Consider the following 247472-nt stretch of genomic DNA (forward strand, 5'->3'; position numbering starts at 1 on the left):
GAGATTTTGCAACTCAGTGAACCCCATTGCAAATCAAGAGTGCCAGTCCCTCCCATCAGTTTTACTGTACTATGCCCGATTCAATTCACCACTGTGTGTGTGGGCATATATATATATATATATATATATATATATATATATATATATATATATATATATATATATATATATATATATATCGGAAACGCTCACCTGCGAACCAGTTCGTACGTGCTATATACGAACTTTTTTGAGAACCTATCATACGTGATGTGGATCCAAAATTTGAACCGTTCATGTGAAGCAGCACCTCCTGAAACCCCCCAGGACCAAGTTTTACTTTGATCTAAAACTTTGATGGGCCATGAAAAATGAAAATAGTTTCCTCCCTTGATTTGCATTTCTCTTTGCTATGGCCCACAAGAATTTTAGATCAGCGTGAAAATTTGTTACAGGGGGTTTCATGGGATTCCGCATCACATGGACCGTTCAGATTAGACACACATGACACGTGTGCAAAGGTGCGCAGGAGAGCATCTCTCTCTCTCTCTCTCTCTCTCTCTCTCTCTCTCTATATATATACCCATGAGTTCCAACTGTGTGGGCCCCACTATGATATGTGTCGAACATCCATCCCATCACCCAGATGAACCATTCCATGGTGGACTGCAGGCTAAAAAATCAAGTCAATCCATGACTTGGGTGGGCCACACCACATACAACAGTTGAGAGAGGTTACCCTCCCATTAAAACATTCATAATCATTTATTGAGCCCACTGAGATATGGTTCACAAATCCAGCCCATCCATTGTGTGTGTCCCACTTGAATGAGGGGTCACACCAAGTTTCAGCCGCATACAAAACTCAGCTGGACCTGCAAAGTGATTTTATATGTTTTAGTCATATCTTCAAATGGTTTTAGATTGTATGGTCCACCTGAACTCTGTATACAGCTTATTTTTGGGATATCCAATGGGACCCATCAAATGTACGGTGTTGATGTTCGACACACATCACGGTGGGGCCCACACAGCTCGACCTCATGGAAAGTTCCCATGAAGTCGACCTTATGGTACCATTTCCCATACATACATACATACATACATACATACATACTTATATGGGAAAGGGTTCTATGCGGTCGGGCTCATGGGAACTTCCAATGAGGTCGATCTATGTAGGACCCACCATGATGTATCTCAAGCATCAACACCGTGCATTTGATGGATCCCCTTTAAATTATGGGATATGCCAAAAATCAGCCATGTACGGAACTTAGGTGGGCAATACCATCTAAAATCATGTAAAGACATGCCTAAAACATATAAAAGCACTTGGTGGGGCCCACATGAAATTTGGTCTGACCCCTCATCCAAGTGAGATACACATAATGGATGGGCTGGATTTATGAACCACATCTCGGTGGGCCTAACAAATGATTATGAATGTTTTAATGGAGGATAACCCCTCTCAACTTTTATATGTGGGGTAGCCCACAAGACATGGATTGAATTGATTTTTAACCCCTTGGCCCACCAGGGAATGGTGCATCTGACTGATGGGGTAGATGTTCGACACGCATCATGGTGGGGCCAAACAATGCCTTCATCATCCCTTAATAGAATTGAGTGGAAATTAAAAAAATAAAAAAATAAAAAATTCTACCAAGAGGAACGAATTTATGCAGGAATTACTTGAAAACAAAGGATTTCAAAGAGACGATTATATAGAATACTTATATATTATTACCCACATACTTAATACATACCTAATTATTTATACACTTCGAAATCTAACATTTGGTTGTACCTAATTTCATGATATCTAATAAAATTTTACTTTAATAATTTTTTTCTTTTTGCATTTTGTCAGTACCTTTTTTAGTGGCCAAAATTAATTTGTTTTTCTTTCTAAGATAGATTAATTTTGTAAACATTTAAATCCCAATCAGTTTCTAGAAATGTTGTGGAAAAATTCATTAGAAATTCAAATTTATCAAATAATGCATTTATGGCAGATAAGGTGCAACCCAGCCCCTCCCAAGATGGTGCGACCCTTACCATGGGGCCCACCTTGATGTATGTATTCTATATCCATGCTGTTCATTTATTTTGGCAGATCATTTTAGGGCATAAGGTCCAAAAATGAAGCAAATCCAAATCTCATGTGGATCATATCATTGTAAACAGTGGTGATTGACCATTTAAAACTATTTGTGGACCAAAAGAGTTTTGGATCAAGCTGAAATTTATTTATTTTTATTTTTTCCTTTATCTTAATCCAAGTTTGTGTGACCTTATCAACAGGTTGGATGAAAAAAAAAAAACATTACAGAAGCATTACAACGGTCCCTAGTAAGTTTTTAATGGTGGGAAGTTCAATCTCCACTATTTCCTATAGTATGGTCCACTTAAGATTTGGATCTGCTCAATTTTTGGACTGGTGCCTTAAAATGATCTTTCAAAAACGGATGGATGGCATGGATATAGAATACATACATCAAGGTGAGCCACATGGTAAGGGCCACAACATCTTTGGTGCGGCCCAATCCCGCCTAACGTGCCACGGTCCCTTATGTCGTTGTAAATGTGGACCATCCATTTTATTGACCACTAACTCATTCATAATGTTCTTTGATAAATGTGAATCCTTGAACTTGGAATGCACATATTCTAAGGTGGGACCCAAATGATAAATTTTCTAAAAGATAGATTATCATTAATTTCCCTTTTCCTAGAATCGTTCCTGGCTGTCCGCTTTCATGGCCATTGATCAAATGGTTTTGATGATCAGAAGAAAGTGTTATTCAAAGGCACATGTAATCAGACGTGTGGCTGACATGATATATGGCCTAAATCAATGATTGACAGAATTTTCCATTGCCAATCTTGACCATTCATTTTTCTGGCCATTGATCAAAAGTTAGGATGATCCAATCAAAATGATTCTTACCAGGCACAGAAAATTAAAAGTCTGCCCACTTGATGGATGGTGTAATTCAATGATCAGACCCTATTTTTTTCTCAAAATAATTCTGTTTAGTCCACTTAATCGGAATTCAATTGGACGATTAGATAACCTAGTCAAAGCATTTATTGAGAAACACATTTAATCAAAAGTGGGACCCACATGAAAGATAGCCAAGTTTCATTATTAGACCTACTTTTATACCATCATCTTGATCGCCATCAGTTGGACCGTTATCTCAAATGGCACATGCAAGATCAACCAACTAATTCCTGGTTAGACCCTTTTCCTACAATAGGTACGGCCCATCCGTTTCCTTGGCCTTTAATCGATGGTTAGGATGACACAATAAAAGTGTCTCATGAGAAGCATGAGCAATCAAAAGTGGGACCCACATCATAGATGGTCCAGACAGATGTTTACACCCACTTTCATACAATTGATCTAATGCAAACGTTTTCACAATAATTATAGTGTAAATGAGTTTTGTGGGTCCCACTATGATGTGTTTATAACATTAGTCTTACCATCATGTATGTGATCCCTCATTAAGCCATTGGCCCAAATATCAGGCCAATCCCTACTAAGTGTTCCCTATCTGTGTACCACCTAAGTCATGTAATAACATGATTTTTAGGGTTATGGTAAAACCTGAGAGGGTGTGCATGATGGTAAAAGTAGATGTCATCAACACATCATGGTAGGGCCCACAAAGGTCTTTTGAACCAAAATTATATTGAAAGTGTTTGTACTTGATCACTTACCCTGAAGACAAATCCACTTTTCTAAGCTTATCATACCATCCATTGAATTTTTTAAAACGCTTGTGAAATTTTATAAAACTTAAAAACAACAAAGTAAAGTATGGGACCTACATTGAGTGGTGTATAACACAATACCAATGTCAGTATTACGTTGACATGGGAAAACTTTGTGGACCACACCATGATGTATGTATTATATCTACACGGTCCATCCATTTTGGTAGATCATTTTAAAACATGAGCCCAAAAATGATCTATATCCAAAGCTCAAGTGAACTGCACCACATAAAATAGTGGGCATTGTTTTATGAAGCTATATTTTATTAATAAAATTTCAATCCAATACACAAGAGTGGATTAGGTGTTAGGCCGGTAACACTTTAATGGGTGTTACCCTTACCATAGGGCCCATCTTGATGATGTGTTGTATATCCACATTCTCCATCCGTTTTCCAAGTCATTTTAAGATGTGGTCCAAAAAATTAAGTAGATCTAAATCTCAAGAGGACCACATCATAGGAAATATTGGTAATTGAACTTCCACCATTAAAAACTTCCCAAGGCCCACCATAAGAAAATTCATAATGTTTATTTTCCATCCTAACTCATCGATCAAGTTAATCATACCTAGATGAAAGGGAAAATACATAGATCAACTTGATCCAAAACTTATGGCCTATAAAAAGTTTTTGCTAGTCCTTCACCACTTTTTCCAGTGGTATGGTATGCCGAAGATTTAGATCTACTTAGGTTTTAAGATAACATCTTAAAAGGAGATGAAAATTAAAAAAAAAAAAAAATAGATGGGCAGCATGGATATACAACACATTCATCAAGTTAGGACCCATAGAGTAAAGGTAACACGTAGTACCTAATCTGCTCCCCTGACATATAAGCCTTCACTATTAATTGTTGATGAAATCAATGAAGATTTGTTGCAAATGCGTGTTATCACAATGGACTACTATCATGTTAAACTTAAAGATGAGTTTAATATTTTAAATGGAGGGTCTAATGTAAGACAAACTCAATGATAAATTTATTGACAGCTAGGATCCAAAGAAATTGAGCTAGAAAGTTTAAACTAGAGTTTAACTTGCATTATAATTTTTGATGACCATAATTTTGTGATTGGTTATATATTTCGCTCATATAATACATCATTAGAAAGTTTTTGGTGATGTCAATGTCATTACCAATGCCAAAGGTAATTAACACTATTAACATTTTTTTTCAAAATAAGATCGTTATAGGAGTTAAAATAAGTTTAAAATATACATTTATTATTTCTGTTAATTTATATTTTTTTTTACTATTTTGAGAGTATTTTAGTGATATGAAGAAGTCCATTTTCATTAATTTAAGCTATGCGTAATGTCACGCCTCAAAATCGGAAACCGGGCTCATAAAATTTCCGATCGTCGAATCCGGTGCCGACAGTATCCGTAGTACCCCATTCTCGGCTTCCAACGTCCATACGCTAGATTCCGATCCCCGGATCCTACAAGGAGGATTTTTAATGTACATTTGTTTCATGGCAAGCATAACCACAAGTTTACCCAAATCACAAAGACAATATCACCATCATATTCACTAATATAAACATTTGAATACAATACTGAAGGGAAATACATATGTCGAAAATCAAAGCTTCAGAAGACTGCTAAAGCTCCAAGCTCAATGCTGTTGTAATCTAAAGTCACCTGCACACATCTATCATGCATAAACTTATAAAAAGCTTAGAAGGCGGTGAAAGTGTGTGCACAAGGTAAGTGTTAAGTATGCAATACAAGGCCATAAATCATATGATATCAGGGTAAGTGGAAATACTGGCAATCCATAAATTGTACAATAACAGAGTAATGCGAAAACATACTGGTAAGTCCATAAATATTATCAGCTATATTAAGGATATGCGATGCAAAAACAGAATAAGCCAATATTATATACTGAGGAAGCAATGTAGATCAGCTATGCAAATGAGGAGTTATAAAGAGTAATATATCAGATGCCAAGGATTCAATGCAATATACAATTCCTGATGAGTTCACGAATATCGTCAGCCGTATTTATGCCATACAGAAACATAGTAACCCAAAATGTCATATGCCACGAATATAATACAATATGCGGTGTGAATAAAATGACTAAGCTGGAGTGTGAAGTCGAGATGATAGTGCGTAGTATCGCAGGCTACGGGATCTACCACAAGGGGCTTCTATCCAAACCAGTCTCATATCTAAATTTGGATAGTCAGACTTAATATGATAAACTCCTGATCTCAGGTTAGTCGCATGCCCCAACCGAAATCCTGACTCTTGCGAATATACACATAACAAATAGTTGTGCACCACCAACCTAAGTGGATAGTGAATGGATGAATGAATGAGTGTGTAACTCCTGCTCAATGAGTCCATGTATCAGTACTGTACATCTCTGGGATCATCACCGAGGTTTAAAACACTCTACGCCAGCTTGTCGCCCCATCAAGCGCACAATACAACTAGGTAAGTGGAAGAGACCTCACTACCCGCTTACCAATATCGGTTCGGTTCGTCGATAGCGGACCCATTTAGGAGCTGGTCAGACTCAGCCTAGCTATGCCTACTCCCTCGAGTGGATAAGGCCACACCCCCTCCCAACCGACTACGACACAGTGGGAGACAAGGCCTACTGCTATACGGCCCTCATGCGCTCATATATATCCACTTGATCTCAACGTTGGGGCGTTCTCTGGTACCAAGAGGGTTTAAAAATTTTCACCCAGGGTCATCTATGACAGCCCGATGTTAGTAACAGATTTTCGGTGTCCCATCTATCCATCCATGATATGCCTGTGGAAGCTACGACCCTGATGTCGCTAGGGCGTATAGTAATCATAACACACAATATAAGATGCATGAGTTATACAATCCAATCATGCGTCAATCCTGCGCATTCTGTGCGCTCATGTGAGACAATCTCTGCCTATCAGGGAGTCTCATAACAACAGGCACTATGGCATATGCAATGGTCAATCATATCTCATAACAAACATGCAGATGATGCATATGAGCATGTATCATGATGCTATACTGTCACATACTTATAATCGGTATTAATAACCGGCATCGATAATCGACCTTGATAATGTGGATATTTAACCAATATTGCCCCCAAGGAATGACCCACCTAGAGTCTAACATGTAGTGGACCCATGGCCTCACACAAGGGCCAAATATACAACACCATGGGCCTCACTTAAGAGCTTAATACACATCACAATGGGCCTTTCACATGAGCCTAACATACATCATAATGGGCTCCATCGCCCTGGCCCTCAAATGCATCACAATGGGCCTCATCACATGGGCCTCATCACATGGGCCTCATATATATCACATTGGCCTTAAACACGGGATGAATACACATCACAATAGGCCTCAAATACGGGCCACATATACATACATTGGGCCTCAAACACAGGTCGAATGCACATCACAATGGGCCTCAAATACGGGCCGCATGCACATCACAATGGGCCTCAAATACGGGTCGCATATGCATCACATTGGGCCTCGACAATCGTCCTCGATATCCGGCCTCGACAATCGGCATCTACAATCGGAATCAGCCTCGATAATTGACCTCCACAATCAGTCTATACAATCAACCTCGACAATCAGTCTATACAATCGACCTCAACAATTGGAATCGGCCTCCACAATCGGAATCAAAATCGGCCTTGATAATCGGAATCGGAATCGACCTCAACAATCGGCCTCGACAATTGGAATCAGAATCGGCCTCAACAATCAGCTTCGATAATCGGCGTCGGCCTCGACAATCGGAATCGGTCTCAACAATCAGCCTCGACAATCGGAGTCGGAATCGGCCTCGATAATCGGAATCAGAATCGGCCTCAACAATCGGCCTAAGCAATCGGAATCGGCCTCAACAATCAGCCTCGACAATCAGAATCGGCCTCGACAATAGGAATAAGAATCGGCCTTGACAATCGAAATTGGTAATCAATCTCGACACAAGGTGGGGTCCATAGATAGACAGCCGATGATGGAACAAGCAATATCAATGGGGCCCAATAATTTGGGTTAACCCACTAGAGAATGACGAAAATAAACCTAAACAGGCCTAAGAGAAGGTCACAATGTGAACGTTTAACCATCATTACCCATCAATGTGGACCTTTAACCAACATTGCTCCCAAGGAATGACCCACATAAGGCTGAACATATAGTGGGCCCATAGCCTCATACAATGGCCTAACACACATCGCGATGGGTCACATCCATGGGCCTCTCATACATCAGGTGGGTTGCATCATATGGGCCTTATATACATCACAATGGGCCTCTAGCACAGGCCTAATATTCATCACAAAGAGCCACATCCCATGAGTGTCAGGCCTCTACCCATGGGCTCCAAATACATCGTAATGGGCCTTAACCCATGAGCCCCAAATACATCACAATGGGCCTCAACAGGGGTCTCATATATCACATCGGGCCTTATTAAATGGGCCCCAAGTACATCACATCGGGTCTCACCAAATGGGCCCCAAATACCTCACACCGGGCCTCACCAAATGGGCCCCAAATACATCAAATAGGCCATATCAAATGGGCTACTCTAGCTACACCATTCATCTATCTATAGAGATCATTTTAGAGCATTATCCAGACAAATAAATCATATCAAAAGATCATATGGACCATACCACGAATAACGGTGGAGACAATGATTTTTTTTTCTACTGTTAAAACCTCAATGGGCCCACCATAGCGTTTATTTTTCATCCAGTCTGTTTATAAGGTTACAAGGACCTGGATTTAGAGGAAAAACAAATATCATATTGGTCCAAACTCTATAACCTAAGGGTTTTAATGGTGGACATTCAAACCCACTGTTTTCTGTAATGTGGTCCACCTAATAACTGGATCTGTCTTATTTTTATCTCAAGCTTTAAGATGAACTCACGGGATGGATGGATGGTTTGGATGTGTCACATACATTAAGGGAGGCTTGGCGGGTGGGTGGTGTGGATGAAATACATACATCAACGGTGTGTACCACCATCCAGCTGTTGGACGGTGGATACAACACGTACATTAGGTGGCGTGCATGGCCGAACGGCCTGGATGACTAGATACTTCACGGTGGAGACCCACCGTCCCTACCATGGACGGTGTGGATAAAAACATATAAAGCAAGGTGGGTCCCACCCCACACGTGTCACACATGTGGGTGGCCCCCATGTCCCAAATGTATGGACGGAATGCATAAAACACATACATCACTGTAGGGTCCACTGTTTTCAAATGGATGGATGCCTAGGATGTAAGGCACGTACATCAAAGTGGGTCCCATCCCACACATGCCACACATGTGGGATGGCCCATATGATAAAAGGAGGTGGACGGTGCTGGAGTCTCATGTCCTTAAACGGACGGACGGTCTCGATCATCAGGCCCCAGCTACTAAGTCAGCAGGTGGGTCCCACATGGGCCCACCAAATATATGTCTCTGTATATATATTCAATATATATATATATAATATATTATTATTATTATCATTATATATATATATTGCAGGTCAACAGCATCCAATGTCCTGTGATGGACAGTTGGATAAAATACATACATATAGGGGGCCCACCGTCACACGAGCCACACGTGTGAGGTGGCCCCACGTCCAAGAAAATGGACGGAAAGTGTGGATATACACATACATCATAGTGGAGGGCCACAGCCCCGTCCAGAATGGTGTCCAACATCGTCCAAATCTGTGGACAGTGTGGATGGAAGGTATACATCATGGTGGTGTCCACCGTCCCAGATGGACGGTTGGATGAACACTTGGGTCAGCTTGGACGGTGTGGATTTCTCACGTACACCAAGGTGAGCTCCACCATGATGGATGCCCCACATCTCCACCACACGTCAGGTGGGCCATCAAACAACCAAAGAGAGAGAGAGAGAGAGAGAGAGAGAGAGCGGTGATGATAGGAGGAGCTCCGTCACTATGAGCTCTTCTATGATACAATGCATACATTAAGATGGGTCCCACCATATGCGACCCCTCAAATTATCAAAAACAACAAATAAAATCACCTATGTTTGGCCTCCTTCTTTAGCTCCTTGGACTCCTATGCTCATTGCCTTCAATTTTGATGGAGGTTGATGGAGATTGGAAGATTGAGATGGGAGATGAGAGAGTGGAAAAGTGGGCCACACTTGGCTTTAGGAGAGCTTGGAGAGCTTGGATGTTTTTGCTCTCATGAGTTGCTTGAGAATTTGTTTGAAGAGAGAGAGAGAGAGAGAGAGAGAGAGAGAGAGAGAGAGAGAAGTGATGTGGTAAATGGAGGGTATGGTGCTTGTTGACTTGTTGGTAAGAAAGGAATGAGATGAGTATAGGTGCTGTTGGCTTTAGATGAGAGAGGGATGGGTAGGGTATGGGTTGTACTTGACTTGATTGATTGATGTGACGGATCGTACAGATTCTCTCAGAATTTGCAATGCGGGTGTTTCTTCAGAATGAACGCGGGCCCACATCTCCTAACCTGGATATCGCATTGGCGCGCGCGGCGATGATGCGCGAGATGCGGCGTTGGAACCGCGGCGACGACGCGGTCACTAGGGTACAAGTTTCAGGTCGAGTCGACTCCAGTTTGCAAGACCAAGTTTAGGATCGCGCGTAAATGTCGGATATAGGTCGAGGGTTGTCGAAATTTGACCGGGAGGACCGCAGAAGCCTAAGGAATGATACAGTCTAAGATACGGGCCTTACATGTAAAAGTTTGAATCATTTACTATTTTAGTTGATTTGAAAAGTTTACTATTTCAATAAAGGCATATAAAAGTTATAATAATTCATTTGTAATGAGAATTGTATTTATTATTATTAATATTATTTTCTCTTTCAAAGTTTATTTACCTTATGAATTTAAGACTCCTCTTTAATTTGAGGCTTGTCATCGAATAAGAACACAATGATCACTTTCTCATCCTCTTATTCGTCCCGTCACACACTCATCATATATATATATATATATATATATATATATATATATATAGCCGAATGCTTGCATCAGTTCGCACGGAATGCAAACTTTTTTTAAAACTCATCATATGTGATGTGACTCCAAAATTTGAATGATCCACGTGAAGCAGCACCTCATGAAACCCCTCAGGCCCAATATTTACTTCGATCCAAAACTTTGGTGGGCCATGAAAATTGAAAATAGTTTCCTCACTTGATTTGCATTTCTCTTTGCTATGGCCTACCATAATTTTAAATCATGGTGAAAATTTGTCCCTTGGAGTTTCATGGGATTCTGCATCACATGGACCATTCAGATTAGACGCCCATGACACGTGTGCAAAGGTGCATGCATGTGTGTATATTACAGCATGACAAGTTTTAATAGAACATACAAACATAGGTGACGTGAGCTTTTATATTTCTGTCTTTTTGTTAGGCTTTCCCTGCACGCATGACATGAGGTAAGGATGGGGTGCAGATTGGTTACTGAAAGGCCAGTAGCCAAATCTGTACTAAAGTGATGTCACCAAGCCATGTGGATCCACAATGATGCATGTGTTGTATCCATACTGTGGAACCATTTCTAGAGATCGTTTTATGGCATTACAAAGAGAATAAAATAGATCTAAATTTCAAGTGGACCTCAACATAGAAATTAGTGGGGACAGTGACATCCACCATTCAAAACTTCTGAGCGGCCACAGTAGTTTCCGATGAAGCTGATATTTTTGTTTTCACTTCATCTATCTCTATGTTAACTTATGAATACGATTGATCTCAAAATTACAACACTGTAGGCCCTATAAATGTTTCAACAGTGGGTGTGACGGCTCCCACGGTTTTTCTGTGGTGGGTCCACTTGAAATTTAGATCTAGCTATCTCATTCTCTTTGTAATGTCATAAAATGATCTCTACAAATGGTTGGACAGGATACAACACACGCATCATGGTGGGGTCCACAGAACTTGGTGATGTCACTTCAGTAGCGATTTGGCTACTGACCTTATCAGTATCCAATCCGCCTGGTAAGGATGGCCTTAAAATGCTGAATAGATGGGGCGTTCTTACACACAGCTGATCAGCTAACCCGGCATCAGATTAACTTTTAGGCCCACTTCCAGACCTAAGACTTGTATGTATTCCAGCCCAACCCAGCCCAAAGCGGGGTAGGCCTAAAAGCCGTGGGCCAGCCACAGAATTGACAGGCCCGTAAGCATTGTAATTCAATTATATATATAAAAAAAGAATATTTCACATCATTGACATCATTTCAGTACAAAATTCATCTTGATGCATCAAACAAGCCAACATATAATCAATGTAATTTCTTAGCCTGTGACCCACCTAACACGTCCCACAAAATGTATAGTTGATTTTGAGATACATTATTTGGACGGTCAGATATGAATCTACATTCAAGCCATATAAACATGTGTGCATGCACATCCATATATTTCTCTGTTTTTTTTAAGACATGGGAGCCACTCGTTTACAGAAGCATATGAAAAGACAGATGCGCCACAAACATTTCAACAGGGACGGCCATGTTTGAAGGGGTGGGTGCAATGAACTTGACCTGTTAAGGGCAAAACAGTCATTATCCCACTACCCAAGTTCAGCCTCTAAATGTTGACTTAAACCACCCTAGACCTTTTTTCACTGACCAAATACACCCCTTAAATTTTGACAAAAAGACCCCTCTCCATTGACCATACAAATGGATGAGCGGTCCACATTTCTAATTTCATTATCAAGGAGATTTTAGTCAATTCCAAAAAAAAATTCAAAAGGTTGTTGGGTGGTTAAATGAAGACAAGGAAAAATCTGATTCCTTGGGCTGACTATGGTGTGTGTGTTGCCACTATTTATTACGCCATGCATACGTGTAAGTCAATCGACACCGTCCAACTCACTGGACCTCATTTGAACGTACAGCTCCAAAACTATTTTCATGGAAGAAGATCCTAGCCATCCTTTTTACAGATATCTACATTTAATGGGAAAATAATATGACTACGACTGTCCACTTACAATTTATTAGTGATGTACTCTATTTTCAACTGGGCCCGTGGTTTTCACGGTTTGGATTTCTATACAACTATGCCACGTATACAGTTGAAGGGTTGCCACTTTCCAGTAAACGCTGACAAACTCACACTTGAGTATTTGTCAGAATCTTGCTCGCGAGTTTTGCTAAGTACGGACGCGTGTACAAGTCATCTAATGCACACGCCAACACATATGCCATCTTGAAAAACGGATGAAAAATCCAATCCGTCCATCAGAAAGGATACCAAAATATACATTGCTTGACCAATAATCATATCCATCTACTTGTCAAGTGGTCCACAGATAACTGAACAAAAATACGGTTAGAAAAAAAATCAACGGAGCTTTTCTAACAAGTTAATTAATTTCTGGTATTATGGCACACCTTTACAGTGAGGTCCACCTGATATATCGCTTGGATATTGTACCTGTATGCCAAGCTGGCAAATGTGGTGGCGAGTACCATACCCGAATCCCGACTTGTACACGCAAAGCTCCTTATGTTTGTTTGAGTGAAAAAAAGAGAGGAGAGAGACGGGCGAAAACCAAAATGAAAAGGAAAAATCCAAATTGCATTTAAGATTTGCTTTATTTGCATTCAAACGCTCCTTGTTTCCACATTTACAATCTGCAAACTGCAGCTATAATAATTTATAGAAATTTCAAATTCTCATACCTCTCTCTCTCTCTCTCTTACTTTCAAAGAGAAAGATATTACAGAAAATGACCCATAAAACTCCACTCTACAGAGAAAAAATGGCAAAAATCATGATGGGATTTCTCAATTGCCGGATTATTCTCTGAATTTTCCAATTCCAAACAGACCCAAATGAGAAATTCAATCACATCAGCTCCAATTTCCACGAATCATACTGATTGAAAGGATCAACCGCTAGTTTCCTGTCACCATCATCAGAAATCAAATCCCATCCGTTGAAATCATCCATCCCCCATAAGTACATAGGGTCTGCCCAATCCAAACTAGAGAAGTCAAGTTCTCCAGGCAAGGTGGAAGAGCTTGAATCACAACAAGATGAAGAAGAGGCAGATGAGACTAGGATTTCATTGGGTTGAATCAAAGGGACCTCATCAGTACAAAAGACAGGGGAATTGCTGAGGAAAGCATCAGCTTCTATAGAATTCAATGCACTTGTAATGCCTTTTTCTTCTTTTGAAAGTAGAGTATTGTATTGCTCTTGTTGTGGTTGTTGATGTGGCTGTTGTTTTTGTGATGGTTGTTGTTGTGGTTCTTCAATTGAAGGAGAGAATGGTTTATGTGTAATGGGGTCAATGCCCATCTTCTTTAACTTCTTTTTAATGTGGGTGTTCCAATGGTTCTTTATTTCATTGTCAGTTCTGCCAGGCAAATGCGCAGCTATTTTAGACCACCTGCAAGAAAAAAACAAATACAGGAGATGAGACCTCACAATGAATATAGGTAGAATATTTATATACTAATGTGCTAAAAAAATGTGGTACAATTTGAAAAAGAAAAAAAAAAAAGGGAATCTAAGATGGGGCCCAAATGTGTTGAAAAAAAGACAAAAAAAAGAAAAAGAAAAAGGGTTGAGATGATGGGAAGAGTACCTATTGCCAAGACTGGCATGGAGATCAATGACCATCTTCTCTTCAGATTCTGATAAGAGGCCTCTCTTCAAATCAGGCCTGAGGTAGTTGGTCCACCTTAATCTGCAGCTTTTCCCACACCTCAGCAATCCTGGAACAACACCCACAAGCCAAAATTCAAAAACTAGTAAATAAATAAGTAAAATAAAATAAAAGGAATGAAAAAAAATAAAAATAATAAAAATGCAAAACTACCCAAGCTAGCTAATATTCTTCTTACACCCAAAGATTGCTAGAAACACCCCACTTTCTTTACTTTTGAGAACAAGCTCATATCATTATCTTATATTTATATAAGAAAAGCTCATGCCTTTTTTTCTTTTCCTCCTACCAAAAGAACTACTCTACAGTAAAACAAATGAAACCTCTCTCTCTCTCTCTGTTTTTTTTTTTTTTTTGCAAAATCCATTGAGCAAACTACAACAAAACTCCCCAAAAACAAAAACAGAAAAACAATCAACACCCATTTAATAATCTTCTCAAATTTCCACAAAAACAGCTCATTTTTATGTAAGAAATAAAATAAAAAAAGGAAAAAAGAAGACCTGCAAGCTTAGGAACAGCTCTCCAGCAGCATTGGCCATTGGTGAGGATGAAGTTAATGAGTTTCTTGTCTTCCTCAGCTGTCCATGGTCCCTTCTTCAAGCCCACTTTATCACAGCAAGGCTGTCTTCCCATTCTCTCAGAATCAAAACTCTTAGGAGAGAGAGAGAGATGCTGAGGTCTAACAAAAAAACATCACCACCTTCCTTTATAAACCATCAAACGGGCCTTGCTTTCTAATCCAAGTCACCATGCACACGTGTCGGATAGGACACGTTGCGTAGCCGCACGTGCCACATACGTTTCCTGAAAAGGCCACCTCATCTAACTGCCTTTTGCTTGCTTTGGAAGCGTGAGAAAATCCACCAGGTGGGGGCTGCCCGTAGAAACTAGAAACCCATGAAGATAGAGAATTTTTATTGAGGAGCATTTCCGAACTCTGCGGGAGCACTGAATTTCGTAGCCCGCTGGACCCACTCCGTACGTGGGCCCATCCTAAGTGAACAGAACAGCCGTCTAGCTCGAGCCTAAGTTACCTACGGTGGAAAATGCTGCATTGACATAAATCCTAACCGTCCAATTATTTGACTTCTCTGCTTCGAAAGTAAACGGTCGACCGCCCAAGCTGTTTGGGTGTTTCCTTGAGCGTGGGGCCCACCCTGATGTATATTTTGTATATCCACGCCGTCCATCAGTTTTTCCAGATCATTTTAAGGCATTATAATAAAAATGAGAAGATGCAAATCTCAAGTGGCCACACCACATGAAATAGTGGTCATTGAATTCCCACCGTTAAAAACTTCCTAGGGCCCACCTAAATGTTTATTTGCCATCCAATTGATAAGGTCACACAGACCTGGATGAAGTGAAAACGAAAATATCGCCGTATTTTAAAATCGGGGCATTTTTAAATTTTTCACGATTTCATAGTGAAATTATCGAGATTTTAACTAAAATAAATAATTAAAAGTTTATATTAATTTTTTTCACCTATATTTTAAAATTTTGAACTGATTTATTAATTTAATATTTTATTTTTCAGTGAGATTTTCGGGCCAATATCGGGAAGGACCTCAAAATCTGAAAATCTCCCGAGAAATTGGCGTGCCGAGAAATTTCCGAGAACGAGATTTGTCAGTATGGGCAGGAGGCACCGGTTCATTTGAATGCAATTAGATCCGATCCATTCATCAGAGAAATACCACTATTTAGATTCTTCTTCCCAAGAATTACGATGGTCCACTGGTTAGATGGGCCGAAATTTACGAAAAATGTACAGCTGTATAAACTTGGGCAAAGATTTCTCGTTCTTGGATTTTAGACCACTGAATATTGCTGAAAAATTGGACAGTTTAGATCATCCGATCAGTGTGAAATTCATATATATGGTCCATCCATAGATGGGAATAAATTTGGACGGTCGGGATTATCTTCAATGTATGTCATGTGTAGAGTAGAACGTTTACGTTTTCACAGCCTTTTCCACCAGTTTCCATGGGTTTCACACTTCCGCGGAGTAATCAAGACCGTTGAGCGTTATTTTTGCGCCCTTAGATTTCTCCATATATTAAAACAAGACATGCGTGTGGACCGTGTCCATCAGATTGGTCTAATTTTCAGGGCCGCTCATATCTGCTGATCGGACGGTCTCTATCCATCATCATTGCACCGGAAATGATATGGTAGATAGTGTTGAACCAGAACATGGTAGATACATGTGGCAAGGGATGTATTAATCGGGACCATCCACCAAGTGGGTCACACTATATTATGGATAGCCAATGAGTCGGATATCATTAGGAACGGATGATCCTGTCTATTACTCAACTATTAGACTTATTATTATTATTATTCATAGGTTTGAAGGGCACTGATGAGAGGCACTAGTGCAAGTGATCAGGACCGTTGATTTTGTAGCACCCCATAGGTTTTAGCCTACAGCCAATCCACATCATGACCTACTACTTGAACAGTCGAGATCACCGTAAATGTTTTAAATGCGTACGGTTAGTATCATTGCTCTTGAAAAGGCTTGCCAGCCGGACATTTAACAGAGGATAACGAACCTCCCACACTCATTCTCCGCCGTCCATTTTCATCTTGAGTGATAAGACCGTCGTTGCTTTCAACGGTCGATCTCATTATCAGCTAAACTCGTGTGCCCCACTCGTGGAAAGTGTTCCAGACTAGAAAAAATTCAGGCCGTTCACCTGATCATGGGAGCTGGACATGTACGATGGACAGTTGGTAATACTTTCATAGCCTTCCATCCGGAATTTTTGTGTTGAGTAACATCCACTACATGTCCTCGTACAATGAACGTCCAGGATCTTTCACACGTGTGAACATAACTTATCGTGAGAAAATGAGGAAAGCTTCAAATATCGACCGCGTTTCCCTCAGGTGTTTGAGTCGGCGTGTCCTTTGCGATGGACTGTCAACCTCAGCGTTCTTTTCTGTGTGTCGATGTATCCGAGTTGCCAACATCCGTCGCCCCATTGGACCCACATTCAAAGTTGATCCCACGACTATAACCGTCCATATTTATGGGTCTATCATAAGATGACCAAGATTCAATAATCAAGCTTTAAAAATGATCGTATGATTTTCTTATAAGAGTTCAATTTAAGCCACTGAAAATGATATTTCCAATTTTCTATATTCATCTAACTTTAGTGATGATCGTATTCACTTATTTAATGTATTTTCTTACAATTACCAGTAATGATACGATTAAATACAATATTTCATAGTATAAACGGTTCCGATCTTACAACCTCTTCGCACGTGGACCCAGTAAGGCGGCACATTTTCTTAATTCTCAGTCGTGACATTGTTTACACGTAATCGTCAACCTTGACTTAATCGGCCACACGACCGGTTTTATGGAGCGCGTCAAACTCTCAAGCACCGTGAGGTAAACCATGTTCTATATATATATAAATCTACTCCGTCCATCAGGTAATAACCATTATTTGGACCGTTAATACAGAATATAATCAAATAATGGGAATATCAACCGAATAGATATAAAGTTTCTCATAAAATCGATAAATTCACAAAGTTTGGCTCGAATAAGTTTTCTATCAGTCTCATTTCTATATATTCTCTTCATCCTAATGGTTTACACATGATCAACGGTTTTGATGAAAGCTACATAACATGGTGGCCTCACACAAAGACCTATGGTTGCCATTCCATCCCAATTGTTCTGTGTTGTGTGGTCTATCATCTACAGTATATATAAATAAATTTTGTCCCACATACTTAATAATGAGTAGAAAACATGATAGACAGAGTGGATTTTACATTTATAACATGGTGGGCCCCACGGACATGGGTGTTTTAGGCACTGCATAAAACGTGCTAGAGAGATTCCAGTTCGTCAACCGAGGCGATCTCCTCACGTAATCTATTTTTTACATTTTTTCTGATAAAATGCTATTTAAGCCCATATTTTTAATTTAAGCACCCTTTTCTATACTTTAAAACTGGCAGTACTACATTTTCTATTACCAAAACCAGAACGAAAGGGGTGTGTCTATCATATAGGGTGGGAGTAAGTATCAGACCCTTTTCTCTCGGATTTTCAATCGTGGACTCAGTTCATACTCTGGCTGCGTAGGACGCTTCATACGCATGCACTTAGAAATTGTACATGTGGCATATATGAGCTCAAATTAAACCGACTAAACCGTGGAACCCAATCTTGCTAAGTCACTATTTCAAGAATCATATAGGTTCAACAATCCTAGCTCCGGATTCGTGGGCATATTTTTCAACCGTCCAATAAATATATGTATACAAATCTGATGTCCGTTTACGAAATAAGCTTATTTTTTTGGTTCACGATGCATCATAACCTAGACCATAAAGTGGACCGCTTTATTTGGATTAGATATCTACCACATGAATTTTTTAAGTACTTGTGTATCATTCATCACACACTGCCAGAGTATCAAATCTTTTTTCTATTTTCAATATGGTGGCTTGACTCTATGTTTGGCGGATGCAGAAATTACATCCCGGATTTTAAAGCCCACAGCTTGTCGAAATTGGACAAAAAATCTCAACAGTTCATCTGGTGGTCCCTATTATACGTATCCGAAGTACGATCCTAACCGTTAGTTGACTTTTGATCGTTAAATGTTGACCTTCGTTTATCTTTTAGTGTCCAATAAGTTCAGAGGAAGGGCACACCATCTGGAAAGCCCCAAGTAAATGATCTGGATAAGGCTACAATTCTCAACGTACATACACGTTGCACATGCATCTATGGTACTTATCCAGATCATCCAAACGGTGGGGCCCATTACGGATTATGGATCATCCATCCAATCGAAACGTATCAAATAGGAACTAAAACGAAGGGTTGGTAATCCAACTTTGATGAGGAAAAAACAGGTTGTGATCATCTGATCAGAGAGATTATGAGTCTACGGTCCATCACGGGATATAATTTGGATGGTGAGGATTGATGCACATGCATGCGAAGTAAAATGGTGGGGGTGATGGGAGGCACATCTAATGGACGGGTCGATGGGCCCCACGCAAGTGCCCTACGTGCCGACGTTTGTGATCATTCTCCGTCCTGGCAATTCATTTCTTTTCTCCACGTGCGTTGCACGCGCCAGATTTAATTGTAATGATAATCTTCACATCCGAGGGTGGTTAGGGTGTACATGGTTCGGTTCAGTCCTGTTTTGGGTTGAAACCGGAACCTCCCTCGGACCGTTCCGAACGGTTCCAAGTAAATTAGAATCGAAACCGGATCGTTTGCACCCTAGGTTTAAATTGAAGGTGGGCTGTAAAAATCCGTTCGGTTCGATTCAGTTCTACTAATCTGGGCTTTTTATAATCCAGATCAAAAGAGAACACCAGGATAGAATTTTTTTTTTTTTTTTTTTTATTATTTTTTTTCTAATCAGCTCAAATTTCTCTTCTCAAAAATTTACTCAGAGAATAATCTTGTCATAGTTTGTTTTCATGACTCCTTTGGTGTTCTCAAATTAAATGATTTTGCTGGCAATGTCTATTTGTGTTGTGATCTATTTGATGAATGGTATAATTTTTTATGTTTTATATATATATATATATATCGACCAAGTGGTCCAGTTCTAGGGTTCAGTTCTATGGCCTGGTTCACGGTCCGGCTCGGCTACATAACTCTAAACCAAGAACTAAATTGGTCTAACAGAATTTATTATTATTTTTTATTTTTAAAAAAAAAAAAACAACAGAAACTAGTGCACTTCAGAACCTGACCAAACTATGCATCCGTTTACCGATTCCACTGGTTTTGTGTGCAACCCCAAGGGTGACCCAATAATTTATCATTGGGCTCAGTTTGTTGTGCGCCCACATCTTGAACAGGTCGATAAACCCTCTTGTGCTGGCCCTGATTAACTTGTAGATTCGGGTACTTCACTTTTCTCCCCAATGCACTCAGTGATGACAAGTGGGGTCCATGGACACAAAATCCTGACCGTTGGTCGATAGTGTCCCCTGATGGATGGACTATCTCTAAAAGAAATTCCGGTGGTAGGAGAAATTAATGCAACAATAGTCCACTAGACTGAAAAGTACCTAACATGGGTGGATGGGATATTTTCAATATATGAGACTTTTTTCATATATGTTCCATCGATATGGTGGGACTTAAGAGGCTAATATTACCAAACCATGGCCACACTGCCCAGAGTTAATTGTAAAGATGTGGACCACATATCGTAGAAGTCCTCGTTGGAGCTGTTGTGGCCCACACATGATGTATACATGGAATCCAAACCATGAATATGGTACAAATTCTTAGGTTCACCATAGATCCTGAAAATCATCATGACCCAAAGATATAGTGGGCCACACCACAAGGAGCAACGTACAATCACACCTAAAACATTTATTCACTTAGTCTTACCTACTTATGTTTTGGAATGGCCTGAGAATTTTCTTTGCGTCCCGTCATCCCAGTGGGGCACACATAATTACTGGGTTGGATGGCATATAAATAACATGGTGGACACTAAATTCCATTTGTAAGTTTTTATAGTGTAGGTCCCTGTCCTCCTTGTCCTCCATTTTTTCCTTTGTGTGGCCCACCTAAGCTACGGATCAGGCTAATCTTTTCCTTTGATGCCTAACATGGTGAGATGCATCTAACAGACGGGTCAGATAGCACTCATCCATGACAGTCGGCCCCGCATTACTCGAACGTACGGCGATCACCATACATTCAAGCCTATATGATCATCCCCCCATGATAGAAGCTTATAGAGCATGCCAGAGAGGAGAGAGTCTCAATCCATCAAGTGTCCATTGACAAGGAACAAACGTATTTTTTGAAATAAGAGTCTTTGTTGCTGTTGTTGCTTTGTCTATCGACAAAAAAATGGACGTCTGAAAGAAACCCACATGGGCCCCACAAAATAGACATCCTTGAGTAGTCTCTCCTCTACTCTACTCAAACCAGAAATCTCCTCCTCTCTACGTATACAAATACGGGAATTCATCATAACATGGCAGTTTCGGTTATTTTATCATAAGAGTTAGTTGATACTCTGGTGGTGTATGACACTTCATATGCAGGCACATAAAAATGGTACATGTAGCATATGTAAAGTCAAATTAAGTCGACTACATTGTGGAAACCAATGTCTATAAGTTAAGAGTGCCATATTCAGACTGATCTAACGATAATAATCTCTGATTCAAGGACCCAGTTTCCTTGAAATAAGGCCATTAGACTTTTCATTTTTGACCGTCCAATACATATCCAATAATCTGATGGTATAATCGTCGAACATGCATACATTTTGATTATTTATACATCTAAACTGGTACTCTTAACTTGAACGGTTCAGATTGAATTAATTGTGGACCATGTATACAAATTTAAGTAATTTTTAAGTGCCTGCGTGTCATCCATCACACTGATAGCGTATCAAAGTTTTTCTCTAATCATAGTCATCCTCATCATTATGGTTTTAATCGGGTCCAAGATCCAAATTATCCAGACCCGATTTTAGGGGCCGCACTAAATAGATATTATCAGGGTTGTCAAATGCTCGAGTTCGGGTTCTGTCCCGGGGTACCCATATCAAAGGCAACTAAGAAGTTGGGTTCGGGTTTTAAGTACTACATTGGAGGTATTGGATCCGAATCCGATTGGCTACTGATAGGGTTGTAGGATCCTTGGTTTGGGTTTCCCTTTAAACATTAATTTCCAATCTGAATCCAGAAATAATGGCGGCGGAGGATTTGATTGGATGATTGGCCTGTTAAATGCAAAGCGCGTTTGAAAGCTATTTTGATTGAGACCCATCTCTAATAACAGTTTGTCGGCAATCAAATTCCGCCATATGACCACCCATCCTTACTTGGTATGAACAAGGGCAGTACCCAATCGGCCACCTACTAGGCAACATCAGCTATGCATCTAATCCAACCCATTTATCATCTTCTCCTCTGTGTTCATGTGATAAACTAAAAATTAGGATAATCCAAAACTTAGGTGGACCACAATGCAGATATGAGTAAGATTGTCCTTGGACCTTTAAATTCACATGGTGTAGCCCACCTGAGTTTTAAAAAGGCATGATTTTTTGGGTCCTTCATCTTAGTAAGTTCATTAATTGACATGATGGCCCCACAAATAGTTGGAAATGTTTTATTGGTTAAGCATCCCCTCCCAACTATTCCTCATGGTATGGCCCACCTGATTTTCTCCACATGGCCTAACATGTAACGGACAGGGTGGATCTGATGCACAGCTGACGTGGCACCATAACGGCCAGTGCCACCACAAGCCGTGGTGGTGCCCCATACCTCACAAGGGCACCTTTAAAACCAACTAAGTCAATCAATTTCTGGCCAAAACCTAAATCATCAAAACTTGAAGTAGATATTTCTCGTAATCAAAGCTTATTTTGAAGAGCGGGTCTGGTTGTACCAAATATCATGAAATTTCATTATCAAACAGTATACTTTGGTAGAAAATTCCACCATATTTTATGAAATTTGGTGCAATCAAACTAACCTTACAAGGAATTCCAATTGGCCCCTTAAATGGCTAATAAATGCATATATGTGCCGGTCAAGGAAGGGAAAATGAGATTATTGGACCTAGTCCATGACCCAACACTCAAATAGATTGGTTGTATTTCTCGTAATGCAAGGCTAGTTCGGGTTTATCCGTAACCATGTTAATTTTCAAGTGTTCTACTGAGCACGCAATTAGGTCTCTTACCTAATTTGATTTTTAAAAGGGTCTATGGGTGTGAAGTGGTAGACTTGAACCTAACCCTAGTTTAGATGGTCCACCGATTTAGGTGGTACATCGAGTACTCATAATTGGCCAACCTAAGCTTTGAGGCGAATAAGAAATTCCCAACCACACCTTATAACTTGACAATTTGCCTCAGCATCATCGTCATCATCGTCATCATCAACATCATCATCGTAACATCATTAATAACATTTTATATATTGATAGCTATTAATTGGATGGTTAGGATTGCTTAATTAGCAAGATACTCTATATATGCTCCTCTACAATGGGACCCACAACTCCAATGATTTAGATGGTTATACAACAGTGCCACACATCATGAGGAGGAGACAACCATTTTTTAAAATGTGCAAAACTAACATTAGAGGAGAAATTGCATACTTAGCATGTGATTAATTCAAAATAAACCGTCCAAATTATGGATAAAAGTTTAGATGTATCATGAACCAAAAATTACTCTTATTTAGTTATTTAACTATTAGATTGCTAGATATTTAATTAATGGTTTTAAAAAAAAAATCGAATGGCCTTGTTTTTTAAGAAAAAGTTTCCACAAATCAAAGGTTATGATTGCTCAATCTGATTTTTATGCTGTATCTTAGTGACAATGGGTACCACAATTTAGTTAATTTAATTTGAGTTAATATTTGCCATGTGTAATTTTTTTTAAGTGGTTGTGTATCAAACATCTTATGTAACCAGAGTATCAAATAACTCCTTGAAAAGGTTTGAAAATGTTTCACTGCATGGTTTGCCAACCAAGTCACGGTAGGTCACCGGTATTGGGTTGACCATGGGACGTGGTAGGCTAACCAAGTGGGTAAAAAAATAAAAATAATTATTTATTAATTAATATAGTATAAATTAAATGATCTTTGTCAAAAACGACAGTCGTCCCTAAAGACTAGCCTAACCTAATTTGCCTAAGCCAGGTCAACCAAAGTCACACTGTTTAACTCGGCAATCAGACCCAAGTCCCATGCAGTCCTGGTTCTCTTGACTCAGTGATTAGGTCAGTGACGGGACTGATTTGACTCAACCGAGTCTTGGGTACTCAACCCATTAGGAAATTGCAAATGTTGAAGCGAAGACTGGTTATGATTGTTTCTTGGATTCCAACCTTTTCTTATTTTTATTTTTAGGACAATGGATACACTCTTAAGTATAATAATAATAACAATAATAATTCTAACACAATCTGACACACTACCTAAGTCCAAAGATAAATTCAACAGTCTATAACTGCTTAAAGCTAATCTGATCATGACAGATAGTTACCCACACAACAGATCCAGGCCATTCATCTGGTGAGTCCTACGGCTCTGCACTAAAATTCAGACAATTGTATTCATTAGGTGGGCCATGCTTGTTCTTAAAAGAATGGATACTATATAAAAGGATGACCAACCGTCTATTGTGGGCCCCACGTACCGAATGATGGGAATTTCTTATTTCTCCGTGGTTTTTACAATAATTCCCACCTGATGTTCGGCCAGGATCATACACATCTGTGCCACGTGGGGAAAGTATTCCTGACGCGAACTGCCTTTACCTAGGCCCCAAGTTCCTATGGTCGGAAGCTACGTGGGGGTCTCAAAGATTTCTGTGCCAAATCCACTCCGTCTATCAGTTTCTAAAGGCCACCAAAGGATACTAATCCAAAAATCAGAAATATTAAAAATTCAGGTGGGCCACACCACATGATACAGAAAGAACTGAAACGTCCGCCATTGAAACCTTCCTAGAGCCAACCTTGATGTTTATATGCCATCCTAACCGTTCATAGGGTTTCTACCTCTCAGATAAACTGTAGGTAGAAATATTATTCTATTACGAAACTTCTGTGGCCCCCACAAAATTTTCAATGGTGAGCATTCAATCTCCACTGTTTCTTGTAGTGCGGCCTACCTGAGTTGTTAATATGAAAGTTTTTTTTTTTTTGGATTTGTGTTCTTTTGTGGTCTTTAGAAACTGATGAACGGGTGGATTTATAACGGCAATCTCTGTGGGGCCCACAGGAACTTCCTGTAGCCGGGTCACAGGCAATTCTCGTACAGGTATCTCAGGTATCAACTTTTCTCTCTCCGGATGCCAACTCAGTATTTCCCAAGGAACAAAGGAGGGTGACTCATCATAGCCAGAGATGGCCCATGCCACGTGGATACCACACTAGGAAAGGTGATATAAGCATGACTCATTCATCATGTCATCCACATTAGGGGTCCACCTAGTGCAAGACAAGCCCATTTTCCAGATAATGACTAAAGGAGTTTGAAAATAAGCCACGTGTGTGGCATTTCCATGCCTTAGGGTGGCCCACAAAGTAGTAGCTGAAATTTATTTGCTCGTCTCAGTCAGTTTGATACTCAGGCCTCGATATTTCGAAAAAGAATCTTAGCCTGATCAATTTGGTACACCCACCTCTCCACAGTACATGTGAAACATCGATGTATCTATCCTGGCTGTCCCTCTAGTGGGCTCTAACATGGATTGATCATATATCCAAAGTGACATCCATTAGAAGATCCTGCCCATCATTTTTCTTCATGTGACCATCTTTTTAAATGCCACTCATGAGGTGGCCAGACTCATCTGATCTATGTGTATTTTGAAACATTGTCCATCTACGGTAGGGGAAACTAGATGGACGGACCTGATCGATGCATCATCATGCTGCCACCTGTTTGATTGAGAGATGGACCTGTCATGTCTCACATCCATCGGCTCTAGAGTATCATCTCCACATCCCAATCAACCTTCTTTTGAAGACTTTTTACAAGTCCTCCTTTCACATTCATTTGGATTTATGAAGTATGCCAAACGTGGGGTAGTCAAAAGGAGATGTATTCTTGTTGTGTTTTTTCTCTTTCATTGGATACTCGGCAAATTGTGAGGGATGATACACAGGCACTTAGAAATTACTTAAAAGTTGAACTTAGCAGATAAGTAATTCAAATTAAACTGTCCAAATATTGGGTCTCAGTCATTAACCAAAAAATTAATATTATTTGATAATCTTAATATCAGGATGATCAAATGGTTATTAACAAACAAGTATCCATCACTCAAAGGTTAATCTTGTTTACCCAATCTAATTTTGGAACAGTGACTTAGGTGGATCCCATAATTTAGTCAGTTTAATTTGATTTGATGCATGAAATGTTTAAAAATTCTGGGTGCCTGAGTATCAAGCACTATACACGGCCGGAGCGTCAAATAGCTCCCATACGCACAATATTACTCCTTTTTCTCCCATAAGTCCACTCCCAGACCCGTTCTCAAAGGGTAGTTAATTGATATATACTCTGGCAGAATGTGATAGTTGATAGTCAGGCACTGGGAAATTTTATACATGGCATGCATTAACTCAAATTAGACCGACCAAATTACAGGACCTAGTATGGATAGGTCATCAGCCCAAAAACAGATTGGCCAAATAATCGTAAGCATTGATTTATCGATGCTTGTTCTTGGCTATTTTTCATCTCAGCCGTTCATGGAAAGCCCACCGATTGACTACTTATGTGATCAAATTAGTGCAAGTATCTGTTTATGACCCATCTAAAGTTCGCCACCACTTGTGGTTTAACTTGAGTAATTTTCTTGCCACATGTATAAAATTCTTTTAGTGCCTGTGTATATATCAACCATCAAATTCCATCAGAGTATCAAAGATTTTTTTATTTTTATTTAATTTCACAAGAAATCTAGAAATAACCATGCAAGATCTAGAGCTTTGTGGGGCCCCATTTTGTTTGTTTACCAAAGGAATGAAAAACAAGCCACCCATAGTGTCATTTAATAATAATAATAATAACTTTGAATGGATAAGGTTAAGGTGATAGTTTGCCACCATCTTTCGCTTGCCTCATCCATAGTATGGACGACATGTGTGCAATTCGATCAAGACGGCCCAATTGAGGGGCCAATGTGGTAGTGAATATCTTAAACACTATCACAGTCATCCGATGGATATAAAATCAACGGTTACAAATACATGGATCATCAATATTGTCATCTAAGCATTGTCCCGACTACTTAGGGCCGGCTACACTAGCTAGCACTATAATTTTCAGCCAAGGACCATATCCACAAAATGTCAGATAAAGTTAGGCAATCCAAGGTTGTTACACAACAAGGCCAGTGATTGAGTTATCAATATTCCCATGCTCATACGCAACATACATGGTTGGTGAAATGTTATTTAAAAATAATATAGCAAATACGAATGGAAAAGAAGAGATCAGGATCTTTTTCTCATAAAATAGGTTAAATAGAGATAAATTTTTAAAAAATGAGAAACAAAATTGATATTTATCAAAAGAAAGTTTAAATAAAGTTTATTGATAACACTTCTTAGAATGGCTTATATAACCCTTAAAATCTAAGTCGTTTCAACTTTTTTTTAATGGTAGACATTTCTAGAATAGCAAATTTACTAAAACGGGTAAAAGACTACTAAATTAACTCATTAAAAAGAGAGAGAGAGAGAGAGAGAGAGAGAGAGAGATAAATTTCCCGCGCAAGGACTTTAAGATATTCCAAAACTCTTGGAGCCTTAAAGTACTTTAAAAAATAACAAAAACCCGTGGCTTACAGAAAATAATAAACTTTAACTTAAAATCTTAAATTAATCCTTAAAACATTAAACTCTTTGAAAATTATTTGGGAACTAAAGTCTTTAACATTCGTTAACATTTGGAGCTCCTTGATGGATTTTCAACCATATATTATATTATATGTACGAAATGGATAACCAATCACAAAGCTATGGCTATAATATATATGCACTAGACCTTTAGATCAAACCGTCTAACCTTTTTCTTTTTTCAATCCTAGCCGTCCATGAAAGTTTTCCTGCTACATCAAAAGTTGCCTGAAAGTGGGCCACACTAGATCACTGGCTATTAGAACTGGCGTTGGAAGTAAGTTATGTGCATGTGGGGTCCACTTCTAGAGGGATCGTAAGCATGACATTGGGCCTAGCTGTATCTTACAAAACGTGTAGTGTTGTGTATCCAAGTGTGTGAATTTCTAATTATGTGGGAACTTCAGGTGCAATTTGTCAATGATTAGGACTCTTGATTAATCTCCACAAAAGATTCTTTGGTGGGAAATGATTTAGTACTGACAGCTGAACCTCAATGTGGAAGAGCACCAATCACAGGGGAGCAGTTGGCATCTTAAGCAGCTTTCAAAAATATATATTTTTTCTAAATCTTTTCTTGAAAATAATTTTCGATTTCATACACTGATTGGTGCTTAGCTTATTATGATTAAAATGGCTCTACCAAATCATTTGCCATCTTTGATTTCTCTCTCTTCACTTGTTTTGCTAACTTAGCCATCTGTGGTTGCATTTAAATCCCAATGGAAGGTACGTACACCATTCAAACATCATGATTTCATGCATGATATTCTCTGAATTATCAAAATCTAATTTAATTTACACGTGATTTCGAGCATCGATACATTCAATCAAGAGTTTTTTTATGGTTAGAAATAGCCATCCAAGGATAAGAAGACAGCATAGTTCTAAAATTCTATGACTTGAATTAAAACTCAGCTGAGTCGACTCGACTCAGTGCAAAGTCCAGACCAGTAGCTGTTAAACTCATTGACGAGATCAATTTGGCTCAGACATGCATCAGTTTCTTATTTTTATATTGGTATTGTTCTAACTCATTTAATTAAATACGAGTCGAGTTGGATTAAGTCTTTGAGTTGACCTGACCGGGTCGAGTTTTTGATTTTTAAACTATGAAAAATAGATTGGACAAAGGCTAATCAAAATAGATCACTTTATGTGATTGTGTACAAGTCAATGTGTGATTAATCTAAGGGAGAATTCACTGGACCCCACATAAATGCCATGAGCCATTGATCATATAAGAACCAACGGTGATTGATTGCTGTAGGGGCTGCTCAAATCAATAATATAAAGTCTGTCAGGTAGGTAGTTGTATGTTTAAGAATTACAATGGAAACAACTGCATATACAGTTGCAATGAGATTGTATACATGCTATATGTGAGACAGTAGTTGTTCAGTTTTCATCAGTTAGTGTGAATTAAAAGGGAGCAGATGCAGACTTTGAAGTTTTAATCATGGGTTTAGCATAATTGAGGTAAGATTTGGGCTAATTACAAGCGACTTGTGGACCCCTTCTAATCTCTTGTGTGGTGTGGGACCATGTTGAGATACACACTAGTTGTCCATTGGTTGTAGGGTAGTTTGTGTGGGCCCCAATTTAGTCCACCGGTATGATGGTCCTATTTCGAGCGAATTCAGACAAGTAGTAATTCACTAGGTCTAGACTCATAAAGTTTAATATACTTTAAAAGATTGAAATAAAATTCAAATTTCAGCTCACCATCTTATTTTCATTTATAAATTCTAGTGCTAGTCACTTCCATTAAATTAAAAATTTTGTATTTTATAAATAAAACATAATTTTATAGACACGCATGCGCGCACACATACATACGTAGAGGTCGAGCACCATCTTCCTTAGATGGATAACTGTTTTGAATCTACGGAACTTCTTTGGACTCCGCATAGAGATACCTCGAATCTACGAGGAGAGAGAAAATAGAAAACAATTCTAATAAAATTTGTAATAATTTGATTGATGATGAAAAACGAGCTTACAATCTCTTGAATAATAACATAAACCTTAAGAAGAAGTTTTGGAATCATACTAAAACTCCTAGAAATTAGGACTTACTATAAATAGTAAACTTATAATTTATAGATGTTCATGATTTCTACTGGACCTCATGGTTTTCGGCCAAAAATAGTAAGTGTCATATTTGGCACAACCAAGATATTCTCCTAGTTATTCTAAGCACTTTTCATATTTGAAGCATCTCCTAAATCCCAACGGATGAAAAGTTATAATCAAACTAAACTTACTATCAATAGTAAAAACGAAAATAAACAAGGATTTCGAGCATCAATCTGATGGAATATTGCAAATTTGGCGAGGGCAACCCAGCGTAGCGGGTTTGGAAGCTAAAGTGGCTTGTCCTACCACAAAATCATATATAATACTTTCGATAGCTCATTCTAGTTTGCGAGATATGTCCATTTTAAGTTTTGACAGTCTAGATCATCTCTGTCTTCGATTGGGCCTTTTTTGGTCCATCTTGGCCATGAAATTATTCGTGACCCGCTCTTCATCACCATGCTAAATTATTTCTTATTATTATTATTTCTTTTTTTATTTTTTACTTTTGTTGCTTTAAATGAGTTATTAATTACATTTTGGCTCAAATTACATTAGCTACCTTATAATTTTATAATTATAGGAGTTTCACATTCGCACTTTTTCCACCAAATACTTATATTTTTTAAATAAAAAATAAATTAGTTTTCAATATTAATAGAAATTCGAAAATAAAATGAAAAACTTAAACTATATTTGGTTAAAATACAAGGATGAGCATTTGCCATTATTAATAGTGCAATATCATTGAATATTTTTTAATCTCCATCACTTTAATCAATAACTTAAAACTAAATCGGTTCTTTGTAATAACTTGATAGAAGCATTTCTTAACTTCAAGATTTTCAAATTTTACCTGATTAACTGTTAAAAACTTATTATGAGCCACAATTATATATATATATATAAATATATATATATATATATATATATATATATATATATATATATATATATATATATATATATATGCAATTATATTTATTTGTCATATTGACTTAAATAATTCAAATATTTTTAAATACTTAAATTGATTGGGGTTGTTGTATATTCCATTTTTTTCACCAATAGTCAATGGGTGGGCTCTAATAAGAGGTTTCGGAATAGTAATAACATCCATCCCTCTTGACTCTTAAATATTTTATCTTAAATGATTTCAATAATTTCTTACTCTCATTTGATGCTTATTGTGTAATTCATGCTTATATAATCACTTTATGTCATCATTAAGGTAAACCATATTTTATGCTTATCATTGGCTAAAACATAAAAAAGCTTGTCCACTATACTGTATATTAGTTGCATTCAACAATGAGTGAGAAATAGAGGCTAAATTTGTAGCCATTTTCACACCTTATCCCAACTCTCTAATGAAGAGAGATAAAGTTAGAGAGAGAAAGATACCTTATTGAGGAGGTGCTTGAAAGTGAAGATTGGAAGAGTGACGTAGGACGAGTAAAGGACAACTCACTCGAGGACTAAAAAGTGAAGATTAGAAGAGTGATGTAGGAGAGGTAAATGACGACTCACTCCAGGGCCAGTTATCCATTTTACATTCATGAGACGTTGTTGGAAAGTTACAATGAACTCTACGTCTAAATCACATATCATTAACTCTAAAGCCGACACACAAAATTCATTTGTTTTAATGGTCAAATTAGGGTCTTAAATTAAACTTTGCTCATTCTAGAAAGCTTTATTTAGTCTACTTTTAGGGTTATAGGAGTTTAGTTTTGGCTTCCTATTTCGATTGAGATTGAGAGTTTATGGCTTCTTTTGCTCATATAAGGCCATCCAATAAGAATAAAACAACACTTCATTCAATGGGTCATAATTATTTGCTCTTGTAATTTGGTTGTCATATCACATGTATTTGATTGGAACAATGATTTTATTTTATTATTTCTTCCACTTTGAAATTACCCTAAAATTGGTGGTTTTGTAAATATAATGATTACGTTTTACTTTACCTCCTCATTTCATAAGTATATTTGACTATTGATGTATGAGCCATAGTTTCTTATTAAACTAACACCTACAAATGATAATAATGGGTCATTTACCTTGCATTGAAAACTCAAATTGTATTGTGTTTTATTTGATTTGAAAATGGAAAATAGTGGATTATAGTAATTTTAGATTGTATAAAATGTGTTTATCAAGTATATAGTAATTTTAGATAATATAAAATATGTTTTAAAAGTATATGGTAGATTATAGTGATTTTAGATAAAATAAAATGTATTTATTAGGTGTATGGGTATAGCTATAACCTAAAGGCTCCAAATTTCAAATGTTTTTTTTTTTTTTTTTTCAAATTGAAATCAAATTCGACGACATTTGCTATTGAATGTGTAAAAATTTAGCTCATAACGACAGTATCAAGCCGTCAAATAATTTCCTAAAACGACGGCTTAAAACTGCAAAATATTTCTCCTGTTGACGAACTCATTTAATGGTGCTCATGACGCGACAAAAAATAATCGACAGGTTGGTCGACGATTTATATGTGCTGAATTTATTCTTCATCGAAACCCATATTTAACTGCTCTACTAAACCAATGAAAACTATAAGGCAGTTTAAAACTATCGAACTTTCTTTTTGACATTGAAATTTTCGATGGTCTTTCTCAAATCCAATGTCCGTCGATTTTTCTAAAAATCACCGATTTTGTACTGTCGAATTTAGCCCCTTTTCAGATAGTGATCGACGTAGTAGGTCGTAACTTTGGCATTACTTAGCCCTCGCTCATCAGTGTGCTACTCCACAAAGCACCTCATTGCTCTCAGTCAAGTTGGTGATCCCATTTTATTGGTAAGTCTCTCCTTTCCACATCCATCTTTGGACTTATTTCTGCTTAGTCCTACAATTGTTGCACCTTTGAAAGTCTTTGATTTTCGAGGCAAAAAAAAAAAAAAAATTCATTGGAGGAATATCTAAAACCTCCGCAAATCAGCTGATATCACACTCAACGGTTGGCTGAATAGATGGTTGGTTGCATTTCCAACCAAGCACCACTCTATCTCGATGCCAGGGGTCAGTGGTTTAAATTTGATTTAGATTGAATCAATTTTAGCATGACTATATTAGATTTATAATAGTGTGTATTATCTTATTTTAATATAAAATCTGAGATTTTATTTCTCGTACAATTGTACCTATCTCCTTAATATTGATTGTAATTGACTATATAAGAGGATGTTCCTCTTCTCAATGAATATACAAAAGTTTTGCACAACTTGTCATGGTATCAAAGCCAATCCATCTAGGCCATTGATCATTGACCCCATTTCTGTGCTAGGCCATTCATCACGACTAGTCTTTGGATCATATAAGAACCAACGGTGATTGATTGCTGTAGGGGCTGCTCAAATCAATAATATAAAGTCTGTCAGGTTGGTAGTTGTATGTTTAAGAATTACAATGGAAACAACTGCATATACAGTTGCAATGAGATTGTATACATGCTATATGTGAGACAGTAGTTGTTCAGTTTTCATCAGTTAGTGTGAATTAAAAGGGAGCAGATGCAGACTTTGAAGTTTTAATCATGGGTTTAGCATAATTGAGGTAAGATTTGGGCTAATGACAAGAGACTTGTGGACCCCTTCGAATCTCTTGTGTGGTGTGGGACCATGTTGAGATACACACTAGTTGTCCATTGGTTGTAGGGTAGCTTGTGTGGGCCCCAATTTAGTCCACCGGTATGATGGCCCGATTTCTAGCGAATTCAGACAAGCAGTAATTCACTAGGTCTAGACTCACAAAGTTTAATATACTTTAAAAGATTGAAATAAAATTCAAATTTCAGCTCACCATTTTATTTTCATTTATAAATATTTCTAGTGCTAGTCACTTCCATTAAATTAAAAATTTTGTATTCTATCAATAGAACATAATTTTATAGACGCGCACACATACATACGTAGAGGTCGAGCACTATCTTCCTCAGAGGGATAATTGTTTTGAATCTACGAAACTTCTTTGGACTCCGCATAGTGATACCTCGAATCTACGAGGAGAGAGAAAATAGAAAACAATTCTAATAAAATTTGTAATAATTTGATTGATGATGAGAAACGAGTTTACATTCTCTTAAATAATAACATAAACCTTAGGAAAAAGTCTTGGAATCATACTAAAACTCCTAGAAATTAGGACTTATTATAAATAGTAAACTTACTATTTATAGACGTTCGTGATTTCTACTAGACCTCATGGTTTTCGGCCAAAAATAGTAAGTGTCATATTTGACTCAACCACGATATTCTCCTAGTTATTCTAAGCACTTTTCATATTGGAAGCAACTCCTAAATCCCAACGGATGAAAAGTTATAATCAAACTAAACTTACTATCAATAGTAAAAACAAAAATAAACAAGGATTTCGAGCATTAATTTGATGGAATATTGTAAATTTGGCATGGGCAACCCAGCGTAGCAGGTTAGGAAGCTAAAGTAGCTTGTCTTACCACAAAATCATATATAATACATTTGATAGCTCATTCTAGTTTGCGAGATATGTCCATCTTAAGTTTTGATAGTCTAGATCATCTTTGTCTTCGATTGGGCCTTTTCTGGTCCATCTTGGCCATGAAATTATTCGTGACCTGCTCTTCATTATCATGCTAAATTATTTCTTATTATTATTATTTCTTTTTTTCTTTTTTTCTTTTGTTGCTTTAAAGGCATTCTAATTCTTTTTACCAGTTATTAATTACATTTTGGCTCAAATTACATTGGCTACTTTATAATTTTAAAATTATGGGAGTTTCACATTCGCACTTTTTCCACCAAATACTTATATTTTTTAAATAAAAAATAAATTAGTTTTTAATATTAATAGAAATTCGAAAATAAAATGAAAAACTTAAACTATATTTGATTAAAATACAAGGATGGGCATTTGCCATTATTAATAATGCAATATCATTGAATATTTTTTAATTTCCATCACTTTAATCAATAACTTAAAACTAAATCGGTTCTTTGTAATAACTTGATAGAAGCATTTCTTAACTTCAAAATTTTGAAATTTTACCTCACCAAAATTTATTGTAAAAAGGGTTTTGAAAAGCCACAATTATATATATATATATATATATATATATATATATATATATATATATATATATATATATATATATATATATATATATATGCAAGTATATTTATTTGTCATATTGACTTAAATAATTCAAATATTTTTAAATACTTAAATTGATTGGGGTTGTTGTATATTCCATTTTTTTCACCAATAGTCAATGGGTGGGCTCTAATAAGAGGTTTCGGAATAGTAATAACATCCATCCCTCTTGACTCTTAAATATTTTATCTTAAATGATTTCAATAATTTCTTACTCTCATTTGATGCTTATTGTGTAATTCATGCTTATATAATCACTTTATGTCATCATTAAGGTAAACCATATTTTATGCTTATCATTGGCTAAAGCATAAAAAAGCTTGTCCACTATACTATATACTAGTTGCATTCAACAATGAGTGAGAAATAGAGGCTAAATTTGTAGCCATTTTCACACCTTATCCCAACTCTCTAATGAAAAGAGATAAAGTTAGAGAGAGAGAAGATAGCTTATTAAGGAGGTGCTTGAAAGCGAAGATTGGAAGTGACGTAGGACGGGTAAAGGACAACTCACTCGAGGACCAAAAAGTGAAGATTAGAAGAGTGATGTAGGAGAGGCAAATGACGACTCACTCCAGGGCCAGTTATCCATTTTACATTCATGAAATGTTGTTGGAAAATTACAATGAGCTCTACGTCTAAATCACATATTATTAACTCTAAAGCCGTCACACAAAATTCATTTGTTTTAAGGGTTAAATTAGGGTCTTAAATTAAACTTTGCTCATTCTAGAAAGCTTTATTTAGTCTACTTATAGGATTGTAGGAGTTTAATTTTGGCTTCCTATTTTGATTGAGATTGAGAGTTTATGGCTTCTTTTGCTCATATAAGGCCATCCAATAAGAATAAAACAACACTTCATTCAATGGGTCATAATTATTTGCTTTTGTGATTTGGTTGTCATATCACATGTATTTGATTGTAACAATGATTTTGTTATATTGTTTCTTCCACTTTGAAATTACCCTAAAATTGGTGGTTTTGTAAATATAATGATTATGTTTTACTTCACCTCCTCATTTCATAAGTATATTTGACTATTGATGTATGAGCCATAGTTTCTTATTAAATTAACACCTACAAATGATAATAATAGGTCATTTTCCTTGCATTGAAAACTCAGATTGTATTGTGTTTTATTTGATTTGAAAATGAAAAATAGTGGATTATAGTAATTTTAGATTGTATAAAATGTGTTTATCAAGTATATTGTAATTTTAGATAATATAAAATATGTTTTAAAAGTTTATGGTAGATTATAGTGATTTTAGATAAAATAAAATGTATTTATCAGGTGTATGGGTATAGCTATAACCCAAAGGCTCCAAATTTCAAATGTTTTTTTTTTTTTTCAAATTGAAATCAAATTCGACGACATTTGCTATTGAATGTGTAAAAATTTAGCTTATAACAACGGTATCAAGCCATCAAATAATTTCCTAAAACGACGGCTTAGAACCACAAAATATTTCTCCCGTTGACAAACTCATTTAATGGTGCTCATGACGCGACAAAAAATAATCGATGGGTTAGTCGATGATTTATATGCACTAAATTTATTCTTCATCAAAATCCATATTTGACTACTCTACTAAACCAATGAAAACTATAAGGCAGTTTAAAACTATCGAACTTTGTTTTTGACATTGAAATTTTCGATGGTCTTTCTCAAATCCAATGTCCATCGATTTTCCTAAAAATCTCCGATTTTGTACTATCGAATTTAACCCTTTTTCAGATAGTGGTCGACATAGTAGGTTGTAACTCTAGCATTACTCAACCCTCGCTCATCAGCATGCTACTCCATGAAGCACCTCATTGCTTTCAGTCAAGTTGGTGATCCCATTTTATTGGTAAGTCTCGCCTTTCCACATCCATCTTTGGATTTATTTCTACTTAGTCTTACAATTGTTGTACCTTTGAAAGTCCCTAATTTTCGAGGCAAAAAAGAACTCATTGGAGGAATATCTCAAACCTCCACAAATCAGCTGATATCACACTCAGCGGTTGGTTGAACAGATGGTTAGTTGCATTTCTAACCAAGCACCACTCCATCTCGATGCCAGGGGTCAGTAGTTTTAGTTTGAATTAGATTGAATCAATTGTAGCATGACTGTATTAGATTTGTAACAGTGTGTATTAACTTATTTTAATATAGAATTCAAGATTTTATTTCTTGTACAGTTGTACCAATTTCCTTAATATTGATTGTAATTGACTATATAAGAGGACGTTCCTCTTCTTAATGAATATACAAAAGTTTTGTACAACTTGTCATGGTATCAAAGCTAATCCATCTGGGCCATTGATCATTGACCCCATCTCTGTGCTGGGCCATTCATCACGACTAGTCTCTAAATCAATCACGGTACTAGTCAACCACAACAACTCAGATCTAGTGGTCCTCTACCGACTCACCCAATCTGTTACCATCATCTCAGTAGCATCTCCAATCCTGCCATCGTGACAGTCCCCTGAAAAATCTGTTCCCCAACACTGTTGCCCTCTTCAGTAGATCTTCCGGCCATGCCCCCAATTGTTGTGCCTCCATCCATCGCTGCCCCTGTGCTCGTATTTGCCCGTTGTTGTGTCCCCTTCACGGATACCCTCATTTCAAAGGGGCACTGAGATTTTGGTGCACTGCACATACACCACAACCGACTTTCCATTCACAATCTCGATGTACATGGCTACTTCTTCAGATAGTACTATGTCTACTTCAACCAATGTATTTACTTCAACTAATATTCTGGCAACTCTAGACTCCTCAAATCCACTCTATCTTCATCATTCTGATCAGCCAGGTATTACACTTGTTTCTCAACCTCTCATCGATGATAACTATGCCACTTGGAATCGCGCCATGATCGTTGCTCTTAGTGCCAAGAATAAACTATGCTTTGTTAATGGCTCCTACTTACAGCCCTCCACTACTGCTCCTGATTTTGCCTCATGGACTCGATGCAATCATATGGTTCTATCTTAGATCCTCAATGCTCTCACTAAAGAGTTATCAAACAGTGTCGTTTACACTGACAGTGCTTATGCTGTTTGGATAGATCTCGATGACTATTTTTCTCAAAGCAATGGTCTGCGCATATTTCAACTCCAGTGCTCCATTTGCTCTCACACACAAGCTCAGTCTACCAATGCTACATACTTCTCATAGTTGAAATCATATTGGGATGAACTATCCTCCTACTCTGCTCTCCGTGTATGTACTTATGGAGCAGCAAAGGATTTCACTTCCTTTCAACAGCAGAAACGCCTCATGCAATTTCTTATGGGGCTTAATGAAAGTTACTCTGCCATCCGAGGATAACTTCTCATGAATCCTCTTCCTTCAATTAACAAACCATACTCCTTGTTACTGTAAGAAGAAAAACAACGAGAGGTCTCTACTCCTCACAAACCTTCCGATGATAATATCGCCTTGGTCACTACAAACTATCCTTCTCATCCAGGCTCCTTTCGCAATTTGGGATGTAATCTTTCCAAGGACAACCGTGACAAACGTCTCATTCGGCTCACTTGTGATTATTGTGGTTGGACAGGTCACATAAAGGACAAATGTCATGCACTACATGGATATCCACCCAGCCATCGCCTCCATGGTACTGCTCCATCCAAACCTCGTAGAATGCCATCACATGACAATATGGGTCCTACCAATTCTACCACGTCCACTTCAAACTTCACTCCAAATCAGTATCATCAAATTCTTTCACTGCTCAATAAAGGTACTACACAGCCTGAGGCAAATCTTGTAGGTAATTTCTCTTGTTTTTTTGTTTCTTCCTCTCCTTCCACATGGATTATCGACGCTGGTGCCACTACCCATATGACCCATTATTTATCTTCACTTCAATCTTCCTCACATTCTAATACAGTTTCTTCCGTCACATTACCAAATGGTCATTTTACCAATGTCACCCATGTAGACTATTTCCTTTAATAATGTTTTGTGTGTTCCATCTTTTCAATTTAATCTTCTCTCCATCAGTCAATTAACTCATTCATTAAAATGTTCAGTCACATTTTTTCATAATTTCTGTCTATTTCAAGACCTTGCCATGAAGAGGACGATTAGATTGGGTAAGGAGCAAGATGGCCTTTATCACTTCGTTCCACACGTTCCTCCAGCCGTTTTATCTACTAACCACCCTTCTTCCTCTACATTATGGCATCGACGACTTGGTCATCCTTCCCAGGCTCGCCTTTAGCATCTGTCTAGTGTTTTACATTCTTTTATATTTTCTAATAAATTTCATTGTGATGTTTGCCCTTTAGCCGAACAATCTAGATCACCTCTTCCATCTAGTTTTATTTCCACTATTGATATTTTTTACTTAATTCATTATGATATTTAGGGACCATACTCAGTTCCATCTCATTCTGGTACTCTTTATTTTTTAACTATTGTTAATGACTTTTCAAGTGCTACTTGGACATATCTGTTGCATTGTAAATCAGATACTTAGTTTTTTCTCAAATCTTTCTTTGCCATGGCAAAAACTCAATTTGAAAAACAAGTCAAGCAGATTCACACTGATAATGGACTGGAATTTTTCTCTACTAATCTCAACTCTTTTTTTTTTTTTTTTTTAAAGCTGGCATCATCCATTAACATTCTTGTGTGGCTACTCCGCAACAAAATGGTGTCGTTGAAAGAAAGCATAGGCACATTCTTGAGGTTGCCCATGCGCTTCGCTTTCACGCCCACCTCCCACTTGAATTATAGGACGAATGTATTCTCACTGCTACATATCTTATTAACCGCATTCCCACTGCTCTTCTTTCTGGTGCCACTCCTTTTCAGACACTCACCCAAAAACCACCCATATGCACAAAAAAGTTTTAGTGTGAGTTGCTCCTCCAAGCAATCAGAGGAGGATATTTCGGGTGTCCATTCCTCGATCATAGGGTCAACCATCCATTTTTAGTTAAATTAGCCAAAATGTTAGTGACTGCTGTGATGTAAGAATAGCCAAATATGGACCATAGATGCTGTTATATACTGTCAAAAATCGTGTAAAGAAATATATCAATATACGAATATTTTCTACAAACTATCATGGTATCAAAGCTGGTTATTCCCTGTCATCTACTATTCTTGATTTTCTGACCGTCACCTACCTCATTTTCACCTCCCTCCCTCCATGGTTGACACTAATTCCCATTTTGGAGAGTCACCATCTTCCTCCATTTTATCTGAATTAACCACAAAAATGACTGAAGTCTTGACCAAAGCTTCAGCCCCGACCTCCACAACCGACTCTGCAGCTGCACTAATTGACATCAAGTTGGATGGCACTAACTATGCACTTTGATCCCAAGTTGTTGAGATGTATATATCAAGCAAGGACAAGCTAGGCTACATTAATGGAGACCTCCCACAGCCTTCACAGACGAATTCCACCTTCCGACAATGGTGCATTGACAATGTTATCCTCAAAGGACGACTGATCAACTCCATGTATGCTTCTTTCATTGGAAATTTCATTCGGTTTCCTACAGCTAAGGCAGTTTGGGATGCAATAGCCACAGCATATTTTGATAGCAGCGACACTTCACAAGTATATGACCTTAGACGGCGTGTAACTCAGCTCAAACAGGCAGGTGGATCCCTTGAAAAATACTACAATGACTTCTGTTGAGGGTTAAATATTGCATATCAGACCCTGTTATTACTTGGATTTTCAAACATGATACTGTTTAAAAAGCCCGATTTAAATCGTGTTTGTGTTGCAGGGCGTATTTACGAGCCTGGACTGGGAAAAGGTACTAAAAGCATGGATTTAATGGTCTGAAGTCACCAAGGCAAGCGATGGACTCCAGGAGACCAAGAGCGATGGATGTGCACGCCAGGGATGCAAAAAATTCGAGAAACTAAAGCTCAAGTGGCCCGAAAGACAACCAGAATGCAAGATCACAAGGTTTCCACCATCCGTTCGGCTCAAAAATTCATACATGGACTGAGGACCATAAATTAACCGTACACATCAAAATTCAGCCATTGGATCCTTGTGGAAACGTCCCAACGATCAAATCAGCCCACAAAACATCGATCTGGGACCCACCTGATATCTGGACATGCTTCAATTCTGGTCTCAACCGTTTAAATTAGATGGCATAACAGATGGTCGGAGCGGATATTTCATATACCTCAAGGTGGGACCCACCTTAAGTGGTGTGTGTGCACAGCATACGTGCGCCCGCTGTGCACTGGACCAGGGTCTCCCGGTCAACAAAGGAGACCCGTCTCCTTCTCCTTCTCGAGCACGAACAACCAGCGAACGCACCAGCGCCCACTGATCTCACGTAGTGGGGTCCACCTTTCATCCAGATCATCCATCTGAACCGACCATTGAGTCCAGAGGGAGGGCGTGACCCTCACTTAGGTGGAGTTTTTCCTGAAAAAAATGTGGATCGGATTTTAACAGTCCAAACGTAGGACGGATGGTAGGGAGAAAATTCTGTGGGCCACACCGAAATCAGTCCAAAACTGACCATTCCCAGCTGGTTTTTCGAGGGGAAATCAATGGACAGTGTAGATTTCGTTGTAAAATCTGATAATGACCTCCACCGATCTTCGCAGAGGCCTCTGTTTTCGCAGGCTTGCGTCCGAGAAAATCGGCCGCTGTGGGCCGTTGTGCGATCTTGCTCATGGTCGGATCTTCGATCCAAACCGTCCAGACGTTGGAGAAGGGGACCACAACGCTTCCTATGGAGACAGAATGAATGAAGCTGGACGGCGAGCCTCCCAAACTGAGGCCAAACGCAAGTCCTTTTGCATATCTTTTGCTGCGTAGGCTGCTGCACCGCCCGTCCGTGTAAGAAGCTTTTCTAAGAGCTTTTTGCACAGACGCCAAGGGCCACAGCATGCGCCTAATGCTTCTACAAAGAGAGGAGAGGTCGTGGGAGAAAGCGGATGCTCATTTTTGGTACGACGAGAAGGAAGCTGGACGTGGAGTTGGACAGGCAATCGTGGGAGCTGGGAGCTTGGACGATTGCAAAGGAAAGAGAGAGAGAGAGAGAAGATACAGAGTTTGGTTTGTTCTTGAAGGTCTAATTCTTTTATTTATTTTTGAGAGATCAAGCCCAATCATGTTAGGCTAAACCTCTTAGCTAGGGCTAAGAGGTGAAGCCTGTAGCGAGATGGGAGATTCTATTTTGTACTTTAAATTTAAATGCATGAACTGAATTTGTTTTTCTTTTGTTATGAAAGGAATGTTTTTAGTCTTTAATGGTCTGTTGTGACTGAAATTACAATAGGGTCTGCAATGGCTTTGAATATTTCCTTTTTTCCTTTTGATGTTATGACGTCAGGAAGCCCTGTTGTTCACCATCGTCTCCTGGGCATGGTAGGATGATGGTACTCTTCCTGACATTCATACATCACTCAGATTGGTTGTGGATTGGTTTGATTTTGTTGTTTGCTTTGTCTCATGGGCATGGTTTTGTGATGGAATCCACTCTAATTTACACCCGTCTGATCTCATGAAAACTAGATCAAGTAAGTTCAGTTTAATTTCCATAATTCTTGATGCAGGCATAAGATCTCCCTGATCTCCACAAGTGGATCCTCTGATTCCCTAGTTTCCCTCCTCTGAATTCCTTAAGTTTTAGATAATTATTCTACAATTATTCCTTAAATTTTATTTAGTTTAGATCACATCCTAGTTTAGTTCTAGTTCTACTTGGTTTCAGATAACGTACAGGTATCAGTCCCTTGGGATTCGACCTCGGTCTTACCGAGTTTATTACTACATCACAACCCTATACTTGGGGAGTGAACAACTTCCAAGGATTGTGGCGTGAAATTGACTTCTGCCGCCCAAATCCAATGGAGTGTGCTGCTGACATTCAACGCTACAATAATATTCTTCAAGCGGATTGGGTCTATGTGTTTTGGACGGACTGGACGATCGGCTAGACAATATCTAAAGCGACGTTCTGCAGATATAGCCTTTCGCCACAGTGTAGCAAGCCTTTGCTCATGTCCGCAGAGAGGCGACACGTCAAGCTGGCTGCAGATAACAACTTGGATACTCTACCAGGGGCTGTCTTGGCATCTAAAAGCTTTAAGCATGGCCCACCCACATCCTCGAGTCCAGGAGGACTCTCTTTAAATGGTGAAAAATCAGGTTCAAACATTAAAACCTGACCTGCAACAGATAGTGGAAAATGCACTCATTGTGGCAGTGCAAAGCATACCCATGAGACCTATTTTAAGCTTCATGGGTATCCTGAGTGGTGGCACAAACTTGAGGCTAAGAAACGGCATGATGTAGAGGGTAAGGCTGCAGTGGCATGAGTAGAAATTGCGGGGACTGCAAGAGAAGGCATAGCTACAGTGATGATAGCAAAACCGCAGCACTTGTCCCTTGTTCCAACCGAGTGTTCCATCTCTAATCAAGGTACTGCATCACTCGGGTCTCATAGAGAGACTGATTACAGCTTGTGGATACTTGATTTTTGAGCCACTGATCACATGACGTTTGATGCAAATGATTTTTCTAAATATCCGTCTCCTCGGTGGAAAAGCATTGCTAATGCTAATGGAATTGTTTCGTCGGTACGTAACAAGGGCTGGAACTGTGATTCTTTCACCAGCCTTATCTCTATCTAATACCTTGCTTGTGCCATCTCTCTCTCACAAACTTTTATCAGTAAGTCAAATTACATAAGAGCTGAATTGTTTTGTGCTCATTTACCCTATGTTTTGTATTATTCAGGATATTCTCATGAAGGAGATCATTGGGTGTGATACTAAGGGGGGGAGCTCTATTACATGGAAGATTTTAGTGTGGGCCAAGCACATCATATGCACCATCCGAGCGATCTTAAAGTGGAGCAGATTTGACTTTGGCACCGTCGGTTGGGTCATCCTTCGTTTGGGTATTTGAAGCATTTGTTTCCCGCTTTATATGTGGATTTATCGGTTTTAGACTTTAAATGTAAAACTTGCATTTTAGCTAAAAGTTATCAAGTGAGTTACCCTTTAAGCATGAATAAGAGTGACATTCCTTTTGCTTTGATTCATTCTGATTTGTGGGGTCCGTCTCCAAAGTCTACGTTCTCTGGTTTCCACTGGTTTGTGATATTTGTTGATGATTATACCCGGATGACTTGGCTTTACCTTTTGAAACACAAGGATGAGGTCTTCACTGTGTTTAAATCCTTTCACAAAATGGTTCAAACTCAGTTCTTTGTTAAAGTTTGGATGTAAGCTACCTTTCAGGCAAAATTGTGGCAAACCCCCGAACCGATACTCTCCTGATGTAGAAGAGCAGAGATTTAAATATCCCATTGCTAATTATGTGTCCTCAAAGAGGCTTTTCAAACCTCTCAAGCACTTCGTGAATGAACTCTCCACGTGTCATATTCCAACAAGTGTTGATGAGGCATTAAAAGATCTAAGGCAGATTCAACCTATGAGGGAAGAGATGGAGGCACTATTGAAGAATGGGACATGGACTCTTGTTCCACTGTCCAAAGGTCAAAGAACAATGGGGTGTAAATGGGTGTTCTCCATCAAGTATAAAGCCGATGGATCCGTTGAACAATACAAAGCAAGGCTAGTAGCAAAGGGCTATACGCAAACATACGATGTAGATTACCAAGAAACTTTCTCTCCCGTGGCCAAGTTTAATACGGTGAGGGTTTTGCTTGTTGCGCAGCACGCCAACAATGCAGTGAACCGAGATCCAATCTCCGGTCTCACCCACAAACGATAAATAAGAAGAAATATAAACTAAAAATAGAATCAAAGTATTCCAAACAAACCACAAGATAAGATATACGTGGAAAAACTCCAAACAAGGGTAAAAAACTATGAATGCAAACTTCCACTATGAAGAAAAACGAAGATTATAAGGCAATATACTAACCTCTCCCTTGGAAGTATAGAAAAAACCCTTTACCCACACCTTAGAATTATTTTCCATACCCTAGAAAAGCCCTAGGGACACCTATTTATAGTTTAGGGAACTTTCCTTTCGCACCTCTACGAAAACCAACTTAAAAATCCACAGTCCGCATTAAATTCGGAAATTAATCTGCGTAACCTCGACTGGTTGAGCATGAGCCATGACTAGTCAAGCACTTTGGAACTAAAAAACTAATGCTCGTTAGACTTTGAGTCCAGCCAGTCCATGACTGGTCGAGTGGGACACTCGACCAGTCGAGTAGCCCCCAGATGTGGCTCCACATCTCAACAATCTCCCACTTGGAGACACATCGCCATAAACCTTCGTCTTTTACATCTGGAGTACACCACCTTCCCATCTTTAAGCCTGAAGATGAATCAAAGCTGAACAGAGCTTCAGCTTCTCCCGTGTGACTGCCTTGGTCAATATATCCACAAGATTCTCACTTGTATGAATCTTCTCCAGAGCAATTGATCCATCTTTGAGTAACGAACGTATGAAGTGATATCTGATGGTAATATGCTTGGTCCTTGAATGAAAGACTGAATTCTTAGCTAGGTGTATTGCACTCTGACTGTTACTATATAGCTTACAATCTATTTACTTCTTACCTAATTCTTCCATGAAACCTTGCATCCATACCATTTCTTTACACGCTTCTGTAGCCGTAACATATTTTACTTCCGTTGTATTGATAGATACTATCTTCTTTAACTAAGAGACCTAATTGACTGTAGCACTACTCAAAGTAAAGATATAACCTGTAGTGCTTCTTCTGCTGTCGATATCTCCTACCAAATTTGAATCTATGTAGCCTTGTAGTTTGATTTCTGATCCACCATAGCATAGCCCTATATCCACAGTACCTACCAGGTATCTGAGGATCCACTTCACAGCTTCCCAATGTTTCTTCCTGGGGTTATTCATGAACCTGCTAACAACTCCCACTGCTTGAGCAATATCTGGCCTCGTGCTCACCATAGCATACATGAGACTCCCAATAGCTGACGCGTATGGGACTTTAGCCATGTACTCCCATTCCTTCTGCATCTTTGTACCTTACTCCTTAGATAACTTGAAGTGGTTGGCTAATGGAGTGCTAACCAGCTTAGCACCTTCCATATTGAATCGATCAAGTACCTTGACTATGTACTCTGCCTGTGATAAAACCAGTTTCTTATTTTTCCTATCACGCTTTATCCTCATGCCTAGGATTTGTTTTGCAACTCCTAAATCCTTCATGGCAAATTCTCTAGACAGTTGTCTTTTGAGATATGAGATGTCCTTCATGCTTGAACCGACCACAAGCATATCATCAATGTATAGAAGAAGAATAATATACGATGTATCAAACTTCTTCAAATAACAACAATAGTCTGTGTGACATCTCCTGTAATCGTTTCTCGATATGAAACTGTCGAACTTCTTGTACCACTGCCTTGGGTCCTGCTTTAGGCCATATAAACTCTTCTTCAGTCTACACACCTTGTTCTCATTTCCTGGTGTCACGTATCCTGTCGGCTAATATATATATATATATATATATATATATATATATATATATATATATATATATATATATATATATATATATTCTTCAAGGTCTCCATGAAGAAAGGCTGTCTTAACATCTAGTTGCTCTAGATGTAAGTCCTCTGTAGCCATTATACTCAAGACCATGTGAATCGTAAACATTTTCACCACAGATGAAAATATTTCAGTGAAATTGATACCTGCCTTTTGTTGGAATCCTTTCACAACCAGTCTAACCTTATACCGTTTCGAACCATCATGCTGCTCCTTCAGTCTGTAAACCCACTTGTTATGAAGAGCTTTCTTACCCTTGGATAGAGTGACTAGCTCCCATGTACGATTAGACTCAAGAGAGTCCATCTCATCATCCATGGCCTGTTCCCACTTAACCCGTGTATCCGACTGTAATGCCTCTTCAAAACACTCTGATTCACTATTATCTGTTAGTAGTAGATAATGTAAGGAGGGTGAGTATCAAACCGTGGGTCTCCTCTCCCGAGTAAACCTCCTCACAACCGGTGTCCGTGACTCTGCCTTATAATGCTTCTGTGCATGATCATCCTGTGGCACTGTAACACCCGTGTCCAGTAACTCTTCCAACTCTATGAATTCCTTTTCCTCGACCTTATTTTCCTTCACACTATCCTTATGCATCACGTTTTTATTGAAGACTACATCCTTACTTCTGATAATTTTCCTATTTTCTGTATCCCAAAATTATGCTGCCCGTAGCCTATAAATGTGCATCTCTTGGACTTTGCATCCAACTTGTTTCTGTACTCTGCATCCATGTGAACATATGAAGTGCAACCGAATACTCTGAAATGTGAAAGGTTCACTTCTTTCCCAGTCCATATTTCTTCTGGTAGCCCACCATCTAATAGTGTTGAAGGACTTCTATTGATGAGATATGCGGCAGTATTCATAGCATCTGTCCAAAAAGTCTTGGGCAACCTTGCATGTAACATCATGCTTTTAGCGCCCTCAAGAATGGTCCTGTTAATGCGATCAGCCATACCATTCCGCTGCGGTGTCCCTGGAATCATTTTCTGATGTTTGATTCCATTTGCTACATAATACTCCTCAAATCTCTTATCACAGTATTCTCCCCCATTATCAGATCTGAGATATTGTACTATTTTACCTGTCTCATTTTCTACCATTATTTTTCACTTCTTAAATACATCAAACACATCAAATTTGTGCTTTAAGAAATAAATCCACAACTTTCTACTAGTATTATCAATAAAGGAAACAAAATAACGTGAACCACGAAGAGATGATACATGTGCCAGTCTCCACACATCAGTGTGTACGAGCTCCATCAATTGTGTCTTTAGAGCGCGTCCTGTCTTCTTGAAACTTACCCTCTTCTGGTTACCAAACACGCAGTCCTCACAAAATTCCAAGTCAATAGACTTCAGCCCTAGTAGCTTCTCTTTTGACAATAGCACTTGCATCCCCTTCTCACTCATATGTCCCAACCTCTGATGCCATAACTGCCCATTCACACTAGTTGATGCGACTGTGAGTGAACTATACGATCCTGAAGTCACATACAAAGCACCTTCCTTCTTACCTCGAGATATCACCAAGGCACCTTTTGTGATTTTTTAGGAATCACTTGTGAATGTCATCACATAACCGGTATCGGCCAACTGCCCCACTGAGATCAAGTTCCGTTTCAAACTTAGTACATGTTTGACATCCTTCAATTTCAAAGTCGTTCCGTCTTTTTTATTTATATGAACGTCTCCCTTTCCAACGATACTGCATGGCTCATCATCACCCAGGTAGACTCTCCCAAAGTCACCAAATAAATAATTACGCAGAACTTCTTTACACGAAGTGGCATGAAACGAAGCACCCAAGTCTATAACCCAAGACTCATTCCTCGCATCAAGAGACAAGATCAACGCCTCTGTGTCACTCTCCTTAGATAGATTCATTGAATCCTTCCTACCTTGTGAGCTTCATTCTTGTTTATTGAGCACCCTGCAATCACATTTCATGTGCCCCTTCTTACCACAATGTCAACACCCGTGTTTGTCTTTCAGTCCCTTGGACTTCTTCCTCAACTTAGAACGCCCGTGTTTATTGCCTCCTTTGTTCAGCGATATTCCTCTTCCTTCAACGTTTAGAGCATTCCCTGAATCCCCTGAAACTCCTGATGTTTTTCTTCAAGATTCTTCGTTGAGAATTAGACCGGCCATATCATCAAATTTCAGCTTTGTTGACCCTGAAGAATTGCTCACAGTAATCACCAAACCATCCCAACTATCTGGCAAACTGGACGAGATCAATAACGCCCTGACTCGTCCTTAAAAACAATGTCAACGGATTTCAACTGACTCGTTACTGTATTGAACTCGTTTAGATGTTCAGCCACGCTCCCACTATCTGACATCTTCATATTGAATAGCTATTTCATAAGATGAACCTTGTTGGACACTGAGGGTTTTTCATACATGGTAGCTAGGGCTTTTATTAATTCTTTTATAGTTTTCATCTTGGATATATTGAAGGCAACGCTCTTAGACAAAAAGAGTCGGACGTTCCTAAAGCCTTCCGATCCAATAAAAACCATTCATCATCTGTCATCCTTTCTGGTTTCTTCTTTTTTCCTCCTAAAGGAATATAGAGGTCCTTCTGATACAGATAATCGTCCACCTGCATCTTCTAGAAGGAAAAGTTTGAACCATTAAACTCCTTAATTCTAGTCTTCCCTTCTTCTGTCATCGCTCCCAATAGAACTAAACCAATAGCTCTGATACCAGTTGTTATGCAGCACGCCAACAATGCAGTGAACTGAGATCCAATCTCCGGTCTCACCCACAAACGATAAACAAGAATAAATATAGACTAGAAATAGAATCAATGCATTCCAAATAAACCACAAGACAAGATATATATGAAAAAACCCCAAACAAGGGTAAAAAACCACAGATGCAATGAAGAAAAATGAAGATTACAAGGCAATATACTAACCTCTCCCTTGGAAGTATAGAGAAAACCCTTTGCCCACACCTTAGAATTATTTTTCATACCCTAGAAAAGTACTATAGACACCTATTTATAGTTTAGGCAACTTTCCTTTCGCACCTCTGCAAAAACTGACTCAAAAATCCGCAGTCCACATCAAATCCGAAAATGAATCTGCATAACCTCGACTGGTCGAGCGGATCCCTCAACCAGTCGAGCGGACCCCTCGACTGGTCAAGCATGGGCCACGACCGGTCGAGCACCTCGGAACCCAAAAACTGATGTTCGCTGGACTTTGAGTCGAGCCAGTCTACGACTGGTCGAGTGGGCCACTCGACCTGTCGAGTAGGGCACTCAAATAGTCAAGCGACCCCCAGATGTGGCTCTACATCTCAACAATGCTACCCCTTGCAGCTAATCTCGACTGGCCATTGCATCAATTTGATGTAAAAAATACCTTCCTCCATGGTGATCTTGAAGAAGAAATCTATATAGATGTCCCTCCAGGATATACAGCAACTTTAAAAACTAAGGCTGTATGCAAGCTACAACAAACTTTGTATGGCCTAAAATAGTCTCCTCAAGCTTGGTTTGGACGGTTTAGTTTGACAATGAGGAAATATGGCTTTCAACAGAGTAACTCTGATCAAACTCTATTCCTTAAGCATCAAAGAGGCAAGGTGACTGCATTGATAGTCTATGTAAATGATATGATTATTATGGGAGATAATCCTGAAGAGATAACGAGAATCCAAAAACATTTGGCGACAGAGTTCAAGATGAAGAATTTAGGATGTCTCAAATACTTTCTATGGATTGAAGTGACTCGATCCAAGAAGGGCATATTGTTGTCTCAACGAAAGTATGTTCTAGACTTATTATTATTCAAAGTTGGACTACTAGACTATAAGCCCGCAGACACACCAATAGTCTAAAATCACAGACTTGGAGAGTATCCAAACTAAGTGCCAACCGACAAAGGAAGGTATCAGAGATTGGTTGGAAAACTCATTTATCTCTCACATACAGGGCTTGATATTGCCTATGCAGTGAGTGTAGTAAGTCAATTTATGCATTGCTTGAGTGCAGATCATATGCATGCAGTAATTCAAATTCTTCGATATCTAAAGTCTTCCCCAGGGAAAGGACTCATGTTTTCAAGAAATGGTCACTTGCAGGTTGAAGGTTATACAGATGCAGACTGGGCAAGAAACATTTCAGATAAGAAGTCAATCTCGGGCTATTTCACATTTGTTGGAGGAAACCTAGTCACATGGAGAAGTAAGAAGCAGAAAGTGGTGGTGTTATCAAGTGCAAAAGCTGAGTTTCGTGGAATAACTAAGGGTCTTTGTGAGCTTCTCTAGCTCAGAAGACTACTGACTGAACTCGGTTTTGCCCCAGATAGTGAGATGAATTTATTCTGCGATAACAAAGCTGCTATTGATATTTCCCATAACCCTGTCCAGCATGTCTGGACCAAACATGTGGAAGTGGATCAACATTTCATCAAACAAAATTTTGAGGCTAAGATAATATGTTTTCCATTTGTGAAGTCTGAAGACCAGTTGGCAGACATACTCACAAAAGTAGTGTGCAGTAAAGTTTTTCACAACTCACTTGACAAGTTGGGCATCAGTGATTTATATGCACTAACTTGAGGGGAGTGTTGGCGTGAGTTGCTCCTCCAAGCAATCAGAGGAGGATATTTCGGGTGTCCATTCCTCGATCATAGGGTCAGCTGTCCATTTTTAGTTAAATTTGCCAGAATGTTAGTGACTGCCATGATGTAAGAATAGTCAAATATAGACCATAGATGTTGTTATATATTGTCAAAAATCGTGTAAAGAAATATATCAATATACGAATATTTTCTGCAAACTATCAAAAGGTTATCGGGTTTTTGAACTCTCATCTCGTGAAATCTTCATCTCCTGAGATATTGTTTTTCATGAGAACATATTCCCTTACACCGAAATCTCATCTTCCTCCTCTTCCCCTTCTCCAGTTCTTCTGCTTCCAGCTCCAGAAAATCCTCCCATCTCTCGTCCTACAAAGGTACCATCAACTACAAATCTTATTTCCCTTGAGACTAGACCCTCTTCACCCTCTCCGTCTTCTTCTACTCCTCGTTCTTCTAACCACCTACGACGTCCTCCTACATGGCTTCTTGATTTTGAGTGCTCTAATGCTACCATGCAACTTCCCTAGGCCTCGTCACCTTCCACAAAGGTTCATCCTTTTCTCCTATCTAATTTTCTTTCTTATTGTCATTTTTCTCCTTCACATAAAGCATTCTTTGCTAGCATTTCTTCTCTTGTCGAACCTACGAGGTATTCTTAGGCTGTGAAAGATCCGAATTGGCGTGACGCCATGGCTGCTGAAATTAAAGCTCTTGAGCAAAACGATACATGGAATTACAAACTTACCTCCTGGCAAAATTCCGATTGGATGCAAATGGGTATATAAACTTAAGTTCTGCTCTGACGGCATTGTTGAATGATATAAAGCCCATTTTGCCGCAAAGGACTACACCCAGTAAGGACTAGATTATCATGAAACTTATGCTCTCGTTGCTAAAATGGCTACTATCCATTGTCTCCTCGCTATTGCTGCTACTCGCAAATGAGTCATTTACCAAATGGATGTTCACAATGCTTTCTTACATGGTGATCTAGATGAAGAGATATATATGTCACTTCCCCCTGGTTTCACTCGATAGGGGGAGTCATGTGTTTGCCGCAAGAATAAGTCCCTCTATGGACTAAAACAGGTCTCCTGACAATGGTTTGCCAAGTTTTCCATGGCCTTACAGTCTGCCGGATACGTCTAATCCAAGGTCGACTATTCTCTCTTCACCCGATGCATTGACACCATATTTACATTAGTCTTAGTATATGTCGATGATGTCCTTATTACCGGCAATGATATAAATGCCATCTTTGCTTTAAAGGATTTCTTTCATTGTCAATTCCAAATTAAAGATCTTGGACCACTGAAATATTTTTTAGGGATTGAAGTATCTCGTTCTTGTTGGGGAATCTATCTTAGCAAACGCATATACATCCTTGATATTCTTTCTGATGCTGGTCTACTTGGCGCTCGTCCTACCGGTCTACCTATGGATGCTAACACCAAATTGTCTGATGGTGATGGCACTCTACGCTCGCCATATCGTTGCTTAGTTGGCCGCCTTATCTACCTTACCATTACTTGACTAGACATTGTTTATTCTGTATAGACTCTTAGTCAGTTCATGAACAAACCCTGCCAACCTCATTGTGATGTTTCTCTTCGCATTCTTCGCTTCCTCAAAGGCACTCCAGGTCAAGGCTTACTCATGTCCTCCTCCAGTCCACTTATTTTAAAAGGATACTGTGACTCTGATTGGGCTAGTTGCCCCATGATTCGTCGCTCTCTAACTGGTTACTACACTTTTCTTGGCGACACTCGTATTTCATGGAAGACAAAAAAGCAATCCACTCTCTTGTTCTTCCGCCGAGGCTGAATATCGATCCATGGCTTCCTCATATTGCGAACTCACATGGCTTCTTTCTGTCCTTCACGATCTTCACGTTTGCAATGTCCACCTGACGCTTTTATTTTGCGACAACCAAGCTGCACTTCACATTACTACTAATTCGGTCTTTCATGAACGAACGAAGCATATTGAAATTGATTGTCACCTTGTTTGTGAAAAGATTCAATCAGGGATAATCAAGACTTCTTACGTTCCATCACGTCTTCAGCTTGCCGATTTATTCACAAAACCCTTAGGTAAGGATTCATTCCAAAGATTGAGCTCCAAGTTTGGTGTTTTCAACGCTCACTCTCCAACTTGAGGGGGAGTATTAGATTTGTAACAATGTGTATTATCTTATTTTAGCATAGAATCCGAGATTTTATTTCTTGTACAGTTGTAGCAATCTTCTTAATATACATTGTAATTGACTATATAAGAGGACGTTCCTCTTCTCAATGAATATACAAAAGTTTTGCACAACTTGTTAGACTGCAAATCTCACACATAATTAAATCTAATTTTTTGCATCGTATAAATAAAATATAATTTAATATATATAAAAAATATAATAGAATATAAGTCAAAATATTTAATTCACACAAAAGATAAGAACTAAAGTATAAATCAAATATATATTCATCCACAAGTTTAAACCTGTGAATGCCACACGTTGGGTGTAGAGAACGTATATATGGGTTGCATTTGAAATCTAATTGCATTTGAAAATTTTAGCATTTTTGTGTTTTAAGTTGAATACGTTGTATTAGCCCTCTTTTTCCTTGGTTGTGCAATATTATGGGGATGGTAGGGTCTCCACTAGCCAAACGAGTTTATATTATCTACGCCAAGCTAGGCATCATAAAACAATCCTTAGATTTAGAAAATTGTAAGATTTTCGATTCTAGATGACTCTCATGGTATGGTCTACGGCTGTTGATTCTTGGGTAAGGGCCTCAGTTACAAAAAAAGGAAGGGGTAAGTACCTTTTCGCCTATACAATTGTATGGTCTCTACTTTAGGGGGTTAGTTATTATTATTATTATTTTTTGAATTTTAGTTGAACTTTAGTAGTATCACATCAGGCCCCTACCAAACAATGATTTTACTTTTTGGGTAGATAAAAATATAAAAGAAAAATGGAACAAACATAAAAAGAAGTTAACTAAAGAAATGAGCATAAATTGTCATCATTTTTGGAATGTGTGGAGCTAGAGTTGGTTTAACTTTGTGTTGATTATACTTTGAGAGGTGGAAAATTGGAAAAACAGATACTCTCTTTATATAAAAGAGATAATCGGACATCTCCAATTGTATCCCTGATCCCACCATGGAAAGCCTCGATAATCAGCTTTTACTTAAGTTGGTTTAAAGGATCAATACCGTTGAACTTGACTTTTACACTTAAATGTCTACAACCCCAAGATCAAACCCCCCTAATCACCGTATGGTCACTAATACAATCTCTAATAGCTTTCAGATTTCATTTTTCTACCTCTAGAATGGTCGTTGTAATGCAGTTTATATATATATATATGAAAACATGCATCTATTGGAGGACCGCTTATAGCCTCCTATGTTGCTCTCGTAGCTACCTATGGAACCGTAGCTTTCAGAAAGTAATGACCGCCTGTCAGTTTTTGTTATCTTTAGGCTCTATGTGCCGCGTGAATAATTCTAAGAATGTAGGACTTGTAATGTAAGGATGAGGTATGTTGTTTTTTGCTCATTTTGGGTTGATTGAAGTCGGTGGTTGACTGACAGGCGCCGAGGGTTCGCCTGGTTCCATCTGGGCAAGCTTTGCTACCGTTGGAGTCAGGGAGATGTGCCCCGTTTTAGCATGCTTACTATTAACCCCATGGGCCACCAATCGCCTTAGTCTCAGGGTTACCGATTTGGACCATTAATCATTCCTAGGCCGAGTTATATATGGACTCATTCTTGCCAAGGCATCCACGCTTTTGGGGCCATTGGTCTTGTATATGCTTGATATTTGAAAGTTACAGTCAAATCAGTTTGAAAGACTTCCGGTCATATGATTTGATCCATCCGATACTCCCTTTGCGATGGTTCAATGATCCGTTCTTCTTAAAGCTGGTCAAGATGGTGAGTTGAGTCCGAGGATCACTACAAATGTACAAGTGGTTTGAAGAGGCCCATCTGATGTCCAAAAAAACAAAAATATCAAAGATTGAATTGTCAACATCATTCATTTTACTTGATTATGTTTTTCATTTCCTATTAAAGTATGAAAGACGTCGTCACGAAAATTACTAAGACCATGAGTGTTGAAAGATTTCCTATCTTAGTTTTCCTTGTCATGTGGAATGGCCATCAATTTTTTTTTTCTTGATATTTACAAAGTTATCCAATACACTTCATGCCAACTTGTTTTTTTTTTGTTTTTGTTTTTGCTGCTTTAAAGGCATGCCTTCCAAGCTATTAACTACTTTGTTGGCTCAAAATGTACTAGCTACCTTAGAATTTTAGGAATCTCGTTTTGCACATTTTCCTCCAAACACTTATATTTTTAATTAAAAAAAGTAACTAGCTTTTGATATTAATAGAAAAATGAAAATAAAATGAAAAACTTAAACTATGTTTGGTTAAAATATTTTTTAATCTCCTTCACTTTAACTAATTATAACTTAGAAATAAATCGATTCTTTTTAACGAAGTTGATTAATTTCTACATAATTAACTTGATAGAAGCTTTTCTTAACCTAGAGATTTTCAAAATTTACCTCACGAGTCTAAAATATATCGTAAAAACAGTTTTGAAAAGCTGCAATTGTATATATCTACGCATGTATATTTATGTGTCATCTTGATTTAAATAGTTCTAATGTTTTTAAATACTGAAACTGATCGGCCAGGTTGTTGTATATTCCATTTCTTCACAACAATTAATTGGAGTACTCTAATAAGAGTTTCCATAATAGTAATAACATCCATCCTCCTCAACTCCAAAGTATTTTATCTCAAATGATCTCAATAATGTCTTATTCTCATTGAATGCTTATTGTGTAATTCAAGCCTCTTTATTCACTTGATGTCATCATTAACCTAAATCATCTTTTATATGTATCAATGACAAAAGCATAGGAAAACTTGTCCTATTATACCATATCTAGTTGCATTCAACAAGAAGTGAGAAATAGAGTCACATCCCTATCACCTTCTTCACACTTATTCCCAACTCTTTAATGAAGAGAGATATGGAGTTGGTGGAGAGAGAAAGAGCAGCTTGCTAAGTAGGAGCTTGAAAGTAAAGATTGGAAAAGTGATGCACAACGGGTAAAGGACAAGGACAATTCACTCTAGGGCTAGGATAACACAAATTCACTTGGATTAGAAAAAAAAAAAAAAAAAAAGCTTAATAGGCATTATAGCTTCTGACGGCCATAACTTTTTAACCAAATATCCATATTGCATGTATTATATGTTGTTGGAAAGCTACCGAGGAGCTCTATGACTGGCTCACATAACATTGGATTGTTCGTCATTACCATTGAATCTGAGGTGTAAACCAGTACCACGTCCCAATTCCGGCTATGTCCACTAGTCGAAGATCACTGGGATCAGTTCTCAGTTTACATTTAATGGTCCAATAATGGGCATGGATATCTTATGTACCAAAATTTCTGCATGTATGAAGAGAATATTTCCTCCAAATGAATGGTAAGGATTTGGTTTATCATTCTCAAATTCAGACATGGGTCTCGCCCATTCGTGACATGCAAACGCATGTGGAGTGGACCAGCCCATATCTCAAAGGAATAGTCAAAACTATCAAGCCCATTTATAATGGGCCTATAACAGGACCAAACCCATTCCACATGCGTAAAAAACAGCACGAGTTTAATGGGCTAAGGAAATGGGATGGAAAGACCAATGGTTGAAAGCCCAATGGGTCATTTGAACTAGTTGGGTCCTTACTCTTGCTCCGGCGGTAGACTCTTAGGAGTTCCAACATTGGGTCAAGGGTTCCAAGTACCCATAGGTGGTGAAATCCCACTAAGGTGTGAGTGTGTGGGGGTGTGTAAAATAAATAAATAAATAAAACTAGCTTGAGCTAGTTGTGACAAGGAGTCGGGCGAACCACCTGCAGGACAAATAATCCTACCTTTTTAAAATAATGGCCCATGTTGAGCTTTATGAGGTTTTGGGTGTGGGTCTAGCTCAGTAACAATACAAGGCCCCATCCAGCTTGGGTTGACCTTAGCCCAGCCCAACCCCCTTTCCCATATATTATGTATTAATAAATAAACAGAACCAACGATTTCTACGTAACCTTATTCAACTTTCTCCGAAAGTGGGCCATGTCAGGTCGTGCTTGTGCTTAGGAATTTGCTCATGTTTTGGGCCTAGGTTTATCAGTGGGCCCAGCACTGCCTGACAATATGGGTCCAAGTCTTCCCAGAATGGGCCTAGTATACAAGGCTAAAGCCCAGAACAAAAAGAATTGGTTGGGCCCAGCCACGAGCTGACCGTATCCAGCCTAATCCATCCGTTGATAGGTGGGCCGCGGATTCATAAAGATCTGGACTTTATTTTTATTTATTTTTTGAAATAAAGACAACCACTCTATTTGAAAGATGGATGTGTTGTCTAACCGATAATTGAGGACATTTGTAGGACAGAACACGGTTATACATTACATCAGGCCTGGCTGAGCCGGGCAGGGCTAGCATGGCCTGACCCCAAGCCCAGAACACGGGCCAAGTTAATGGTTCAAGCCCACTCTAAAGCCGGGCAAGGCTCACCAATCCAGGCTTGCTGGTCTGCTGCCACCCCTTGTTAGGCCTAGTCATTTCAAATAAAAGGTTGGGATTGGGCCTAGATTTTCGGCCCATTTAGTAAATTGCTGATACTGCAGTAGACTCGACCCAACCCGAACCCGAACCCGGTCCATTGCCAGTGTTTCAAATGCCCATCTCATCTAACATAGCAAGAAAAACCACCCATATGAAAAAAAGAAAGGAAAAAAAAACCCTTGAGGTTTCAAGGTGGCCATTCAATATACGAAAAGATAAAATATTCAACGGTTAGCATCTTCATGGATGATTTTTGGTGCATGGGCCATCAAAAGTGAGTCCCATCATCTCAACGGTTTGGATCACTGAAACACGGACCCCATTTGTAAAAACCGAAAGCCTAGACTTCCTGCACAATCTCTCTGCCGAGTATCATAATAATCCCTTGGCCGTTTAGAGCTTAGCCCTAGCATTTAACCCTTTTGAAAGCAACAGAAACAGGGTGACGAGAATCCGTGGGACCATTAGTACCGGGCCTTCCACCCAAACAGGGGCCCATAAACCATGATCAAAACCGTTCGTCCCATACTCAACAACACTGATGGTCCATTGTCCAAAATAGCATTAATCATCCAGTGGGTGCAACCAATATCTCAAAATGAATGATTAAAACAGCAAAGAGCAACGGTTCACATCCTACATGCAGAAATTCTTCAGAAGCATGTGGGCAAGAGCATCCGATGGACAGAACATTTTCATACATTGTAACAATCCACAATAAGAAACACCAGATGAATGGTCCGGATCAAGAAGTTTAGGACCCATGTATGGTGGTAGGTCCCAAGGAATACATTTTATGGTGGTCCCACGGACACCAAATCAACACCACTTTATAAATTTCTCTTATACAGGGGTAGAGGTGGGCATTTTGAACCCGAGGTGGATCTGACCCGATCCGACCCGACTCGGTACCGTTCCGAACAGAACCGATGGCTTAGATCAGCCTGATCGAGTCTGTCAACCCAGATCCGATAGTATTTCGGGTCGGGTTCGGATAGAGGTTGATCCGGACAGATCCGACCCAGATACACGAAGCGAAAGGATCCGGCCCGAACCGATCAGACCCAACCCGAAGCCTAAAAATAGTAGACCATAACCTTGAGTTGGACTCAGATGATGATCAGGCCCATCTACTTGCATCTGCTTGCATACACGTGCCCGATTGGCATGTGCGAATGTCGAGTAGCATTTACCGTTTTTCCCGCTGAAACCCATCCTTTCGTCGGACATAAACCACGTCGTCCGTATTACCACATGCCCAACTACACTAGCCTCAAGCTAGGTGGCTAGTTCGTGTGAGGGACGGATTGGTTGCTCCCTAATCGGTGCTTTGTGCGCCCCACCATGATGTATGTGTTTCATCCATTCCGTTCATACATTTTTACAGAACATTTTATGGATTCATAAAAAAAAAAAAAATGATAGGTATGTAAATTTTAGGTGGACCACATGACAAGAAAACAATAATAATTGGATATTTACCATTAAAAATTTAAAATCCTTCTAAGGTCCACTGTACTGTTTATTTGACATCCAATCGGTTGATTAGGTCATAAAGACCTAGATGGATGGAAAAAATAAATATCAGCTAGATCCAAAACTTTTAACCCCAAAACGTTTTTAATGGTCAACGTTTATTCAACAGTGTTTCCTTTAATGTGATCCACTTGAGATTTAGATATATCTCATTTTTTTTCATATTGTAAAATGATCTATAAAAATAGATGGAAGGCATGGATGAAACACATACATCATGGTGGGGCCCACAGAGCACCGACCAACAGCCAATGCTGGTGGCACTGTGGCGGGGGAGTAGCCAATCCGTTTCTGTGCAAGGACGAGACAGACGCTCCTTGAGCTCCGAGTTGTACGAACGGTTCAAAGGAGATTAAAGGTATATGGACCTCATAGTGATGTATTTATTATATCTACACCGTTCATATATTTTTAGAGATCATCTTAGGCTATTATCTAAAAAATTATTAATATCCAAAGATCATGTGGACCACACCACAAGTAGCAGCATCGAATGATTTTCACCATTAAATATTTCGTGTGGTCCACTTGATAGTTATATCTGTCTTATTTTTCATCGTAAGCCTTATGACGAGCTTACCAAATAGATAAACGGTTTAGATATAACACATGCCCCATAAGAAGACCCACATAACTTGCTAAGTTCATTACAGCAAATCCCACTCACTGTATATATATATAAAAAGAAGTCAGAGTGCTTTCGTGCAGTGCACGTTATTATACATGTTCGGTAAAAATGTAAACACAGTAACGGATAGTTTTTGTATAGCCATGTGGGGCCCACCTTGATGTATATGTTTTATCTAAACCGTTTATCCATTTTGACATATCAATTAAGGCATTGAGAAAAAAAATAACATATATTAAAAGTTGAAGTGGGCCACATTATATGAAAAATTAAATTAAATTCATACGGATCCGAATCGTACCCAACTCGATCAGACTCGGTTTCTCTGACCGAGTTGGACTCTATTCGGGTCAGACGAATTATGTATCAGATCTGTTCGGGTCAAGTGACCTGGATTTGATTCCGGATCTGATCGAGTCCGGGTCAAACCATGGCCATTTCGAATCTGATCGGGTTGAACCAAATCCGCTCCGATCCGGACCGATGCCCACCTCTCTACAGGGGATTGTAATTTGTTCGTTACAAACATGGAGCGGATTCGGTTGGTCGGGGTAACACCGAGTTCGGTCCGTCCATGTTCGTGGGGCCCTCCTTGATGCCTGCGTAATGTATCCATTCGGTCCATTCGTTTTTCCACCTTATTTTAGACAATGAGACCAAAAATTAAATAGACTCAAATATTATGTGGACCACACCATTGGAAATAGTGGTGATTAACCATTAAAATATTTTTGTGGGCCACAAAAGTTTAGGATCAAGCTGATATTTGTGTTTTCCTTTCATCCATGTCTGTGTGGCCTTATCAACATCTTGAATTGCAAATAAAAATTACGGTGGGCCCTAGGAAGCTTTTAATGGTGGGCATTTAATCACCATTGTTTCCTATGGTGTGGTCCACCTTAGATTTCGATCTACTTCAATTTTACGCCCATGCCCTAAAAATGAGCTGGAAAAATGGATGGATGGCGTGGATATACAACAAATACATCAATGTGGGCCCCACTTTCAAGGCTTGACTGAATCGGCACCCTACAAACACTCGCATCTATGGCCGGCTCGATACATTGAGAAGCACGCCCTTGTTCTCATTGTAAGTAGAATCTTTAGCAGTTTTCCATGCATGTGGCTTGGATTCATAATTTGTACATATACAGACCTACAACGGTTTTTGTAATCTATATATAAAGATCTTGCGAGCCTCCCCATGCAAAGCCACATTGCTCTCTTTTATCACGAAGGGGGGACAGCTTTTCTCGACCGTTGATTGGTCCGGTCATCTATGGCGTTCGATTTAATCTAGGCCCTTCATCCCAAATCACGCGGTGTTGGTACGGTTCAATCCCACTGGTTGGCCGATGCCGATTCGTCCATGTAGTTCGATTGAGCCGTGCCAATATCACGTGCATGGCATCTGTACGTGCTGTTTTTCTTCTTTTGGGGTGATGGGACGTGATTTGAGGTGCAATCTCACACAAGCCAATGTGGGCACACGTACAAAGATTCAACCATTCATCAGGTAGGGCATACCTTGAACATATTTTTTTTTTATTAGCTGGCTGATCTTGTCATCAACAGATGGACCACATACGTGTGAGAGAATGGATGGTGGTTAGAAAAAAAAAGGAGAGTAGTAGATTCACAGAGTTAGGCATGAGACGACTCCACTCGGTTGACTTACTCATCCCACTCGTTTATACCTGACTGAACCAAAACCAAATGGGTGATTCAGTCCAAACTGAGTAGGTTTCACCCAATCTGAACTCAAATCATGTCGAGTTCGACTTACCTAATATCTCAACCGACTCGACCAAAAACTTGATCAGATTAGACTCCATTTAATATAAAACTTGACTTTGACTTGAGTTATATATATACACACCAAATAAAAAATTAATTTCTAACGTCTCTAACCTCTCCCACCACACCCGACGTGATCCCAAACTCTCCTTCCCTCCCTTATACTACTCTTCCAACCCCGGCTGCCATCCACCACCTCTCTCTCTCTCTCTCTTAGCTCAACTGAACTTGATACTTCTGACCAGGTTGGATTCGATTTGGATCAGTCCATGCTAGACTGGACTCAAATTGGGTCAGGGATGCTAGACTAAGTATCGAGTTCGGGTCAAGCCTATTTCAAATCCAGATCAAGTCGGGTCAGTCCTGACTCGGTCCGATTCAACCTGATGCTGTGCCCTAACTGTACACATACAAGACACCATTGTGAGCCAATGATAAGTGAACCAAGCCTTGTTATTGGACACATCCAAGCCGTAGAAATGGGGAACACATCAAAAGGAGTGCATAGGGTGAGTAGAAGGATTGTCCATTCATCAGGCAGGGACATTGCAAGAATCAATCGAAAACTAATGGTCCAATTAATATATGATTGTGGCCCACATAATGAGTGCATTCTTCCAATTTTTCTCTCCATGTGGTCTATATCATACGGCTCATCATTTTCATGGCTTGGATGATCCATCTAAGTGATAGTTTAACAGGAACTCAAAAGTTGCAAGTTCTCGTACACCGATTCTTTGTGAACATTTCTATTGTTTCATTGGATAGCTTGTAGATTTGCTCTCCTTTTTGCTTGAGCGGATACTCATGCTCGCTCGCCATTCATCAACCGAAGTGGCCAGCATGAATGAATGGTTGCAAAATCAGAACCGTTGATAGATTAAATGCTATCATGGATGGGCCACTATCCATAAATCATGCCGAATTAATGATGCTCGTCGTCAATTGAAGGAATTGAATGTGGATGTTTGAAAACAGAAGTCGTCAACAGACTGCATACAACCCACCAATCGACGGTCAGCATCATCCATTCAATGGAATTTATGGACCATCCTCCTTCCACGGCAGTTCCAGGAAGACGAACGGTTCCAATCATCTGACCATTTCCGCAGACCGGTCGACGCATGCGGGATCCTCAGTGTCGCGGCAACAACAATACCGTATCCGCAGCGTTCATCGGCAAGTTTCGTAAGGACCATGCGAGTAGGTCACTTTCACTAACCAAGAGCCACATGGGTGGAACTTTCATGCGATCCACTCCGTCCATCAGGTAAATCTACCTCATTTTTATATAAGAAAAAAACAGTGATTACAAAAAAACTAATGTAGTACACACCGCAGGAAATAGTTGGGATTGGTACACCCACCATTAGTTTTGCGTAGGACTCACCGTGGTGTTTATACTCCATCCAATCCATTCATCTGATGTGCATCATGAGAATGAAATACTTAGCCAAAAATCATAATGTTTTAAAAATCAAGTGATCTATACCATGAGAATTCAGAGATTTTATGTATTATTTTATACCAGGTGGTCCATATATGGGTGTTGAATCAGCTTAATTTCGAGATCAACGCCAAACAAGGGATGGTGTACATGATGGACGAGTTGGATTAAATCATTTCTGCAGTAATAGATTATGTGACCGTGATTGATACGTGGGCGAGGGACCCAAGCGTTTTACCGGCCATCACTCGGGGACGTGGATTGCATAATCGCACTGCCAATAGCTCGCTACTATGTGTTTTATCCACACCATCCATCCATTTTGCCAGCTCTTTTTAGGGCATTAGCCCAAAAATGAGGCAGATCGAAATCTCAGGTGGACCACACCACAGGAAACCATTGGTGATTGAATGTCCACCATTAAAAACTTCCCATCCCATCCAACCTGTTAATTTGGCGACACAGACCTGGATGAAGAGAAAACAGATATATAAGCTTCATCCAAAAATTTTGCAGTCCCAATAAGTTTTTAACGGTGGACATTCAACCACCACTGTTTTCCCACTCTGCCCTGAAATAGTAATCCAAAAATGGATGAATGGCATGGATATAATACATACATCATTGTGGGTCCATAGAGAACATTCCAGTAGGCACTAGCTAGCTACCGGCAGCGTCAGTATGCAATCGGCGTTCATAACTTCGATTAACCATATTGACCAATTCAACGGTTGGATTGTGATTTTTTATTTTTTTATTTTTTAGAAGATGAACAACAAAGTAGATTTGATTGACTGAATTTAAACCGTTCCTTTTTCATGGTTATGATAGTTCGATTGGTGAGAATTTTGAGGCTTGGCTCATCTAAGGTAGTAACCTACGCGATGATCCGTCGATCCCATCCATCCAATATTCCTAGTTTTGGTTGAAGTTGGACTGTTCGATATTGGCTAAGGAAGATTAAAGAGAACTTTCGACCCGTTCATCAGCTATAGGCCGCGCTCATCTGATCAAGTTAATGAATCAGAAAATTCCATTATCAACCTTAAATTCCATCCACGTGGTGAGTGTACCCACCTGATTTCAAGAAAAAGGCATGGTAGCAATGGGCCTGACTGGATGAATGGTCTGGATCTCATAGATACGTGCCAATTTGGCACGTGTAAGTTGAATATACTCTTCAATTAGATTTGTCGTGAATCTCCTCGGCATCTCCTAGAGAATAAAGCGTCTGTGATGATTTTGGAATGAGGTTTGCCAATCCCACATGCATGCATACGGCATGGTGGCATACGTGATGGACCTAAGCTATCTGTCCATGTGTCCCACCCTGTTGAGGCCGTGGCCCAAAAATCAGGCCATTCTACGCATGGAGTGCGCCACAATCTCAGAGAAAAGTGCATTTTCAGAAAACCAACAGGCGTTTTAAGCCATCCATTTGTTTCTAACATTGTGGCCCACGTAATGACTAGACTGGCTTGATTTTTTGTTCAGGGCATTCAATCAGGAAGTCCCTGCATGATGGATGGTTTGGATGTTTCACACATGTGCTTGTCTGGCGCAGGAAACAGCATGTAGAAATCTACCTTGTACATACGTACAGATTAGATGAGAAATATTAATGCATGACATGGGTGCACGTGGACGGCTGGGAAGTCATCTAACATGGGAATCTTGATGATTTCATCACTGGATATAGAAATATTAACAGAAAGGGAAATGATGTCCGCCTATCAAGAAAAAGATTCGGCAGATGGATGCTTTTAGAATGGCAACCTGACGTGGGGCCCACCCCCTTGAGATCATCTGCCTCACTAGCATGTAGGTGGACCCCACCCGCATCTTCTCACATCATCATTTAAGTAGCATCGTCCCTTCTTTTGGGTAAGTCAGTTGAAGTTAACGTCACGCACCAAAATCCTGCACGTGCTCGCACGTACTTGCAAGTTGCAATGCATGTGGTAATCACAAATACTAGTAAAAGATCAGAGCCGTTCATTAGTCGGTAAACCACTGGGTTAGATTCTATGCCTCGGAATCAGAAGAGCTCAGGTCCATCGAGTTGGACCATTACTTACCGTCCACCCAGGCAGATAACTTACCATCTTGTTTTTTCCAAACCTGCAATATGGCAGAGACATCTAACCCATCCAATAGGCTGCCCCATCATGATGATTACATTGTGAAAAATTAGTCATATCCATTCATCAAGTGGACCACACTTTTAATGTTTTTTTTTTTTTTTTAATCAATGGCTGGATAAATAACATTACGAAAAAGTGCTAACATTTTCAAATGTTCATTCTTCTATCTACTTCACATGCCAAACATTCTTAAGAAAAATATGTTTTATACATACATGATTGAAAACATCAAATCAGAACTTCAGCTTTGCAATGGCCCGTAAATTCTTATCAAATGAAATCTTTAATGTGAACTATGATTATTATATATCAACATTGAGATACTCTTCCATGAATTAAAACACCAACAATTTCATATGACATAGTAGTGCGAGGGATCCTAATTACACAGGCTACTCTTCTTATCCCTTATCCATATATATAAATCTGTGCACGTGTAGAATGTATAGAATATTGGAGAAAACATAATCATATATCAATAATATATTAGAGTATCTACAATGAAATCAAAGCTATTTCACGAGACTCGTTTTCTCTGCATATTTTATATAAGATTTCATTGATAATCATTTTGTCAAGGGATCTACAGTCACGAGCTTCATGCGTATATATTCAATGTACACTTAACAATTTTTGTGCCGCCTGGAGCTGTGTTGATCTGTAATTATGGCGTCCTGTCTTCTCTAGTAAGTAGTTGAGCTTCTTTCGGTGCCGAGTAGACCAGCAGATCTCCCAACTTGCCGACGAGATATCGACCTCGACCTCATTTCTTGTTCGTAGCTTGGATTTCTAGTCGTATCCATTGTCGTTCAATCTGGCGAATTCCTTACCTGACTTAGGCATTGAAGAGTACTCCCATGTACTAGCCAAGGTCTCCTTTGTTCGGCCCTTGTGCAACTGGACGAAGGTCCACGGAAAGCTAGCTAGATTTCTGCATCAACAATTTTTAATATTCTTTTTTACAATGTAGTACTTAACATTCTATAAACTTTGCATTACATAAATACTTATTATTCTTAGAAAAGGATATTATTGCAATGTTATCATAAAAAATTCTCAATGACTTGCCAATAATGTTGAAAACTCCACGTCTTGGTATAAAGTTCTACAAGCATAACCATAACCCATAATCATGGCCACAAAGTATGTCATGAACTCGGCCTATATAGTGAAGACAACAATAATCAACAGATTTATACTCTCGCAAAAGTTACTCCATTAGTATCGAAAACGCATTTAGAGGTTGACTTCTTGTTATCTTAACATCCAAAAAATTTCAATCTAAATATTTGATTACTTCCAATTAATCGATCTTTTAATTTTGTAATAATTCCTCGTAGGTATTGAATCACTTTCTTTCCAACTTTCAATGATCTATGTTGGGGATGTAATAAGTCCTAACACGACTTGGCAAGCGCAGAAGTAATTTCAGATGGAATGACACAATGCAATAGGGAAATAAAAATTCAAGCAACTATAAATAACACACGAATTTTACATGAACAAACTCTTGCGGACAAAAACCACAATACTAAGCGACAAACAATTCAATATAATAAAAAAGTTATAAGAGATGGAACAACTTACAAATTCAAAACCCATAGCTTTCTCCCTCTCAAAACCCTTGGGTCACAAGCTCTCATATTTTCCTCTCTCTGAGATTAACCCTAATCCCATATTAACACAGTTTATATAACCCTTATATAGAATTAGAAACAAAATCGTGCACTTACGTAAAAGTTGCGCAAACTGTCGATTGAACTGTTGATCGAACCCACTGCAATTGATGACCCATCGATCGAATTAACACCCATTGTTAATCAAATCAAAAGTGCTTAAAAGTGTCCAAAGAGTAAACTTGAATTTTCATAATTTTCTCAATTGAATAAAAAAATCCTATTTCTGTAATAGATTGAAGGTATTTAATCAACGATCTTCACCCTGGATTCAATCTTGCATCTCCACTATTCTAAGCTGCTATCACCATCTCCAAATTTCTTCATAGTAGCAACATTATTGTCGCTTCTTGTACACACTCTATCTTCACCTCTTCTTTGTTAAGCCCAAAGAAGTCAAGCAAAACTTGAAACTTTTATGTAGGAACAACCTTCGTAAGCATGTCCAATGGATTTTCACCGGTTTGAACTTCTCAAGAGTAAGACCACCTGCCTCTACCATCTGCTGGATAAATTGATAATGAACATCAATGTGTTTAGTCTGAAAATGGTATACTGAGTTTTTTACCAAATTATTCGCGCTTTCACTGTCATAATGCACAACAACGGTTTCCTGCTGAAGCCCTAATTCATTCATCATCCATTTTAATAAAATAGTTTCCTTGAATGTTCCATCATTGCCATATATTTAGCTCCAATTATGGAAATAACAACCATAGACTGAAGCTTCAACATCTAACTGATTGCTCCACCCACTAACATAAACGAGTACCCAAAAGTCGACCTTCTATTGTCCACATTACCAGCATAATCCACATCCACATAGGGTAGAAGTCTCTCCTCAGATTTTTCAAATGACAAGATGTAGTCTGTCATACCTCGTATGTAACAAAGTATCCATTTCACTGCATCATATTATTGTTTGCCGGAGTTTTACATATATCTACTCACAACACCCACTACATGTGAAATATCCAATTTAATACACACCATGGTATACATAAGACTGTTAACCATGCTCGAATAGGGCACATATGACGTATACTGCTTTTCTTCATCTAACATACGATATTATTATGAAGAAAGTCGAAAATAAGTAGCGTGGGGTGTGCTGACCGATTAGTCTTTTCAAGTCTGAACTTGACTAAGACCTTCTTAAGATACTCTTTTTAAGACAACTATATCCTGCTCCTTTCCATGTTTCTATGTAAGTGGATGTCGGAAATCGTTTTTGTAGCACCTAGATCTTTCATACTGAATGTCCTGCATAACTGAGCCTTCAATATATTGACTTTAGACATGATATGTCTAACGATAAGCATATCATCAACATACAATATCATAATAATAAATTCCACATCACGTAGTGATCTGAAACAAAATAATTATCAAACTCATTCTTGATAAACCACTGTCTGAACATGAAAAAATCAAACATTTTGTACCACTACCTAAGCAATCATTTCAAGATATACAATGATCTCTTTAATATGCAAATCTTATTCTCTACTTCCTGTACCCCGAGCTCTTCAGGTTGCTTTATGTAAATTTGCTCTTCTAGTTCCTCATAAAGAAAACTAGTCTACATATCTAACTGTTTTAATTTCATATTGTATTGGGCAAGCAACGCCAATACGACTCTGGTAGATACTTGATTAACTATGGACTCGAATATGTCACCGAAGTCAACACCTTCCTTTTAAGTATATCCATTCGCTACCAGTTTAGCCTTCTACCTATCCAGTTTCTTTCGAAAATTTTACTTGCACTCGATTGCTTTCTGCCCAACAGGTAGCTCCACCAACTTCCACATTTCGTTCCTATACAAAAAGTCTATTTCATCATGCATCACTATCATCCACTTTTCAGCATTTGTGTCATCTAATCTTACTAAAAGGTAGACGGATCCCTCTCATTCGTAATAAGAGAAAATACAACATTTGAGTCATCACTATATCTCAAAGGTAACTTGCAAATACACCATAAAATCGTCTAAAATAGTAGATCTCTTTACTCTTTGAGATATTCTAGAAATTTTCACTGGTAATGTATTTTTGGTCGGTACAACTATACCATTCGAGTTTGCGGAGTAGATTCTCAATGTTCCTATCATGCCTCAAAAATTCAGAACACGAGTACGATGACCCTGATCCCGAGCTCAAGTATGTGAACTAATATTTTAGGCATTCATTTATCACATTTACATTCAATTTATTATACATCTAAATTAAACCATGATAATTGAAATTTAAACATTTAAAATGGCTTCCTAGAATTCACAATCTAACTAATCACCATTGATCCTTCTCATGATTATAATTTTCTAAACAAGAAAAAATAAAAAACTTAATTTCCAATAGAAATAGACATTTATGTATTATTCATTTTCTGCTCATCTTTCTTCCTATAAACCTGTAAGAGTTAAATATGGGTGAGCTAAAAGCCTAGTGAGATCATATCCACCACAAGTGAATTCCAAAGACATACAAATAATTTGTTAAAGGCAAAAGCTAACATAATGTCGGTAGAATTAAGACAAATTGATGTTTACTCCAAGATGCAATGCATAAGCTAGATGATTAAAATGTTATGAATAAAGTGCATATAATAAATTATTTAATCTTAATCAATTCAATATAATAGTTTTTCACAAACTCACATGGCACTGACATTAGGAATCTTTTGCAATCCTGACATACTCACCTAACTAGTCCAGCGAAGCATATACTTGTATCCAATATCTCGTATGGTACTAATATCAGGAAACTTTCTCAATCTTGACATACTTACCTAACTAGTCTAGCAATGTAACAATCCTGACATGCACACAAATGAGCAATCTTTACATGCTCACCAATCAATGGAGCAATAAATATCACATAGCACTAACATTAGGAACCTTTTGCAATCTCGACATATTCACCTACTTATCCGGTGAAACGAAAATCCTGACATGCACACAAATCAACAATTCTAACATGCACACCGATTTGTCGTTTAAAAATAAAAACAAATCCAATTTTCAAGTTTTCCAGTTATGTCATGATTATGCAACCAATTCATTCCTCAAGCAATCATAATGCAAGCCAATAACATGATTTGAAGTACACAATGCTCATGATGCATGTAATGTTAATAGATACATAACTTTAACAATAAATCTGCACTCAACAATGATTCAAGAGACTAGCAATCCACTGAGTTGAAACAAGTTTTAAGCCATCCATTTGTTTTTAACATTGTGGCCCACTTAATTGATAGAATGGACTGACTTCCAAGCCACCCCATCTATGTAGAGGGTCCTAACTGGTGGCTGGTTTGGATGTTTTTCATGTGGGTCATCTTAGCCATGTGGGTCATCTTAGCCTATGCAACAACTAGTAGAGTATATCTGCCTTGTATAGTTGTGCAAATTAAATGAGAAATATTGACGCATGACATGGGTGCATGTGGATGGCTGAGTCAAACTGTCCATCCATTTTAGCAATTCATTGTAGAGCATGAACCAAAAATGAGGCAAATCCAAAGTACATGTGGACCACACCGCACACTATAGTGGAAATTGAACACTTATTATTGAAAACTTGTTGGGGGCCACGAAAGTTTTTGATCAAGCTGATATTTGTGTTTATAGTTCATTCATGTCTTTCCAAGCTTATGAATATGTTGAATGACAAACGCACATCACTGTGGGCCCTACAAAAATTTTCAATTTTAATTGTGGAAGATCAATATCCTCCTGTATCATGTGATGTATATTAGTGCACTGATATGTACACCTTGTTTGTTAATCACATGCGTTTATGTGTCAGATAGTCAGTTGAGCCCTTTGAAGTTGAATACCGAAGACACATGAAGACTGAAGCATTCAGAAAGTGAAGAACAAGTAAATAAAGTGCCTTGAGGACCCTAACATTGACTCAAAACAACCCTTGAACCTCTAAATGATCATTACCGTAATATGAAAATCTCATGCGATCATCATTTAACCTCAGGAACCTTATTGAAACATGATAAGATAGGCTATAGAGGTCCTAAGCCATTAGAAATAAAACTATCCAAACCAACAGTCTTAGTGGTGTGCTCGAGCGAAGCTCGATTGATCAAGTCGATTGACCGAACATGGCAACAAACGTCCAGTAAGCAACTGGCCTAAAATTGTTTTAGTTCGAGTACTCAAGGCACAATCTCGATTGATCAAGGGATCTTCGATTCCTCTCGAGCAATCGAGCTCAATCGATCGAACATGGCCAAAATAGTTCAGCAACTTCACAAGACCATTTTTGGCCTTGCTCGATCGATCGAGGGCCTAGCTTGATCGCTCAAGCTTAGCCATTTGAGATCCGTTGGAGCCTTTTGTTATAAATATTACATTCATATCTTTGGGCATTAGAGGGGTTTTCATTGTAAATAGAGGATATGTGTTCTCCTTCGCTTTAATGAGCATTCGATGCTCTTAATCGAAGATATGGATGATCTATCACTTTTCTAGATATTAGATATTGTGCCTATAGTCAAATCCATGTCTAAAATCTCTACAAGACCTTTCTAGGTGAATCCCTTATGATTTCAATTCTCCATTAATTATAAGAGATTCACCCAATCTCTCATCACCTTGGTCACCTCAATTAAGCATTACATGCAAGGTAATTTACCATAAGAGCTGAAGCTTTAGCAACGCATCATCATTAATGATCGAGGGAGCAACGGAAGAACTAATTCAAGCACGAGAGAACTTTTAAAAAGTGACTTAACCACAACATGTCAAATGGGCTCAATTCAATGAATAAGTAGTAATTAGTGAGTTCATACTCTCTTTCTTTGTATTGGATTAAGGGTAAGGGTTTGTAATCGAAACTCGATAGGTTCTTATATAGCACCTAGGCTCTTTTGTAGGGTTAAATTCTCCAGACACGAGTGTGTACGTGTTAGTCTCCATGAGAGCCCCAAGTAGGAATATACGTAGGTCCTTAGAATAGGGCTGAGTTTGTTAGTTAGTCGATTGAACACCAACTAAAGTCTCTCGTGGGAGCCTTTGACAGGAGTGTACGCTAGGTAGGTCCTTGTGTAGGGCTATAAAGGTTAGAGATGAACCTAATTTAAAACATCTTGTAGTGAAATCCGGTACACTAATGGGTTGAGTGTGTCCGTTGAGAGTGTAATAGGAAATCGAACAACTATACATGCTTGTGTTTATGTTTATTTTTTAGCACTTGTTTAACATTTCTTATGTGATTGTTTAGATGAATGCTAGGAGTTGATGGTTAGCACATCCCACACACACATGTATACTATCTTATTTAGACTAGTTGCTTAATGAGCATGTTACATCTTTTGTAGTCTATGTGATTAGACCCTCTATTGGCTTGGAAGCCTCAGAGTTAATTGTCTTACTTATTTTAAATTGACACATTAGCATAAGTAACAATTGTATGTTTAATAAGTATAAATTTTATTTGGTCTTAATCATACCCCCTCTAGATATGGATTTCATTCTATATCTCCACCAAGCTTCCATACATAGCCCATGGCCCACCGCCATGCACAATTTCAATGCAATCTACTTAACCTTATAATCTACTCATTTTCAAGCCCATGCCTTAAAATGAGCTAGTAAAATATATAGATGGCATGGATCAAACATAGACATCATGGTGGGACCCATAAATTTTATGTGAGATGTAATCCTAGTTCACAAAGCACATTTACCTCGTCAGTTCTATCTCCCCAAACAACAATATTTAAAAGTAATCATTATTCATTTAGCAACATTTACTATGGTAAATGGTTAAACAAATTGGGCATAAAAGGAGAAATAATGATTGTCCATCAAGAAAAAGAATTAGCAAGGATGTTTTAAGATTCGTGACCTAACATGAGTCCACCCCCTTGAGATTATTGGGTGTGGCTTTGGTGAATCCCTCACCATGGGGCTCATCTTAATGTTTTTCTCTTACATCCACGCCGTCCATCCGTTTCTCCAACTCATTAGCATATCCAAATCTTAAGTGGACCATGCCACAGGAAATAGTGTTTTTGGGTTTCACATGTGGCCCACATGCTTACCCATCATTTGGATCTCTTTGGTCCTTGAAGTGGCTCCGTATTTAGATAGGCTTCACCATAATGGCTGCCAAAGCTGATGGACATTATCTATACAGAATGCATACATCCTGGTAGGCATAAATAAGGTTTCAACGATTTGTGTGTGTGTGTGACACATGCAACAAGGTGGGTTACTTGGGAAACGGATTGGCTACTCCCCCTCCCACCAGCCCTGTGGCTAGCGGTCAGTGCTCTGTGGGCCCCACCATGATGTATGTGTTTCATCCATGCCGTTCATCCATTTTTACAGATCATTTTATGGCTTGATCCCAAAAATTAGAGGGATATAAATCTCAGGTGGACCACACCACAGGAAAACAATAGTGATTGGATATCTACCATTAAAATCCTCCTAAGGCACACTGTACTGTTTATTTGACATCCAATCTGTTGATTAGGTCATATAGACCTAGATGAAGGGAAAAAAACAAATATCAGCTTGATCCAAAACTTTTATGGCCCCCAAAAAGTTTTTAATGGTCGACGCTCGTTCAACCTTGTTTCCTATAGTGTGGTCCAGTTGAGATTGGGATATACTTCATTTTTGGTCTCATACCCTAAAATGATCTAGAAAAATAAATGGACGACATGGATGAAACACATACATACATCATGGTGGGTTCCACAAAGCACCGACCACCAGCGATTGGCTGGTGGCAGGGGAAGTAGCCAATCCGTTTCCCGTTACTTGGGCTTTCCAAGCTGATGGTCAATGTGTAGAAAATAGATAGATCATGGTAGGCATGTGGGCCCAGATGTTGTATTTTATTTTAAAATAAATATTAAAATTTAATTTTCAAATTTTTTATTTCCCTCCACATTTGAAATTTTTGGTGTTTTTGAGTTATGGGTTTTGTCCCACATCGGATTTAACAAAGAAATATATCTTGTATGTAAGATTAGGCTTTTTTCCTTGGGGCTTAAGCCCCATTCAAGGGGCATATGAATTTAATCCTATAGGGGTGTCATTAACCACACACGTGTGCACGCATGCCAAGCCGAGCCGAGTCGAGTAGAGTCCGAGTCCGAGTCTGTGTGCGTGTGGCATGCGCGACGCGACGCCATGGGACGAGACGTGCTGGGTTGGGCATGGGCGCGGGTGTGGTGCGAGTATACTCTCGTGGGTGTGTGTATTTATGGGTACTCGCGGGACTTTAGTTGCGAGAGTGTACTCGCACTTGCGCCTTTTCATTTTAAACTAGAGAGATGTGTCTGTTCCAGTTGGTCGCATCTATTAAGTTTAAACCCAAAAGACCTAACCCTTTCTAAAAAGTGCTTAATGTATCACTTTGAAGTCTATAGAAGGACTTCCATTCCAATTTCAAATATACGAAAAAATTATCTCTCTTATAAAACTCTCTCTGATACTGTTTTATGAATATTAATTCTTGAGTTCGTCGCTGAGTCAACTCAGCACTTTCGAGTTAAACTGCAAGTGATTCGAACCTGCATATAGTGAGTGCACCGCTGGGACCGAGTAATAGTCATTGTATCCTGGAGGTTGATTGCTCTGGAAACCTATTGCACTTGGGACGCTATTCAAGGGGAACAAATTCGATTTCAAGTCAAGTGACTCACGTCACGCCTTGACTCAAATATATAAGTTTTGTCTCTAAAATTTATTTTTTTTGTTCTCAATTTTAATATTCTTTTTAATTCAACTAAATATTCCAACAATCTTGAAATTGAATTGTTGAATTAAATAGACTATGACTACCATAACAATAAATGCTTCTGCTAAGTTAGCCAAAATTGAACCGTTCGTTGGACAATGTTTTAAACCGTAGAAATAAGAACTGATGTTCGCATTGACTACTCTTAAAGTTTCATACATACTATCTAAATCATTTACTATAGATCCATCAAATCAAACCGAAGTAGCAGATGAAAATAATTGTAAAAACTATATTTTAAACTCTTTGTCCAACGAACTATATAACGTGTATGCTTCTTATGAATCTGCTAAAGACATATGGACTGCTTTAGAAAAGAAATACATATTAGAATATATAGGTGTTAAGAAACATGCAATTGCTAATTTCCTTCATTATAAAATGACAGACGATAAACATATCACAAATTAAATTCATGATTTTCATAATCTAGTTCATGAACTGTCAACAGAAGGAATTAAGTTGGATGAAGTATTTCTGTCAGGAGTGCTAATAGAAAAGTTACCGCCCTCTTGAAAAAAATATAAGAATAGATGAAACATAAAAAGAATGGTGTTTCTTTGAAAACCACTATCGTACACATATGAATAGAGGAGGCCAATAAAATCAGGGACCAAAAAGAAAATGAAAATGAATAGATTCAAAGGTAAATCTTGTGGAATCAAGTAGGAAAAACAATAAGAAAAGGAGCAAATGTTATAACTGTGGCAAACCTAGACATTATGCAAATGAATACAGGCTCAAAAAGAAAAATGTAAACAATTAATTCAAGAAAAAGGAAAATTCCTATAACTGTGGAAAGTCTGGGCATCATACTAAAACCTATAGGCTTAAGAAAAATAAAGATAAGCCACAAGCTAATCTTAAAGAAACAAGCAATGAGTCTGACATGGTCATAGCTGTGATGTCAAAAGTCTTTCTTATAAACAACTTGGAGTGGGTACTAGACACTGGTGTAACTAGGTACGTGTGCAAGGATCGTAGCATGTTTACCTCCTACCAAGTATCAGAAAATGATGAACAAGTGTTCATAGGTAATGTTAGAACGTCTCCAGTTGTAGGGAAAGGGAAAGTACTTCTAAAACTTAGTTCTGGAAAGACTCTAATGTTGAATGATGTCTTACATGTGCCTGACATTAGAAGAAACTTAGTCTATGGTTCGCTCCTCAATAAGGCTAGTATCAAGTTAGTATTTGATTTAGATAAGCTTGTAATGACTAAGAATGAAACTTTTGTTAGTAAGAGATACTATAGTTATAATTTATTCATTGTAAATGTATCCAATGATAATAATAAGAGGATATCCAGTTCTGTTTATATTGTTGAACCCTTTTATCTATAGCATAGTAGATTAAGTCATGTGAATGTAGTGTCTTTGAAGAAAATGAAAAGATTGGGTTTATTACCTAATATATCTAATGAAGAATTTGAAAAATGTGAAACATGTGTAGAATTAAAATTCATTAGAAAACTCTTTAAACGAATAGAAAGATCACCTGTTCTATTAGAGTTGATACACAGTGACTTAGGTGATTTTAGAAATCATATGTTTAGAGGTGGAAAAAGATATTACATAACTTTTTTAGATGACTACTCTAGGTTCACTAGAGAATATCTATTAAGGAACAGATGAAACTTTATATATTTTTTCTAAGTATAAAATTAAAGTTAAAAATCAGTTAAATATAAAAATTAAAAGACTTAGAACAGATAGAGGAAGTGAATATGAATCTTCTCAATTTAGAGAATTGTGTGAAAAGAGTATAATAGTTCAAGAAACTACAGCTCCTTATACACCAGAACAAAACGGAATAGCAGAACGTAAGAATAGAACTCTAAAAGAGATGATGAATGCTATGTTAAATAGTTTAGGCTTACCCTCAAATATGTGAGGAGAAGCAATTCTTTCTGCTTATTATATCCTAAATAGAATTTCTTCTGAATCTTCTAAACAAACACCTTATGAACTTTAGAAGAATCATGTTCCTAATTATAAATATATCAAAGTGTGGGGGTGTCTTGCTAAAGTTGGATTACCTAAAACGAAGAAAAGAAAGTTAGGCTCTAAAACAATCGACTGTGTATTTATAAGGTATGCACAAAATAGTGCAGCTTACAAGTTTCTAGTTTAAAAAACTAAGGATATTATTCTAAATCCTAATACAATTATAGAAGTTATGGATACAAAATTCTTTGAGAACGTATTCCCTATGAAATCTAAATCTATAGGAATAGAGGAAGTTAATGAATCAGATATCACGTCTATTAGTAAAAGTGCTTGCAAGCAAGTAGTAGAAGAGATACAATCAAGAAAAAAGTAATAGAGTTAGAAGAGAAACTAACCTAAGATATGATTTTTTCACCTTCTTAGTAGAAGATGATCCTATAACCTATACAGAAGCAATTAATTCTCCATATGTAACCTTTTGAAAGGAAGCAATAAATGATGAGTTGGAATCTATTATATCTAATAGCACTTGAAAACTTGTAGACCTACCACCTGGAAACAAACCAATAGGCTATAAATGGGTGTTTAGAAAGAAACTAGAACCAGATGGGACTATTGATAAGTTTAAGGCTAGTTTAGTAGCAAAAGACTTTAAACAAAAGGAATGAATAAATTACTTTGATACATATTCCCCTGTAACTAGGATTACAACTATTAGAGTCTTAATAGCGATAGCCTCCATATATAAACTGGTGGTACACCAGATGGATGTTAAGATGGCTTTCCTAAATGGAGACTTAGAAGAAGAAATATATATGGAGCAACCTAAGGGTTATTAGATATCTGGTAAAGAAAATAAAGTATATAGACCAATTAAATCATTATATAGTTTAAAATAGGCTCCTAAACAATGACATGAAAAATTTGATGGTGTTTTAAAATTAAATGGTTATCATATAAATGATGTAGATAGATGTGTATATAGTAAAATTTCTATAAATAATTATGTTATTATATGCCTTTATGTTGATGACATGTTTATATATTTTTAGAACTAATATTAAATTAGTTATTGCGACTAAGAAATTCTTGTCACCTAAATTTGACATGAAAGATTTAAAAGTGACTAGTGTATCTTGGGTATTGAAGTAACCAGGAAAGATGGTATTATTATATTATCACAATCTCATTACATTGAAAAGTTATTGAGAAAGTTTAACCATTTTGACTGTTTACCTGTCAGTACTCCTTATAATTACAGTGTGACTCTTATGAAGAATCCAGGAAGTAGTGTATCTCAATTAGAGTATTTCAGAATAATTGGTTGCCTTATATATCTAACAAACTACACTAGGCCAGACATAGCTTTTGCAGTAGGAAGGTTAAGTAAATATACACATAACCCTAGAAAAAAGCATTGGAATGCCTTGTTTAGGATTTTGAGATACCTAAAACGCAGTATTGCCTATAGTTTACATTATAATGGTTTTCCTACTATATTAGAAGGATACGGTGATGTTAACTGGATTAGTGATTTAAATGAAACAAAATCCACTAGTGGATATGTCTTCACTATGGGTGGAGGAGCAGTCTCTTGGAAGTCTACCAAGCAGACATGTATTGCTCGGTCAACTATGGAATCTAAGTTTATTGCCTTAGAAAAGGCTGGATTAGAAGCCGAGTGGCTTAAAAATCTCTTAGCTGATATACCATTGTGGTTAAAACCTTATCAGCCATGTCTATTCATTGTGACTGTCAAGCAGTTGTAGCAAAAGCTAAATGTAAAATATATAATGGAATGAATAGACATATTAGACTCAGACACAACATAGTGAAACACATGTTGTGTGATGGAGTCATATTTATTGACTTTGTGAGGTCATAAAAGAATCTGGCAAATCCTCTGACCAAAGGAATATCTAAAAGGTCAGTTAATGATACATCGAAGGGAATGGGGCTGAGCCTAATATATGAGCTGCTAGTGTCGACAACCCAACCTATACAAGTGGAGATCCCATGAGATAGGTTCAATGGGTAAATAACAAGACACGAGGTAGACGATTACACTGATTTATATGAGCCTCTTTTATAGTATACAATGTGAGCAGCAACGTAGAAGGATGAGTTTTTTAGAACTTTTAATGGATCCATAGCCATATATTTAATGGAGTACACAGTTGTTACATATACTTGATGGAATTCACCTATATAGGTGTGGAGGTGAAGGCTACTTTCTATGAGAATCTAGGCGAATTCTCTAGAGCACTCATGAAATACAGGTAATGGTATATGGCTGAAACACACCGAACTGCAGAATCACTTGCAGAGGAAGAGTTGTGTGAGTGGCATGTATTTGAGATTTACATTAAAAGGATTCAAGTTTAAGACTATGGTGTCACCTGATTCCTATATACTTATCTTGTTTACTCTAATGTCAGTTCAAGTCTATGGTGACACCGGCACCATTGCACAACTATTACGTTTCAACCCGAAAGAGTTTTATTTTAAAACATGTGAATGATTGTTGTATTTTATTTTAAAATAAATATGAAATTTTGACTTTCAAATTTTTGGTTTCTCTCTAAATTTGGAATTTTTGGTGTTTTTGAGTTGTAGGTTTCATCCCACATCGGATTTGACAAAGAAATATATCTTGTATGTAAGATAGGATTTTTGCCTGGAGGCTTGAGCTGCATTCAGGGGGCATGTGAATTTGGTCCTATGGGGGGCTATAACAATAACTTTAATCTATGCCATTGACCACACACGCGCGCGCCAAGCCGTGCCATGTCGAGTTAAGCCAAGTCCAAGTCCGAGTCTATGTCCGTGTGTGTGTACGCGTGCGGGTGTGCGACGCGACGCAATGAACTGGGCTGGGCTGGGCATGGAAGCAGGTGTAGTGGGAGTATACTCGCGTGGGTGTGTGTGTGTATGGGTACTTGCGAGACTTTAGTTGCTAGAGTGTACTCGCACTTGCGCCTTTTCGTTTTAAACCAGAGAGATGTGTATGTTCCAGTTGGTCACATTTATTGGGTTTAAACCCAACGGACCTAACCCTTTCTAAAGGGTGCTTAATGCACCACTTCGGACCTAACTCTCTCTGATACTGTTTTTTGAATTTTAATTGCTGAGTTCGTTGCTAAGTCAACTCAGCAGTTTCGGGTTAAACTGCAAGTGGTTCGAGCCTGCGTACAGTGAGTGCACCGCTTGGACCAGGTCATAGTTGTTGTATCCTGGAGGTCGATTGCTCTGGAAACCTATTGCACTTGGGACGCTGTCCAAGGGGAGCAAATTCAATTTCAAGCCAAGTGACTCACGTCACACCTCAACTTAAATATATAAGTATTCTATCTCTAAAATTTATTTATTTTTTTGTTCTCAATTTTAATAGTCTATTTAATTCAACCAAATATTCCAACGCCAGATGCTCCCACTGGTGCAAACATGCCCACTATGGCATCAAGGTGAGCTCCGTGGTGCGCAAGGGCTAAGGCCGAAAGAGGGTTTCTATTGTGGGCGTCATCATCCCATTGTTTTTTACGGCATAACCCACCTAAGATCTGGATCTGCTGCATTTTTGGGCTCATTCCCTAAAATGAGATTGTAAAATACATAAAAGAGTGAATTTCTCAAAAACATCATAGTGGGCCTAGGAGTTTTCAACGATAGGCATTCAATCCTATTGTGTCATACAGTGTGGCCCAACCGAGTATTGGATATGTTTTAATTTTTTGCCCAAGCCTTAAAATGATCAGGGGAACCTAATGGACGGGGTGGATATTAAATATATACATCAAGGTGGGGTCCACAATGGCAACAACATGCTTTACCACACCCTGTTAGGTGACAACGTTAGTTACTGCTCTGGCAACCTTTTTTTCTGGTGTTGTGAAAAATCAAGCTCGGCTTTGATACAGCTTTGTTGTAACCCTAAAACTCAACAAACCCAGATCAAACCTAAATATTAGAAATTCGACTTTAATACCACTATCAATACTTGCGCTTTGCAGAAGTACGTTCAATGAAGATAGAACAATTAAAATAACTAGAATAACTAAAAAAAATTAAGAAAGCAAATACATAATACACCAATTTTACATGGAAAACCCTTGTGGGAAAAAAATTACGGTACAAAGCAACAAAGATCTCCAATATAATAAAAAAAACCTTAGAGTTTCACCATTCCTATTTCAATTGCAGAATGACTCGATCTCCCCTTCCGATGCACACTTAGGAAAATCTCAACTCCTTGAGAAAACTCATTCCCAAGGCCTTACAAGTGTAGAGAACCTTGTCACATTGCAAAACCCTTGCCCCAAGACAGAAAACACTCATATTACCAAGCCATATTCGTAATTAGGCTTAAATACCCCAACTTTCGCAAAACTACGTAACTAAGTCGGAACCCATCAGTCAGACAAACTTAGACAGACAGAACATGCTTTGCTCCTGAGAAAACCCACGGTTTGTCGGTTGGACCGATGGAGCCCTGTTGTATTACCTAGACTGAGCAGAATATAAGGCATATGTACAACAATTTCTGCCTTGGCTTATATTTTGCCAAGTCACCCTAAAGATCTCTCATACTCGCCTTCACCTTGAGTGTAAACCACTTCCTGTATTCTCCACTTTGAACGGAGCTCCATCTACATCCCCGTGCAAGGGTGCCCAATCTCATCAATGGGTACTGTGATTGATTAAGCGCAAACAATACTTAAACTTGTATATGGTCACTGGCTTCGTCAACATGTCTGCGGCATTCTCATCCATATGAACCTTCTTAAAATGAATCTCTCCTGAAGTAATGAGTTCTCGTATCTCATGGAACCTTGTAAGGCCCGTATCATAGACTATACCGTTCTGTAGGCTTCTACTGTCCTTCTGGTCGAATTTCGGCAACTCTCGACCGGTATCTGATGTTTGCGCGCAATTCTAAGCCAAGTCCCGCATACTAGAGTCAACTTGACTCAAAACTTATACCCCTGCGATTGCGCAGTCACTGCAGTTCCGACGCTGCAACTCGCGCACCGATTCGATACCCAGGCTAGAAGATATGGGCCCACGTTCATTTCGAGGAAAACGCCGCGTGTGCAAATTCTGAGAGAATCTCTACGACCTATCCCATCAATCAATCAATCCCATTAATCAAGTACACATAACACCTCAAGTCAAGTACAAGCAACCCATACCCTACCCTTACCTCTCTCTTACACAAGCTACCTCAAAGTCAACCCTTACATCACTTCATCCATCACTCCACCCATCACCCATCACTCCATCTCTTATCATCCCATCACTTCTCTCTCTCCCTCATTTCTCCAAAAAAAAAATCCCAAGCAACAAAAAAATTCCAACGTCCAAGCTCTCTCTCTCCCAAAGCCAAATGTGGCCCACTTTCCCATTCTCTCATCTTCCATCTCAATCATCCATTCATCATCTACCTCCAACAAAATTGAAGGCAAGGAGCATAGGAGTCCAAGGGATCAAGGAAGAGTGCAATAGGTGGGTGATCTACTGTTGATTTTTATTTTAAGGGCCCACTTGTTGTGGGACCCACTTGATGTATGAATTGTATTAGGGAGGGCCCAATAGTGGCGAGGTCCCTCCCTTCCTCGTTTCTCTCTCTCTCTCTCTCATTTTCTTGTGGTGATGATGAAGCTGCATGGCCCACCCGAATGGACCCCACCTTGATCTTATGTGTTATATCTGCTCCGTCCAATCCATCGATGGTGGGAGAGGATTGGATGGGTACCTCACGTTAGCCAAACAGCTGTTATATTGACGTGAGTAAGAGCTGTGGGTCCCACCATCTTTATAACTTGTGTACTGGCGCCACCAAGCTGGTATATGTGGGCCCCACCATATGATGTAAGTGTTACATCAAAACTGTCCATCTGTTTATCTAGCCGTCCAGTTGTTTGGACGTGCTCTCGGGACCCACCATGATGTCAGCATAACGTGCCATGTGGAGCCCTACCATGATGGATGTGTATTACATCCAGATCATCCATTCATGTGGGGCCTACCATGATGGATGCATTCCATTTAGCAGGACGTCCGTCCAGCATCTCTGGACGCTGGACGCTGACACTCTCACCCTCCCTTACACACACGTGTATAAATAAAAATACATGATATATATTATTATATAATATAATATAATATTTTATATTAAATAAATACTCTGGTGGGCCATCACACCCACGTGGGACCCACCTTTGTTGATGGCCGATTGGCAAGCGCACTACATCAGCTATATAGCTGTTGTACTGCCGTGAGTATATGGCCAATCGTGGCCTGATCCACACCATCCCCCACCACTGGATGGTGGGACCCCAAACGCATGGCTGATGTACGTGCACCAACAGCTGCGTGGGCCACACAGTGTTGTATATGTTGTATCCACGCTGTTCACCTAATGGGTGGCCCAATTCTAGCAGCCAGCTACTGCATCACGTGTAAGCCCAGTATCCTAGACCGTACCGTTCCATAGGCTTCCGCGGTCTTTCCGGTCAAATTCCGGCAACCTTCGACCCTTATCCGGTATTTGCGCGCGACCCTGATTCTCATGCCGTCAACCCGAGTCAACTCAACCCAGGACTTATACCTTAGCGACCGCATCGTCGCCGCGGTTCCGATGCCGCGACTTGCGTGCCGAGGCGATACCCTGGTTGGGAGATGTGGGCCAGCGTTCGGTGCGAGGAAAATGTCGCGCGTGCGAATTCCGAGGGAATCTCTACAAGGTGTCACATCAATCAATCAATCCCATCAATCCCATCATGTCAAGTACACATCACCTTTCACCTTTTCCCAAGCAAGTCCCAAAGTCAAAAAGCTCTTACACAACCCATGCTTTTCTTACACCATTAGCCACAAAAGTCAAAAAGGAGCTCTTACACCCATCACTCTCTCTCCCATCCATCACTCCATCACCCATCACTCCCTCTCTCTCTCTCCCTTACAAGTCTCTCTCTCATTTTCAAACTCTCCCTAGCAAGAAATCCCATACGTATGAGTCCTCTCATGGTGAGAAAATGCAAGTGTGGTCCACCTTTCCATCCCTAGATCTCTCATCTCAACCATCCATTTCTCATCTTCCTCCATCAAAGAGAAGCACAAGGAGCTAAGGAAGCCAAGGGAGCAAGAAGATCAAGTGGTGGGTGTCTTAATAGGGTAGTTTTTGATATTTTTAAGATGGGCCAAGTGAGGCCAACCGATCAATGGTTTGGATCTCACTTTGGACCCTAAGATATGGCCAATGGCCCACTTGGATCATCATGATCATTCCATGATGGGGCCATTCTCCATGGACCCCCTCATGATGTTTACTTTCTTGCATATTTAGGGTCATCTGGACCGTCTAATTTAGTGGAGAAGGGATCTCCACTGTTGGATTTAATTTTAATGGGCCCACATGTAATGGGACCCACTTGATGTATGATTTAGTGCAAGGGAGGGCCCATAGTGCCGGGGTCCCTCCATCACACGGTCTCACTCTCTATCTCTCTCTCTTTTATTTTATTTTATTTTTGTGATGATAATGAGGTTGTGTGGCCCACTTGAATGGACCCCACCATGAAGTTAGTATGTTATCCAAACCATTTACAAGTGGGGCCCACTTTGCATGTATTGTACCCATACCATCCATCAGTGGTGGCCCTCATGAGTAGGCCCACCTTGCTCGGCCAGAGAGTCCAGCGTCCAGGGACGCTGGACGTTTGCTGAAAACACAAATGCAAGCTTGGTTACAAGCTAATGGAGGAGGCCCACTCATGTAAGCCCCACCTTGATGTATGTCTCCAATCCACACCATCCATTCCTTTCCCAAGCCCCTTTTAGGCGTTGAGTCGAAAGATGGGATCAATCAGACCTTCGGGCGGGCCATACCATACCAAATGGTGGTTTTCACCATTGAAACCTCCCCTGATTTCCTATACGCCAAAATATGTCCGATATTGGACTTGTTTTGCTCGTGTTGAGCCATGGAAGGCCATTGGACGGTTAGATTATCAAAATGTGGACCCCACCTGCGAAAACCACGAAAAAATAGAAATAAAAATAAAAATAAAAATAAAATCAATCAGCAGCAGCTGCTGCTGCTGTGTCAGACGCAGCAGGCAGCGCCTGCGCACACCGTCCGGGCGGACGGGCGTACGTACAGCCACCCATGGCTGTAGCCGTGGGCCCCACCTTGATGTTTATTTGTCATCTAATCCATTCATACGGTGGGCCCTAAGGTCAGTGGACCACCCTCCAAAAATCAGCCTGATCCAAGACTTAGGTGGCCCACACCGTAGGAAACAGTGGGATTGAACCTCTACCTTTGAAACCCTTTTTGGGCCCACAGAAGTTTTGGATCAGGGTGAAATTTGTTTTCACCCTTCATCTAGGCCCACGTGGCCTTATCAACGGGTTGGATGGCATAGTAACATTATGGTGGGCCCCACATGGAGCCCACAGTGATGCAAGTGTTTTATTCCCACCGTCCAGGGACGGTGGGCCTGCTGTGTACGTGTGCGTGTGTGTGTTGGTGTGTGTATATATATTTATATATATAATATTATATTATATATAATATTATATGTTATATGTATATATATAATATTATATTATATATAATATTATATGTTACATATATATATATTATATTATATTATATATAATTTATTGATGGTTGAGGCCCACTTTGATATATATATATATATATATATATAAGGCCCATCTCAGTACTTGCGGCCCATGGTTGAGGCCCACTTTGATGTATATGTAAGGCCCATGGGTCGAGGCCCATTTAATGCATTAGGGGCCCATGGGTTAAGGCCCATTAAAGGACCTATGGGTTGAGGCCCATTTGATGTACATATGGGGCCCAATTGGCGAGGCCCATTTGATACTCATAAGGCCCATGAGATTAGGCCCATTTGATGCATTCTAAGACCCACGGGTTATAGTCCATTGCAATGTACATAAGGCCCATTGGTGCGGCCCATTGATGTGGCCCACCTAATGAATATAAGGCCCATGTGATTTGGCCCATTTGATGTATTTAAGGCTCAATGGAATGTACCTAAGGTCCATTGCAATGTGTGATCCCAACATAATTTATGTAATGATATTTGTGGCAGTCGTGCCTTGGGAGCAATGTTGGTTTGACCTCCACATTGTAAGTATAGTGTGGTTAAATGTCCGCATTATATCTTTCCCTAGGGCCCATTGTTAGGCTCGTACGTGTAATGTGTAGGCCATCTAGGCCCATCTTCGTTATGAACATCATCCATCCCATATAACATGTTTAGTTCCATGATTCATGATCATATGCATCATACGTATGCTTGATATGAGAAATGTATGCCTTACCTTCGGGCGGATTGTTTAGGGGCTCCCGCAGGGGGTGTTGCCTACATGAGCGCACGATGCGCGCAGGATCATGAATGGAATGCATTTTGCATTGAGTGATATGGTTACTAAACGCCTTAGCGACATCAGGGTCGTAGCCTCCACAGGCATATCATGGTTGACAGGATTGGATACCAAAAATCTTGTTCTACATAGGGTGCTATAGATATCCCTGGGTGAAAGTCCCTAAACCCTTATGGTACCAAGAGGTTGCTCCAACGTCTAGACCGAGTGGGTGCATGAGCGCTGAGTGCCGATTACCAGACGGTTACGCTTTCCACTATGTCGTGGTCGGTTGGAAGGGGGTGCGGCCTTACCCGCCTGAGAGGAGGGGGCAAAGCTAGGCTGAGTTTGATCAGCTCGAGGAATGGGTCCGCTATCAATGAGCCGAGCCCGATATTGGCAGGCGGATAGTGAGGTCTTTTCCACTCACCTTATTGCGCGCGATGGGGCGGCAATCTGGCATGGAGTGTACTAGACCCCGGTGATATCCCAGATTTTTAACTGTTTTGATATGTGGACTTAGATGAGAATTTGTATGCTTGAGTTGCATTTCGCATTGCATGGCCTTGGTATGGCCGACATCATCCTTTGCACCGCATAGCCTTGGTACGGCTAATGGTATTCTTGGCATTCATCAGCATGTTCCGCATTACTCTGATACTGCATAACTGTATTACCACCTTGAGCATACACTTTCACCACCCTCTAAGCTTTCTATAAGCTTATGCACGACCGTTGCGTGCAAGTGACGTTGGATCGCAGCAGCGCTGAGGCTTGGACGCGTGGCAGATCATTTTGGAGTTTTTGTTCATCATCCTTGTATTTTCCTTTATGCTCACTGTACTTGTAAAGTTTTTTATCATAGTGGAAATGTGATGGAGTTTTTGGTTGTTGTTTGTGGGTTATGCCTTTGGTTATACTTATTACGAATTAAACTGGTGTTGAAAATCCTCCTTGTAGTATCTCAGGATCGGAACCTGGCGAATGGGCGCTGGGAGCCGAGAATGGGGTTCTACGGAGGCTGTTGGCGCCGGATTCGGGGATCGGGAATTTTGTGAGCCCGGTTTTCGAGTTTGGGGCGTGACATCACGGCCACAAATTCTGTGGGTCCCGCCGTTACATCTAAATCGTACATCCATATGGCAGTTTGTCTCAAAGCTTGAGACTAAAAATAAAACAGATCCAGTTATCAGGTGGACCACACCATAGAAAACAGTGGATTGAATGCCCACCATTGAAACCTCTTTTGGGTTTACAGAAGTTTTGGACTAATATGATATTTGTTTTTCCCCTAAATTCAGGTCTTTGTGACCTTATGAACAGACTGGATGGGAAATGAACCCTATGGTGAGGCCCACTGGAAATTTAACCATGGAAATTATTAACACCACTGCCATTTGTGGTATGGTCCAGATGATCTTTTGGTCTAATTCATTGTTTGGATAATGCTCTAAAAATGATCTCTATAGATGGATGAATGGTGTAGCCCATGTAGTGCGACCTACTTGTTTTATTTGAGAGGCCTAATATGGCGTATTCGGAGTCCATGGGTTGAGGCCCACTGTGATATATTTTGAACCAATGGGTAGGGGGCCATAGTGATGTGTATTCAGCCTATTCGATTTGGCCTATTCGATTCGGCCATTTGACTCAGCCTACTCGACTCGCCCCATTCGACTAGGCCTACTCAACTCGGCCATTTGACTCGGCCCATTCGACTCGGCCCATTCGAATTAGCTCCTGGCCAAGTAGATGTTGGTGGTGGAGCTGAAGTAGGGAATGAAGATGAAGCTGGCAATCTTCCTAATGATGTTAATATGGATGATATCTTTGATGAACTTGAATCTGATTCTACTAATGATCCCGACTATAAGCCATCTGATTTTGATGCTCGTCTTCGTGCACTTGAGGAGAAAGTTGAGAACATGAATGTTGCCCATGATTTACGATTTAAATATATGCGCAAGTATCTTAGGCACATAAACAAGGGCCTTCATCAACTTGATCCTACCATACCTGCTCCTTCATCTGGATCTGATTAAGTGTTTTATCCTTTGGTCTGTATTAACTCTAATACTGTTTTACCTTTGTTGGTATGTGAACCTTGATTTTACTTCAGTTTGGTTGATTGACCTTTATTTGTGGATTTGAATTAGTTAATAGTTTGTGGACTTTAATTTACTTAAATCTTGTCTAGTTAATCCTTTTCTTACTCCTGTTTATTATCCTTTTCCATTTCTTTTTTGCTTCCTTTGTCATATTGTGACAAAAAGAGGGAGAAGATTTCAAGTAGTTTGGATTGATTGGAATGGATATGGATTGAAGGGTAGTAACATATGTGTGTGCTACTTAGGGGGAGTAAGAATTTATGCTAGTTAATGACAACTGGTGCATGATTCTTTAACCAGGCTGTAACTGGTTCTCTTATATAACTGGTGTATGATTCGTTATTAAGCATGTTGTGCTTCTCTTTCTTTTTTTAGTGTATTTTGTCACAAATTTGACAAAGGGAGAGATTGTAAGTGCTATGGTTTTATACTCATTTGGTTGTCAAATTTTGTGGTGCCAAAATCTCAATCTATGTCTTGTGTAGCTCATTGGTATATATATTCAAGACATTACATCACCTCTCTAAACACTTTGCTTCAAGTTAAGAACGAAGAACTACTTCAAATCATTTCAAGTAATGCAAGTACAAGCTACAAAAAAAGAAATGATCTTATTCAAGACTCAAGTCAAGTGTAATTCAAGCTACAAGAAGTTCAACTCAAGATTAAGTATAATAGAAGATCTCAAGCTCAATGTTACATTAAGTAAAGAGATCTCAAGCTTCACAATCTTCAAAGGTCAACTATCATCTGAAGAAATGAAGTCTCAATGTTCATACCTCACTTTCAAGGTATGATTGACCTTATATTGACCTTAGAGTAGGTCATTTTATATACATAATTCAAATTGAATTACTTTACATGTATTTGGACTGTTCTAAGACTAGTCCTGAACTCTGTTCGACTAGTCCTAGCTCTGGCTCGACCAGTCCAAGAAATTTCAAGACCAGTCCTAAGTTGTTGTAAATTTTCAGAATTTTTTAGTTGAGCTACGACCAGTCCTGGACTCTGTTTGACCGGTCGTGTGAATAGTGCACGACTCGTCCTATGACCAGTCCTGGACCTATAACTCAAATTCCAGAAATTGTTCCAAGTTTCTCACGACCAGTCGTAGGATGCTCATGACCAGTCGTGAAATGGTTTTATCTGATCACGCTTGAAATTTCAAAAATCTGTTCGATCTATGACCAGTCGTAGTGTCCTCAGGACCAGTCGTAGATGAGATTTCTACAACTATAAATAGAACACAAATTTCAGAGTTTTATAACGAATTTTAAGAAAATCAAGTCATCACTCTAAGATAAGTTTGTGTTCATTTTTAAGTTACATTGTGCTTATTTAATATTCTTTTTTGTTAGCTTTATTAATTTGATTTTGTTTCTATATTCCAATCTAAATTGAAAAGAGGAATTGTTGTATTCCTTCTTCTTGGAATCAAAATCAAATATAGCTAGCCCAACTAGTTTAATTTAAAATCAATCTAGAACCTAGAACCATTTCAAAGTGAGTATTGGACATTGAACTTCCACATTCTAACTTCTACTCCGATTGGTTCTTCCGAGCTGTTACAAAAGGAGAAATCCAGGTATTTTACTGTATTGTAAATTTCCTTCATTTTGGTTTTTGTTTGAGATTAAGCCAGAAAAATCTCAATCTAATGGTTATCTGAGGAGAGCCAGGAAAACTCAGAAGTGGGGTTTTTGAATTGTGTAAGCCCATTTGAAAGACACAATTGTGAAGGTTTTAGGTGAACCTGTGAAACCTATTTTCATAGTGAACGCTAATATCCCCCGTGTGAGGATATTAGGAATGGAGTAGCAAGCTGTGTGGCTGTTGTTTAACAGTTAGTGTACACACAGGCGAACCACTATAACTCTTTGTGTTTTGTAGATGTGTGATTTATATTTCATATCTTTTATCATTCAAGTTCGTGGAATGTATGTATGGATGTGAATGTTGTAATATTTACATTTCAAGCACTGTGGGGAATGTTGTAATAATTTAGATTTAAAGTCTTTCAATTTATTTCAATTTCTTATTATTTATTTATTCCTCTTCAGTTTGAGTTTTTGATATGAAGAACGTTCTAAAAATAAAGTTGTCCTGTCATAAACCCTTGGTTTTTATGGTGTAAGGTTGTCCTTAGAACAGGATTTGTATCAACCTCTCAATACTTATTTATTGAGGTTGCCTTTCATTTCAGCATTGTGAATTAATTTTCTTTATTTAGCTATCTCATTATTTAATTTCGCTATTATTATTTTAAATTTGGCATTGTCCTATTCACTCCCCCCCCCCCCCCCTCTAGGACATATAGCTTGGCATTTTCAATCGACCGCAGCCACCTTAGTTTCCGAGGCCCCAGCAGCAGTAGAGACAGCAGTACAGGCCGCCGCAAAGGCAGTAGCAGCAGTACGGACCTCAGAGGGGACAGGCACCTCCCCAACCAGCTCAGGCTAGGTTCTATACGGCTCAGCAGGACACGTAGTCATCTAGAGGAGTTGTTGAGGGTATTCTTTCAGTCTTCGCATGTATCGCACATATACTGTTTGATTCCGATGCATCGCATTCATTCATGTCCGAGAATTTTTGTCATTCGACTGGATTGCTGACAAAGTCTACCGCAAGGGGTTAATTGTATTGATGCCCTTGGGGAAGACTACAGTATTAGGCCGCTTCTATTCATCTTGCCCCATGTTAGTGGGAGAGATTTTTTTGCCGGCCGACTTATACATGCTACTGATGTCAGATTGTTATCTTGGGCATGGATTAGCTTGCCGAGTACCACGCCATCTTGGACCGTTCCATGAGCACGGCCACATTCTGCATACCAGGCTTGCTACAGTTTCAGTTCGTTGCTGAGCCTAGAGGAAAGTCATTGTCTTGTCTCATGTCATGCGCAGTTGAAGAGCTCATTGTCTTGTGTATCGACCAGTTACCAGTGGTCTGTGATTTTCCCAATGTATCTCTCAGGAGATTCCAGGATTGCCGCCGCACCGGCATATTGAGTTACAGATTGATCTTGTGCCCGGTACCACGCCTATCTCGAAGGCCCCGTATTGTATTGTATGGCGTCGATGGAGTTGATGGAACTGCAATGACAGTTGGACGAGTTACGTGAGTTGGGATTCATTCGTCTGAGCAGTTCGCCTTGGGGAGCGCCGGTACTCTTCGTCAGGAAGAAGGATGGCTCGTTGAGACTCTGTGTCGATTACCGTGAGCTTAACTAGGTCACGATCAAGAACAAGTACCCGCTCCCGAAGATAGATGACTTATTTGATCAGCTGCAGGGTGCACAGTTCTTTTTAAAGATTGACCTGCATTCTGATTATCATCAGATTCAGGTCCGAGAGGAGGACATCCCGAAGACGGCTTTCAAGACGCGTTATGGTCATTTTCAGTTTCAGGTCATGTCATTCGAACTGACCAATGCACCCGTAGTCTTCATGCAGTTGATGAACGAGGTCTTCCGTTTGTATCTCGATTAGTTTGTTGTGGTATTCATCGACGACATTCTGATCTATTCGAGGACCCTTGAGGAGCATGAGCAGCATTTGGAGATTGTGTTACAGACCCTCCATACCCACCAGCTGTATGCGAAGCTAGAGAAGTGCGAGTTCTGGCAGGAAAAGGTAAAGTTCCTCGGTCATGTGATGACAAGGGAGGGTATCACAGTGGACCCCTCGAAGGTTGAGGCAGTGCGTCAGTGGAGCCAGCCAAAGATTGCATCCAAGATTCACAGTTTTCTTAGTTTAGCGGACTATTACCAGCGTTTCATTGAGGACTTTTCCTGTATCGTAGCCCCGTTGACTAGGTTGACTCGGAAGGGCGTAAAGTTTGTTTAGAACGACGCATTCGAGCCAGCATTTATGGAGCTGAAGGACCGTCTGACGTCCGCTCCTATCCTCACTCTTCCCTTAGAGAGTGATGGATTTGTTGTATTTACTGATGCATCGTGTATTAACTTAGGTGTTGTCTTGATGCAGCACGGGAGACCAGTGGCTTATGCGTCTCGTCAGCTCAAGGTCCATGAGCTGAACTACCCCACGCATGATTTGGAGTTGGCAGCAGTCATCTTCGCACTGAAGGTGTGGATGTACTATCTCTATGGGGTCAGGTTTAAGCTCTTCTCTGACCACAAGAGCTTGAAATACTTATTCTCTCAGTCTAAGGTGAACATGAGGCAAAGGCGTTGGATGGAGCTCCTTAAGGACTATGATTTTGATCTCCAGTACCACCCAGGCAAGGCGAATGTGGTGGCAGATGCCCTCAGCCGTCAGCCACAAGGCCCGGTGGCACACATGATGATTCAAGAGTTGAGGATGCTCCAGGATATAACAAAGTATGACTTCGATTTTGGTCTGCAGTCTTCTATCATTCAGCTATCGAGCCTGTCTGTTCAATCCTCTCTTGTCGCAAAGGTGATCGAGGCTCAGCAAACAGACGAGTCATTACAGGATTACCGAGCAGAGGCAGCATCTGAGAGTTAGACAGATTGGCAGATTGGTTCTGATGGTGTACTTCGCTTCAAAGGCCAATTGTGTGTCCCGGATATTCCTGAGTTGCGAAGAGATCTTATGACCGAAGCACATCGATTGCAGTTTTCTATCCACCCTGGCTCGACGAAGATGTATCATGATATGAGGAGATAATATTTTTGGGCAGGGATGAAGCACCAAATCACCAGTTTTATGGCCGAGTGTGACACATGTCAGCGTGTCAAGGGCGATCATCAGAGACCCCCTGGTCCATTGTAGCCATTAAGCGTCCCGACGTGGAAGTGGGAGCATGTATCTACAGATTTTATTATGGGCTTCCCGAGGACTCAGCGTGGTCATGACGCCATCTGGGTCGTCGTTGATCGTCTGACGAAGTCGGCACATTTTCTTGCGATTCGTGCAACTTGGCCTTTAGATCGGCTGTGAGGTTATTCATCGAGAAGATTATGAGACTGCACGGTATTCCAATCTCGATCGTTTCTGACCGAGACCCGAGGTTCACGTCTCAGGAGCTTTCAGAGAGAGATGGGGTCTGTTTTGCAGCTCAGCACCGTGTACCAGCTGCAAACCAATGGCCAAACTAAGAGGGTCAACCAGATCCTTGAGGATATGCTTCAGGCCTGCACAATTGACTTCGGGAGTAGTTGAGATGAGCATCTGCGATTGGCTGAGTTCGCATACAACAACAGCTATCAGGCGACCATTGACATGACTCCTTTTGAGGCATTATATGGCAGACCGAGCAGATCTTCAAGTTGTTGGACCGAGGTCAGAGAGTGATGTCTCCTAGGTCCCGAGCTTGTGCAGTAGATGTCAGAGACTATCGATATCATCAGGTAGAGGATACGCACAGCTCAGAGCCGACAGAAAAGTTTTGCTGATCGCCGACGTTGTCCCTTGGAGTTTGATGTAGGGGACCATGTGTATCTCAAAGTCTGGCCCATGAAGGGCATAGTTTGATTTGGAGCGAAGGGCAAGCTTGCCCCGAGATTCATAAGACCTTTTAAGATCACTGGGCGCGTTGGTCCCGTGGCCTATTAGTTTGCCTTGCCATCTCAGTTGTCTGGCGTTCACAACATTTTTCATGTCTCTATGCTGAGGAAGTGTGGATCAGACATCGTTCCTGTTATTGATTGGTAGATGTTAGAGGTTCATGAGGACGCTTCTTACATTAGTAACCAGTTCGTATCCTTGATAGGAAGGACCAGGTCCTTCGGACCAAGGTCATTCCCTTAGTGAAGGTTTAGTGCGGTCATCATTCTAATGATGAGGCATCTTAGGACCGCGAGACCGAGATTCGAGAGCACTATCCCTATCTCTTTGATGATTAATGATATATTGTATCCTATATGTTACCTCCGATTTTATATGAAGATGCTATATTTCTTTTTCCTTATGAGTTATGCCTAGTTGCGATGATTGTGTAAATTTTGAGGCCGAAATTTTTATTTTGAGGGGAGAGTTGTAAGGCCTGTATCATAGACCGTACTGTTTCATAGGCTTCCGCGGTCCTTTCAGTCGAATTTCGGCAACCCGTCCCGTATCCTACGTTTGCACGCGATCCTAAGCTGAGTCTCATATATCAGAGTCGACTCGACTTAAAACTTATACCCCTGCGACCGCGCCGTGACTCGCGCACTAATCCGATACCCAGGCTAGAAGATATGGGCCCGCATTCATTTCGAGAAAAACACCGCGCATGTGAATTTTGAGAGAATCTTTATGACCTATCCCATAAATCAATCAATCAATCCCATCAATCAAGTACACATCACACATCAAGTTAAGTACAAGCAACCCATACCTTACCCTTACCTCTCTCTTACATAAGCTACCTCAAAGTCAACCCTTACATCACTTCATCCATCACTCCACCCATCACCCATCACCCATCACTCCATCTCTTATCATCCCATCACTTCTCTCTCTCCTTCATTTCTCAAAAAAAAAAATCCCAAGCAACAAAAAAATTCCAACGTCCAAGCTCTCTCTCTCCCAAAGCCAAGTGTGGCCCACTTTCCCATTCTCTCATCTCCCATCTCAACCATCCATTCATCATCTACCTCTATCAAAATTGAAGGCAAGGAGCATAGGAATCTAAGGGATCAAGGATGAGTGCAATAGGTGGGTGATCCACCGTTGATTTTTATTTTAAGGGCCCACTTGTTGTGGGACCCACTTGATGTATGCATTGTATTAAGGAGGGCCCAATAGTGGCGGGGTCCCTCCCTTCCTCATTTTTCTCTCTTTCTCTCTCTCTCTCTCTCATTTTCTTGTGGTGATGATGAAGCTGTGTGGCCCACCCGAATGGACCCCACCTTGATCTTATGTGTTGTATCCGCTCCATCCAATCCACGGACGGTGAGAGAGGATTGGATGAGTACCTCACGTCAACTAATTAGCTACTGTATCAACGTGAGTAAGAGCTGTGGGTCCCACCATCTTTATAGCTTGTGTACTGACGCCACCAAGCTGGTATATGTGGGCCCCACCATATGATGTGTGTTACATCAAAACTGTCCATCTGTTTATCTAGCCATCCAGTTGTTTGGACGTGCTCTCGGGACCCACCATGATGTCAGCGTAATGTGCCATGTGGAGCCCTACCATGATGGATGTGTATTACATCTAGATCATCCATTCATGTGGGGACTACCATGATGGATGCGTTCCATTCAGCAAGACGTCCGTCCAGTGTCTTTGAACACTGGATGCTAACACTCTCACCCTCCCTTACACACACGTGTATAAATATACATACATGATATATATTATTATATAATATCATATAATATTTTATATTAAATAAATACTCTGGTGGGCCATCACACCCACGTGGGACCCACCTTTGTTGATGGTCAATTGGCCAGCGCACTACATCAGCCATATAGCTGTTGTACTGCCGTGAGTATGTGGCCAATCGTGGCCTGATCCACACCGACCCCCACCACTGCACGGTGGGACCCCACACGCATGGCTGATGTACGTGCACTAACAGCTGCGTGGGCCACACAATGCTGTATATGTTGTATCCACGTCGTTCACTTAATGGGTGGCCCAATTCTAGCAGTCAGCTGCTGCCTCACGACCATAAATTCTGTGGGTCCCGCCATTACATCTAAACCGTACATCCATATGGCAGTTAGTCTCAAGGGTTGAGACTAAAAATAAAATAGATCCAGTTATCAGGTGGACCACACCATAGAAAACAGTGGATTGAACGGCCACCATTGAAACCTCTTTTGGGTTTACAGAAGTTTTGAACTAATATGATATTTGTTTTTCCCCTAAATCCAGGTCTTTGTGACCTTATGAACAGACTGGAAGGGAAATAAACCCTATGGTGAGGCCCACTGGAAATTTAACCATGGAAATTATTAACACCACTGCCATTTGTGGTATGGTCCAAATAATCTTTTGATCTAATTCATTGTTTGGATAATGCTCTAAAAATGATCTCTATTGATGGATGAATGGTGTGGCCTATGTAGTGCGACCTACTTGTTGTATTTGAGAGGCCTAATATGGCGTATCGGGGTCCATGGTTGAGGCCCATTGTGATGTATTTGGAACCCATGGGTAGAGGCCCATAGTGATGTGTATTCGGCCATTTGACTCGGCCTACTTGACTCGGCCCATTCGACTCGGCCTACTCGACTCAACCATTTGACTCAGCCCATTCGACTCGGCCTTTTCGACTCGGCCTATTTGACTCGGCCCATCGATTAAACCCTTTTGAATTGGCCCATTTGATTGATTCATTTGATTCGGCCCATTTGTATTGACCCATTTGATTCGGCCCATTTGATCAGCCCATTTGATTTACATGAGGTCCAATGAGACGTATGTGAGGCCTTCGTGTGGGCCGAATATGATGTATATGAGGCCCATTGTGATGAGAGATTCTACCACAATATATTTAATGATGTTTTGGCAGCCATGCCTTGGGAGCAATGATGGTTTGACGTTCACATTGTAAGAGCAATGATGGTTAAATGTCTGCATTGTAACTCTCCCTAGGGCCCATTGATAGTCCAATACTTGTAGTGTGTAGGCCGTCTAGGCCCCTCTTCGTTATGAACAGAATCCATCACCACATAACATGTTTATTATAGTTCTATAATCCATGCTCATACACATCATATGTATGCTTGACATGAGGAGTGACTAATCATAGCATATGCCTTCGGGCAGATTGTTTATGGGCTCCCAGATAAGCGGAGTTACCCTTCATGAGCACGCAGTACCCACAGGATTGTTGCATGACTGGTAGTGTGACTCATGCACTTTGCATTTATGTGATGGTGATTACTATATGCCCTAGCAACATCAAGGCCATAGCCTCCACAGATACATCATAGATGGCTGGATTGGATACCGAAAATACTGTTCTAAGCATCAGGGCGTCATAGATGTCTCTGGGTGAAAATCTCTAAACCCGATGGTACCAGAGGATAACTCCAACGTCGAGACGGAGTGGACACATGAGTGCATAAGGGCCGAATACCATGAGGCCGTGTCTCCCACTGTGTCGTGGTCTGTTGGAAAGAGGTGTGGCCTTAGTTGCCTAAGGGTAGGGGGCATTGCTAGGCTGAGTTTGACTAGCTCGTAAATTGGTCCACTATCGACATGTCGGATAGATATTGGCAGACTATTGGCCAGCGGATAGTGAGGTTTCTTATGCTCACTTGGACTGCGCACCTGGGAAAGGGGCAGTGCCATTTGGAGGGTACTAAACCCTGGTGATTATCCAGAATGAGAACCATACTGATATTTGATGCTCTAGTGAGGAGCTGCATTGTTATGTGGATGAGGATTGGCATGCTTGACTCGCATTTTGCATCGCATGGCCTTGATATAACCGATAGCATTCATGTTTTGCACCGCATAGCATTGTACGACTGATTGCATTTACGTACTCATCAGCATGATTCCGCATTACTCTGACATTGCATTCTAAGCACGCTCATATTGTGCACACACTTACACCACCATCTAAGCTTTCTATAAGCTTATGCATGATTGATGCGTGCAGGTGATGACAGGACGCAGCCGTAGCTTCAACGTAGTAGGAGCGTGCAATCGAGCTTCAAGAGTTTCCGTTATTATCACATCTTGTATTTCCCTTCATACGCATTGTACTCACATCACTATGATAAGATTCTACCACAATATATGTATATGAGGCCCATTGTGATGTGAGATTCTATCACAAAATTCACTATGATAAAAATTTACTATGAACAATAATCAGCCATAGTGAATTTTGTGATGGTGTTCTTGTGATTATTGTTCATGGGTTATGCTTATGGTTATTCTCATTACGAATTAAAATGATGTTGAAAATCCTCCTTGTAGGATCCCAAGATCGGAACCTAGTGTATAGGTGTCGGAAGCCGAGAATGGGGTACTACGGAGGCTGTCAGCGCTAGATTCGGCAATCGAGAATTTTGTGAACCCGATTTTCGAGTTTAAGGCATGACAAACCTCATGTCGATGTACTTGGTTCTTCCATGATACACTTGATTCAAAGCTAAATGGATAACACTTTGACTATCGTAATACAATTGAATCGTTTCTTACTTCAACATGAGTTCTCCAATCAAATCCTTTAACCATAATACCTCATTTGATACTTTCATCTTAGCCATATATTTCACCCCGATAGTAGACAACACTAGAGTAGACTGTATCGTATATCTTCAACATATCCGTATGCTTGCTAATGTGAAAACATATCCTGTAGTAGACCTCCTATTATCCAAATCTCCTGCATAATTCGAATCCACGTAACCTACAACTCCAACTGAAGCTCCATGTCCCCCGAACATGATCCCTATGTCAACTGTGCCCTTAAGATACCTGAGAATCCACTTAACAACATTCAAATGCTCCTTTCTTAGATTTGTCATATATCTATTAGTCATGCTAACTGCTTGGGAGATATCCTGCCTCGTACAAACCATCACATACATGAGACTCCCCACTACACTTGAGTATGGCAGTCATGACATGTCTGAGAACTCATCTTCTATGCTTGGACATGACCTAGATGACAACTTAAAGTGAGTTACTAAAGGCATGCTAGCTATCTTAGCACCTTTCATGTGAAACCTCTCTAGCACCTTCTACATATAACCCTTTTGAGATTTCCATGACTTCACAAACTCTTTATCTTTGTGAATCTTCATACCTAGGATCTTCTTCGCAGTACCCAAATCCTTCACGTCAAACTCCTTACTTAATGGAGACCTAAGCAAGAATATCATCTTACCATCCTTTACAGCAATTAGTATATCATCAACATATAACATAATCAATAGAATGTAGAATCCATCCCTTAGTACCTTGTAGTATACGCAACAATCATAGCCAATCTCCACCATGTAGTAATCGAACCATTTGTACCACTACCTCAGAGACTGTTTAAGCCCATACAGTGACTTCTTCAGCCTACACGTGATCTTCCTTACCAAGCTCCTTGAATCCTTATGGTTGCTTCATGTAAATAATATTCTCCAAATTCCTGTGGAGGAATGTTATCTTCACACCAAGTTACTCCAATTTCAATTTGGATTCCGCTACCATAGTCAGTGACACCGTAATTGATGTATGTTTTACAATTAGAAAGAAAACTTCATTATAATATACTCCTTCCCTTTGTGAGTACCCCCTTTGCTACAAGTCATGCCTTGAATTTTTCACCATCTTTCTCCGTTAATGCTTCATTCCTTTAGAACACTGATTTAAACCCTATTGCCATTTGACCTTTTGAAAGTTCCACCAAGTCTCATGTCTGATTCCTGTGTAAAGATTTAATCTTCTTTGTCATGACCGACATCCACTTGTCATCATCCCTTTCAGATTTAACCTCTTGAAAGGTGGATGGATCTCTACTCCTTATGAACAATATAAATTAAAGAAACAATGTCCTCGAACCCATATCAAATAGAAGCTATAATGGTTCATGTCTCCGTGTTCCTGACTATACTCTCCTAGGTTTCTTGCTAATTGTTTCAGTCAATTTCTTGCTCTTGTTGAATTTCATCCTCAGTAACTGGCTCAACTGACTCCACCTACACTAACAATCTCTTAGCATCACTATGTGTTTCTGACTTCCCTGCAATATCCTTGTTGGTCTTCAACATTAATACCTCATCAAAGATGCCATTTCTGTTAATGACCGCCTTCTAAAAAATTGTATCCCAAAGCTTGTACCCCTTAACACATTTCTCATAAACGACAAAGATGCACTTTCTAGATTTAGGATCCAACTTTGTCCTTTGTCCACTCTGCACGTGAACAAATACTGAACACTCGAAAATCTTTAATCCTAATCAGTAATTGACATCTTTGCCTGTCTAGACTTCCTTTACAACCTTGAAATTTAACGTTGTAGACGGTGACTGATTTACAATAAAGCATAACATGATAACCGCTTCTGCCCAGAAGCTTTTAGGGAGCCCCATATGCAACCACATACTTCTCGCCCTCTCTAATAGAGTTATATTCATTCTCTCTGTCACCCCGTTCTATCGTGGGGTCCTTAGAGTTGAGAAGTGCTTCGTGATGCCTTGTTCCTTATAGAATTTTATAGATTTTGCATCTCCATACTTCGTACCATTATCTGGCTTGAGACACTTAACTTGTCTCCTGATTTTCTTTTATACTTTTGCCTTCCATTATTTAAACTTCGATAATACCTCAAACTTGTGCTTTAAGAGGTAAACTCAAACTTTTCTTGAGCAATCGTCTATAAATCTCATGAAGTATTGTGCTCCTCCCTTAGTTGGTATTTTTACTGGCCCCCAGACATCGAAATGTATGTAATTGAGTACCTCACTATTAATATGTGTAGCATATTTGAACCTTACCCTACACTGCTTCCCATAGATATAATGCTCGCAGAAATCCACCTTACATGCCTTAACTCCCTTTAATAGTTTCTGTTTATGGAGTTCTATCATGCCCCTATTTCTCATATGCCCTAGCCACATATGCCACATATTAGTGTTATTTGTGATGGATTCCATGTGGGAGGTGGTAGCAGCCTCACCTATAACCATGGTCCTAACCAACTTGTATAGATTTTCAATCTTATGTCCCTTAATTCACACCATTACACATCTAGTGACCTTGATTACACCGCAAGATGAGGTGAACGTGCACCTGTTCATATATAAAACCCCCAAGGATGTCAAATTTTTCTTTAGATTCAGGACATGCCTGACATCACCATGAGTCTGTATGACTCCATTAAACATCATTACATTGATGGTCCCTATTCTAATGGTCGTGTATGTTACGTCATTACCTATTAGAAAACTCTCACCATTATAAGACTTGTATGAATCAAACCAAGTCTTATCCGTTCACATATAATACGAACATCTTGAATCGAGTAACCAAGTATCTAAAAGATGATTCATACTTAAGGAGACAGAGAGTAGATCTCCTTTTAAGCTCTCTTTTGCTACACTAGCTGATTCGCCCGTATTCCTTTTACCTTTGCTTTCTAAGTCATCCTTCCTTTTCTTGTAGCATCTCTTGAAGTTCTCCTTCACACGGCATAATAGAAACATTCGTCCTTAGCCTTTGATTTTGATATAGAATTTTTCTTCCCGTTAGACCGAGATCGCTCTATAGATCTCTCACATCCTTGACCCCCTTTTACAACTAACCCTTTCGCCTTAAAGTCATCATCACTTGACTTCTTCCTCATCTCGTTGAAAATGAGAGATACGGTGATTTCTTTCAGCTTCACTGTATTCTTCTCATACAGGTCAAGCTATGTGGGCCCCATCATGATGTGTGTTGAACATCAACACCGTTCATTTGATGGTTCCCCTTTAGGTTATGGGATATCCCAAAAAAAAAGCCGTATAAGGAACTCAGGTAGTCCATACCATCTAAAACTATGTGAAGACATGCCTAAAACATATAAAAGCACTTGTTGAGGCCCACCTGAGTTTTGAATATAGCTGAAACTTGATATGACCTCTCATCCAAGTGGGACACATACAATGGATGGGCTGGATTTGTGAACCACATCTCGGTGGGCCCACTAAATGATTGTCAAGATTTTAATAGGAGGATAACACCTCTCAACTGTCGTATGTGGTCTGGCCCACCCAAGTCATGGATTTTCTTAATTTTTAAGCACATGGGCCACTATGGAATGGTGTATCTGACTAATGGTGTTGATGTTTGACACAGATCACGATGGGGCCCACACAACTTGACCTCATAGGAAGTTCCCATGAGGTCGACACTCATGCGAACTGATTCAGCTCTTGACCAATCATCATCAGAAGGCAACCAAAGATGCGCACTATTATACTACGCATAGTGAGAGAATGCATCTCTTAAAGCTATCGCTGAATCTAACATTTCAAAAGTTGAATTCCAACGTGTCATGATATCCATCTTCATCGTTCTTTGAGATGACAAATTCAATCGCTTCACGATCTCATTCCATGTATATAATCGTGAAGGTGACCCCCGTATGTACTTCACACTCTCTCTTATGTTCTCAATCGTTGGCTCAATTATTTTAAGGTCATCTTGTATAATCAAGTTTAGGACATAGGCACAATACCTAACATGAAATATCTTTCCACTAAAATACAAGTCACTGGTGGCCCTAAACTGGTTCCGCAAATTCGTTATCACTCAATCATTTGTAGAGGCATTGTCTAAAGTTATTAAGGAGATTTTCTTCTCAATGCCCCACTCCACAAGACATTTGTACCTGCAATCTGAAATCATTAATCCAGTGTGAGGAGTCGCAAGATAACGAAAGTTTATGATTCTCTTGTAGAGCCTCCATTCGGTATCAATGTAGTGGGCAGTTAGTGACATATACCCCTTTCGTTGATTGGATACCGTCCATAAATCTGATATCAGGCTAATTCAAAAAATCGATTCCAACTATCCTTTCAACTTGAGCCTCTCGCTTTCGTACTTCTTCATGCACACTCTCTTTATTGTTATACATGAAACTTTCTCATATCTGGGGTTAAGGCCTCTGGATAATTTGACAAAAGAATGATTCTCTACCATCTGAAATGGTCTTTCATTGGTAATAATAAATTTGACCATCAACTCATTCACATGGTCTCTGTTATGGGTAAAAATGGACTAACCAGATATACAGACTCGAATACTATGGATTGCTTGAGAGCCAAAAAATAACCTCGGCCTCAGAGGTCACCAAAAGACCTCAACGTCTGAGGTCGGCCTAGGTTACCAACTTTGGAGGTCGACCTCGACCTCTGTTCAGCCTCGGATAGACCACCACGTCAGAATTCAAATACACTCACAGTATATTAAGATAAGATAGAATTATCCTCCAAGATATTCACTGAGGATATCTTCTGTAATACGCAATCACCATCCAAGATGCCTTGCCATATACGCCGCCACCCTCAAAATATTATGAATACATCTGCTGACATGAGTAAAGGTTCGTAAAATCTCTCACCCAAAACCCATCGATACTACCAGACCCAGATTCTTAGCCTAACTTTGGCATCAGAGGGTCCCCTGCTCTAACCAAGGTCTCCTTTATCTTTTTCCTGTACAGGTACTCAAAGGTCTAAAAAGGGTAGACCAGATTTTTGCGTCAACAGTTTAGCATCATCAAAACTGCTCCTGCTTTACTAAAAAACCATAATGGTGAAAAGAGAGCTCTAGCCGATATTGTTGCAACTACTCCTACACTAGCGAAACAGTCCGCAAACCAAGGAGATCCTCTTTCCCAACTCCAGGCTCATTCTACACCTATAGGCCCTGCACAGCGGTCTCGAAACCGAGGAGGTCGGCTCATCTTCTGGAACATCAAGTCGAAGTATTGACCGGTAACATTGACTAAATAATACAGATTTTGGAGAGACAAAACCTACCTCCCAACTAGGGGATAGATGCACGGGCAGCCACCAAGGTCTTTATACCACCTTAAGCACCAGTCAACTCGTAGAGAATAAACAACTTCCTAGGCAGCCAAACCATGCGTCATCCCACATCTTGGAAACTGCCATGCCCGCTGTCTCCAACTTGCATCACGTGTCGAAGAAGAAGAGGCGTGAAAAGGCTCCCGAGGCGATAGCCAAGAACGATGGCCCCTATAAGGCAGAACTCAAGGTACTGTAAGGTCAGGTTAGGGATATTCACCAAGCCTACCATGCCCAAATACCTACTTCCTTATGATCACTCAGAGGGAGGACGAGCTGGTAAAAGACTAAATCATTCATTTCAATGCTGAAGCTGTCCAGGTCAATGGTTATTCCAACCAGATAGCTTTGGCTACCATGGAGGCCAGCCTTAAACGAGGAAATTTTCTCTTCTCTATTGGTAAGAACCTCCCGACTACCCTCACCAACCTACTTAATTGAGCTCAAAAATATTTACATACCGAGGAGTTCTTTAGTTCATGAAGAGCTACTCGAGAAGAAAATAATTAGGCTAAGGATAGGAAGCGAAGGGAAGAAGGAGAGCCCTCTACCGTTAATGCCAAAAGAAAGAAAGAGGACAACCAAGACCGAGGCTAGTATACATTGATATCAAATACCGAGGAGCGCGTCGACTGACTGACCTACTCAACTAAGAGAAATCTCCTTTTTAAAAAGGAAAAATGTGCTCATGATTCTACCATTATGCTTTCTACTGTTTTATGGGCTTTATAATAAAAGAACTGTCCCAAGTTAGGGGAAGAAAATTCTTTTAAATGATTTTTCGACTATTCGATCTGTACGGTCTACTGAGGACTTTATGTAGTACAAGGAAAAAATAATTCTCAACCAGTCGTCCGACCCTTAGAGAAGAGGTCAGACCACTAATTAACAACGCTACTCGGACTACACAACTGACTATATATGAGGGCTTTCCTCAGTACAAGGGAAGAAAGTCCTCCATTGTGAATTTTACTATGAAAGAACCTCCTCAGATCAGGGGAGGAGAATTTCTTTCAATGCCCTACTATCTGACCTTACGATCGACTCTAGGGACTCCCCTTAGTATAAGGGAAGAAAGTCCTTCTACCGAGTGCTTGGCCCACTAGCTCTACTCCGTCCAACCTCTTCAGCACAAGGCATCACATAATATCAGTCCACGCAAACTTACTTCCTGAGCTCTTGAAGAACGCTCAGAAGTAGGAAGCTTCTGTTATGGGTAAAAATGGATTGACCAGATGTACAAAGTCGAAGATTATAGATTGCTTGAGAGCCGAAAAATAACCTCGGCCTCGGAGGTCACCAAAAGACCTTGACGTCGGAGGTCGGCCTCGATTACCAACTTTAGAGGTTAACCTCGAATATCGACCTTGACTTCGGTTCGACCTCAAATAGACCACCACCTCAGAATTCAAATACACTTACAATATATTAAGATATGATAGAATTATCCTCTGAGATATTCGTCGAGGCTATCTTCCGTAATATGCAATCACCATCGAAGAGGCCTTGCCATATACACCACCGCCCTTAAAAGATTATAAATACATCCGCTAACCTAAATAAAGGCACACAAAATCTCTCACCCAAAACCCCTCGATACTACCAGACCCAAATTCTTAGCCTGACTTTGGCATCGGAGGGTCCCCTGCTCTAGCCAACGTCTCCTTATTTTCTTCCTGTGCACATACCCTACTGTCTAAAAGGGGTGGACTAGATTTTTGCATCAACGGTCTCTATTATACTTGTAATTGGACAATGTACCTTATGACGGACCAACTATAGATTGGGTAAATGAAAGTGTCTGTTGCCCTGAGGTCTGAGTTCTCGCCTTTTTATGATACTTCAGACTATATTTCTTAAGAGTTGTGGTCAACCCATATACTTGTTTAGCATATTGAGCCTTGTAACACTTGCATTGTATTTTTATTGTGCCGTTTTTCAGGATTACTTCTTCAAAATCATCCCACACTATCGATCTTTTTTTCACTTTTCCCGTAATCTGTAACTGTGAGGTACTAATTAATATCAATGGGCACTTCTTCATCTTCTAGATCTAATCCTTCATCTTCCAAGATCATCGGCGATGTAACTGATAAACCACATGTGGTATTGCAAAGACCCTCACTGGCCATCTAATAGTTGAAAGATACTAAATCATATTAGCATTTGCAATCTAATGCCTTAAAGATTTATACTAAACTCTAAATTAGTCGCTCATTCAAGGTTGGATAGATTGTAATAGTTTCGTATTCCCATTTAAACGCCCACGTCGAAAATCCAGCAGCATCTCCACATGTCTCTCTAGATAAGTTGATCTTTCATTACATTCTAATGTCAAATATCTAAGTAATGTGAAGATATTTGACATTAGAAATGAAAATGAAGAAACATATCCAGAGAGAAGTAAGGAGATGGAGCGTAAATCAGGAATGAACATTTAAATAAGTTAGATGAAAGCATACTATCCATCTAACCTTGAACTATCCAAAACGGGACAATTTGAGTGATTTCTATGCTAACAAAAATATACTATATCTATATATGGCCACATAGAAATCCTCAAATGGGTAACTAATTATCTAACTCACGAATCACAATAATAAGCTAAGCAAAAAAGCAATGTAATACAAACATATTAAGCTAACTATCTAGAAGCTAAGCAATATGCAATGTAAATTTTAATGTCAAAAAATTAACTACTAATTGTTTAATTCAAATAAATAAAACACATCTGCAATTTAGGATTTAGGGTTTAGGGTTAGGGTTTAGGGTTTAGGGTTAGCCGGGTAGGGTTAGAGTTTAGGGTTAGGTTTAGGGTTTAGGGGTTAGGGTTAAGGGTTAAGGGTTAAGGGTTAGGGTTTAGGATTAGGGTTAGGGTTAAGGTTAGGGTTATGGTTATGGTTATGGTTAGGGTTTAGGGTTTAGGGTTAGGGTTAGGGTTAGGGTTATGGGTTTAGGGTTTAGGGTTTAGTATTAGGGTTAGGGTTTAGGGTTAGGGTTAGGGTTAAGGTTAGGGTTATGGATGGACGGCATAGATAAGCATATGCATCAATGTGGGGCCCACATCTGTAGTGGACTTTAAAATCCACGGAAATCCCAAGCTGGACCACTAGTGACCTCGGCCTCACCACCGCACCACACCTAAGCCTCCTCGGACCACCACACGCCATTGTGAGCCCGGACCACCACAGAATAAATAAAATATTACATTTACCTAACGGATTGCTGCCAGATGCTGTCGGATGGGTAAGTTGTTGCCGCTGGACGGGTTATTGATGCCGGACGGGTGGGTTAGGGTTCCGATCGGGTGCTGGAGTACTGGCAGTGGCTGGCCTAGGTTCGAGTTATGAGCGGGTTCAGCACGAGTAAGGTTAGGGTAGAGAGGTGAAAGTAAAACATTTTCCTTGTATAGTACCCAATACCGGTTCGAGTCAGGTTTCGAATCGGGTCGAGTCCAACTGGATCGAGTTTTGGTTTGAGTCGGATCAAGTTACTATGTAACCCAAACTCGACTCAATCAGGATTCGGATCCGTGTGGATCTACTCAATTAAAACCCAACTTAGGCATTCGGTTCAGGTCGAGTCGGACAAGTCGGATCGGCCAAGTCAAGTCGGGTCATGCTCAGAGCTCTCTCTCTCTCTCTCTCTCTCTCTCTCTCTCTCTCTCTCTCTCTATATATATATATGTGTGTGTGTGTGTGTGTGTGTGTGTGTGTGTGTGTCTGTGTGCGCGCGCGCGCGCTCTTAACGAAATCTAGCCATCAGTTTGGAGGGTATGGATAGGCTGATAGGTGTCACATGAAACGTGGATGACTCACTGCCACGTCGTAAACACCTTTTGAAGGCATAGCGAATCAGTGGTTCCAACTACATGTTGTCTCATGCATAATACATGACATGCCAACATGGAGCTTGCCTTGCTATCATGCACCAGCATGTCATCCATAATGCACGGCACATGCCAGCATGGGCCTTGTTATCATGCACCATCACGTCTTGCAACAGAATGATAGCACTAATGTGTTTTAAAATTTTAAAACAATCCATTTAAAGATAATAAAAAAACAGAGGACTGATAGTAGGCCACAACTAGTCCCGGGACGCTCTACGGTGCATGCAGTCCATACCCTAGGATCTGAACCGTTCAACCTGTTGGATCCACTATCGATGACCTAATGGTGTAAAAATCTCACTCCTTGGAAGAGCCGGTGGACCTTGGTTTGAAAACTAAAAAGGAAGGTTACAATTAAAAAGGCCGCTGGTTTGTGCACTACATTCAAGCTCCTTTAACTGAACGGACAAGATGGTTTGAAACGTAAATCATTTACACCATAAACCATCAAATGGGGATCACCGAATCAATGGTTCAGATCACGAACGGTGTGGTCCATTTACGGTGGTGGGGTCCAGGACTATTACACTGGTTCTCACTACGTCCTGGTCCTCAGTTCTCTTGACCGATTCCCTGCCTATCACTGTAGAGCTTTGCTAAGCCCACACGCGTCTGCAAGTCATGTAATGCACACGCCAACACATATCCAACGTGGCAGAGAGGTGCAATATCCAATCCATAAATCAGAAGGGTAGCAGTATGTAGATTCAGATCCAAAAATCAGACCCGTTCATTATTGGGTGGTGGCCCACAATTAATTAAACAAATCTACTGTTGTGAAAATAATCAGGCCAAGTTTTCTAACCCATCCACTTATTTCTAATATCACAGCATACCAACTGAGTGGACCACCTTTATTTTTCAGCAGTGCTGTCTACAAAGTTAGGTCCTCATGATGGATGGCTCAGATGCTTCGTGCTGGCATATGTGATAGCGTGTGCATCGTCTGACTTGTACACGTGTTTGGGCGTAAAAAAGCTCATCATTCAAACCAGAAGGCTAGAGATTTCATTTGACAGAGATCTCAGCTTCATGGATTTTCCGATATTTTAGCCCTGGAAATTTCATGAGGCTGGGTTTGCCAAAGCTTTGTAGGTTAGGCTTAACCTGCAATGTGATGTGTAGGAAAATCATGAGGTATGAACTAAATCCAATCCGTCCATCATGGATGAATCTTCGTTTTCGGCTAAGATTCCAAAATTCAGGAATATATAAATTTTTGGTGGGTCACACTACAGGGAACAGTTGGGACAGGTGGCCACCACTAAAAACCTTAAAAATTGTGTGTGGAGTCAACCGTGTTTTTTATATCCCATCCAATCCATTCAGAAGATGTTTCCCACCAGGAAGAATACATACCTCAAAAATTCAGGTTATTCCAAAACTCTGGTGGGCCATGTGACTTTATTTTAGAGGTTTTAGGCATGATTTCACATGTTGTGGCCACCTGAGTTTTGGATATGCCTAAATTTTTGGAATCAAGAAGACCTTGAATTTTGAAGATGATGAACGGATTGGATGGCATACAAACAACAAGGTGGACACAACACATTGTACTGAAGGTTAAGCTTAAACGAGAAAGCTTCGCAATAGATACCTTTAGTTTTACCGAAACGCCACTGAAAAATCACAGGAGAGGGAGGGGGGGGGGGGGCAGAGAGACATCCGCAGAAACCGATAATACGGGGACTCGGATTGCGTCGCGTGGTGAAACTCCGTTGGCCCACTATGATGTATGTGTTTTATTCACGCCATCCATTTATTTTTTCAGATCATTTTAGGCATGATCTAAAAAATAAGGCAGATCCAAATCTCAAGTGGACCACACCACTAGGGATTGAACGCCTACCATTAAAACTTCCTGAGGACCACAGAAGTTTTGGATCAAGCTGATATTTGTGTTTTCGCTTTTTCGATGTCCGTGTGACCTTATAAACAGGTTGTATGGCAAATAAACATCATGGTGAGCCCTAGGATGGTTTCAACGGTCCCACCATTATCCCCGCTGCTTCATGTGGTGTGGTCCACTTGAGCTTTGGATCTGCCTCGTTTTTGGAATTATAATCTAAAATAATCTTGAAAAACGAATGGACCGCGTGGATTAAAAAAAAATACTTCATGGTGGGGCCCACAGAGTTTTGCCACCGTCCAGAGCACCCTATTAACCGTCCAAGCAGGTTCCTCTTCAAGTCGGGCTCTGCAAGTCGGGTCCTCTGAGTCGGGTCCGATGTGTTTGTATGGCATCCAACTGTCCAGAAGGATAGGCCCCACCATGAAGTTGGACACTGCATAAATAAGGCCGCTCCACCATAATGTATGCCACCTAATAATAGTCCATTGTTTGGGCATCAAGTAACAATTGTTTTGAACGGTTGTCCATTGTTTTCTATAATTGGGCCCACCTAATAATTGTATACCTGCCTAATTTTTTGGGCATCCCATCTTCATGGTGAGGATCAAGTAATGCATAGGTTGGATATCATATGCAAAACACGGTGGACCACACCATAGACAAACAGTCGACAGTCGTCCAAAGACATAAATTCACGTGGTGGCCCACGTGATGGTTGGATCTATCTAATTTTTGGCGCATCCAACTTTCATAATGGTGCAACCCTGACGAACGGATAGGATGTTAAATATACACTCCAGTGGGCCCACCCGCAGCACTAGTTGAATAAACGTATTCTACAAGGACTTGCGCAGAGGAACCGACCTCTTCTTTACAAATACGTAAAGCTTTAGGATAAAACTTTGTTACACTGGCTCAATTGATGCTTCATATGCATGCAGTGAAATTGTGCAACGGCACATCTTTAATTAAAATCAAACCGTCCAAATTATGATCCTAACGCCAGATGATTCAACTAATGAAAAATTACACTGAAATATTACCACAACTTTGCCCATCGGTTGAAATCTAATGGACGGCTAACAAAAAAATTCAACAGTCAGGATTCAGGAAATAGATATCCTCTAATCAAGGAATATCACAGTTTAATCAATCTGATGATGGGATCATAACATATATACGGTGGAAATTTTAGTTACATTTATGCCACGTGTACATTTTGAGTGAATGAGCGGGAACAATCGAACAACCAAGCTCTCGCATCGTATAGTACCAGAAAACATTTCATAAACAATCGCCGAGGGAAACGGTCATCCGATGTTGCCAAAAACCCGTAACAAAATCCCTACTAAGGAGACTTATTTGATACTCTGGATGCGGATTACGCTTGATACACAGGCACTTAGAAATAGTAAATTTGGCACATATTAACTCAAATTAAACCAACTAGACTATGTAATCCATTGTCTCTAAGTTAAAATATAAAAAATAAAATTAGTTGAACAATCATGATCTCTGATTGGTGGGCACTTATTATTTTCTAAACAGACCATAGGATTTTTCATTTTTAGCGGTCCACAAAATGACCATAAATCTAGCAGTGGGACAATCAAGTAAAAGTAATTTGGGTTCATGATACATCCAAGTTGGTCTAACTTGGACTGTTTAGTTAGAATTCCTGTGTATCATCATCACACTCTGCCAGAGTATCCAAAGTATTACTCCTTATTAATACCTCCCAGCACACCTGAATACCTCTGCTCTCGAAAAAATCAGAAGAAGAAAAAACAAAAAAAGACGATTTAGTCCTCTTCCCTGCTCTGTTTTACAGCCATGGAATGCAAGCTCTTGATCAGTGTCCTTCTCTTCTGTTCATGGGCTCTGTTGGGTATGTCCCAAGGAGATGGAGGGTCAGGATCTGGATCTGGATCTGACCTACCCTGTGTGAAGGATCTGCTCCCATGCAAGGATTACCTGCGACCGTCAACGAGGCCGCCTCCGTTGTGCTGTATTCCATTGAAAAAGATGATTGATACAGAGAAGCAATGCTTGTGTGCTATCTTAAACAATCCCGAGCTCTTGCGTAGCTTTAATGTAACAAGAGATCAAGCAAAGCAGCTGCCCAAGGAGTGCGGCGACACGACCGATACCAGCATCTGCGACACCGCTGCCAATGGTAATGTATTTTTCGCATGTGTCCACACACACATGTTTATCCAATTAATCAATTTGGAGAGTTCATTCAATAATATGATTAAAATAAAGCCATAGTGCAAAAATCACATTCATAGAATGATCTTAACCGTTTGAATGAGGTCGATTTATTATAATTATCTTATGTTTACAAACCATAAGTTACATATTGCATGGTTAAAATCATGAAACTAAAGTGGTACTTTGGAATCATAAAAAATTTAAGATTAGATCCATCGAATAGATGTTTCAGTATGATGATTGGATCTATTTTGTTTCTTTGTTTAATGTTGATTGTCCATTTTTCATGCTACCTATTGGATATATAGGATCATTTTATTTTTATAGTTTTTGCATCAAGGTTTTTTGTTAATTGTATGAATTAATTAATGATTTAAATCAATTAATAGCTCATCTCATGTGTCATTTAAACACAATGCCAAGCAAAATGGGGGTAGGCTTGGACGGGCCCCACCATGGTGTGTGTGTGTGTGAAATCCACTTTTGCTATCAAATGCATCATTCCATGTTTGGCCTAGGGCTGAAAGATCAAACTAGTTGTGACTTAGGTGGGCTACACCTAAGGAAATAGTTGAGAAAAGAATGCTATCGTTGATTTTTTTTTTTTTTTAATGATAAATGTATTGTTCAACATTAGGCCTAAGTCCCAAATATCAAATTGCCCATAATCATGGTGAGTCACATCAAAGGAAATAATTGAGAGAATAAGGGCTACCCTTAATTTTTTACAAGGCCCAATATGATGTCAGCATGAAATCCACTCGGTCTAGTAGATTATTCATAATATGTTAGGACTAAATCTCAAAATTCAGGACTCAAGGAAAGGGTTTCTAACATGGAGTGACGCATCTTATGGTTGAAATAGATTTCATATACACAAAATGAATTGAGAGATATGCAATATGCCATACAAACACCATGGCGGTGAACCCCACCCCAAGTATTTGGACATACATCACACAACGCCTATATATATATATATATATATATATATAGAGAGAGAGAGAGAGAGAGAGAGAGAGAGAGAGAGAGACGGTTCCTTTTTCTTTCTCTCGGTCCCACCCCCCAAAAGGAGGGACTTTTGCAAGGGTCTATGCCACACAAAGCTAGCTCCTGCCCTGCCCCTTAATTAATTTAAATGGATAAATCAATTGAGGGGAGGGAGTGATGCCTCTTGACCTCATAAAGGGAAAGGTTTGATACTCCGTGCCTTCCAACTCTTGATGCTTGAGATGCGAGATGTTGCCTACGTACTCATTCTGGAACACCTACCTACACACACACACACCCGCGCATATTTGCACACATGTCATGGGCCTAATTTTCAATATGATCCAAAACTCTAGTGAGCCATAGCAAAGAGAAATGCAAATCAAGTGAGAAAACTATTTTCTTTCGTCAGAGCCGACCAAAGTTTTGAAATAGGGTAAAAGTTGGGCCTTAGGGGACTCATGGGTGCTGCATCAAGTGGACCGTTCAGATTTTGGGCTCATACACATGAGATGCACATGATGTCTTCTTAGAATTCATATTTATACTAATTATCCATTAATAATTATTAATTAGAATATAAGTAATTATAGTTCAAATTCACATCTGCTTTCTAATTAGCAATCATTCTGAAAATAAATTAAATCTAACTAATGTGACTTGTGCATATCCCTTAAAAGTTCGATGTGTGGATGGGAAAGCTTGTTGGACCCCACATCCGGGCCAAGTTTTAAAACATTCGCTCCCATTGCAAATCAATTGATTCAACTAATGAATAAACTACTGAACCAAATAGGTATGTAGGCTCTTCATCACTACCACGAGAGCATCAAGCTATCGATCATGCTCTAATAAGCCATGAACTAATATAAATAGTAATTATTCTCAACAAATTCATAAGAAGTAATCTAATTTTTTCCATTGGATCTGGGTAAAGAGGAAAGATCTTGATGCTCGTTCAAAAGAGTGAGGATTCTTTAGCAATACTCCAATATTTTCTTTCTAATCTTATTACTTTATGCTATGATTTTAAATATATAATAGAAGTAAATGTGTGATGGTTTACATTGTTTTAATTTCTTTCGTTTTACAGGCACTGCAACACCACCAACCACACCATCAGCTCCTTCAGGTGATTTTTCAAAACATAATCAATTTAGTCATCCATTTTCCTGGCCATTGATTGGGATGTTAAGATATTCAACCAATTTGATTTTACAAGAAGGATGTGTTATCAAAGTTGGGATCCAAAGGATATGAATTGAATTAATGAAGTGAGCTTTTGTAGCATAATCACCATGGACCATCCATTTCCCTAGCCATTTCTTAGATTGCTTGGATCATCTCACCAAAGTGATTCTTTGAGTGGGATGGCAATCAATATGCATTAATCGTTATCAATGTTGGTACCATTTTTAGTATAATCAAAATGGACCTTCTATTTACTTAGTTACAGGCCATCCAACCAAAGTGAATTTTTTTATACGGATGGTCATTCAAAGGTGGAAATCATATGATTGATAACACATCAATAATCAAACCATTGTTAATATGTTCAATATAGAGATTCCATTTCCCTGGCCATCCATGCAAATCAGCCTGGGGGAGTCATTAAGGGCCCATTTGGTGAACCTTCAAAAAGGGTTTAGATGCCGTTTTAAGCTGAACCTTTTTTGATACGTGCGTTTTGATATATACTTTCTCGCACAACTCAAAGAAATAGGCACTAAAAAGCCTACTCACCAAAAACCAATTAGATTGATTTTTCGGCGAGTCTAAGCTACGGGCCTACTTTCGTGGAAATTGAAGTTGCATCGAAAATTCAAATTTAATTAAATTAAAATCTTTTCTATATTGATAATAACCAATTTATGCCTATTTCATTGCCTTTCTCAGGGCCTTCTAATGGAAGCAGTACTCCAACTGCAAGTGGGTTACCTTCTGTGGACGGATCTAGTGTCATTGCTTTCATTGCAGTTGGATGGTTATCTTTATTTGTTTTAGTACTCAAGGTCTAGTTTTTCAAATTTCTTCCTCTAGAACTAAATCTTATTCATGAACTTTGCCTGATAAATGGTTGTCCATTGCAAATTTAGAAGTTGAATTTTAACCATTTAATCTCTCTCTCTCTCTCTCTCTCTCTCTCTCTCTCTCTCTCTCTCTCTCTCTCTCTCTCTCTCTCTCTCTCTCTCTCTCTCTCTCTGCGTGTGTGTTTGGCTGCCTCAGCCTTTCAATTTTTCTAATCTCGTTATTATGATTAATTTCCATAAAGAGATAAGAGTTATTTGATACTCTGGCACAGTTCGATGGTTGATACACGTGCACTTCTGTTTATGCACATGGCTTAACCTAGAAGATTTTAATCTCCTATCTATAGGAATTTTTGTGTTGAATTTTAAGTGTCAATTGCTTTCATTTTAATAATACATTAGATATCAATGGATCGCCTGGATCTTTTGATTGGGTGTCCGAGAATCCAAATGGAACACATTATCCCACATCTAGTGATTATTTTTCCTGGTACATGTGGATGATATTGAAGATGTTTGGAACCGTTGATCCAGTTGGCTATTTGACATATGGGTTGTAGTATAAAAATCATACACAACAAATCATAGCCATTGGCCCATTGCATTATTGGTATGAAATGAATGGTTAAAGAATAGTTGCGTGAAAAATTATCAATGACCCACATTTATTTAGTGAATTTTCCAACTATTAGAGGGCTAAGATTGTCCTGATGTTCTAGCTAGTTGTGCATTCTTGATTTGACAAGATTAATTGTCGATTTGATATCACAAACACTTCTATCTTGGAAAATCTTAAAACCTTAATGGTTGGCCATAATTAAAAGGTTATTAAGAAAATGCAACATATGAGAAAATAGGGTGAAGGTTGGACACATAGTATCAACATTTGTAAGACATATCAACCTGGCACATTATGTTGGTTTCCATTTGCAAAAAATGGACACATAAGGACATTTCAAGGGCATTAAGCATACAAATTCTAGAGTAATTGTGCCACAATTGACCATTTTCTCCACCACATGTATTTTCATTGAGATCTTAATATTTTCTAGACTTTTTAATTTCCAAATCCTTGTATTTTAGATTAAATAATCAAAATTAACTTTCATTGAATTCCTTGTTTCAAAAATGAAGCAAATGCCATATATTCTTGAAAATAAGTCTTTGGTTGTACCAAATTTTTTGTGAAAAAATATTATACTAATATCTTAGTACTTCCATTTGGTTTCGTGAAAACATTTTTATTTATCATTCTAAAATACATCAATTTTATTATATTGACTTCTAATTATACTAATGTGAATGTCTCCAGCTTCTTTAGATTTCCCTTCCTCTGTTGTAGTTGGGGTGTAGTATTGACTCATATATGAAAATGCATTAGATTTTGAGGTCACTACTAAGATAAAAATTTATAGTAGGTTAGCAACGGTAGAATTACTTAAAGGTGAAAAATCGTAAGATTTCCTAACTCAAGTGTCTATAATTGTAGATTCTGAATAAGGCCTTCAGTAACAAAAAAGGAATTGGTTAAACACACTCTTTTTCCCACACCACGTGGTCTGCCTTATAAAATTTTACTATTATCAAAACTTCAGCAATATTACATCTAACCTTACTTCATAGAGTTTAAAATCTCATATAAGTAAAAAAGGATAATAAATAGTACCTAGCCTTTCTGCCTTGGGTTTAAACTTCCAAATTGGCAAAAATGAAATAAGTAACACCTAGTCTTACTTCACAAGTTTAAGGCTTTCCGTCGAAAAAAAAATAATAATAATAAATAATAAGCAACACTTGGCTTTATTTCATAGGGTTTAAAATCCTGAATAAGTGAATATATATATATATATATATATATATATATATAAGAAAAAAAAAACAGAGAGAGAATATAGGTAGGAGACAATGATCGTGAAAATAAATAAAAAGTAAGTGTGTACTACTGATGCTCTTAGGATGTGTGCTTTTTCTATAAAAGGGCTGGTTGAATGTCTTCAATTCTAGCTCTATTCTTATATTCAGTTGCTTTCTTAATTTGAAATCATCTCCCGGGTCACAAAAACCCTCTCTAACACTCTCTCAACCTCACGGCTTCTTTCTGCCTATGGTTAACCAACTAGGGTGTTCGGTGTAGTGTGGTTTAAATAGACCTAGACAGGTGGCCATTCAAGGGTCACCCATAGGCTATATTGAAGATTAATGATTTGATTGAGCTAATAGTGAAAATGAACAGTCTAATCAAATTGACATTGAAGATGGGTAGTTCAATTGAACCAAAAGTGAAGATTAATGGTCTAATTGGACTTATTGAAGATGAATGTTCATATTATATTGAAATTGATCAATGTGACAATCATCAATGTTCTAATTGGCTTGATATTGATGATATGGTCTAATATTGAAGAAGAACAATTTTATTGGATCTAATTTGATTATTAATCTTCAATATCATACTATTAATAATCAATATGGTCCAATTAGATCGTTCATCTTTAATATCGACTATATAAGATTGCTTATCTTTGACATTGATCCAATTCAACCATTCATATTTAGTATTGTTCAAATTTGACCGTTCAGGTTCAATATCAATACAATCTAACTGTTTATTTTATTTTAAGTATTGACCTAAGTGAACTATTCATCTCCAATCTCAACATAATTAGACCATTGATATTCAACTTTAGATTGATCAAATTGTTCATCTTTTATATTTGTCTTGTTAGTTTCATTCAAATTGGATGATTCAATTTTGACATCGGTCCACTAGGTTGTTGATTTTTAGTATTAGCCCAATATGACTATATATCTTCAATTTTAGCACCATCGGACCATTAATCTTTAATATCAATTCAATCAGTCCATTGATCTTCTATTTTGGCCTAGATAGACCACCCTTAGGTACAAGCCCACCAACACCACATACTCAAGATTGGGGCAACTCTTTGTCCAGCAACTCAACTATAATTTTTACATCACTTTCAACGATAATTATATAGTAGCCATGTTTAGAGTGGTACACGAGTCGAGTCGAACTTGGCACGGCTCGGCTAAGCCAACAACTAACCCCAGCTTAAACTCGGCTTGGCTCGGTCCTCGAGCTTGACTAGCCAGCTCAGCTTAGTTTGGTTAGCATGTCGGCTAGTTTGAGCCAAGTTCATTCCTGTGCGATATTTTCGCAAATACATAAAATGTATATTTAATCTTTAATAGAATGCAAAACGGTAACAACACTTTACATGTATTTCATCAAACACTTAGTAAGCAGCATCAAAAACAAGATATGAGGGTAGTATTATAGCGTATTATTTCATATTTATTCCTTTCACGCCACCAGCTGATTCTGCAAAGAATGTATGCATCCGAAACAACACTTTGTTGAGTCATTTCATCAAACACTGGGTGAGCAACATCAAGATAATGAGCAGCATCAAGATAAAAATAACCGATTCATCGAGCCGATTCGATTTGAGTTAACTCAAGTTGAGGTTTGAGCAGAGTCAAATCGAGCTCGGCAAGCTCAAACTCAGCTCAAAATTTATTCGAGCTCCAAAAACCAACTCCGCTCAGTCCAAATCCAATTTTGATCCGAGGCGAGTCAAGCTTTTCCAAGTCGGGTCGAGTAGCTGACCCAGCTAACTCGACTGGTGTGCAGCTCTAGCCATGTTCCACACAAAGAGCAAGACCCTCCAACAGCGGGCGAGCCTCTACGCGAATATTCGAACCCTAACCATACCCTTGGCAAAAGCAAAGAGGAACTCATCCTTTCATCATCCGCCAACACCACCTCCCCCATAAGGCCGATGGACTGTGTTTTAGATATGCTATCCAATCTATTTAGAAAATGGGCCCCACTAGGATGAATGAGCATCCTAAAAATTCAGGCCATTCAAAACTCAAGTGGGCCACACCACGTAATTTTAGAAGTTCTGTGTATGTTTTTTCATATTGTGGTCCACATGAGTTTTGGATCAGCCTGATTTTTGCGCACCAAGAACGGTGGGCTCTAAACCTATTATAATAGGTAAACCTTCACCTACAAAGCTTCATAAATGGATCGGACACTTCATTTAAAATCCTTCAATCAGCTACTTAGGATGGTATTCATAGTCAACTTTTTCACGTACATTCATGGACCTTAGACCTCGTACATTCATGCCACGTGTATGATGATCAAGTGCCTAGCAAAAAAGGGTGCCCGTACAATGCTATGTCAGTCCTACAATCGTATCTGTTCACTTGTGCCCTTCTAAATAGACGGCAGAAAATGGTCCACCGTCACATGGGACTAAAATCATCCAATCTCCATGCATTACTACTATGGGCCATCAAATGTAGATCCCACCATATGGATGGTCTAGATTCATTGACCACACAACCACCTGTACGGTGCCAAGTAGCAATCACTCAACGGTGAATCTCGACCATAGTTTAAAAACTCAAACAACTCGACCATAGTTTAATAAACAGACGGCCTGATAAATAAATAAATCAACAGATATCGTCCTTTTCCTTGCAATCAAATAAGTAACGATGTCGATTCGTTAACATCTAGAAAAAACTGAGTAGATTCTGATCAAAGGGGAATTATTATTGTAACTACCCTACTATGTGAGGCCCACCATGATTTGAGTGCCATCGAACCTGTCCATTAAATGCATCTCCTCATGCTCGGACTAATTCGCAAAATCCAGCCTTATATATTACTCAAGTGGGCCACACCAAAGAAAACAATGAGGGACGTTGGGTAGGGAGATGCCCACCATAGAATCTTCCAGATTAAATGTGGGATCCACCATGTTGTGTATATGTCATCCAGTCCAGTCATTAGGTGTGCCCCACGAGGATGAAGGGGCACATTAAAACTCAGGTGGACTCTGAGCTATACACTAGTCAAACCGAGTTGAGCTTGGCACAGCTCATCTCAGCCAGTAGCTAACCCTAGCTCAAACTTCGCTCGGCTCAGTCCTCGAGCTTGATTAGCCAGCTCAGCTCGATTCGTCAGCAGCTTAGGTAAACACATACAACTCTTCAACTTTTCACATAATGCAAAATAGTAATAACCGCATAGAGATATCTCATCAAACATTGGGCCGGCAACATCAAAATCATGATTTGAGGGCAGTTTTATAATATGAAGTTTTTTTTTTTTTTTTGGTAATGATTTACTTCATATCCATTCCTTCCTCAGTACTAGCCCATCGTCCAGATAATCTTTACACATGAAATAGTACTTCATTGTGTCATTTCATCAAACACTTGGTGAGCAATATCAATATCAAAATAGTTGAGTCACCAAGTAGATTCAATTCGAGTTGAGGTTCGATCCGACTCGAGTCAAGCTCGGGCAAGCTCGAACTCAAAAAATCAGCTTAACTCGGCTCGAACTCCGTTTCGAACCGTGTCATATCGAGCTTTTTCGAGTCAAGCCGAGTTGAGCGAGCTAACCAAGCTAAGTCGGTTCATGTACAGCTCTCTAGGTGGACTACAAAAGCTGAATATATAGGTTTTAGGCGTGATCATACATTGCTAGTGGTGTGTCCCACCTGAGTTTTGGATGGTGATGATTCTTGCAACGCATGATGATCATGAGTGAGTGCACAGATTCACGGTTTGGATTCCATATATACATCGAAGGTAGCCCCACAGTACTAACATATGCGGTTATTCCAAACCAAAACACATTACATTTCCCAGATATTTAACGTTAATATCCAAGTCTACCACCTTGATAATATAAAAGCATGTTATTTCTCTTCGCCTGACCAATCAAATCAAAATCCAATCCACCGTTCAAACATGGTAAATCCAATATTTTCTCTATACTGGGTGTGGGCCATCTTCTTCTTTGCAAGTGAGAGTGATGGATTTCGAGATCGTGGCGCAGTACTGGGCCACCATTCTCCGCCAGCGATCTTTGTGTTTGGGGACTCACTTAGTGACACTGGAAATCTCATGGCAGCATTTCCGTTCTTGGCAGATGCAGAGAACTCACCATACGGATCGACCTTCTTCCATGGCCCTTCTGGGAGATATTCCGACGGTCGATTGATTATTGACTTCATGGGTGAGATCTCATTCCCACCCAATTGTTTTATTTCATTGTTTGAGGTTGTGTTTGGTTGCACTAAATATCATGAAATTCTACAGTAAATTAGCCTGATTAATCTTGTAATTTCGTGATATTTGGTGCAACCAAACACTAGCTTTAAAAAATTTTTACAAATAAAAAATAAAAAATAAAAAGAAGAATAGAGGTATCATGATGCATGTACATTAAGAGACATTTTTGCTAATCGTACACCAAAGTGTGGATGAATGGTCCCCACACGGTCATTGATTGGTCCATACAAGTGGGTCTTGATTGGTCCATATATACAAGTGGGTCTGAGCCAGTGTGGGAGCCACACATCCAAGTACGTGACCTTTTCGTATGTTAACCAATCAAAGGATGTCTTGGCACTTGTTTTTTTTTTTTGTTTCATCCAAATCTCATGTGGCGTCAGGAAGTAAGGGATATTTGGAAGCGGATTGACTGGTGTACCTAGCTGTATAGCTGGTGTATTGACGTCAGCAAGTTCTGTGGGTCCCATCATGATGTATGTATTATATCCAAACCATCCATCCATTTGGTGAGCTTGTTGTAAGGCTTGAGACGAAAAATAAGACAGATCCAACTATCAAATGGACCACACTACAAAAAGCATCAGGGGATTGTACGTCTACCATTGAAACCCTTTTGGGGTCACAGAAGTTTTGGATCAATATGATATTTGTTTTTCCTCTTCATCCAGGTATTTCTGACCCTATTAACAGAATGGATGGAAAATAAACGTTATGTTGGGTCTTACAAATTTTTTAACAGTGAAAATCATTATCCCCGCTGCTATTTGTGGTGTGGTCCAGTTGATCTTTGGATATGATTCATTTTTTTTATAATGCTCTAAAATGATCTCAAAAAATGGATAAACGGTGTGGATATAATAAATACATCAATGTGGGGCCATGTAACTTTGATCTCTTTTGAACAGTTGTAAAACTCGGAGCTCGAGGAGCGTCAGCGCTCGTCTTCGCACGACACGTACCTACATCAGCTATATAGCTGATGTTGGTGGTAAAGGTTGGTAGATTAATGGTATGAGTCTCATGCAGATGCTCCATCAAGTAGTTAGTAAACAACCTTGTGCAGCCAAAGAAAATTGTACAAATTTATGTGGGGCCCACTGTGATGTATAAATGGCATCCAATCTATCTATCACATTCAGCACCTAATGATTTCCTTGGTGGCCAAAAAATATTGCCAATCCAAAATTCAAGTGGGCCACACCACAAGGAACGGTTGGTATGTGGATTCCCACCATTAAAAATATTTCTTTTAATTTTATATGTCATCTATTTCATTCAGATGATGCCAAGATGAGTTGACAGCCAGAAAATGAGGTTATTCCAAAACTCAAGTGAACCATAACACATGATTGTAGATGTTATAGGCATGATTTTACATGGTGTCGTCCACGGTTTTGGATGGACCTAATTTCAGAATTAAGGACAATAGGAAGTTCACATGATGGACCGATTGGATATCATTAAAAGATCATAGTGGGTTCCCTCATGTATTGTTGTTGTGTAAAATGAAGTAAAAGAAAACCAAGCCCTGAGGCTGTGTTTGGAAACAATTGATTTCATGCCAAACAATGGAAGGGAAAAGAGTTTTCCTTCTATATGACGATTTAGGTTGTTTGAATGGTATTTAAAAAAAAAATTTTTAAAAAAATGATAAAGTCTACTTACTAGTATTATACTTTGTGAGAAAAATATAAGATTTTTACTTGTTATCCAAATACATTTAAGATGGAAATCCAGGTTTCAATAATTTCCATAGAGATCATCATTGGATTTTTTTTTCTTGAATTCCAAGTATCAAAACATACCCTAAATGAAATACTTTTAACACCCAAAACGGAGTGTGAGACAAAGTTTTGTACATTTTCATTAAAACATATGATATTTTCTTCCTTCTCTGTTAGATAAGAGTAGATGGATTTACTACAAACATTTCTACTTTAAAGATCAATGAGAAATCAACATGTGGGGCCTACCAGGATGTTTTAATGAAATCCAATCTGCCCATCATTTGTGCCCTCATGTTTATCTACATGGTGCCCGAAAAATCAGGAAAAACCAAAACTTGGATGGGATACACCATAGGGAACAATTAGGATTTCGACGACCCCATATTGGAAACCTTTCAGATTGTATGTGGGGCCAACTGTTGTATCCCATCTAATCCATTCAAAAGATTCATCCAACGGATGGATGGACACCAAAAAGATCAGGACATTCCAAAAGTAGAAGCAGTAGAGTCAATTGCAAAAAGTACTAGTTTGAAAGGCTCATTGGAATTGATCCGCTATGGGATTTACATTATAGGCTACAGAATCACCTGAAGTACTAAATGGAATAGGTATTAGTTTTAGGTTGGCTACAAGACATGATTTTATAGGGTTTATGCATGATTTCACATGGTGTGGCCCACTTGAGTTTTAGGGGGGCTAAGGAAAATAGGAGGGCTTCACATGATGAATAGATTGTATGCCCTTAAAACTATTGGAAAACCGCACAGCTTACCCTTCTATGTGCAAATCAATGAGATTATTAATATAAAAGATTTAGTTGATGAAAATCACTTCTAATACAAATAAGAAAAATATCAAACATGTAGAATGCAAGAGACACCAAGATTTTTTACGTGAAAAACCCTCCTGTGTGAAGAAAAAACCATAGGATCTAGTTTGGCACAATTCCATCATAATCACAATAATGGAAGTAAATCATCAAGAGACCTCTCTTGGATATCCTTCCTATATCACCCAAAGGTGTATTACGAGCAACGTGAAAGAAAAGGATTTTCATCAACTAGCGATCGTATAAAATCCCTAACACAACCGTTAAAGAAGACAATCAAATGAACCAATGTTGTAGATGGAGCTTCACAGATTCAGATGTTGAGATTTTATGGTAAAAGGCTTTTTCTCTTCTTCTCTTACAAAAATCCAATTTTCTCTTCTTCTTCCTCATCTTTTCTTCAAGAATGAAAATCTCAAATGTTGCTTTAACTATCTTTAAGCAAAAGACCATTTTCTCTTATTTTAATTGATTGGCCAAAAGGCTAAAATACCCTCACACACGTGGCACTAAAATGCTACTTATGCCCACAAATGTGGGTCCCACTCAAAATGAGGAGGGACCCCAATAATCTATCCCTCTTGACTCATGGGAGGGTTCCGTCATGTCCAAACCTGTCATGCTTCTATAAAACTCATGCTTGTCTCTAGGTAAGGCATTGGTTATCATATATGAACCATTCTTGTATTGAGAGAACGGCGGAATCACAGAGAGATGAATCTAGGATAACAATTAGATAACACCAAGCAAACACAAAGGAGAACACAACGATTTAACATGGAAAACCTTTTCGAGAAAAAATCAAGGCACAAAGCGACAAAAATTCACTATGAAAGCAAAAACCCAATTCAAACAACCTTAAATCTCACCCTTGCTCTACCCCTTTAAAACCCAAAAACTATTTAGAAACCTTTGGAATATATCTCAATCCTGTTTACTCCCATATTTATAGCCTATGGGAAAATCCCAAATAAAATTGGAAACAAATTTCGTATATCCGGTGGATCCGCAAAATTCTGCGCAAAATGTTTGATGTCATCGAACATCCTTCGATATCATCGAAACTTATTCTTCGATGGCATCGAACTAACACCCAAACTGTCCAGAAAAAAAACTCAATTTTTCATAAAATCTCGATTGCATCAATCCAGTTTTGATGTCATCGAAGGTTCAATCGAACATCCATCAATGGCATCAAAAAAAGTGCCTAGATAGGTCAGCGACCAACTGGAGAAAATCCAAAAAATCTTAATGGGATCAAGCACTGTTTGATGCCATCGAATGTGACATCTAACAAACTGTCGATGGTATCGACAGACCCTGTATCCGACTAGATTTAAGACATCAAATACAACATCTTGTTGGTATAGATCTTCTCAAGTTGTAGTAACTTTTCTTCAAGAGGATCCTGAATCCAATGATATCTAACATCTATATGCTTGGACTTGGAATGGAGACTTAGATTTTTACTAAAGTGGATGTCACTCTGAATATCACAGTAAATAACATAACTATCTTTCATCAAGCCAAGTTCTTAAAAAAATCTCTTCATCGACAATATTTCCTTATAAGTTTTTGTCACTACAATTTACTCAACTTCTTGAGTAGATAAGGCCACACATTTTTGTAACTTGAACTACCATAACACTGCTCCCCCTGCAAAACTAAGAATATTACCATGTAGACTTCTTGGAGTTAATGTTGCCTACCATATCTGCATTTGTGTAGCCTTCTAACACATGCTTACCACCTGCAAAGCATAAACACACCTTGGACAAGCCCCTAAGATATTTAAGAATCTATTTAACTACTTTTCAGTGCTTTTTGTCAGGATTTGTAAGAAATTTGCTAACAACACCAACTGCATGTACAATATCGAGCCTCGTGTATACCATAGCATACATCAAACTTCCTATTGCCGATGCATAGGAAACTTTCTTCATTTCTTCTTTTTATTTCTCACTTGAGGGACTTTGCTCACTTCTTAAATTGAAGTGACCTACAAGTGGAGAACCGACAGGTTTTGCCTTATCCATATGAAATCTTTCAAGCACTTTCTCAAAGTATCTTTCTTGTGATAACCAAAGTTTGCCGATCTTCCTATCACGAGAGAAATTCATGCTCAAAATTTATTTTTCGGGTCCTAAGTCCTTCATGGCAAAAGACTTACTTAACTCCTTTTTAAACATGTCAATTTTGTCATTATCTTGACCAACAATTAACACATCATCAACATTAAAAAAAAAAAAAAAAAGAATTACAAAATCAGTACCATTATAAATTTTCTTAGTAAAAACACAATGGTTTGAAGTGGTTCTTTTATACCCATGATCCACCATAAATGAATCAAACCTTTTGTCCCACTACATTGGGGCATGTTTTAACCCATATAGGCTCTTCTTCAACTTGTAAATCATGTGCTCATTGCTTTTGACTTTAAAACCTTCTAACTGCTCCACATATATCTCTTCTTCCAAATCACCATGAAAGAAAGTTGTCTTGACATCTAATTACTCAAACTCTAGATTCATGCCTGTAGCCAAACCCAATATGACCCATATGGATGACATTTTCACTATTGGCGAAAAAATCACATCAAAATCAATGCCTTTCTTTTGCCCAAATCCTTTCACATACAACCTTGCCTTGTACATTGGTTCTGAGTTCTTCTCTTCAGTCTTCAATCTGAATACCCACTTATTCTTAAGTATTGTCTTGTCCTTTGGTAGCTTTACCAAGTTACATGTGTGGTTCTTATACAAAGGATCCATCTACTCTTGCATAGCTCTTAACCACTCCCCTTTATATTCATCAGTTTAAGTTTCTTGATAGTTCTCAAGTTCACCCCCATCTATAAGCATGATAACTCATGAGGTGAGTACCTTTTGGGCAGTTGGCTCGCTCTAGTGGACCATCTTAAATGAGGCTCAACTGGTGGTTCTTGAGGGGGTTGTTATTCATGTTTAACATTACCAACCATTTCTTTTTTGCCCTGCGCATCTCTCCCATATCATGAGAGGAGGAGCTAGATCTACATCAATAAGATCATCAACACTAGGCTGGGGATTTTCAACTTTTTCAAATTCTTCAATTGTTTGGTCTTCAAGAAAGATCACGCCCCTGCTTCTGATCACCTTCTTATCAATTGGATCCTATAACCTATAGCCAAATTTTTCATGTGCATAACCCAAGAATATACACTATTTTTCTTTATCATCAAGGTTGGTTCGCTCATATTTGGGAACATGCACAAATGCTCAGCAACCAAACACCTTTTGGTGTTCATAGGAAACATCTTTTCTGGTTCATACCATTTCTGCAACATCTCCATTTTAAAGAGCTGAAGGAGATAGATTAATTAAGTAACAAGCGGTTTACATAGCTTCTTCCAAAATGATCTTGGCAATTTGGCTTATGAAAGCATACACCTGATTCTCTCCACAATAGTGTGGTTCATCCTTTCTGATACACCATTGTATTGTGGAGTATTGGGAATGAATTACTCATGTTGAATTCCGTGGCTTTTACAATACTGTACAAATGGCCCAATATATTTGCCACCACTATCTGTATGAATACACTAACGATTCACCCATTTCCCTTTCTACCATAGAATGAAAATACCTGAACACATCCAAAACTTCAAGGCATATGCCCATACCTTTCTGGAAATATCATCTATAAAGGTAACAAAGTAAAAAAGCACTACCTAGAGTTTTCAGTTGTATGAGACCACGGGCACTAGAATAAACCTTCCAAAACATCTATTTTCTTTTGGGGAGGATTTTGATGAAATGAAACTCTATGTTGTTTTCCAACTAAGTAATGAATGCAACTATTTAAAGGTATACCTTTTACATTTGGAAGGAGATGCTTCTTAGTGAGCATTTGTAGGCAATTCTCTCTCATATGACCCAACCGCTTGTGCCATAGATCAATAGAAGAATCATTCTCCATTGTATTCACCTCGGCCCTACATAATTATGCTTGAGTCTTATATAGAGTGCAACACCTCTTGCCACTTGACACCACAAGAAACCCTTTTGTAAGTCGCCATCGGCCGCCACCAAAATGATTATTGAAGCCTTCTTCATCCAATCTTCCCGTAAAAATTAAATTAAGGTGAAGATTAGATGCATTCCTCACATCCTTAAGAACCAACATGCAACCAACATTGGCCTCAACATGCGCATCACCCATCCCCACAATTTTTTAAGATCCATTATTACCCATCCTCTCAACAATAAAGTCCCCTGACTTGTAAGATGTGAAGAAGCTTTTACAAGGAGTAGCGTGATATGAAGCATCGGTGTCAATGACCCAATATGTGTCTTGAGATGTAAAACTGAGACATGCTTGTTCACAACTCGATAAGACAATAATATCACCATCTGAGACAACCGTAGTTGTGTCATTTTCTTCTTGCTTTTCCTTCCCTTTTTCTTTCTTCTTCTTTTTATTGGTCTTTCAGCACTCATTTTGGTAGTGGCCTACCTTACCACAATTATAACAATCAACATCCTTTCTTGACTTGGACTTGCCTTTTGACTTTTCACGGTAGTGAGGTTTTTTGCTTTTGCTTTTCCCCCTATTTTTTATGACAAGAGCTTCTGATTGAGTTAAACCCAAGGATTTTTTTCTTGTTTCTTCATTCAACAACTGCTTGTTACTTAGCGCATTATAATAACTCCATTTTGAGTGGAGTTACTTAGAGACACCACTAAGGTCTCCTAATATTCAGGCAAAAAACTAAGTAGTAAGGAGGCTTTCAACTCATCATTTAGCATCATCTTTATAGAAAAGTGTTGATTCACAATCTTTCATTCAAATGCTCCGCAATTGAGCTTCCTTCTTTATACTTCAAATTCACAAGCTTCGTAATCAATAAAGCCTTGTTACCCGTGGTTTTTCTCTCATAGAACCCTTCCAATTTCTTTCAAAGTGATTCTACTAAAGTTTCTGTAGACATATGATGAAAAATAACCATTGCCAAATAAATCTAATAGCTTTCCGGTCTAGTTTCTTCCACTCATCATCGGTCATATGTTTTGGTTTGACCCCAACACCTTCAACAGGTATGTACAAGTCCTTACAATACAATAAATCTTCCATCTTGGCTTTCCAAATCATCCAATTGTTTCCGTTCAAACTAACTATTCAACTTGTGCTTGCCTCCATGATTCACACATAAAATAATTAGAACCAACCCAAATCTCTGATGTCACTTGTTGGGAAACCATACAACTTTTCCTTATATGTGCAAATAAATGAGATTAACAATATAAAAGATTTAGTGGATGAAAATCACTTCTAACACAAACAAGTAAATCATCAAACATATAGAATGCAAGAGACACCAAGATTTTTTACATGAAAAACCTCCAATGTGAAAGAAAAAACCATGGGACCTAGTCCGCCACAAATTTACTATAATCAAAATAATAGAAGTACAATCATCAAGAGACCTCTCTTGAATATATAAACTACATCACCCAAAAGTGAATTACAAGTAATATGAAAGAAATGATTTCTCACCAACTAAGGATTGTAGAAAATCAACACAAACCTTGGAGAAGACGATCGAAGGAACCGGTATTGTGAATGGAGCTTCACGAACCCGAATGCAGAGATTATGGTGGTAGAAGGCTCTTGTTCTTCTTCTCTTGCAAACAATCTCATTTTTCTCTTCTTCTTTCTCCTTTTTTCTTCAAGAAAAAACTCCAAATGTTTCTCTAACTATCTCTAAGAAAAAGACCATTTTCTTTTATTTTAGTTGCTTAGCCAAAAAGGCCAAAATACCCTCACACACATGTGACACTAAAATGTTACTTAGCCCACACACGTGAGTCCCACTCAACATAAGGAGAGACCCCAACAAAAACATCATGGTGTGCCCCCACATGGAAATGAAATCCCACCCTACTTGTAAATATGCATCAAGTTGTTTCTTTCGATGTGATTGACAATGACACACCCACCCCCAACTGCGATTATAGTCTCATGGTCTTCATATTATTAAGTAAAGAAAAAAGTACCATAGATAAATAATCTCTACGAGTTGTAACATCAATTTTAGGGTTAGAAATATCAATCTTCAAATAAATACAAAAGTAAAAGGTTGGAAATGAAACTATTTTACCCATAAGAAGAGATTAAACCAAAATAAACAGAGAATTGATATCTACACCAAACATGATTGATTTGCTTATGTTGTTTTTTTACGAGATTGGATCCATCATCCAATGCAAAAACTTTTTAGGATAACCTTAATGAATAAATCAAGGTGTGATGCCCACTGTGATGTTTTCACGACATCTAAACCATCCATCATGTTCAGCCACTAATATTATCCATGTATACAAAAATCCATTAAATGAAAAACTCATATGGGCCATGCCCACCATTAAAAACCTTCCAAATCGTATGTGGTGCCCAATATGTTTGGTATATGCCATCTAATCCATTCAAAAGAAGCATCTAACAAGGATGAATTAAGACCTAAAAAAAGGGCCATTCAAAACTCAGGTGGGCCACACCTCATGATTTCAAAGGTTTTAGCCATTATTTTATATGGTGTAGCCCATGGGAGTTTTGGGTCACTTGGATTTTTGGGATCCAAGGTTAACATTAGGCAAGGCATATGATGGATGGATTAGATGTCATTTAAAGATGATGATGAGCCCCCACACTTCGATTTTTACCTTAATACACCCTTCTTTTCTCTATAGATTCAGTGCAAACCATATTAAAATTGAATTTACATGGAGTGCAAGTACCAAAAATAGTCAGTTTAAATCTAAATTCCCTGAGAAAATGATAGAAAAGTATTTACTCACCTTAACATGATTTTATAGTATATCCTATAGCACTAACACCAGGATGGATGAGGAAAAATCTTCATCCGATGTCAAATACTGGCCATGATTTCTTGCTCATTGTATTGGGGTCCCTCCTCATATGGAGGTGGGACCCACATGTGTGAGCCTAAGTAATCTTTTATTCCTACATGTATAGCTTATGTAGTATTGCCTTTGCCATATGTGTGAGGGGTATTTTGGTCTTTTAGCAAGCAAGTAAAATAAGTTCTTTTATTTAGAGTTAGATAGAACAACATTTCAGGTTTTTATTTCTTAGAGAAAAAGATGAGAAAGAGAAGAAAAGAGTAGATTTTGTAAAAGAAGAAGATTAAGAGCCCTCTACTACTAAAATCTTTAAATCCGAATTCGTGAGGGTCTATCCACAATGCTGGTTTATTCGATTAACTTCTCCAAGGGTTGTATTGGGGATTTTCTACAATCCCTAGTTGGTGAGAAATTTTCTTTCTTTCAAGTTGCTTGTAATAAACCTTTGGGTGATGTAGTTGGGATATCCAAGAGAGGTCTCTTGATGATTGTACTTTCATTATTTTAATTATACTGGATTTGTGTAGGATTAGGTCCCGTGATTTTTCCTTTCACATCGAAGGGTTTTTCATATTAAAAAAACCTAATGTCTCTTGCATTCAATATATTTGATGATTTGCTTGTTTGTATTAAAAGTGATTTTTATCCATTAAATCTTTTATATTATTAATCCCATTGATTTATACATAGAATGGAAAGTTATGTGGTTTCCCAACAGGTGGTATCGGAGCTCCGGGTTTGAATGAAAATAATTGGATGATTTGAAAAATCAATTTGAAAGATTTATTGTATTGCAAAGACTTGTATGTGCCTGTTAAAAGTTTTGGAGCAAAACTAAAAGATATAACCAATGTGAGTGGAATAAACTAGACCGAAAAGCCATTGGGTTTATTCGGCAATGGTTGGATGATAGTGTCTTTCATCATGTGTTTACGAAAACCTTAGTACAATCACTTTGAAAGAAATTGGAAGGGTTGTATGAGAGAAAGCCCGCAGGCAATAAGGCTTTCTTGATTAGGAAGCTTATGAATTTGAAATATAAAGAAGGAAGCCCAATTGCAAAGCATTTGAATAAAATTCAAAGTATTGTAAACCAGTTCTCTTCTATGAAGATGATGTTATATGATAAGTTGTAGGATTTGTTACTTCTTAGTTCTTTACCCAACAGTTGGGAGATCTTAGTGGTGTCTCTAAGAAACTCTACTTCAGATGGAGCAGTTACAATGAGCCAAATAGCAAGTAGTTTATTGAATGAAGAAACAATATAAAAATCTTCAGGTTCCACTCAATCAGAAGGATTTGTCATGAAAAATTGAGGGAGAAGTGAAAGCACAAAACCTCACTACCGTGAGAAGTCAATAGGCAAATCCAATTTATTTTTTTTAAAGGATTTTAATTGCTATAATTATGGCAAGTTGGGTCATTATCATAATAAGTGTCAAAAGCTCAAAAAGAAGAAGAAGAAAGAAAAATGAAAAAAAATGAAGAATGGAATTATACAACTGCGGTTGTTTCAGATTGTGATATTATTATCTTCTCAGGCTATGAACAAGCATGTCACAATTTCACTTATCAAGATACAAACTGGGTCATTGACACCGGTACTTCATATCATGCTACTCCACGTAATGACTTCTTCACATCTTACAAGTCGAGGGACTTTGGTATTGTAAGGATGGGTAACATTAGATCTTTAAAAATTATAGGGATGGGTACAATGTGCATGTTGAGACCAATATTGGTTGCATGTTGGTTCTCAAAGATGTGAGACATGTACCCGATCTCCGGCTTAATTTAATTTATACGAAAAGATTGGATAAAGAAGGCTATAACAATCACTGTGGTGGCAAACAGTGGAAGCTTACAAAAATCAAACATAACTATACAAGGCCCAAGTGAACACAATAGAGAATGATTCTTCTATTGATCATGGCACAAGCAATTGGATCATATGAGCAAAAAGGGCCTATAAAACCTCGCTAAGAGGCAACTCCCCGACATAAAAGGTAGGCCTTTAAATAGTTGCATTCATTACTTGATTGGAAAACAATATAGAGTTTCATTTCATAAAAACCCCCCCAAAGAAAAATAGATGTTTTAGAATTAGTTTATTCTGACATTTGTAGTCTTATAAAAGTAAAAACTTTAGGCAGTACTTCTTACTTTGTTACTTTCATAGATGATGCTTATAGAAATGTGTGGGCATATGCTTTGAAGACTAAAGATCAAGTCTTGGATGTGTTTAAGTATTTTTATGCTATAGTGGAAAGGGAAACAGGTAAATTGTTGAAGTGTATTAATTGCACAGATAATGGTGGCGAATATATTGGGCCATTTAAGTAATATCGCAAAGGCCATGAAATTCGACACAAGCAATCTATTCCTAAAACTCCACAGCACAATTGTATAACAAAAAAAAAATGAATCACACTATTATGAAGAGAATCAAGTGTATACTCTCACATACCAAATTGTCAAAATCATTTTGGAGAGAGGCTATGCAAATCACTTACTATTTAACTAACTTATCTTCTTCGACTATTTTTGAATGGAGATGTTGCAGAAAAAGTATGGACCAGGAAAGATGTTTCCTATGAATACCTAAAGGTATTTGGTTGCCAAGTATTTGTACATATTCCTAAAAATGAGCGGTCCAAACTTAATGACAAGGCAAAACAGTGCATCTTCTTAGGCTATGCAGATGAAAAATTCTTCTATATGTTGTGGGATCTAATTGACAAGAAAGTAATCAGAAACAGGGAAGTGGTCTTTGTTTAAGACCAAACAATTGAAAATTTTAAGAAAGTTGAAAAGCTCAAGCCTAATGTTGATGATCTTATTGATATAGATCTAGTTCCTCCTCCCACAGTGTCTGATAATGGGGGAGATGTGTAGAGCCAAGAAGAAATAGTTGATGATGTTGAACATAAAGAACAGGAGAAGCAACCCCCTCAAGAACAACTAATTGAGCCTTAGTTGAGAAAGTCCACTAGAGCAAGCTAATCATTCAAGAGGTACCCACCTCATGAATATGTCATGCTTACAGATGTGGGTAAACCTGAGAATTATAAAGAAGCTCAAACCAATAAACATAAAGATAAGTGGCTAAGAGCTATACAATAGGAGATGGATTCTTTATATAAGAATCACACATATGATTTAGTGAAGCTGCCAAAGGACAATAAAGTACTTAAGAACAAGTGGGTATTCAAGTTGAAAAATAAGGAAAAGACCTCACAACCAAGGTATAAGGCTAGGTTAGTTGTGGAAGGATTTGGGAGAAAAAAGCATTGACTTTGATGAGATTTTTTTGCCTGTGGTGAATATGTCATCCATTCTAGTTGTATTCGGTTTGGTTGCAAGCATGAACCTATAGATTGGTTAACTAGATGTCAAGACAGCTTTTCTTTATGATGATTTAGAGGAGAATATATATATATAGTAGCTGGAAGGTTTCGAAGTCAAATGCAATGAGCACATGGTTTGCAAGTTGAAAAAGAGTATATACGGGTTAAAATGGGCCTTAAGTTAGTGGTACAAAAAGTTTGATTCATTTATAGTGGATCGTGTGTATAGAAGAACCGCTTCAAACATTTGTATATTTATTTTTAAAAAAATTAATTATAGTTTTATTATTCTTTTGCTATATATTGATGATATGTTGATTGTTGGTCAAGATATTAGTAAAATTAATAGGTTGAAAAGGGAGTTTAGAAAATCCTTTGTCATGAAAGTCTTAGGACCCACATAACAAATTATGAGTATGAATATCTCTCGTGATAGAAAGATCGGCAAGCTATAGTTATCACAAGAAAGGTATATTGAGAAAGTACTTAAAAGGTTCCATATGAACAAGGCAAAATTTGTCGATTCTCCACTTGTAGGTCACCTTAAGTTAAGAAGTAAGTAAAGTCCCTTAAGTGAGAAAAAAAAAAAGAAATAAATAAAGTTTCTTATGCATCGGTAATAGGAAGTCTGATGTATGCTATAGTGTGAACAAGGTCCAATATCACACATGTAATTGGTGTTGTTAGTAGATTTCTTATAAATCCTAACAAAAAGTATTAGAAAGCAGTTAAATGGATTCTCAAATATCTCAGGGGTTCATCCAAGGTATCTTTATGCTTTGGTAGTGGTAAGCCTGTGTTAGAAGGAGACACAAATGCGGATATGCCTGGAGACATTGAATCAAGAAGTCCATATCAGGGTACATGCTTACTTTTGTAGGGAGAGTAATGTTAAAGCAGTGTAAGTTATAAAAATGTATGGCCTTATCTACTACATAAGTTGAGTATATTACAATGATAGAAGCTTATAAGGAAATATTGTGGGTGAATAGATTATTTCAAGAACTTGTCTTAATGCAAGACAATTATGTTGTTTATTATAACAGTCAAAGTGTCATCTAACTCAGTAAAAATCCAAATCTCCATTTCAAGTCCAAGAACATAAATATAAGATATCACTGGATTCGAGATGCTCTTGAAGAAAAGTTGCTACAACTTAAGAAAATCTATACTGACAAGAATGGTTCAGATATGATAACCAAGTCCTTACCTAGGGAAAAGCATAAGTTTTGCATAAGCATAATATGTTTGGGCATGGTGAAGCCCTCCTTATGAATCGAGAGAAAGAGATTGTTGGGGGTCCCTCCTCATGTGGAGGTAGGACCCACATGTGTAGCTTAAGTAGTGTTTCCTTTGCCACATGTGTGAGGAGTATTTTGGTCTTTTAGCCAAGTAAGTAAAATAAGAGAAAATGGGCTCTTTTTATTTAAAGTGAGTTAGAGCAACATTTGAAATTTTTCTTTCTTGAAAAAAGAGGACAAATAGAAGAAAATGAGGGGGGTTTGTAGAAGAAGAAGATCAAGAGCCTTCTACCACCAAACTTTTCACATTCGGGTTCGTGGGGGTCCACCCACAATGTCAGTTTCTCTAATTAACTTCTCCAAAGGTTGTGTTAGAGATTTTCTATAATCTCTAGTTGGTGAGAAATTTTCCTTCTTTCATATTGCTTATAATCCACCTTTGGATGATATAGTTGGAATATCCAAGTAAGGTCTCTTGATGATTGTGCTTCCATTATTTTCATTATAGTGGATTTATGTTAGACTAGGTCCCATGATTTTTCCCTTCAGATCGGAAGATTTTCCACATAAAAAATCTTAGTGTCTCTTGCATCTTACATATTTGATGATTTACTTGTTTGTTAGGAGTAATTTTCATCCATTAAATCTTTTAGATTGTTAATCCCATTAATTTGCACATAAAAAGAAAAGTTGTGTGCTTTCCAAACACATTGAACGATATGCTTCTTCCCACCAAAGCTTTTATTGTTATTTACTCAACTCAATATCTGCCTAATCCCACACCTCGCTCGGAGGCTACAAAACCCAGAGACAAGATACAAGAAAACATCAAAAACTATAAATCAAGACATTACCCAAAAGAAAGGAAATTAATACCATACTTATCTGGACCATAAATGCACCCTTCCTGGAATGCAGCTAATTTGACCTTTCTTCTTTGAGATGGGTCTGCTTCCACACACATCAACCATTAATCTAGCCTAACCTAGGACATTATATTTGGGCCCACCGTGATGTGTGCATGACATATAATTCATCATCATGCGGCCACACCACTAGGAGCAGTTGGGATGGGGATGCCCATTGTTAAAAAGCTTCTAGATTGTTCATGAGGCACACCTTGTTTTTTATATGCGGCCGTCCCATAAACCAGAAGATGCTCCCACCAAGATGGATGGAGGCCCCAAAAATTGTATCATTCCAAAATTAGGTGGGCCACCCCATGACTCTAGAGGCTTTAGGCACGATTTTAAATTGGCCCACCTGAGGTCTTGGTATCGATTCCCTATTGGGGGTGGCTAACAGTGAAGTACTGTGAACTGACAGTGGGTGTACTACCAAGCTAAAAAAAAAATGTGAAACACAGTGGAACCCACATGAATCTCTTTTTCTATATTGGACTTTTTTCAAAAAATCTAACCATTTTCACCTAACTACTGCATATAAATTTAAGTTTTTTTCAGTGATCTCAAGAGCTACCTAAAACAAAGAAATTTTAACAACAATAGCATACAATTAAGTATATACAACCTTGGACCATCTGAATTTGAACCAAGACACGTACGATAGAATCATATGAAGAACAACATAGATCTTGCATTGACTTGTTTAATGGTAGCTCTCAAATGCACTCTTCCATTGCATCTAAATAGTCTAGATTGATCTTTGGACACTTACGATCGATTGTATGGTACAATGGTTTGCAGCTTCAAAATGGGGATTTCCTTTTGTGGAACCTTATTTCGAGAATATTGTCCCAAACTACAGACGTGGCATCAATTTTGCAGTCTCAGGAGCAACGGCTAGAAATGTCACGGAACCCATACCTTTCTTCCTTCCTCTCCAAACGGATCAGTTCGTCAGATTCAAAAGAAGCGTTAATGCGTCCTTGAATTCCGAGCACAAATCAGGTGTGTAGTTGAGGTATAGAAGTTTAAGATAGGCATGGAGGTGAGAAAAGTCATTTACAAGTTTTAGGATTTCGGCTCTTAATTAATTTTTCAAAAATCAGGAAATGCTAAGAACCTAACAAATACGCCAAAAGCCCTAGGACTAATGGAATGCGTCAAGCCAAATTCTTTAAATCATTGGGATCCTAACATTCCACCACCGACATGAAATGATACTGGTTTGGATAATTAAAAAAACGCTTTCCAGTTTCCACCATTACACTTGTTTTCCAATTTTAGAAATTCTGTAAAGAATAGAAATTTAAAAATCACAAATTACTTTTCATAGATCTTGAAATGATAGTTCAAAAACCCGAAAACTCGCCTTGGCTCAATGTTCAAACACAAGACCTTCCCCTTTAATAACATGTCAAACAACCGCCTTCTCCATAGGCTTGAGTTGTTAAAAGATAGCGTATCAATGTATATCAAAGGACTTTAACACCACCACCTTTATTTTTAATAAATATCCACCCAGGAGATGAGTGACTCGTGTCTAGCTGACTGAACCATTGAGCAACTTGGCTCAAAATCTTTACTAGTCGAGTTGACTCAGCCAGGTTTCAATTCTAGTTTAGTAGTTTGCAAGACTACCATATTTTAAAACCCGAACGACCCAACTTAGACTTGGTGTAAATGGTTTGGATCATTTAAATGACCCCACATCCCCATATATATATATATATATATATATATATATATATATATATATATATATATATATATATATATATATATATATATATATAGAGAGAGAGAGAGAGAGAGAGAGAGAGTCATGCTCCCCTGCGCACCTACGCACGTGCGCACCTTTGCCCATGTGTCATGGGTGTCTAATCTGAACAGTCCATGTGATGCGGAATCCCATGAAACCCCATTTGACAAATTTTGACCCTGATCTAAAATTCTGGTGGGCCATAGCAAAGAGAAATGCAAATTAAGGGAGGAAATTGTTTTCATTTTTCATGGGCCATCAAAGTTTTAGATCAAAGTAAAACTTGGGCCTGGGATGTTTCATGAGGTGCTGCTTCACATGAACGATTCAGATTTTGGATCCACATCACATATGATGGGTTCTAGAAAAAGTTCGTACTACATACCTACGAACTGGTTCGCAGGTGAGCGTTTCCTTGTGTGTGTGTATGGGAAAAGGTACTATGCACTCCACCTCACGAGTCCATCCCATGAAGTCGAGCTATGTGGGCCCCACCGTGATGCGTTTCGAACATCTACCCCATCAGTCAAATGCACCATTCCATCGTGGGCCTAGCTCTCAAAAATCAAGTCAATCCGTGACTTGTGTGGGCCACACCACATACAGAAGTAGGGAGGGGCCGTGCACCATTAAAACATTCATAATCACTTTTTGGGCCCACCGAGATGTGGTTTGCAAATCCAGCCCATCCATTATGTGTGTCCCACTTGGATGAGGGTTCAGACCAAGTTTCAGCAGCATTCAAGACTCAGGTGGGCCCCACCAAGTGTTTGTATATGTTTTAACGGTGTCTTCACATGATTTTAGATGGTATGGCCCACCTGAGTTCCATATACGGCTGATTTTTGGCATATCCCATAATTTAGAGGGGACCCATCAAATGCACGGTGTTGATGGTCAACACGCATCACGGTGGGGCCCACACAGCTCGACCTCGCGGGAGCTTATCGTGAGGTCGAGCGCATAGTGTGTGTGTGTGCATATATATATATGTGTGTGTGTGTGTGTGTGTGTGTGTGGTTTTGTGACCTAAAACGTTGATCATATGATATGCACAGTTGATTGGAAATGTCTAAAAAATTTCAAGCTTGGAAATCATGATCAATGACCCACAAAAAGGTTGTCCAAAGGACTGCTCATATTGAAAGAAAAAAAGTTCAAAGATTGAGGGTTAAAATATCTCAATTTTGGAGATCTTTTGTATCCCTATCCACAGTAACATCTATTTTGTAAATGGCTTGGATCATTGAAACATGTTTCTATGCATACAGAGGACTTGTGCTGCGTCAACAAAAACATATATTTTATTACAAACTTACAAGGAAACCCTTGCATAAGGAGTTAACTCTATTGTGGTGAAAATGGAGAGCTCGTGATGTAGAGCGGGTCGCAGATAGTTTCATGGCCAAGATGGATCAGAAAAGCCTCAGTCAACGAAAGAAGTGATTCAGACTGTCAGACCTTAAATCAGGCGTATCTCGCAATCCGGAATGAGTTATCGAACGTAAAATATATGATTTTGGAGTAGAACGAGCTACTTTAGGCACCCAACCCCACTACACAGGGTTGCGCAAGCTGAATTTGCGAAATACCATCAGATTGATGATCATTTTCCTATTTTAATTATGTTTTTACTATAAATAGTAAGTTTTAGTTTGATTATAACTCTTCATCCGATGGCTTTAGAGTTGCGCCCAACACGAGAGCTGCTTAGAATAATTAGGAGAACAACTTGGTGAAGTCAAATAGGACACTTGCTATTTTTGGCCGATAACCTTACACTAGTAGGCATGATGACCGTCTGTAAATAGTAAGTTTACTATTTATAGTAAGTTGCAAATTCTAGGAGTTTTAGTTATAGTTTGATCGTTTAATTCATCAATTAATCAAATTATGAATTTTCTAGAATTTATTTTGATATTTCCTTGTTCTTTTCCTCTTGGATTCGAGAAGTCCCCGTGAAGAGTCTAGAGACGCTGCGTGAATTTAGAGTAATTATCCTTGAGGAAGACAGTGCTCAACCTCATTACGTTCATCCCTGCATCAGAAATACCATAGCCAAAGGCACAAAGGTCCACTCATCAGAGGGGCCACACTAGTACAGTTTATACTGGCCGTTGGTCATTTGTTATAATCGTTTGACCAACCTGACAAGTGGGCCATGCTGCGAATTGTCTAGATCTCACACATGTGTGCCACGTTGGCACTTGTTGCTGCGATCATTCTTCTCTCTAAAATTCAAGTGCTTGCATGGACAGATTGCTTAGTTTCACACGTTCCAGAAGTGAAGTCATTCGAGGATGGGTTATACATGATATTCATTGGTGTTAATGACATCCTCAACAGTCTCTTCTTGAATGCTTCAGCCCCACCCTTTGTAATGGAGGAGATCGTGCCACGTGTCATCTCCTCAATCTTCAAGGCCGTACAAGTGAGTACTCTCCCCACTAATTACATATGAGAAATGATCAGATACAACCATATTCTTTTCCCCGCCAATGTCTCATGTATAGTGCAGAAGGTGGGCCATACCATGATGATTATCATATATGAAAATCAGTTCGGTCCACTCGTGGGGTGGGCCACACCAGTATGGTAAGTCAGAGCACTTGCTGTCCGTTGAAGTTGATGGTGCATCCTGCTCGATGAGTGGATCTGTCCAATTTTATTATCAGGTGATCATGGTGTGGCCCACTTTTCGTACGGAGTGGATATTCTACACATTGGAGATGTGGTGAGAAAAGAAAGGATGCATGGTAACTTATGATACAGCTAATGTGTCTGATCCTTCTCATTAGAACATCCAAGGAGTCCTGATTGAATACAAACGTTACAAATTGACAAGTTGGGCCCATCATGATGTTGTAATCTGTCTATCATCAAGCCCCTTGTTTTTCTCCTAGAAGACAAAAAATCAAGCTGATCCAAAACTCAGGTGGGCCACACCGCTGGTAACAGTTGGGATGAGGACATCCACCATTAAAAAACTTCCAGATTTGTATATGCGGTTCACTCTGTTTTTATGTTTCATCTAGCCCATTCAGAAGATGTATCTAACCAGGATGAATGGATACCAAAAAAATACAGGCCATTCCAAAACTCAGGTGGGCCACAACACGTGATTTCATAGATACTAGGCAAGATTTTACATGGTGTGGCTTGCATGAGTTTTGGATCTACTAAGTTTCGTAGTTCAATAAGAATAGGATAGGACACAAATGATGGACGGATTGGATTTCAATAAAACATCACGATAGGTGGGTAAAGCGATTAGAGCTGGCAATGAGCCACGCCTGGGCCAGGCAAATCATTGTTTTAATAGGCCCAGCCTAGAGTTCGTAATCCAGGCAGGCCTGAACCGATCACTAGCTGCCGATTGTCGGTTCATCAGACATTGACTTAGATCATTGGCTGTCAATTGATTTCTATGATGTAACCTGAATGATGAGTGGATTGCCTTGTTTTTGACCCCAAGTGATCTTAATGGTGTGGTCCACTTTTTGCTCAGATCTGATTATGATTTTGTAAAACAAGTGACAATCTCGCAGGAAAGAGAATGGTGCATGTGTTCAGGATTCTTGATGGTAGGCTTTGGTTCTTTGTTCTGATAAATGAGGCCCATGGTTCTGTGATCTAGACCACTGGTATGCTGGGACACATCGTGGATGGAATGAACCTCAAAACACCCATCCATCGGTCATTGCAAATTTTCGATTTACAGTGTATAAATGGACGGTTAATGGAAAAAAATATGGCAATGGGCCACATTCCACTGAAAAAACGCCCCAGATTGTTGGCTGGGATCTTAGAACTTCGGATGGTTTCAGGGCATGCTTAATCCATGACTGGAACCAACAATCCAATGGTCTGGATCAACCAACGATGTGCCCCACTTGTCATGCTGTGGAGGGCCTTGGACCCTAGAGTGACAGTTGGGCTGCGTCCGGCCCTACAGGAACGGCCCATGTCCACCCCTATCATCAGGTCATTTCATAACACCATTGTTCTTTTTGTGTGTTCAGGATCTCTATAAAGAAGGGGCCAAGAATTTCATAGTCTTCAACATCCCAGCCATTGGATGCACCCCAATGGTACTGACCCTAGGATCATCAGGACCCTTCAATTCAACGGATGGATTGGGGTGTCTCAAAGACTACAATCAGGTGGCAAGATACTCGAACAATGAGCTGGAGAAGGCACTTGCAATCCTCACTCACCAGATTGAACATATCAACATCATGGTCGCAGACATCTATGGCTTCATGTTGAAAACCATAGCCAACCCAGCCAGATATGGTAATTACTACTCTTCCTTGCTTTTAGCTATCATGGCAACTGATATGGGTTAGCCCGGTCGCAGACCGGCCAGAGCCAAACCCACTCTGGGTCAGGTTTGGTACAAACCTACAGCTCCATGGTTGGATCTGGGCCTGTTGTTATCAGCCGCTGCCTAGTGGGCTTGGACATGGGCTTCCATCTGCCCAAAGGAATTAAAGTGAGCCTGGCAACTGCAGCTTATTTAACATTGCTAGTCTGAGTATTTGGATGGTGGGTCTGAGACCTGGTGTGAACCCCTGGTTAAAAGACTCGGCAACTCAGATGGAGTTAGTGTTCAATTCTGAGTGAGTTTGAGAGTCGAGCTGACTCAGGAGGTGACTCATGGTATCGAACAGGATCAGGTGCTACCAAGTCCAAGTTGACTCGGGGAAAGGGCATGGATAGCGTGGATGAGGACATGGGTTGCTTTGACTAATGGGGAGAGAGTGGTAATGAATTGATTGATTGATTAGACATCCTTCAAATTTGTGGTACAACCCACCTCGAATTATGCCAAAACTGCATCTTCTAATCTAGGAGTCGCAAAGGAGCGTGTCGCACGGCGTTTGGATCCCTGCATGGGACTCATGCGAGTCTTAAAACCATGCCCAAACCCAATTGCCTGGCTTACGTGCTGGGTTCGGACTCTAGTGTTTAACTCTTGGGGTGGAGAAGGATATGATTCCACCTGACCCACTTCCCAGACTTCTTCTAGCCTGGTGCATCCTTATAGTGGGATATGCAGGCTAGCAAAGCCTGGCCCCATGGGCTGTGTATGACTGTAGTTAAATGGGTGTGAGTGCAGGTTGGGATATTAATTTGAGTCTGATTAATAATTGGGTTGGGGTGGATGCGCCCTTACTCATGCTTGAACCTGGCTACAACCCAATTATAATCTATATCATTTATATTTATAAAGAGAAATGCCCACACACTAGTTATACATTGACCAGTTGGCAAGTAGAGCCCACTATGGTTTTCATATGACATATCGCCTGTCCAACAAGGTTTTTCCCTCATGAAAATGTGATGGACACCCATAGAAAAGCATAAATAATCACCCAAAAAACTCCACGTTTTTGTACCTAATAGTTCAATTATTTTATAGTCATTAGATAATAACCTGCACTTTTTTAATTTATAAATCTATTTTTAGGCTAAGATTATTTTACAACACTTTCCATATGGGACCATCATGGTGTGTGCAGTCTATATGCCACCTCATCCATCCAACCGGGTCATCCCACTATAAAGGTAAGATGCCTGAGGTGTAGGCCAGCCCAACAATTATATAGGTCACCTAAGTGCATTTGGAGGTTTTGGGTGTTTTTTTCATTGTTTTCTATGGTCTGGCCCACCTAATGATTGGATAATCGTATTTTTTAAACATCCTATAGTGGGTTCACTTCATTTATGTCATGGTATACACATATACAGTGGACCTCAAATGTAAAGTGCCCCCTAGAGAGAAACTAGAAAGCAGAAAAAGAAAAACTTTCAGACTCCATGATATGCCGCCCCCTTCCCAGGGTGAGCATATGGCGTTCAAGTATCTCAAATCGAACCATCCAAATTGTGGACCATAACTATGTTTTTTTTTTAATCAAGAGATGGATCGAAAGCACCATGATGTTGTTTTCGAGTTTTTAAACAAAAAAATTGTTACCTTGAAATATATATTTTTTAATGAAAATTTATATTTAAAAAAATAATAATAAATAAAATAAAATAAAATAAAATTGAATTCTGCTATAAATCTAAAGTTTTAAGCTATAGGATCTGGTAAGGTACGATGGAATCCAACTAGGTCTTTCTTGCCAACATGTCATCTATTTAGGATATCCGTACCATGCAAACAGTAAGTATTACTATGAAGATCAGCTAATACAAAAATCAGGCTTGTTTGATTATCAAGTTGACCATAGCACTGAATCAACCTATAATTAATATTATGACTCAATATACAGGAAGGGCCCACCTAATGAGCAAACCGAGCTTTTTTTGTGCCACGTCATCTTCATGGTGGCCTACCATTTTCATGGTATGAATTTTCTACACGAGCCATGTTGATGGGAGAAACTAATTTAAAGAAAGGTCCAGTTAAAAGGAATGGCCAAATGGTCATGTAGGTGATTATAGGATTAGGAAATCTCCACTGTGGGTGTGTGTGGGAGAGATGGAATAAAATGCTTCTCCTTTTTTTTCTTTTTAAATGCAGGATTTGATGATAGGGCGAAATTCAAGGCCTGCTGTGGATTTGGTGGTGACCCATTTAATTACAACCCTCTGGTTCCTTGTGGGGGAAACCCAGCTGCCAAAGCATGCAGTCAACCAAGCAAGTATACGAGCTGGGATGGCTTACATTTCACTGATGCTTTTAACCATCGGTTTGTAGAGGAAATGATGAAATCCACACCGTTCCCTAAGTTCTACTAAGAAACTGTTGCCACTCGAATCATATCACCATGTACCTTTTTAAAAAAATTAATAATAATAAGCGATGCTTTGATAAAGAAGGCTTAGCCCTTCAATTAGCCTTTTTTAAGTGAATGGGCCCCATTTTGGGTACATTGGCGTGCATTTAATCCAAACAGGTTCACAGTGATCAGATTATCTTAACCATCTGATCAGATGATATATGGGCAATGGACATTCTTTCTTCGACCTTTCATTTTAAATCCTCAAAACTGCTCGACTGGTTTGATTTTTAACGTATAACCACCAATCCATGGTAGGACCCACCAAATGAACTGTCGGGATCTTCAACATGTGGACCATGCAGGATAAAGACGTAGTGCTGCCAACCTCAAAAAGTCATTATTTCGTTACCCGTCTAGAAAGGATCCAACTTCCTCTTTGGATAACTTAAGAGTTCAGATTTTTTGCCTCTGCAACTTTTTCGGTACCCTCAAATTATAACTGAGAGGGTGAATGTCGTCCCACATTAGGCTGTGGCCCACCACATTGGGACAGGCCAGCAGATAGTAAGCCATCCACTGAGCGGCAACATAAACCCTTTCCTACTGTCATTGGTGAAGATTTTTGCAACTGCAAAGTTGCATAACCCCAACCATGGAAATGATCTGAGGATGAAAAACGTGCCCACCGTCAGTTCAAGAAACATCAGACGGACCAGAGCCAGTAGGCTGCCCTGATAGAACTGGTGGGTGGTGGAGATTATGAATAATTTCTGGAGGCATGAACCACTTGATGTTTCCATTCAATCCCTATTTGGAAAACCCATTAATTAATTACCATGTTACTAGAAGAAAATTTTCAAGCTCAGGTGCACGTGGATGATCAATATCAATCTAAACCATCCATTAGGTTCCTTCTTTTTGAAGTGGGCCACCATGAACGTAACACCCTATCTAATGACAGTGATCCCAAATCTAAGGGCATGAGGCACGAGAGCTCAGCTGAAAAACAACAACATTCTAATGTAAACATTACGCGGAATTGCAAAGGACAGTGCATAGCATCAAATATAGAAATCAATGAAGCTGTATGAAGGGCATACCTAATTGAGATGCCATTGCTGTAGGCTAGATGCTTAAGTCTTCTATACATTACACCCTTAAAGAAGCACTGGGATGAAAAGCTTCAGTCATATACAAGCTTGAGAACCCAATTCCTTTAATATAATTGAGTTTCAAAAACAGTTGTTGCGCACCACCCCTTACATGATTTTAGATGAATCACAACTAAGTGGGGTCCACTGTTTCTCCCAATCATACTATCCAACCCTTAGGACAATCCAAACCATTGATCAATAAAGCCCACCTTATAAAATTCTTACAACTAACACTAAAGCCTGAATTTAAAGTCGTTTTAAAGTTGAAAATCGCATGGACACCAACACTCATTTTAAGTCTTTTTAGCCAGCAAGCAATAGCTTATGAAGGGACAGCCTGACCTCCCAATTAAATATCAATCTGACCGTCCATTAGGTTCCTCCTACTTTCGGAAGATTCTTTTCTTTCTTTTTTTATCCCCGGTGACTTCACCAAGAGAATTCAATTATTAGAGAGAACAGGATTCATCATAATAGAAGGGCTCCCAATCAAACCCAAAACCTCACTCAATCCATACAAAGCCAGGCAAATCAACCTTCATCAAGGTTTACAAGCTATTCACATCATTTACATCAAAACAACAGCAAACACCAATCTCTCTATGAAAAAATAACAGGCAAACCTTGCATCACAACATTAGCCAAGTTGGAATTTGATGCTTAACAGTAATTTGCTCAAAATGGCCCGGAATATATATATATATATATATATATATATATATATATATATATATATATATATATATATTCAAGTAAACCCCACCCAATGGGCTATTCATATTGATTAGTGGACCTTGAATCTAAACCATCCACCTTTGTATAGCATTGATCAAGTAGCAAAGATCTCTAATTAGTGAATTTTTCATCATGATAGCCAACCTCTATTAGTTAGGATAAGGTTATCATGGTAGTGATCATAATGATGATGACGACCTTGTTAAGTGAGAAAAACCTAATGAACAGTCCAGATCAATGATTTGACCATTGACACATCTAAAAGCAAAGGGCAGTGTCGATGTCCAAGATCTATTGAGTGGACCCAATTGGCAAATAATTGAATAATCCAAAAATTACTAGTTATTGCAGTTTGTCTGAGATATCATGATATTTTTTGCAATTAGTGCAAAATAATACATTAATTATTTGTTAGTTTAGGATGTGTTTGGTTGCAACAAACATCACGATATTTCACTAATTTCACGCCAAATTAGACTGATTAATCATGAAATATCATAGAAATTCATGCTATTTGTGTCAACCAAATGCAGCGTTAATGAAAAGGCCTTGCAAACTAAGACAAAATTTCCTTTCTAAACTTTTTAGGGGGGAATGTCTCATTTTTTAGCCAAAATTTTCGTGATTTTTCCCAATTCAGGTTTACTTGCCAAATTATTCCTAAATCTGAACTTCGCAACACTGCCTCAACTGAGCCAACCTGCCCATGATTTATCTCCTCTTAACTCAATTTTCAAAAGTGAGATAATGTGATATTCAGGGCACACTAGAAACACCACAATGGTGAAGCAATCCAGATAACTCATCATGGACGGGCCAAGGCCCAAATTAACACTAATTGGACCACCCTAGTCAGAGAACTTTCTCATGTTAATTGTGAAGCATTCACAATTTTCGATTTTTAATCCTCCTGATTAAATGGTCAAGGTCATTAGATTGTTGGCCAATGAATGATCCAGATAAACAGATTATGCGCGAATGTCCGATTTAGAAGTGTCTAGCAAGCTGTTTATTTGCGGAACCTGAGCAATTATGCCTCTTTGCTTAATAACCCAAGTAAATGAAAAATTAACAGAAGAGACGGTGGATACCACGATCTAAGCTGATGGGAGGATGTAAACACTTGAAATTAACCAACAATAAAATAATTTACAACTAAATAGCCATAATTAGTTTTTGTTCAATGGTCAACCAGAACTACGTACATGGAAATGATACCAACCACCTGATCTTGATCCATCCATTATTAACAGCTTCAATTTTTTTTGCTGAACTGGCCTGTGACAACCTGACACCAGATAATATTCGACAATCTTAGGAAGTGATAAAGAATAAAATTCAATTACATTAGTCAATAAATAATAATGATAATCATTAGAAATGCTAAAGGATTCAAGCAAAGATGACTCTTAGGTTTTCAGAGTATATGTGCCAACATGGCATCCGTATGCAAGATGGGGCCCACTGAGAACATGGCCTGACCTAAGAATAATGTTGACCCACTCACCAGGTGAGGCAACAGGTTTATGAATTTTTTTTTTTAAAAAAATGTACGTTGATAAAAACAATAATAACCAATGGTCTATGTTAGACCAACCTGACTTTTGGGTTGGGGTGTGTTCATGGTCAAACCCCATATGATGAACATCCCAGATCTCGCACACGCAGACCTTAATGAGAACCCTCGATCATCTTCACATGAATCTGCTTCAGCATGTACCAAGAATCATAGACATAATCTATACCATTCAAACTTCTGCTTCATCAAACTATCAGGCCGTGCATATCATATCATGTTGTCAGTGGCCCCTGATGAGTAATCCAGTGGCCCAAGCCTGTACAATGCATTTCTGTTTACAGTCAAACGATCTCAGCCTCAAGCTCCAACTTGATTTGCAGACTTTGATTGCCCTTGTATTCTACAACCTTCTTAGGGAGATTGAACAACACAATGGAACCACCATCATGGCCATTCATTAGCAGCTTCCCAATTTTGCACCTCCAATCTGAGATGTTGCCCTCATTCTTCCTGTCATGCACAACCCGGTCACAGTAGTTGAGCATTGTTCCTAACCCACTATTTGGTATCCAACCATATTCCTCCAACACCCGTGCTTCTCCCTCAGTTAAATCTTCTCCCACCTGAGAACAATGCATGGGCATGAGATGCAATATTTAAAAGAGAAGCTGATGGTTTGGTAAGATGACATAGTTGAGAAATAAAAGGACAAGGAATACAGCAGTTTAGCTTCGAACCCATTTGGTTCTTTGTGAGTCACAAGTTGAGTACCTAAGTGTATATTTGGATGCATAATCGAATTGGCTTGCAAACATTCAATTCAATCAAGAATAATTGAACGAATTTAACAACATTATTAAAAAAAAGTTAGAAGCTCCCAAACAGTAATAGCATTCCTTCAAGTCTAACTTGAAAGTAATGAGTTTGTAATTTGTAGTGACACCCCTTGATATTGATAGTAAGGTAATCACAGTTTGGTGTCATTTCCAGTTTATTGACTAGTTACTGCAATTCGATTGAGTAGTACATCCAAACCATGTTAGTTAAGACTCCGTTACTTTTGTAGTAGAGCAAGGTATTGGTCAAAAAGCATGTGGAAGTGTTTTTTTTTTTTAGTTCTTATTGGTTTATTTATTTATTTTGGATTATTCTAATTAATCAAGTAATGGAAGTACCAAAAATGATTTGCAGCGAAACTGAATTACAAGTGTTAGAATACACAGATTGGGTACACCTGCAGTGCACAATTTGGAATAGTAATTTTCACATTCATTCGTACACCTGCAGTGTACCATACCTATGGATTATCTTAGTTGGTCATAGGTCTGTTTATCAGGGTTTCTTGGAAGCAGCTGTGTTTATCCAAGCTTCTTCAGATGTTTATCTTTGTAAATCTCTTTGGTTATAAATAAAGCATGGGGTAAAGGGAGATATATGATTGAGTATCCCCATTCTCTCCTTCCTAGTTTACACAGTATTAGAGCATTTTTTATTTTTTTTAACACACGCGCACACACTCACGCCGTAGTGGAATTTCACCACCTACAGGTACTCAAACCCTTGACCGGGTGTTGAAACTCATGAGAGTCCACCACCCGAGCAAGAGTAAGGACCCAACACAGTATTAGAGCATATCTGATCCATTCCTTTTTTTTCCTGTTCTTAAACTGTTCTCCTCTCTTATTCTCTGTTCTCTACATCAGTTTGAAGGTCCTCTACCTTTTCTGTTACTCTTTTTTCCCAGGTTTGTAAGATGGTGAAAGGTAAATAGCTTTTTATCCATCACCATCTTACAGATCCAATAAAGATGGCTCAGTAAATCTTCCTGAAGGGTCTTCTCCACCGGTTTTGTCATCTAGAATCAGCATAGACAGCAGAAGTTCGAAACAGCCAAGTCGAAGCCCACCAGCAGACATAGGAATTCAAGATCCTGGCATCCTGCTCCTCAGCTGACACCGGATCTGGATTTCAGTACCTCTAGGAGTTCCAGATTCAACACATTGCTGGAATTAAGTCCCAAAACCTTTTCCGACACCGGATCTAAGCCAAGGCAATGTTTTCAGCATTGACGATGTCGGCCTATACATCCCTCTGTATATCATGTATCTCACCTAGGCAATACGAATCCCCAAGGTAATATCTGAAATTCTTCGTATCGCATGATATTGCAATGTATTGCATAGTATCGCAGATATCGCAAAACATTGCCAGATATCGTGACCAGTCTCTTTTATAAAGTTCTCGATATCGATTGATATTGGCGCAAAAACGTGGAAAGTACAGGACTCTTCAGGAAAAAAAAAAAAATCTAAATCTCCTTTTCTTGATTCCTCTCCACTTCCTAACTAGATCATTGTGGATATCAACCCTTTCTCTTGAATCGTTCGAAGAAAAACACAAATTTTGAGTAAGAATCAAAATCCAAGCCGATTTAAAGCATTTTCAATCTAGTGAGCATTTTCAAATTTCGATCCTTCTTTTTTCTTTATTTTTCCCTCTTTTTTTGTTGTCAAAACATGTTATATCAATGTCAAATTGTTAGAAATCCATGATTCTTCATGTTATACATGAAAAGTCATGGATTTGGAGCTTCGATTTTGAAATTTATGGCAGATGGGCCGATTTGCGAAAATTTGAAGAAAAACGAAAATTTCTCAATTTCTCCCAAATCAGTCGCAAACTTACTATCCAAACAAGAAATCAAACATGTACATAACCTAATCTAATAATTCTTGCCAATTTGGAGATTTTTCTGACCTAATAATTCTTGGCAATTTGGAGATTCTTTAGAAAAAAAAAAAAATTTTAATTAACTAATTAAATTAACTTAAAAATTAAAAAATATACAAAAATAATTTTTTTTTTAATTCCACTTTTTTATCAACGGTCAATTGGCTCTCATTTCAAAGTATTTTTTTTTTTTCAAAATTCCACTCCTAATGTATGTGCAGCTCTGTGGGTCTAAGCCACCGCCACACATCATTCATGGGTATATTTTTAGTTTTCTACTTCTTTTACTTTTAAATGTATTGCTTGTGTTACCTGAGGAATGCTCACCTGTGCACCTTCTTACGTGAGCACCCGTGCGCACCTCTGCACATGTGTCATGGGCAAAAAATCTGAACAGTCCACATGATGTGGCACCCATTAAAACCTCACAAGCCCAACTTTCAGCCTGATACAAAACTCTAGTGGGCCATGGCAAAAGGAAACGGTTTCCTCCCTTGATTTGCATTTCTCGTTGCTATGGCCCACCAGAATTTTTGATCAGGCTGAAAATTGGGCCCATAGAGTTTCAAGGGGTGCCGCATCACATGGACCATTCAGATTCTGTGCCCATGACACATGTGCAAAGGTGCTCATAGGTGCTCACGTAAGAAGGTGCGCAAGTGAGCATTCCTATGTGTTACCATACATGTCTTCTTGCATCATTTCAGTCATAGATAGTGCATGGATTAGGACCCTATACAAAGGAAACCTATTATGTGCACTTGTTTTTTATGAAGTTTTGATTCACAAGTATATATTGGTGTCTTTTTTAACAATCCCTAAAGTTTCATTGAAAAAATCCACCGATTTCCGAATGTTTTCCCTATTTCCCAACAACAGCGATACATTAAGCAATACAACCGATACATCCCATGCAATAAATGATGTGTATTTGTATTCCAAGGGTGTGATACGTTACGCGATAACGATACAAAAGACATTGAGCCAGGGTACCTCCAATGCCGTCAGATTCGAGGCCGGACGTCCGCGGCCTCCTCCAGATCTTCACTTGGGTACGTTTTTCGTTGTCGGAAACACATTCCAACATCTACTTCATCTCTGGATCTAAGCTAGGGTACCTCCAACACCCCCCGCAGTCATCAAGAACTATTGTGTAGGATGCCTTGGAATTTGCCAATCTATTGTACAGAATTCCACCGAGACTATTTTCGGTTCAACCAAAAAGTGCAATCAGGTTGGTCCGGTCCCACCAGGCATGTCACGCAGATTAGCACAAATCGGGCTATTTAAGTCCTATTCGAGGTTAGGGCTTCTAATTCAAGTGTTTTATCTCTAAGGGCAAGCGTTTGTGATGTGAGAGGGTTTCTAAACACTTGTAATGACTTGGGAAGGGTTTTTCTCAAGAGGTTGGGCATCACAAGGGAAGATTAGGTGCTTCTATAATCGAAGGTGAGTGTGTGAACTCTAAAGTTTTGATTATAATTGAACTTTGTCTCTTTGTGCTATGGTATTTTTCCACAAGGGTTTTCCACATAAAATATCTCACGTTTATGGTTGCTTGCTTTATTGTTTGGTTATTCTACTTTATTCAATTGTTCTATCGTCATTGTACGTGCTTCCGCAACGTGCACAGATTAACAGTGGTATTCGATCCGAATTTCTAATACCTAGGATTGATCTGGGTTTGTTAAGGGCTCAGAATATCAACAAAGTGGTATCAGAGCGTCAAGTCTAAGGACGTTTGGTTATTTAGTAAAGATGTCAAGGTCGAAATTCGATATATAGAAATTAAATGAGAAGAACAATTTCAGTTTGTGTCAGCGGAATGTTAAGGACATTCTAGTATCACAAGGGTTAAGCAAGGCCTTATTGGAGATTAAACCGGAGAAGATGTTGGATGATGACTAGAGCGATCTCAGGAAGAAGGCTATGAGCATCGTCCGTTTACGTCTGTCAGATGAAGTCATGTACAACATACTGGATGAGGAATTTTCCCTGAAGATGTGGAAGAAACTAGAAGACCTATACATGGCGAAGTCCCTCGCAAATAAGTTGTTCGTGAAAAAACAATTTTTCAAGTTGCCGATGAAGGATCGGATCTCCTAAAGCACATGAACTCGTTCACAAAGGTATGTAGCGAGTTTTTAAGGCTCGGAGTGATGTTCAAGGAAGAAGACAAAGTGGTGCTACTCCTAGCATCGCTTCCCACATCGTATAACCATCTCATCACTACTCTGTTGCATAGGAAGAATATAATGAAGTTGGAAGAAATCACTGCGGCTCTCTTTCTAATGAGATGAGGAAGAAGTCGAGCAATGAGGACACTCAGGCGGAAAGGTTAGTCGTAAAAGGGGGTCAAGAACATGGGAGTTCCGCAGAGCGATCTCGATTTGACAACAAGAAAAAGTCCATATCGAAATCGAAGACAAAGGACGGATGCTTCTATTATGGCATAAAGAGGCATTTCCAGAGAGACTACCAGAAACAAAAGGATGACCTAGAAAGCAGGGGAAAATGGAACACAAGTGAATCAGCTAGAGTGGTGGAAGAGAACTTAAAAGGAAACCTCCTCTCAGTCTCTTCAGGTGCGAGTCATCTCTCAGACACATGGATTCTAAATTCGGGATGTTCTTATCATATGTGCTCGAATAGGACTTGGTTCGATTCCTACAAGTCTTATGATAGTGGAAGTGTTCTGATGGGGAATAACGCAACATGCAAGGCCATCGGAATAGGGACCACCAAAGTAAGATGTTTGATGGAGTCATACAAACTTTAGGTGATGTTAGGCATGTCCCGGATCTAAAGAAAAACTTAACATCCTTTAGGGTTTTAGATACGAACGGTTGCACGTTCACTGCAACGGGCGGTATAATCAAGGTCACCATAGGTGCAATGGTGTTAATGAAGGGACATAAGACAGAAAATATGTACAAGCTAGTTGGGAACATGGTTATATGTGAGGCCACTGCCACCTCACACGCAGAATCTAGCACAAATGACACTAATCTGTGGCATATACAATTAGGAATATGAGCAAAAGGGACATAATGGAACTCCATAAACGGAAACCATTTAAGGGAGTTAAAGCACGCAAGGTGGATTTCTATGAGCATTGCATTTGTGGAAAGTAAATGCAGGGTAAGGTTTAAGACTGCTACACACACTAGCAGCAAAGTGCTCTATATTCATTCCGATGTCTGGGGGCCAATAACAGTAATGTCTAAGGGAGGCGCACGATACTTCGTGAGTTTCATAGACGATTTCTCAAGGAAGGTTTGGGTTTGGTTCTTAAAACACAAGCCTGCGGTGCTTGCCAAGTTCAAGGAATAGAATGCGTTAAGTGGAGAAGCAAACTGGGAGATAGGTACAGTGTCTCAGGTCAAGTAATGGTAGGGAGTACAGAGATGCGGGGTTCATGGAATTCTTCAAGGAACAAGGCATCACAAGGCACTTCTCAACTCTAGGGACTCCACAACAGAACAGGGTGACAATAAGGATGAATAAAACTCTATTGGAGAGGGCGAGAAGTATGTGATTGTATGTGGGGCTACCTAAAAGTTTCTAGGCAGAAGCGGTGAACATGGCATACTATATAGCAAATTGGTCGCGATCTACAACGCTCGACTCCAAGATTGCAAAGGAAGTCTAGAGACGCAAGGACATCGATTACTCAGGGATGAAGATTTTCGAGTGTCCAGCATATGTCTACGTGTAGAGTGGACAAAGGACGAAGTTAGATCCCAATTCTAGGAAGTGCATCTTTATCAGGTATGAGAAATGTGTTAAGGGCTACAAGCTTTGGGATGCTAACTCTCAGAAGGTGATCATTAGCAAAGATGTTATCTTCGATGAGGCATCAATGTTGAAGGCCAACAAGGACGCTGCAAAGAAGTCGAAAAATCATGGTGAGACCAAGAAATTGTCGGTGTAGGTGGAGCCAATTGAGCAAGTTATTAAAGGTGATATTCATCAGGAGCAAGAAACTAAGCAAAATAATCAGCAAGATACCCAGGAAAGTATATCCAAGAACAGGGAGAAAAGAACCATTAGAGACCCGGTTCGGTACGAGTTTGAGGACATGGTCTCTTTTTCATTGTTCACGGAGAGTGGAAATCCATCCACCTTTCAAGAGGTAAAATCTAAAAAGGATGGCAAAAAGTGGATGTCGGCCATGGCTGAGGAGATGGAATCTCTACATAGGAATCAAACGCGGGAATTGGTGGAACTTCCAAAAGGTTAAAGGGCTATAGGGTGCAATTGGGTCTTCAAGAAGAAAGAAGTATTAACAGAGAAAGTGAACAAAAAGTACAAGGCACAGCTCGTAGCAAAGAGGCACTCACAGAGAGAATAAGTAGATTACAATGAGCTTCTCTCCAGTCATGAAACATACCTCAATCAGGGTGCTACTGGCAATGGTAGCGGAATCCAATTTAGAATTGGAGCATCTCGATGTGAAGACAGCATTCTTTCATGGGAATTTAGAGGTAGGTTGGCCTTTCGCAACCAACAAACACCCAACTCGTATGCTTCACATGGTATGCACAACAAACATGAAGAGATAACCAGCCCAAATATCTGCACATTCCTCACACGAGAGGATGATCACGAACACTTCATCCCCTTCTCACACATGGACCATTATAAAGGCCTAGCACAACAAAATGAAAAGAAACCGTAGATTTCTCAAAAGATTTTCAGCCCGTGAGGGATGAGAAAGGCCAAAAAAATAAAAGGAAAAAAGAATTATGGGATGGAAGGGAAAAAGATCAATTAGATCGGCAACAAGGATGCTTTGATCCCCAAGAGATACCGAGAGAGATCCCATTCGAGGTTTCTCGATTCATCATTACTTACGAATCCTCCTTTATATGATTTGTCATCTGCAAAACTTGATAAGGAAGATGCTAGTGCTGAAGGTACTTGAAGCAACTTCACACAGTTTTTACGGGATGGCCAAAAATGACAGTCTCACCTAGCAATTTTAAATGGAATAAACACTCGCGGTATGGTGTCATATAAAATTGAGATCCAAGATGCGTTCACCGTTGAATTGATTGATGGATTCACGAGCTGATCAAAAGGCGGATCAACTTTCATGTCGGCTGAAACAGTCAGCCAATCCTAAGAATGGATGCAGTGAAAGAAAAGGCCAATAGATTAGGCGAAACATCTATCAATGGATGGACAGTCGAGACAAACAAATTCTGACAAGGATAGCGTTAAAATTGAGGGAGACTTGTAAATCACACCTCAACAATGATCGGATCAGTTGGAGCAAAGGCTCATGGCTATACAGAAGACAGCAACAATTATGGTGAGAAAATGCAGAAGATCAGACAATGAACTCTAATCAGATACCCGAGGACAGTCTATGCAATTCGTCGGCAAGGCCTGTCTTCAACTCCTGCCAAAGCCTGTGAGGGAGCACAAGAAGAGAATCTGTGATCCCCAGCATCATACTATGCGTGAGAGACCAATCGGACAAGGAGAACTAATGCCACCAAAGCCAAAGAAAACACACTACAGCAATGACCTGACGGATCATCCAGCTAACATAGCTGGGGTGAGCATATGCCTGTCTACCCCTATGAGGTAGAACCAATAGCAGTTAGTTCACCGGGGGGGGGGGGGGGGGATTGGAATTGATGCATTCAGGCCATGCATCATCATCAGATGGACCCCAGATGTTGACACAGTTTGGCCGATAGTATCAGGCCACCCGACTGCATATCTGGCCCTGACGGAAACTATGCAACAATCTTGACCCAAGATCCGACTGTCCAAACTCAAATTTCTGGACTATATAATTGTTCAGATCAAGGATCTGGACCATAACAAGGGTCGACATTGGCCCCATAAGAAGATCTGAATCAAATTCCTGGTCTTGTCTTAGATCCGTCCCAAATCAATGGTCTGATTGACCAGTGGGATCCAGAGGAGATGGTTAGAGATGTCAGTTCTTTATCATCTTAGGAGTTTTACGTGCAACAGTGGACATCTTTTGATGCGTTTACACAACTGTACAGCAGCAAAACCTTGTATGGTTGTGGACAGAAGGTGTCTTCATTCTTCAATATTAAGCAGTCATTACCAATTGATGGCTAAGATACAATATCCAGCAAGCTGTGATCATGCGAATGGTGAAAATTCCCATTTTATAGGCAAATGTACAATCATATAACTTCCTATTTCATATGAGTTGAACAAACCAAGTCCTTTCAACCCATACAGTTGTATAAATAGTTAAATACCTATTTTACAGGGGAAAGTGCAAGATGGTTAGTATGGACTATGGAGAGTTAAGAAATAATGTTGTCTTTGTACAAGTCATATAACCAAAATTTTGGATGCAGTTATGCATAGGGAGCCCCGTGCACATGGTTTGGGATAGGTTTGGACTCCTTCCAGTTGCTATTCTCAAGAGAGATTTTAGGAAAGGATTATTAACCAATACGATTCCTATTTAGCTAAACTTGTTGATTTTAATCAACTTATGTAATAGACTGTTATATGGCACCTGTGGAACTTTTGTGCTCTCATTGGCAGTCCCAAGAACGGATAAAGGAGGCTTGTGTCAGGTTGGCAGCTGGCATAAAACTTTTGCGATAACCTTCATCTTGAATCCTGAAAATATGAGATTCCAAATAGAATGAAAGGACAGAACAGGATTCCTATAACCGCCCCTAATTAGATGGGACAAGGCTTAGATGATGAGGTTGATGATGATGGTTCTTATTTGGCTAATACATTTAATTGGTCATTTTTGTATTCATGGTCTATAAAGAGCCGTGCATTTATTTCGCAGTTTACCACGACTACTGAATAAAAGAATAGGTGGGTTTCTCTTGATGTTGGCATGTGTTGCTTCATCTAATCATCTGGGAGCATAAAGGGAGGGAAGGTGTTATTTATCACAGTAGCATATCTGCGACGGAGGATTATCTGTCCTCGTTATTTCCTGTGTGGACTTCTCTAGCAAATTTCTTGGTGATTTGGCTAACAAAATTCCAGCATGTAGAATTGTTTTCTGCTGCAATTAGTTCCATATGAATCGAGATGGATCAAGTTCGCCCATGTACCACCGTGGATCAAAAGTGGAAAGGGCATCTCAAGTTGTCAGCTGCAAATTAAACTGTTATTTGGGTTATCTACAGTGAATATTAGGCAGAGAATACAGTTTATCACAATTGGTTGTATGCAAGTACAGCAAATCAGCAGCATGAAAATACATAACAGCTAAAGAAATAGCATCATACTTCCAACCAAAACCACTAAAATTAGCACGCGCGCGCACACAGCAAGTAAACGCTTACCAACAAGGCTTTGTTCTCAATGAGAGTTGTCCTGCTAAAGCTGGTAAGCCTCATGGTTGTCACCAAACGCTTAATCTGCCAGTCGATGGGCAAAGAACCCACAAGCTCAAAGAAATATGTTGCATACCCATACTCTGGGCGCTCCAGTACTATTCTGCCTCCATGTGTAATTCTTAACGTAAGTCCAGGATCCAAGTACAGCACCCAAAGTAAAATGTAGTTAAATTCCATGCAGAGCGATCTCAATGGAAGATCCTCACCTGTTATGCCTTTCAAAAACAAAAATAAAAGACTGAAGGTCTCTACACCATCCCCATTCAACAGGCCACTTCCTGAACTGTAGATATCGGGTCTGCAGATTGGAAAAAAAAAATGCATCTATTAAATATGCATGGAATACTAGTATTTGCAAATTGAACAGAGATTTGCGGTCCGCAAGAAGCTATAGTCCCTCTTGCCATTGATGGAATGCATGGCATCCACCTCATAAGTGATGGGAACCTCCAGGTTTTGGTGTGTGCCCCATGTAAACAGCCAATGGGAGGCCATAAAATTGAGAACTATGGTTGTCACAACAACTGAACCACTCATATAAATTGAATGAGCATGAAGAAGTCAATAACCACAGTTCTTCTGATATACCAAATTACAAAATGAAAGATGATCGAGGAAATTTCTCGCCTGCTCAATGAGGGAAACTAGGCAGGCCAAGCAGTAGTAACTGACTCTTGATCCCTTTGCACGTCGTAAAGGAGCAAACTTTAATAGATGGGAGGGTTGGGAAAATAACTGAGAAGGTCCAAATAAAATAATGAGTACTAAAACTTAACATTATATGAGGAAAATCAATGACTACACAGGAAAAGAAATGACAGATATTTCCCGGGTATCCTAGAAATAAAAATGACATCCATAGGCATGTGTTCATGAATGTCACTGATTTTATTTTAACTAAATAAATTAAACCAATTAAAGAAACCTTTATCACTAAACTAGTTAATGTTATGAGGAAATTATATGATCATCAACCTGATAATATATATAGCATTCATGAGCCCTTATTTTGTGCTTGTAGGGCCCATGATTCGTAGAATCAGTGATTAAGACCATTGATCAGATGGGCCCCAAAAAGGATGGACCATGCCCAAAAATTCTCCTAGACAGGCAATTCTAACCCTCTGACTGGTGGTCAACAAAGAGACAGTTGAGAGAAGGAATACAACAAAGGTCCACATTCAACTGAAAAAAGGGCCATCAATCAGAGCCTTCCTGAAATCTTTCTACTTCACTATTTTTACCACCCATTTACATGTTTATAGTTAATCCTTTGAATGTTTAGGTCGATCTTCCCCTCGTTTGTACCAACTAAAAGAGTAAAACCAAAACCAGAACCATAGATACCCATCCTGGACCCATCTGGCCAACACCATTTCCTTCCTGGACACGTTTTTGGCAAATATAGAATTCTTGTCATAAGCACCAGATCAGGAAATAAGGACTCAAAACTGATGTTTGGATCAAAGCAACTTGGAGAGAAGCTCATGTTAGCTTGGTCAGTGTAGTTGAGTTGCCAACCAGAAGGTAAATGTTCCTAAAAGATGGGACAGAAATGAACATGCTTTTATTCAATAACTAGTTTTGAAGGATATGCAACAAAACGTTTAGTTAAAATGAAACCTAGAAAATTTGATTTTAAAAAAAAAAAAAATTTGCATGTAAATATCCCTATTAAAATAAATAAATAAATCATTCTCAAAATAGGTTCAACCAGCAGCATGAAATATTAGCAGATATTGCACCCAGGTGAACATAACAAAGATTTTGTTGGAGCTCCTAGGAAATTATTGCAGCTTCATTGCATTATGTAATGAAAGAAGCACCAGCCATTTTTTATAACGATTATAATCAGTCTTTTAAGCTAATCTAGCATGCACTTTGGATTGTTTTTCCCACTAATATCAAAATAAATAATATAGCACCCAGTGCATCAGGGTTGAGGAATCCATAATCCAGCAGCTAAGAAGGCTTAATAACAAGAATCAAGAGACTCAGATACAAAACGGGTACAATACAGTTGTAATGGCCAATACAATACAGATTATTCTAAACAGAGAATAAAAAGCATTTCACATAAAAGAGGTGGAGGGAGAAGGGATAAAATAAATATATATTTAAATCTATTCATTTGGAAAATGTGGAGAGTGAAAAAAGGCAACTCCCTCAGTGCATGGAGAGAGAGAGAGAGAGAGAGAGAGAGAGAGATCTGATTTTTTATGTTCCAGATTCTTTCATGATTTTGAAAAGTTTTAAATGATTTTTTAGTATTTGCTGGTTCATTCTTCTGCTGTTCTAGTTTAGAACAAAGCCATACTGGTTTCAGCAATACAACTCAACTCTATACTGAAAGAGTTGCACTTTGCAACAGGTTGGTTGGATTCCTCGATTATTCTACATATCTAGCTACAAAGCTTCTTTATGTCACCTATCCAGGAACCTTCTAGGTCTCGTATAGCTACAAAATCTCTACACACTACTATAAGGATCGAACCTATGTTAAACCTTTTACACTGTTCCACCATGTACATGCCTTGCTATAGCTAAGTACATGATGACATCCTCTATCTTTAACAATTCTCCCCCACATATTGCATTGAATCCCTCATTGTGCCTTCATCAATGAACTTCCATATCTGCTCTTCAAATTATCACAATGTGTCGGCCCTCTCTCAGTTGTCATTGTTCTTGGGCAGTCCTCTTCACTTACCAAGTATTTGCATACGTTGGGACACCACACCTACTCATCGTGCAGGTGGCTAGTACATATTCCACCTCCTTATCAAAAGAAGTCTATCATCTCCGTGCCTGCTTTTACAAGCCTTACATCAGGTGTTCCATCTCTTTCATGATACAGCTTCAAGCAACTTAAATGGAAGACAGGGTCCAGGGTCGATCTTCACCCAAGTGGGTAGTTGAAATTGTGAGTATCCCTGTCTACCTTCTTTATAATGGGGAAAGGTCCACTCATAGACGAAGACATGGAAGACCTGACGTGATGGTGAATCATTTAATCTACCAATTCTCCCCTACTTTATTACATTGGTGCCCTAGTCGTGCTTTCCTCAATAAACCTCCATGTATGTTCTTTGAATTGCCCCCCACTCCCAACTGGCTCTGCTCTCACGTAGAGTTGTACATGAGTTGAACCGAGTCGAGCTTGGCACAGCTCAACTCGGCCAGTAGCTAACCTCAGCTCGAACTCGGCTCGGCTCGGTCCTCGAGCCTGTCTGGCCAGCTCGGCTGAGTTTGGTCAGCAGTTCGGGCCAACTCGAGCTAAGTTTGAGCATGTGCGGCATTTTCTCAAACACGTAAAATGCATCTTCAATTTCTCAAAAAATCCAAAACAGTACAACATTTTTACATGTGTTTCATCAAACACCTGGCATATCCATTCCTTCCTCGCCAACACTTCATTGAGTCATTTCATCAAACACTTTGATGCAGGACATGGAAAATTAAATATGATATGCAAGATTTCAGGCTTAGATCCTACCAATTCAGAAACAATCAGACAAATTTTACGTCCCACATGAAAATCCAAACATCCAATTAAAAAGGGGAATCTATGCGGGTCCAAGCCGACACAGGCTAGGACTGGACCAATAAAAATTATAAACCAAACGATGTCAAAGGGAAATAAAATCAACTACTCATGCATAAAAATCAGTTTCTAATCCAAGGGATTCCCTAATTTCAATTCAAGGAACCCTAAGGTGATAAAAATGGGCAAATCAATTAGGGATCATGTAACCTATGGTTAGGATTCATGAAAAACGGCTATGAGAGGATAAAAGAAGATAAAAACCTGAGCCAAAAGATGATCCCGTGTGTGGACAGCAATAATGGCCCAGACGGACGTGCGTGTGATCCCGGCCGCACGTGTGTGGGGCCCACTATTCAGAAAAAGGCCACCTTGGCCCTGGTCGGCCAGGGATGGACTCCAAAACCCCCAAATCTCAGCTCGATCCGATGTACGGTTTGTATGTGGTGCTCCGCCGAAGTTTCAGCTCGCTTGCGGGCCGAAATCTGGAAACCTGCTGTAATGAAGAAATCTGATGCAACAAAAGGACAAATTCGAAGTGTGGATGGTGGGGGAAGATGGAAAAAAAAGATGATGGAAGATGGGGGTGAATTGAGATCGATGTGGCTTCGCACCACGGTAGTTAGCCATTCGAAAAGGGAGGGCTTCGCACCCACTTTTGAATTCTTCCACAACTCACGAAGAGAGCAGAAAAATAAAGCAGGAATTTTTTTATTAACTTCAATCAATGAAAAGAACTACAAGGGGTGCCTATTTATAGGAAAAATCCTATGCTCACAAACTCGCACCATGTGCGCAACCTATTACTTGGCGATGAAGTAAACTAAAATAAAAATCAAACAGATAAATCTAAAGCATTCACAATGTTTTAAATAATAACAATAAGCAAAACCTAAAATATGAAATCAATCCGACGAGTGGGTCACAATCATGAGAGAAATCAATCCGACAAGTGGGTCAAAATCATGAGATCCCATGATGGGCTTTTCTTGACTATCGGGCCCACTTTTCTGAACCAAAACTTGTTTTCTAGCTAGAAGGCCCTCCCTGGACGTCGTCATCGAGCCAGATCAATGGTGGCGTCCTCCTTCTACGTATGTACGTGCGTAGGGGTGGTGGTGTGCGGGCGTGCGTGTGCACGATGTCCTCATCAACTCTCTCCGGCTGCGAAGATTTCGCCACTGGCGAAATAAAACTCCTGAACCGCTCTAGGATGTCAGGATCAAGTCTCTGAAGCTCCTCCTCAGTGAGCCACGCGCTATCCGAAGCTGGGCGTGACTTCCATTTAACTAGGTATTTCTGAAATCTGCCATCCGACGTGAAAATTATCTCATGGTCCAGGATATCCTCTATTTCCTCTCTGGGTGTGTGAAGGCTAGGTATGGGAGGCAGAGGCTAGGATGAAAGGTCGGGAAGAGGCCATGGATCAAAGGGTAAGGTTGGGACATCAGGATGGGTGGGCGAAGGGCCGGACAATGTATCAGTGGGTCCCTGAAAAGCAACTAGATCCTCCACATTGAATGTGGAACTAATTCCCATGGAAGGTGGAAGATCTACCTCATACACATTGAGACCGTTTCGCTTTATAATTTTGAAGGGCCTAGCGCTACGCGCATGTAACTTACGAACGGCCCCTGGAGGGTACCGCTCGGGCCTGATACGGACCATCACAGAGTCCCCAATATTGAACTCTTTGAAACGTCTATGTAGGTCTGCAGAAAATTTGTAATGCTCATTACTAGTAGTGATCTTTCGCCTGATTTCTTGATGCAATGAATGTATGTGATGCGCAAAAGACTCTGCAGACTCTGATGGCCTATGAGACAATGACATGGGGATAAGATCAATAGGTTTCCTAGGCTTATAACCAATAACGACTTCAAAAGGACTTAGACCTGTGGACCTATTGACAGAACTATTGTATGCAAACTCGGCTATGGGTAGTACGGCGTCCCATGTCCTGGTATGCTCCCCCCACTAAACATCGAAGTAAACTCCCTAGGCTCCTATTAACCACCTCAGTCTGGCCATCGGTCTGAGGGTGGTAGGCAGAAGAAAACTGGAGCCTAGTATTCATCATGTGCCATAGTGTCTTCCAAAAGTAACTCATGAATCTCACGTCACAGTCAGACACTATAGTTTTTGGTAACCCATGCAATTTGACAACCTCACTAAAGAACAGCTTGGCAACATGAGAGATGTCGGAGGTCTTAGAACAAGGAATGAAGTGGGCCATTTTAGAGAAACGGTCCACGACAACGAATATGGAGTCATGCTTTCAAATAGTCTTGGGAAGTCCAAGCATGAAGTCCATACTGATGTCCTGCCAAGGGATGAATGGGACTGGCAAAGGTGTATATAATCTTGTATTCTGTTTCCTCCGCTTTGCCAGTTGACAAGTACGGCATTGCCCTATAATTTTGGCTACGTCTCGCTTGAGGCTTGGCCAATGAAATCTATCTTCCACTAGGGCAATGGTCTTGTCACGACCGAAATGACCTGCAACCCCCCCTGAATGTAACTCTCAGACAAGAAAATCGCGAAGGGAGGTGCGTGGTATGCACAAGCGGTCACTCCTAAACAAATATCCATCCAAAATCAAATACTCACTGTTAGCTCCTGACGGACTCTCTAATAAAGACATATACACAACCCCAAAATCTGGACACTCAGAATACTCTTCTTTGATGCGCTCAAGGCCCATAACTTCAACGTTCATGGAGTTGAGTAATGCGACTCGACGACTCAACGCGTCGGCAGGCTTATTCTCTACACCGGCCTTGTACTTAAGCACAAAAATGTACTCTTGAAGGAATTGAACCCACTTAGCGTGCCTGGGGCTTAATTTCTTTTGAGAGTTCAAGTATCTTAAGGCCTCATGATCTGAGAATAAGACGAATTCTTACGGTAACAGGTAATGTCGCCAATGGCGTAATGATTGCACTACCGCGTAAAATTCCTTATCATAGGTGGAATATCTTTGTTTCGCCTCATTCAGTTTCTCACTAAAAAAAGGCGATAGGGTGCCCTTCCTGGTTAAGTACTCCTATGCCGACTCCTGACGCGACACATGCGACTTCAAAAGCTTTTGAAAAATCTGGAAGTCGCGTGACTGGAGCTTCGGTCATCTTGACCTTTATCTCCTTGAAGGCCTTCGAGGTGGCCTTTGTCCATTGAAACTCTCCCTTTTTTATGCAATCCGTGATGGGAGCCACAATGGAACTGAAGCCTCGAATGAACCGCCTATAAAAAGTGTCTAAGCCATGAAAGCTGCGCACCTCATGAATATTGCGGGGTTCAGGCCAATTAACGATGGCCTTGACCTTCTCGGGATCCGCCGATACGCCCTCAGCTGACACAATAAAACCTAAGAAGATCACACTAATAGACAAGAACGCGCACTTCTTTAGGTTGGCGTACAACTTCTCGGCCCTAAGGATCCCACAAACCTGCCTCAAATGGTTGAGGTGTTGCTCCTTAGTCATGCTATAAATCAAAATATTATCAAAGTATACGACCAGGAACTTCCCCATGAAGGGTCTCAACACTTGGGTCATCACACGCATAAAAGTGCTTGGGGCATTAGTTAACCCAAAAGACATAACTAGCCACTCATATAGCCCATCCTTCGTCTTGAAGGCCGTCTTCCACTCATCACCAGGGCGTATACGGATTTGGTGATACCCACTTTTGAGGTCGATTTTTGAGAAGATAGTAGCATTAGCCATCATATCTAGCATGTCATCAAGACGCGGTATGGGAAATCGATACTTGATTGTGATTTTGTTGATGGCCCTACTATCAACACACATTCTCCATGTGCCATCCTTCTTAGGTATAAGAATGGCGGGCACGGCACACGGACTCATGCTCTCTCGAATGAAACCCTTCTCTAGGAGTTCATCAATCTGCCTCTTCAACTCAGCGTGCTCCTTCGGGTTCATTCTGTAATGTGGGAGGTTTGGTAGAGTTGCCCCAGGGATTAAATCAATGGCATGCTATATATCCCTCATAGGGAGAAGCTCATTCGGTAAATCATCAGGAAAAACATCACGAAACTCATGTACTACCTGAATGGCCTCAGTGGGTAACTCTACGCTAGTCTCTGGTACACTCTCCCTAGCCACAAGGGCGTATATCATCGAGTCCGCCTCCGTCTCTCGCTCAAAGTCTTTGGCATTCAAAATATGGAGCGGTTTGAACTTGGACTTCGACTCCTTCACTTCTTTTGGGCCGCTCACACCACTCTGTGTGGTGAACTCTTTTCCAGTTGTATTCTTGGGTGGCAGAGGATTTAGCTTGACCTTCTTGCCCTCAAACCAGAATGTACACACATTTGAACGACCAAATATGGTAACATCCCTGTCATAGAGTCACGGCCTACCCAGAATGACATGGCCCACATCCATAGGAACAACATCACACCAAATTGTCTTTATAAGATCCAAACTGAATAGGGACAAGACAGCGGTGCGAGACTGGAATAGATGTTTCATCAACCCAGGAGACTCTATAGGGCTGAGGATAGGCTTCCAGCTTCAAGCCCAAACGACTCACAGTGATAGTCGATGCCACGTTGGCACAACTACCACTATCCACGATCATCTTACAGCTTTTTTCCCACATTTTGCATTAGTATAGAAGATCGTGTTGCGGCGCCAGTCATCAATGTTCTTGGCTTGAGCCAGGGCACAACGCACAATTGCGAGGGTCACAGACTCTTGTGCTCCCTCTTCCTCATCACTAGGGGTTCCGACTGGCTCATATTCTTCCTCCTCACTATCACTCTCTGGGGGCACTACTTCTACTTGCCCATCAATAAGGAGTACTTTGGTGCCCTCTCTCGTGCCGCACTGGTGAGCAAAGTGACCAAACCCCTGACACCTAAAACACCTAGTGGCCCCACTTCCACGTGAACTAGACCCGACAATCTCTTTACCCTTATCATCCTTAGGTCTGGGCTGAACATTAGGGGAAGGTTTGTTTTGGAATCCCGTGTTAGGTCTACCCCAGAGGGGTTGGCCTTAGTATCGGATTCGCGAAAGTCAAATCGCCTTCCCACAGATGCTTTAAGGTATTGCTCGACATCGAACGCTACTTGGTACAACTGTTCGATAGTGTCTATGTCTTTGGCGAGCAATTCTCTCCTAATGTCAGGACGGAGGCCCATTTTAAAACGAGCAAGGGTGAGTACAGGGTCCTCATCAACCTCACAGTGGGTCGAGTACTCTTCGAATTTCTCAATATAGTCAACAACACTCATGAAACCCTGTCGAAGAGACTGCCACTCCTCAATCAACCGCATGCGATAAGAGAAAGGGAGGTACTTCTCTTTCAGCGTTTCTTTCATTTCTCCCCAATAGACTATTTGGAGTTCTCTCGCTCTTTCTTTTTTTCGCTCAACCGTCGCCCAAAACCTCTTTGCTTGACCCACAAGCTTCATCTTTGTGAATCGGACTTGTCGAGCATCCGACATATCATACTACTCAAAATAGTGGTCCATATCCGCCAACCAATCTAAAAAAGCTTTAGGGTCTAAGTGGCCATCAAAAGTAGGGGCATCTACCCTAACTCCCTTGAGGAGTTGTGCATCCAGGTCATATTGATTATGATGTCCCTCACGGGGTGGGTGCACAGGTACGCGCCCATGACCAGCTCCTTGGCCGCCTCCATTCCTTGGTCTAACCTCCTGACCAACTGCCTGAGATTGGGCATCCTCCCCAATCGTGGGGTTTGCCCTGAAGGAGGCCTCTATTTCTTCGAGGCGTTTATCTATGTGTTGTTCCAAATGCTTATTCAAAGACTCAACTTGCTGGGCTAACTTGGCCACTGTTTCTTGTAGTTGCTCCATGTTTAGTGTGGGGTGCAAACCGAAACCGCGACCCGTACGTGTGGGCATACACTAACTTGCTCAACCTAAGGACCTTCTATGACAATTATATGCGTCTAAAAACTAAATGACCCTACGAGACTCTATATGAAGGAAACTACACACTGTTACTAAAATTCAGCTATATATGATGGACTGAATGCATGAAGGACTCAAACAAACTAAACCCTAAATATGTGGTGAATTCCCCTACAAGAACCCTAGGCTCTGATACCAAATTTGATGCAGGACATGGAAAATTAAATATGATATGCAAGATTTCAGGCTTAGATCCTACCAATTCAGAAACAATCAGACAAATTCCACGTCCCACATGAAAATCCAAACATTCAATTAAAAAGGGGAATCTATGCGGGTCCAAGCCGACACAGGCTAGGACTGGACCAATAAAAATTATAAACCAAACGATGTCAAAGGGAAATAAAATCAACTACTCATGCATAAAAATTAGTTTCTAATCCAAGGGATTCCCTAATTTCAATTCAAGGAACCCTAAGGTGATAAAAATGGGCAAATCAATTAGGGATCATGTAACCTAAGATTAGGATTCATGAAAAACGGCTATGAGAGGATAAAAGAGGATAAAAACCTGAGCCAAAAGATGATCCCGCGTGTGGACAGCAATAACGGCCCAGACGGACGTGCGTGTGATCCCGGCCGCACGTGTGTGGGGCCCACTATTCAGAAAAAGGCCACCTTGGCCCTGGTCGACCAGGGATGGACTCCAAAACCCCCAAATCTCAGCTCGATCCGATGTACGGTTTGTGCGTGGTGCTCCGCCGAAGTTTCAGCTCGCCTGCGGGCCGAAATCTGGAAACCTGCTGTAATGAAGAAATCTGATGCAACAAAAGGACAAATTCGAAGTGTGGATGGTGGGGGAAGATAGAAAAAAAAGATGATGGAAGATGGGGGTGAATTGAGATCGATGTGGCTTCGCACCACGGTAGTTAGCCCTTCGAAAAGGGAGGGCTTCGCACCTACTTTTGAATTCTTCCACAACTCACGAAGAGAGCAGAAAAATAAAGCAGAAATTTTTTTATTAACTTCAATCAATGAAAAGAACTACAAGGGGTGCCTATTTATAGGGAAAATCCTATGCTCCCAAACTCGCACCATGTGCGCAACCTATTACTTGGCGATGAAGTAAACTAAAATAAAAACCAAACAGATAAATCTAAAGCGTTCACAATGTTCTACATAATAACAATAAACAAAACCTAAAATATGAAATCAATCCAACGAGTGGGCCACAATCATGAGAGAAATCAATCCGACTAGTGGGCCACAATCATGAGATCCCATGATGGGCTTTTCTTGACTATCGGGCCCACTTTTCTGAACCACAACTTGTCTTCTAGCTAGGAGGCCCTCTGTGGACATCGTCATCGAGCCAGATCGATGGTGGCGTTCTCCTTCTGCGTACGTACGTGCGTAGGGGTGGTGGTGTGCGGGTGTGCGTGTGCACGATGTCCTCATCGCACTTGCCGAGTAGCATCCATATCAAAATAACCGAGTCACCGAATTGATTCGATCTGAGTCAGTTGGAGTTGAGGTTCGATCCGAGTCGAGCGAGCTCGAGCAAACTCAAACTCGGCTCGAAATTTTTTCGACCTCCAAAAACCAGCTCGACTCGATCTGAATCCAATTTCGAGCCGAGGCGAATCAAGCTTTACCAAGTCGAATCGAGCGAGCTGACCGAGCTAACTCAACTCGTGTATAGCTCTACTCTCAAGTAATCCACTCCACCGTAATACATAATACATCTACATGAATACAAACTGTTTCATGTGGTTTGGTCCACTTGAGCTTTGGATGTGATTCAATTTTGGATCATGTCCTAAACTGATATGTAAAAATAGATGGAAGACGTGGATAATACATATACATGACGGTGGGCCCACAAAGTTTACTCAATATGCTAAAGCAGGATTCGCATTGGCTAGTAACCTCAACACCCACCACGTAGCTGATGTCAAAGCTTTGTGGCCACCATGATATATATATTTTATCTAGCCGTCCATCAAAATTTCCAACTAATTTTACGGTAAAGCACAACACATTATCCAAACTTGTTGGGGGATAGAAGTTTCGGATCAATACTGTTTTCCTGTGGTGGGGTCCACCTCAATGTATGTGATGCATATCCACACCGCCCATCCATTTTTCTAGCTCATTTTATGGCATAGGCCAAAAAATGAAGTAGATTCAAATATCATGTGGGCCATACCATATGACACATTGATCATTGAACGACCGCCACTGAAATCATCATAGTGTCAATATCAGCTTGATCCAAAACTTTGGTGGCCCTCACAGAGTATTTCATGGCCAATCACCTTTATCCACGTCTGTGTGACATTATCAGCGGTTTGGATGGTGAATAAACATTACGGTTGACCCACACAAAGTATTTCATGTTCAAACTTGGCTCAATTCAGCTTGACTTGGCCTGGATATTTGGACTAAACCAAGCCAAGCTCAAGCTCGTATAATCTGGACCAAACAAAGCTCAAATAGTAAGGATAGCCTCGAAGCTCAGCCCGTGTAAAGCTAGAACAAGGGGTGTCACATAAACAAGCTAAACCAAACTTGGGTCAAACTCGATTCAGCTTGGCTCATGTACAGCTCTACCCTCAGCCATGGTCTCCCAACAGAATGTTAAATGCATCCATAAGGACCACGTCTCACCATACTTCATTGCTATACTTCAATCAAATAGAAAAGGGAACTAATCACATGAAGTTAGACTTCACCCCCTTTCTTAAATCAATGAATCTAGCATAAACGCGGATAGTATTGTTCTTTAAGTGCCTTCCGAATCACCAATGTCTCTGGACAATCACCATATATTTTGTCGTCCCCACCATCAATATCATAATCCACATCATGCATTCCCTTTGTGATCTCACCCTCATCGTCAACTAACCATTCCTTCATGACTGCTTTGAAGCTACCAACTAAATTGATTTGTCATTGCCTACATTCAAAGGAAATATGCCCAACTCCGTTGCTTTTTCTTTTTTTTTTTGAGAAGTGACAATATATTATATAATAACGGCGGGGATACAGAGCAAATGAGAAAAAACAAAACAAAAGGGGAGCACAGCCCGCTAAGATAGCGAGACAGGCCACCTACGAACACGGAAAAAAATAAGGAATTACAATAACTGCTAGGCAACACTACCGCAGCCCATTCAACAACGAGAAAATGGATCCTCTTGATCAGATGGCCCACTGCATGGGATTCCCCTTTGAAACACCTCCCATTCCTTTCTTCCCAAACCGTCCACCACGCAATGACTAAGGCCATTCTCCAAAGGACTTTACCTTGCTTAACGAGATCGGTTCCTTGCCAAGAAGCAACCAGGGAATCTGAAGAGGAAGGGTGAACCCAAGACATGTTAAACTAGGAAAAAAGACCGGCCGGATCTGCTGGATGAGCGGATAGTGAATGAAGAGATGATTGACTGATTCTGCATCTTCCATGCAACAAAGGCAAATGTTGGGGATGCACATACCTCTTTTCCGCAAATTATCAATTGTCAACACCTTTCTGATGCTAACTAGCCAACTGAAAACCACAAACTTGGGGGGGATTCTGACCTTCCACAAATAGTCCAGCCTAGAACCTGAGGGGGGAACTGAATTCCTGTATAGGAGACTGTAAAGAGACTTCACCGTGAACATGCCCTTCTTGTCGGGAGACCAAATAGGGTTGTCGAGGGCCTGATGATCAATAGGGGGGCTGCTGATGAGGGAGAGGAGCCCCGCTAACTGCTCTATCTCGCGATCGTGGAGGTTTCTGCAGCAGTGAATATTCCAGGTGACGTTGGAGTCGGAGACCAAAACTGAGTCAGCCACCGAGATGTTTCGATCAGGGGCTAGCCTGAATATGGACGGAAAGGAATCTTTAAGAGGAACACTTCCGATCCACAAGTGGTTCCAGAACAAAATGTTCTCTCCCTTGCCGACCGAGAACCGAATCCCATTTAACACCTCCTGCTTCATATCTAGCATGCCCTCCCAGATCACTGAAGCTCTGTAGGTGGAGGAATTTCTAGTTCACCAACCTCCGACAGACTTACCATATTCGCATTTAACCAAACAGTTCCACAGAGAGGCAAATTTTGTCCCAAGTCTCCAAGTCCATTTACCGAGAAGAGCCATGTTCATTAACTTCAGATTTCTGACGCCTGCCCCACCATCTCTAGTATGCAAACACACGGTTTTCCAATCCACCAAGTGAAAGTTCTTCCTATCGCCCTTGCCAAACCACAGAAAATCCCTTCTAATTCTTTCGAGCCTGTCTATAATGAGTTGTGGGCATTTGAATAAAGACATGTGATAGAGAGGCAAACCGGACAATACTGCTTTGATCATTGTGAGCCGGCTGCCTATTGAAAGATACTTGCATTTCCAGGAAGCAAGGTGCTTCTCAAATCTGTCTATAACTCTATCCCACATGAACTTAGGCGGCTTACCCACAACGAGGGGGAGACCTACAAACATAGTAGGAAGAGACCCAGTCGCGCAATTGAATATAGCTGCAAATTCGTCGAGCTCCTCCTCACCCATGTGAACACCAAAAATCATGGACTTGGCCAAATTGATCCTAAGGCCCGAAACCACCTCAAAACATCGGATGATGGTTCGAAGATTACTGGCCTTCTCCTGGTTAGCTTCGCAGAAAAGAAGAGTGTCGTCGGCATACTGCACATGGGAGATAGGATCCAGCCCGCTGATTTGGCAGCCTCCGATAATGCTGCCCTCTATGCCTTTCGACAACATCCTAGACAGGTCTTCTCCCACGACTAAGAAGAGAAAAGGAGACAGGGGGTCTCCCTGGCGGAGCCCTCTAAAGTTGGCAAAAAAGCCCTTGGGGGACCCGTTAATAAGCACCGAGGAATAGGCTGACCCCACACAAGCTTTGATCCACCCACACCATTTCTCGCCAAAACCCATGCACTGGAGGATGTAAATCAGAAAATCCCAATCGACGTGGTCGTAGGCCTTCTCGATATCTAACTTGCAAAGAACACTTTTATACTTGGCTTTATTGATGGAGTCGAGGCACTCGAACACAATCAGGGCGCAGTCAACTATCTGTCTGCCTGGAACGAAAGCACTTTGGTTATCTGAAATAATGTACCCCACCACCCTTCTTAGCCGGGACGCAAGAATTTTCGCTAGGATCTTGTACGGGCCTCTTATCAAGGTTATAGGCCTAAAATCCTTCAAGGCCACAGCTCCCGGGATCTTTGGGATCAAGGCAATGAAGGACGCTCCATCTCTTTAGACAGGCAGCTTCGGCCTTGAAATTCCTGGATAAAGGCCATAATATCTCCCTGATGCATATCCCAAAAGGACTGGAAAAGGAGCATAGGAAAACCGTCTGGCCCAGGGGCTTTGTCACCTGCTAAGGCCTTGATAGCCTCCTTAACTTCAGCAACAGTTATCTGAGATTCTAACCCACTGGCTTCCTCGACGGGAAGTTGCCGGAACTGAAGATTGCCGAGCTTCGGTCTGACCCAGTCGTCTTTGGAAAGAAGCTTTCTGAAGTATTCGATTGCTTCTGGGAAATGAGCTCCTGACTTTCAATACTAACCCCATCAACTTCTAAAACTCTAATTTTATTAATCCTCGCCCGAACGTTTGCTATGTAATGGAAATACTTCGTGTTTTTGTCGCCTTCCGCTACCCAAGAGGACCGCGATTTCTGCTTCCCGGAGATTTCATCTTCAAGAATTCTGGAGGAGTAGGTATGGATAAGATTGGACCTCTAATTCCAGTCTTCTATTGTCATTAGCCCATCTTCTGCTGCCAAGATCTCTTCCAAAATAGCCAAAGATTCTAACTGTCTTTTGCTTAGGACTTCTTTCTTCCATTCTATAATCTTACCCTTCAGAATCTTTAACTTCTTAAACAACCGAAACCTAGCGAAACCTTCTACCGAGATCCCCTTCCACCACTCCAACACCATCTGGTGAAAGCCCTCCCGCTTGAACCAGGAAATATCGAACTTCAAAGGCTTAGGGCCCCAGTCATCCTCTTGCACACTAAGGAGGAGAGTTGTGGTCAGACGTAGGTCTAGGGGGCAGGGATTGACAAATCATGGGGAAGGCTTCTAGCCAATCTGAAGAAACTAGAAATCTGTCCAGCCTGGCACGAATGGGAATTGCTCTATCGTTCGACCAAGTAAATCTAGCACCATTGAGGGGGAGATCAATCAGAGCCTGCTCGTTAATCCACTACGAGAATCTTCTCATTGCCGACGATACTTTCCCCCCACTCGATTTTTCTTCTGCATAACGGATGACATTAAAGTCCCCACCGATGCACCACGGCCCACTAAAAGCGTCCTGGTTTGATTAAGCTCCTCCCATAATTCAGCTCTTCTAGCTGCTAAGTTGGGGCCATACACAGAGGTAAAAAGACGAGAGATAGGACGACCCCACGCCTCTATACAGTGGAAGAGGGTGATGAAGTCCTCCGGATTATGTCCAACTGTGAGGCCAATAGTTCTTCCTATATGACCCAGGGCATCTCGGAGCCACCTCTTCTTCTGGATGTCATATGTCATCTTGCTTCTCTGACTTGGCATGACATGGAGGACAATACTGTCTTCTGCCATGCCCGCCGTGGAGCTGCCTACCCGCATCTGCAACGGTTCAGTGTCAATAATCTCTTCGCCTGAATCTTCTTGAAAGAGCAGCGTTAAGGCCTGGTCTGCGTCCCGTAAAGAGGAGAGGCAAGGGGAATGAGGCGTTGGGTTGTCGTCGTCCATATCTGTTGCCTATCTGAGTTCGGAGAGGAAGTCACTAAGCTGCCATCTACCTGGTCAGAGTAGTCGAGCAGGTTCTGACTGGAAGGAGTGATGGCATCTCTCTCGAACGGGAGGATGTTGAGGTTGAACAAACCCGCGTCTAGGAAAGCCGAGTCGGGGAAAGGATCGAGTCTGATTAAACCTACCCGGGCCTCTCTACTCATGACACGGCAGTAGTCCGAACGTGCCAGCTCGCTCGCGTCGCTGCTTGACGCTAAGGCCGGGAGTAGAATAGATTTTCCTTTCCTACTTGAGGCTACACCCGATGGGGGACACGTGTCTTCAACTCAGGGTCGTTGCTCCGTCCCTTGGCGACACGTGTCCAAACCGCACAGATCTGAAAAGGGGTTTACCGTCAGCGTCTCCTCAGACGTGTGTCGAAAACTGAGGCAATCGCGTTTCGTCCTGATCCTATCGCAACCGCTCAAAGACAGACGCGTGTCAAACGTTGCATGTTGGCCATCCAAGCCCGTCTCATATCGTACGGTCGCTAGAGAGCACCTGTCAGCAAGAGGTCGAGAAGCTACCTTCTTGTGATGCCACGCGTTGGCCCCGTAAGTTGTCAGAGCTGCAGAATCGAGAACTCTGGCCGGATGTGATCTGCGGATCATCGAAACAGGTGTCCCGTGCCCTTTCGGTGCTCCGACGGAGATGCACAGATGTGCACCTTCTTCCCTACCACCCTCGAGACCCCTCTGAAGCTGGTCTGTCTCCCTCTCTTTCCTCCTCCAGATGTCTCCCCATCTGGCAATGGGAGAATAGGCAACTTCTTGTTGAACCGGTAGCAACAGAGTTCTCTCGTCAGCGACGATCTTGATGGAATGGGGCGCCGACAGACCTTTCTTTCTCCTGATGCGGAACCTGATGACTCCCATCTCTTCTCCCGATCTGGTTTTAGGGTCGATCTCTATCAGATCACCTAAGCGGGACGCTATTTGCAAGAAAACATCTTTATTCCATAGCTCTAGAGCGACCGACCACACCAAAAACCACACTTCCTCAAATCCGAATGCGAAAAACTGATCCCACCTCATTATGCCTTGCATCGGACCTTCCACGTGACGAGCAGCTACCATCAGAAGGAAATCGGAGTTAAGACCCCGAAGACGGCGTGACCCATAGTTCATTGAAGCCTATAGGTTTAATGTTGTAGGATCCTGCTGTTAACCCTCCGACTTCCTGTAGCCAGATTTTGACCTCTGGAATGGAGGAGTTAGCTCTGGTCATCACCACTACTGTATCCTTCAACCCCATCTTGTATTTGTCTAACGCTTCTTGGTATATATAAATAAGCTCCCCTTCCTCCAATCCCTTGTTTTTCCCCTCTGTGATGTCCTCTCTTCTGCCAGTGCCTTGGGCTCGACAGTCCTTATCGTTGCTATAGGCATGAGTATTTTGCGCTGCGTTTACGAGGACCTCCTTGAAAGAGATGGAGCTCACCATCTTGCCATGGGAAGGAATGGGTTGATGCTGACGTTTCGACGCTACCCGCTACTAGCCTTGGGCAGAAAGAGACCCCTGCCGTAATCGTCTACGGTTGAGTTCCGGGCCATATCTCGCTTTCTGGACGTGCATCGTGTTCCCTCCAAAGCTTACACCGTCTAAGCTATCTATCACCCTATGCAGTTCTTTCATAGAACCCATTCGCACCAGGGCAAATCCACGCGTATCACCTATAGCTCTGTTCTTGGGGATCGCTATGTCCATCACTTCGCCAGCTCTTCCGAATAGTCTGGCGAAGTTTATGGGCCACCATCCTTCTGGGAACCCCTTAACGTAGAGAGTGGGGTAGCTTGCAACGTCCTTCTTCCTTTGAATGGTTGTTGCCGGACGAGATTTTTTCTTGGCCACCTAAACCCAGCTGGTATCATCATCTTCTTCCCTGTCCCCACCTACTATCTCTCCTTCTTCGGGAGGGTCTTCTGCTGTGTTACCTCCCTCTTCTTGCCCTTTGCTACTTTCTCCTACTTCCATCTCAGACTTAACTCCGTTGCATTTACAACACTGAATATTTTCTAATTTGCTCATCCAATTGCCCTATCATTCAAAACTCGTGACCCAGACACTACAGTGACATTTTTGGCCAAACTCGAATCCCCTTCAACCTTACTATTGTTACCCCGAATACAAGTTGATTGCTTAGAAGTGTCCATGCGACCATACCTAATTTTACTCATCTTTTCAACCAAGGTGGCTTGCCACCATGCTTCTGCAACAATAAACACTAGCTGAATCTCCAACCAATCCACAATGGTGGGTTGCAACCCATCTAGGAAACGAGTAACCAGGTGCTTTTCGATCTCGGATAAATTATGCCGAGCCACCAAATGAGAGAACTCTTTTGCGTACTACACTACGATCCTGTCCCCTTGTCAGATATGTTGTAATTGTTGGAAAAGAGATCGCAAATAGTCAATGGGTAGAAAGGTCTCCTTCATGAAAGACTTCATCTTCTTCCATGTTTTCACCTTGGACTTTGCAATCCTTTCTCAGGTGGCCTTAACATGTTCCCACCACACAGAAGCTCTACCTTTCAACTTCATGGCACTTATTTTCACCTTTTTTTGCTTCGTCCACATCCTCTCCACAGCAACAATCCAATTCAAAAAATTGTACTATGATATTCAAAGACTCCCACCTTCACTTCCAACTCCACCCTACTTCAACCATAACAATCCCTCATCCCGCTTGTCGCAACTTAACAACAGAGCTTCACGATGGAAAGGATTAATGTCACTCCCACTAGACTTATTATCATCGTCTTCTTGAATCGGTGGTTCATTCCTCACTAACAGTGTAGCAAGTTTTTTTTTTTTTTTAAGACACAAGGTGTCCCCACCTCTTTTTGAAGTGAGACTAATCCCAGCGGATACACGCAATCACCCACAACCACATGTATCGGGTAAAGCCAAGGAGGGGATTCGAACCCTCACCTAACAGTGTAGCAAGTTATTGGCAGATGGTCTGCACTTGCCTTTCTAACATAGCAAATCTCTCTTCTTTCGGATTTGTCTTCCTCATCCATTCTCATGCACATTTTTGGCAACGTGTTACACAAGCTTAAGGCTGCTGAACAGGAGCTGAATGGGTTAGAGGCTGTAGCTCAATCCTCCTTTGCAAATGTCAACCCCGCAGAGCTGGTTGGGGCTTGACTGAAGCTGGCTAACTTAGAACTAGCCGAAGAAATCTTCTGGAAGCAGAAGGCCCGCAATAACTGGCTGCTTGAGGGTGACAGGAACACAAAATTTTTTCATCTCTCGGCTACAGATAGAGCTAGAAGATCCCATCTCCAGACTATTCAGCTCCAATCTGGAGAATCCACCTCGGATCTTGATGTGATTAAGGCGGAAGCTGCGGATTTCTTCAAAGGCCTTCTCTCCTCGGTTATCCCTTCCCGGCCTCCTGAGGACCCGGGGGGGCTGTTTGATAGCATTCCTTCTTTGGTTTCCGCCTAAGACAATGTTGATCTCATGCGCCTCCCTTCCATTGTCGAAGTCAAAGATGCAGTTTTTGCTCTCCCTAGAGATGGTGCCCCAGGGCCGGACAGGATGTCAGCTGCTTTTTTCATTGGCTGTTGGGATACGATTGGGGTCGATATTCATAATGCAGTGGTGGATTTCTTTCAAGGTGGCAGCCTCCCCCGGGCTTTCTTTACCACGCTGATCTGCTTGGTCCTTAAAGCCCCTGGGCCCAAAACCTTCACCGACTTCAGGCCGATCAGTCTTTACAACGTTATATATAAGATCTTCGCCAAGGTGATTGTGGGTCGGCTCAATTCCCTGCTTCCAAAACTGATTTCTCCTGAACAAGGGGCCTTTGTGAGAGGTCGGTCCATTGCCGAAAACATAGCTCTTTGCCAAGAGCTCTTCAGAGATATCGACAGAAAGGTTCAGGGAGGGAACCTTGTCGTGAAGATCGATATTGAAAAGGCCTATGACAGAGTCGAGTGGGGCTTCTTGAAACGTGTCCTGCAAAAGTTTGGTTTCTACCCCTCCTGGATTCAGATGGTGGAATCCTGCTGGAGTCGGTGCTGGTTTTCAGTTCTTATCAATGGCGTTTCCTGCGGTTTCTTTCACTCTTCAAGAGGTTTGAGGCAAGGTGACCCCCTCTCTCCCAACCTTTTCATCCTCGTTGCTGAAGTTCTTAGCAGGGGTTTCTCCAAGCTGGTCTCTAATGGTCTGTGCTCGCCTTTCAAGTTGAAGCAAGGATGCCGGCAGGTCTCCCATTTGCTCTATGCCGATGATACTCATTTATTCACGAATGGGTCCATCCGATCGTTAGTCCAGGTCCGGTCGTTCCTCTCTAATTTCTAGGCATTGTTAGGTCAACGCATCAATCTGAGAAAAAGCTCCTTTCTCTGCTCGCCAAAGCTTTCCTCTGTTAGGGTCAAGCGGATAGAGGGGACCCTTGGGCTTTGGAAATCTTTAACCAGCTTTTCGTATCTTGGAGTCCCTATGGCCAAAGGGAGGGTGTTATGTAGTCTCTTCAACCCCCTGCTCGGTAAAGTGATAGCCAAGATCCATGGGTGGAATGCAAAGCTGCTCTCCCAGGCTGGGAGACACATGCTCATCTCCTCTGTCCTGTCTGGGATCCCGGTCCACTCCCCAGCAGCCACTATCATGCCGAAAATAGTGCTTCAAAATCTGGAGAATTCCTATGCAAATTTTTTTGGGGGATGGAAGGAAGGCAAGAGGAAGATGCACTGGAAGAAATGGGGATCCATCACATCCCCCAAGGAGGAGGGCCTTGGGATCAGGGGTTTCAAGGATGTGATGGGGGCCCTCCACCTGAAAATGGCGTGGACTATTAAATATGGCGACGGGAAATCCCTATGGGCGGATTTTGTCAGGTCAAAATATCGGTTCGGCGGCCCTTCAGCAAATCCCACTAGCGCTGCTGCTGGTGCCTCCCCTCTCTGGAAGCGCTTGGAAAGTCTCTTCCCGACAATTGCTAGGTTCGTCCAGTGGGAAGTGGGGCAGGGTACTATGAGCATGTGGGACTGTAACTGGTCTGGGTTGGGGCCTTTGCGCTCTCTGGATTCTCTTGTCATTCCTTCTGCCTTCAGCGGGCTTCGCGTAGCTGATTTTCTGGACGCAAATGGCCTTCGGCAGGATGCCCCTCTCAGGCTTCCCCAATGAAATTGTGGTCCACATTCAGCGGGAAGGTTTCTGCACATCATCAGCGGCAACCTCCCCGATCTGGCCTCTTTCTCCAACTCGTTCCTTCTCAGTCCGGTCTGCTTGGGACGTTGTCAGGTCCCAAGGGCAGAAAAGGGAGTGGGCCAGGTGGGTCTGGCACCCGAACATTCCCCCCAAAATCTCCCTTATTCCTTTGGAGATCTCTGAATAGAGCTCTGCCGGTTGATGAGGATATCCAGAGGAGAAGAGTTCCGCTCGTTTCAAAATGCGTATGTTGTCAAGATTCCATCGGCTCCAGGCCTTCGTCTAAATGTCTCTCGCACCTTTTCCTTTTTGGCGAGCTGGCCAAGCAAATTTGGAGATGGATCCCAAACTTCTTCGGTGTCTCGCTTACAACTCACCGATCTATTGCAGATCGCCTCCACTGGTGGTGGATGCGGCCTCTCCCTTTCTTCCGTGTCCTGGTGGCCCTTCGTTTAGCCCCCATCTTCGCTCTCTGGGAAGTTTGGAAACCCAAGAATGGGGCTAGGTTTGATGATCGTCCAATCCATCCTCCGACTGTGATCAGTAATATCATGAGAAGCCTCGCCTTCCACGTGGCCTCCTTAGGCCTAAGGCATTCGCTGGTTTGATCTCTTGTCCCTCTAACCCCTGCGGCTTGCCATTCTCCTCACCACTGCCCCTTGCGAGTCGAGATTGTCAGATGGGCCAGGCCTCCGCTCGGCTATGTTAAGTTGAATGTCGATGGTTCAGCCCTTTCAAATCCAGGGCCCGCTGGTAGCGGTGGCGTCTGCATGGACAGCAATGGAAACCTAATTTTTGCCTTTTGCTGTGGGTACGGGAATGCGACTAACAATTTGGCTGAACTCCGGGCCGTGTTAGACGGGATTAGACTCTGCATATCCTTCGGGCTGAGCAATGTTCTGCTCGAATCGGATTCGAAATGGGTAATGGACTGTATCTCTGACAAGTCCTCCATTGCCTGGAAGTGGTCTTACTAGATGACAAGGATTAAGAACCTCAATGGCAGGATCTTGCTCAGGACCTCTCTCATCCCCAGAGAAGCCAACAGCCCGGCAGATGGGCTGGCCAAATCAAGAAGCAAGAACCAATCTGATACCCTCTTCCGCGACATCCTCTCCCTCCCCTGGGAGGTAAGGGGTAATCTCCTTTTGGATAGAGTGGGGCTTGGCAATGTCAGGGTAACAACTCGATAACTGTATAGATAAGATAGGCAGGGTATGTTTTTCCCTGGCCCTTCCCGAAATACTTTCGGCTTTTTCCTATTTTTGTCTTTTCAGGGGTGTGGCCTGTTTCCTTTTGTAGGGGCACACCCGTTGAGCTGTATATTTCCTTGTGATTAATGGTATAGTGGCAAGAGCCCTCTTCTTTTGAAAAAAAAAAAAAAAAGACTCTACCTCTAAGTGGCATAATCGTAGAATAAGAAGCTCACACAAGAACGAAATAATAACGGAAGCGAAGGCTCTGATACCAAATGTGGTGTAGCACACGAATGAGAACTGTCAACCACACGCAATTATATCAAACCCTAGGACCAAATCATGCCCAAACACACCCAATCCAAGAATAGAGATTCTTCCACATGAAAAGAAAAGAAAAACAATACAATAACCAATGAATAATCAAAGCCCTCACTTGTTTTGATGGCCTAAATCACACGCCCTACCTGTGAAAACATGTAATCATACAAACCCTAGCCCAAGGCTTGTAGAGAAGATCAAAATGTCTCAAAAGCTATTGGACATCTTCTGTTTATTGAGCTTTTATATGAAGGAAAACAAAAAAGAAGCCCTAGCACTGATCTAGGCCTTCCATCAAGCATAAACTTTAGGGTTGGATGTTATTACCCTACAATCTTATTTTAAAGGAGAAAGGACTAAAATAACCCTATCTACTTAAGTGAGACATAAGCAAAGCAAAAAATAAACCAAAATTCGTCCAAAAATAAGATAATTTGGAACTAAAGGTAAATGCCACCAAAAGACCCTTTTTTTAACCAAAAAGTGTACCACGGGTGCCATGAAGCGTCTATGAACTTGGCCAATTAAGGAAGATATTTGGCCCCTTTCCAGGCTCCAATCAATCCCAAAACTCCTCAACAAGTACATTAGCCCGATACATTAACATCTAATTTTCTAAGTCCTCATCATATACCCTCCAACATAATGGAATTGCTAAAAGAAAGAATTAGCATCTCATAGACTTGTGCTCTTCTGATTGATATTTATGTTCCTAAATCTTTTTTTGTCAGATATTATCCTTATTGTGTGGTATTTTGATTAATTCTTTGCCTATTAAGCTTCTTCTTGGTTGGTCTCTTATTCAATAATTTTAACATTTTATCCTCTCCCTAAAATCCCATCACGGGTTTTATAATATTTGATCCTCATTGAAATAAATTGTCAAGTCAGGTCGTCGAATGCATTTTCTTAGGATATTCGTTTCCACAAAAAGGGGTATAAGTGTTTTGATCTAGTCATTGAAAAGTGGTTTCTCCATGGATGTTAAGCTCTTTGAAGACACTCCATACTTTTTCACAGGTCAGGGAGAGCACATTGTTATGGTTCTTCCAGTTCATGTTCATGAGTATGGTCCGACTGTTTTTGTTCTTTCTAAACCTGATTGTGTATTTAGATAAGGCTGTTTAAGATTCACAATCGTCTAAACCAGACTTAAAAGTGTAAGAAAGAAGAATGTTCATACTCCAATTCCTCCTCAGGTCACCACGAAGCATGCTCCTTTAGTAACAAGTACCAATAACATTACTACTAACTTGCCTATTTATATTGATCCATATTTAGACTTGTTCTCGGAGACACGCACACGCACACGCACAAGACAAAAGACAATGTACTTCTCATCCTATAAAAAGTTCCATTTTCTATCATTCTTTAATTCTTGTTCACAAGTCCTTTGTTTCTGTCCTGAGTGTTCTTCCACTATTCCTAAAAATTTTAAAGAGGCTCTTAATTCTCCTCCATAGCAACAAGCTATGTAGAAGGAGATGGATGCCTTTGAGAGAAAACATACATGGGAGATGACTGATTTACCAATTTGGAAGAATTCGGTGGGTTGTCACCAGGCATATGTATGCTCTTAACTCAGCTGGTAGTATAATTCGATATAAAGCTTGTCTTGTAGCTAAAGGGTTCACATAGACATCTGGAGAGGATTATTCTGAGACTTTTGCTCCAGTTGCTAAGATGAATACGGTGTCAGTGGTAATTTCTCTTGTTGTTACTTTTGAATTAATCTTTGCACCAATTAGATGTTAAGAATGTATTTTTTAAATTGTGATCGGATTGAGGAAATTTATATGCTTCCCCCTTTTGGTTTTGCTAGAAAGGTAGAGGAATAAAAGTATGCCGTCTTAGAAAGGCTATATATGGTTTGAAGCAAGCTCATTGAGCCTGATTTGAGAAGTTTAGTGGGACCCTAATTCGTATTGGATTTAGTCACATACACTCTTGACCATTCTGTATTTGTTAAGCAGCGTATACAGGGTATCATTATTGTATGTGTGGATGATATCTTTGTTACAAGTGTTGATGTCAATATAATTTCTAAGTTGAAACTCTATCTCAGGTTTTTTTACAAAAAAGATTTGGGGCCGCTAAAATCCTTTCTTGAAATTGAAGTCTCTCATTCTAAGAAGTGTATCATTTTATCTCAATGAAAATATGCCTTCAACCGGTAATTTTGGTGTTAACCCTATTAATTCACCGTTAAAGATTAGTAAAAAGTTTTAGGTTGATGATAGCAAACTTCTTGATGATCCTCGCACATGCCAGTGTTTGGTTAGTCGGTTAATATATTTGAGTATTACTCACCAAGATCTATCTCATGCAGTAAGTTTAGTTAGCCAACTCATGCATGCTCCTCGATCTAGTCACCTTGAGGCAATCTGTCGTATCTTACACTATGTTAAGTCTTCTCCAGGACGTGGCAACTTGTTTAGTTGTCAAAATAATCTTGATTTTAAAGGTCATTATGATGTAGATTGGGGAGGTTCACAAGATGACCAACGCTCTACAACAAGATATTATATTTTTTTACGCAATCTCGTTACCTAGAAAACTAAAAAGCAAACAGTTGTTGCACAATCCAATGCTAAAGCTGTGTACCATGCTATGGCAAATACAACACATGAAATTTTATGGTTAAAAACTTTTGTTACTAAATTGGGATTTCCAATGAAAACTCACCTATGTATTGTGACAATCAATGTTTTAAATATCGACAATATCAGCTGATATATCCCACGATATATCTTGTATCCCACCTGTGCGATATGAAACACACAGGTAGTGCCAATATATCCCACCATTTCGATCCAGTGAGCATTTTCAATTTTTGATCCATGTTTTTGTTGTAAACCATGCTAAACCAGTGTCAAATGGTTACAAATCCCTGAAAAATGTTTTCCATGAAAAATTATGGATGTGGAACTTCGATTTCGAGATTTGGGGGAGATGGATCAAGTTGCGGAAAATTGAGAAAAATTAAATTTTCTCAATTTCTCACAAATCAGTTGCTATCTTTGTATCCAAACACAAAATTAAACATGTATGTAACCTTATCTAGTAATTCTTCTTTTTCTTTTGAATGTATTGCTTGTGTTTCCATACATGTCTTCTTACATTTATAAATTATATGAATAGACTTTGAATATACTTGCATTAGTTCAGTTGGAAAGCAAATATATTACGACCCCTTACAAAGGAAACTCATATTATATGCACTTTTTTAATGTTTTGATTTTTAAGTATGCATTGATGTCTTTTTCAACAATCCCTGAAGTTTCATTGAAAAATTCAACCAATTTCCCAATGTTCCCATGTTTCCCAACAACAGCGATACAACCGATATATGCCATGAGATAAGCGATATTTATCCATATCCCAAGGGTGCGATACATTATGCAATAATGATATTTAAAACATTGGTGACAATCAAGAGCTTCTAATCCTTTTTTTAATGAGCGGACAAAATATACTTTATTTGATTGTCACTTTATTCATGAGAATGTTGCTGCTGGCATTATTGTTACTCCCTTTATCATGTCTACTGCTCAACTTGTAGATATCATCACTAAGGCTCTTACCATTAAAGTCGGACAACATATTCTTGGCAAGCTAGCCATGATTGATATTTATGCCTCAACTGGAAGGGGAGTGTAGATATTTCTGGACCGTGGGACCTCTCTCTATACCATGGGTCGTCTCTCATTCTCCTCTTGTTTCACTTAATTATTTTTCTTTGTTTTGTTTCTTATCTTTTTCCCTTGGTTCCAAGGATATTTTATGTAATTTAGGACATCAAATTAATATAAATAATAAGGGGGTTGGATGTCTAACCCTAGTTAAAGTTTATTCTCCCAAAGGCTTTTTCTCTCTGAAACTAATACCAACAGCCACAGACTAGTTGTAATTCCTCAACCCTCTTGCCCATGCAACGCTCGAGCAATGCTCCAGACCTACTCAAGTCAACCTACACCGGGGCGCACAACCATATGTTATACACAGGATCTGGCAGGATGCTTAGAGAACAAAAGAATAAGCAGGGAGATATTAGGCATGGTCCCTCCCAAGATGGGGCCACCAAGTCAACAGTTTCAGTTATTAACAGGCGGGGAACTACGTTTACCATTGATGGGTTGAAAATAATGGTGCTTCTTTCGATAAAGCATCAGATAATACTTCATATGCAAAACATGTAAGCAAGGAAAGCAACACAAAGATAACAAGGATTCCTAATGAGTCTCATATTCAACAAAAGAAATGCTGCGAACCTTAGAAATCACAGTTTCAAGTTCTCCAAAGCCATCTTCACTGTCAGAAATATCTAGCGCACCCTCATCTTCTGCCTCTCCATAAAGCTTAAGTTCATCGACTTTTATACCTCTCTCCACTAAGACCTATATACATCCATGAGATTTTAATATTACCCAATATTCACATCAAATACAAGCCCATGGAGTTCTGCTAACCTCACTTTTGACATGCTTTCTGTCACACCTTGCTTGCGGAAATGTGAGCAAGATCTGATCCGCTCATCAGGAGGGCTCCACCAGTGGATAGGCATCTCTAAAAACACAAGCAGTTGGAAAATTCTCTGCTGGAAATGGAGGGAAAAATGGATGGTTGAAATTTTAATCAAATCTTTTATCCTTTCCTCCTGAAATAAACTGAATGGGATTATCCAACCAGCATATATTTGGATGTGTCCAAATCAATGTTGGGCCCCCTTGATTAGCAATTCTAATCTCACACACATGAGCCCCTCAGGTGAAATTGCGGAAGTAAGATTTGCAGATCTCCACGCATAGTACCTGTAGAAGTCCAGGGGCATCTTCCTCTAGCGCCGCCTCCACTGAATCCCTGTAATTCATCTAAATTACAACTTGCCAGCTGTCAAGCAAATTTAATACATAATATAAAGATGAGAAACAGATTTATTTTATTTTTTTGACAGAACCAATTTCTTACACGACAGTTTTTTTCCTTTTTCGTCGAAGAGTGGAGTGCCTTGCTTCTGCATTTCTTGAATCAATAGGATCACACTCTGGAACATAAGGCACATGCACTTTCTCCACCAAGTCCCTACAATTCATCTGAAGTAAGACTGGAGGGTTGCTAAACTAATTTTTTACATAATATAACGACCCAAAGAAAAAAGTCAACAGAACACGCATATTTACATGGCAATTTTTTTCCTTTTCTGTGGAAGAGTTAAGCAACTTGCTTCAGATTTTACTGAAACAATAGGATTGTAGCCTGGAGGACATGGGGAGCAAGCCGTATCCTTGGAACCCCTGCAATTGATTGTAATTTGTAAGTAAGATTGGACAGTCGTTGAACTGATGGAATTATAGGGTCCTAATGCGTCAGAATATGCATAGTATCCTGATGAGCTGAGCCTGTACAAGTGCATTTTTGGATATCCAGACATGGGAAAGGAGTGTGCCCTAACAATCATTTGGTGACCTATTAACCAGTGGTTGTGAAAAAATACAGCAATAGTTGCTGAAAAGGCCAGAGATTGGATGGCTAAGATCTCCTAATCTGAAGTGTTTTTGAGATATCCCCATCCATGGTCAGGCACATCTAATCAACAATCTGGGATCACCATAGGCCCCACTTGTATGGAACAGGTGTCTCTGGATAGTATACAGCTCCTGATGCATCAAGACCTTAAGATTCCCTAGAACTATAGAACGTAAGAGAAAAATTATTAAGCAGAAAAACAGTATGTACTTGACCGCTTTTTTCCTTCTTCGACGAACAGTCATGCCACTTGTTTTAACATCTACTGGACCGACAGTGTCATGTTCTAGAGTACAGGGCACATTGTCTTGTAAGCAATTTAAATCTCGGGAGAAATCCAAATTAGAATCCCTGCTTGCAACCAGCTTCTTAATCCTTTCTTGCAGTGGAATATGGTCCAAGTCATCTGCATGAAATTCATCATTGATCCCCATCTTTACCTTAACTGCTACTATATCAGCATTTGGAAAGCTACCTGAACCATTGCTGCACGGTCCAATTAAGCCATTCTCCAAGTTCTCATTCTCAACCTTCACTTGGATAGGGAAGGATGAGAAAGGTAGCAGCTCATTGCCAGCATTAACACCCACTTTTTCCCGTCCTACAATAGGTGCTCTGACTTCAGGAAGAGATAGTTGATATGAACATGTGGGGTCATTTGTTTTAACCTCATGCATATTAGCTTTTTTGAAACCATTACTTTGCCCATCACTTGTGTCATGGATGTTATCAGCATAATCATGTTCTTTTGTGAATTTTGAATCAGCAGTATGACCATCTTTCACAAGATGAGCCAAATCCCCCAAAGAAACTTCCTGTGCAACATTCAATTTAAACAGCAACTCTAATCAAAAGAGACTAGCAGAGGTATATCTAGTGAATCATCAGGCATTTACAAAGAAAGTTTCAAATACTCCTTATGAATGGAAGAATTAAAAAGTACTACTACAGTTTTTTACTCTTAAGCTCCTACCCAAATCTCCAAAATACTTCTCTGAAAAAATCCATATAAAGATACATAAACCTAAAAGCCCCAACCCAACCTAAACTCATTAATACGAACACCTCCTTGTGCTTTTTTAAACCTATATTCTGTCCCAAAAGCTGCCCATCCCTCCCTCTTTTCCGCTAGAGATGAAAGAACAGCAAGGATTACTTGCAAGAGAATGAGCTCAAATCCTACACTCCCCACATGTGTACGACATCCAGGCCATTCGGCCACCATTTATGTGCAACGTCACATCCATTTATCAAGCCAACCAGATGACCCGACAGTCCATTCAAAAAATATGCAGTGGGACCCACCAAATGAAGCACTTAGACACTGTGCACACATAACACAATCGTTGGGAGCCACATGTGTACAACGTCCAGGCCATTCATCACCTGGGCCACCATTTATGGGCAAGGTCACATCCATTTATCAAGCCAACCTGATGACCCAACAGTTCATTCAAAAAATGTGCAGTGGGACCCACCTAATGAAGTACTTGGACATTGTGCACATATAACACGTAAGTTGGGAGTGAACAAGAGTAGCCTCTAACATTTCTCAAGAAATTATTAAAAGCAAAAAGAGAGAGAGAGAGAGAGAGAGAAGAGGAGCTCTCTCCATGTAGAAATTCCAGAGCCATTCAGAATGGTACCCTCTCCATACTGCTAGCATGGCAAGTGTATACAAGCTCCCATTCTACATTAAGCTTAATGTATGTATTGGATCCGTTCTCCAGCTGATTTCGATTTTATATTAGGACACGTGAACTCCTTTTCTCAAGTTTTTCTTCTCATGTTGCATGGACACTGACATAAGTCAATTTGCCAAATCCTGAAAAAATAGGATCCATGCATTCGGCGGTATATTTTCTTCAATCAAAGACAAGTATTTTATAAATAATGCCCCTTCCCCATAGAGTGGCAAAATTGCACATTAACGAATTTGCCTGTTTCTGTAAGGAGCTAGATGATAATTAGTTTTTTTTAACCAGTAAATAATGCAATACTCAGGTTTTTTTTTTCTAACACTCAAGAACGATAGACTTCCAGAGATATTATAGTCATTTCACATTTTCATGTCAAAATTATGTATTTGCAGACAACTCACTTGAAGAATGTCTCCTAGATGATACAAGTCCAACTCCATGAAATTTTTTCAGTAAAATGTCATTTTTAAAATATACATTTCACCAATATTTTTCTAAACATTAATTCAAAATATTCTCTAAGTTAGCATGAACCGTTAAATTTTGACTTGAAACAAACATTTGGGGACAAAATGAATTGTCAAGTTCTAGGGTTTTTCTTCGTTAAATATCCGAGTGTCCAAAACTTTGCCTGGAAGCCCATCATGCAAACCGAGGTAAACAAGAAGGGTCAATGTCAGATGGATGGCCAATAATATAACTTTTGATATATGATTGGCAAAACAAGATTCATATAAACGACCCCAAGTAGCTGGGATGAGGCTATGATGATGATGATGATACTTGGGCTGTGCTATCTGGTTGAGGTATACACATCACTTGTAATCTGGTTGAGTGCATGTGTATCAATAAACATGTTACTCTAAAATTAATAATTTTAAACCTAAAATAAATAAAGGAAGATGGGAGAAGGGGAGCAGCATTGCAGAAATGGGTAAATTTGTGTCTGATATCCCAGATGGCATCACAGTGCTGGAATTGCATAACACATTCAAGGGTAGGCATCATGGGGAATTGGCATATTGCAAGGTTCAAAGAAACAGGAGACACAAGGGGATTAGCTCTTGTAATGTATGTGTGGTATTAGGAAGGTCTTCGAAGGCAAAAGAAAATATAAGGGTGGTATTAGGAAGGCCTTCGGAGGTAGGGAGATTCAGGGAAATGTAGCAAAGTGCAGACCAGCATATCAGGGAGGAGGAAGAAAAGATTATTGAAAGCCACGAGTAGGAGTTACAGCGCAGGGTCCTGGCATGACTTGCAAAGTGCCAACATCAGAAGAAAAAAAAAAAAAAAAGAGTCCAACTTTGCTGGAAAAGATGGTACCGAAGCAAGCTAAATTCTAATCGCCAAATATAAGAGGGTCAGGAGATGAATCGAAAATAAAAATGGCTGGGGCTGAAGAGCTTGAAGGCACCATGCAAGTTAGGTGGTGTGGTGGGCGGAGTAGAAGGAATGGCTTGCACTGAAGCATAGTGGAGCGGGCTGCTGGACCTGAGGTTTCGGTAGTGGTTGGTCAACGATTGGCTGATGCACAAATGGAATATCTGAGGCTCCAATATGTGCATTAGAAGACCAAATGACATGGAGTTCTAGATTGAACTTGAGTCGGAAGAAGAGGTGGGGAGGACGCTACATGGAGAGAGATTTTTTGAAGGCCTGGTGAATATGTGAAGTGGTTTGACAAGCGTAAGTTGGAGGAAAAGGGAGTATGGGTGAAGGCATACAGTGTTTCTTTGCAGTCATGGAAGGAATAAGTGTTTCAATCGGTGGGCTCTTGCTTGGGGCTGGCAAGGAGATTGATGTCAAAAGCTAAGCACTGAGGAAGAGGATTGTGTGTTGTTGATAAAGCCATTTCGAATATCAATTCAAATGGGGGCAATTGATATTCGAATGGGGGCAATAAGGATAGTTTTCCAAAGGTTGGAGTGATAGAGAAAAAGGCGAAAAAACACCATATAATTAAATAAAGACGAGGGCAGTATCATTTCACAGAAAAAGCGTGATCATGACAGTCAATGAGCACAAATTTTGATGAATTAAGGTAGTACTTCTTTCTTTCCCAGTCCTATTGAGCAGACCTTTTTTTTAGAAGGTAACGAAGATTTTTATTAGGAGCATGAAAGGCTCAAAGCAACAAAACAGTGACTACATCCTGGACAAGAATGACCATTCACTTTCGTCAAAATCCTTAATACAGGGACCATAATTAATAATAAAGTCGAGGGTAGTATCATTTGAAATTAAAAACATATCACAGCCAAAGTGGGATCATGACAGTCAATGAGGGCAGATTTTGATGAATTAAGGTGGTATTTCTTTCTTTCCTAATCCTATTGAGCGTACCCTCTTTTTTTGAGGTAACGAAGATTTTTATTAGGACGAACCCCCCAAAAAGGCAGCAATTTAGTCCTCTTATAAACCTCCATCTCCATCCCACTTTTGTTTTGAAAGCACCGATTCTTTGTCCCGCCATATAGCCCAAATTACAGCCATCAAACCACTTACTCAAAGCAAGAAAAAGGCCCTCGATGGACCCCAGCATAACCCAAGACATTCTAAGAATTCAAGGAATCCCTCTTAATTCCTAATTCCCCTCTCTAGGCCCCCAATTGTTGTGTGATTATATATTTAGACGAAAGGACAATGGATGAACAAATGATCCACCAACTCCACCCCCCTCATACACATTACACAGCAATCGAGGATCACTAACACTCTTTTCTGAAGATTATCGATTGTGACGATCATGTTTCTCCCTACCAAACAATCAAATATTGCCAGTTGGGGGGAGCATCAAAAGACCAAACGAAGGACAACTAACCCCTACTCTCTTCCGATACGGATGGCATAACTTGTAGGAGGGGACTGAGAAACGCCCAATTTCTCCAAGGACAATACCATATAATCCCTCTCACCCAATGATGGCTTGTGACGGTGAAGCCACTCCAAAAGCCAAACAAAGTCCTTCACTTCCTAGTCCAACAAATTCCTTTGGCATAAGAGAGACTAAACCACAACATCACCAACAATCGAGAAGCAACAGTCAATGGTCACATCCATATCTAAAGCAATTCTAGCTAACCTTGGGAAGATAGTAAAGAACGGGCTCTCCCTAATCCACACATCCTTCCAGAACTGAGTCCTTTCACATCACCCCGGGAGAATTAGATCCCTTATTCACCAAACTAAGGAACCCCCTCTACAGCCCCTATGCCTTGTAAAGGGAGGAATCCTTCACCTACCATCCCCCTTCCTGAACACTGTATTTACAAGCAATTACCTCTCCACAGCCTTCCTTCGAGCCAAATCTCCAAAACCATTTACCAAGCAACGCTTGATTCATCTTCTCCAAAGTCCTTACACCAAGAGATTCAACATTGCTACTCTTATCAACATTAACCTTCCACCTAGCAAGAGATGTCTACTCTTCCACTTAGACAACTTCCTTTCGACCCTTTCACAACCGTCATGAGCCTGCACACCCGTGACAATTCTCCCCACCTGTTGTGTCAACTCCCTTGTTACGCTAATCCCCTGGACCACCAAAGTGTCTCATTCTGCTCCTAAACGTATGTGAAGTGAGTGGTCATTGATCCATCCTCCAGCCACACTCTACAATTGTTCTTTCCCGGGAGGCTATGACAACTCCCCCCTTGGGTCAGCCCACTTTGCCACATAGAGCCATTACCATCATAAATAAGAGACCATCCCTTCAAGGTCTATCAGCCCTTCCCTCATGAGCCAATACCATATGGCCCATAGTCATTAGGTCAATGCCCCAACCTTTTCCTAATGTGGTCTAGCATGTTCCCCTCACTACAGCCACCTCCCTTGGCTTTAGTGAGGCCAACCCCATCTCCTTACTTTGCACGTAGGCCACCTAATTCCCCTCTCTAGGCCAGTGCTCCAGCACCATGTCACTCCATCTAACATCCCTGTATGCCCAAGGATCCCATTGAACTCCCCCAAAGTGATTCTCCCACCATGCTCCCCATCTACTCCAAGCCCATTGTGTTTTGTATCACATAGGGAAGTGGTTCCCCCATCACGACCCCTTTGTCCTTCTAAGCTGCCTAAAGCATGCTCTTGTCCTCCTTGAGACCCTTGATTAGTGCAATGCTAAGACCCTCTCAACATTGGACTTCACCTCCCCTATCATTCTTGTTGTTGGAGTGATTGGCAAACTTGGACTTGGAAGCATTCTTGACCCTGTTAAAGCTCCTCTCATTTCCCTTGGGCTTGCCCCATCCTCTTGTTGCCTCTTGAAGTCCTTCCCCTCATTGGACTTCACCTCCCCCATCATTCCTATTGTTGGAGTGATTGGCAAACTTAGACTTGGAAGCATTCTTGACCCTGTTAAAGCTCCTCTTCGTTGGCCACTTGACTGCCACAAATGCAAACACCTGATCTTGCACATAATAACATTGCAATTCCTACTCTACGAAAGGTTCATCCATGAAGAAGAAGTGTGTGTCCTTCTCTGTCATGTCAATAGCATGTCCAACATCAATGTAGTTTAGTGCTTCACATAATCCCGAATTGACCTAGTGAGCCAGAGTCGCTTAAGACTCTTGTTCACCAAAATATGCCATGTTCCTAAGAAGGAAGTGTACCTTCAACTCCAGTGCTCCTCCTGCATCTTAATATAACAAAGACCCTTCCCGATGTATCCATGTCTCTTGCGCCACATCACATCGTGGCATTCGTGAGGTTCATGATTGCCATATGTATTTTAGCCTCTGTCCTCCAACTTATATAAAATAAAATAAAAAACCAAAAAGTACTACTCTATATACCATAAGAAATTCGCCAGCTCCTTCACATCCCTTGCCTCATTAAAGCAATTAGGGTCTGGGGGTCCTGAGCCTTTGGACCTCCCTCAGAGTAGGCCCACTATCGGTCATGGCCTTCTCCAAGATGAACTTAGCATGTAGCTCCTCAACCACCTTGATCTCAGCAATTTGGGCCTTGACTACCTCCTCTGAACCTGATAGCGTTCATAATATCATCAATAAATATTATGTGTCACAAGTCAGCAAATGCGGGGGTGGTTATATTAGTATCAGTGTTTTAAATAGCAGTAGCGTGATGCGTAGCGCTCAGCCCTCTATAGCGTGTAGCGTAAGCTACACGATACTTCTATTTTTTAATTTAAAAATAGGACAAATATAATAAATAGTGGGAAAAAAAAAAAGGAAAAAATCTAAAAATGCCTAAAAGATGATTCATTTTATCAATTATAAGCATGTTCAAAAAAGTTATTAGTTATCATTTATCAAAAGCCAATCCACATATATAAGCCAAATCAAATAATTATCACATCAACAACTTTCTAAGTAAACCACTTTAATTAATAATGTCTAATTGAAACCACAAGTCACAATTATGAAAAGAAATAAACATCTCATTGGTTAAAAGTATCAAGTACAATACAAGTGTCACATTCCTCAACATTAGAAACAAAGAAAACGTGAAAAAAATAATAAAAAAAATAAAATAGTAAAAAAAAAATACATTGTAACTTACGCTACGGACGCTACACGCTATGTAGTTGTAGCGTACGCTACAACCCCTATAGCGTACGCTATAGGGGATTTACATTATTTGGGACGCTACATAGCACTACGGCCACACTACGCTACATAGCATACACTACGGACGCTATTTGAAACACTGGCTAGTATTCACACCAATATCGCGCGATAATTAATATATCGAAGATATTGGCAACATGCCTTCAATATCAAGCCTTGGTATGTGAATATATATATATATATGTGAGAGATGCTCACACACAACTAGTTGGACTGTGAGTTTTGGTCCAACTAGTTGGCCATTTAATGAGAAAAAATTTCCCTAATGCTAATTAATGTTGGGAGAGAGAGGGGCGTTTGCTTCACGTTAGCCTTTTAAGAGGTCTTTTGAAAATGATCTCTGACTTGGGTGGGTCCCACTGTGGTGTTAATGTAAAATCCACCTTGACCATCACGTGTGTCACCCCATGTTAGATCTAAGAACCGAAAATCAACTCCATCCATGGTTCAAGTGGACCGCACAATTGGAAATAGTGTTTAAAAAAAAGCTCACCTTTTAAAATAATTCCTTTCATGAGGCACACTTGTATGGGCCTGATTTTTGAGTTCTATGCCTAGCTTTTGATGTGGCATCTAATGGTTGGAATGGATTTCACTTACTCATGATTATGGGTACTGTAAAAATCAAAGGTACTAGATGTCTCTCTCTCTACTGTTCTATTGGTGTGTCCTACCTAAATCAAAAGTCAACCCGATATAGTCTCTAGACGTAGAATAAGATCACACATCTGATGGTCGTAGTGGATCTCACATGCACATCAAGACATCATGGTAGGCCTAATAAAAATAAGGTTAGACATTCCTCTTCCACCGTTAAGCTTCTTCCGGCTTCCTTACGAGAAAAAAAGAGCCATGTTAGGAAAAATATAAAGAGTGGATTAAGTACAATCCATTGCTTATGCAACACAATTTGTCCCTGACCATGTCGCCCACCTTCGTGTATGTATTGTATATCCACGCGGTCCATTGGTTTTTCCAGCTCATTTTAGAATATTGATTCAAAAACGAACTAATTATAAATCTCGAGTGGTCCACACCAAATAGAAAATCATGAAAATTGAACTTTTACCGTTAAAATTTCCTAGGGCCCAGCGAAATTTTTTACATTCCACCTAACTTATTGATAATATCACAAAGACCTTGACGAAGGAAAATAAAAATAAAAATAAATTTCAGCTTACTCCGAAACTTTTGGCCCACAAAGTTTTCCAATCACCACTATTTTTGTGGTGTGGTCCACCTGAAATACGTATCTATTTCGTTTTTCGAATCCTGTTTCATCGAAAGCTAAAAATATAGATGTAGAGAATGGATATACAATACATTTATCAAGGTAGGCCCGAGATGAGGGATGCACAGAACTGCATATGTACAGGCTGCACCCAATGTACTCCCACTTTTTTGGGAATAGGCACTTTTTCTCTCGGGGAATACGAAGAAGTTTAACGGTAGGAGAGAGCTTACCACGATTTTTTATATGGCCCACCGTATCATGTAAGCAAGATCCACTCCGACCATTAGATGTGCAATCTCATTGTAGGTCTAGAGAGAAAATATAATGTAGATTTGTAATTCAGGTGAGCCACACCAATGGAATATTTGAGGGAGAGACATCCACCTTTGATTTTTACATGACCCCAATTATGAGTATGTGAAATCCACTCCAACCATTAGATGCGAAAGTAAAGGCTAGGTGCGGGACTTAAAATCATATCCATACGTTATTCAAGTGGGCCTCATCAAACAATCATTTTGGATGGTGAGCTTTTTTAGCATACTGTTTCCAATTATGTGTTCCATCTGAACTACTAATGGGGTTTATTTTCAATCCATAAGTCTAACATGATGTGACACACGTGATGGTCGGGGTGGATTTTACTTTAACAGCACAAAATGTCCCACTCAAGCCAATGATCATTTTGAAAGCTAACACCAAACAAAGTCCAATTACTCTTTCCACGTTAACTAGCATTAATTAATTAGAACTAGTTGGACGGTCCAACTAGTTGTGTGGGAGCATCTCTCTCTCTCTCTCTCTCTCTCTCTCTCTCTCTCTCTCTCTCTCTCTCTCTCTCTATATATATATATATATGGGTTTAATAAGTAGGCTCGTCCCAAAATCCCATAAAAAAAATAAATAATAAATAAAAAAACTTTTTTTTTTGGAAACTTTCCCTAGGGCTGTTTTGACAACTCCTCTTGAGTTTTTTCACTTTAAATCTCAAATTCGAAGGAGCAATTACGACTCAAGACCGAAAACAGCCAAAACATTGAGGTGAGAAAATATTAAGAAAATGCATTTTAATTTCACATGTTAATGTGAATTGTGATGGAAATCCATGTTTATGCATGTCATGCATTGACATGGATTCCAAGCAAAAAAAAAAAAAAAAATCAAGTGGTGAAAAATGTGGGAAATCCTAATTCACACCATTTTTTCCCTTGAAAATGATATTGCAAATATGGTGAGATTTATATATTGATGAATTTTTAGCCAATTTACGAATTGGCCACACTTTCCTTTGTTTCAAAAAAAATAAATTATTTATTTAAAAATCAATAACAACGTAAAAATATGTTTATTCTTAAAATATGTGGAGAAGTGTTGATTCATGTGGCAAATTTGTATGTCGATTAGTGTTGACCAATCTAGGAGAGGCCACATTTTTTCATTTTTTCAGAAAAAAAAATTTATTAATCAAAATTAATATTAAAAAATGTTTATTTCTAAAACATGTTGAGGAGAGTTGACTCGCATGGTAACTTTATAAGTTTATAAGTGTTAGCTGATCTACGGATTGGCCATGCTCTTTCTTTTTTTCAATAAAATATTTCTATTTATTCAAAAAAATTGTTTTTAAATATAATTTAATAGACTCTAATTATGTAGTGCCTTAATTAAGTAGTTTCATAAATTACTTATTACATGGTTGAATTCATATTCAATAACTAACTTTTTTAAAGGTAACACTGCCAGGGATTGAACCCAGGATCACTCACACACATAGCATTGTCTCCACCAGCTCATTTAATGAGTGGGAGACTCAATAACTAAAATTATGATTATTATTATCATTATTAAAATCTCAAAAACTTAAAAATCATAATGTTGTTTCTAATTATATCATTGTTTTTTTATTGTTGTACAAGTGACGCAAAATGTCAGGAAAAGGATTACAAGCGGCAACATCGACAAGCACTTGAAGGGACCCAATTCGAGTCTACATGTAATTATTATGGACATGTTTCAAGGAGTGGGGGTTTCCAAGTTGAGGAAACACTTCACAGCGAGTTACCATAATGCGAAGGCCAGCCCTAGTGTTCCACAAGAGATAAGAGCACAAACGAAGAACCTCTTCCACTCGACTATGGGACAACGAGAGGAGTGGGAGGCACGAGAGAGGGAGATTTGAGAGGAGTTATTGCATCCTATGGATAAGGACCCAAATGACGAGTGCAATGACATCGCCTTCTAGCCCTTCCCTAATGATTGTGTCATAGAGTGTAAGAGAATGGTGAGAGGAGAGTAAGACTTGTTGGATAGGAAGAAAAAGCGATGGTGTGGCGAGTAAGACTTGTTGGAACAAGTAGAGATGTTGGCCAAGGTGGCAGTGAGAAAGCCAAATTGGGATGTATTATAGCTTGATCTACAAAACTAAGGCGGTTGTTATGGTTCAACTTTTGATTTGATGAGTCCAACTCCAAACATGAGGTCGGTGAGAATGATAGGCATGCGAGGGCAGTAGTAGATGTGGGACATATTGTTCAAGGGTTGGGAGTTTAGTGGCAGTAGAGTTTGTCAAACACGGGTTCAAGGTCCACCCATGGAGGGTGGGAAACAGAAGTGACTAAAATATATATGGCATAAGGGAGTGAAGGAGATGATAGGGCACTTTATATTGAATCATGCACTAGTCAATGCAACTACCAACTCAAACTTGAAGACTGATTGAAAAAGTGCAATAGCTAGCTTAGGTGTGGAGCCTCCATTGCTCAAGGACATTATTGGGTGTTACCTAGATGAGTTGGTGCAAGGGATGGAGAATTACGTATCTTAGTTGAGGTCGACGTGGGGTACATATATGGTTAGATTAATATGTGATGGGAGGCTGAAGCCCACTAGATTATCAATAATTGACCTCATGGTCTATCGTGAGGGAGGATACTATTCCTAAAGTACATTGATGCATCCAACAGAATTAAGGACGCAACCTAAATATATGGACTAATGAAGGACATGATGCTTGAGGCTAGGATTAAAGAATGTTGTCTAGATTGTGGCGGACAATGATAGTCCATCTGTAAAGGCAAGGAGCCAAGGAAGCAATTTATGAACAAAAGTCTAATTCCTATTGGACCTCGTGCACAACTCACTACATAGACCTAACGTTATAGGCAATGGGGAATAGACCAATAGCTAGGAGTGTCGATGAGGACATGGAGTGACAAACTTCATATACAGTTACTCTGGTTGTTGGCAGCGATGAGCTAGGAGTGTGGAAGGGACATAGTTCGGCTAGGGGTGACATGATTTGCCGTTTGCCACAAACTTTATTGCACTGGAGTATTACCTCTCAAACAATCATTGAAGTTTAGCTTCCCCATGCCATTTGGAGGAGACCAAATGCATATCACAGGATGACTTCTTTTTCCTTTTCTTTTTCTTCCTTTTCTTTTTTTTTTTTTGGAAGGGTGATATCACGGGATGACTTCTTGTGTCATCAATAAGCTTTAACCACCCTCTTCTCTAGGAATCCATTGAAACACCTTCGAATTCCTTTAAACCCATAGCCCAAGAGATAATCCTCTCTTTAACCCTTTTGCAATCTGAGCAATGGTTACACCTATTCCTAAAAGCACAGTTATTCCTTTCTCTCCAAATAAACCACCAAATCACAAGAAGAGACTACCACAATATTTTCCCCTGTTTTTTATTTGAAGGCAAAGTTCCACACTCCCAATAGATTCCCAACTAAAATTGTCATAGTCAATATGAACTCAAACAAAGCGAGAATGGAGTTCCAAACCCATTAGGCAAAAGAAACTATGGATCAACAAATGACTAACAGAATCCCCTGCTTGAATGCACATGAAACATCGTTCATAATGAGGCGATTTTTTAGAACGAGGCGATTTTATTACGAAGATGATCCAATGTAAGAATTAACATAAACCAACGACTCTAAAAAAGCATATGACTTTCCAGATTAGCAATATAGAACCTTTCACCATAACTGGTCCAAACAGACCTTCACAGAAAGAGCGAACAGAAAAAGAACCTAGCGGATTCCATTTCCAAATTCTTATGTCATCATCATCCTCCTCTAAGCCTTATCCGAACTAAGTGGGGTTGGCTACATGAATCCTTTTCCACCGTACCACTCAAATCATATTTTTCGGATTCATGATGAAAAATGATGCAACAGTATGACGCCAACTATTGACCTGATGCAACCCTCTATCCAGGCTACGGACTGGCAAAGTAAACTCCCATGAACACTACGTAATAGACTATTACATAGGTTAATTACAAGCAAACGCGATAGTATTATTACATGGGTTTTTTACAATAAATGTGTTCTCCGAATTCTTATGCCCCTACCATTAGTTGAAATAAACACTTCTACCAGTAACAAGAGAGGATAGTTGAAAGAATTAATATTGTGGTTTGTAAGGCTCCTCCTGAAGAGAATTCCAGACGACAATCCCTCCTTCCCTTGAATAACACCTCTCTACAGAGGCATCCTTTCCAACTATCACTCTGTAGAGATCATTGAACATAGATGATAGTGGACAATCCACACATCATGTGTCTTTCCACAAATAAATTCTAGCATTGCTAATGCCATATCGATCCCTTCTTTGAAAATAGACACCATCTTTTGAATTGCCTTCCATGCAGCAGACAATCTACGAGGGGGGAATCCCATCCCTGCTCAGTCTGTCCACATTCCTTGAAAACCTTCTTCCGAAGGCTATCACTTTCCCGGCCGTACCTCCATAACCATTTACCTAGCAGAGCCTGATTCACACTCCTTATCCTTCTAATACCCAAATGAAACATGATACTCATCCTAGTGAGAAGAATCCATGTAAAATATCTTCTGCTTTATTTAGCAGATCAAAAAAAAAAAAAAATCTTCTAGTTATTCCCTCTTCCTTTTTCAAGATGTCAGCAACAGCAACTAAGAAGGTTGATCAGTTGCTAAGAGATTTCTTTAGAGGAGAGAGGTGCACAGCATAAATTGCATCTCTTAGTTGAAAGTTCAAAAACTGAAGAGAGAGAACCATCAGAGAAGAAAGAATTAGAGGAAATAACCAAGCTCTCTTAGGCAAATAGTGGTGGAATATGACACCTTTTGCAATCATGTGTGGTCTATAGAAGGAAAGGAATGGAAGGATTTTGGGTAGTTGCCCTACCCGTTTCAGCCAACAGGAAAATTCTTTGTAATATGACACCTTTTGCAATCATGCATTGGTCTATAGAAGGAAAGAAGGATTTATTTTCTTTAGAAGGTAACAAAAGGATATTTTTAATAAAGTAACTCTGGTGGATTCAATGTAAAGAACTACTACTACGATTATCATTTGGGCTCTTGGTAGATCAAAATATATATATATATATATATATATATATATATATATATATATATATATATATATATATATATATATATATATATATTTATTTATTTTATTTTATTTTGGGGGTTGGGGCGTTAAAGAAGAAAGATAAGACAGTGGGGGCCACCTCACATGGATTTGTTAAAGGTCAACTTCAATCAGTGCTCTCCAGAAATCCCAAGTCCCTCAAGGGTTGACATATCTTGATAATGAAAATCCACAATCCACAGGTGCTTTATTCAGGCATTATGGTGAGATGGGGTCGAAAGTTGAAGAGATTTTCACTCTAAGAGAGGTTGCATGTTCTCTTCCTCTTATACCAAGAAAGTCATCAAAGGAGACTCTCAAATACCATCCAGTGGGCTATGGCTAAAAATTGGCAGCCATGGAGGCTTGCTACTCACATTTTAGAGATTAATCTTTGATGGCCAATTTGGGAGTTCCAAGGTATGCTAACAATGTGACTAATAGACTCACAAAAGAGAGAGAGATGATAGGGTCACTCGCTATTGGTCCCTTAGTGCATCTATATTGTGATGTTTCTTTCTACACTTCAATGGAATTTTAGGAGTTTAAAGCATGGTATCCAAAACAAGGTATCCCGTATCGGTATCGATTGGCATAACAGTGCCCTCTGATACCAATACGGATACGGGGGCATAACGGCGATACGGGGGCGTAACGGTGCAAAAAAAAAATTTGCCAAAAAAATATGGATTAAATCCGGAATATTCTAAGCATTCCAAATATATATTCATTTATTGGAACATGTTTATGGTGGTGTAACGGTCCACTCTTTGGTGAGAAGTTGTATCGGACTGTCTGATGAATTTATGAACCAGACAACCTGGATTTGACTGCAAAACTCATATATTTAATTTTCTAACTATCTACTATCAATGATAGATATATTAGAATGAATGTAATATGAAAATATCTTACATGTATAGGTGTTTGCAATTATTTTTCATAATTCATAAAAAAATATAAAATGACAATAACAATCTGTAAAATGAACATTAACATGCTCTACTATGATTAACACATCATATTCTACCATAAAAACATCAAAACATTCAATAAAAAATAATTTTTTGAATTTTAAAAAAAAAGGGCCGAAAATAGTGCGTAAATAGAAAAAAATTATAAAAAAATATAAAATGATAACAACAATCTGTAAAATGGACATTAATATCTTCTATTATTATTAACACATCATATTCTACCATTAAAACAGCGAAACATTGAATAAAAAGTATAAATACCTATTTTTGAGGAATTTCTGGAAAATGGCCCACAGAGCTTCGAATCAAGAAAATCCTTAATATAAGTTATTTTTATTTGTAATATCAAGCAAAGAGTGGTCGAAAATAGCAATAGAATGCTTTAGGAAGAGTTTAAAAGAAAGAAGTTTCAAAAAAAGTAAAAAAATAGACCTTAAAAGCAAAAAAAAAAAAAAAAAAAAAAGGCCATTTTTTTACCATAACGGCCGTTACGAGGCCGTTACGGCTTCAGAATCGGGGGGGTGACCGTTACGGCCCCGTATCGCGTAACGGCCATGGCCGTTACCGATACGTATTGGCCGATATGCCTGTATCGTAACAGATACGGGACACCCTGATCCAAAAATAGTTACGTACCGGCCATTACGTAATGGTAATGGTGGGACCCATCGCAAAATGCAAGGCTTCAATGCCTATTCTAAAAGAATGGCCTTAACCGGCCTGTAATGGGCCCATAACCGTACGATACAGGGGCGATACAATTTCTTCCTTTAAAAAAATGACCATTGCAGCCCCTATCATAAAGGCCACAATTTCTTCCTTTAAAAAAATGACCATTGCAGCCCCTATCATAAAGGCCATGGGACTTGCAGTTATGGACACCATTACCGTTATTGAATACCTCAGTTCCAAGGGATGATAACAATGTGGCTAATAGACTCGCTAAAGAGGGAGAGACAAAAGGGTCACTCACTATTGGTCCCTTAGTGTATCTATCGTGATTCATGATGTTTCTTTTTCCACTTCAATAAAATTGTCTCCTATCATAAAAAATAACAAAACAGTTTTCTAAAGAACGAAGTAGGGTGCGAGAAAGGGAAGTACTGATTATGGAAGAGTATATGTTAAGAAGTTGTAAAGAGGTAAGGATCTCTCTGCACAGAAAACCAGAAAAGAAAAAAAAAAAAAAAACGTTGTAGCAAGGTATGGGTAACAATGATCCTTGGAGAGGGAGTAGCTTTTAGTTTTATATTTGGTAGGGAGGTTAATTTTGGGATATGGCAAGGAGCTTAAGAGGGATAATCCCTACTATTATTAAAATCCATGTTCCTTTTTTTTCCTTTGAACTGTCATTAATATCCAAAGTCAACTTAATGAAATAGATAAGTAACAGATCCTACAATATGTGGAGTACCAGATATCTCACTGGCAAGTACAAGGACAGTCAAATGATGTAAATAAGTGTTATGAAAGGAAAAGAACACATTCAATGTCAGGTACAAGTGCATGAACTCAGGTGGAATTGCTAACATCGCAAGAAGTTCACTCTTTAAGAGAGCATCGACAATTTTCAAGCATTAAACTCCCCCTCAACCTCAGGCATCTCCCAAGTGCCATGGAGCAGAATACTGTTGTGAAAAATGAGTATCAAATAGCTGAGGGCACATTTTTGTGCTTTCCACAGACTTGCCTCTTGTGCAACTTGCTGAAACACAACATTCCGTTCCATGCCTACATTGGCATATGACATAGTACCAGTGCAATGTCAAAATAGATACAGTTTGACTCAAATTTCATGTAGGAACACAAGCAAGTACCAAGTAGAAGAAAACCATTAGCTTAGAACACTGAAACAAATAATAAAGCCAAGAAAAAAAACTCAAATCTCTAGGATCGAATTCATTTGAGTATTATCTTTAGCAGTTAAATTCATATAATATGAATTCTATAAATTTAGTAAGAAACATATATAGGCCACAACACAAGTTGCATTCCAATAGGTTGGAAAACCCTTTCCCCTAAATATAAATTACGTTACATAGCCTCTTGCAGGTCTCATGTGCAGGAATTTGTGTTCAATTGGTTGATTTGAGAAGCTGGCGAGATGGTCTCTTGGGCCACTTATTTTGAAGAATAAATGGCATAAGATTGGCAGGTTCTCCTAACTGCTGTGCTTGCAGGGTAGTAAACTGGATGGAAGAGAATGTAGAAAGCTCTAGAAGTTCCCCTCCCCCCTAACTGCTGTGCTTGCAGAGTAGTAAACTCGATGGAAGATATTGGAGAAAGCTCTAGAAGTTTCCCTCCATAGTCTTGATTCTCTAGTAATTCCATAAACGGTCTACCCCTCTTAATCTACAAAAAAAAAAAAAAAAATTCGCAACAGTTACGTAAACAAACAAGTTCCTAACTATTAGGTTTAAAAACCTCCCAGCATAGAAGTTTCTAAGTCTCTAAAGGAGAGTCTGTAAAACCCAGCTTAGAAAGTTAGAAACCCATAAGAACTTTTTCCTAAACCAGTCCTGAATCAACTTAAACAGTAAGAAATGAGTTACTGACAAATTTCCTAATGCTCAATGATCTAAAACTTAGAACCTATGCTCAATATTCAAAAAAGCATGATCAATGTTCCCTTTCTTTTCTTCTTGTTGTCCTTCAATAATCAATATCAAGACCTGATTTGCATCACTTTGCATGATCGCATCTCATGCAAGTTGTCATAAACCAATATGTCAACTTGGTCTGATATGGAAGGGAGATGCACAATGTCCCAGCACTGCCTGACCTTCAAAATAGAACGGTAAGCTTGATTTGGCTTGCCTCCCAATCTCCTGTTTGATTTTATGCATTTTGAAGCATGAGTAACCTTCACCATACATAGAGAACAGTTGATGGGGACATCATGCACAAGCCCCCTCTACGCATGTATTCGAGGAAGCGGGCCCCACTTTTGATTTGGATCGACAACGACATCTTTGGAGGGCCTCATAATTAGGGGGCTGCATTATGGAGCATTGGAGTGGACCCGATCATCACATGGATTCTACCATCGGATCTCATGATCGTGGCCCACTACTTTAGATGATCTAGGATTTTGAGTTTTGACTGTTTTTGTTATTAGAAACATCATGAACGGCTTTGATTGCTTAGATTAGTTGTTTTATTTGTTTTAGCTTTGGTATTAGTGCGTGCGCATGGCGCAAGGGTAATTTTGTCTTTTTTGGGTTTAGGGTTTTCTTATAAATAAAGCAATCCCATGTAAGTATTCTCAATGATATTAAAAATTCATCTCTCTCTCTCTCTCTCTCTCTCTCTCTCTCTTTGTGTTGAAGAATCGAATTGGGTGCAAAGCCCTCCCTTCCTCGAAGGGCTAACTATCGTGGTGCGAAGCCATATCTGCTCCAAATCATCTCCACCTTCTTACGCACCACATCCATCACCCTCTACACCCCTTCCACCTTCAGATTCACCTACTTTCGTATCTAAGTTTTCTCCTACAGCAGGGCACAAACTGATTTTCAGATTCTGGCCCATCTGAGCGGCCGAAACTTCGGCGGAGTACTACGCACTCACCTTGCGACGGATCGACGTGAAACTTGGTATGGAGGCAGCCCATCCCTGGCCGATCCTAGCCTGGAAGTCAGTTTCTGACTTTGTGGGCCCCACACACGTGCGGACGACCTGTCACGCACGTGTGTCCAAGCCCATCTACTGTCCCGCATGCGTGGCTCATCCCAGGTTCTCTTTTTCCTCTATTTCCTTCTCTTTTTACAATAAATTTATTTTAAAAAAAAATTAAAAATAAAAAAAAAATAAAAAAAAAAATAAAAAAACCTTAATCTAAATCCTTAACCCTAAAGACTCTCAAATCCCAATTATTCTCAATTTTCAAACCCTAGATTTTCCCCCAAATTAAAACTTAGTGAATCTCATGAGTTGGAAACAATCCTTTGCAAGAATGAATGATTCTTACACTCCCTTTGGGCTTGTTTGGCTTATAATTCTATTTGATCCAACCCTAAAGTTGTGTAGGCTTGGACTCCTATAGATCCCCCTTTTTGAATGTTTGATAGTATGTAAGATGTGGAATTTTGTGACTGTTTAAAATTGGTATAATCACAAGCTTGATTTCTTGCATTCCATATTTAATTTCATATTCTGCATCAAATTTGGTATCAGAGAACAAGGTTGTCATAGGGGAATACAATGCATGATTAGGGGTTAGTTCATTTTTATTTTATTTTTTGCACCACACCCATTCATTTAGGGCTATTTAGAGATCCATAATTCATGATATAGGCTGCTGAAATTTCTGTTATCAGAAAATTAGCAATTCACATTGCAGAATTTTCTGTTGTCCATTTATTTTGACAGCCACATTGCTGGATTTTTGTAAAGTTGCGTAATTTCGTTCATATAGCATCCTATAGGTTCATCTAATGTCATTAGGGTGCATATAGTGGAGTTTAGGCGCATATAGTTGCATCTTAGGACCCCTTGAGTTGTGTAGTGTATACCCACACATATTGGACGCGGTTTTGGTCTACACCCCATCATGAACACTGAGCAACTTACTGAGTCTCTCGGGAAAACAACCCAAAAGTTGGACACCATGGATGCAAGCATCAAAGCATCTTCGCAACAAGTTAATAATCGTTTGGACCAACTAGATGCACGCGTCCATCAAGTTGAAACCTCCACCCAAGCAAACACCACCATTGGTGAAGATACTCAATCTCAGGTAGGTGGTCAGGAGGATGGACAAGAGAATGGGAGTGGCTGAGGAAATGGTCATGGGCGCGCACCCGTGCACCCACCCCGCGTGGGGCATCGTGATCATTATGACCCAGATGCGCAACTCCTCAAAGGAGTTAGGGTCAGAGGTGTACACGAACCGAGCTAGCTCGGTTAGCTCGCTCGACTCGACTCGAAAAAGCTCAATTCAACTCGTTTCGAAGCTGAGTTCCAGCCGAGTCGAGCTGATTTTTTTAGCTCGAAAATGAGTTCGAGCCGAGTTCGAGCTGGCCCCAGCTCGACTCGACTCGAATCGAACTCGGATCGAACCAGTTCGGTGACTCGATTACTTTGATATTGATGTTGCTCACCAAGTGTTTGATGAAATGACTCAAAGAAGTGTGGCTAGTGGCAAGGAATGTATGTATATGAAACCAACACCCTTTTTTTCTTGATTTTTATGTTGCTTAGAAGGTGTTTGATAAAATACCTGTAAAACCATTGCTGTTGTCTCAAATATAGTGAGATTTTGAAGGTGCAGTCTAGGTGTTTATGAAAATGCTGCAATGGCGACTCGACTCGAATTGGCCCGAGCCGCTGACCGAACCGAGCCGAGCTGGCCAGTCAGACTCGAGGACCGAGCTAAGCCGAGTTCAAATTGAGGTCAGCTAGTGGCCGAGCCGAGTCGAGCTGAGGCCAACTCGACTCGATGTACACCCCTAGTTAGGGTAGAGGCCCCTACATTTAATGGACACTTGAACCCTAAAGCTTTTTTAGATTGGTTGGCAGATATGGACCACTATTTTGAATGGTATGACATATCGAATGATTGCCGAGTCCGATTTACTAAGATGAAGCTTGTGAGCCAAACAAAGAGGTTTTGGGCTACTGTGGAAAGAAAGAAAGAAAGGTTGAGGGAACATCCAATAGTCCATTGGAGAGAAATGAAAGAAATTCTAAATGAGAAGTTGTAACACCCCGAACTTTTCAATACCCAAGTATTGAAAGTCCTCGAGTGTTACCATAAATTTAACCTATTATATATACGTGTACGGTACCAATCTAGTCAACCTAACCCTACATCCATCCTCCAACATGAATCTGACCGATTATGAATGATATTCATCCATAAATCAAGTCGTCCGACCATTGCTCATTTAGTTCGATATACGTACCTTCCTTTAACTAAATCAATGAATAAGTCTTTATTTATAATGATTTAAATATAAGTCCTTTTGTAAGAATTGTTTAGAAAATGACATATAATCATCTAGAACCATTAGATTTCACAAAACTCTTAGATCAACAATAATTACGAAAATGCCATCGACATATACCCTGAATTCCAATTCACAAGGTTCTCATGATCCGTTTCGTGTGAAACTTTATACCAGGCCTAATTATCATAAATCAACCGTACACATCAAATTTCAGCTCTTAGATCACATTAATTTAGCTACTTGATCCCTACATCCGTCCGTACACTTATCAGATCAAGATTCTGATCCATTCACCTTGTTCACACCATATGAATATACTTAACCCACCATTAGAATTACAATCTGAGAAACCTACACGTGTGAATAAGACACTCTAATCCGACGATACAGATGCTTTACCCCTAATCCTCCTGAAACCCGCTTTACATATTTTCCGTTTACGAAACTGACCGTATAACCACCTACATATATAATAAGAGTGCTAACCATCAAGTTTCCTTATTTTTAGCTAGTCATCTGAGCCCCAGTCATATTCGGATATGCCAAACGGGCCACAAGAACATCACGGTAAACCGATCATCATAAAGATCTTAGGTTCTAAGTCCAAACTGCCCGGTAACTTGTTGATTAGAGGTGTACAAATATTATTTTGGAATTTTGAAGTATATTAGCCATTAAAAGAACATCTTATTCATCCTCGGGAAATCGGGACCCAAACTGGATCACAAGAAAGAGCACGAAAAACGATGCATGTTCACCAAATTTCAAGACATTCGGACGACACATTTCAACATAACGAGCAGCGGATACCGGTTGAGAAATGGATGGCAAGTTCGTAAATAGTGAATGCCACTACATGCCACCGTTGATGCTTGAATCGGATAGTATGGCCCACCTGATCAATAGATCTACCCCATTTTTGGATCTTAATCCTAGTAGGGCATGTGAAACACAATGAACAGAGCGGATCGTACAACTAAAAGTAGTAAAGTGGACTTCACACAAAATAACTCAATTCATTCAAATTTTCACAGCAAGCTACGTGCATGGGGTTTAACGATAAGTGTTGGTTGCTATTGTACACACCGTACGACTTACTCGACTAACCAAATCGTCTCATATTTGATCCCGTGTCCTAACATAACGATACAAAAGTGGTGAATGGCATGGATTCTCTGAAAGATCATCACAGGTGGACCCCACCTATTTTGAACAGCAACGTGAAAAAACATTCAGAAACTGGAAGTGACTGTGGTTTCCACCACCATGTCCCTACAACATGTGGACCCAATCGTCTAGTAAATTCCAGGGACTATTTTAGCCGTTGACATTCAATTTCAGAACAATCTGACCATTAGATCGACGAGAATCTACCGTTAGAGCTAGGAATCAACCCATATGGCCCACCTAAAGCTTATAGCTTCATGATTTTTGGTAAGAGGCCCTGCTTGGGACCAAGAAATAGATTGGACGGGGTGGATTTCCCACAAACATCATGGTGGACCCTACCTAGCGGAGTGCGTGTGCACTGCTTGGCACACTCGCTGTGCACCGTACCACCTGGAGCGGGTCAGAGCTCCCTTCCCGAAACAGAGAGGTCTCTCTCTCTCCGGTTTATACAGCGGGCGGGCAGACGTCCGTCCGTTTGGATTGGTGGCCCACCATAAGGGGCCATCTCAATGATCCAAACCGTCCATCGTGTTGGGCTGGACGTCCTGACCAAGACCTTGTCATCTGTTCTCATTCAGGAACACACTCATGTCCACAGCAACACAAGCAAGGGTATGGCTTGCGGTGGATCTTTCTAAAAATGGAAATCCTATTTTCGTAGTGTCGAGCTGGCAACCCTCACAGCTGGCTTCTCTCAATCTCAGCCGTGAGATGCAACACATCGCAGCCATCCATTACTTAGGGTTTTCCCAGCAAACCAAAAGACAAACCGGTGGTTTTCTACCCACGGTTTCATAAGCGGTCTTGGCCAGGGAAAATCCGAACCACTTGTTGATGATCCGACGGCTTTGGGAGGCTAGGGCGAGCAAATAAAAGTGGGAGGGTTGAGCAGTAATGAGATCTAAATGCATTCCTTGTAGCTGCACTCAAAAACGGCCGCCATCTTCCTCATCCGAACCCACCAGGAAAACCTTCTTGGAGCTTCGATTGGAGGCATCCACAAGCTCCAAAGGGATGATACAGACCCTCCAGCAGCACCGTTTCGAAGGGATGGAGCTCCATTTCCGATCTGCCATTAATGGCGATCGTCTCCCTCGGCAATCATCAGTCGCTGACTTGCTGCTAGACCGCGTTCTGAGCGCAACAAGGAGGAAAGGAATGGAAGAAAGATGAATAAGGGAAAAGGAAGAGAAGGAGGAATAAGAAGAGAGAGAAAAGAAAGAAATGAAGAAGAAAAGAGAGGGGAGAAAGGAAGAAAGAGAGGGTGCGTGTTGCACCAACTTGAATCAAGCCGAGTTTGACTCACTGAGGGGTTGGGTTTGAGTACAGGTCAAGCCAGCTGGGTTGAGTTGGTCTGGGTCTGCTCCAGACCTCGCTAGAGTCCTAGCAGATGGGAGAGAATCGAAAGGAGAAAAAGAAGAAGAAGGAAAGCAAGGAGATTGAGTTGTAGTTGCTGCTGAGTAAACTCGGTTGAGTCGAGTTAGACCTGGTTTGGTCTGGGTTAGCCTAGGCAAGAAAAGAAAAGAAAAAAATAAGGAGGAAGGAGAAGAATGAAGAAAGCAAGGAGAAGGAAGGTAGAAGGGGCAATGGGACTTTGACTCGCTGAGTCAACTCGGCTGAGTCAAATCGTAAGTTAACTCTCTATTCTCAAATCAGATTATTTTAAATTACCATTAGTTTCATTTCCATGATTGTAGCAATTATTAAGCATGAATAGCCTTTAGTAAATTTTCCATACCAATATTAATTAGTACATATAAAAGCTATTGTCATTAAATATTAGCATTTTTATTTTGTCAAGTATTAAATATTATTATTAGACCATACTATGTATTTTCATCACAATGAGTATTAGTATCGCATTAACTAATGTTAAATGTATTATTAAGATTGATGGTTGTTTTGAAATCATTATTATTATCGACTATACATCATTAGCCGTTATTGGATTACTATTTTTAATTAGTAAAGTTATTAATATGGTTATTATATCTATTAGAAATTAAATCTAAAAATTTATCCTAGACCTAAACTCAAGAATAAAAATCCTAGATCTAGTAATCTAAACCCTAGGTCAATGCTTTAAACATAGATGGTGTGTTGGATTTGGATCTAGGTGTAGAATTTAATATCGATATATTTAGATATGAACCTATGAACTATCACTATTAACATATTAGCTAATATAAACATTAACGCTAATAGTTATCTTGTAATTATTAAGATTTAGTTTTAACTAATACACAAAGTAAAGTTCAAATCCTAGAATTTAAGTTTACGACTAAACCCTAAGATAAAAGTCCTAATTTTTCATTAAAAATCCTAAGATAAATAATTCAAACCTTGGGCCATGATCCCAAACCTAGGTAGTGTGTAGAACTTGGACCTAATTGTACAAGTTCATAATTTGTGATAGGATACAATTCTAAAGGCGCAAGCACTGTGCGACACTGGTAGGTGATTCAAAGTATAAGGTGATAATTCTTCCCCTTGAGCTTTCCATCTTCTCATTAGCTTAAGTAATAGTTTTTATTTAAATTCATAATTGATATCTTCCTTTATAATCACATGTGTTAACAGGCGGAAATTGAATTGTTGTATTACATGCTTTATGATTATCCTGTATAATTGCTCATGCTTGTGGATTCCTTTTTGTGGATTGCTTATGGAACTTAAACTGGTACATTAGTGGGAAATTCCCACATATGAATGTACACCCATACTTGAGATGTAACTTGACTAGTTGTGATCGTAATGGACCTTCGACTTCGTGGTTATTGAGTGGTGGTCTAGATGGATCGTTGATGTGGGCCTACCATCCAAGGTTGTTGTGTCCAATGGCTTTTAAGGATGGTCTTTTATCGCATGATTTTGATATTCACCCTATGTAGCTCGTTTTGATACTCGCCCTGCATGGTTTTGTTTTGATATTTTCCCTATATGGGCTCGATGTTTTATATTGTGTAACCATGCGATGGTAAGCCCCATATGTTGTAATATGATTGACCACTAGTCGACGGTGTTCCATTAAACATCCTAAGATGGTAGTCTCATGGGCCGGGGATGGTGGTAATGGGACATTATGCCCGAGCTGTCGGCCTACGCTAGGCTATACGCTCCCCGTAGTGACCTTGAGCTTATTTAAATTGGTTGATTGTAACTGGATTAATAATGGTTTGGCTAATCATGCATTTATAGCATATTGGCGATGACGGGTGGCTATTCTGGATGCTGTAGCACGTGCCCTAGAGTTGTTAGGGTATCGTTTCGCTAGCTCCCAGACCACCGACTATCGACCCATGTTCCGACTGGATGATTTTCCCAGGTCGATGATTTGCATGGGTGACGAGCCCAAGTCCGACTGGATGTGCATCCCCAGGTCGATGTGCATTCACGCATCCATGCATTTAAAAAGACTGCATCATGTATTGTTTTGATTGCCTTGTTGTTTTATAATTATGATTACCTAATGCGGCGATGTGTAATCTTGAGGGGAATTCATACTGAGCTGGCCACTCATCCATCAAATATACAACCGTACAGGTAAAACAGGTGGCCCAGATGATGTATATGTTCAGACTTGATGAGGAGCTATGCAGGTGCCATGGATGCACGGCCATATTGCTATGAGGAGCTGCGTGGTCATGCGGCTTACATTTATATGCTTTCTATTTATTTTTTTTACGTATGAAAATCTTGTAATCGTTAATGTTGAGACATTGGTTTGTATAAGTCATTATGGGCAACCTCTTGTATATTCTAAATGTAATTGAAAATTTTTCTTTATGCTTACTTGTCCGTTCTACGCTCATCTGCCTACTCTAATAGTTGAAAAAAATATATATATACTCGAATTTGACCATCCTTTAAGGTTAACACTTGGGTTTTCGGGAAACGAGTCATATACTCGGGTCCTGAAAACACGGGGCGTTACAGAAGTACCTCCCTTTCTCTTATCACTTGAGGCTGGTTGAAGATTGGCAATCTCTTCAACAGGGTTCCATGAGTGTGGCTGAATACATTAAGAAGTTCGAAGAGTACTTGACCCGATGTGAAGTTGAAGAGGATCCCGTACTCACTCTCGCTCGATTTAAGATGGGTCTCCATTCTGACATTAGGAGAGACTTGCTCGCGGAAGAGATAGACACTCTTGAACAAATGTATCAAGTGGTGTTGGAGGTCGAGCAATACCTCAAGGCATCTGTGGGAAGGCGATTTGAGTCCCGAGATTCTGGCGCTAAGGCTAACCCTTCTGGGGCTAAGCCTGGCACTGGATATCAATACAAGTCTTCCAGTAGTTCTCAGTCTAGGCCCAAGGATGATATGGGTAAAGGAGTTGTTGGGTTTAGCTCACGTAAAGGTGATGCGACTGGGTGTTTTAGATGTCAGAGGATTGGTCACTTTGCCCACCAGTGTGGCACAAAAGAGGGCACCAAGGTGTTCTTTATTGATGGGCAAGTAGAAATAGTGCCCCCATAAAGTGACAGTGAGGAGGAAGAATACGAGCCAGTGGAGACCCCTAGTGATGAGGAAGAGGGAGCGAAAGAGACCACGACACTTGCAGTTGTTCGTTGCGCCTTTGCACAAGCAAAGAATACCGACGATTGGCGCCGCAACACGTTCTATACCTACGCAAAATGTGGTGATAAGAGTTGCAAGATGATCGTGGATAGTGGTAGTTGTGTCAATGTGGCATCAACTAGCACTATGAGTCGTTTGGCCTTGAAGCTTGAAGCCCATCCTCAACCCTATAGAGTGTCTTGGGTTGATGAGACTTCCATTCCAATCTCGCACCGTTGTCTTGTTCCTATTTAGTTTGAATCATATAAAGACACACTATGGTGTGATGTTGTTCCCGTGGATGTCGGCCACATCATTTTAGGTAGGCCCTGGCTCGATGACAAGGATGTCACCATATCTGGTCGTTCAAATATGTGTACATTCTGGTTTGAGGGCAAGAAAGTCAAGCTAAATCATCTCCCACCCAAGAACACGACTGGAAAGGAGTCCACCACAAAGAGTAGTGCGAGTGGCTCGAAGGAATTGAAGGAATTGAAGGAATCGAAGTCCAAGTCTAAGGCCCCCCACATTATAAATGCCAGACTTTGAGCAGGAGACTGAGTCGGACTCGATGGTGTACACCCTTGTGGCCAGGGAGAGTGCACCAGAGGCTAGTGTAGAGTTATCCACTGAGGCCATTCCGGTAGTGAATGAGTTTCGTGACATCTTTCCTGATGATCTGCCGGATGAGCTTCCCCCTATGAGGGATATACAGCACGCCATTGATTTAGTCCCTAGGGCGACTCTACCAAACCTCCCTCATTACAAAATGAACCCAAAGGAGCATGCAGAGTTGAAGAGGCAGGTTGATGAGCTTCCAGAAAAGGGTTTCATTCGAGAGAGCATGAGTTCGTGTGTCGTACCCGCCCTTCTTACACCTAAGAAGGATGGCGCATGGAGGATGTGTGTTGATAGTAGAGTCATCAACAAAATCACAATCAAGTATCGGTTTCCCATACCGCGTCTTGATGACATGTTAGACATGATAGCCAACGCTACTATCTTCTCGAAAACTGACCTCAAAAGTGGTTATCACCAAATCCGCATACACCCTAGCGATGAATGGAAGACAGCCTTCAAGACGAAGGATAGGTTATACGAGTGGCCGGTCATGCTTTTTGGGCTGACTAATGCCCCGAGTACCTTCATGCGTGTGATGACCCAAGTGTTGAGGCCTTCATGGGGAAGTTCTCGGTCATCTACTTTGATGATATCCTGATTTATAACATGACCAAGGAACAACACCTCAACCATTTTAAGCAGGTTTGTGGGATCCTTAGAGCCGAAAAATTGTACACCAACCTAAAGAAGTGTGCGTTTATGTCTAGCAGCGTTATCTTCTTAAGTTTTGTTGTGTCAGCTGAGGGTGTGTCAGTGGATCCTGAGAAAGTCAAGGCCATTATCAATTGGCATAAACCCTGCAAAATTCACGAGGTGCGCAGCTTTCACAACTTGGCCACCTTCTATAGGCAGCTTTCACAGTTAGCCACCTTCTATAGGCAGTTCATTTAAGGGTTCAATTCCATTATGGCTCCCGTCACGGATTGCATAAAAAAATGAGAATTTCAATGGACGAAGGCAACCTCGAAGGCCTTCAACGAGATAAAGGCTAAGATGACCGAGACTCCAGTCATGCGACTTCCGGATTTTTCGAAAGCTTTGAGGTCGCATGTGACACGTCAGGAGTTGGTATATGAGTACTTAGTCAGGAAGGGCACCCTATCACCTTTTTTAGTGAGAAACTGAATGAGGCGAAGCAAAAATACTCCACCTATGAAAAAGAATTTTATGCGGTAGTACAATCGTTGCGCCACTAGCATCATTATCTATTGCCGCAAGAATTCGTCTTGTTCTCAGATCACGAGGCCTTGAGATATCTGAACTCTCAGAAGAAACTAAACTCTAAGCATGCCAAGTGGGTCCAGTTCCTTCAAGAGTACACTTTTGTGCTTAAACACAAGGCCGGTGTAGAGAATAAGCCTGCTGACACGTTGATTCGTCGAGTTGCGTTACTCAATTCCATGAGTGTCGAAGTCAAGGGGCTCGAGCGTGTCATAGAGGATTATTTTAAGTGCCTAGATTTTGGAGTTGTGTACACATCGTTGTTAGAGAGTCCGTCAGGAGCTAGCAGTGAGTACTTGATATTGGACGGATATTTGTTTAGGAGTGACCGTTTGTGCATACCCCACACCTCCCTCAGCGATTTTCTTGTCTGGGAGTTACATTCAGGAGGGGTCGCAGGTCATTTTGGTCGAGACAAGACCATTGCCCTAGTGGAGGATAGATTCTATTGGCCAAGCCTCAAGCGAGACATGGCCAAAATTATAGGGCAGTGTCGTACTTGTCAACTAGCAAAGCAGAAAAAGCATAATACGGGGCTATACACACCTTTGCCAGTTCCATTCACCCTTTGGCAGGACATCAGTATGAACTTCGTGCTTAGGCTCTCCAAGACCATTCGAAAACACGATTCCATATTTGTTGTCGTGGACCGTTTTTCTAAAATGACCCACTTCATCCCTTGTTCGAAGACCTCTAACGAATCCCATGTTACCAAATTGTTCTTTAGTGAGGTTGTCAAACTTCATGGCTTACCCAAAACCATAGTGTCTGACCGTGAAGTGTGGTTCATGAGTTATTTTTAGAAAACACTATGGCATATGATGAGTACTAGGCTCCAATTTTCTTCTGCCTACCACCCTCAGACTGATGGTCAAACTGAAGTAGTCAATAAGAGCCTAGGACATTTGCTCAGGTGTTTAGTAGGGGAGCACACCAAGACGTGAGACACGGCACTACCTATCGCCGAGTTTGCATTTAATAGTTCTGTCAATAGATCCACAGGTTTAAGTCCTTTTGAAATCGTTACTGGTTATAAACCTCGAAAGCCTATTGATCTTGTCCCTATGTCCTTGTCCCATAGGCCATCATAGTCTACAGTCCTTTGCACATCATATTCATTCATCGGATCAAGAAATCAGGCAAAGGATCAATGCTAGTAATGAACAATACCAATTTTAGGGGACTCTATAATGGTCTGCATCAGGCCAGAGCGATATCCTCAGGGAGCCGTTCGGAAATTACACACGTGTAGCACTGGACCATTCAAAATTATAAAACGAAACGATATCAATGTGTATGTGGTAAATCTTCCACCTTCCATGGGAATTAGTTCCACATTCAATATGGAGGATCTAATTGCATTTCAAAGGAGCACTTATATATCGTCCAGCCTTTCACCTAACCATCCTAATTCCCCAGACCTTTCCCTTGACCCATGGCCTCTTCCCGACCCATCTTCTCAGCCTCTACCTCCTATAACTACCCATCCCACATCCAAAGAGTAGAGGGACGATATTCTAGACCATCAAATAGTATTGACGCTGGACGGCGGTTTTCAAAAGTTCCTTGTCAAGTAGAAGTCATGCCCAACTTCAGAAAGTACGTAACTCACTGAAGAGGAACTTCAAAGACTTGATCCAAACATCTTGGAGCAGTTCAAGAGCTTTATTTCGTCAGTGACAAAACCTTTGCAGCCGGGGAGAGTTGATGGGGACATCATGCACATGCCCCCTCTATGCATGTATTCGAGGGGGAGGCGGGCCCCACTTTCGATTTGGATCGACGACGACATCTTTGGAAGGCTTCATAATTAAGGGGTTGCGTTATAGAGCATTGGAGTGGACCCGATCATCACATAGATTTTACCATCGGATCTCATGATCGTCGCCCACTACTTTAGATGATCTAGGATTTTGAGTTTTGACTATTTTTTGTTATTAGAAACATCATGAACGGCTTTAATTGCTTAAATTAGTTATTTTATTTGCTTTAGCTTTGGTATTAGTAAGCGCACATGGCGCAAGAGTAACTTTGTCTTTTTTGGGTTTAGGGTTTTCTTATAAATAAAGCAAATTCATGTAGGTATTCTCAATGATATTTGATGAATAAAAATTCCTGTGTTTCTTCCTCTCTCTTTGGGTTGAAGAATCGAATTGGGTGCGAAGCCCTCCCTTCCTCGAAGGGCTAACTACCGTAGTGTGAAGCCACATCTGCTCCAAATCATCTCTACCTTCTTACGCGCCACATCCATCACCCTCTACACCCCTTCCACTTTCAGATTCACCCACTTTCGTATCCAAGTTTTCTCCTACAGCAGTGCATAAACTAATTTTTAGATTATGGCTCATCCGAGGGGTTGAAACTTCGGCGGAGTACTACACACTCACCTTGCGATGGATCGACGTGAAACTTGGAATGGAGGCAGCCCATCCCTATCCGATCCCAGCTTACAAGTCAGTTTTCGACTGTGGGACCCACACACGTGCGGACGACCTGTTACGCACGTGCGTCCAGGCCCATCTACTGTCCAACGTGTGTGACTCATCCCAGGTTCTCTTTTTCCTCTATTTCCTTCTCTTTTGACTAAAAAAAAAAAAACCCCTTAATCCAAATCCCTAACCCTAAAGAGTCCCAAATCCCAATTATCCCCAATTTTCAAACCCTAGATTTTCTCCAAAATTGAAACTTAATGAATCTCTTAAGTCGGGAACAATCCTTTGCAAGAATGGATGATTCTTACACTCCTTTGGGCTTGTTTGGCTTATAATTTTATTTGATCCAACCCTAGAGTTGAATAGGCTTGGACCCCCATAGATTCCCCTTTTTGAATGTTTGATAGTATGTAGGATGTGAAATTTTGTGATTGTTTAAAATTGGTATAATCACAAGCTTGATTTCTTGCATTCCATATTTAATTTCATGTTCTGCCACATCAATTGCAACTAAAGAGTTGGCAAGGGAAGCTTTTCATCACCAACTCTTAATTGACCACATCATTTCCTCTAAATCACTGCAAATTCCACAAGTACCAATTTAACATATTAAAGGAAAACGAGGTCAAGATTCAGGAACAGAAGCTAACAACAATTCTTTGAGTAGCTCTCCATGTGCACATGTTTATGATACAAAAGTTTATACTTCCAATCAAATCAGATTTTTCGACCTGCTGGGTTCGAACCAGCAACCAAGAGGATTAATCCTCTGCTCTGCTGACTGAGCCAAGGTCGACTTAATGTGGATCTCTTTACCACAATAACGAATCCCGGCAGGTAGATGAGAACACTAGAGTGAACCAAAAGTCTAATAAGAAATACTTCCAATCAAATCAGATTTTTTGACCTACTGGATTCGAACCAGCAACCAAGAGGATTAATCCTCTGCTCTGCCGACTGAGCCAAGGTCGACTTAATGTGGATCTCTTTACCACAATAACGAATCCCGGCAGGTAGATGAGAACACTAGAGTGAACCAAAAGTCTAATAAGAAACAAGATTTTCCCCATTTGTATAAGAAGTGTCTCACGATACCCCTAAATAAGGTTTAATAGCCTCTAGCCTTCTCACGGCATGCATGCTATCATCACCATTTCATTTGACAGTGAAGAATAGAGGATGTAACTGAGTCTACTGGAAAGAGAACCTACAAGTAGTCAGGTACAAAAAAGCAATTGAGTAAGACACTGTTTGATCCACTTCTCATGAAATCAAGTTTCAAACAAAAGAAGTGTGGTTGAACCACTTCTTCCGAAATCAAGTTTCAAACAAAAGACGTGTGGTTGAACTACCTACAGGACACTTTAACTTTCATTCCAGATTGGCTATTTCAAAATATGCTATTGTAAGAAAGTGGCTTCAAAGGATGACTGCATGTCATACAAAAATCATATTATAAACTCGTTGATTTTCTAACCAATGCCATTAGTCCAAGCTATAGTCATGATGTCTCTCTCTCTCTCTCTCTCTCTCTCTCTCTCTCTCTCTCTCTCACACACACACACACACACACATATATACATACATATATATGCATACATACTATTGAGTATTGACACATATATATGACATCTTGCCTTTATATAGGCTACAAATCATATTTAGAATAATCTATAAAAAAAAAGTTTCTAGAATACTCCTTGCTTACTTTCTATTGGTCCACATACCACCACCCTATCTCTACTCAAGCATAACATCTAAACAGGGAAACTAAAACATAAAAATGCAAATCTGACTAAAATTCAATATGCAGGAACCATATGGTCAATTGGACTGTAGAATCCATACAAATGCCAAAAGGGCCCATATAATTTTGCATATGTGCATCATAAAGCTGTACTACAATTGGACAGATGGGCACCTAAGTCCAATCAGAGTCATCGAACTACTAGACTGGGCTGGATTTGTTTTCCAGGCTTTTGATTTGGTCCAGATTCTCAATTGCATCCCAGCCTGCTCTTGGGCTGCATCAAGTACCCTGGTCCGGCTATCTAGATCATTAATCCATTGGCCCACCCTTAGGGCCTTAAATTTTGCATATAGGCATTATAAAGCTGTACGATTGGATTGGTGGGCTCCTAAGTCCAATCGGAGTCATAGGACCAGTAGATTGGTCTGGATTTGTCAGGCTTTTGATTTGGTCAAGATCTCCAATTGTATCATAGCCTGCTCTTGGGCTGCATCAGGTTCCCTGTTTATCTAACTGATTAATCCATTGGTCCACCCTTAGACATGGGATGCTCCAAAAAATCTCCTAGAGAGGAAGATCACAACCCTTCAATCTTTTGCCTACGTTTCACACATTTCTGGATCATTTTCTTAATTGTCTATTTGTAGGCCACAGATAGAAGGGTGGGAAAACTCATTAATTGTAATCAACCTATGTAATAGACTAATTAGGCCTTTTGGGGGAAAAAAAAAAAAGTAATACACTAATTAGATAGCGCTTGATTGTAAATTTGTAATCAACCAATGTAATAGTCCATTACATTGTGCCTGTGGGAGTTTTGTGCTAAGCCCAGATAAAGGAGGGTTGCATTAGGTCAGCAGCCAGCATCAAACTTATGCAATAACTTTCATCATCAATCCGAACAATATGGCATTCCCAACTCATGCTAGGGCATCTGGAGTTCTAGCCCCTGATAGAGTAGGATGGTGGAACAAGATTCATGTAGCCAACAGCAATTAATTGGGATAAGGCTTAGATGATGATGGGATTGAAGGGTTGGGAACTTCCAACCTTGCTCAAAAAGAAGGGTTAGGAACTTCCAGTCTGGGGGTTTATTAGAAAATCCCCCATTCACCGTAGGGTCCATCAGATCAATAGTTCATATCGAACACAGATCCTATATGCACAAATATTGTGCCTTAAAAGCAGTATGTTAAGGCTCATCACTTTATAAGTCAGCTTTCACTAAAACAAGCATTGTTGCAATAAGAGGTTAGGGAAAAACTCATCACTCTGAAACTATTGACATAATTCCCCCAGCAACTCAGCAAATTCAATACCACACTGCACTTCTTGTGATCATTAACTAATAAAATTAGAGACGATCAAGAATCTGCAAAGTCGTGTTCCCCTTATGGGATATTTAGCACTCCATTCCAGAATACAATGGATTGCCTATAATTAGCCAAATGAACTAAGCCTGTGCTCCTCAATTTACAGCTGGGTTAAGCACATGGATGATAAAATTTCAATGACAAGAATTTATAAATGACCAACGAAAGTGAAGTGTATAAACAATGACAATGTTCTGCTCACAGCAGAATCCAAGAAGATACCAACTTCAACAACAGGAATGGTGAGATAGGTAGCTACGTGGCCTAAGCAACTTCAGTCGCCTTGACATCAGCCAAAGGGGCAGCCCATCCCATGAGCGAAATCATGATGAGTTGAAGTTTTCATTTTTTACTTATCTGATCGACCTTGTATTTTGTACTTCGTAACTAGAAATTGGAAAGCCAAACTGTAAACTATTTGTCCTTCTGTTTGAATTCAAAAACAGAATATAGCAACCAGCGAGAGGTACTTTGTGAGTGTCATTCTTGTGAATGTAACCTGTGATAGCCTGTGCCTGTGGCCAACTGATTATTTATCTGTGAACAAGAGATATTTATTAAGGATGATTTTTTATCCATAGAAGTTTTTCACACAAGCAGAAACTTGAAAATTTAATTGATTTGGTTGAGAACTTGACTCCAACTTAGACTCAGGCCATGATTATGTCTGGATTAAATAGTTTTTAAACTTCAACAAAAATAATAATTGCAACATAGCATTATCTGAAAGAAATTTCAGAGAGTTTTAGTGTGAAAGTAGAAGAGAAAGGAACTTAATCAGAAAACATTCATGTAGAACATTTACATTGCCTTAAAAATCTGCACAAAAATGCCTTGTAGTGGTGATTAATAAAATGAATTGAATGATGAACAAGTTACAGACAGGAACAGCTTGAAATACAAGAACAACAAACAGATAGAAAGCAAGAGCACTCTTGAGACGGCATTCGTGAGCTAAGAGTGGAACAGTCTTTACTAACTTAGACTGCCCAAACCCTGAGCCCAGGCTCCTTCCAAGAGGAATTACAGGCAGCACAAACTCAGTCTCCACAATATACTCTAAACAATATGGGACACTACTCATTCTTACATAGAATGATGATACAACTTAGCAAGACTGAAAAGAGCACTTCCATTACATAGTTAAATGAGAAATATTGCCCAGGCTTCTCATCAGAGAAGGATTTCAAATCCTATTCTCCCACACATGTCAATGAGGCAAATTTGAGCAAGATCCAGTACATTCATCAGATGGACCCAAAAAGCAGGTGCTGTTACCAAAAATCAGTACTGCCCATTGGGAGGACCAACACATGTACGAAAAGAATAGGCAGTTAAAAAGAACTAACCACAGGATCAGACCAGCATAATTTCAGGCCATGGTATAAACTCGGGCCCGGATCTCGCACATAACTGTTAATGTGGGGAGAGTAGGATTAACTTTCTCTTGCAAGGGCTCTTGAATATTTGGTTTTCATTGTCAAACCTCCTTTTCCTATAGCTTTTAATCCAAATATTCACATTACCAAATACATGATTGTCTTACCTGCTGGAGACTAGATCTCAATGCACGAGGCCCACTTATTTGAGAGCATTTTGAATCATAGAAATCACCCAAAACGGAACCTCGAGTCATAAACAGCATTTTACACCGTTCTTGCAACGAAATATGATCGAGTTTATCGATTTCAGGTTGATCTTGGATTTCACTCTTGACCTGAACTGTTTGCATATCAACACTGGAAAGGCCACCCTCACCATCCCTGCACGGACTGATTAGGCTGCTACTAGAGTTGTAAGAGTTTGTATCAACTTCTCCAACAACAAGGCCTTTAGCTTCAGGGCAAGGCACCAGACATGAGCAAATGTGACCATTCACTTTAGCCTCCTGCAAATTGTTCTCTCTAGTAGAACCCGTATCATGAAATTTGTTCGCTGTTGATGAACACAGTGCAGCTTCACAAGAATGGACAGGAATTGCAATAGTTGGAACTTCAATAGCATTTGTAACAGGACCCCCATCAGTATAACTTTGTTCTTGTCCTGCATCCTTAGAATGACCTCCCTCCTTGCTTTCTCCAGCGCAGCAGACACTTGTGCTTCTCTTGACACGAGCGGAATCGCGTGTTGAGATATCCTGCCGGAGAACAAATTTAGCAGCGCATTTTGATGAGATGAAATCAACAAAGGCCAAATGAATATCATTCAGCGGTGACTGACATAGAAAGCAATAGAAAGGTAATATACATTGCAACTGCATTTTAATAGAAAAACATAAAGGTTACATGCCATAAAATTTTAGTAACGTTGTTTAATCAGAAGAGGGAAATGACTCAACAACTCTACAATGGCAGCAACATCGAGGTGACTGGGTTGCTTCCAGCTCCTTTTACTGTGATGAGGAATAACAGGCTTCTGAAGTGAGGAGGAACAATATGCTCCTGATGCATCAGGACTAGTATCCAGAGACACCAGCCCGTAGATGCGGGGCCAGTGATTTAGTAATCCAGAGTTGAGACCATTAATCTGAAGGGCCCATTGTGGACAGGGATGCCCAAATATCTTGAAGCTTGGAAAATCCTAACCATCCAATCTTTGGTTTTCTTTTTTCCTTTTTCTTTTCCTTTTTTTTTTTAAATTATGGATAACAAGGAGTTACAAGGGAAGGTGGCCAAAGGCCAAAGATAGATGACCAAGGAGGAACCTAAGAGTCCCCAAAATAGATAATTGATCTTGAGACCATCCTTGGCCAAGAGTCTGCCAAGACATTCACCTATCTTGGAACATGCTTAAATAAATGTGATCTTGGATCTAATTGAATATGAAATGAAGCTTCCAACATCCATTAACTCAAAAGAAGTCCAACTCAAAAGAAGTTGGAAGAATTGAAGAACTTGAAGAAAATACATGGACGGAGGGAAAAAGAAATGATGGTGTGGGGATAAATGATGATTAGCCTCGCACCAATCTCCCTTCCAAATAGCATGGAAATATCCTCAAATCACATGAAGATGGAAGAAAAAGAAAGCAAGAGTCTTTTCTCTTTTTCTTATCACAAAATCCAATGAGGGAGAAAGTCATACGCCCACCCTCTTTTTATAGCTTCACCAAGTTTCACTAATTACAAAAAACACCATCTTATGAAATTTTAATAAAAATGGCCATGGTCTAAAGAGAATCTACTAAATCACTCACAAAGGTGTCCAAACATAAAATGATCAAAACTAAATCCTAAAAGATGATAAAATCTATAAAAATAAATAAATAAATAAATAAATAATAAAAATAAAAACTGATGAGGACGATCGACGATCAATGGCCGGATCATGTGATTCATGCAATCCAACGGCCCGATCGTCATGTCCCTCCAATCCAACAGTCTAGATCACTCCATAAAGCAGCTCATGTGCATCTTCCCAGTGCGGGGTCTTCCAGATGCTCACACATGCACATGACGTCTTCAGCACAATCACGGGTACTCGCCTAACCACAGGGAAATCGGTGCGGCCCGCCTCCTCCTTTGATACGTACGCAAGGGTATATGTGACATGATGTCCTCATCAAATTGTCTAACACATGGATGACTTAAAGGATATTGAATGCCTAGAATTGGGTATTGTGTTCTAATTGTAATGCAGGTACATGAGTATTCGACTATCCATAGTACTCACTAATATTGTTTAGTTGTTTAAGATTTTTTTTATTTAAGGATTATATAATAATAATAATATTTGTTTACAACAAACAATGAAAATCTTAAACAATATCAGAATGCCAAGAAGATTGCTAAGTGATGTAGGACATATCAGAATGCCAAGAAGATGGCCTAGCCTAGAATGATGCAATAAGATCATCAACGGATTAGCTAGAACAATTTAAAGCACAAAATAATGCTAAGCAATCACAAGCTTAATGAATTCAAGTATTTAACTATGCTCATAGTCAAGACTAAACATGATTAGATGGGACCTATGGAAGGTTAGAACTATGCTCATAATAACTATGCTCATAACCCGTCAGTTAGATCTTATAAAACATGATTAGATGGGACCTATGGAAGGTTAGAACTTCCATCTAGCATAGGGATTATTCATAATTCAAAGGGATTCACTTGGTTTACGGTTTTGACTAAATTAGGTTTAGGTTTAAGGTTCAGATTTTTGGGGGATTTAGGGTTTTGAGGACTAGGGTTTTGAGAACCAGGATTTTGAAAACTATGGTTTTCAGGTTTAGGATTGAAGTAAAGAACAAGGAATAAAGAGGAATGAGGGAGACGAAACAAGAGGGCCACGGAACAAGGGGATTGTCTGTACGGACAACCGTACATGTGTGGCCATATGGCCGTACGGACACGAGTTTGGGAAGAGGTAGGTTGGATTGGGATTGGATGGGCTAAGGCTTGATTGGGTTGAGGTTTGGATGGATTGGAAGAAGGAAGAACAAGGATAGAGAAGGAGATTATTTGTTGATGGGGAAAAAAGAGAAGCATACTAGAAAGAAAGAGAGAGAAAAGAGAAGAAAAACCTTTTAAATGAAGAGAATGAAAGAAAATGATAACTTTGAATCACTCCATGGCATCACACCAAACTGCTCCAATCACGGGAGGTTTTACTTCATCACAAAGCAAAGAGAGATTTTTTTTTCATATGCAATAATAGGCTAAGGTGGGGACGTCCGAGCCTTCACAGTCTCAAAGAAGACTTTTTACAAAATAAAAAATAAATAAATAAATTGCTCTCAAATAAAAAAATTCACAGAAAGACGCTCATTGAAATAAAATTTGGTCCTAACACCCTAATCTCAACAACAATATAAGTTAAACCAACAAAAAAAATAACAAAACATATAAACAAACTAAATAAACTAAACCATTTCATGGCCCATAGGGTCCACGATCAAGATGTCCAATGATGATGATCCAACGATCGGAATGGTCCACAGTCAAAATCCAACAGTCCAAATGATCAAACAAAGCAACCCACATACATCTTTCCAGTGTGAGGCCTTCAAAGATGCATGATCATGCATGTGGGGCTTTCAACGGGCTAAGCACTCGAATTGGGCCCACAAGGCCCCATATATGCATCACCAAACCACAAAAAAACGAGAGCTCTCCTCCTATGGTATACTTTGACTGGTGTTCGGATGTCCTCATCAACTCCCCTCAACTGAGAAGAGTTCGCCTCTGGTGAAATAAAGTAATGATAATGCTCGAGGTGATCCGGGTATAACCTTTAAAGCTCTACCTTTGTGATCCACGTACAATCTGACTTTGGCCTGTTCTTCCACTTGACAAGATACTTCTGAAAACCTCTGTATTTGGTGGAAACCACTTGCTCATCCAAAATATCTTCAATCTTTTTCTCTTTTATTGAGTATAGATGGTAGAGAAAGCAAAGGCTGAGAAGAAGGATATGGCAAAAGCCGTGATTCGTGGGACAGGTCGAGAAAGCTATCTGGATCAATGTGAGGGTCGAAACGAGGGCTAGAGGGTGAAGTTGTTGAGCCCTTAAAGAACACAAGATCTTCCACATTGAATATAGAGCTAATACTCATATCAAGTAGAAGTTCTACAGCATACACATGAGAGCCTAATTTCCTCAATATCTTATAAGGACCGGCACTACGGGCGTGTGATTTCCTAACAGCACCTTGCGGAAATCACTTTGGCCTTATACGAACCATCACATATAGTCAGCTACTTGAAATTCTTTAAACCTGCAATGAGAGTTAGCAAATATCTTGTACTTTTCGTTACTCATATTAATCTGTTTTCTAATCTTATTATACAAATCATAGATATGTTGTGCGAATGCATCTGCGAACTCTGAAGGTTTATGGGAGACGGACATGGGAATAAGATATACAACCAGGAACTTACCCATAAAGGGCCTCGACACTTGCGTCATCACTCTCATGAACGTACTCAAAGCATTGATCAAGTCAAAAGGCATGACTAAGCACTCATATAGACCATCCTTCGTCTTGAAAGCCATCTTCCATTCATCTCTTGGGTGAATACGTATCTGATGATACCCGCTTTGAGGTCGATCTTGAAAAAAATCATGGCACTGGGAATCATATTCAACGTGTCGTCAAGACGCGATATAGGAAACCGATACTTAACCATGATCTTGTTGACGGCCTGACAGTCCACGCACATGCGCCAAGTGTCATTATTCTTAGGCGTGAGGAGGGCTGGCATAGCACATGGACTCAAACTCTCCTAAATGAACCCTTTTCTAAGAAGCTCATTAACTTGATTTTCAACTCTGCCATCCCCGCGAGGTTCATTCGGTAGGGAGGAAGGTTTGGTAGAGTCGACCTAGGGGCAAGGTCAATAGCATGTTGAATGTCCCACATGAGTGAAAGCTCATCCAGTAGGTCCTCAAGGAAAACATCTCAAAACTCCTCCAACACTGAACTCACTTCAGGTGACAACTATACTCTAACCTCAAGTGTGACCTCTCTAGCCACGAGGGCATACACCAACGAATCAGCTTTAATCTCTAAAACAGGACCGATGCATGGACTAAGTAACATGTGAGATCAAATAGCCGAATTAGGATATTTAACAAAAAAAAAAAAACACAAACAAAGCTATATTCATCACAAATATCATGAAAATCAAAAGAAAATCATGCATAATTCTGGCCTAAGCTACCAACATCGTAACACAAGATCATTAAATAATAAAAAAAAACTAGGATCTAATGGATGTAGGGACATCCAATTAGCATAGGGTATAGCCTACTTCAAAATAGAAAACCTAATACAAAATAGGGTGAAAATTAGGGTTTGGGTAATTTGGGAAAGTAGGAAAATTAAGAATTTTAGGTTTAGGGTTAGGGTTTCGGGGATGGAAGAAAGGGGTTTCGATATAATGATAGTGGGAAACCAAAAAGGGCAGGTAGGATTCATAGGTGTGGCCGAACAGTCACACGTGTGGCATGGGAGGATGGGTTTAGCTCAGTTAGGGTTTGGATTGTGGATGGGCATGGGAAAGTAGGGTTTAGGAGAAGACGAAGATCTAGGATGGAGAGAATGAAGAACCTAAATAAAATACCTGGATGAGAAAGAAAAGATAAGATGGTGTGGGGATAGATAGAAACCTCGCACCTCCGTTGATGAAGATTAGCCTCGCACCAATCTTCCTTCCAAATCGCATGAAAGTATCTTCAAATTGCATGAAGATGAGAGAAGAAAGCAAGAGCTTTTCTCTTTTTTTAATCACAAAATCCAATGTAAGAGAGGTCACACGTCCCCCCTCTTTTTATAGATCCAAAAAGTTTCAAAATTTACAATAATCCCCATCTTGTGAATTTTAACGAAAATAATCCTAGTCTAAATAAAATCAACTAAAATGCTCATAATGTGTCCAAATATAAAATAATCAAAAACTAAATCATAAAATATGATAAAATCGATGTGGACGATCAACGATCAATGGTCTGGTCATGCGATTCATGCAATCCAATGGCCCGATCGTCGCATCCCTCCGATCTAACGGTGTGGATCACTCTATCAAGCAGCCCATGTGCATCTTCCCAGTATGGGGTCTTCCAAATGCTCGCACATGCGCATGGGGTCTTCAGTACGATCACGGGTACTCGCCTAGCCACAAGGAAATCGGTGCAACCCGCCTCTTCCTCTGATACGTACGTAAGGGTGTACGTGACGTGATGTCCTCATCAATCTCCCTTTTTAATATATTTCGCATTTATTATGTGGAAATACTTAGGCTGAGACTTCCTTACATCTTTAGCATCACCCTTCTTGACATCCTCTCTTCTCTAGGGTGCTTTTGGGCAAAAGAAGATTTAACTTTATCCTCTTACCTTCATATATAAATGAACACATATTCGAGCAGCTGAAGAGTGTCATATCACAGTCGTACAACCAAGGTCTGCCCAAAATGATGTATCCTACATCCATAGACAAACCATCACACCATGGTGTGTCTTTGTTGGAAGCAAACTGAATGAGAATAAGACATCATTGAGAAACCGGTATCAAAGACACATCAACCGAAGAAACTCAATAAGGTCGAGGGTGAGGAATGGGTTTCAAACCCAAATGATTTACAATGCTAGCAGAGACCACATTGGTGCAACTGCTACTATCAATTATCACCTCACAGTTTTTGTCACCGTACTTGCCGTAAGTGTGAAAATTTGAATTCTTGCGCCAATCATCACTATCTTTAGCTTAGGCTAATGTGCATCTAACAATTGCAAGTGGCACGGTCTTAACTCCTTCAATTCTTCATCACTAGCACCAATTTCGAGCTGTTATTCTTATTCTTCACAATCGCCTTAATCATCTGCATCCTCATCAATCTTGTTAATCACAAGAGCCTTATTTCGCTTCTTTCGTACGGCACCGGTGTGCAAAATGACCATATCATTGGCATTTGTAAGACCGTGTTTGCTCACCTACCCTCAAGCTAGTAATAGCTAGACATTTGCCTTTCACATCCCTATTAGTGGATTTAGTACCGGCAGGGGCTTTGGATTGACTCCCAAAATTAGGTTTAGCTCTCTTAGCATACATCACTAAGAAAGTAATAAGTGAGGCCAACCTTAAGGCTTATGATGATCTTTACAATAGATTGGGGACGAGCAAAAGTGAGAAAAAGAAAAGTCTTCAAACATACATAATGAGAGAGGAAGAGTAGGGACCTAGATCATGTTAGATGCATTAAGAGTGATGACCAAAGGGTACTAATGAAGGAAATGAGATCAATGAAAAGTGGAGAAGCTATCTTCGGAACTTGTTAAATGACAATCACTCTGAAAGAAGGAACCATAAACTCAAATGATGTCGAATTTATAAATACTTTTGTAGGATTAGGATATCCAAAGTGAAAGAAGCTTTAAGAAAGATGAAAACAGGAAGGGCCTTGGACAGATGGTATACCAATAGAGGTTTGGAAGTGCATGGGATATGTTTGGTTATTTTGGTCAACAAAGTTCTTCAACAAGATTGTAAGATCGAAGAAAATACCAAATGAATGCAAGAAAAGTACCATGGTACCTATTTATAAGAATAAATGAGACGTATAGAAAAAAAATTGACAGAGCATGCAGAGTTGCACTATAGCTATCATGGGATTAAACTTATGGGTCATACTATTTAACTTTGGGAAAGAGTGACTGAACAAAGACTAAAGCATGAGATGAATGTATCAGAAAATCAATTTGGTTTCACGTCAAGGAGGTCTACCACTAAAGCTATTTTTTCTACTTAGGTGTTGTTTGGTAAACTGAAATATAAGGCCTGAAAATTAATTCAAGTGTTAAAAACTTAGAAGTGCTAAATTTTAATAAGTATTGAAAAATCTATTTTGTAATTTTTCTGGAAATAAAAAAAAAAAAAGTCCTGATATATGAAATTAAGCACTTTTTTTACAAAAATCTATTTAGTAAACACAAACCATAAATGTCTAAAAATTCGCAATTTGTCATATTTGCCCCTATTGTTTCAATTTCTATCTTCTATGGAGTATGAGACAAAACTTGTTATTGTCATGCCACCGTATTTGGCACACTTATACCCAATTCACATACATCTCTCAAACATAATCCTTAAATTGATGGACCATGTACTATATTCTTCTTGATGGAATACTAGTAACCCTTCAATTGGTGTCCTTGAATTGGACAGCTAATAAGAGAAACACAACGTCGCATATTTAATTGATAAAGGCCAATTTGAAGGTTAGGATCATCTAATATTTATTTTTTTTATTTTTGGCATGGTCCATCGACAATAGGCCTCATGTCAATATTATTGATCATAAAATCAATGAGCCCACTTGTATGAACAAAACCCGAGGTATAAACAAACTAAATAAACTAAACTATTTCGTGGCCCGTAAGGTCCACGATCAAGATGTCCAATGACGATGATCCAACAGTCAGAATGGTCCACAGTCAAAATCCAACAATCCAAATGATCCAACTAAGTAACCCACACATCTTTCCAGTGTGGGGCCTTCAAAGATGCATGATCGTGAATGTGGGGCTTTCAACGAGCTAGGCACTCGAATTGGGCCCACGAGGCCCCATATATGCATCACCTAGCCATAAAGAAACGGGAGCTCTCCTCCTCTAATATACTTTGACTAGTGTTTGGATGTCCTCATCAACTCTCCTCGGCTGAGAAGAGTTCGCCTCTGGTGAAATAAAGCTACGATAATGCTCAAGGTGATCAAGCATTATCGTAGGAAAGAGAGATGTGATTTGGAAATTAGAGTCGGCTGCAATTACTTAGGGAGTCTGGAAAGAGAGAGATCAAGGAATCTTCAAGGACAGTGAAGTGTGGACAGACAAGAAGGTCGAACATTTGGAAAGTACCACAGATCTCTGCCACTTAACAATCAGAGACATCCAATTTGTGGAATTCCCTCATTGCATATGTTCCATCAGCTTTTGTTTACTTCTAACTATTCATTTACATCCCAACAATAAGAAGGTTAGGAGAATCCAATGGGACTGTGTTTTACAGCAACAGCAACCATAGTGGGCCCCACCAGATGAACCATTTGGATCATCGCAGGGTGGATCTCACTGGCAAGAAATGCAGGTCCCAGTTATAATGCAAATAGCATTGTACATTACCTAAAAACTTATCAAAAGCATATCATACAAAGTAATGAATTCTAGCATAAATACCTCTAAAAAGCAAGCTTTTTCTTTAACAGCCGCATTAACACAGCACCTGCAAGCAAACCTCAGATAAGTTCTAAAATCAATTGCACTCATTTCACTACACAGCACAAATTATTCAAAACCGAACACTTCTTTTTTTTATCTTTATCAAAACCAAATACCAACATTGGAACTCTTCCGCTCGACTCAATGCCCAATGATGAACCGGACAGCCCACCAACAAGCAGCATTTCCATCCGTTCCTTCAACGGAAGATGATCAACATCATCCACTGCAGACCCACCATCACCATCAACTTCGCACTTGACTGTAATCGGCATCGAATTGGCAGCCGAAAACCAAGGCCCGTCTGGTAAAATTCCATCATCAACTTCCCTCTTCACCGTAACGGCACTAAAAAGCAGAGCCATGCTTGCGAGTTACCATCCGAGGGTCGAAATCAAATTCATCCGCATGGCTTGCAGCGACGGAAATTCAGAGGTTAGTACGTTTAGAGAGAGAGGGAGAGAGGGAGAGAGGAGAAGGGTTCTGGTTAGGGTTTTTTCTCTTTCTTTTGGTTCGTCGAGAAGGATTGAAGAGGAAAAGATTGAGAGATTTATAAGAAGTCGGAGCAGTTTGTGTGTGCGGAAGAATGGATGGAATTTGGGATTTGGGAACGGCAAGGAAGGCCTTTTTTTCTGCTTCTTATCTTCTCTCTCTCTCTCTCACGCGATGTGGCGCGAGGTATTGGAGGGAAGAGGATTTTTTGCCGTTTTGAGGAACAGAAATTTGGTGAGGCGATTTGCGCGAGGAGATTCCAGGGAAACGTGCGTGCGAGATCGGGGCCAATCTGGCTACGGACACGAATTGACCGTTACCGCGGCGCCGTTTGGGTGGATCCCTGTGGGGCCCACTGTGTATGTGCATTACATCCACACCGTTAATCCATTTTGACAGATCATTTTAGGGCATAATTCCAAAAATGAAATAGATCCAAATCTTAGGTGCACCGTGCCAAGGGAACAGTCATGAATGAATCCCCACAATTAAAAACCTCACCAGGCTACGGAACGGTTTTTTGCAATCTAACTTGTAAATACGGTCATAAAGACCTGAACGAAGAGACCACACAAATATTAGTTTGATCCAAAACTTTTAGCTGGCAAGAAGCTTCTAACAGTAAGTTAACACCATTTCACATGTTAGGGTCCATTTGAGATTTGGATATGCTTCATTTTTTCCTGCCATGCCGTGTAATGCGTTTTCAAAATGGATGAACTGCATATATGCAAGGCATATACATCAAGGTGGCCCATGGTTAAGGATCCCACCGAAGTCACACCCTTGACTAACTCAGGCTGATGAGGATTAGGTACTACATGCTTATCTCCATTATCGTCAATTCTCATGAAAATCAATTAGGAGGAGTCACGTGTGATGTGTACTGATCCGCATAGAGTATTTGAAGATCTACAAATATATACAAAGAAGATTTTTTGATAATAACAACTAGAGCATATCAAACAGGGTCATGTCATTGTTTGAGCGACCAATGAAGAAGCAATTATGTGAAAGTAGTTAATTGACAAATGGCAACAGGAGAAACAGAGTAAGTCAACTAGTGCAGAACGATTATAATAACCGTTAGAACGTAGGAAAGATTGATGGCTAGATCAAAACTATAAATAGAAGATGAATGCAATAAGAAAATGCGGCTCATACAAATCCAAACAAACCAAGTCTATCTTTCAAATTATCTTTTCAAGTTTCAACCATCAATCAATTTACATTACATAGTGTAATCCTTTACTTTTCCTGTCAAGCAAATTACATTTCTTAGTTAATATTTTACTTTCAACTTGTTGTTTACATTTCGTATTCTGCGCTCGCACGTTGGATCAGTTCTTCACTCGAAAATGTGTTTTGTAGCTGCTCTTCGTGACTGACTATGAGAATCCTTTTCTCATTTTGTTTTATCTATATCATAAAGTCCTTTCGCACGGAAGACAAATGTGCAACCCATCATCAAGTGACGAACCCCACCCTCTAAATATCACTTGATCTTGTTTACACATTTAACGAGTGGCTGAATAAGCGACCAATCTTATTATGTCTCGGTCATACACTACGTGTCTGCCTATCTTGGTGCTTTGGGTCATTGTTGTTCGGTTTGAATGGAAGCCGCAATTTCAATTCTGGCACGCTCGCACAAGTACATTCGAAAACAATAATGAACAATTTTTGGCACCCCCCGGTGGGACCTTGTCTCTAACTTACCAGTGTAATATTGCTAACCTTCAGTAAAGGACATGCTAGTTCCAACAGCCCCGAGGCATTGATTTTAAACAATAGTCCAACGTCTGCTGCTAGGGATCAAGGAGGAGCATCAACTTTTCGTATTGTTCTTCCAAATGATGTAGCCATCATGCTCCGAGATGTATAGATGAGCATTTAACTTGTACAGGAATATGAAAGGGCCTAGGGAGAGCAATTCCGTATTCAAACGGAAAACATCAATCGATATATGGCTAGCCAGACTAAAGTCATGCATCGATTGATAGCTATGATGGCCAAGCGAACGTCAACGATAAGGCAATACAATGTTGAGGGAAGTTCTATCGACAATGCAGCTTCGCTGCCATCCATGCCGCCTCCGTAATAGAATCCACCACTAATCTTTGTCCAGGAGATAAGAAATGTTCCACCTCATGTGGAAGTTAGGCGACTGGAGTAAGAGGATAGGAACTTTATACTTGAGAATACGAATAAGGGATTTCTAAGAGAATTTAATTTGCAACAATTCCTTAGATTCTGGGATAATGTGAACCAATTTGGCTTATACCACCCGTTAGTTTTAGGGCCTCGGTGGATGGATCATGACTAGATTATGTAAATTCATCCATGGAGTTGTTAGTCAAGTACTCGACCATAACACTATCCTAGTGTGTCGTAAACCATATTCCGAGTGGATAGATCAACAATACCCATTGCCATGGAATTATTGGCCAGACTTTGCCTAGTTTTCAATTGAACCTGATCAATCGACATGGAACATGTTGGCTGATTTACAGTGCAATGTGGATAATTGGCCAACAATAATTATCAGAAATTACAGTTATTTGGTCATTCAGTAACAATAGCGGCCTTTACATGGTATTCGAACCCATTGCCAGATTCAGTACACACTTGGCAATAGATGGAAGAAACACACGTCAACGCAGGGTTTGTCCCTTGCTTCGATAAAGTGCAACCGTCACAGACGTGCTATGGGAAATCGTCCAAAGTCGGTTAGTGACTTGCTGACATGTGTAGACAATAAATGTTGCAATTATGAGAGGTTGAATGTCACTTTTACCTTTTCCAAAAGGCGAAGCGACGTGGGGGGGCAAATGTTCATTCCCATTACCATCATTATTCATGGGAACCAATCAGGGGGAGTTACGTGTGATCCGTACGGATCCGCATGGTGTATTTGAAGATCTGCAAATATGTATGAAGAAGATTTCTTGATAATAACATGTAGAGCATATCAAACCAGGCCGTGCTATTGTTTGAGCATCGTGTGAAAGTAGTTACTAAACAGATGGAAAAAGGAGAAATAAAGTACGTCAAGTGGTGCTAAACGGTTATGGTAACCGTCAGAACGTGGGAAGAATCTAAATGGCTGGATCAAAGCTATAAATAAAAGATGGATGCAAGAAGAAAAGACGTCTCATACCAACCTAAACAAACCAAATCTATCATTCAAATTATCCTTTCAATTACCAGTCAATTTACATTCCATAGTGTAATCATTTATTTTTCCCGTCAAGCAAATTACATTTATTAGTGTAATCTTTTACTCAGCCTACTGTTTATATTCCGTAGTGACTACTAAATTTTAGTTGTAATTTAACTCTACGCTTGCACTATGGATTCAGTTATTCACTTAGAAAGGTGTTTTGTAGCTAATCTTCATGACCGACTGTAAAAATCTCTTTCTCATTTCATTTTACCCATATCGAAAAGTCCTTTCGCACGGAAGGCAAATGTGCAACCCATGATTAGAGGATGAACCCCACCCTCTGAATATCGTTTGATCCTGTTTACACATTGAGCGAGTGGCTGAATAGGCAACCAATCTCATCAAGTCTCGATCATACACTACATGCCTACCTATCTTGACACTTGGGGTTATTATTGTTCAGTTTGAATTGGAACCGCAATTTCAATTCCGACACGGCCACATACATATAGCCGAAAACAGCAGCGAACACTGCCCCACCTGTCCCAAGCTCGAAACAAGTTAGGGCTAGGAGGGGCACAAATTGGGTACTACCTCCACCAGGACCTAGCTAGGGACGGATGGTCCTATTAAGGCCTTTGTGGGAGGCCATTGTGATGTATATATTTTATCTATGCCATCCAAGGCATTGTCCAAAATGAGGAAGATTGAAGGCTCAAGTGGACCACACCATAGAAAGCGGTGGGGATTGAAAGCTTACCATTGGGGCCACAAGAACTTTGGATCAAGTGATATTTATGTATTCCCTTCATATATGTCTATGTGACCTCATGAATAGGTTATATGGCCAATAAACATCATGGTGGCCCTTAAGAAGTTTTCAATGATAGAAGTTCAATCCATATTGCTTCCCATGGTGTGGCCCACTTAGCTTTCAATCTGCCTCCTTCTTGGGATGATGCACTAAAATGATTTATCAAAATAAATGAATGGTGTAGATAAAACATATACATCACGATGGGCCCCATAAAACCCTGACTTGATCGTACGTCTCTAACTAGGTCCTGGTGGGGGGTAGTTGTGATGATCCAAAAAAATTCACACACATGTGACCATCTTGAAATTGCGTAAGGTGGTGGGTCATGCAGTCTATATATGTGGAAGCTTGGCGTATCTAATGAATGAATGACTATATCATAAAGGGGGCAGAATAGGACTAATAAAAAATTTATACCAATTAACACACAACAGCTTACTTAAACTAATATACTAATTTAAACTAAGTAAGACAATTTAATGTTAAGGCTTTCAAGCTAAAGTGGGTCCAATCACATATACTATAAAGCATGAATCAATAAGCAACTAGTCCATAATCGATAGTGCACATGTGTGTGGAATGTGCTAACTATTCCAATCCTGACGTTCATCTAATTATGCATATATATAATTCAATTAAACAATCATATAAGCATAATTAGAAATGTGCTCAATTGACAATCTCAAACACAAGCATGTATAATGATTCGATTTTTCTATTCCACTCCCAATGGACGCATCCTCCTTGAGTGTATCGGTATTCACTACTGGGGATTTTAAATCAAGTTCATACCTAACCTATACAAGCGTACACTCCCGCTGGAGGCCTGAATAAAGACTTACCATGTACACACTCATGTCGGTGGCCTACATAAGGACTTAGCACGTACATACCCGTGTCGGAGGCCTACATAAGGATTTACCACGTACACACCCATATCAGTGGCCTACACAAAGACTTGCCATGTACACACTTGTATCGGTGGCCCACACAAGAACTCACACACGTACTCACCTGTGTTGGTGACTATATAGTCTTACAAAGGAACCTACGTGAGTTTGGATTACAAACTATGCACTCAATCCTACATAAGGATTGAGCCATTTTATAATGTCTTGCTTGAGTTGCTTTTTCAAAGCTTTCCTATGCTTGAATCCGCTCCTCAAATACTCCCACATCTATTGATATCGATGGTTCAGTTCAGCAAACAAATACCTTACATGCGATTCTCCATTTGATGTGACCAAGGTAATGGGAGGGTGGTGGAATCTCCTATAACACTTGGGATTGTTGTAATCCTAGAGGATTCGCCTAAATGGGTGTTCTAGATGATAAGGATTTAACTATTACGTCAAGTCTAATATCTAGAATATGGTGGAGTTTGAGTTTATCTTCTCATTGAAGATTGGAATTCTCATTAGAGTGTTAAAGCTCATGAAGATGACTTGAAACTCATGAGATTAAAGGCTAAGAATGTCTCTAGTGCGACCCATCCACCTGATCAGCTATCCATTATGCATCCATAATTGTACATGTATGCCCATATATATGTTGCCCATACGTGAGCACCATGCACACACGTTGTTATGCACATAAGCATGTGAGGTCATTGTTGTAATAAATGAGAGTGTGTGTTTTGTTTACAAGCGATGTCATTTAAGGAGTGAGTTTTGATTATTTATTTTTTTCACATGTGTGCATAAAGGAATGTGGACCCTCTATTATAAATAGAGTTGTGAGTGTAGGATATGTAAAGTGAAGTTTCAGAAAAATGTATAGAGAAAAAAATAAATAAAATAAAATAAGAAAAAATAAATAAACTAAAAGGAGAACAAAATAAAAAGAACAAAAGTAGGAAAATAAGAAAACTCCTTAAGCTCTGTCAAAGTGAGTGATTTTACTTGGATTTAAAATTTTACAGTTTATTGAATATTTTATCTAGTTCTAAATTTATTTTAATGATTGCATTAATTATGAACATTTAGGAATTTTCTAATTAAAATTTGAAATTTTAGAACAAATTAATTTAAGTTGATTTTATTAGTTTATCAATTTTAAATTAAAATTTGAGTTAGATTATGAAATTTACGATTGATTAAATTAAATCATCTTTTATTAAGTTTATATTGAATAAAATTTTGAATTTTAAAAAAATAAAAAATATTTTATTTAAATTAAAGAAGTTAGATTTAGATTGATATTTAAACTAAATTTTAAATTTTAAAATTCAATAAAGTTAATTATTAAATTATAATTTAAATTATAATATGAAATTTTGAACTAATTGATTTAATTTATGAATTTTATAAGTAATTAATTAATTTTGATAAATTAGTTTATACTCTAATTTTGTTTAATATTTTTAAAATTTATTCAATCTCATATTATTAATTTTGGAATTATTAGTTTTGACTAGTTTTGTTAAATAATAATATCGATTTAAATAAAATTTAAATTTTAATTCTATGTAATTCTTAAAACTTAATTTCTTAATTGTAGAAATATAAGACTTATATCGATTTAAGTTTAGATTTAAAATTTAAATTTTATCCGTTAAAATAAATTTCAGAATTTATTAATAAAAAATAATAAAAATAAATCAATATTAAATTTTGCCTAGATCATAAGGTTATTTATGAATCCTTAATTAATGACGATTAGTCTTCTCACATTTTTAAACTTAAAAAGTGAAATTATCATTAATTAATATAATTGAAAATCATGTTTATGTAAATTTCTAAATATCTATAATATCTCAGTACGAAGCTCTCCTTCAAGAGGGAATAAGACAAAAGATCTCGAAGTTGGGACCTATTATTATGATCCTAACTACGAGGTGGTAGCGGCTGAAGTAGTGGCCAAGCAGCTATTTATTTGTTCGGCGTTGGTTAAAGTAGAAGCAACAACGTCGGCCATACAAAAAACTCAAAAGATATATACATTTGATACTTCCTGGGCCAATGAAATCTTAAATATGATGTTGGTTAGAAAATTTATTAATCCCGTCAACCATAAAATACCTACGATTGAAGAGTTGAAAAAGACCAAATATTACAAATGGCATGGAATTCCTTCCCATTCTACTAACAAATGTGTTATTTTCAAGAATGTCATCCAAGACAATATTGAGTAGGGATTGCTTAAATTCCCAAACAAGGAAAAAGAAGCAATGCAAATTGACATTGATCCATTTCCACTTAACATGAAGATCAACATAGCTACGGTCAATCCTTAGAAGTTGGTTTGACTGCAATAAAAAGTTAACCCTAGGCCTTGTAATGACCAAGTGGAGACACGACAACCAAGCAAAGGATCCAAGATGCCTTTGTAAGCTGCTATGAGCGTGAAAGCACGACCGAAAGCAACATTACCCATCTACCACAGGCCACATTCGTGTAAGCAATGTGCAGGGCCAATTCGGCCAACTCGGCGAGTTCATCATATGAATAGCCAAACAAAACCATGGTTTGTGTACAAGATGGAAGAAGATGACTCTTATCATCAGCAAAGGGCTTAAAATATCACTAATCATCCTTGACCAGCTCCAATACTGAGACGTAGGATGGTCAAACCTTTCACTATCACAATAGTTTTAAATCAGGTTTACCATAAACCTTTACTACCTATGTAAGGTTTACATGTTTTGCATCCGTTAATAGCCTACACAGGGTCTTAGTGAGTTTGGATCTCAAACTCAATAAGATGTCTTACACAAGGATGACACATGTATACTCCCATCGAAGGCCTACACAAGGACTTGGCAGTTTGTTTTATCAAACTCTGAAACTCAACTCTACACAAAAATCGGTTTGCAGACAAAATGGACTCAAAAATAATTTTCTTACTCAAAGTGGATGAACCCTCTATCACGAAAGCTTCTTCTTCAGCTCTCTTGAAACGTAACCTTGAAGCAGATGTGCCTTTGTAGTGTCGAGATAAGGGAGAAGGGTAGGAGAACTTAACTCGAGATGAGGAGTCTTTAGGGTACAAGATAGGATTCATAAGAACTAACATTCAATGCCTTTAATACAAAAGATTTGCCATTAAAGATCGGGGTTAGGTGGTTTTGAGGTATGGTACCAAGGTACAATCATTTTACCTATCTTCTCACTTTGATTTCTGCAAGTCTTCAAGTCTTCTCGAGTCTTTGATTATTCAAGGGGCTCACTTGTACTTGACGACACATATCACATGTAATTGATAAACTTTTACACTTACAATCTCCCCCTTTGTCAATTACATGACAAAACCTATCCTAGACTCTTGTCATGATCAAGGGCCAATGACAAACCCAAAAACTTACAATAATTACATGCCACATTAAATTTGACATTGATAAATACAAAATTTTGACATGATCAATAGATTCAATTTGTCTTTCCGCAACTAGCTCCCCCTCTATTCCGACATGAACTTGCACCAAAGATTGTCAGTAAAAAGATAACTTGGCTATTTGTGAGAGCTATTTCTCCCCATTTTTATCAGAAATTGACAATGAGATGTTAACAAGGGTTAATATAAACATCATACATTAGACATTTTTATATAAACAATATACATTAGAAGTGCGCGCACACACACACACGCACACCAAGATGCACATAAAATATGTCTATATCATGAAGGACTAAAGGAATATCCAAAATGATCCATGATAAGGTAGGATCCACCAATAGTGTCAAACAAAAAAAAAAATAAAGACTAAATACACAACTTGAAATTATAAACTATCAATGACTGAGCTGGTTAAAAGACACATAAACTGTTTTTCCCACAACATGTGCTCCCCCCCGCGCGCGTGTGAAAATAACTGCGACTGATCTAACTGGACGGTCCAGGGGCAGTGATGTCATCTTGCTGGCAGGATAAATGGGTAGCAATACTCTGGACGGTGCACTGAATGGAGTGACAGAGCTGCTCTAGGAGCTGCATGTAACACCCCGCACCTTTGGTACACGGGTGTTACCATTAAAACCTTTACAAGTATAATTATGAACTTAATTAATAGATAATTCTAACCTAAACCAAAATGGTGAGGACGACCTTCAACCGATTATCGGAACCACTCATCAACACCTGAACAAGCCACTAGAACTTTTTAGGATCTAAATAGAACATCTGCTAATCCTAACAACCAACCTCCCCGTCGCGACCGTTGAATTATGGGATCCAATGGTAAACTGCTCAAAGAGTAGACATGTCTAGGACTGGACAAACGGTCTACATCGACGATTCTGATCAGAGGTGGACCCTATAATTAAGTGAGCAAATGGATAGGTGTTTGGGTGTCTAGGTGTACACATATAGTAATGGTTCATGGAAAACATACTTACTAGGAATGCTTAACAAGCAAAGTGGTTAGGCCTGGACACAACCATTACTCTAGGACCCTTTTTGACCATTGATACTTGAACCCAGAGCAATTTGACCTCGGATCAGTAGAAAATCGTAAATGAACGTTCCGATCATGACTTATGGGCCACCCGGGCATTGGACCGTTCTGATCATTGGCCCGACACCTTAGATAGGACCCCTAGGAGAATGAACGGTGTGGATTACACGATTTCATCGTGATGGGACCCACACTAGAGTGCACGTACGCCATGGACGGTATGCACACAGTGCACAAACCGTCTAGTTGGTCAAACGGGCGCTGACCCGATGAAATTAAAACAAAGACGGGATTTTCTCCCGTTTTCCCGCTACAATGAATTTGAATGGACAATGCCGTTCTGGATGAGATATGGCCCACCTTCGGCCACTGTCTACGGGATCTAGACCGTCCATTGGGTGAGGAGGCCCCGGACGACCAGGCCCACGACGACTGATCGGACCCATGCAAGCGTGCATGCACTCGGGCATGAGCCAAACGAGGACTTGCATCGGCATTCCTCCGAAGAGAGAGGACTGGATGGCTGCCACATTGGCGATCCAAGGCAACAGTCCGTTTTCAATCCCAACCATCCATTGAGGACGCTTCTCAGCGCTCCTTTCAATGACAAGAATGAGCAAGCACTCGACTGCGCAGCAGAAAGGCGTGGGAGACATTTCCTTTTTGGGAAATTCGAGCTGGCACGATCCGGACCTCCCACCGGGCTCTGTAGATCAATCCCAGTCCTTCCCTCTAGGGCAGCAACGACTTTATTAGAGAGAGTTTCTCATCTCACGAGAAAACCATGAAGGGCGAAAAATCTCGTGAGATGTAGACAAACGGCGATGGTTGGTGGGAAAAGTGGGCCCCACAGTGATCAATGATCCCATCTGACCCGTCCAAACGGACCAGATCACCTGGTTAAACGGTAGACAAAAATCGGCCATTAATGGCCACATCATCTTCTCCGTCCAACCCAAAGACCCACCATCATGGCATGGACCCCATTTTCGGATCAGAAGGGCTCTTCTGGTGGGCCGCCATGGAGGAAATCCATCCCTCGTGATGAATGAACCCCATGCATCCAAGAAATGAAGGCGGGGGCGTGAATATAGCCACCAGGTTTCGACCGTTGGATGGACAGCTCCAGTGTGTTTCAACCCTATAAATTCGGGCCGGTCGTCTCGGGATTCTCACCACAGAGAGAGAGAGAGAGAGAGAGAGAGAGAGAGAGAGAGAGAGAGAGAGAGAGAGAGAGAGAGAGAGAGAGAGAGAGAGAGAGAGAGAGAGAGAGAGAGAGAGAGAGAGAGAGAGAGAGAGAGAGAGAGAGAGAGAGAGAGAGACGGGTGGACTCGGTGCAGGCCACACTGCACCAACTCAACCCGTTTAACTCGGATCGAGTTGGGTCACTACAAGAGATAGAGAAGGAGAGTGAGAATCAAAGAGAGAGTGAGAGAAAGCAAGAAGAGAAAGGGAAGGAGAGAGAGAGACGGGTGGACTCGGTGCAGGCCACACTGCACCAACTCAACCCGTTTAACTCGGATCGAGTTGGGTCACTACAAGAGATAGAGAAGGAGAGTGAGAATCAAAGAGAGAGTGAGAGAAAGCAAGAAGAGAAAGGGAAGGAGAGAGATAGCGGATGCACGGGAGCTAAGGTGGTACTGCACTGCACCGAGTCAACCCGTTTAACTCGGATTGAGTTGGGTCAGTGTGGGCCAGGGGCAGCCGAAGGGAGGGGCTTGTAGGTTGGTTCTCCTAGCCGTTGGAGAAGGAAGGACCTGCCAACTATTGCAACTCGTCAAGACGACTCGTCCAGCTCCGATTGCGCTTCGTAGTCACCCAGGGGTCAAACGGCTCGATCGTGAAGACCGAGTAGCCGACTCAACAAACACCTAGAATCGCCCAGGTAGCATTCCAACACTCCAACTCTGTTAAGGAGTTCAATCGTAAGCCCCATTCGGTGACCCGAGTTGGCGGGAACTGAAAACCGAAAGTAAGACCAATTGTCGGGCCGAGACTCGGTCGTGACAGCAAGAACGGCCCAGGGGCGCCTTGAAAACATGGCTGGAATCCAGCTCGTGCTGATCCGACCAGCCGAGTACGGGGAGGACGTCCTGGACTGGTGCAGTTGAGTTGGAGGATGACTGTTCCACCTGATACATGGCTCGCTCGTCCAGCGAGTTCTGGACTGAGTCGAGTCCAAACTCAGCCCACAAACCTTCCACCAGCTGGATTCACTGTTTTCCACGGCTCATGGGCCTAACAGATGGTCCGGCCCGACTCAGTGCATGAACGGCCAAGTGACCAAGGGCCCAGGCCTCTACCTGTAAACATGCTCCATCCCATGTGGATGGCCTCAACCGAGTCACCTCGGTTGAGTCGAATCAAGACTCAAAACTCACCCAGCCGACTCTCATTTCGGGGTAAGAATCAGCTGAGTCCTACTTGAGGAACAGAACATAGCGGGTTTTGCACACAGGTAAAGCTTAACCAACTTACATGATGAGAAGTTGTATATGTGGCTGCTAACTCCACCATAGCGACAGGGCCTTTATACTCCAACCCTCCACCAAAGTAGGTACAACAGAAGGGTAGTGGCTGGACCAAAATCATTAAAACAGCCCAAAAGGTGCGCAAGTAATCCGGCATATGAAACCCCTTCCTAGAACCTGCAACAATCCGAATTATCTACCTCAGAAGAGAATTGTGTTAATTAAGGTGGGGGACAGTCTAGGAGCGAGATAACTTGCCTCTAAATCAAGCTACAGTAGGGGTGCACATCGAACCAGTGGAACTGTGAAACCGGACCGGAACCGACCAAATGGTCCAGTTTGGTCCGGTTCTAGAGTGCATCGATTCCGGTTCCGGTTCCAAAAATTAAAGAACCGTTTAGTTTGGTTCAGTTCTGATTTGGGGGTATGTAGAACCGAATCAAACTGTGGATCCGAACATGGAACCGAACCTAGAACTGTGAATTTACAATATATTTTAGTTGTATATTTGACTCATGATTTATGGTTTACAATGCACCTTTTGATTGTTTTTATAAATATATTTTTTCACACCATATACAATATCTAAACCATTCATCAAATGGATCACAACGCCAATGGACATGGGCTAAATTATAAAATAGAACATGCAATTGGCATGGATTATAAAAAGCCCAGAACCATGGAACCGATCCGGAACGAAACCGGTTTTCACGATCCGGTTCCGGTTCGGTTCTAGGGTGCTAACGGTCCGGATCCAGTTCCGAAAATCTTAGAACCGTAAGGAAATGTTTGGTTCCGGTTTCACCCCAGAACCGGACCAAACCGAACCTTGTGCACCCCTGAGCTACAGGGTTAGGTGATGACTTTTCCCCTTAAGCTTTCCATTTCCAAATTAGTTTAAGTAATAGTTTTTATCGGAATCACAAATGTTATCTCATAGCATGCGATCTCTTACATTAGTTATAAACTCTTAAGACATGACTTATATATGATTTATAATTGATAGTTATGAACTATGATTGCATGCAGTAGTCATTTACATGATAGTTTCCATTTAAATTTCAATTCATGACCTATTGCAATTATTATGAATCAAATGCTTAACATACATGTGGCATGTTATAAATATATGCTTTCACATAAATTGTTGTATGTCGCTTGTGGATCTCTATTCACTACACTTACTAGTGGGCAAATCCTCTTGTGTATGTGAACCCACACTTAGGATGTAACAAGACAGAACGTGGTAAGAGATGGACCCTCGACTTGGAGGTTATCTGGGGCATGAAACACTAATGTGGGATTTATCATCCATATGTTATACTGCTTATGTGGCTTAGAAACGACCTGTTTAACCGCTCTGATTTAGCATTGCCCCACCTAACCCCTTTGCCGTCTCGATTTAATGTTCTGAGCAACCTTTTACCGCTTATCTGTCCCATGTTTTGATATTTGCCCTGCGTGGCTTTGATGGTTTATACCCGTGCGATAGTAATCTCTACTTATTGAATTTGATTGGCCGCTGGTCGATGGACATCCATTAAACATCCTAAGGCGGGAAACCTCATGAGCCGGGGATGATGGTCATGGGATACTATGCCCAAGCTGTCGGCCTACACTAGGTGACGAGCCCCCCTTAATGACCCTTGAGTTACTTAAATTGGCTGGTTGTAATTGGAATAATAATGGTTTGGCCAATCATGCATTCATAGTATACTGGCAATGACGGGTGACTAATTCTAGATGTTGTAGCATGTGCCCTTAGGCTTAGCGGGGTATCGTTTCGTTAGCTCCCATACCATCGACTATCGACCTACGTACGTGATGTACGATAGCTTGGTCATTATGTTGTACGTGATGTACACACGTGATGTGCTGCTCTGATGACCGGTCTTATGCATCGGTGATGAGCCCAAATCCGACTGGATGAGCATCCCGAGGCCGATGTGCATTCATGTATCCATGCATTTAAATAAGACTGCATCATGTTTTGTTTTGAATGACTTGTTGTTTTTAACTATGCTTAGTTAAGGCGGTGGTGTGTTATCTTGAGGAAAATTCACACTGAGTTCGCCACTCATTCATCGAATATTCAACTGTACAGAGAATACAGGCATAGGCGGGGACGACTACGAAAAGGGTCCCGGTGACGTGGCAGTAGGATTGGAGGAGGGATACTACGAGGAAGAGCTGTAGCAGGAAGCGACAAAATATTATGGATTTAATTAGTAGTTGCAGTATTTCTTTTCTACTTTGTTTTGGTACACTGAAACTTATAAATTTTGTATCTAAGGTCCCCATCTGAGTGGACCAGGATCTTAATATTTGATTATATGATATTATCTACGCCTGTTTATGCTATTGCACTCTGATTTTAACATACTGTCATTTACCTAATCTATTAAACACTCGGGTTTTTGGGAAACGAGTTCTATACTCGGGTTCTAGAAACCGGGGCGTCACACTGCGACTGTTGAACCTCAATATGAGTGATGTAAGAAAGAAGATTGTGCTGAGGTGCAGGTGCTGATGCAAGGTCAGTAGCGGCCGGTGGTAATGGCACATTGGATGGTGCCTTATCAGTATCCACAATAGAATCTTGGACAAGATGGTTGTCCGGAGCAAAGGATGCATGAGCCTGAGATGGTCCCTAAGCTGTGCACGGAGAGTGGTTCATCTTGCGAATGCAATGCACATCGAACTTCAGAGCAATGATTGATACGCCCGCGGGCTCTCTAAAACCACAATCAAGGGCTAGACAACATATTATTTGACTGAAAGGGAGTGCGGTATAATTGGACTCAAACACGGAGACAAGTTGATGAAAGATCGTCATGGAGAGACACATGGGCTCACCGCGACCGAGATTACACAGGATTTTGGCTATGAATGGGGTAAGGTCGGTGTGGTTTCCTAACCAAAGATAAAGGTTAGACGCAAATATGAGATGTATGATGTGGTAATCAACCGACATATATTGAAGGCACGAAGCGCATTCCCTTTTTGCCATGGGATATTTTCTCCATTACAGAGAAATTTTGTCCACACAACCTACTTTGCTTTTGATGAGAGTCTTAATTCAGTGGGTCAGTCAGGGCACAAGGAGACTCTAATGAACCGAGAGATAAGGGCTGGAGTAATTGCAATTACTTGACCCTTGTACCTAATGTCAAAGCTTAGAGAATCTGCATCATTTGGAGGAATACAACGAGAGATGAATAGCCGAACAAGATTAGCATTGACTGGACCCCTAAAAGATAAAATGGGTTGCCACCCATGGCGAGATAAAATGTCATAAACATTGAAGGGTTTCAAGCATTATAGATTGACATTTCGTTTGCATATGACTTGGTGCTTGGAAAATCTAGCTTCTTTGGGGTTGGTTGGTGAGGTAGGGCTTGCCTCGTGAGGGTTTTGACCGGGGGAAGCTACAGGTGACGAGGGACCTGGTCTGGAAATTTGGCTAGAGGTCCTAACCGTTACGGGTGCAAGCTATTTTGATCTCACACGAGTGGAGGGAGCTGCCTCATCCTTCTTCTTGGTGCGGATTTCTTGGGGAGAAGATGAGGGAGAGTTCGACATTGAGAAAACCCTAAACAAGAAACACAAGAAACAACAAGAAGGGGATTTCCTATGGAGGATTTGATGTGATGTGCATGAAAATCGAATGATGAATCGAGGTATTGAAGCTCTAGGGAGAGAGAAAACCTTTAGCTGAACCAGGGAAAAAAGGAAGCCTAGCAGTCGAATAATAAATGAAGCAAAGACCGAGCAGGCAAAGTTTTAAAAGAGTCGCTCGACCCGAATTCGGTTGCACCAAACACTAAGTTCGGTCGCACCAAACACTAAGTTCAGTGGCACCGAAGGCATCCAAAAAGGCACTTTCAACAAAATTGCCCCGGTTACCCCAACATTTGAACAATTGGGCTATATGGGTTCCAAAAGAAAAACAAAATAAATGAAAAGACAAAACAGGCACAAGAGGCTTCAACCCTTAAATTTTACCATTAGGTGCACCATATGAGGCTAAACTCCTTAGACATACCAATGAAACCATTAAAGC

The 247472-nt window shown here is 40.0% G+C and overlaps 4 protein-coding genes across 9 annotated transcripts; 2 read left to right on the forward strand and 2 right to left on the reverse strand.

Moving 5' to 3' along the window:
• Positions 1 to 13354: 13354 nt before the first annotated feature.
• Positions 13355 to 15164, reverse strand: LOC131251489 (transcription factor MYB20-like). The gene is made up of 3 exons (XM_058252234.1): positions 14975 to 15164; positions 14391 to 14520; positions 13355 to 14192 (listed from the first exon to the last, which is right to left on the reverse strand). The coding sequence occupies exons 1-3, from the start codon at positions 15105 to 15107 to the stop codon at positions 13646 to 13648; spliced, it is 810 nt and encodes a 269-aa protein (XP_058108217.1). The 5' UTR covers positions 15108 to 15164; the 3' UTR covers positions 13355 to 13645.
• Positions 15165 to 111341: 96177 nt separating this feature from the next.
• On the forward strand, positions 111342 to 114909 carry LOC131252145 (non-specific lipid transfer protein GPI-anchored 3). The gene is made up of 3 exons (XM_058253021.1): positions 111342 to 111746; positions 113868 to 113906; positions 114671 to 114909. Exons 1-3 carry the CDS (start codon positions 111404 to 111406, stop codon positions 114790 to 114792), a joined length of 504 nt encoding a protein of 167 aa, XP_058109004.1. The 5' UTR covers positions 111342 to 111403; the 3' UTR covers positions 114793 to 114909.
• A 5551-nt stretch (positions 114910 to 120460) lies between these two features.
• On the forward strand, positions 120461 to 144416 carry LOC131252146 (GDSL esterase/lipase At1g09390-like). The gene is made up of 5 exons (XM_058253022.1): positions 120461 to 120871; positions 136686 to 136889; positions 139902 to 140074; positions 141666 to 141939; positions 144179 to 144416. Exons 1-5 carry the CDS (start codon positions 120463 to 120465, stop codon positions 144394 to 144396), a joined length of 1278 nt encoding a protein of 425 aa, XP_058109005.1. The 5' UTR covers positions 120461 to 120462; the 3' UTR covers positions 144397 to 144416.
• Positions 144417 to 147292: 2876 nt separating this feature from the next.
• Positions 147293 to 231797, reverse strand: LOC131251490 (uncharacterized). Of its 6 annotated transcripts, none has more exons than XM_058252238.1 (13): positions 231189 to 231790; positions 231027 to 231072; positions 221897 to 222487; positions 186561 to 187165; positions 186005 to 186118; positions 185793 to 185906; positions 185636 to 185684; positions 185096 to 185221; positions 158516 to 158623; positions 158095 to 158186; positions 157835 to 157988; positions 147867 to 148411; positions 147293 to 147557 (listed from the first exon to the last, which is right to left on the reverse strand). In XM_058252238.1, the coding sequence occupies exons 1-12, from the start codon at positions 231431 to 231433 to the stop codon at positions 148130 to 148132; spliced, it is 2526 nt and encodes an 841-aa protein (XP_058108221.1). In that variant the 5' UTR covers positions 231434 to 231790; the 3' UTR covers positions 147293 to 147557; positions 147867 to 148129. The 6 variants fall into 6 exon arrangements, with proteins under 6 accessions (XP_058108221.1, XP_058108219.1, XP_058108218.1 ...); XM_058252236.1 differs by having other exon boundaries at positions 148015 to 148411; positions 221897 to 222490; XM_058252235.1 differs by having other exon boundaries at positions 221897 to 222490.
• Positions 231798 to 247472: the final 15675 nt, after the last annotated feature.

Source organism: Magnolia sinica, chromosome 7, assembly GCF_029962835.1.
Source record: "Magnolia sinica isolate HGM2019 chromosome 7, MsV1, whole genome shotgun sequence".
Lineage (NCBI taxonomy): Eukaryota > Viridiplantae > Streptophyta > Magnoliopsida > Magnoliales > Magnoliaceae > Magnolia > Magnolia sinica.

Excerpts from the sequence above, each read along its gene's own strand:
- LOC131251489 (XM_058252234.1), bottom strand. The coding sequence starts at position 15,107 with ATGGGAAGACAGCCTTGCTGTGATAAAGTGGGCTTGAAGAAGGGACCA. Across the intron at positions 14,521-14,974 it reads AGCTGTTCCTAAGCTTGCAG|GATTGCTGAGGTGTGGGAAA; the intron begins GTCTTCTTTTTT and ends GTGTTGTTCCAG. Across the intron at positions 14,193-14,390 it reads CATGCCAGTCTTGGCAATAG|GTGGTCTAAAATAGCTGCGC; the intron begins GTACTCTTCCCA and ends TTTTTCTTGCAG.
- LOC131252145 (XM_058253021.1), top strand. The coding sequence starts at position 111,404 with ATGGAATGCAAGCTCTTGATCAGTGTCCTTCTCTTCTGTTCATGGGCT. Across the intron at positions 111,747-113,867 it reads CTGCGACACCGCTGCCAATG|GCACTGCAACACCACCAACC; the intron begins GTAATGTATTTT and ends TTCGTTTTACAG. Across the intron at positions 113,907-114,670 it reads CACACCATCAGCTCCTTCAG|GGCCTTCTAATGGAAGCAGT; the intron begins GTGATTTTTCAA and ends TGCCTTTCTCAG.
- LOC131252146 (XM_058253022.1), top strand. The coding sequence starts at position 120,463 with ATGCGGTTATTCCAAACCAAAACACATTACATTTCCCAGATATTTAAC. Across the intron at positions 120,872-136,685 it reads ATTGATTATTGACTTCATGG|CTTCAAAATGGGGATTTCCT; the intron begins GTGAGATCTCAT and ends AATGGTTTGCAG. Across the intron at positions 140,075-141,665 it reads CAATCTTCAAGGCCGTACAA|GATCTCTATAAAGAAGGGGC; the intron begins GTGAGTACTCTC and ends TTGTGTGTTCAG.
- LOC131251490 (XM_058252236.1), bottom strand. The coding sequence starts at position 231,433 with ATGGCTCTGCTTTTTAGTGCCGTTACGGTGAAGAGGGAAGTTGATGAT. Across the intron at positions 231,073-231,188 it reads TCGAGCGGAAGAGTTCCAAT|GTGCTGTGTTAATGCGGCTG; the intron begins GTTGGTATTTGG and ends GTTTGCTTGCAG. Across the intron at positions 186,119-186,560 it reads AGAAGGAAAAAAGCGGTCAA|GGGTTCCAAGGATACGGCTT; the intron begins GTACATACTGTT and ends AATCAATTGCAG.